The following is a 275,507-nucleotide window of genomic DNA, read 5'->3' on the forward strand; positions in this document are numbered from 1 at the left end:
TTTGCTAATTGGCAAGACATTGCCGGGACGTCTCACCAACGTCTTCCCACTTAACAAATGCTCCCCATACTTTCCAACATGAATTATATTAGCTGGGTCAACATCTGCGAGATGTATGTGTACTATCTGGGGAATTAATGTAAAGTGCTAAATAAAGAGGGTGCAAATTATTGTGTTGTGTTTTCTGAGAATGAAAAATAAAAAATACAATTATTTGATACAAAAAAAACCCTGTTGCATTTAACTTATTATTTTGTTATTTTCATTCTTTAAATGGCACCAGAATGCAGGAAACACAGTCAATTTGTTTTGGCAGTAGGACCCCCAGAACCCTGCTTTGGTTACAAAATCCTCCGTATTGTTTGGTCTTAAGGTTGACAGTAATGTGAATACTGAATAAAAACAAAACAGGATTTTTTGGTCAATGTACTTTTGTTCAAGTACATTAAAATTTCAAGTAAATCAGTGGATAAATGTACATGAATAAGTAAACGTGTGTGACACAAAATGGACGGTAGAGTGCGCAAATTTGGCGCCATCACTCTGCCAGGTTTCCCTCCATTGTTGTATTTCCGGGTCAAAAACACGCCCCTTCCGGTCTGAGACGCCTGTGAAACACGACGTAAACAAACACCGTGTGACTGTGGCGCTTATTTCAGAATCCAAACTGTGCTAAACGGGATAGCCCGACTCGGCTCGGTTTGGGTGGAGAAGTGTCGGTTAGCATGGTGAAGTGTGTCGTCTCTGGGTGTCCGAACCGCGTGGTGACCGTTAACGCGAACAACCGGGGGGTCCTCAACCGACCGCCGAAGAGGTTCTTCAACTTCCCCAAAGACCCAACACGAGTCAAGGTGAGTTCTGGAGACATGAGTCGACCTCAAACTAAGACATGGTTGTGTAGGTGGCGTTAATACCTGGATAAAGGATTCCTTCTTTTATCCTCTTCTTCCCGGCTAGCTAACTTGATGCTAACATGAAGTAGCTAACCTAACTACCTGTGATTAAAGGACCAACTTACACACGTTAGTGGCATGTTCTGGCCCATTAGTTAACCAGTGGGCCAGAACAAATAAGTAATGACCAGTTTTTAAATCAGTTAATTATTTCTGAAATTGATTAAATGTCTAGGGAGCCGTTAGTTTCAGTTCACTTCTAGGCAACAACGACAGTCAGAACTGAGATCTGACCTGTCTTGTTGAAAAGATTTCAGTGGTGGAAGAAGTACTGACGTCTTTTATTTAAACAAAGGTATGCAACAATGAAAAGGTCACCTGCTTTTAAGCAAAGGTCCGGCTACTAATTGGTTTGGGCTATACTCAGACAAGTTACTCCCATACTTGAACTGTTGCATAGACTGAAAACAAATAACATAAAACAATGTAAACACAACTAAAAATATTCTAGGTATAAACAAAACAAAACTGTTCTACTTGTTCTAATACTTGCCTTTACCCACTTCGTTATTATATCCACATTACTGATGTATCAAAACTCTCATTCTGATACTATTTTGTGAAAGGACCAGGAGTCATTCCTATAATACTGTTGCAATACTGATATTGAAGTCGGGTCTATTGGGTCAAAAATATTGTTATGTTTGATTTTGTCGCCCCGTCCTGGCATTAATGATATTTCAAAATCTTGAGGTATATATCATGTATTGGGATATGGCCTAGAAATATTTTGATATGAATTTAAGGTCATGCAAAAGAAAAGAAACAGTGTTTTGTTTCTGTGATGTGTCAATAGATTTCATGATATTCATGACATCCACGCTCTAAAGGCTCTGAATTCTTGATTTTGGGCCACAGACATTACAAAAACATGACTGCGGTGTTAGTTGACATCAGGGATCTGAAATGGAATCGGAAATCAGAAAAGCTAATAAACATCTGTAAATATCCAGTGTAAAATAATACAGCAGAAGGCAGTAACACTGATGATGACCTTGTTCAGGTATGGCTGGCGGCTCTGAGGGAGACGGACAAGCAGGACTCTACAGAGCAGCATTTAATCTGTGAAGACCACTTCCTTCCGGAGGACATCTCCAAAAATGGGGTCAACAACGACGCCATTCCCATCATGCCTCCCTGCCTGGATGGGCCCATGGGCATGATCAGCCCCTGGGGAGCAGAGTCATCTGAGGAAGAGGACCAGTGGGGTGGTGGAGATGATGATGATGATGACGACGCTCCTGCTAATGTGGAACCTCTGGCACCAGAACCTCCTCCTCCAACAGAACCTCCTGCAGTGGATCCACCACAGCAGGTCAGAAAAACAGACATAATGTGTATTAACACCCAAAATATTCATTAAAATGCCTGACAGAATTCATGTAACCAATGATTTGATTTGCTAAATTAAAAATTTCTCCCAACTTTCGGCAAATAATCAAGTATTTCCCTCTTATCAGATGTAATGAGAGCAGCTTTAACCTGCTCTGTTTTCACTTTCTAAATTTTAGTGTCCAGCTGCCGGGATGACTTCAGAGGCCAAGACGACCGGGTAAAGAAACCTCTCTGCTTCTGTTTTTTCCTCATACATGTTAACAGACTGCAGGTTTCTGTAATGATCTTGACAGAAAAGACAAATTTGACTTAAAGTTGAGTAAGATGTTTTCTTTCCAGCGTCAACCCTGATCAGAAGAAAGAGGTGAACCACACTAAGAGAGTCGGCCACAGACAGGGTGCGTGCTTCTGTTTTTTAATTGAATAATTTTTCAGGAGTTTCGCTGTAACAACTTTGTTCTAACAAGATCTGGTTATAGAACCTCAACAGTTTGGAGTTTGAATCAGAAGATGATGTATAAATAAAAGTTTGTTTTGTTTTTGGCTGTAACTGTGTGTTGTGTTGTATCCAGATGTGTCCCTGGGCGTGCTGACGCGGCGTTTCCTGGACCAGATGCTGGCGGCTCCTGACAACTCGCTGGACATCAGGCAGGTGATCATCGACCTGCAGACCCGCAGGAGGCGTATCTATGACATCACCAACGTCATGGAAGGCATCAGCCTCGTCGAGAGGCAGTCGGCCAACAAGTTCAAGTGGATGTGAGTGAACAGATGAAAGCATGTGTTTGCATTATTGTTCACTGTGCAGGTTACATTAATATATTTGTGTTTTATGAACTCAATACACAAAAAAATGCTAAACAATCCATTAAACATGGGTTTGGGGTTGTAACTCAGAGAAAACAAGTTATTTGCAGCTTAATTTCTTTGTAGGCTGAATGATGGTTTGTAAAAATAATAATCAGATCAACGTTTCCCGAACGTTGACTGCTTTGGGAGCGGACCCGCCAGAGATATTGTGTCTTGAATCATACCAAGCACTAGCTACTCCTTCTTACTACTTTTCACTCAGTCTGTCCTCCATCAGTGAATGGAGTTTGCTCAGCTGTCATCAGATGGCTCCAGGTTTTATGGGGACTTTATGAGATTATAATCTTTACATTAAACCTGCTCTCTTCCTGTCGTCGGTCCAGAGGAAAGTCTCAGATCTCCAGCTTTCTGTGGAACGATGAGGAGACGTTTGAGAGAGAGATGGAGAACCTGAAGCTGGTGGAGGAAACCTTGGACACCCTCATCAAAAGATGCGCTCAGCAGCTCTTCGACATGACCGACGACACGGAAAGCGCTTCATATCCTTTCACATCAGACCCAGTTTTAGACGAGCAGTAGTGCTGCTGCTAATTAAGGCTTTCCATTCATCATTCATGAGCTCTTTACTGCTGCAGGAACTTAACGACCTGAATACCAGAGCTTCTCATAACCTGAACTTAAAGAGCACAGAAGGCATTGGTTCTTGGTTTAGCCTTGCATTTACGCTGAGTTTTAATCAGGATGTTTTGATTGGACGTTGTTGAAAATTTTGGATTCAGGAAACGTTGTCTTTTTTATTTGCTGTTTAGTATGACGGTGCACCTCAGTTGTGGGACAGACAATAGCGAAAAAAATGGTGTTTATATTGATTTTCTTTCAGGTGTACATATATGACTTTTAATCATCAGTATCTTTGCTAATGATTGCATCATTGGCTCCAGCAAACCGAACATAGTGAAGCATGAGGCTGCTGAAGAAGCAGATTTTTCCATCTGGAGATGGTGGAGGCCAATACCACAGCTAAAGGAGAGTGAATATTGGACTTGTAATAATCAGGTGCACACAAACATGGCTCCAAATGAATAATGATTTATCTCTGTACCTGTGTAGAAAGTTTTGTTTATCACAAGTTTTCCATATTATCTGTATTGGATTCAGTGATGTGTTTACAGCTTGCTTTACTGCCCCCAAGTGGCCAAAACTGCTAAAATCTACCAACAGTGGTTTTGATCCAGTTACCAATATTAGACATTTTATTTTAATGACTCTGATTAATATGTCACATTATGCACCGAGGCCGATGAGGAAGGAGAAACAGGTTTCAACCACAAGTTCTAAACCATCAATTAAACCAGAAGGCCGAAATATACATGCATATGTATATTTTTAACTAAGGAGCTAACTACTAAGCAGGTTTTCCTTAACCGTGCCTTCACGTCGGCCTACGTGACCTACGAGGACATCAGCCGGCTCGCAGCCTTCCAGGAGCAGACGCTGTTCGTTGTCAAAGCTCCAGAGGAAACCAAACTTGAGGTTCCTCCACCCAAGGAGGTAAAACAACCGAAGACAGAATCATCTTCAGGATTATCTGCTCTGTTCTGTCCTTTTTATCTGAGAAGATAAATGTGCTCTTTGTTTATTTTTTGAATAAAATTGATTATGCATTTAAGATCACATTTTGATAAACAGATAAACAGAAATTTCATGTTTACTTGAGATGTATTGATATGAGACATATCATACTCATTTTTAGGAGATTAAAATATAGACCTTGTTGATATTACAGATTGTATTTCATGTAGGTCTTCTGTGTTTGTGTTGACACAGGACAACATCCAGGTCCACCTGAAGGGGGAGAGGGGTCCCATCATGGTGATGACCTGTGATATCGGGGCAGGAGACGTGACCGGAGAGAAGAGCAGCTGCTTCTTAAAACTGGAGGAGAGCCGCATAAAGACGAGCACGCTGCACACAGGTAACAAAACAAGTTATACAGGCTCTTAAAGTCCAAATATTTATAGATTTAAGCGGATTCATGTTGATATTCAGAGTGGAAGGTGTTATTTCACAATTAAAATAAACCTCTTTGATGATCTTATAACACTTTTTTTGCTCTTTACATTGATGCAGTATATCTGTGATAAGCTAAACATTGCTTATTATTTCCTTTCATTGTGTACTGTTGTTGTTGCAGATTCCTCGAGTCCACAGAACGCTGTGCAGAGCACGTAGCCACCAGGAGGCACCAGATATCCTCACGGTTCAGACACAACCTGGAGAAGCTACAGAACTTTGATGAGATCATCTCCAGGTTACCAGAAGGGTCGGATGTTGCACAGAGTGTCTGTTAAAGAGATTTCAACTGACGATATCAGTAATACTCAGCTGATGGCTGTTTATATCAGAAACACCAAAATCATCAAATCCAGACTGAGCAGGGGCAAATGAAGATGATTTGACAAGGACAACACTTCACATGGATCATTTTAATTTGCACCTCTGCAAACCTTTTTTTTATTGAACTCCTGGAGATGATGGTCCCGTTCAGCCCGGTCAGTCTGCTGAGCTCCTCACAGAGAATTCATGTCAACGATGAAGAGGATGACGACAGTTTAAGAGGGATGTTTGTAGCTTTATGTTTACAACAGAGAGCTGCAGTGTTTCTGGAGACTCTGTATTATATCATGATCATGTCCTGACTTACAGAATGTTGTATTATATTTTACTTTTCTCTGACTTTTCTTTGTATTCTGATTTAAAAATGTTTTTTCATCTTGGTTTGAACTTTATGTAATGGGGAATTCACCTTTAATCAATCAAAGACACTGTAATCAATAATAAACCGAACTTGTATGAAACTTAGAAATGAGTGTGTTTCCTGTCACCAGTCTGCAGTATTAAAGGGGCACTATGTAGTTTTGGAGAAGAAATTCAAACTTGGAACAATGTTAATGAGGTAATAACACAAACTTAGAAATATTAATCCTTTCCATAAGTGAATAAACAAGCTGTTCTCAGAGGAAAATAAGGTCCCTAGCACACTGAAGCTAGATAGGTGGCAGGGTCCGCCACATATAAACAAAGTAAAACAATGAAACTGTTGTCCTTTAAGTTTAGTTTTTTTATTTAGTTTAAAAAAAATCAGTCAATGAAGATCTTTCTCTTATTAAAAACTATCCCCAAAACTACACAGTGCTCCTTTAAGGTTGCATGTCTGAATCCCTGAGGCAGCAGGAGAATAATGGAAGATCTTGACTATTTTGGCGCAGTGTGTACAGATATCATGTTGGACCCTGCACACTTCAGAGGTGACCTTTGACCTCTGTGGCTCAACCTGCCAACAGACTCCATCCCTAGACATATGGGGCAATAAATTATTTATCAAATTAAAAATTATACTTGATTACTCTCATTTTGCCTGTGGACAGGAACATTATGGCTGCCAGGCACAGTGTCTGTGTGTGTGTGTGTGTGTGTGTGTGTTTTCCATGAGTACCACCACAACATCCAAACCTCAAGTCGAACCCATGCAGGCCAGAGTCTCTCCTCTATCCATCAAACTGTCAGAACGACCTGCAGAGATACCTTGAGCCGTCTTATATTTTAGGTTGTAGGTTTGTAGGTGACGCTTTAGGGGCTCATACTGACAGTGACAGAAGGAAAAAACTTCAATGTTACAAGAAAGAGTGAACAGGAAAGAGTGAGAGTGATCGAAGACAATCTGGCAGGGAGGGACTATAATAGCATAATAACTAGGCATGTGACTTAGATTGATGAAAGAAAACCTTTAATAAAACTGATCATAGAGCTACAGGTGGTTAATCGAGCCATTCAGCACAGCTATGCCAAGTGCTGCTGTATGCTGCTGAGAGCTAAATGCTAACGGCATCAAGGCAACATGCTTGTAATGAAAATGTTGGCATGAGAACACAGTACATGATCTATTTTAACGGGTAGGATTACCCAAAATTATTATAAATTATTACATTTTATATATATACATATATATATATATATATTTTTATATATATATATATATATATATATATATATATATATATATATATATATATATATATATATATATAAAGTATCTCTGATTGTGATTGTGATATATGGTATGTAATATGGGTAGGTCTTTAATTTGGCACGTCTGTTAAAACAATGTGACTTTATCTCATAATGTGACTTTTTAACTTGTAATTTGAACTTTTTATCTCATAATGTTACTTTTTATCTCAATTTGATTTTTTTTATCTCAGAATTTTGACTTACAATGGAAATATTTATTCAACAAGCTGAATTTTCATCTTTTCTTTCTTTAACTGGTGGAAACAGGCTTCCACAGGATGTGGCAGGGGCTTCCCCCTTTCTCTCTCGTTTATTATTTATTTATTGATCTCTGGCCCTAACGTCAGGTATTTTAGACCCACACACAGTGAAGACTATAAGTGGAGCTCTTGTAGAAACACCTGCTGCACACACACAAATCCCACAGTTTACATCTGTCAATTCAAATAAACTTTATTGGCATGAATGAAGTTACATTACTGACACATTTAAATGACATATTATTGAATGACGACATTTTACACAAGAAAAGGCCTTTTCATTTCAAGGTAATAGCTGCATTATTTGACTCATAAATAAAATTAATAATAAATCATCCAAACTGCATTTTCTCCTTCAAAACTGCTCATTCTGTGACTTAATTAAAATGAAAAAGAAAAGGACGTTTTAGATTAAATTTTCAAAAGATGCCCCAGCAAATAGTTACCAAAATTCAATTTGAAATGTCAAATTTGAGTCAAAAAATGCAGCTATATTCTGAAAATGAAAAAGAATTTCTGTTAATCCATTTTAATTTAGATTATGGTCCAGATTTGCTTCCATAAAAATCAAGATCTGAGCCGCTTATAGATCTGATCTCTGTTACTACAGAGTCCTACTACTATTAGGACACTCCCAAAAAATGTGATAGTGACCTGCAGACATGTTACCACACATTCTCCAGCAATGGCCATATTTGGATTTGTTACTGCAGGATTGTTTTATTCTGAGAGTAATGAAAAACCTTACAGTGTTTTTCCAGGTGAATTCCCTCCAGATACCTGAACTTGAGGTGTTTGACTGTGTCTTACAGATATGTATTCATTTTCAGTCATTTGTATGCTAGCTTCCGTCTCCCATCTTGATTTAATATACATTGCAGAAAGGCCCCTTTCCAGTTATAGAGATGAACAAATCCTGGAGATAAGTTTTCTGTTAATTTGACCTTTTATTGGAGAGACAGAGATGAGTCTGATTAGGGTATTCATTGATGCATTTACTTTTAATATTATTGTCGAAGCCTCCTGTAATATTTCTGTGTCTAGTTCTTTTTCCCATTTCACTTTAACATATTCACTATCGTTCCCTTTCTGCCTCTGAAGACCCTGGTGTAGTTTAGACATAGTTTTTTGTGTTTATAAGCTTGAATTATCACTGCATTACCCTCCTCAGAGAATTCTGGTTTTATCTGTTTTTCATATATTATTATTATCTTATTTGTAGATACCTGGAGAAATCATTAACATTTAGTGGAAATTCCCCTGATTTTGCTCAGACCTCAGACGATCAGATGATCACTGAAAATGTGGAATATGAAATAACTACATGATTGTCTTTGTAAAGAACCGAAGCGGTGGTTTAACATGTTTTGTGTAATCTAATCGTTGACGGGGTAGAAACCGATGGATGGTAGCAAAAATAAATATACTCAATACCTACATTGTTATGGTCCTTCAAAGGGAATGAATGTAACTTCTCCTTTTTCTTGTTTTCACCTGTTTTGTTTCAGTATTCTGAGAGACAAAATGGGCTCCAATGTATCCATCGAGTCCACCTCATCTTCCCAGATGAAACCCGTCCAGCTCCCCAGCGGATATGAGGTCCTGGAAGTTCTGGGAGAGGGCTGCTTCGGAAAGGTGGTGAAATGTTGGAAAGAGGACATCAAGCAGACTGTGGCTGTGAAGATTCCTAAATTCTTCTACGAGGACACCATCAATGAGGTAGGAGGTGTTGATTTTGATGTTCACGGTTGTAAAAGATATTGTATAGTCAGAGGTGCAGTAAGTACATTATGAAGACTTCACACGTTAACACATTAACTGACTGTAAAAACTAATCATGTCAAACTTGCCGTGTGTCTCCAGATTTCCATGCTGAGACGGTTCAAGCGCCTCAAACTCGACCGACACAACATCGTCGAGTTCATCGATTGCTTTGTGACCGAACATGGAAGGGCAATCGTGTTTGAGGCGCTGGTTTTCAGGCTAGGCGACTACCTTAAAAAGACAAGTTTTGCGCCTATGCGTCTGATTGACATCAGCACCGTCATCCAGCAGGTATGAACTCAGCACCATCAGATGGAAAGCAAAGCACTGAGCACTCTGTCACTTTTAGGCTTTGGTACATTCTTACTGACCTTGTACTTTCAGATGGCTACAGCATTTGAGGCGCTGAAAGGGATTGGGGTGATCCACGGTGACGTGCACCTCCACAACATCATGATGGTGAATCACCAAACACGACCCTTCAGAGTCAAGCTCATTGACTTCGGTATTGCCATTTCCAGATCAGAAGCCAGCCAGGGCGCGCTCCTGCAACCACTGTCTTTTAGGTAGGGTTCATTATTTTTATTATTACACTGGAGTGAGTTAGTAGTTTACCATTTATTGCTCCCTTCCCAAGTCTGACAATGTAAATATCCTGTGTAATGTTTCTCTTCCACATTCAGGTCTCCAGAAATCATGTTGGGCTGTCCTTTTTCTGAGGCCATTGACATGTGGTCCCTGGGCTGTCTGATGTTCGTCACAATCTGTGGCAAACTACCGTTCAATGGATTCTCATTGTTCAATGGAGAGTATGAAATAGTAAGTCACCTACTATATTCAGAGAGTCCGTCAGTTACTCATACTTGCGTGTCTTCACTTGTGCTTGTGGTTTTGCTCTAATTAGCGATCAATGTACATCCCACATGTATGATGAGAAATCTAAAGCTGGGACTCAAAAGGAAATTTAAAGAAAATAGGGAATGAGAAACCATCTTGGTGTTTTGTTCAAACAGATGAAAAAATACTCTAAGTTTACTTTGAGTGTGACAGAAGGAAGTAATCTGATGTTTAGTGGTTCAAAGAACTTTGTACCTTAGCTACGATGGGAGGTGTTAGCATTAGCATGTAGTCAAAGAATGACCTGCCCTACTTTGCCTCTGATTGGCCAGTCTCATTCCTCGTGCCTGAACCAAACCAACCAATGAGAACTGGCCATTCAGATACGGAGAGTCATTACTTTGCCCTCCTGAGAACAATATTTTGCTTCCTCTTGCATATTTTGATGTAATGCTGTGTTTAATCTCCAGCTGCAGAGCATCATTGATCTCCTGGGTCAGCCAGAGGACCGTCTTCTCAGTGCCGGTCTAAAGACAAAGAACTACTTTAACCGGACTGGGTCCAACAGCTGGGAGCTCAAGGTACCACAGTGAACCTTCTCTGACCTTTAATCTTTGATCAAAATATTTTCTTGTTAACATTTCCCAACATTTAACAGTCGATCATTCAGACTGATTTTGAACCACTTTGAACCTTCTTTCAGACATCTATGGAGTATCACAGATATCACCTAATCCGTGCCAACAAGGACCAGCTCCAGTCTCTGGACGATCTCAAAGAAGTAAGTGTGAAGTAACTTTCATCGTCACTATGATCGATTGTCTTTTCATGATGCTGGATTTGACCGTTGTTCCCTCAACTAGATGCGTCTTGAGGAAAATCATGAAGCTGAGGCCGCAGAGCGAGAGCAGTGCATCGAGCTCCTGAAGGCCATGCTGAAGATGGATGCGGATGAGAGGATCACTCCCCGTGAAGTCCTCACTCATCCATTTATTACCAAAGACTACCCAAAGTAAGTGTGTGTGTGAGATGTGAGTCCTGTAGGTGGTGCTTTGTTAGTTAGTGATGATTTATCATTTGATCCGTGTCCTGTCGTGTTTCTGGGACATCAGAGTAACAGTGAGTGTGTCTTTTTGTAGCAATGGGGCTTTGGCAGCAGCATCCCATCCCGGCTGCACTCCACCTCCAGAAATTCCACCATTAGGTGTGATCCTGGTTCGGCCTGCGGCAACTGAGAACACACTGCTGCTGGAAGGTCTGGGCAGCAAAGTCAGGTGAGATGTCTTCCTCTGGTCACGACACCCATTTCTCAGATGAGAAAATAGTTCAGATCACCAGAAAGAATAGCAGAGAAATGATGTTTGAAGATGTCATGACAATAACAGGATCATTCTGTGTGTGTGTTTTCATATTCAGTGGCAGGACTTACATTGTCAAGATCTCAGGAAGTTCTGCCTTCACTTCCTCGAGTGAGGACTTTGACTGTGAGCCTGCTGCCCCTCCTCTGACGGATGATGACGTCATCAACATCCGACCGTACCGCTGCACTCCATATCCCACATTTCTACCATCAGGTGTGATCCTGGTTCGGCCTGCGACAGCCCAGCGCATGCTGCTGGAAGACCAGGAGAGTGCAGTCAGGTGAGACACGACAGCTAGATCAAGATCTTTACTTCAGGAGGTTTTGGTCCGCTGGATCCTCAGAAAAAACAAGAATGAAAAGTTTCTTGTTGCAGCTTTAAGATGTGATGACAATAACAGGAATAACACTAACTTTTTTGTGGAGTTTTCAGTTTTCAGTCTGGCCTGAACGAGACGTCAGGGTCCTCAGTGACCAACACTGAAAGTAGCATGAAGTCCTCAATATGTGAGGACTCAGGCTCATGTGGTAAGTAACAGTCATCTCTACTTGCGTCTGAACTGTTGTGCACTTTGGAGTACGGCTGAGGTCTTTAATGTCCTTTGACTTTCAGAAAACATGGGGACAAAGAAGAAGCGTCAGAGGAAGAAGAATCGCTTCAGACGCATCTTCTCCTGGATGAGGAAGACCTTCAGTTCATGTTGTACCTGTGCTGAGGAGGATTAGGGAATCACCAAAAGACTTCCCAAAGTAAGTGTGTGTGTGAGATGTGAGTCCTGTAGGTGGTGCTTTGTTAGTTAGTGATGATTTATCATTTGATCGGTGTTCTGTCGTGTATGTTAAGTAGTTGAATCTGTAACAAACCGTCACTTTTTTCTTAACCAGTCATATATTTTGTCTATATCTGCTGTCATATAAATGCAGTGAAGTACAATATATCCCTAAGTGAATATAATATATTAGTCCTGGTACAAGTGTCTCAAAAGCAGCTTCTTTACAATGTGTGTGACCAGAAACTCCACTGACAATCCTGACCTCCTCCTCCCGACCCTGCTGTGCTGGAACTGAACACCCGGCCTGAGCCTGTGCCTGCACACAGAGGACGTGGTGGACGTCTGCAAGACGCTTACATCCAGGCAAAGGTGAGATACTAAGTATAGGTTAGGCAAAGATGTCATTAGAAGTAGATCACTGTCTGTATTGATACAGATATTTGCCAATGGTCGGTGCTTTGTGGCAAAAGAAGGCAGTAAAATGTTCATTTTAATGTAAGATGACTTTGTTTTCCTGAATGTAATGTCTGTATTCTTCTGTGTCTTCATGTATGGAGGAAGGGTGCCATGGGTTTATTAAATGTCTCTCTCTCTGTCTCTCTCTCTCTCTTTCTCTCTGTCTCCACAGTTCCTGCCGTATCAGTGGCCCGTGTACGGCGTCCTGATACTCGCAGCAGCAACCGTCAGTCACCCTGCTGCTCCTCCACACACAGTAAGACCCTGGTTCACCACACACTCTGAACATCTCCACTGTTTGGTTGCAGCAGACAGCATGTTCAGTGCTGTAGGAGAAGGATATCAGTGTAGGAACAGTTACAGCTTTCCAGGACAAACACAAGTAAAATCTGACTTTGTCAGGTCCCTTAGAAAAATGGCACATTTTAGAATTATTTAAAGTAAAGTGAAGCTGTGTGCTCTTGAAGCTCAGTTGTATGTTTTGTGAGGGATTCGGGTGCCAGGCTGAGGCCAAGTACATCTTAACATTAAACAACTCTGCAGGTTAATTACATCAGTAAAACAGTAAAATTAGCCATCATTTCTTAGACAGTCTATCATGCCAACAAATAATTTGTTACATGATAAATCTAAAACCTACAGTTCACAGGTGGATGTTGTTTATTTTTTTAGCTAGTCAGCTAGTCAGAGGTGAAGCAGTTTTAATCAAGTTAGGACTCATTCAATGCTGCATTGTGGAGGACTGAAACCGCCAAATCATAATATATTAAGAAATTAATGTGTTTCAATAAACAAAAACATAATATTAAAAATTAATGGAGGCATTAGTCAGTAAATAAAACAAAAATTGATAATTGTGTAATGTACTTCTGTATTTCATTATGTATTTTTTCCTGATTTGCATTATGGAGGAAAAATGGTGAAGGAAATGTAGAAGAAAATATACTGAAATAACTAAGTTAGTGGATTTAACTGGGGAGCAAACGAAAAGTAATTGTGAGGGTAAATCCTGACACCTGGTGGACACATGACACCATTGCAGCTCGTCTAAGTACCTGTTCTGTGTGTTTGTGTCTCCAGTGTAACAAGGTACCAGTGGTGAGGCTCCCTGGAGGCTTCGACCACAACCTGCAGTGTGTTGCAATGATGTAAGTAACACACACGAATGCAAACAAACACACCAGTGCACACAGCTATAGAGCTTCAGTTTTCGTCACACACACACACACACACACACACACACACACACACACACACACACACACACACACTCTTTCTACTGTCTAATCATGTGTGTATCTGACTTGTTATCTGTGTAGGAATGGAGAGCTGTTGTTCGCTCCTCCAGCTGGGGTTTTCCCTCCTCCTGATTTCCCTGCTGCTCCTCAGCCGAGTACCTCCAACTCAAAGTAAGTTTGCTGTGGACACTTTTGAGTGTGTGTGTGTGTGTGTGTGTGTGTGTGTGTGTGTGTATGTGTGTGTGCTAACGATCAGTGTGTTTTCCGTCTGTCCACAGTGGAAGTCACTGTCAGCGGAGGAGCAGGCCGTTTACCACCAACAGGCCGACAGAGAGAGAGAGCTCCCCGCCCAGAGACACCCCCGGCTGGTCTGTCAGCCAGAACTATGTAAGTACACACTGCTCACACACAACTCATACATGTTTACATCACCACATACATCACTGGACAAGAGTCACTGCAAACAGTTTTTATTGGCTGATGTCAGATGGTGCAGAGAGGACTGTCATGTGAAATGTGATGAAAACTAGAAGACGTTTGATTGTTAAACTACATTAATTTTTCAAACAAGGAAATGTATTTCAAGGTATTTAGTTCAAGTATTTCAACACTTTGGAGTGCCATTGAACATTTACATGAATACAAAGTTCAGGATCATTACAGATGACAAATTGTACATTTTATTTTATTTTTACAGTGGGGAAGGCAATACGCCATGTTTAGATAGATGTTAAGATGTATGTATAGATAGATGTTAAGATGTATGTATAGATGTATGTATAGATAGATGTTAAGATATATGTATAGATAGATGTTAAGATGTATGTTTAGATAGATGTCAAGATGTATGTATAAATAGATGTTAAGATGTATGTTTAGATAGATGTTAAGATGTATGTATAGATGTATGTATAGATAGATGTTAAGATGTATGTATAGATGTATGTATAGATAGATGTTAAGATGTATGTATAGATAGATGTTAAGATGTATGTATAGATGTTAAGATGTATGTTTAGATAGATGTTAAGATGTATGTATAGATAGATGTTAAGATGTATGTATAGATAGATGTTAAGATGTATGTATAGATGTATGTATAGATAGATGTTAAGATGTATGTATAGATGTATGTATAGATAGATGTTAAGATGTATGTATAGATGTATGTGTAGATAGATGTATAGATGTATGTATAGATAGATGTTAAGATGTATGTATAGATGTATGTATAGATAGATGTTAAGATGTATGTTTAGATAGATGTTAAGATGTATGTATAGGTGTATGTATAGATAGATGTTAAGATGTATGTATAGATGTATGTATAGATAGATAGATGTTAAGATGTATGTATAGATAGTAGGGATGTAACGGTTACCGGTGCCACGGTAAACCACAGTAAAATTCCCGTAGGTGAAGGTTACCGTTTAAGTTTTAATTACCATGGTAACCGACGTGGTACCATGGTGTGGAAAACTCGCGAGAAACTTTATCCAAGTCTCCCTACGCAGGCGCAGCGTGCAACGTGCGCTTGTTATGTAGTGAAGAAGACATGGTGGAGGGAGGACGTGATAGTAGCGGCCCTCAAGGCATTTTTCCGCCTTCAAAGAGAACCAAATCTGAAGTCTGGGCGTATTTTGGTTATTATAAGAATGCTCAGGGACAGCTGGTCGAGGATGGCAGCCCTATCTGCAGGAGCTGCAAGAAGAAAGTTGTTGCGAGGGGCGGCAACACATCCAATTTACTTACTTATTTGCGCAACCATTGCCCTCAACTGTTAAGTGAATGCAAGGTAAATTACCCTTAAGAACAGGTGCATGATGTGTGTCTGTCGAGTTTTCTCTGTCTAATTTGCTGTCACTAATGCAAACTGACCAGATAGTGGTATAACTGAATGAAGTTGATCTGTGATTTTGCACGTTATCTGAACCGCTTATTAATTGTAGATTTTATTTTTTAAAGTCGACCTAATAATTCTCCAAATATTGATGCAGAGCTGTAGGGAAGAAGATTTGAGACAAACACGTACTGGGTGGACTGAGTTAGTGAATGCAAACTGACTGAGATGACTGACTTTCATCTGAGCTCCGTTCACCGGAGCAGCGTCTACCTGTGGCTCAGCAGCCATTAGACCAATCATCAGTCCATTGACAACAGACGAGCAAGCAGACAGAGACAGACAGCCAATATATATAAGTAATATCAGAAATATATAATACTTGTGGATTATTTGTAGAATAGACTATATATAAAGAATAATATAAAATGGTGAATATAACAAGTGTCTAGATAGAGATAAGAGCCAAAATAGAGTATTCATAATTAATTTCACAATAATCCTTTTTGTTTTGATCTAAAAAATTATCCAACCTGTTTCTCACAAAAGTGATATGAGTTTTGTGATCTGTTGGTTGCACCCTTAGTATTAAGTAACAATGACAGTAATAATTAATAATGACATTTTCTATTCATTTTTTTCACAGAGAGGGTCTGCTGGCCAATCGAGTGCTACTGCCAGTACATCTCATTCTACCTCTGTAACGCAGACATTAAAGGACGCATTTCAAAAACAGGCTGCTTATACCCTAACCCTTTTAATATATAATAAATCTATTTAAATATAAATCTTGGTGAAATTATTTCAATTTATCAGTGTATCAGTGTTTTTTCAACATTTTGAAGACATTTTAAAAATACCGCGGTATACCAATAACCGTGATAATTTTGGTCACTATTACCGTGGTGAGAAATTTTCATACCAGATGTTGAGATGTATGTATAGATGTATGTATAGATAGATAGATGTTAAGATGTATGTATAGATGTATGTATAGATAGATGTTAAGATGTATGTATAGATGTATGTATAGATAGATGTTAAGATGTATGTATAGATGTATGTATAGATGTTAAGATGTATGCATAGATGTATGTATAGATAGATGTTAAGATGTATGTATAGATGTATGTATAGATAGATGTTAAGATGTATGTATAGATGTATGTATAGATGTTAAGATGTATGCATAGATGTATGTATAGATAGATGTTAAGATGTATGTATAGATAGATGTTAAGATGTATGTATAGATGTATGTATAGATAGATGTTAAGATGTATGTATAGATGTATGTATAGATAGATGTTAAGATGTATGGATGTATGTATAGATAGATGTAAAGATTGATGTATAGGTAGCTAAGATTGTTACCATCATTTCAGTAAATCATTTTAAACTATATTTAATCAGCTCAATATGATTAATTTTCTGCAATTACATGGTAAATACACCAAAAACTTCTGTTGCATCACACTGACTTATATTTTAGTTTTTTCAAAATGATGTTATTTTTTCAGTTTTACTAATTGGTAACTACAGAATATATAAAGCTGTGTTTAACATGTTTATATGTATTTATATAATACAGTATTATGTGTATGTATTACATACACAGTATATATACTTGAACATGTATATGATGGCAGTCTGGAGTTCCAATGATTTCTACAACTCTCATTTTTATGGAATGAGAGGAACACAAACTACTTTGTCACGAAAAACATTCATGAAGTTCGGTTCAATCATTCATTTTATTATAGGTCTGGGTCAGAAATAGCTGTAAGTAATTATCAACTGCCTTAAAATGCAGTCATAAATCAAATGAGGAGGAAACAAGTGGTGTGAGACTGTTATTTTAAGTCCAACAGCACATCTTTTACACACATTTAATGAAACACACACTGCAGATAAGATTTTGTTAGATGCTAGTTGACTAGTGAATAGTAGCTAGCTAACACTTGCATTAACATTAACTGGCTCAAGTTGCTTACTAGCAGATAAACTGGGTAAAAATAATACATATTATAGACCATCTCTAACTTTTTTAAAGAGAAACAAGCTCTACGCTAAAAATAGGGAAGGAAATGTAGAAAAAAATATACTGATATAACTAAGTTAGTGGATTTAAATAGGGGGAAACGTATACAGAAATAAATGCATTAAACATGCATTAATAAATAAATACATTTTAAAATGAATAAAATTAAAATCAGAAAGCAAATGAAAAAGTGAAATAATAAAAAGGTAAATAAATACAAAAGAAAATGAAAACAGAAATATGTCACATTTTATAAATTAATTAAGTATTTTTGGTGCATTTAATGGCGTTCATTTATTTTGGCACTTTCAGTCCTCCACAGTCCCTCAGCAGAAACATGCAGACATGTCACGCTGAATGCTGTAGACTCTCCAGATGTGTTTTAATCCCACAGATGTGACAGCAGCTCATTGAAAGACTCTTCAATATCGAAGATTATAATTAATTGTGAGGGGAAATCCTGACACCTGATGGACACATGACACCATCGCAGCTCGTCCGACCACCTGTTCTGTGTGTTTGTGGCTCCGGGATAACAACGTACCAGTGGTGAGGCTCCCTGAAGGCTCCAACCAAAACCTGCAGTGTGTTGGAATAATGTAAGTAACACACACATGAATGCAAACAAACACACCAGCTATAGAGCTTCAGTTTGCATCATCTCTCTCACTCACACACACACACACACACACACACACACACACACACACAGGGTGACAACTCGGCTTGTAGTTGGGAGTGGGCCATAACGCGTGCTGATGGGTAACATGTTGCATCCCAGCGTGTCTTTCTGAAACAGCAGTGGGTTGCTCAGGGCTGATGACGCCAATCGAGACTATGAATAACACACACACACGCACACACACACACACGGAAAGGAGTCCACCTCGTGCGTCACAACTATTATAAACGCCACCAGCCTGTCTCCCCCACATACAGTCAGGGCTGCAGAGTCGTCATCTGTTCTTATGTTGCAGGATGAAATTATTCCTGAAAGAATTTCAACTGTTTTTCTGCCATAACAAGCATCCAGAGGAATTACAACACAGAGAAATAATAACCCTACTACCATGTCTAAGTGTCATCATTTTAATAACTCATAAATTTCAGAAATATTTTAGGGCTGCACCTATTACTCGATCAATATAACAACAAATTTACCCAATATAACATGTTAAAACTTGTAACTTATATTTCAATATTTTATTCAATCATCAACAAACAAATGTGATAAAGTATGCACTGTAGGGCATTATTCACCAGAAAAACAATAGCCCAGTCTTTACTGGTAATCTGTGTAATCCTAATATATATTACGTTTGGGTGGGGACAAAAAGTAAACAGGACTTATATTCACATTGGATCCGGTGTTGTGGCGAAAACGCAGGTTTTCCCATTCATTTTAATGAGGGTAGTCTGTTTTGGCTGTGGTGGTGCGTGCCTGCAGAACGTCACGTTGCGAGGCCAATTACGTCACAACGCTGCGCGAAGGCTGTCCCAATTCGAAGGCTCCTTCAAATGCACCCCACAAATGGGGCCTTCTTTTCCCTCTTTTTGGAGGACGCACGGCTACTATCCTTCACAGCCTCCCATATCCCCAGATTCTTTGCGCGCCGCTGCTCAGTCCCGAAAAAGAAGAGGGAAAGAAAGAAAATGGCGACATCAAGTGGCGCAGACATGACATTTAAATGTAGGTATTGGGTTTATACTCAGTTTTTACTCATTTGAAAATCCAATGCCAGATATGTTAAACTTCAAGGAACCTTAAAGGTCCCACAGTATACTGTTTTTCATCAATTTCACACAGCTGTCAAAGGTCCAACAACACTGTATTCGAAATGTATTGCCCCAAACCCATCAGTGGTCCTGAATTTCAGCTGTCTAAAAGTCGCTCAACTGAGCTCTACTGAGAGCAGGCTGTTTCTGTGCCTGCACCTTTAATGAAATGAGCTCCGTCTGTCAACGCCTGCCTTGCCTGCTGCACGCTAGGATGCCGCTTACGCTAGCATACGCTAATGTTTACGGTGGATGTATCGCTATGGCTCGCGAGATGCTGTCGTTCAACTGGTTGTATAAGCTTAATAAGCCAACACTCAGGAATTTGTGTCCACCATTACATGAGAGACTCCCCGCTCCCCAACACAACCACCCAGCTCCCATCCCCCACTGACCTGCAACAGGTAACATCTAAAAACAGCTAGCGAAAGCTGTGTTTGTCTCCAACACAAGTCTCCAAACTCTTGGACACTGTTCGCATAGTCTCTGTCTCCAGTCTGTACATGTTTCCAGACTTTTCACTGTGACAGCCAAGCTCCCTCGTAATATTATATATAACATTAAACTCACTTCAAACGCCATTGCATAGCGAACCGAAGCGGAGCTAACTAGTTAGCCAATTTCAAGCTGACTTCACCATACTCGTAGGCAACTGTAAATACTATCACGTGGCGACACTTACCTGTGGCAGTTGCTGGGTCCCTTATGGTTGGGACTAGGGATGTCACGATTACTCGATTTCACAATTAATTGCGGTATTATGCGCTACGATTAATTGATCCTAACGTTTCCTGAATACCGTCAGAAAATATTATGCCAGAACCATAGTTAAGGGCAACTCAAATGGAACGAAAACAAAGTTACGCAACACCCACGTGTTGCCGCGCCCACGTGTGTTGCTTTGTTTTGGTCCCTGCAAGTTGCAGAAGAGAGGCGTGCCTGTGGGGAAAATGGCAGAAGAGTTATTCCCCCTGACCAAACGTGTTAAGTCAGCCGTGTGGGAATATTTTGGATACAGGAAAAATGACCAGGGTGTCGTTTTTGAGGACGGCTTGCCAGCATGTAAATCATGTTATAAAAAAATTGTAGTCAAAGGAGGAAACACATCGAATATGTTTCACCACCTGCGGGACAACCACCCGACTTTGTTTGCCAAAATAAAGGTAAATACACAGTAACATCAAAATACGTCAATGTTTTCCTAACGTTGCATTTAATTGGTAGGAAATTAAATGTTAGCGTGTCATTTGCACTTAATTGTGTACGAGTACGACACGGGTTCGCCTTTCAGTGCAGCGTGAGGTCAATCGCTTTTTTTTCCTTTATTTATTTTTTTTGTCATCGGACAGTTGCAGTGTCAGTGTGCAGTGACCTGTAGAAGAAAACGCCGTGTAGTCAAGGTCCTCACTCAGTCAGTGAACATTTAGCGTTACCTCCTTTTGCTTTCTCCAATCTGTGCGTAAACGTTGGGCTTGTGCTTCCAGCTCGATCCAGTGCTTGTACACTTGTGCTTCCAGTCGGTTTCATGTTTTACTAATTTGTTTATGTCATTGTAATTTAAACATAAAATAAATTAACCAAAATAATAGATAATTTTTATATGTGGCCACATAAAATCAGACAAATGATTAAAACGATTAAAAATAAACTTAAACATCTGGTATAGATGACAATTGATGACTTAAATAATTTAAACAATTAATGATTGGTCCTATATAAATAGATACTTAAATATACAAATACAAATATTGGGTCATATAATTAGTAATATAATTATACTTTGACAGTCAACATAAGTCATACAGCCCAAACAAAGCTCTTGTTTGGTTACTTGACTTTGTTGCTATATATTTTTGTTATGTTGGCATCAAAAGATAGAAAAAAAGGAAACTTTAAGACCTTCAAGGAGTGTTCATGTGATTTTAAATATGAATAGAGTTGTGAAATCAATCAACGCATAATAATCATGATTATCGTAATATCGTGATAAATTCTCTGACAATAATCGTACTAAGGAAAACTGTAATTGTGACATCCCTAGTTGGGACTGATCTTTTTATGAGGGTCAGTGTCGAGGCAAAGCCAGCTTTGTACTGACCCTCGTTACTGAAGCAGTCCGATGTGAAGCGGTCAGCACACACAAACAGACTTACAGGAACCGTAGCTGGCACGTTGTCGTTAAAAATTAAACGCAACCACTGTCTCTTCTGTTCTTCTGTAGCTGGGACAGAATATAGGCACTTATGTTGATTTTTACAACCAACAACAATTTGCGTGTCTAGCTCTGAGCGACAACATTGTGAAACACTGCTATCTTACCGCTGGACACACCGAACTTCACCTCAGGGATGAACGCCCCCCGCTCGGATATCTCTGGGGAGAGGGGGGAGTGTTTTCGGCCTATGCAAATCACTTCTGTCGTTACGTAAGGACAGGAGCTGAATCTGAACAGTCTGTAGGAGCCCCGTTTTACCAGCGGGTGGGCTGCAGAGACCATGCAGGACTCGTTTGCTTTCCTCATTCTGGGAGTTGGTAGGCTCAGGAAGGACCAGTTTATATATGTAGAGACAAGAGAAAACCTGTTTTTCATAATATGGGACCTTTAAAACCTCAAAATTTGTGTGTGACGCTGGTAATGCTTAGCTTGATGCCTTTGGAAGTAAAGCCTTAAAAGCCTTCACTTTCAAAATGTTAAACGTTCAGAGGTTGACTTATATCTTATTGTGACTGTGGAGATGTTATAGACTATTTTTACTTCATATACATAAAAGGACCAAGATGAACACATTTTGATTAGGCTGTGATCCCTGCTTTATTTCCAGACTGTAAATCTGTAAAGTCTAGTTAAACATTTGGATTGAATAAAAAGCTAAGTTTAGGATTATTATTATTAAGATTATATATTTTTTAATATGTTGTGGCGAAGTTAGTAGGAAGAAGGTCTCATGAGACAGACCTTTACATTCAAGGCAGATTCCATGCAACTTCCACAATTCAACACCAGGGCAGCAGAGTTATTGACATTAGCCAGACTATTATACACAAACATTTGATGAACGTCATTACCCGCTATATCATATTCGGCCATGGTGGCACAATGTAAAACTTATATTAATGCTTATTTAACACACACATCCTTAGAACATAACAGGACACAACCACAACACTCAGAACATGTACAGAAAGTAATAAAACGAAACATATCTGAACAATAACAGTAATATGAGTATCCCACATTACACTCCCATGAGTCATTGTGCCACCTAGCCCTCAGTCTGGTACTCCTCCAGTCACTACAATATTATATAACAAGACGTTGGCTCTACCCCGGAGCCACAGCTGCCAATGTTACTGACTCCATTAAGGCTGAAAACACATTCAAACACACACACAAATATGTGAACAACAATGCTAAATGAAAATGAGTTAAAATGAGTTCTTCTGCACACAGAGACATGAAACTGAGCTCAAGCTGCTGCAGCTTCAACAACAAGCAGGAAATCTTCAAATCAGCTCTGAACTCTTCAGTGGAGTCTGACAGAGGCAGAAGTGTCTCCACAGTTTTCATATTTCATCACACCATCATCTTCATCTTCATCATGATCCCCCTGTGAAACACAGCACAAACAAACTGTCACTCTGACACACTTTAACTGACAACTTTCACATCATTGACCCACATTTAACACAAGAAATAAAATAATCTGACAACACCTGAACGCACCATCACTTACTGTTACTTGTATATATATTTATATATGTGTGTGTGTATATATATTATCCCAAAAGTGCTCCAAATGTTCCTCCCAGCTGACTGTTGATGTTTATAAACTGAGTCAGCTGAACCTGAATGCACCACCAGCTGCTGTCTGATCTGATCTTTACCTGGCTGGCTGCTGCACCTGAACGCCTCACTGGTCTTTGGTTCCCTGGAAAATAAAGCACAGAGTAACATTTCCGCTCTAAACTGACAGTTTGTGTTCATCAGTCCAAACAAATGTTGGTGTGAATTTTCTCACCTCGAGCTCTGATGAGAAGAACAGTAATCACAGTAATTAGGACGAGTTCAGCCACACGCAGAACCAACATGATGTAGTCGACAACAGAACAATCTGTACGAGCTGTGGAGCAGAAACATCATGTCAGAGAACAAAGTTATCATCAAACATCAGGAGCACAACATGTGTTTAGTCATGTCAGTGACGTGGCTCTGGGGATGGAAATGTCAGGCGGTCGCTGACACACTGTACTAAGATAACAGCTGCAGACTCGTCTCATTAATGTGGATTTGAAATCATTCGGATACTTAAACATTTTTTTTTGATCTGTGAAAATCTAATTTAAGTGATTCATGGAAATAAAAGTTGCTTCTCATGTTAGAAACAACATTCTGGCTGCAGCTTCCTGTTTAGTTCCAAAATCATTTCCCTAAAAGAGAAGAAGATTACAAGTGACTTTCAGAAGTGTTTAAATAATCATTTGATAGTTTTAACTCGTGACTACATGGCTGAAGGTTGATCAAATCCTTCAAAACATTTTATGTCTTACAAAATGTTTGTTTGCTTTTGTAATTGGTTGTGTATGAATGCAAATATTTCAAAATAATATTTGTCTACAGCCACTGTGTCGAGCATTTCATAACATTCAACCATTTACTGATGAAACAACACAAACCAGAAAACACAGACACAGAGTGTCTGTCAGCATCTAAAAGATGTTAACTGTGAGTTTAGTGGTCAGAGAGAGAGAGAGAGAGAGACAGAGAGAGGGAGAGAGAGAGAGAGAAAGAGAGAGAGAGAGAGAGAGTACAGCAACAGCTGGACATAGTAGAAAAGTACTGTCAGAACTGGGCCCTGGCAGTAAATATGAAGAAAACTAATGTCATGATCTTTCAAAAACACCCCAGATGTCAGGAGAACAAACATCAATTTACCATAAATAATCATATCATTGAACACAGCATGAGTTATACCTACCTTAGTATAACCATAACAGCATTAGGGAGTTTCAACATGGCAGTGAATGCACTAAAAGAAAAAGCTCGAAGAGCCCTACATGCAATTAAGAGAAAATTTTATAATTTCCAAATTCCAGTCAAAATCTGGCTTAAAGTATTTGATAGTGTCATCCAGCCCATTGCGCTGTACGGTAGTGAAGTCTGGGTCCACTCAGTCATCAGAGCTATACCCGCTGGGACAAACATCCAACAGAGTCTTACATGCAGAATTCTGCAGACACATTTTACACGTACACAGAAACACAACAACAAATGCATGTAGAGCAGAATTAGGCAGATACCCACTGATAATTAACATTCAAAAGAGAACGCTCAACTTTTTTAACCACCTGAAATCCAGCCCCCGAGACACCCTCCACTCCAAAGCCCTCCAAACTCAAGAGCTGAGCCCAGAAAAGAGTCCCCTACGTCAGCTGGTACTGAGGCTAACTGCCCCCTCTCAGACACAGTCTGACCAGCCTCACAACAACACTGCTCTCCAAACACCAATCAGAGTAAAGCACATTATAACACAATGTAAAGAAACCTATCTGGAACATTGGAAAGAAGAAACTAAAAGCCAAAGTAGATCAGAATGTTATCTAGCCCTAAAAAGAGATTATGAATCAGCAGAATATCTCTCTACTTTCAGAGATAGAAAGCAGAGACCGATGCTCACCAAGTACAGGCTCAGTGACCACAACCTGACAATCCAAACAGGAAGACACAAACAATCATGGCAATCAAAAGAAAACTGAACATGTGGTCACTGCTCCACAGGTGAGGTTGAGACAGAGCTGCACTTTCTCCTACAATGTAAAACATTCAATGAAACGAGGAACATTTATTTTAATAAATTCAATTCGGTAATCTCAGAGTTCAAAGAGCTAAACGACATATCAAAATTAAAAATACTCCTGGGAGAAGGAGACAGGGCATATCTGCTGCCCAATATGTGTCAACATGCCACAACCTGAGGGACAGTGAATGACCGACACACACACACACACGCAGGCACACGCACACTGTATACTGTATAATTTATATAAATCAATCTTGGTGTTGTGTTGGTGTTGTTATTTGTTATGTCCGAATGTTTGGACAGATGCTTTGGCAACATTGTTGTTAAACGTTCATACCAATAAAGCCCCTTTGAATTTGAGTGTGTGTGTGTGTGTGAGTGAGAGAGAGAGAGAGAGAGAGAGAGAGAGTACCTAGTTGTGGTGGAGTGTCGTCCTCTGCAGATGATGTTGATTTTGTTGAATAGGACATGAAATGATAACACATCACAAATGATAATATGATACCTGGTGTTTACCATCCAAAGAGACTCACTGAGAATTAGTAACGTCATCTTAAAATTATGATTCATGAAATCAGACCAAATGTACCTGAGTTATCATTCCACAGCAGCGTTTGTCCACTCTGATGATCTGTCACTTCACACTCAGGTAACTTGTAATAGTTTGACTTCTGATTAAGATGAGGAGTTTTAAATGTCACCCTGGCAGAACAGGTATGCTGTTCTGTCTCCACTCCATCCATATTATCATCATACAGCCACTTCACTGTGTGTCCACATCCAGTATATGTCAACACATAGCAGGTCAAGATGTCTCTATCATCCACCTGGTGTTTCTCCACTGGTGAAGATGAGACAGAAAGACAACAAGAATAAAATGAACCTCATCACTGTCATCATTAGTTTTGTAATGTTTAGTATTTTGTTCTAACAAAACAGTTTAATCTAAAAACATTAAGATTTAAATACTCACCGTTAACAACAGACAGATGAACCAGAGCATCTTCACCTTGTTGTTTTCCTGATTTGTCGTACTGTCTGCAGTTGTAACGACCAACATCCTCCACTGTGACATTTTTAATAACCAGAGAACAGCTCTCTGTCACCATCAGTCTGTCTGATTTAGATTTGGGAATCTCACTTTTACTGATCCGTCCAAGATTAACCAGCTGTTTCGCTGATGCCCCGTTATAACGAGTAACAAGCCAAGAAGTACTGTCACATTTGTCCTGATGTTTGATCACATTGTCACAAGGCAGAGTGACTTCATCTCCAACTCTGGCAGTGACGGAGGTGTCAACCAGTCCAGTTACTGCTGTTGAAGATGAGAGATAAATATAAGAGAAACTGGTGAAATGAGAAAATGTTTGTTATGTTCACTGTTCAATATGTTAAAGACAAATATTAACAGATTTTCTTGTCTTAGTTGAATCCAATGTACCCAATAAAGAAACTTCAATGCACCTTCCATTTCTATATGTGATATACGTCTTCTTACCTGTGAACTGAAGCATCGCTGTAAGAAATAAAGACATTTGAATCCATTTGAACTCAACCATCATGATTCTCTGTCTCTCTCCTTCTTCTGTCTCTGTTCTTATGATCATCTGAGTTTCTAAAGTCGTGCTTTAGTCGAGGAGAGGCTCCACCTACTTCCTGTGGTTCTTATGATGTAACTTCCTCATTCTTAATCTTAGTCTGTTCTAGATTTTTAGCTCACTGAATTTCTTGTAAATGTCACAATTTCCACTTTTACAGGTTTGAAATGTAGTTTTCTCTCATCCACAGTGACTGACAGCAACCACAAACTCTTGATCAGCAACATGAGATGCAGCCATCAGTGAAGAGGTCAGAGGTCACAGCAGCGCGACAAAGATCCTGTGAAACTGGAATGAGCGAGTGAAGAAGACAAAGTCACTGATTACAAGACAAAGGAAAATGTTTGAGTTAATCTAACGCTGTAACAAACAAACTATATGAAGACTCTTATTGAGTCTCAAGTTCACACTGTGTCCAGTCCCACGGTGTATTTATGACACTGACGTGTTTCACACATATGTTAGTGGTCTGAGGTCTGTTGGTTCGTCCTTCTTTCTCTGCACTTATTTTTCTCAGAAAAAGGAAGGGGAAGTGTTTTGATGAGACAAAGAGGCGCTTACCAAATTCTGTTGAAAACCACTTGAACTCCTGGAAGGTTTGGACTCACTGAGACTAGTTACAACAAACGGTTCAAACACTGATGAGCGTCCTGACTGAACTGTCTTTAACTGTCACGACATGGAGCGTCAAGCCTCCACAATATGTGCTGTTCAACTGGACAGTTACAATACTTCACCTGAGGTATTCGTGACACTGCTGTGTTTCACACATATGTTAGTGGTCTGAGGCCTGTTGGTTCCTCCTTCTTTCTCTGCACTTGTTTCTAGTTCATTTTAGAGCTTTGATAGATAATGTTAAATCTGTTTATCGATCCACTTATCAGTCTATCTAGGCTTCTCAATCTGGCTTTGATGATTTTAATATTAAATTAAGGTCAGGGTTCTTTAACTATTGATCAATTGTCAAGGTTATATGGCATTAACCATATGTGCCGTTCTACAGTTTATATGTCTAGCATTAACGTAATGTATTGGTATGTTAATGACCCCTAAGTGTTAGCTAGCTAATAATGATAATAATGATAACATTACTGTGGGTTCAAATAACAGGTTTACCTCTCCACGTTCTTCTCTCAACCGGAGATACACCAGCCGGCAGCGGCGCCGACGGAGCCACTTCTCCTCTTCCTCCAAAATAAGGAAGATTAAAAAGAAAACCATAAAATCCATAAACTCAAACATTTTCAGTCAACTCTCTTTCGCGGGCCTGGGCGGCAGAAATCGTGACGTAAGGGTAAGGGTAGGGATGGGAATCGAAAACCGGTTCTTGTTGAGAACCGGTTCCCAGTGTTTCAATTCCTTGGAATCATTTGCCAATTTTGCAAACGATTCCCTTATCGATTCCAGTGGGCGCGAATGACGTCACCACGCACGTTGCGTAGCTTACGCAAGCTATGCAATGTGCGTGGCGACTCCAGTCCAGTGCAGCCGGCAGGAAACATGGCGCCCAAGCGGTACAAACGCTCGAAAGTGTGGTTACATTTCACGAGAAAGGACGACAACAGGGCAACTTGCAATACTTGCAAAGTGGATATTTCATCAACGGGAGGAAATACTACCAATATGCAGAAACATTTGCGCACACAGCATGCGATAACTTTGAATGAATGTCGCGTTTTCGATCCGCTCCGGAGTGAATCTCAACCCAGCAGCAGCAGCAGCAACGTTAGCATGTCCTCTGCTGTTAATACTGCAGGTAACTAACACTGCCTATCATGTTAGCGCCATTTGCCTCATTGTAAAACCTGCTATTACTCAGTTAACGTTAAATGAATGTCTTCTTCTCATGCATTACATTTAGAAGATGACCATGACGAGAGTCTGACTGGCTCAGAGGCTGGCAGTACTCGCTCCAGTTCACGTCTACGGTCATTCCAACAACGACAGCCCCTTCTTTCCCTGGCCCAGAGAGTGTATCAGGAGATCCATCTGTACCAGGGTATATACAGGAATCCTGAAGCTAATTTTAATACCTTTTTAAGACTTTTTCAAGACCATCCCAATATTTTTTAATACCTCACCGCCACTTCAATATGTAACCATTTACATCAGTGACACTTTTAACTTAACTGTTTTAGTTTGTGATAGACTACAGACCACTAAGACCGCTATGATACAACAGAATTCAAAATGGGCTGGGATGATAACTCAAGGGCAAAGTTTATTAAAAACAAAAACATTGCTCCATTATCAAAAAACAAAACACTTAGCTCTCCAGTGGCTAAGCTAATGAGTTGACAAGCCGTTACCGTGTCAATACACAGACAACAAGGATCAATAACCGAGCTCCGAGCCGGTTAAACAACAGGTAAGATACAGCTGCAGGTGATCATGTGTAAAAAAACAATTTAGTTTATAATCAGTGTGAATACAGCTGTGACAACGCGCAATCAGGACAGGCATGACATGTGTCTCAGCTCATTTGATTTCGTTTCCAGCAGCTTCTCAGTTTGGACCAGTTCGTTCTGTTTTTCTTTACGTCTTCTTCTCAGGGTGTTGGACTTTGTTATCAGTTGTGCCATTAATGTCCCAGATTTCCCCTCTGCCTGCTCTGCTAATCCATCAGCATCTGTTTGGAGGGAGCTGCACACCTCTGTTAGAACCACTCTTTTCTTTTTCAGGTCTTCTATCTCCTCTTGCACTGCTTTTCTTTTGAGGTCCTGTGTGGCACTCTGTTTCTTTTTCCGTTCATCTTCCAGGTAAATCCTGTACTTTGACCTTGAAGAGGCCACTGAAGCCATGAGCTCCTTTGTGAGCGGTACCTTCAAAAAACCCCCACAGACACTGATCTTGTCACATATCAACCTCAAAGCTTCCATGGACGTTTCAAGGATGTTGCACGTCTCAACCTCCTTGTTGATGGAAAACCCTCTTTCCACCGTTGCTTGTCCGTGAGACAGAAGTAGAAGGCGGATAGAAGTAGAAGTGGATAAGACTTGCTGAGGGCTGAATGCAGGAAGACATCAAGTCGTTCCTTCAGTGGCTGAAAGGAGAGGAATCCCTCGTCTCTCGCCTCAAGTGACAGAAACTGTTGGAACTGTTGTATGATTACATCACCTGAAATAATAGAAATTAAAAAAAGTTACTCATAGAATAATAAATAAATTTAATTCCAGTCCTTTTATTCATCTTTCATTGGACAAATAAACAGCATAGCGTCTGTACACATAAAAAATGTAAACAATGTATCGTAGATATCTTCTGTGTTTTAATTACTTCATATGGATGCATTTGAAAAAAAGTTTAGATTATCCTAAAATCTCTCCTCTGTGTAGGTAGGAGGTTGGGTTTTATATACATTGCATCTGGCGCTGCCCTTTGATATTAAAATTTTGGGATAAAGTCTCAACTTTTACTCTCCCTATGTTTTTCCTACCAGCAGAGACGTCTCCTGCCAACTGCTTGTCCTGCAGCATTGTTTGTACTACAGTCTTCATCTTTGTGAGGCACCCCTCTGCATCTCTGTGCATGCTTCTGGGGTCCAGACATCCAATGGCCCTGACCACTGGAATTTTCAGGGGGCTTTTCTCCTGCACTTTCTGAACGATTTTAATCAGGCCCTGCATGCACTCTTTCCTGAAGGTGAGAACTGAAAGCTCACCTACCCTGCTTCCTGACTTGCTCTGAAGTGCCTGACAAATAAGGAATATAGACTATAAACATAAATAGCAGAATAAAATATAATATTTTTACTAGTTGCATTGGTGTACAGAAGAAAGTAAAAATCCATACATACATCCCTGGAAAAAAAATAGACAATATCAAAATTACCTTGATGGCTGATTCAGCACCCAGTCCGATGTCCACATTCTTGTAGGCTACCCTATTCACCTCATCAGTAACGTCAATCTTAGTTAGCTTCAGGGGAGTGGTGTCTTGCAGGAGCTCTCCCTTTACAAACCGCCGCAGGAGACTCTTAAAAGGACATAGCAAGTAATCAGTGACAGAACCATCCTACTATCCTACCATTAAACAGATAAATTCTTCTTACTGCTTCTTTCTAATCATGAAAAATGTTGATTTGAAATTATGTGTGATTTTATGTATTATTCTTACATTCTATTATTGTACAATTTCATGAAAAGAACAAATAAAATTAAATAATTTGTGTGTGTGTGTGTGAGATCTCAAGTGACTTCAGATTACCTTTAGCAGCTCACTCAAATCGTTAGCCATGAAGGGCAGAACTGGCTCCTCAGTTTGGTACCTTGTCAGGAAGTGGCTAAAGGTCCTCGATATTGCTAAGAAGAACTGCAGCTTAGCAATTATTAGCGGGTCTCCTTGTGCTGCCTCAACTGTATCATAGGAGGAAGTACTGGGGTTTGGGAGCTTTTTCTCCCTGACAGCAGCCACATACAACATCACCATTGGCCACACTTGCACTGCCCTCTCTCCAACAGGGACATTCTCAATCCACCTATGCAAAAATGGACAATGTCACGTCACTCCAATTTTAACTGTCATTTCACTTTATTGTTGCCACATAAAAACATAGACATTTCAGGCCAAATCCTGTCGCAATATAATAACAATAAACTTTATTTATAGAGCACTTTTCATACATAAAAAATGTAGCACAAAGTGCTTTACATGTTTAAAAGCTGCCCCCAGCCCATGAAAACCCCACCCATATACACATACAATTGCACGCACGCACGCACGCACACAGACACACACACACACAAATCAAGATCTAAGAAACGTGAAACAAGTGGCTGAATACAGAGGCGCCCGGTCAGGAAACACCAGGCCATCTGTACTGGGTGCTGGTCACAGAACACGGCCAGGATGCCTCCACCCGGGTACTCATCATGCCACAGGCCAGTGAGGGGGGGTGCCCACAGCAGTGAAGCACTGCCATAGCTCCCCCACCGGGCCGAGCAGATGTGCACCACAAGTCAGAGACACCCCAGCGAGAGCCGATCACAGCCCCCAGCACAGACGGCCCCCACTGAGGAAACACTGAGACATGAAATAAAAACACAAAATAAATAAATGTTAGCAATATGTATAGCAAATAATTCTCAACCCACCTGTGGCCACAGAATGGTAGTGGAAAGGAGGTGGACCCAGTCAAGGCAGTAAAATCTTCCCTCCTGGCTGGAACATTGTGGAAGAGGTAATGGAGTGCTCGAAGGAGCTTGTCCATCTGCCACATGGTAAAGCCTGCCTTCACTGCGTTGTGGAGTGTGTGAAGCCCACAGCTTCCGACATTGACCAGATGAGCGCCATACAGTTCAGCATGCTCTCTCTGGAAGAGGTCTGCAAACTTCAAATTGACATTTGGGCCGTCCATACTGATAGACAGAAGCTGCCTCATATTCAGTTTTGCAACACATTCCTGGGAAAAAACACAATAACAAGTATATTAATGGCAATATTCCTTGAATGTTTATTTTTGACATACAATGACATTCAGTAAGATATTAACTATAGTCCAATATTCACTCATCATTATTATATGTAAAATGGTTACAAGAAATACAGTGTTTTGGTGTCCAAATTCCTGAAGCAAAAATAATAATATCAGCATAGCAGTAATCTAATATGCTTTTATAAGTGCAAACAAGTTGTACTAACAAACATGGAGGAATGTTATTCACTGTAGGTAATTACTCCAATTACTTCCAAGCCATTCAAGCTAAACTGAACAGCCTGGTCAGCCAACTTCACTCTCGAAGAATACTGAAGACAATTTGCTAATCAAAGGACCCACAGCAACCACACATGCATGTGTGCGTGCAAGCATGCACACAAACACACACAAATCTCAGATCCACAAACAGTAACCTTTATCACACCACTGTGTGTCACAATACATGTTTATCCTTACAGACAACTAATCCCTCAACCTGTTTTGAGTCACTCACCACATCCCAGCCACACGACTGTCCATAAGCATCAAAAATTTTAAATGAAATGCTAGTAAATTAACTTACTTTAATGTGATGTAGCAGGTCGTCAGCCTTTCCATGTCCTAAGAATTGGGAACCAAGGTACCTAAGCAGACAGACAGAGATATTTATTCATGTGTCACTCTTCAACACACGCACACACACAGGTGCGTGCAGGTTGATTAAAAATATAGTGTATAGATTATATAGTATAGTATTTAACAGGGGTTACCTGGATTGGACACGGTCACCTTCCCAGAATCGAATGTGGACGTCAAGCTGTTTCTTTTTTGTTGATTTGTTGAGCGACTCATCAAACATTAAGACGAACTGGCCAGCCTTGTTGATTGTGTTGATGAGCTCCTGCTTGAAGTATGGTGCTAAACCGAATCGTATAATGTAACCAGATTTGTCCTTACCACAAGCAAAAGTCTTGGCAATGTCTGAATCGGGAAACATGGCCCTGAAAACGTCAGCCAAGTTTTCGTTACTGTTCAGCGAGTGGTGTTTCTCCACTGTGTGGAGACACCACAACACCTCCGCACGCAGCGTTGCCGTGCCGCCCAGCGCCACCCTGATGTCGGCAGAAAACGAGGAGGCGGAGTGAGCCGAGGTCGTAGCCGTATCTCTCGGTTCAGGTGCGGCTGCCGGTGGTAGTGCGACGGCACTAGGTTGTGGTGGTGCACAGAAAGCAGCAATGGAGAGCTGCCGCTCTCGGCGGCTAGCGGCAGCTTTGTGGCTAGCACAACACATGTGGGACCTTAATGCCTGAATTCCCATAGACACGATGTTAATCCTCTTCTTGCACATTCTACAATATGCCTCCTTGGTATTCCCTTCCACTGGCTGCAGCCAGTCTTTAAAGTCCGGCATGTCAAGCCAGGACTCCGCAAACTTGCACTTCCCCATGACCGTTCACCAAGCCTTCTCTTTCGTTTTTTCGCGCCGAGAGCGTCATGTAACAATAGGTGCGTTCGTAATATGCACTGGGAGTGCCAGAGCGTACTTTGTGAATTACCGAGTGCACTCTGGCGCTCTCGGAGACAATTTACGAACGCACCCAATTGCGTAGTTTTTTATGTACCGGTTCATCTTTGTTTTTTAAGGAAACGAATACATTTTTTACACGTTTACGATGTTTTTAGGACCCAAACTCTTGGACAGTGAATTCAGAAAAAATACCTTAAAAATTTAAGACTTCGTAAAGTCGTGAAAAGACTTTTTTAATACTTTTTAAGGGTCTTAATTTTCCCTAAATTGATTTATCACCTTTTAATACTTTTTAAGACACCGCGGATACCCTGTGTACAGAAGCCTGCCCCCCATCCCCTGCAAGGATAACGCCACCCTATGGTGGTGGAGCAAGAGAGAGACTCTGCCTCTGCTGTCAGGACTGGCTATTTCTATTAGAAAAATGTTGAACATGTTACTGGACATTCTTTTGTAATTACCACAGAATAATTTATGTTGTATTTTGCTAATTTCTACAGAAGAATATTTATTTTATTATTATTATTTTATATTTATTTTCAAAACAAATTATTTTTTCTAGGGACCCTCTGGCACCCCATTGAGGAGCCCCAGGCTGTGGGCCTCTTAAGACCTCACTGTTGGGTTTGTAAGGTCATGTTACTTCTAAACTAAACTAAACAAAGTTGATGCTAATTGACCTGTTTGTTCTCCTTTTTTCCAAATGAGAATCGATAAGAGAATCGATAAAGAACCGAATCGTTTAGCAGAATCGAAAATGGAATTGGAATCGTAAAAATCTTATCAATTCCCATCCCTAGGTAAGGGTGGGAACATCTGGTGACACAACCAGGAAATACTCCAAAGGCTAGACCGTCCCATTTAACAACGGTTGACGCGGCCTTCGAAGGTCCCTCCGAAGGACTCGCCTTCGGAGGCCGCAAAGGCCGGGTCCTTCGAAGGATGCAGCCCCTGAATTGGGACATAGCTACAGTGAGTCAGGGCAACACTGGCTGCAATATTTATTATGTAAAATAGAAAACTGGGCATGACAACACGTCTCTCCTGAGGAAACACCCAGCCAAACATCAGATATACTGTATCTACAAGCTGCATTGTGTACCGTGTTTGATAGCCTCACGCCTGCAGCTGGCCCTGCTCCGGTTACACAGTTAAACCCTCCTACATGAAAAACGAGGCATCAACGTGACCAACATCTTTATGTAAGAAATTAGCTAGTTAGAAAAGTTGTTGTTGGAGATAACTGGGATTTTTTCACTATCTTAGTTGATGTTATGTTAGCATTTTTACTAGCATTAGCCAAACTCAGCCACTGACTGGATCTGAAATTTCCTGACCAACATGCTATTTTATTTGCTGAAACGGTACGTCCGAAACGTTAGCATGAAATCAATAGTATGTGAACCACAGACTGCTCACAGGAAAATATTACAGTATGCAGCGCAGACACTCACTCACTCACTCACACACACACACACACACACACACACACACACACACACACACAGTGAGTCAGGTGTTGGCAGAGTTATCACTCCTGTCACAGTCTCTCCATGAGCTCTGGCTCTCAGTGTAACACAGGACAGTTTCAGGAACAAACTACACACTATGTGTACTTGTATTTGTGTGTGTGGGCTTGTGCATGTCTTTTTTGACATGTTGTGAGCGCAATAAATCTTTTGCAAGAAGCACACATGCACGCACACACGGAGGAAGCCCATCACTTCACTGGTGTCTGTCAGTAAAGGGTGAGGGCGTGTTGGATCATAAACAGGTTACTTTTATAGTCTTTCTCTCTCTCTCTGTAATATAAACTGATGCAGTCTCTACCTCCACACTCACACACACAAGTTGCCCTAAATCACAGCAGTTGTTCCTCCAGCCACAACTCAACCCCTGTTGTCACAGCCTGCAATGCATTGTGGGTAAAGTGACTCCTGTAAAGAGCCAGTCTGCAGACGCTCTGCAGGACTAGAGGAGTGTGTTTACTGTCAGGATTATAAATCAGTGAATAAAGGACGTCCACCGCTGAAGGTGAAAATAAGAAAACATTTTTAGTCACAGTTTACAGACAGAATAAGTAGCATTCTGGTTTATTTTTGTAGCTTTGTCCATCAATTCTGTTGGAGTTTAGAAACTAAATCACCAACTACACCTCCACTACTCAGTTTTTCTTAAATGTTCTCTTTTCTAACACCTGATCATCTTATTGTTTGTTGCTTGTACGATCAATCTACAAATTTAAAGCTTCATTAATTACTTTTGGCCACTAGAGGGCAGAAGAAACAAGCTGTACGCTTCAGAGAAAGTTTAAACTCAGTACATCATTTCTGCCGTTAGCAGTCTCTCAATCAATGAAATGAAAAAAAAAAGATGTAGTTTGATGACGTTATGAAGTAGTGTTGGATCATGGGAGTTGCTTAGACTAGATGCTGAGCAGATGCAGAGTTTTTAAGTTAAAACAGACAAGCAGAGTTATGTTCTTCACCACAGAGTTTGTTTAAGTTGTTTAATGCTGCGGTGTGTGTTGGTCAGCTGGTCTTGTTTGCTGATTCTCCACTCTATTAATGCTTCTTTAGCAAAAAAGTATTTACAAACATGTGGCCTATTTCTTTTATGGCTTGCAAAGGTTAATTATTTAGTCATTAAATTAAAAATAAAACCACCAACAGCTGCCTTTTTTGATGATGAACAATTTAACTCTAGTCTGTGCACGCTGTAAATTGTTACCCAGGAATTCCACTGGTTGCACGTACGTTGCGGAACGGCTCCGGTACGGTATTGCTCCGTCGACCCACCAGCTCCTTTTTGAGTGCAGCATGGCGCAGCACTGCCGGACAGCTGGAGTTGCGAGACTGAGGAATTTCTGCGGTAATTACAGAATCACGCGCAGCCGCGTTATATGTGTCATAAACACAACAACAAGTGTTCCCAACCGAAGGATTAGAAGAAGTGCTTGGATTTGTCTCTTTTTTGAGATTTTTGTGCTGCCGTCAACATGGAGTGTTTATTATGAAAATTAACCAAGTGTTATGTTGTTGTTTTGGTGTGTGACTCCTAATCCTTCGGCAACTCCAGCTGTCCAGCACCGTGCTGCACTTAAAACGGAGCCGGTGGGTGTTGCCGGATGACGGAGCATGGAGCAAAACCGTACCGGAGCTGTTCCGCAACGTACATGCAACCAGTGGAATTCCCGGGTTAGGGTGCTGCACTACCCTCGCAGATGAGTTCAGCCTATTTTGTTTCATTAACATCACGCTATTAATTATTAAGATTTTTTAAATTTGTGAATTCTGAATCATAGTAGACTCTCATGTGTATTGATTTATTTCTATCTATCCCTAATTGTAAGTACATAACAAAGGTCTGGTCGTTTTAAGTATTTTAATTCAGAGTTAGATATTATACCTGTAAGGCACCAGTATACTCTCAGAACTGTCTTTTTGATGGTCAGACAGCTTTGGAAACCCCCTCCTCCATCACCTTTCTGATGTCGGATTCGGGGAGGATGTGTCCGAGAATTTCTGTAACCTTCCGCAACAGATAATCTGACATTCACACTCACTTCACGCCACGGCTGAACAGCCAGGCAGAGGTGAGAAACAACTCGTGGCACTTACCGGGTGAAACAATATAAATGATTTCAAGGGTAGAGAGTCCGAAAGTTTGTGCTGCTGTCCCTATTTGTATGCTTCATCGCATGTCATTCATTTTTGACAGTATTCGCACGACTGAACCAAACAGTAAAAGGTGCAATAAAAACAGCAAAAAAACAAAACAAAAAAAGCTAAAAGAGGCTGAAAATGCAGCATAAACCTGCAAATTACTTACTGCAATGTGCCTATTAATTTCTAAATATTGGAGAAGAACACAAGACTAACAGCATCCGTCACATTTACAGCTTTAAATAGAGCAGCACCTTCTGATTTTTTTCAAGAGAGCGGAGAGTGTGTTTTTGGCCGTCACGTTGGACTGGCACCGTCCACCTCGGCTGTGATGAACAGTCTGGACGATGGGAGGCTGCCAACATGGCCACCTGGAGGACACCCAGATGGAGAGGATCCTGAGAGAGTCTGCAGATCACAACACTGTGTGGACAGCGTCATTGAAAAGCTTTAAATAAAAACCTGCAAACACATATCCCAGCTCCAGCTAATGTGTTACACTTCTTGGGTCCGTTATTAATAATTTTAGTTGGAGTGGTGCAGCTGAAAGATATTTGTTACTATGGTCTGTATTTCAGGAAGAGAAGTAGTTTGGAGTCACACCAGTTTTTGAGCCACGGATTGAAGAACATGAGAGCAGCTGACCTTTAATGGAGAGAGCAGTGTTTCAACATCAAACACTTGAAATTTGGCTCCAAACTGTTGACGCAATTACCAGCTACCCAAAGTCCAATTAGTCAGCGTCACCAAAACGCTTTTCAGCACATTTCTTTCAGTCACATTTTAAAGCTGAGTTTCAAAAACTTGTAAATACAAAATTCCATAAAAGCAAAAGAACAAGCTTCTCTGCGCGGTCAGCTGAAATCTATATATAGGAAACACCAGAGTGCACCTTGAAGACCGTGAAGACATATGGACTAATGTTCTGGGCTGCAGGTGCAGGTGGGGAGGAGGACTCTGGTGGAGGGGAGACCCACAGGGAGGATCCTCCAAACGAGGCTGGACCTGCTTCCTGCTCCATCAGCAGATCTTCCTCTACACTTCACCTGCCTAGAGCTTCTCATCTGCTCCGTTACTGAAATGAAAGTTTTCATCATTGTGCAGTAAGATGGAAAAAACAACGTGCTTTCCATCTGACCTCTACAGGAGCATAGTATACAAAGGGCCCGTGTCCACAAAGCGTTGATTTCTGAGCGCCAGCCTCTTTTTTTCGAGTTCTTTTTCTCCCTATGAGCTCAGAGCACTTCTAGTTGAAAATCTCTGAACATTACAAAAAGGCGCTGGGGTTGGTCACTGTCGCTCTTTTTCAGACAACCAGTCAAATATTAGATGGGGCGGGACTTGTCAACTGTCGCCTTGGTCACCAAGAAACTGGTTTGACCATATCTGACTATCCTGGGCTTTATTTGACAGAAACTATCAACTGAGTGTTGTGTTAGTTGTTGTTTATGTAGTCAACTGCACAGGTTGCTTATGGCAATAAAAAGACTTGGTTAAGTTTAGAAAATGATGATGGTTTGGGTTTAAATATTCTTTCAGGTTAAGGCTAATTTATTCTCCCCTTACATGCGAAGATAGATACATCCGTTTCAAACAGCATAACTGTCACTGCCCACATGCTGTCATGTGTCCCTCATGTCTGCATGGATGTTAAGCAATACAGCCACTAGAGGGCGCCACTCAGAGTCAAATCACAGGTGTAGGGCTGCACCATATGGTCAAAAAGTCATATAATTCACTATTATTATGGATGATTACATTTTACATCACAATTTCCATTGTTGAAAAACTAGTAAAATCATGATGATGTGGCATTTCTCCCAGTCTCTGCCAAACAAACATGTTTTATTACAACTGGAGTACAAGCATTGTAGGCCAGAGCATCTCTTCAGCACCAAAAAATGTCATTAAAATACTGTTTTGTGACACATTTTACCTTTATAAAGTAATTGCAGTTCTTGCGATTTTGATATTGCACTGGATGCATGTACGTTGCGGAACGGCTCCGGTACAGTTTTGCTCCATCGTCGGTCGTCCGGCATTCCCACCGGCTGCGTTTTGAGTCCGGCACGAGGCAGTGCTGCCGGACAGCTGGAGTTGAGAGATTGAGGAGTTCCTGCGATAATTACATAATGACGCGCGACCGCAGTTATACGTATGTGTTATAAACACAACAACAAACAGACAAAAGTTTAGTGTTCCCAACTGAAGGATTAGAAGAAGTGCTTGGATATGCCCTTTTTTAAATTTTTTAATTTTTGTGCTGGCGTCAACACGGAGTGTTTTATTCTGAAAATTAACCGGATGTTATGTTGTTGTTTCAGTGTGTGACTTCCTGTCTGCTCTGTGCTGAATTTGGCTGAATTGTTGCGCTGTGCTCCGGCATCCGCCAGAAATAGAAGCCCTGCGTATCTGCTCCGGATGGGTCTGAACTGCCGGAGCTGCAATGGAGCAGATACGCAACGCAGCTGCCGTGACGGAGCGGCGCTGGACCGTACACGGATCTGGTGGAATTTAGGGGTTAGTCATATTGCGATTTCAGTCATTTTGGGATTATTTGTGCATCACTGCTCACGTGGACTTCCACTTTTCCTTCACCATCACATTTAATTCCATTCCAGTCTCCTCCCAGCTGTAGCTGTAGTAACTGCTGTAACCTCTCCTCAAAAAGTCATTTTTAAAACTTCTTCCACTTCGTCCTGTGTTTGTGCCTCGCTTGAACTACTGGCTACGCTGCCCCCCACAGCCACCAGAGGTACTGCCCCGTTGGTTTGTATCCGTAAGCTTTCAGAAAACGTGCAGAAATACTACTATAATTTCACACAGCACACAAACACTGTCCTCCTGAGTGAAAGTCCTGTGTTTCACCTGTTCATCCACCATGACCTCCTCCCAGTGTGGACTTCCTTTACACTTCATTGCCTGGCATTCAGCAAAAATGTGGTATGATCCTTCAAATATACAAATGTTTGGTTGCAACTGTAATGTCACAGAATAGATATACAGAATAGTTGAGTGTCATATAAAGGGTTTTAGTCTTGTAATTGAAGATGAAAAAAATGGTTTTAATCACATATGGCGTACAACAGTCTGAAACAGTATTATCTCCACAGAGGGGGTCTCACTGCGGCTCTGCACCGGCTTCAACAGGACGGGGCATTCCCGTAAATAACCAGCAAACATACAGCAGTAAACAACTTATCTGTGTCCACATCTGGTGCTTGTTAGACATGGACCTGATTCAATCACACACCCACACACCAAATGGGAGCAATATACAGAGCACAGAAACACTGGTGATTCACTAACTACACCTGTTGTTCATGTAATTTAAATCAGAGCTGCAGTATAAAAAAAGAGTATCAGCAGTTTCTCCAGCCAGCTGCTACCTGGAAGTCCTTGGCTGGTTTGAAAGTGAGCAGTCGGGTTTTTTTTAAATGTTACTTTCATGTTTGAGGTGAGGTCTGATCCTTTTGATGAAATAATGTTTTTGACTCTACTGTCCCCATGACTCAGGGTCTTTTATGGGCTCTAGGTTTCCAGGAAGCAGAAGGAAAACATTGGTCATTTCTTCCAGATCAGTGGGTGCAGTACTGCAGCCTGCCAACAGGGGGCAGTGTGGAGCTACATCAGCTCCTCTTTTCTCTTTCTTCCTTCGTTCTTGTGTTATTATTTATAATAGCGAGGAAGACCTCTTTGTTTTTCCTCTCACCTTCTTTCTTACCTCGTTTCCACAAAACTGACTGATTTTAAGGTTTTCTTGCCTCTTCTCTTGTTTATCCTCTCACCTTTAAATTGTCATCTCTCTGCCTCAAGAGTTTCCATTCGTCCATCCTTCCTCTCTTCTTCTCTTTTTTCCTGTCACCTCATCTCATTTCTCCTCCTCTCTTCTTGTCCTTTATCCTGTAGAAATGACAGAGGAGTCAGTTTTTCTAGGTTTTTCTCCTCTCCTCTGGTCTCTTGCACTCTTTTCTCACCTCCTCTCCTTTTTTTCCTTCATTAATTCGTTTCTCCTCTCCTCCCGTGTTTTTCTGTTTCTCTTTTCCAGACTGTTCAAATATCAAGAGCTTCCATCGTCTATTCCTGAGCCTTTTCTCCTCTTATTTTTTGTCTTGTTGAACACCTTTTTTCATCTTTCCTCTTCTGTCCTTTTATCCTCTCATGCTCGTTTTGGAAATTGCAGAGGAGGACGCTTTCTGGGTCCATCCTCTCCTCTACTCCCGTTTTCTTCAAACATCATCTCCACTTTTGTTCTGTTGATTTCTAAAGAAACACAGAGGTTCTTCTGTCTCTTTCCTCCTCGCCTGGTACCCACACTTCTGTAGTGTCCTCCTTTGTCTCCTGTCTCTGCTGTTCTTCAAATATGAAGAGTTTTCATTGTGTTAACATTTTTAATTTCACCTCATCCCCTTGTTTTTTGTCTTCTATTGTTTTAGAACACTTTTTAGAGGAAGTTATTCTGCGTTTGTCTCCACTCTTCTTTCCTCTGCTTCCGTCATCTTTTCTATTCGCTGCTCATCTTCTGGCTTCCACTTCCAACCCAATTTTTAGAATAAATGTTGGCAATTTACGTCTCTGCAATACCACTGATATAAGAGAAGATGATGGTTGCACAATAGTGGCAAAAAGCTAGGTCAGGTGTACTTGGAAAACGAGCCACTACAATAAAGTGTTTTTAATATTTCCCTCCTCGTCTCCTGATATTTTCATTTTTGGAGTGCCTAGATTGGTTTTGAAATGAAAAGAAAATGATATGTTGCGACTTTACATTTCTTTTGATTCAGTTTTCAATTTTATGGTGTGACAACGCTGTGCTTATGTTCTGGTTAGGTAAAGGCACAAAAACTACTCGGTTAGGGTTAGGAAAAGATCATGTCTTGGCTTTAACTACCTGCTTTTTTCTTAGGAGCTTTCAGGTGGGACTTAATGCCAATTTTTTCGCCTCAGCGTTTGTTGAAAAGGTTGGCAGAAGATGAAATGGGGGGTGTGTGTCTGATGTTTTTGACAACGTGTCATCCTGTGTGCGACCCAGAAGCTGGAAATTTAAAAAGCAGCTAGCAGCAGTTAGCAGCTAACTCAAAGACATTTAACAAAGACTAACAGCCTTGCCTAACCCCGTCACAATACGGTCTCATTTCGTAGCACTAAACACACTTTCAAAATAAAAGCACAAAAACTACTTGAGGAAAAGGTCATGGTTTTGCTCACTCACACGCTGACCTCTAGTGGATTAGCGATTCTATTCCATCTTTGCCATGAGACTGGGCTGAATGAGTCTTTGTTGCAGCAGTTTTGTGTTTCCCCTGCTCGAATTTTTTCTAACATCGCCTCATCTTCTGGTCTTCACACTCCTCCAGCGTCTTGTTAATAGTTTACATCGTCTTTATCCTCGTCTCATCTTTTCTATCCCTTCATTGTCTGTTCCATCCTCCTGCCCTATAACCCTTGCCTTTGTTCTCGTTTTGGAAATTACAGAGAAAGATTTTCTGGTCACCTCTTCTCCCATTTATCTAATTTAATCTCCTGTCTTCTCTTCCTCCCCTCTTCCTTTCATTTTGTATTTTAAAATATTATGAAAGTCACAGTTCTTCTTTTTGCTCCTCTTTTTTTGCATCTCATCCTGTCCTCTGACCTCCTCTTTCTCTTCTTTGTCCTTTTAATTTAGTTAAAAAAACAGACTTTTTACTCTCTTTTCTCTCGGTTCATTTCACCTTCTCTGCTCTCCTCTTTAAAGACTAAAAATAATTAATTTTAGAGTTGTTCCTGCTGGCATCTCCCTTAGAAATTGATCTTCACTTTCCATTTGGACACACACACTGACACACACACATGCACGAGGAGGGGAGGGCTTTTTTTTTTTGTTGCTAATTCCACCTTTTTTTTCCTGGCAGCTAAAAATGGAAAGTTGTTTATTCCAATGAACAGATGCCTCCATGACACACGCGCACACACACACACACACACACACACACACACACACACACAAACCATCGAAGACACCCATGGGCACATGCACATATAAGCACACGGACCACCCATGGCTGTGTGTGTGTGTTCCTCTACAGACACACCCCTCATTTTGTCTCCCATCAAACCCACAAACTGCACACACACTCCAGTAAGTGTGTTTCCCAGTTAGTCAGGCAGTGATCAGCTGCTGCGTCTCGCTCTGCCGTTTGATGTGACGCTTTCTCCTCCTGCAGCAAAAGAAACTGAAAATATTCTCAGACCTTCTCCTGAAACAGATCCGTGCAGATTTCAGAGCGTTGGCGGAGACGTTGGAGTGCTCCAGCGGGGGACAGACTAAGCCACTCTTAGGCCAAATTGACCCTTTGTCAAGTCTCGCCTCTCCTCCGCACTCCTTGGTTACGGTTGCTACGTCGGACAAACAACAGCCTCAGAGAGCCTGTTTCCATTGAAAACACCTGTTGGTTTAATTGACTCGTATTTCTGTTTTTCCTTTGTGGTTTGGTAAAAATGTGGTTTTAGTATCGCTGGAAGGCTAAAGGCACCAGTGACTGAGCACTGTTTTAATATTCAGCAGACTGGTGAAACCTCATCCTCACTAATGTCAAGTTGGTCCTCTGCAATCAGGTTCAGCTCTCCACCATCAGAAGATTAAATCACTGTGTGCTGTGTTTTTCTGCTGTGTTACATCATGTTACATCATGTCCACTCTGAACGTAAACAAGCACTGTCAATCGAAGAGCTTTAATGAAGCCGCGGCCAGTTAGAGGCCACGCCAACTGTCATTTTCCACAAAGATATTATTCATGTTGTTCTCCATGGACATGAGAGATGAATACAGACTGTCAGGCTGAATGAAAATATCAAAATAATGGGCTGAACTGAGCGTCATTTACAAGAAACATCAAACTGTCGAGATGCAGCAAATGAAAGCAATCGTATAAAATGAACTAAACAAATTTGTGTGCTCCGCCATTTAGTGTCACTGCCATCACTGCAGTGCAGGGTTGCCAGATGTACAACAATGATCGTATTTGTATGATCATTTTGCCCTGGTGACATTTAAGGTGTGTTCACTGATTTACAATGTAAGCTTAATGCAAGAAAACATCTTAACCTTTCACCTTGAAAGTTCCTGGTAAGCGTTAAGCAGTAGAGTGAATAATTCTTTCTCCAGCGGGCTAAGTTAACATTAAGTAATAAAGATGAACATTCGGCAAAACATCTTTTCATTCATCATTTACTCTCCTGATGGTTTCTTTCTTTGCAAATGGATCACAAAGAAACATTACAAATGCAGTTTTTTGAAGGTGGCCATCTTGTGCCTGCGGGAGATAAAAGCTTGCTTAGCTACGTTTTCAATGCCAAAGCATGTTGGGTCATTTTATTGCTCATCTGATTAAGCTAATTATTGCTCTATGTTGCTATTTCAATGGTAGTTACAATAATCACTTCCTGGTGAAGTTATATAACTGTAAGATCCTCAAATCAAACTGAGGCTAAAATTTCAAATGTAAAAAGTTTATACAAGCTACATGTTTAAGTTAAATACTGTATTTGCTGCTTGGTGGATCATTTTCTGTATGCTGAAATTTTAAAAACGACCTAGAGAAATCTCCTCAAACCTGGCAGAAGGAGAAAACCCTGCTTTATCTTTAGAGTTAATTACAGCTGGGAACAGCTCTGCAGCTAAACGTGGTATTCCCTATTACACACACACACACACACACACACACACACACACGGGGCGTCCCACCACAGGCTGTTGGCTACTAACCATTAAGGCATGTCAACAAGCCGATTTGGGTGACACACGACCAGAAATGAGAGCTTTCCCAGGGTGCACTCAGAGATCTGTCCCATGTCAATTGGGCTGTGGTTCTGACAGTGTGGCCACGATAGCGTGAGTCTGCAAAATAAATCCACGTTGTGAAATGATGTGCTGAAGAGTAAATAAAAACTACTAGTTTCAAGTTGGCTCCATGTTGTTTTTGCAATCATGAATTTGTCTTTGTAGAGGGTTTGAGTTGCGTCACTAATTTAAAGTTCAACGGAAATTAAATTGCATGTTTGTTATCATGATTGCGCTGCCTATTTTTGCAATAACCAGTGGGAATGCCTCTGGATCTCCTGCCTCTGGGGGAACTTCTTTCAGACAGCTAATTATACAATTTAATCCAAATCTGTATTTGCCGAAAGCTGTAACACCACCGTTTCACGTTCAACAACAAAACAAATTTGGTTTCCTGCTCAAGTCTTCCTCTTATCTTACTTACAAAGAACTGACGTGTTTCGTCATGCAGCTTTACTTACTGAAGCAATTTCTGCCACTAGGAGGCTCTCTATCATAACAAAAGATGTTTGTCGGCCATACTTCTGGAGGAATAAACACCGGGAGTCACAGTCACAGAGGAGAGCTCAGAGATTACTTCTACATTTTTGGGATTAAGAAATGGATTTATCTTCACTGCTGTCTATCAACCTGACTGCAGCAGTGATCCACGGAGGTGACCTCCATTGTCGGGTGTTTTACGTTCTGCAGTGTTGACTGCTGACTGGAGCTGGAGGGGAAATGTACTTTACTTCATGAACGTAATGTTACAGAGAGGAGAAGGGAAAGAAGAGAGAGAACCAGAGTCTCTGCTGAGTGCTGACTTCAGCAAGGTGACCTGACTTTAAAACACAATGTTGCATACTTGCCACTGACACTACTTTTTTTGTTCCATATCGGAATTTGTGAACCCAATATGAATTTACACACAAATAAAATTGTGGTTTATTATATTGTGCATTATATAAGTTTATTATAGTGCACTATATATTAAATTGTGAGCGAATTCAGAACTCAGCCTTCGTCTCTAGTCCCCTGCTGGGGCTCAGCCTGCCAGCTGCTGTCAACTGAGCACAACTGATCCCTCCAGTATCTGAGAGGAGATGGAACATTTGTGATATTTCACTAACAATTACCATTTCTACACCACAACTGGCATGTATATGCATGTTTTTCTTTTGTCACGTTCAACAGCAGCAGATCGTATACCTCGTCAGACTGAAATCAGATAAAGTAAACTTTTTTCTTAAAGGTCTCAATAACATTCTCAATCAGACGCATTGTTTTTTCCGAAGCCGATGATGTAAGTAGCCAATGAGTAAAACATCTCACTTCCTTCTAATCGTGGAGTTGATCATGGTGGATTTTCACTATCGAGATAATCGTGAATATCCTCAAATGAATGACTTGAAAAAGCTTTGTAGCTCGTTGATTTCCTAATGGTTTCCTGATTTACTTTTAATTGCCCAATCCTGTGGCCATGGCTGAAGCCTTGCACATAATAGCCCCACAAAAACAATTTCAATTTGATGTGTGTAAATACTGCGGATTCCAGACTTAAAACAACAGGGAGATGAGGTTACCACCATTTATTTGTCCTTTACTTGTGCAGCAGGACCTCATGATATATGATTAATTATTTTACTTTGTTTTTCACTTAACTACAGATGTGTGTCCTCTCTGTGATGCAATGAAATGATTTGTTTCCTTACAAAATGTAAGGTTATAGTGATTCCAGTATGTTTTAGAGAAATTTTTACTATAGCTGATTAATATTGTGAATTGCTATTATGTTGAAGTGGATAATTGTGACGTGAGACGTTCATATCGCCTCATACCTACTATAGATATACTGTGAAATAAACAGAAACGCCTTTCATGCAATCAACAGTGACTGTTAGAGATGGGTCATTAGATTTTTAACAAACAGCAATGAGGTGTTAAATAACCTGTAAAGGTGTTAATCAGGTGTTAATCTCTGTAGACTAAATAATAAATGTGTAACTGCTGATTGATTAACAAATTGATTGACTGGATAACAGGAGCATGTTTGTGTGAAATGTTAAAAAAAAGTCTGTCTGCATATTCAAACAATGTTACGCACATGCATGCAAACAACACGCAGACACACCTACAGATACAGACACAAAGGATGTGACACACACATACACAATAACACACACAAGTCTCAGGGGAGATTTCCATATGCTCACAGCACTGAACCATGAAAACTCCACTCACACTCACACCTTGCAAACTAGTGATGAAAGTGATTCCTCCAAACGCTAATCAGGACCAAAATAACTCGCTTGATCATCTTCTATCAAAGGCCACGGGACTCACCGACACGTGGACAGACTGACAGAATAAATGTAAGTTGACACCAACCCAGTTGTGTCAACAACAAGAAAAAAAAAAAAAACACCACCTAAAAAGTAGACAGGTAGACATATGTGGGACATGGCTAATGACAGGGACTACATTAAAATTAGAAATAAGAGTAAGAGAGAAAAAGGGTGAAGACAGAATAAAGAAATTAATACGGTTGGAGTCATATGTGGTGAAGACTTATTAGCTGACCTCCTTCAAAGAGTGTTTTCAGAAAGATTTTTGTGCTTGATGGGGGTTTGAATTAGAGCTGCTTCTCCTGACACCACTATCACTGCAGCTACCATGTTATTTATTCCATTAGGACTGGTGTTAATGTTCTCATGACTGTGAGTAGTAACTATTAATCAGGGACAGACTGAATAGATGATGGATCCCTTTCATACTGCATGATAGTGACACTAATGTTATTTTTTTTTTCCTTTTGTCCTCTTTCATTTCAAAAATAAGTAACACAGTAATGAAAACAAGGCCTTTCTTGCTTGTATTAAGAAAAGAAACAAGCCAGTGGAAACTGTCTAAAAAAGAGTGTCCTATATTTCACTGACATGCTACATTCTAGATTTTTCTATGTATTTAGACACATTGCACAGATGCATTTCTCAAAAAAGGTCATGCTCCAACTGAAATTACAAATCTCATTGCTTTGCCACTCAAAGTTTGTATTTGATCGGAAGAAAAAGACAAAAGGAATATGTTAAAAATGGATCCTTTTGTCTCCGTGCCTCTGAGGAGAGAGGATGTAGGACGTGTTTGATTGACAAGCAAAAGACAGAATATGAACAAATTTGAAGAAGATGATGATTTTGATGTATGAAAATACAAATTTGATGTAGTTCACTGAGAAGTTTAACACAAAACTAGATGGTATTTTTACTTTTATTACGACAAACTGCCACTTTCTCAAGTTGAAAAAAATATCTTTTAAATTGATAAAACATCATGTGTGTGATTCATGACACAATTCAGACAGGATCAATAAATTATTTGTCTCTCTCCAGTCACTACCATACAAAGTTTTTCTGTAATAAGTGCCCATAGGGGCAACCCAGAAGGAGCGTGGCTTCGGATCTCAAAGTGGGTGGTACTGGCTGGCGCCATCTTCGCTCCGCCTGACCTGACTACCGACGGTGGAGCTAAAGATTAGCAAACTTCGCCTAAAGTAACCGCAGGTTTATTTGTCACAAACAGCCAGAACACCTTTTACATTAGCCGCAAGATGGTGGACAACAACGTTTGTGTTCATTATGAGCAAACTTACACTGACCAGCTCCTGCTTTCTCTCTGTTTCACTGAAGTGTATTCTATTTTCCCACCTCCATGACTCGTTATGGAAGGCAAGGCTGAAGGAGATCCAGTTTTTAATCCCAACACTTTAAAAAAACAACCTCTGTTCTCTCCTAAACTCCCAGTGTTTTCCTCCAGAAGCTCCAGCAGCTGTCTGCTGGTTAACGCTCGTTAATCCGAAACACCGGCCTCTGTCCCTCCACACCGGTCTGTTAGTCCAATTAACTGCACAGAAAGACTTATCATGTGTCCAGTATCTGAATTAAACTCCTCCAAACGGCATCAACACCACAAATACGGCCAACAGATCAAGTTCAACGACTGATTTAGCCGAGGTGAAGCCAGCTACCTGTCACTCAAAGAGGCCACGCCCCTCAATTATCCGCTACTTTTAAGCCTTAATATAATTTAAACGAATGAGTTATATAAATATAAACCCACTGTACAGTTGTGATAATGAGATAAATTAGGTATAGAGAACAAAACTGTTTTTTGTGGCCGGCTGTAAACATGTTTATTTCTGCGGTAAAGTTGGACATTTTAACAACATGGGTTCTTACAGAAGAGAGCAGCACATCCGGGTACTTTGCCCTTGTGTCATGCTCCGCCCCCTTTTGGGTGAAAACAGCCCCGCTGATTTGACTGGCGGTAAATGTCAATTCTGGGGTCTCTGCCAATTTAATAGCATTAAATAAGAATACCGTATGGATTTTTAACTATTAGGAGCCCAAATCTGATGGACAGACAGGCAAACAATCATGCTATGTTGTAGTCGATCTACTTTCGGCTTCACTATACAGAAAAAAATGGAAGAAATAGTGGATTTTCAGTCCCAATTTTCACCAAAGTGAACTAATCTGACACACAACTACCTCACTGAATGTCCAGGTAATTTTTCTGTCATCATCAGACACTTTATTTTGTTATTTTATAATCTGTCCAATGTGACTGTATTTTAAACTAATTACGTCGCTGTGGCGAAGCAGAAAGTTGTCTCTGTTCTGACAGCCATTTGTGCCTCATTAAGCGACTGTTTACTACAAGCTCAGCGGAGGTCAGAACAGGTCGGGTTTAGCTCCACTTCCAACATTACTTTATGTGGTTTACAAGGTTCATTATTAGAAGGTGAGTCAGCTCAATTTATGTGTATTATTAACATTAAAACACCCTCTGCCTCTCGCGGTCTGTCGAGTGGACAGACTGGTAAACCAAACTCCATTCTAAAAACAGCTGTTTTATAGTGGGGCCTTATTTTTTGACAGTAGAAACTGTAGTTACAACTTTTACTCAGTAACATCATTAACGAACCTGCGTTGCGGTGTTTGACACAGACGGACACGTATTGACCGGCTGGGTCTCACAGTTCACCATGTTCATCCACTCTGCAGACGACCTAAAGCCACAGATCTCTTCTTTTATTGGCCTTCATTCGGGAAGTGAATAAAATCTCAACCTTTGGGATTTTTTATTGTTTGACTTGAAATATGCAGTACAGCAACTGGTAGGCATCCTGTTACTAGCCGTTTTCAATCTGGCGCCAGCACTTTCACAGAGTTTCTTTTCACCCAGAGGCGATCGTGGTCATTCTGGCAACAGGAAAGTGACATGTGGCTGATCTCATCTATGGGCACTGACTCGCTTTTGGAGCCTCAAGTGACCATTAGAAGAACTGCAGTGTTTGGTACTAAGGCATTAGCTTAATGTGTTTAAATAATTATTTGTATGGGCCATGAAAAAACATATTGGTTGATCCATTAAAACAATATACTCTTATCATCTATAAATCCACAATAATAAAAAGCAGCACAAACAAATTATTCTATTCATATTTATTTGAAAACAACAATCCATTTTTTCCACTTCTACTGCGATTCCTTGTTGCAACTGGGTTCATACATGATATTTGTATTAATTCCACAGAACACCATCACAAAAGTTACCCTTTTATATGCACGTTTACCTTTTTTTTGTCCTTTTTTAAAATTATTTTGTATTGTTGTCATTTCTAAACAATGACTTGTGCTTTGATATCTTTGAAAGAGAGAAAGAGAATTTTTTTTTAAAGACATCATTGTCGTCATGATAAGTGTACATAACAGAGGGAGGATCGAAATAGAAAAAAGTCGTAAGAAGAGGATATACTGGTCGAATACACACCGCTACAGAATACAGAGATACACACTCACATTGCAGCCTGCCCGACTCCGCCCAAAACTGTCAAAAGAGAAAAGAGTTGTGTCACTGACATCACCACCACTGCTCCCTTCTTCTCCTGATTTTAGGATTTTTACTTGTTGTTGCCTTGCAACAAATTCACTCCCTGCTGGTGAGCAGAGTTTTGGCTAAATATTGCTTAGCTACACGAGGGACATCCAGGAGAGGAGGAGGGGATCGCAGAAGGGTCAAAAAAAGCAGTGCAGAAAGCCTCAATGTCACAACCATTACATGGATTATTTTATTTTCAGACAATTTTGGGGTTCAGAGCGCGGAGCAGTTCCCCCTAAACACTTTCATTTCAATCAAAGTTTGCTGCAACAAAACTGACCAGAGTGCCAGAATCCGAAGAAATATAAGGTGCATTTGTCAGAGAGTTTGGTGTATGTGTCCCCAGAAATAGCGCCGTTAAATAAGAGTTTCGTTGGGTTGATTGCCATGGCAACAATGTGCATCAATGCCAAAGAAATGTGTGTGCGTGTGTGTTGAGGGGAGTTGACTGAATATTTACATGGACTGGAATGTTTTCCCCGTTCGGATATCTGATTCAAGCAAAACGTGTTTTTTCGAATGTGGAGCTACTTTTGACAAACGTAACGTCGATATTCGTCGTGTTCGAGGGGGGTTAAAACCAACAATTGAGCAGAATGCCACGGTGCAAGAAGGCATGTTCATTCACTTAATGCTGAGAGCAAATCTGTGCCTCGTAGAAATCAAAACGAGAAATAATAATACCACGAAAAAGGAAGTAAAAAACAAGAGAAATCACAACCAGGGAGACAGGCAAAGAGCAGCGGAGAAAATGTACAAGCAAACTACCATTAATGTGAATGTCATTCTAAATGTTAAGTGCAGATAGATAGATAGATAGATAGATAGATAGGTAGATAGATAGATAGATAGATAGACAGGTTGATAGATTCTATATACTGTATGTATTCATATGCTGGGTAAATATTCTGGTAAATCTTACTTCTATGTGTATATACCTCCAAGTCGAGGGGGCTCACTTAGACGTATATAAATAGGTCTAACATATAAAGCCATATTACAGTGTACATATCCTCGCCCTAATGTAAGCGATAGCAAAAAACCCATGCTTTACATAGAAAAAGGCATCCACGACATTTAAGAAAAAATGTACAATTTATGAAACATGGTAACAATAATAAATAGTATTATAGAATTGCTGCTGTACACAAAAAAAGCCATTTTTTAAAATTTCACTCATATAAAAATATGTTTTAGTGCAACCGTACGTAATAGTAATATCCATAACTTCACATCGCTTGTCGAGACTTTAAGGTGTCCAAAAAAAAACAGAAAAAAAGAAACACAGGAGGTCGGGAGAGGAAGAAGAGGAGGGGGAGAAGAAGGAGAAGGGGGAGATTGCATTTATTACAAAGCTGATACGCAAAACGTGATAGTATTGTATTTACATTTACCTTCCTGCTTCGTTTGCTTATAAGAATATAAGCAAAAAAAACGAACAAATAAAAGAGTAAAGAAAAGGCACACACATAGCTGTCTGATTTTTTTTTTTCTTTTTTTTTTTTAACGTACCGTTTAACCAGAGTCCTTTTTATTTTTTAAAATCAGATTTTGGTCGGGCTCATGTGTCGGTGGGAGTACATGTGTAACCGTATGCAGATCCTCTTGAAAGTCTTTAAATAAGAAGAGAGCAGGCCCCTGTTCGAACAGGCATGCTGTACACAAACATTAAAACTGCAGAAGTCCATTTCAGTTTTAGTCATTTTTTGACTTTCTTTGTATGCATTGTATCTGTGTGTGAAGAGAGAGAGTGTGTATGTGTGTGTATAAACTGACGTAGAAGAATATGTGTGTAAAGTGTGCAAAAGTCATTTTTCTCTCTCTGTTGCACTTCATCCCTTCCTATTATCCAAAAACAAAAACAAAAAAAGAAATCCATGGTTTCTCCTCCTCGTTCTCCTCCTGCAGCCCTACGATGCGTCTTTGCTTCTTTTTGTGCTTTCTGCCTCCCTGTCCCTCTCCAGCTTGAGAGGTTTGGACACTGTCGAAGGCTGGAGGGTGTCAGATCCGGGGCTGGGAGGGTGAGGAGAGGAGGAGGAGGAGGAGGGAGAGGGGGAGGAGGAGTGAGGGGAGGCGGGGATCGATGGGTAGGGGGGCCTGAGCTCCAGGCCGCTAAAGTGCTGAATCCCGGGACCTTGTGGAGGAGATGGCGAAGGCTGAGGAGAATGCGGCGACATGGAGATGGATGGCGAGCGATGCTGTTGTTGGGAGTCGGACGACAATGCAGAAGGAGAGGAGGAGGAGGAGGAGGCTCTGCCTCCTTCTTTCCCTTTATCCCCTCTCCCTCTCTCGGCGAGCTCCTCTGAGTCGATGCAGAGCGAGGCGATGGCCTTGGTGCAGGTGTGAATGCTCTCCTCCTGCTCCGGCCTCACTCCTCCTCCTCCTCCTTCCCTCTCCTGCGATGGCGGGTGAGGTGACTCCCTCAGCTTTTCGCCTCCTCCTCGAGCTCCCCTCTCGGTGAAGGAGGTGAAATGAGGGGAGGCGACCTCGCTGGTGGTGGAGTCCTCCGATGTGCTCTTCTGCAGCACCAGGCGGGATGTGACCTGCTGCGCCCCCTGCTGGGCCAGAGGGGTGGTGACAGACGAGGGGAAGGAGTGTACCATCTGGATCCCTCCGATGGGGATCATCGGGAACGGAGAACGCACCTGAAAGGAAAAGTAAGTTAGTTAATAGAGTCTGGTGATATTTCATTAAAAGACCAAAACCAACAGTGAATGTATCTACTAACAAGTATTATGTGAGTATCAAAGCCTGATATATCTTCTTCTTGTGTGACGTGTTCCTTTATTTCTCAGGGCTACAAATGTGGATTAATCCGCCATTGAAAATAGTCCCCAACAAATGTGGAATTTACTCCTGTTTGAGTAATGTTTGTTAAAAAGTACAGTGAGCAGCTGTCTTTAGAAATTATTGAACATTTAAAAAAAATTAAACTATACATGTGTGAGCCATTTCTTAAAAGATTTATATCTTTAGTAGGAACCAGTGGGCTTGTTTTATTGGTTATGATTAATTTTGCCCCAACAGATTTGTACATTTGTTTTATAGTGTTAATAATAAAAGTCATAAAAAATATATTTACAACACTTCTGTATTTACAAAGTACTTTCAAGCATAAAATCCAGATTTAAATATATAAAATTGCTAAAAATGATAAATAAAATAAGATGTAAAAAAAATACTAAATAACTTAATAAATACTAAATACAATAAAAAGTAAGAAATTACTTAAAAATATAATAAAATAAAATAATCCAAAATCCAAAATAAAAAATCCCAAAAAAATTACATTAAAATAAAACTTAGAAAATAAAATAAAACTCAGAAAATTATATAAACCCTTTCATGTACGAATTATTAAATCACGCTGTAATAATTTTCTTTTAAATCTTTGTTTTTACTCTTCAAGACATAAAAAATCATGCCAATAATGTTTATTTTCATTATATGCTGTTTTGAAGGAGTTACATGAATGGATGCATGCACAATCTAAATAAATGACCTTAAAATAATTGAAAGTGTAGTCAATATAAAAATAAATACAAAATAAAGTTTTAAAATAATCGTAAATATCCTTCATTATACAAAATAAAATGAAAAATAAATTAATAAAATAAAACAAAAAATCAAATCAAATATTAAATGAAGGTCTACGAGGTCAAATGAAAATGGATTACCTGGAGTTGAGAATGAAGAGGAAGGTGACTGAACAGGACTTGGTGAGGTGGGCTGGACTGGTTACCGCGACTACCGCCCTGGTCCCGTTCCCCTGACGACGGTGAGCCCGGACGATGTTCCTGAGAACACAAGAAGAGACGAAGATTAAGAATCACGCTGTCCTCTGTGGCCGGAGTCATGAACCAGTGAGTTGAATTTAAAGTTTCTTCTTCCACAGAAACTGTGAAGAAACGTCTGTGTTGATTTAAAGTCTGACATTTAGATTTAATGTCACGGCTGAAAACCACAGAAGAAGCACACACACACTCGTTGGACAGAACTAGTTACAATAAACACACATTTGAGGCTTCGCGATGGAAAGCCAAATATTATGTGGCAAAATAAATTAATGAGTCCTGATGAAGGGTGCAGAAACAGAGATGTGTGGTTGTGCTGGACGGCAGGTGCTGGTTAGAAAACAAACAGAGAGCGTGAAGGCTCAGTCAAACATCTCGTGCCTGCAGAACGGCTGTTAAAACATTAATCTATCATCTGAAGAACGTTGGTTATCAAAGCCGAGCCGGTCTCACTCTCTGCTTCACGCTTTGTTTAAGTGGGACCAGCAGCAGCAGCCAGGGTTTGAAGTAGAGCTCTTAAGAAGAAAAACAGCCGCGTTATTAACCACACCACCGCCAGCCAAGATCCCATTACCACCAAAAGCCAGCAGCCCTATCTTCAATCATCCCTCTCTCTAACACACTCAGTCTATCTGACTCGCTCTTTATTCCCTCATCCTCTCTGAATGTTTCTGCTCCGTCTGCCAGACGAGTCTTTCTCTGCTCCCTCTTTTCCCTTATTTCTGTCCTTTCCTTCCACCTTTCACATTTCTACCTCAGGTTTAACACATTGGAGCACAGTGTGAGCTGCAGAGGGTTCAGTGAATCACAGTCGAAGCACCTTTCAGAATGTTTAGGGAGTCAAAAATACAAATATTCTGTTCTATCATGCTGCCATGTGAGTGCACCTACAGTATCGACCTAAAGCAACCAGCAACACTAGCCCTTTTCAGTGACAGAGGAGAAAGAAGAGTGAGATTGTTTTACTCAACAGTCACAGTTGGGGGCGCTGAGGGGTCAGTCTATATAATGACTTCATTGTAAATGGTGCACATTCATGTTTTTTGTATTAATTTGAACAGCGAGCATAACATGTATCTGATCTTTATTAACAATAATAACAAACAACAATGTGAGAACGTTTTGCACAACAGCAGATGGCAAACTCAATACCAACATATTGTAGGTCAAAGCAGCCACATCAACAACAGCAAGGAGATGAAGAGGGAGAGGAATTCCCCAGACTCTTATAAAATCCGTCAATTTTGTGAGTTGTTGAGTTAGGGGAAACTTAAACTATAAACTTTGTGAAGCGCTGTTTCCGACAAATTCTTAATTAATTGGGCCTGCTTCACCATATGTTATAGCCTCGTTTCAGCACCCCCTTGTTCCCGCAACCAGTGGAAGTATCATGGACTCTTACCGTCTCCATCTCTGCACTGTCTCTGCAACGTCCAAGAGGATCCAGGTCTGCCTGACCCAACACCCCCACCTGGTGACTTGGCCTGAGGCCCCGGGATCCACTCTGCTGGCTGGAAGTCACAAAGAAGTAGAAAAATCACATTAAATCTTCATCAAGGATTAAACTTTCATCCAATCTTTCACTTAACAACACATTGTAAAATTGATCGTGCATTGCTGATTTTGTAAAATGTTTTATACTGTCAAAAATACTTTTCTGTGTCTTTTCTTTTTGTTTTTTTTTTGTCATTTAAGCAGGTACTTTAGGTAGAATTTTTTTTTACCAGATTCTACCTACCTATGATCTAAAGTACCTGCTTAGATGAGCCTGGAAACTTTAAAGGGCGTTAACTGATCGTTTGGGATTTCTATTCTTGTGAAATGTAGAATAAATTAAGAGAACTGAAACTGCCCAAAATAAAAAATAAATAGTTAATTAATGAATCATGAGATGCATCAGAAAAAACATAAAAAAATAAATGTTTTTAAAACAAAAACTTTAAACTGCTTCTATTGGCTGATTTTGCCGTATTTTTTAAAGAGTTAGTGAACCCTCAGTCAGTCAGGTCATCCTCCCGTCGACTCACCTTTGGTGGTGGAGGTGTTGGTGGAGCCCTCGGCGAGGAGAAACAGGCCGGATCATCCCCCGGTGGCGGCCTCGTGGTGAAAGGTCGCGCTTGTAGTCTCTTCCTGCGGGAGACGTGGGCCGAGAGAGAGGGGAGAGCAGCGAGAGGTGTCCCCTCCTGGGGGAGAGGTCCCGTCTGTATCCCCCGGCCACCCCCAGGTCTCTCTTTGGGGAGATGTGACGCAGAGGAGAGATGTCCCGCCGGGGTGAGAGGTGTCCGGGATGAGGTGAGAGGTCGCGACGTGGGGAGAGGTACCGGTGAGCTGAGGGTGAGGATGAAGGGGAGATGGGGGACGGGCAGCCGGAGTGTTCCAGCCCAGGTGAGGACAGGCGGGAGGAGGGGGAGGAGAGGTCTGGAGAGGGGACGGGGAGGTCTTCGTCCATGGAGGAGGAGGAGCAGGGTGGAGCCAGCAGCCTGCTGCCCAGCGCCCTCTGCAGGCCACGCTGGTACTCCGCCTGACTGCGCTCCCTCCCGGCCAGGTCACTAGGTGGAGCCTGTGGGGTGATCTGGATACTCGGCACGGTGGTGAAGTAGCCGAACAGCGGAGGCTTGTTGGTGTTTCCCAGGAGGTCGGACGCCGAATGATGAGAGAGGTGAGGAGCAGGGTGGGAGGAGGCCACAGCTGTGATGGACATGGAGGGCAGGCCGTAAGGCTGCGGGCTGGTGGAGCGAGAACGAGTCTTCGGGGTGGAGTCACCGTCATAGTCATCCTCTTCGTCGTCTTCATCATCAACCTCATCACCGTCTTCTTCTCCACCCTCTGAGTCGTCTGCGTCTGAGAACTGGTGCTCCGCCATCGCACCCCTGGACATCTTTTCAGACCTCTGGCCTTCCTCTCCAATATCTACAAGAGAAGGAGGAGACAAAAAAAAGGTTAGAAGAGGAAGGTGAAGAAGAAGAGAAAGAAGGTGTGGGAAGTGACAATAAACCAGAAGAGGAAGAAGAAGAAGAGAAAAAAGATGTAGGAGAGGAACAAGATGAGGATTATGAGTAGAAATAATGGGAGCAGAAGAAGAGGAAAAAAGTGAAAGGAGAGGAAGTGGTTGAGAAGATAAAAGAAGAAAAAGAAGAGGTAGGAGGAGAGAAAGAAGCAGACAAGAAAGAAGAGGAGGAAAAACAAAGAAGATGAAGAAGGAGATCAAGAAGAGAAGGACAAAGTGAAGTAGAGGAAGTGGTTGAGGAGAACGAGCAAAAATAGAAAGTAATTGAGAGAAGAAAAGGAAAGAAAAGGGTGCAGAGGAAGACAAAAAGAAAAAGAAGAGAAAACGATAAAGTAGAGGACGCGCGAGAGGAAGAAAAGGAGGAAGAAGAAGTAGCAGAAGTCGAGCAAACAGCAAACAGAGATAGAAACATTTTGTATTAATCTGCGGTCACAGAACGAGTCTCGATGTGAAACAAAACAGCAGTGAAACCACATTCCCACCAGCTCAAACCAATAAAATATAAAACACAATAAAACAAAGTTATTTGAGACAAAACCCCCGACACTTTGGTTTCTCTGCCTGCAGCCACATGTTGGCGAGGTCTCATGTACAGGAGCAGCAAAGTTACTGTTGGCAGGTGACCAACCATCACTTTGACTTTATTATAAAATGGAGCTGATTAGCTGGATAAAAAAGGGAAATGTGGGCTGAAGAAGTTGTTGTGTCGTGACTCCTCACAGTAAAAAGTGTAAGTTGATAAAGTCAGTGATCCTGACCTGATCTGATGGCTTCATCTGGCAAGAAATCAAAATCTAAAAATGATCCCATGATAAATATTTCATCCTCGAGTCTTGTCTTCATCAGTTTTATTCGTCTCCCCTGGACTTCCTCCAGAAGTCGAGGAGCAGAAGTCGTTTGGAGTTAATAAATTGTAGCCGGCTGCTATGAGCGGAAATCAGATCCACTAACACTGCACTACTTTTCCAGTTAGTCTCTTATATACAACAGTTTCTCACAAACCGCAAATGTTTATGTCTCGACGACTCACTGACTGACTTTCTCCCTTTCCCAAAACCCCCTGTGAGTGTGTGTGTGAGCCTGTGTGGGTTTGTGTCCCAATTAGATGCCGAGCCAACAAACACACACTCAGAGTCAGCTGAAGTAAAATATAATTTGGTGGTCGAAATGGTGGAAAATTACACCAGCCACCAGTCAGATGTTGGTATAATGTGACGCTAACAGCTGAGTTAACCCACTCAAATGATCTGAGGTTGTCGAACCAACCTTCATTTGTACTTTGAAACATCTGCTGACAGGTAAAATGTCTCCAGAGACACCGAATACAAAACACGAGACATTTACAGCCCCGATTCCAAAAGGTTGTGATGCTGAACATTAAACATAAATAAAACAGAATTTGATAATTTGTTAATCTTTTAGACATCTGCTCAACTGAAAACGATACAATGACAACATATTTGATGTTTTTACCTCATGAACTACATGGGTTTGTGTGAATATATGCTCGCTATAGGAAACAAAAGACTGAAAAAGTTGTGGAATGCAACACCTGTTTTGAACTTTCCACAGGTAAACAGGTTCACTGGTAACAGGTGATAGTATCATGACTGGGCACCCTCGAAAGGCTCAGTCGTTCACAAGCAAGGATGGGACCAGGTTCAAATACATTAATACACTATTTTACACTTCACTACACTTTATTACATGAATGATGTAAAATAAACAATGCAAATCTAAATGTATAAACTAATTTGCATATGAACCTCCCTGCATCTCCAGCGAGCTCATCCATGACTTATAGTGTTTAAAATCAACAGTTACGATCGTGGAGGCTGGCACATAAAGTTACTGGATTGCTTTTAAGGCCATTACAATATTGACATTTATAACAATATATCGTTGATATTTTTGCAATTTTCGGGCCGATTCAGATATTAGGGAGCAAAAAATACACACTTTTTTTTTTTGCAGTGATCCCTCAAATGTGGTTATCAAACACAAAAAGATATTTGATTGAGGCAGGATTCCAAAAAAGTTGGGGTGCTGTGTAAAACATCCATAAAAAAATATTCAATTTACTGTCATGGAAGAGGAAAGAAACCACATAATATTCACATTTAAGAAGTTGGAATGAGAGAATTTTGACTTTTTTCTTCTTAAAAAATGACAAAAAAAAGATTTAGCGATTATCAAAATGGATTCATTGACGCATCTCTACTGTTAAGAAACAAAATCTACCAAAGACTTAAAGGTAAATGTGAAGAAGAAGTTGTTGTTGTTAATGGTAAAAACTAAATATTATAAAAGTAATCACACTAATTTCCAGCTTCGTTATCAATTCATTAAAGGATTAACGAGACACCTCCACCTCTCATCTGCTCAGAAAGAGTCACAGCCTGAAGAGACAGCTGATGACAATTTATTATTTGTGAATATTTCACAGGAAATCACATTCATCCCTCTCTGGCCACAGCATCCTACCAGTAATCATTTTCAGATTATTTTCTATCAGCTGATTAATGGTAAGGCGGACATGTTGGCTGAAACTCGCCGTGACGGCAGTCAGAGGCGATGAGCGGCAAATATTTGTTGCTATTTCAGAGCAACTGGTGGAAAATAAAATTGTGGCCTTCGAATCACTCATGGGGATATTATAGTAATATAATAAGAGAGTCCAAACAAATGCTGGAAGGATGTTTCTTGTGCTTTTAAAGCGGCTCGTGTGGTTTGTTGACACAAGTCCTCGCTGTCAGGATGAGCTCTGCTTTCCATTACACTAATTGTCTCTGTACAACCGCTCTGAGCCAGAAACACTGCAGGCAGCTCTCAACGAGACGGCAGGATGTCACTGCAGCTCCCCAAGTGTGTGTATGTGTGTGTGTGTTATAGTCACTTGTGTGTGTGTGTGTGTGTGTGTGTTTCCTACCTCCGTCGTCGGCCTCGTTGTCCTCAACAGAAGACATAGAGACTCCCAACTCCAGACACTTTTTCATATGAGCCTTAGACTTCATGTGCTTCGTCAGGTTTCCTGTAAAACACACACACACACACACACATTTAATGACCCTTCGACTAGTCTTACTGGAAACCAGAGCTTGTTTGGCTGCATCGACACACGAGTGAAAAAGAAATAGAAGCATTGGAAGGACGAGCGACACCACAAATTATTAGAATTTACAAATTACATATAATTTATACATAATTTAATTTAATGACAACATGACTCAACTTGGTCTGAACTCGAATGCAAAGTCAGATACCTGTACTGAACATAAAGGGGGGGACTGAAAATCTATCGTGCAGATAATGGCTCTTTATCAAAGATCAGATATCAGCGAGTCAGCATCGTCAGCCTCTGATATGATGCAGGTTCCTGTCTGACCGCAGCAACACAAAACAGCCTGTCTGCACATTTTATTCATTCATTGAACCACTTTGTTCTTTATTCAAGGGTTTAACTCTTCAGTTTAAGAGCTAACACTGAGTTTTCTAATTTATATCTGCTTGAATCAGCTGCTAGAATCTGAAAAAATATGATTAGTCTTGTGTTTAAAGAAGGTTTTAGGGCTTTTCTACCATAATGTCCAGCATTTTTAATCAGGTGATTATGATATGTTTGTGATTTTTGTGAGCAAAATGGTAAAATTCATGTTTTATCATGTCACAGAATATCTTCCTGTATAATCTAATGTTGAACGCAGTAAGAAAAATAATAATAGCAGCTTTTGAAAGAAGATTTTAAAAGGAAACTCAACATTAGATCTTTAAAGGAACAGTTCACCCCAATCTCCTAACCCCTGTGCTGATGGAAAGTCAGGTGAAGTTTTGTAGTGCACAAAACATTTCTGGAGCTTCACAGCAAAATAGCGTTGCAGCATTCTCCTAAACAACTGAAGTAGCTGACTCCATATATTTCGTCCAGCGTAGTCCAAGTCTCAGGAAGCCTGAGATCCCAAATGGACTTGAAAATACTTATTTACACCCTTTTCTAAGCCGAAATCTTCACTGTAGCCGCTAAGCTAAAAATGTTAGGGCTAAACCTGTCTGACGTGGATAATGATTCTGGGTGAACTTATCCTTTTAAAAGTACACGTTTACATTACATTTGGATCCGTCAACAACAATACATCAGTAAAAATAAGCCCTACCTTTCGTCTTGAAGGCGAAGTTGCAGAACTTGCAGACGTACGGCCGGACGTCGGTGTGTGTCCGGATGTGTTTCTTCAGCATGCTGGGTTTCTTACAGCGGATGCCGCACTCCTCACAGATGTATTTCCCCCGACCACGACCACGAACGTAAACGTAATCCTCGTTGGATTTGTACCTGGAAGACAGCAAGGTACAAAGACTGTATAGTAATGTGTTTTTCTTTCTTTCTTTCTTTCTTTCTTTACAGAAGAAATACATTTTTGCAGTGTATTAATTTTAATAAATGATAGGGTTTCTTGAGACAGTGATTTAACTCAAGTGTCGTGTTTTTTTCTTAATAAAAATGAATATTGAGCTCAATAGCAGCAGATAAACATACACTACTCATAAAGGCATAATTGTCAACACAGGCTGCTGAGGGAAAGAAGGTTCTTGATTCACATCCACTTTGTATGAAAGTATTTTCCTTTCTTTGTTGTGTTCTCTACTGACCCTGTCTCTATATATATCCTCCTCCTCAGAGAGGTCAGAGGTCAGGGTCCTGCAGCTGGTGGAGATTCATTGTCATTCTCTTAGACACACATGTCTGCTGACACAGAGGCTGAATATGGCTGAAATAAGGGTTTTCTGAGCATCAGAGAGAGAAAGGTCTGAGAGGGCTCAGAGAGAGTGACATCAATCTGGATGCAACAGCAAGCAAGTGTTATGAAACTCAAAAATAAATATCAGAATCTTAACTGTTGAGGAGAGGATGAAGAAACTGTTCTGACATGGAGAATATGGGTCCATGCAGTGTGCAGAGGGAGACCATCATCATCTTTTTACACGTCATAGAGGTTACAAGCTGATGCTGCGTCCCTCAACCTTCAATGTTTTTTTTCCTATTTCATGATAAAAATGTATGTAAATCTCTGTTTCTAATATTTTTGCCAGCGTGCAAATGAGAATAAACGATGCAGACATAGATACTATTTTGACAAGTTGTGTTTTTCAGCAGTTGGCGTCAAACTGGAATTCCCGACAGAAAGATTTAAAGGGTTGTTTAAATATCTTTATATATAAAGAAAGAATAATCAGGCTATGTATAGCTGGCATCTAATATTTCCTTGGTTTGGTGAATTATTGTATGCCTCTGGATTCTTTTTTTCTCATATAACTGTAAGCATTTGTTGTTAAGTAACCACATTTATTGGATCATCTCTGTTTGTTTACTTATGTATTGAGTAAGGGGCAGGTAAAATGAGATTTTTTGTGCCCTTTTTTTGGTCCATTTTGGTTTTGGCATGTGCAAAAAGATTTGTGTTTTGATTGCTTTTAGGGGTCAGTGCTTTATTGATACTTTAAAAACGTTATAACAAACTTAATCAACTTAAAATAACAGCTTCATTTTGATGGTGCAGTAATATCACTTGTTTACTTCAAGATACAAGTTTTCAACACATGACATTGCTATGACCTCATGAGTTTTGTTTGTAGTTAGCACCTACATTACATCTGACAAACATTTAAGGCATTTTCGATCCATGGTGTTGCACTCTACATAATGATGCTTTAAGTTTGTTAAAGAACATTTGCCGAATTAACAAGAAGGCCCAAATAATTAAGCATTTGTCACTCAGAGTGTTTTACAAAGTTTATAAAGTTTCTCCTAACTTACAACTCACAAAATTGAACGAGTTTATAAGGGAGTCTGGGAAATTTCTCTCTCTCTTTATCTCCTTGCTGTTGTTGACTGCTGTTTTTGACTACTGCTGTCATGCAAAACCATCTCAAATTGTTGTAAATTGTTGTTAATAACTATAACTACTATGTATCTATCAGGAAAGCTTTTCATTCAGATGTTCCGTTAATCTTTGCTTTTTTCCCTGAATTTCTGGATACAGTGACCTTTAAAAGCCTCTGTTCAAATTAAACTGGGGAAAGAAATCCCTCTTTAGCTGACCTGGTCATAACCCACAGAAATATGCAACTGTAGTAGAGATTTCTTTGTTTTCAGGGATCAGAAGCTAAAATGAGAAACAATGCAGCGTTCCATCGCTGAGTTTTGTGTTCACGCTGCTGCTTTTTTTCCTAAAAAAAGATAACCGCAGTCCTCCTTCAAGTCCCACTTATTCTTTTACAAGACTTAAAAAAGAAAACATCTCTGTCAGACATGCTTTTCTACCCCAGATGAGGCTCAGAGTGAAACAGCGGACACTTGGCAGCAGGATCAGTGCAGAGTCTGTCTGTCATGGAGGGAAATTACCACCAACCACCAGTCAAACGCTGGTGAATTCTGTCTGTCAGTCTGCTGCTGCAGAAGCATCACATTCAGGTTGTTTTAGAAAGAAAGTTGGCCGCTGAATTGTGTCGCTTCCTGTCCTGTCTGGCAGGTAACATGCAGTCCAGGGCCTCAAGTGTTAAAGGAGGTCAAATATCAGGTACATCAAACGCTCCGTCTGCATAAGTGAGGGGAAATTTGTCTTTCAACTGCAGCTCGGAGTGGGAAATACCTCCGAACACTCATCTGAGTCGAGACGTTTACACAGCTGTGGCCAGTTATGAAAATGAATTATGATGATTATTTTTGTTTTATTCTCTTTTATTCGCAGCACACGGTAAGATCATAAAGCAGATTGTCTTTCAGAAACTACTGAAACTTTCAGGGGACGCAGAGAAGTAATGGATTTATTTTCTCTGCCAAAACTTGCACTTGGTGGATTTCTTTCATCCAGAAAGATTTCGATCATGACTGTTTTTCCAATAAAGACTGATGTGTGTCTTTCTGTGCTCCTGTTTGCTTATTACTTGTATGCATATTGTTTATGTAAGTGCACAAGGGTATATGTGTGTTTGCCCTGTCTGCTTTGATCCACTTATTGCTTCTAAAGTGTCCTTTGGGGACAAAAGGGAATTACTTCACTGTCTGCTGCATTTAATAACTCCCTGCATGTGTGTGTGTGTGTGTGTGTGTGTGTGTGTCTGTGTGTGGGTATCTGCATGTGTGTGTGTGCACCGTCTGTTCCATTCACTAACCTTGGTCTTACTGGCTCTACTGTAAGTCTATAAAACATTATGATACTGTAGGAATGTCTCAAACTACAGGAGTTTCCAGCTTTAACTCCCTCATACAGCCTTTACTTCACCATTTAATGAAAGTTTGAGGACAAATTCCTGCACTTTCTATGTGGAAATAAACTTTGAGGCCTTTACACATTGCAGGCATTTTTGCGTTTAGGTAGGTAACCTGTTTTTTTGGAACAAGGTACATTTTTCTTTTATTAAAGGTATCACCATTTACATTGTGCAGAACAGACGCCACGTCACAACTCCTTGAGTTGTCAAAGGCTTTCAGGAGATATCAGAGGTGGGAAGTAAGAAAGTACAAATACTTTGCTACTGTACTTAAGTAGATTTTTCAGGTATCTGTACTTTATATAAGCATTTATTTTGACTTTTCCTCTCTACATTTGAACACAAATATCTGTACTTTCTCCTTCTTACATTTCTAAACAGGCTCGTTGCTTTAGTTTGATGCATTTGAGGGTAATTATGGATTATTTTTTTATTTTGTGACATCACAAGAATTCCAACCTATCAGTGCACATCACGCACAGCAGACGTAGCAAGACGAAACAAAGACGTAAGAAGACAGAAACAGACAGAGAGGGCGACTGGAATGGGGAGAAAAGGCGTGTTAGTGTCTCGTATCTGCAGAGACCCTGCAGCCCTCTGCCTGGATTTTCTTATTTTCTCACTTTGTTGCTGCTCGGGACGCTTTACCAACCCAAAATGTGGCTATTTGACGTCCTGGGAATGAGACTCAACAATCAACTGTCTTTGTGGTGCGTTTAGGAACAGCTGGGACAAATCCTACTGATTCTACCTTTAAGTTTAATAGTCTTTGAATTATATTAATATATTACGTGAGCTTCAGTTAGCTTTGTGTACACAAAAGGGGCGGTAGAAATGTCCTTCAGAGGGATACTTTTTACTTTGATGCTATACTTTATTACTTTTACTGGAGTAAAGAAGTTGAATCAGTACTTCTACTTTTACCAGAGTCTTTTTTTACACAAGTATGTGTACTTCTATTGGAGGAAAGAATGTGTGGACCTTTGCCACCTCTGGGAGGTAGCTATGTTCTTAGTTTTTCCAAGTTTATAAAGCTTAACGAAATCCAAACATTCGCAACAGTTATTTGTTCTGCACTCTCATGGCACTGCATGGAAGAAAACTTTTTAGTTTAAATAATTTGTCCAGAATCTTTTCAATCAAAACACAAAGAAACGTTTCAGTCTTTCAGTAGCAGCAGGATGCCACATATTGCAGTTATGGATTGAGACTTGAGTCACATTCCGAGGTCACTACATAATAATAAAACTTAATACCCTGTTATTATGAGTGAGATACTTGTTGTAAAAGAAATCTAATAAAATACAACATAAACAAACTAAATAAACTCTACAGTTGCTGATCGTAGAAAAACAGTGAAAAAGCTTTTAAAACAAAACTAACGAGGGACAGATCCCACTTCACACCAGTCTATAAAAGACAGAGCAAGAATTATGAACGTTGACGTCCAATTACAGCGATGCAGCTCAAGTCGTTAGCCTGTGATGGGTTTACCAGGCTCAGGCTCTTGGCCTGACTCTCACAGACACAAATTAAGCCCAAAGAATAGGTTGTAAAAGGATAAGTCTCAGTTTTGTATGCCTAAGAAGATTTTCAGATTAATCATAATGAAACAGATGTCCTTACAGTTCAAACAAAGGTTGTCTGAGTTCATTTTTGTTCAACACTGAGCTGTAAGGATAAAAAAAAAAAAAGACAAATATAATCAGACAGCTCAGTGTTGTTGTCAGTCTGAGGCCTCGCTTGTCTTAGTTATGTGACTGGAGAGCAGCTGCTGTACAGAGAGGAGATCCTCAAGTTTTGTTTATCTTACTGTTCTCTTAAATCTTGCTGGAAAAACAAAGATGACCAGGTTACTGCGATCAAGGAATCCCAGATATGGAGCTCTTTACCTGAGAATCTGAGGCCTGCAGTTCAGTTACACCTCTGAAAGGTCCAGTGTGTAGGATTTAAGGCAGTTTTTCCCAATCACTGAGTAAACTGACATCCCCTGACATATTTTAAGGATGTTTCATATTATATTCAATGCCTTACAATAAAAGTACAGAACAGCTGATAAACTGCACAATTAGCCAGAAGAGAAAACACAATCACTGCAGGAAGTTTATGTAAAATGAGCGATTTGGAGGACTTTTGAGGAGATTATGTTATTTGAATAATGCATCAGTTGAGTTTTCATGACATTTTTAGAAACTTTTACACACTGTGTTACGTATTGAAAAAAAAACAATTATATGTTCTAAATATGCTTTTCTCTTGACAAATTCAGTTTTTTCCTGGCTATTGTTCTATGAGCTCTTTTTGCTGTTTAGACTGTGTTTGTGTCTAATGCATAACAAGGTTGTTCAGGAGAGTGAAGCTCTGTGAATATAGCTTGTGATCAGGTGAGATTTTTTTAAGTTTATATCTAAAATAATAATCTCAACTTTAAAAATTGATTTAGTTTTCTTCACAGATATAAATCAAATATGCGATCTGGGTCAACTGTCTATTCTTAAAAAATTCTTACAACCTTTAAATCAAGAAGGCCTCATTTTCTCTTATTTACTCTTGCTGTTGACCTAAAATATAGATTTTACTCACTTAAAGCACCTTCTACACTTTAAAAGTACACAGAAAGTTTACACTAGAAGGTTCTGAATAAAACATTTAGTATAATGGATGATACTGTGTTTAATCATTCATTCTTGCAATACTGAGCTTTCTATCACAGTCAGACATCGCTGCGATCAGTAGGTTGACTAATTGATTCTCTGAAATTTGCCTTAGTGGTCTGGAGTCAGGTTTTAGCTGGTAAAGTTGGAGTTTCTACATCCAAATGTCAAAATCTAATAAATTATTCCTCAACAAAAGTGCTGTCTGTGCACCAGATGTCACTGAAACTCCTTTTCAGATATTGTGCTGACAAAGAAACAAATGATAATCAAGATTTATGAATATGAATAATACTTGAGTAAAAGTTGTATTGTATCTAATATTAAATGTAATTAAGTGATAAAAGTATTTTTTTTTAGCCTTTCTATCACTGACTATGAAAAAAGATACCGTCACATAGACCTTCCGTGATAGCCTCCTAATCTGCTATCTGCTCTTTACTCCGCTGGTCTCCAAGAGAGGATGAAACAAACTCTAGAATTATCTGTGTAATTTGATCTACAGTGTAAGGACAAACAGAATGAACTACATTTAACAGCTTTACAAAGCAAATGTCAGATCTATTGTTCAGATTTCATGTCGTCAAAAGTGCCATCAAAAACTACTAGACAATATGTGTCCTCATCCTGGTCACTGGAATAGTTCTAAGGTAAATGTTGTCCCTTTATTGGAGCAAAGTTATTGACTGTGTGTGTATTTGCTGGACTTACCCGCCTTCAAAGATCTTGATGCGGGTCGGTTCTGCAGCAGGCTGTTTGACTGAGACCTCCTTCTCCACCTGCTCCTCCTTCGAACGGTCCCACGACACCACTCCCTTCATCTTCCTCCCAAAATGACTGACATCAATGGGCATCAGCTCTGGTTTCAACTACAGAGATCAAAGAAGAAAAAGGTCACGGTATGGTCTGCATATATTTACAAGTTAACAATGTTTTAAATTTTTACACTTAACATCATTACAGGGATTACCTGATCAAACCTCAGCTTCCAGGCCACAGATGACACCAGTTTTCCAGAGCTGGGTGGCGACATGGCTGCAGTTGTGAACATCAGATCAGTGTTTCTCCTCTGTTTGGACCTCAGCAGGGCCAGCGCAGCCTTGGTGCTCAGGTTCAGAGGATTGGGGTTGTAGGAGCTTACACACCATGAACTGTAGACAGAGCTACGCAGGTTAGCCGGAGTGCTGTTGGGTTTGGTGTAGTTCAGGAAACACCAGCTGACTCTGCTCATTGTGCGCAAGCTTGGGAACTGGAAAAACTGCTGGACGTCAGCCACATCCGTGACTACCAGAGTCTGGCCCACTGCTCCGGATAATCCTGGGCTTTGGTTTGCACCTAGCTGAACCAGCATGCGTTGTGTCGTTGTGTCAATGTCTTCTACATCATTGGAGGACACCATGGACTGGGGGCTGGAGCTGGGCTCTGGGACTGACTCATCCACGTCAAGCTCCTCTGGGGAGTCTCGGCCTCCTGAAACTGGGGAACGGTCTGTGACAATCTGGAGAGGGGGGGTAAAGCTTTCAACCCGGGGTACATCAGGGAGGTGTGGGGCAGAGGAACGGACAGGGATGGCGATCTTGCTGGGAACAGGGAAGTCGCTGAGTGGAGGAGAAGAGGACATCCTTTCAGAATCATCTATGGAGCCTTCGCTCTTCAGACGGGCTCGCTGACCTCTGCCCTGCCCTTTCTCATGCTTGTTACTGTTTTCAGTTCCACTCAGCTCCACGGCACTCATCTCCTTCACAATCTGTCCATACATCCTCTCCTCCTTCACTCTTTTCTGCTGCTTAGTCTCGATGAAGAGCTCCAGAGAGCTAGCGGGGGAAAGCATGCGCTTGCTGCCTCCAATGCCTGATCCTGAGGCATCTGTGGTGGATATGGTGCCTGATGTGAGTGACAATGGGATCCCTGTGTTCAGGCGCTGCTCTGGCAGTGAATCTGGAACCTTCCAAAGTGGGCTGGTCTGTCCCAGGAAGTGTGCTAGGTTGAAACCTGTCCCACTTATGCCTCCTCCAATTCCTCCAGGTGGTTTGCTGACACTCGCAACACCAACTGAGGGAGACATGTTGCTGCTGTCAGCAATGCCTGGCCTGACTGAACCGACCCCTTGTACCCCATTGCCATGGGTAGCTATTAGCTGGCTAACACTGGTGTACATAACACTACCAAAGGATGGCACATGTGTTTGGATCCGCACAGGAACCAGCATACCAGGCAGGGAAGCCTGGGAGCCCAGGTTCTGGGTGGCAAAGACTGGTTGGATCTGCTGCAGAGGCATGGGGGTGGTGGAGGAGCTGGGGAGGGAGTGCTTGGAGGAAAGAGAAGCAAAGTTTTGCTGGGACAAGGGAGAGGTGCGAGATGAGAAAGAGCCAGGGTACATCTGAGAACTGTCTGATTTTCCATCATGTGGTTGTTGATCATGGATTTGTTGCAGGGAATGGAGCGGCTGTTGTTTATGGAGTGGATGTCCAGGTGATCTGATGTGGAGTTTCTGGAGCTGCTGCTGGGCCTGCAGGGTGAGCTGCTGTCTGGGGGTCTGACCTGCCTCCTGACTCCAGAACAGACCTGGTTGCTGGAAGGTAAGGAAAGGAGGGCCACTCTGGTACTGCTGGATTACTTCTTTGTTTATGACCTCATGACCTGGATGTTCTCCTTCGGATGATGAGCCCTGGGCCTGTAGGCGATGTGGCTGGGACCTATTATGGAAAAATGGTTGAAATCATTATTATAGCAGACATACAAATAATATTGTAGTAGTAGAACCAGTTGGGGAATTAGCTCAGGCAACAGCACTTGTTGGAATGTTAATGAATTTACATTTCATGTTGTCCAAATTGAGTCTATTCCATCACAGCTAAATAATAAGTGCTATTAGTAATTAGGAAAACCAAGACTTTGTTACCTGTAAAGAGGTTCGTCCTGCAGGCTATCCTCACTGATACTCTGCTGGAGGATATGTTGGTGGTGCTGTTGGTGTTGGTGAGATCCTACACCCGGTTCATAAAACAAAAGAGAATTTTATCAAGCAGAGAAAGACCCCAAAATGTTTTATCATGATGCTGTGATCTGAATGAAAGGTTAAGAAAGTATCACAAACAAGACCTCGCTACATCCTTCGTCAAGTTTACTTTTCTATGTAAAATACAAAAAAAATGTATATATAGATAATCTGACAACACAGTTTTAGTGCTATAATGCAAGTCTTACCCCCAATGCTACTGCCAACCCTCTTGTTTCTACAGGCTAGATCGCTGCTGCTGTGGGGGGATCCTGATGGGCCAGGCCATGACCCATGCTCCAAACTCTCTTGTTTGACTGATATCTCAGCAGCTCCTGGTTCCTGGGTGACTGCCTCTGGATAAACACTCAGTGAAGCCTGTGAAATGGATGTGTAAGAAGGGAAATAAAGTTGGCCAGCTGTTATGAAATACCATTTTGTGACACTTCTGAATTGCATAAGACTGGAGAGAAATGAGTTGTAGTGGTGATTTAAACCTTATTAAACCCTCTTTTTCTTCTCCCATCTAGGTCATGATAGGTGCTCAAACTAAAGAACAAGAATCCACTAAAACGTCTAGCAAATATTTCAAGAATTCCAACATCAGAAGGATTTTTATGCTACCTGTCGGACAAGATATCCACGCCGGCGTTCCTTCATTGCAGAGGCACTGGAGTATATCTCTCCCTGTCTGGAGGAGGACAAGCTTCCATAGTCAAAGGATTTGCTTCGCATTTCAGGCAACTCTGTGGGCAGCGTGCATGGTGCCTGCTCCGATGAAGACCTCCTCATCTCCCTCTGCTGGTGGTGGCTGGAGTGACCGCTGCCGGGCACTGTCAGGAACTCCGACTGCTTAGGTCCACCACAAGATGCCAACGAGTCATCCTGGTTAAGATTTAAAGAAAATTGTTCCAACCTTTATTTTTCCACCTGGAATGTTCTGTCTTTTACAGAAGGTAGCCCATAAGAGCAATTACAAGTGCTATGAAAACAATACTACAAATGCCGGTAAGGTAGTTAAAGTTGCAGTAGACAATTCTGGAGAAAGATAGTTGATTGCTGAGTCTCATTCCCAGATTGTCAAATACTGAACCCAAAGTCTCAGTATTTGACAAGCCATGAATGAGACTCAGCAACTAACTATCTTTCTCCAGAATCCCCTTTAGGATACTTGAAAGTATTAAACATAGTATGGGGTACCTGTTTGGTGGGTGAGACAGACTTGAGGACTTCATCTCTGTCAAAGGACATGGAGAAGGAAGATGAGTGGGACAGGTTGCTCTCCTGGCTGGGGCTGCGAGAAAGGCTGGTGCAGGTTGACTCAAAGCTCGATTCCCCAGACGAGTGCTCCATGTCTGTCAGGCGCAACCTCTTCTTCTTGGGTGGGAGCTTTTCTGATGGCATCTGGGAGAGCGTGTCACTCCTCTGTGGCAGCTGGAACTCCTCCACATGCTGCTGCTGCTTATCCGGTTCCTTGATCATTGGAGCTTCTGTATCTTTTTCAGGCTTGTCTGGCTCCTCTGTCACCCGGATCTCAGGAACTTGGATGTTGGGTTGTCGGACTAGTTTATGTGGGATGTGATAAGGCTGGCCGGGTGAGGCTGCAGCTGATGACGATGAGAGGGAGGCCAGATCACTGTCACTTTGCAGCTGCTGCTCCATGCTCTCTGTCCTCAGAAGGACAGATTCAGGACTCAGAGCATCTTCAAAGATCTCTGTGTCTGACTGTTCAGAGTACTGGCTAGATGGAGCTTTATCTGAAGGCTGATACCCTGGCTGCTCAAAAGACTCAGACTTCTCGAAGGAATTTGGCCGGCTGAGGGAGTTGGTGTGCTGGATGACTGATATGACATTTCCAGCTGCCTTCCTGCCCTCAGAGTCAGGAAACAGTGCAATGTCCTCAGAGCACATGCTGGCACAGGTATCAAAGCTGTCGGACTGGCTGTGAGCACTGTGAAGAGAGCCCTTCCCTGTTGGTGTGCCTCTCGATCCATCAAAGCTACCTTGTTTAAACTCATAGTCCCCTATCATCTCTACAGAACCACTACAGCTACTGTCCCAATGTCCAGGACTGTCCTCTTCATCCCCAACACTCTTCTCTTTCCTCCTTTTTCTTGTGGCTATTTCTGACATGCTTACTTTAGTACCATATGGGCTGCAGGCAATGTGCTCTGGAACTCCTGGGCTGCGCTCACCAATTTTCATACCCAGAGATGAAGCTACATTCTTGGGCATGTGTCCATAGCCCTCAGCCTCTCCTACATGGGCTTCATTGGCTGATTGTTCAAATGCAGCCTGTCTTCTGAGTCTGCGAGGTGGGTAAAACACATCATCTGAAGTCATCATCTCATCGAAGGAGTGGCTGCCTCGAATCCCTGGTGGGACACTGAGGTTAGGAGGAGAAGAAGTTGGCATGGAGTTACTCCTAATAAGGGGTCCAGAATCTGAAGGAGGCTCCAGAAGCCCTGTACTGCTTTGACAGGGTCCTGTTGGATACTGCTTGGCATCTCCAGAGACTCCTACATCCCCTCTGAAACAAATGTGATCCTCAGCTATCTTTCCCATGTCAACAATAGCACCTGGCTGCTTTAAGCTAGCCAAGCTGCTGGGGTCTGCCCCTGCCATGCCCACTGTGATAGACTGTCTGGATCTGGAGTTGGGTCGGTAGTACCAAGTCCGACCAAACATAATCTCTTCGTACGTCTTGACGTTAGTATTTGGAGGGCTGATCTGCTGCTCTGCACTCTCGGAGCGGGAAAAGTAGCCAGAGTCTGTGCTGCCTTTGCTGTGAGGACTAAGGAGGTTCAGGGACTGGGACATGGCAGAATCAGAGTCCTGCCCTTTTTTCTCATTCAGCCTCAAGGCCAAACGTTGTTTGATGGTGGGGGAGTCATCCAGTGAATGCGCTCTTCCACCAGCCTGTGATGCCAACATGTGGTGTGACCCTTTTATGTCCTGAAAGGGTGGGCACTCCATCCCTGTGGAGGGGACTCCCCCAGGCTTGGGGACAATAAGGATAGGCACTTTCATAGACCCCACGGGCAGCTCTTCGGCTGAGTCTGCATATGCTGGTTCCACACCACCTGCACAATAAGAAAGAGGGGAACATGTTGTAGAGTAAAGTATAGCATGAAAAAGGTGAAGGACAGAGTAAAATTATGAGTAATTGATTTAGGCAATGAACCAGTGCAATTCAGAGTCAAGCAGCGGGGAGGAAACAATAAAAATTCTAAATGAAAAATATAAATTTTATTTTAGGTTTTAGGTTTCGATTATTAGCCAGTACCAAGGAGTTGTTTATACACCAAAAACCTTAACACATATCGATTTCACTGTAGAGATGTTTTGACACCATTTTTTCCTTCCTGATATGATACCTGAACTTGGCCCATAACGAGTACCAATATGATACCATTGACTCTGACTTGACATGAGCTTAAAGTCCCCTGCTGTTTATGGATATCGGCTACTTATGTAGTAAAAAAAAAAAATAGTGAAATTGCATACAATTGTATGGAATGCTACGGGGAGGTAGCAAAGTCCCATTTGGGACTATTAAATTACGTGGTATCGGATCAGTGCATGGAGTCACATACTCTCCGGTACTAGATCCAGCATATCAGGCTGAATTTTAGGCATTTCCAATACTGGTATCTGTATTGGAAATACCGTTTATCACTGACATTGTTTTGGGAAGCCAGAGGTCAGACACAAGGGGCTCTATCTTACGCTCGGCACAAAGTGGCGCACAGCACAGAGCTGGTGTCATTGCTAGTTTCAGATGGACGCTTTTGTCATTGCGCCCACCTGTGTTGGCGTGTTGGTCTCAAAGTGAAGTGTGGTCAGGAGCACTGATGGCAGATTGCTATCTTGAGGCAGCGGAAAGTGACTGGGCCATAGACCAACAAAAAGCTGGTCCAAAGATGGATGATTTATGATTTGAGATGCTGCTTTCAGTCAATTTAAACATTACCATGAACGCAGTAATGTACTGTAACAAATATCGTGGCACATTTAATCAGTAAAACTAAAAGCTGTAGTTATAAACTCTCCAAAGGAAATGAGTCAGGAGTTTTTAATAATCAGTGAAGTTTATCAGCTGTGCCTAAATGCGCATGTTAGTGTAAAGACACCCATATTGTTTCTGCTGCTGGAGGATCACTGCAGGTACTTTCATTAATATTTTCCTCATTAACGACGTATTTCTCCCCTCTCATCCCACCTGTAATTGATCAGGATGATATTTTATATGACCCGTCCTGCCTGATCCACAGACTGAGAATCGTGCACACACAGAGGTACGCGCAGCAGCGCTCCTCCTCCTCCTCCTCAGTTAGATATTAGTTAATTTTTTCATACGAGTCAAACAGAGCTGTTGTTGGGACAGTTGATTGTGAAGCGGTAGGGCAGGGGGTCAAGCAGCCGAGGAGCAATCCCCGGTCCCTCAGCGAACACAAGTGCTACTGTTTAATATGTGCCTGGTCCTGGCGCAGTGGGCTCTTAGAGGGGATGGGAGACGACACTCAGATTGGATTGACTTATATTCCACCCAAAACACACCCATGACTAATTCATAGTCTAAATACCACCTCTTTGCACCGTGTGCCGCACTTTGCACCCTGATTATTCGTCATTTAACTAGCAAAATAGACCTGACTCTAGACTCACCCTAAATGCAGTGGTGTGCTACACTTTAGCCCATGCGCTGTAGACCGTCTAAATAGGGCCCACGGTGTCTTTGAACCAAAATTTTTTGGTTCCTGAGGAATTGGGCTTTTAGGGAGGAGAAATTAGAGGTCCAGTTTGTAAGAAAAGGTGTCAAATACTGACGTTTGGGATGGCGACCCACCCAACCTACAATCCCAAAGCATCTGTATTTGACGAGTTGGGAATGAGACTCAAAATGCAAATCTACTAACAAACAAGACCTTAACGGTATTTAAAAAAAAGGTTGTGCATGATTCTTAAGAACTTTTAAAAATGTGTCATGTTGAGGCAACATTACCTGTATTCTTGTCAGCTTCAAAGGAGATCTGTGGAATGGGGCTGTCTTTGTCCGTCAGCATGGTGGAGCCCTCCACACCTTCCTCATCTGTGTCAGTACTCTGCTCTCCATCCGAATGGACCTCAGCCTCGCCCACTGGGGATGCCTGGTCCATGTCCCCGCTGCGGGCCACGGCTAGCTCTGAAAATGGTACGAGTCCAGCCTTGATGGCATGAGCGTGGGACTTGCGATGCTTGTAAAGGTTGCTCTTGGTTTTGAAAGAAAAGCCACAGGGTACACAAGGATATGGCCTCTCTCCAGTATGTGAGCGGATGTGCTTCTTCAGGACACTGGGCTTGGCGCAAGCTCGACCGCAGTAGTGACAGATGTACTTACCAGGCTTTTTCGGCTTTTGCTCTTTTTTGCTGTAGCCCTCCTCTCCAGGCTCAGGACCTGACTGAGAATATTGTCCAAAGGAGCTGGGTAAACTGGGAGATTTCTGGCGAGGAAACCTGCCAGCCCCAGCCCCATGTGGGTGAGTGTGTCCCGGGTGTCCTACAGGGTACAGATCATCCGAGGGCAACTGGCCAGCGAATGGCCAAGCATGAGGCTCTAGACCTGGCTGAGGTTTGGCTCCTGAGAGGAAGCGCTCAGTTTGGGGGTGCTGAGGGTATGGCTGGCCCAGCTGGTAGGAGTATCCCCTTGGGAACCCCTGTGCAAAGGGCCCTTGGGGGTCTTGAGATGGTGGGCCTCCTATGGCCCCAACTGCAGAGGGTCCAGATAGCAGCTTTCCAGAATTCCCTGTATATGCGTACTTCTGCTGGGGTGCTGATCCCCCAGTGGCACCACATGGCAAACTCTCTCTGTGTTTTGCCTCTGGGTCAGCAAAAGTGCATCGTTTGGAGGTTGCAGAGGGCTCGGACGCCCACTGTCTTTGCAGAGGCGTCTTCTCCTTTACCGGTTCCTTGTTAGAGCATTTCTGCCCCGCGGCAGCTGATTCACGAGCCTCCATTTTCGTGGAGCTCTTCTGTGGGTTAGAAGAGGGAGGAGAGAGGGGATGGTGGGGGAGTTGGGAGGGAAGGTTCTAGAGGGTTACAAGGTCCCAAAACTACCAGGCATGATAGCTGAACCTTTGAGGGCTGCCAACAAGTTCACAGAAACAGGAAGTACCCATCCATTGCTGAAATAGACTGATCATAAAGCCAGACTGGAGACAGGAATCAGGAAGTGGAAATAAAAGGGGAGCTTTAGTGGATAACATCAGAAATGTTTCTCTCCTTTTGCCATTTTGTAAACACGCGAATGTTGCTGTGCGTTGTTTTTCTGTCCAGTTCATTTAAAGGCAGAAGAATCCTTGAGTGATCTGGAGAGGACACAAGAAGAAGAAAAATGTTCGGTGGCTCAGCAGTGGATTTAATAGCTATGGTAAACCAAGGGTAACAATGTATTTAATATTATCAAATAGAAAATACTAACTTTTCTTTTGGGGAAAGTGCTTGTAGATCCTCTCTCTGTAGCTTCAAAAGTCATCCAGTTCTCTCAGCAAAAGACCTGCAGCAAAACAAAAGAGCCAATTAGTTTTAATACACTCCAAAACTCAATGATGGCACAGCTGATAATGTAACCTATACACACGACACCTCTCTCTTGCCATAAGTTGGTTTAATTTACATTAAGATGTAATATATTGTCTTCCAAGTGCGAAACAACACAATGTACTTTGTTGTACAGATAGGACTTACTCAGTTGTTAAGTACATGCCTGATGTGCAAATGTAAATGTCATTGATTGCTCAGTTAGTTTCTTCACACTGGAATCCATCTGTGCTTTTTGCCTTCTCCACCCCTTCCTCCTCCCTCCCTCCCTCCCTCCCTCCTTCCACTCAGTGAGTCACTGATGCAAAGCAAACCCACGCTGTTCCTAAAAAGACACAAAGGCTTATAAATAGCGCTGTGGAAGTGACGTCGGAGTGTCATAATGTGTGTAGGCGTCCAAAAAGGCCAAGTCAAAGAGCAGCCATCACCACTAGCACCTTTCCTTCCTCTCTGGGTGTCAGAGTTTGATCTAACTTGGTATGTACTCGCTCAGAGAGCAAACAAGAGAGCACACACACTCAGAAATAAAAAGAAACACATGCATGCTTCGATACAGTACTAGCAGGCATCGCAACTGCACTGCAAACACTGCAGTGGAGATTGTATATGTGTGTGTTTCCGTTGTTTAACGTTTCTTAACCACACCAACACCTGACAGAAGAGGCACAGAGCTACACACACACACACACACTCGCCTGCTGAAGTTGCAGTTTTGCTTTGTATTTTCTCATCTCAGGGTTTAAACAACCTCCCCCGCACTTTGATTGCAACACACACACACACTCACACACACACACACACACACATTCATATCTACGCACACACACAGTGTGGCCTTCGTGCTGGAAAGCAGGGCTCAATGACGTGTGTGTCTGGGGGCCCAACGTGAGATCTATAAATAGCACTTGAGGAAAACATGCTGTATTCTGAGCAGTAGGAATGTTAACTTTGGGCTACCTTGTGTTTTTCACATGCAAGCCCCCTTACACACACACACACACACACACACACACACACACACACACACACACACACACACACACACACACAGACTAGAAACATTAGCTCAGACCTGGGTCATATTTTTATGTTTTCCATGGTGTTAAGAGTGCAAGAATGCAGTCCGAAACCCAAAGGACTGACTCTTCTGTTAGAAACAATGGGCATTCAGTTTGGCAAGCATCAAACTCAAGATGATCCTGATTGGTTAGTAGAAGGGTCAGCTGACATAACTGCAGGCAAATGTGGACAATCTGTGGTCATGACTTGCAGATAAAGTTGATAACAACAATACTCTATTTGGTAATACTCCCTGAAGGCCAAAACCAGTATCGTAGCATCATGGCTTATGTGACATTTAATGCCTGAAGCACACATTGCATGCAGCACACTCCCTGAACAGGAAGTTAAGGTCCAGGAGATTTGATGTGCCACAGCAGGGAGCAGATTAGTGTTAAAAATGAGGCCAAGGTAAGTTTGGAGTGGATTAAGTTGAATTTTGTGTTAGTCTACAGATGCAGACCTTTGAAAGAGATCTTTTTCACACACAAGACAACTTTAGTGCAACATATACAGATGGGTGAATAATTTAAGGACAAACAACATAGAGTGTGTCAGTAGGGGTTGTTCCACAAGCCTCCAGAAAAGCTTCAGGGCTCCTTGTCAGAGATTCTCCAATTACACTGGAGAGATGGTGGTGGTCAATGCTGTCAAACGCGCCTCTCCAAAATCACCACCACCTACTAGATCACTAAAAATCCACCAATAGAATCTCCCCAGTGCTCACAATATTTCACTTTCTTTTTCATCTTAAAAAACAGTCTAAACTTTAAAAATAACAATTTCTTTTAGTTTTACTGACAGAAATAAATGAAATGCTGCGCTATATGTCTACTGTGTTTTACTTTACAAAGTTTTCTTTAAAGCCTTAAAATCAAGGTGGCCTCCCCAACCTGGGGAGTTGTGACCCCTAGGTTGGTCAGTGTCCTAAAAGAGCCCTTGAGCCTTAGCAAATACAAAAGGGAGCCCCAAGAACCACCTCCAGAACCTCCTTAATGACGACTTAAACCTCACAAAAGACCCCTAAAACTCTTAAAAGATTCCTTAAATCTGTAGCTTCTCAGAATAATGTGCTCATATGTGAAACAAGAGTACACCCAATGTTAAGTGTGTTAGTAAACCTGTTTGTATACACACTGAAAGCTGGTCTCTCCGATAAAAGTTCAACCTCTCTGTTATCTCAAGCCAAACAGCCACATTCAGCTTCCACATGATCGATTTCTGGCTGAAGTTCTCAAAATCAAACACTTGCTGTAACTCTTGCTGCCATTTGGGGTCACCAAACGGTGAGACTACTGCAGCTGTAACGTGTATCACACCTCGGCAGCTATCTGACCTCCTGACACACACACACCATCATAACCCATTTGACCTTCAAGCATGCGGATGATTCTAGTTCAAACTCCAGTTTGACCTTATGTAAGGTGACTGGTTTTGTGATGAAAGTGTTGAATGGTCGCAGTCTGCAGAGTGAGTGGGAGTGTGTAGTGAATGGCTTACATAAAGCTTTATTCATACATGCACCGACACAACCTGCCCCAGTTCCTGTGCGTAGGAGAGACATAGCTACTGGTGTGTGTGTGTGTGTGTGTGTGTGTGTGTGTGTGTGAGCGTGGGAAGTGTGCGTACCAGTTGTTTGTGTGTAGGCTTGCAAAGGGCATGACGAGACACCCGAGTTGTAGGTAGGTCAGAACAAGGCACATTCACAGGCTATACTCAGAGGTAAAAATAGTACGGCACACACACTCAAACACTCGCATGAAGTGATTTATCAGAACGCTTTAAATAACCTGAGTGACTTAACATAAAGGAGCAGAGAGAAGTTGGGCTTTCATACACATGGAAATAGATCTGTGGTGCTTTAAACCCACTTCATGTTTTTCTTAAAACATCACACCTGATCTACATGTCTTTTTGTGTTTATATGTAGGCAAAATGAATGATCCACGTGTCTCGAATTGTCCAATCACAGGCACACAGCACTTAGAGCAAGTGGGATCACATAGAAACATAAACAAGACATTGTTATCTGACTGCTTACACCATATTTTTGTGTTTTCTTGGATGCCGTAAGGTGAAGTGAATGCAAACACCTCCACAAATTCATTAAGCAATCACTGACTTCTTAATAGTTATACAAAAAAAAAAAGATCCAGGAAGAGTTAGAATCTAATGAAGACCTTGAGTCGATACGTGTTGTCCTGTTTGTTTGCCTATGAGCTTGGCGAATAAATTATTATTGTTTCAATCTGAGAGCCTTGTTTTGTTTTTCCATGGTTGACTGCACCATTTAATAGCAAGTAAGGTTTCCTGGATATTGTCATTTTGTACTTTTGCACCACTCGGATCAGCCATCAGAGCCATACAGTGCTTCCATTTTCCACTTTCATTTATGATCGTCTAAAAACCTAGATAGGGTTAGTTATCATTTGAATTTTTTGACACCAGTGCTAATATGCAACCAGGTGTCATGCCAAACCATGTAATAAACTTGCCGGTGCACCGCGTCACTATGATGTTTGGCCTCGCCTACCCATCATTTTGTGGTCAAGTTATCAATAACAAACATACAACACCCGCTTAGTAAAGGCACCACAACTACTTGTTAAGGTAGGAAAAGATCATGGTTTGGTTTAAAACAGCTACTTTCCAGAAAACAGCACATCCCTCTAATGTTTTGGGTTGCACTCCGATGTGAACCTTAAATTGCAGGTGGTGGGTCTACTGAGAGACTGCTATTTGTGTCAAGTATAAACCTTTACTTTAACAAAAACCAAATATCTAAAATGTAATCACAACTCAAGCAGCTGTCCAGGCACTACTTAAAGATCATTAACAACCACTCTGAACAGACTTTTGATACCATCTTCCCATACAGAACAATCCTTAATTTTCAGCGCTACCAACATTTTTTGACACCCAGCCATGTTTTTCAAACTTTTGTTTTTGGATCCATGATTGTTGTCCATATATCAATCCTAGAATGGCACTCAGTAGAGCGTATACCTCCACCAAGTCCCCTTTAATTCAATCAAGCCAAATCCAGTATCAAATAAAACACACTTTAATCCGCTAGATCCAGATTTTTTATTTGGAACTGCATCAAATTGTACTCACTCACAGATACCAGCCACCTAAATATGCCTGATTTTTCTCATCAAGGTCCATGCATTATTCCCTGAGAAATTAATGGAAATCTTGAAAAATGCCATATCCTGGATTCGTCCCTTTATCCACATCCACACCAAAACTTAATGGGGTCTGTTCCAGGCAGAGATCCACCACACATCCAAGTTACATGGCAAACCATTCAGATTTTGCGTAATCCTCCTGACAAACCAACCAACCAACCAATAAACAAAGACTTGGCGGCGGTAAAAATGTTCTCGAAGACCAAAGAAAGGAAACAAGGATACAAGGGAGGGTACAAGGACACAACTACAAGACCTAAAACATGCAGAGATGAGCAAAGAAAGGCCAAGGAAAGGGAACAAGGACAAGACAGAGACTAAAACAGTGATCCATGAGATGAGGAAACATACCAATATAATGTTCCTATTGCGAGTTCAGACTATTAGCAGGATGAATTTTTTGTGTTTTGTCCTGTTGTGGCCTTTCTGAAACACCTGTTCCTCAACACGTCCATACAGTAGTGCAGAACCACATCTCGATTGTGTCTCACTTTCTGAGACCTTTATGGTGAAGATGTTCTTCAGACTTCTTGTGCTCGACTAAACAGACATTCACTGACTTGTAAACGAGTTGATACACAGCAAGACAACAGATTCAATAAACCTGAGGTGCGTGCAGGTACATGTACACTCTACACACACACATATATATATATATATATTTCCAAACCCTGGAGGTACGAATACTGTGTGGGCATTAACCATGCAGTAAGAACAGAAGGCTGTGTGTGTGTATATATGTGTGTGTGTGCTCTATGAAGTGTGTGGGAGGCTGTTCAATCCTGAGGGCTGAAGGCACTCTCTCTCTCTCTCTCTCTCTCTCTCTCTCTCCCTCTCTCTCTCCCTCCCTCTCTCTCCCTCTCTCTCTCTTCCTCTCTCTGTCCCTCCCTCTCTCTCTCTCTCCCTCTCTCTCTCTTCCTCTCTCTCTCCCTCTCTCGTTCACTTTGACAGTCGGGAATAACTTTGCCAAAACGACAAGATAATAGATCAACATTTGTGCAAATCCCCTTTGCTCCTTGTATCATTATCAGTATTTTTGAGTGTGTGTTCAGATGAGGGTTGCGATGCATTCACACACACACACACGTGCACGCGCACACACCAATAATCCCTCTCCTACAGTGTCTCGTTCAGATATGCAGTCGATAAGCCTCTCATTTACTTTCAATGAAAGACCCAGACGAAGGTAGAGCTGGCTTCTAGTGTAACTGTGTGTATTTGTGTGAGTGCATGTGTGTGTGTGTGTGTGTGTGTGTGTGTGTGTGGTGGCTAGTTATTCTTAAATTGGCCCGCCAGGGTGCCGCATACCAGCTGGAATGGTTGGAATTCCTGTGACACAAAAACAGAGAGAAAGTATCTTTGTGTGTGTGTGTGTGTGTGTGTGTGTGTGTGTGTGTGTGTGTGTTTGTGTGTGTGTGTGTGTGTGTGTTTGTCTTGCCCTGCCTGTCCCTCTTTTACATATGCAGCAGAGAATACATTTCTAATCATAAAACCATAAGCAGAACACAAATGAACAACAGGTCAACTGTGTGGGAATAATGTCTCATATTTGATATGGGAGGATACAGATAGGAAACAAGGACACAGAAAACAAAGATAAAGAGGGAGTGCGAGGAAGCAGGAAGGAAAGGATGATACATAAGGATACAATGCACTAAGAGAATAAGAATGCAGGGATACAGTAGATGGAAAAAAACATACAGGAGTCGATTAAATTACAGGAGAAGGAACAACAAGACAGGAAACAATTACAGGAAAGAATCAAGGAGAGGAAATGGAAATGAGGATGAAGAGAAAAGAAAAGGAAGGCTAGAGACGACACAGATAAGGGAACATGGACACCTGAAAGGGAACAAGTGTATAGTGTCGGGCCACAAGGATAAAAAGGAACATGGACTCGAGAAAAAAGAAGAAAGCACGAGAGAGCAAAGAGGCTAAAAGCAGACCAAGGAGAGGAATAAACCCAAAGGAACAGGAGGAAGAATACAAGCTAGGGGACAAGGACACAACAGCGTGGGGACAAAAGACACAGATGAGGGAAAAAAGAAGGTAGAGAAGCGAAGAAAGAAGGATATAAATGAGGGAGCAAGGACGAGACAAATGAGACCTGAGATGAGGAAACAAAAAAACAAGGACACAGCGTGAGGATAAAGGAGAGGATTTCAGTATCCTTGTTACAAAAAATGGTACAAGGATACAAGTGAGGGAACAAGGACACAAGAAAGAGACTAAACAAGAACGAGATGAGGAAACAAAGACCAAAGAAAGATAGCAAGGATAAAAATGATGGAAGAAGGGCACATCAACGAGACCTAAACCACACAGAGTTGAGGAAAGAAAGGCCAAAGAAAGGAAACAAGGACACAACACAGAGACCTTAAAAGTACATACTTGTGGTAAGGACTAACGAGAGGCATTACAAGGACTCAGATGAGGTATCGATGTGCTTTGAAATGGAATGTAGCCGCTGAGGATGAGAGTCATGCTGGCTGAGGTCAGGTTACTGTACCATCACTGTCCTCACACGCACACACACACACACACACACACACACACACACACGCTAATAGGTATATCAACTACATGTATGCATGGATTAGACACACGCTCACACACACACAAAGGCCGGGTTCGTATTTCTGAGTGGTAGGCGAAGTGTTCGGGTACTTTGGGTGGTCAGACGCTGTGTAAATTATTTAAACATGTTACTAATGGTTTCCATTCAGTGATTAACCACTTTGTACCGCCAGAGAGAGAAGGAGGGGGGAGAGAAGGGAGAGAGGGGGAGGAGGGCGATGGAGGGCAGCTGGCAGTGTGTTTGTTTTTTGGCTCTGCTCTGTTTGGCCCCAACTGGACCGAAACCACACACACCTCCATTAAAACACTACCTTTGTTTTACCTGCAGGGAGACAGAAGTTACTGGAACAATAAGCCGGACTGAAGAGTGTGTGTGTAGGTGTGTGTGTGTGTGTGTGTGTGTGAGTGTGAGTGTGAGTGTGTGAGTGTGTGTGTATGTGTGTGTTGTAATGTACACTGGGAGCTGGTCCATCTCCTGGCACATAAACTGTCCTCTATCCATCTCTACATGTAAGCTAATGATAACTTATTATGGTGCAGGTTTAGCCTGATAATTAGACGTAATTACCAATCAGGTGTCCCTTCATCATGTAATATCTGCTCTGTTGACCCAGAGGCTGAGGTAGAGGTTCCTGGCAGCAGTTTGTCATATCTACTGAAAAAATATTTTTATTCAAGATATCTCAGGAGCCTCTTTTTTTAATGGACGAAGGTAGTCTTTGCACTGGGGAGTGCCCCTCTGAAGGTTTTTTTTTTGCACCTTTCAATCACGTTTTCTGTCTTATATGTATAATAATTGTTGTGTTTCTGTAAATAAATTCGTTCGTATCGTATCGTTTCAACCTGCTCAAACTGGAAAGTGTCATAAGATAACTTTTGTTGTGAATTGGCATTATATAAATAAAAATGGACTTGACTAGGCTTTCATGTAGTGAGGTGGAAATAAAGGTTTCAATATTTATCTTGTAGCTCATCTGACTTTCATGTATGAGACCGTAACTCCTGTAACATATGTGCAGATAAAAGTACTTTAACCACATTTAATTTGCAAAAATCTGTCCTCAACTTCGACCATAAAATAGTTTGAAATAACAGTAAAAAGTATCACTGCAGCAGGCAGTGGATGAAAAAAAAAAAAAAAATAGGAATACAGGCATGTCATGATCTTCCAAATTTATGATTCATTTATTAATTTATTAATTTTTTTCCGCACTGACATCTGTACCATTGTAAAACAGTTGTTTCTGGATTAGTAAAGATGGCCTGACAACTGTCATTTACCTTTTTAATTCTTTAACAGCTTGACTTAATCCTGGCTGCTTTGAGTTGAAAAATCACCAAAACATAAGATTCTCGAGTTACACAAATAGAGAGCCCTTCAATGATTCAACATTGAACAAATAAATAAATAAATAAAGGAATTCAGTTTGTTAGAAAGTTCGGTTTCTCAAATCTGTCCCGAGTAAACCCTCTTCCCAAACAAACCAATAAAGGATCTCTGAAAAAGAAAACCCAAACATCTTAGCCGCAGGCAAACGCTAAACCAGCTGTGTCATCTTGGAAGTGTTTGAAGTGTGTTTTTTTAATCCAGGATTTGCAGAATCGTCAAATATTGAGCCTTCTGTCTGGTAAAAAGGGTGTTTCAGTCTCATCTTTTGGCATAATTACTGCAATTTTCCAGTTACTATTTTCCTGGCTCTGCAAATCTCTAAAATAAATGACCTATTTGAACTTCTGAAACTTTCTGACATGTAGGCAGCGATACAGAGGTGTGCAAGCAGGATAGTCCAGGTTTGCAGACCTATGCACCTCATCATAAATTCATGTTTATGTTCAAGTTTTATTTCCACAAGTTAAAATCGTTAAAAAAAAACAACTTGAGAATAATAAGCAGGAAGAAGGTTAAAGGCCGAAAATGGCCTCCTAAATAAAATAAAAGAGACAGTATGTATTTCATGTAAGAAAGAAAAGAAAAAAAACACTGAAAACAAAAACACCAAATAAAACTAAACAGGGAAGCATCTGTCAAACACTTTTAACCTCATAATGGTTTGACAGGATTATCATAATCTGAGCAAAATGTGAAGAAATTAAATTACTTGTGTTAGTTTTTGTGCAAACAAAAACAGCATGTGTGTGTGTGTGTGAACCAAAAGCAGGCCGACTGCAGGTCGCTGCAAAGTTAAATTTAAAACATTTTAAGACCTTCTCGGTGCCAGTCCAAATAAAATTTCGGGCCAATTTCAACCCCCCGCCGCTGCTTTTATAAATAAAAATACACTTGCTCAGCAGTTATGTTACAATACCTGCTTTCTTACATCAGGCCAGGTAAAAGTTTTATGCAACTTTTGTTGATAATTAAAAAGTCATGTGTGAAGAATGCTGTTCTTGGAAACATCGCCCTCCTTCTCCAGAATACACCTACTGTGCCCTTGAGCAAGGCACTTGAACTCCAGCTGCTGCAGTGAGGGCCGACAGCGGGAGGTCGGGGTTTAACCAGGAAGCTCCCAGCGTGACGTGTGTGTAAGTTTACAAGCGTGAAGAAGATGTGAACACATGTGGATTTACCTTCAGACAGGACTCGGCTCATATGGAGGAGTTCAATGTGCCTGCTTACATTTTAGATGTTAAACTAGAGAAATTAATATGAATGATCCACCGTCTACATTCCCATTTTCCTTCAGCTTGTCTCCTCTTCTTTTATTTCTGTTGCTCACTTCCTACATTTCCCAGAGAGCTTTTTGACGTCCTCCAAAGAAAGAGCCGGAGCCGGTTGCTGTCACCTCTGGGTTATGTGTGTAGGAGGACGGAAAGCTTTTCCAGTTGAATAGTGAGAATCGAGTGCTTTCTCGTAACCCGTCCTGTCTTTTACTGGAGCTGCATTGAATTCTGGTCTATTTTTTGCTCTTGTGGGTGCAAGAATCAGCCTCTCTTCCTCTTTTGCAATGGATTTTTTTCTTTCCCTGTGAGAATTTTGAACTGTGCTGCGAGAAGGCAGCTCGAAAGAGAAGCTCTCGTTCTCTGAAGGAGGCAGATTCTCAAATCAGGAGGACAAACATTACATTTTGTATAATATGCCCTTTAAACGAAAAAATTAGGACAATAGCAACCGAATATTGTCGTCCAATATAAAAAATCAAAATGTCGTATGAGCAGTCATTAGTAACATATACATTTCTGATAGGTGACAGCTTTGTGGTCATTTTCATGATTTTAAATAAATCCAATTATGCTGATAAAGACTTAATATCTTTCATTCCTTCCTCCTAAAGACTCGCAGCGCTGTGGAATGCTCCCCTTCCTCTTTTGAGCTGAGAACAGCTTGTGATCTTGAGTTAACCACAATAAAAAAATAGTAATTATTGCAATCCCGGCCGTTCTCAGGTTACGTAATTTTGGGCTCCAAATGTTGCACTTTTACAAGGTAATAAAATAGAAATTTTGAAGAAAGTATTCAGTATTATTGAGAGTCCATGGGAGGTGGATATCATAATTAGTTTATTGATTAAGGCACCATGAGAAGAAAGATCAGCCGTGACAGCATACAACATCAGCTGGTATTGTTTTCCCAGAATGAGTCTGCATGTGTGTGTCATCATGGTAAAATGTGGTCCTGCATACACCCTTCATAGAGGAAACTACCACAGGAGCAGTTGTGAGCACATTGCCGGGTTTTAATATGTCTGTCTGTGGACAGATTTTTGTCAGCGTCACAACCGTGCAAGAGACAGTCATGAAACTTCACAGGTGTGTTATTGAGATCCAAATGAATGGTGTGTTCCATCGCACTCAAAACTCGGACAATAGGAAAAGTGCACAGGAACGGTCATCCAAGTCAGAATTACAAGTCAGAAACTCGACGACAGAGAGTTTGCCGACATCACTTCGCTGACCTTATCACTTCTTACTTCATATAGTGTTTGTTTAGTAAAACGTGCAGTAAATACAATTTTGTTGTTGTCATTTCCACTTTCATTGAGTTGATCTGTGCCTCATAGAAGTCTTTGAGAGTATGGGTTAGGAGCTGACTCCTGTCTTATTTTAAGAGCCCTTAACTGTTAAATCAGCTGCTGTAGCTGCTTGTGAAGTTCGCAGGCTTTCCATTCAAACACCTGTTTGCAGTGAGTGTCCTTGTTTTTCCGAGCAATGTTTTCACTGTTCAGAAACAAAATGATTGTTACATTTTAGATTAAAATCAGTTCATTTCAATGTAATCTTCATGCATACTGCTCAGCCTTGACTCCCCAGAAAAAGAGGTTGGTGTTCACGACTGCTACCCTACCCAGCATTGGGACTTTTAACTAAATCTTTAAAGTGCCAAAATGAAAAAAAGCGGGGTTTTTTGTGCATGGGTCCAAACAAAACTCATGGGCATGCACACCCTCACAACACACTCAACATCTTTATTAATGCAAATGATATCACTGGTACAGGCAATGTAATGTAACAACTATTCTCCAGTCTAAAAAGTGTTATCTTATCTTCCTCTCTGCAACCACCTGGTGACCTGCGTGGGGGTCCCAATGATTTACAGTATACAGCACTGACTCCTGTGCGTGGAATTGTATTCAATATGGAACAGAGGTGATGATGTCAGCTGTAGGAATGGAGAGGCAGTGGGAGGCACACGGGCCAGATTATATAGTCCAAAGGCCCAGATGGGAGGGTCCTTTGACTGGGTTGGTCCCCTATCTGCCGAGGTTGTCCAGGACAGCCTCCAAGACAGTCAGAGGGACATCACGGTTGCCACATCCAACTTTTGTCGGAGTATTAAACTGGCTAGTGCTAACATGCTAGCTCGCAAATTAGCTTCACTGCATCAACAAGCTTCAAGCATCACATATACCACAGAGATGCACAAAAGGATTTCACTGTGCCACTTTTATGGTCTGATCAGGCATACAGAAATAAACAAATAAAAAGCGGACTGCTAAGATTCATCGAGGTTGGTTTCACCTGAAACATCCAAGTAAGGACTTCAGGAGCAGAACTAGAAATAGATCCATTTGTGGAATAAAAATATCATCACCTAAAACTCATTATTCTGGGTCTCTAGAGTCCCCGTGCAAAAAGCATCATAAGGGATTAAATTGCCGACTGTTCATGTTGAAGCGACCATGTTTTGTTTTAATTTAGTGCTGTCAATCATCTGATGCAGATCTGCACGTGAAGAACAAGGAGGCACAAAATGACAGAGAGAAGAGGCCCTCCAGAAATGACTGAAATTAAATCTAGGAGAGATGAATCGAATGAACTTAATCTGAACTGTGATGCACACACACACACACACACACACACACACACACACACACACACTTGAGCAGACAGCTAGTAGACAGTGATTTACAGCAGGTAGGAAGTCAATTATGCTACTGGATATTTCTGTCAGAAAAAATATGTGTGTGTCTGTGTGTATTTCTGTGTGTGTGTGTGTGCCCTGAATAGAGTATGTGTGTGGGAGGTGGCAGCACAGGCAGCTTTGCTGAGACAGGATGAGGGTGTGTGTGTGTGTGAGAGAGAGAGAGTGTGTGTGGGAGGAGGAAGTTCTTGGTGTGCCAAGGTTACAGTGCTGCTGCTGCTGCTGAATTGCTGTTATAAAAGCCGGAGTTACACAACGGAAATACTCCAAACTTAACGCTGCTCTGTGACGGGGGAAGAATCAAACTTTGTGATCCGGAGCTTCACATTCACTCACTCATTTTCTATTTTAATTCTTCCAACAACAACAGAGTAGAGCTGCAATGATTAGTCATACAACTGAGTAGTCGTTTGAAAGGAAACTAGTTGCCAATATTTTGATAATCGTTTCAGTCACATTTCAAGCATAAATATCAAACATTTTTTCTGGTTCCAGCTGCTAAAATTTAAGGATTTGTTGCTTTTCTTTGTCATGTATGACAGTAAATGAAGAGTCTTTTGGTTTTGGACTGTTGGTTGGACAAAAGAGGCAAGAAATTTGAGTATTTCTTTGCAATTTTTTTGCAATTTATGAACTAAACGATCGCTTGAAGAGATTAGGAGATCAATTTCTACTCTGACAAAGGGCTGCAAGTAATGACAATTTTCATTATTGATTAGTTTGCTCATTATTTTCATGATTAAAGGGGAGTTCAGCTTTTTTTTAACAAGGGCCCTATATTTACATGTTTTGCTGTCTAAATGATTCATATTTACCAAAAGTTTTGGAATTGGTCCAGTAGATCACCCGCTGTCAAAATTACATCCAGTAAAAGTGCTGGTTTTTGCCACTGACAGAAACACAAGACACAAGTTAAACAAGACTTGTGTTTCTGGTTGCATAAAGGATCTTATTATTGAACTTTCTTTAATGTTATCAGACACTTACAATAACAACTTCAGCCTGTCTGTGGCAACAACAAGCACTTTCAGTGGATGTAATTGTGATTGCCGCAGTTGCCCCAAAGGATTACATTGCAGCCATTGCAGCTGTGTCGCTGCTGCCAGCTGAGGCGATCCACCGGGCCAATTCCAAAACTTTTGCTAGGTATGAATCACTTACACATTAAAACACCAGAAAAATACCAGAACTCCCTTTTAATCATGAAAATAATGAGCAGAATAATCGATAATGAAAATAATCACAAGTTGCAGCTCTGTTTCTGAGTAGAAATTGATCTCCAAATGATGATTGCATCCTTAAATTCCTCGATGATCTCAGTGCAGAAGCACCACAGGAATACACAGTGAACACTTCATGGATCAGGACTCTAACTGCAGTTTTGTTCACAATGTTCAAGCATTTAGATTTAGAAGGAAGTCATAATAATAATAAAGTTGATAAAACAAAGAAATCAAAAATGAGTGATGGTACATTTTTTTATTCCCACAGCTTCATGTTTCACTTGTTGGCTTCTTTTCATGCACAAATGCAAATAATGTCGCCTGCAGGCTTCCATAGGTGATCTTTTGGTCTGAGTGTGCTGTTAGGAGAGAAAAATCTTGTGGTTTCTTAAGAGACGAGACCCCGAGAAGAGGAAGAAAATACTGACCGAGTGCAGCGTCTAAACCAAACCAACAAATATGGTTAAAAACAAGTCAACAATGGAGGGTGGAGATGCAGTTTAATTGGTCAATAACATTTGTTTGGAATAACGAGCAAAAATCAGATGAGGAGGGAAAATGGTTTTTCAAGAAGTATTTCTGACTCTGGGATGAACTCACAGAAAAGCCTGCAGCAAGTAAACACATGATGAGGATTTTATTTTTTCTCATTGTTGGTTTTTTAGCTTCAGACTGACCAGTGGAGAAAATACTGTTTATATAATTTACTAGTAACAGACCAAAACCACTGAAGAACGACCGGGTTTAATCCAAAATGTGTGTGTCTGGATGAGATATGTTTCTCAGTGATTGCTGTATCATTTTGTACATGTGTAATTATGTGTGTGTGTGGCCAGTCCTGCAGGGTTTAGAGGTGAGATCACTCTCTGTTCTGTCCAATGAACACAACCAACATGTATGCATGTATGTATCTGTGTGTATATGTGTGGTTTCAGCTTTAAATCTCATACACAAGAAAGCTTCTATCATCCTTCAAATAACCACTAAATTATGGCTATCTTGGTGATTTTATTTTGAAAAAAACATTGTTATGTAAATCACCTGATAGAATCCGTGCACATTCACACGTTCTACCGATACACAACAAAATAAATAAATAAATAAGTGAAATGACTCTGACGTCTCTAAAGGTGGCCTTGTTCTCTAATTTACTCCCATTTGCTTGTTTGCTGTTTGCTCTTTAACGCAGAGTCAACACTTCCTCCATCTGTTCCAAATTAAAATGCTTCCAGCGGCTCGTCGGGGATACTCCCTACTCTTCCCTGGAAAGCCTTTATTATGAAACCACTAAAGGAAGTGTTGGCTTTCATTAACAGCAGCCTCGACGCACGGCAAAGTATGCACAGTATGTCTGTAAAGAAGTGAGCGGGGCAAGTTTATGTTCCTGCTCCGAGGAAATTATGTGCATACATTTAGTATTGCGTACTGTATATCTGTTAATTGGTAATTGTAATGTTGCTGTTTGTGTAACCTGTATAGGGACTACAGATGTAAATACGCATTCTTGTTGTCTATTTTAATACTAATGTTCATGAACTTGCTCTGTCCTTCAAATTAAATGAACAAATAAAATTCAGTAAAATGCTGAAATCACCACAGCAGCCACTGGGGGAGAGATGCTGGGGATTTTTGGTGGTTTTTGCCTCTTTTCTGGGTTTTAATTTGGCCTCATTATTTTAAACAACCTGCACCAGATTTTTCAAAATTTACAGCTGCTAAAATTATAACTTTCAGCTAAATTTCTATAACTGTCAACATTTTTCATGTTTATCTTGAACTTGGAAACAGTATTTGCAGAAAACCTCTCGCTTGATTTAGTAGCTTTAATCGTATTACATGGTCTTCCTCAGCAGATTTAGTTTGTTCAGCACTTAATTAGAGTTTGTCAGCTATAAAACTCAAGTTTCACACACACACACACTGTAATTTCCAGCCCAGGCAGCAGGATATAATGTTAGCAGTTAACATTTCTGCAAACCACAGATACGTCAGAGGTTGACATTTGTAGCAAACGTGTAATATCGCGATCACATTATATGATTATTAGCCACCTTTCACTTCAGGAAATGGAGGGGATGGTGGTGATGTTATTACAGCCAAAAAGGCAGCCAAACAGCGGACCGCAGTTCAAGTCATACCCAGGATATTTTTTAAGGACACATGAGGAAGTTTCCAGACATTTTTGTTGCGTCAAAAACTGGGTTTTGCGGACTTGGTGTCTACCAAAACTGTCTAGTTTTCACGAGAAGTTGGACCATCTCTATCTGTGATCGTGGCGACCGAGTGTTTTAAGCCAAACCATGATGTTTTCTAACCCTAACCAAGTGGTTTTCTGGTTATCTGTGGTTTTGCATAAATGTACTTAGCTAACATTTATTCCGGCCATGGAAGTTATAGCAACAGGCGCCCAAATTAAACTGTTACCTTGAGTAAAATATCAGATTCCTCTGTGTTTGAACATTGTCAAACACATTTAGGATGTCACAACATAGGATACTTAGGATAATTTTAGTACAATACTCAAAAAGCAAAATATATAACAAAGGTCTTGTGGTTTTTTATGCAGAAAACATCTACACTTCCACAACAATTTGGCACACTCCATCTGTTGAAGAAGATCATGTGAGCAGATCAAAAGCTCCAGAAAAGCTAGTAAACGAACCTTCTGGTGACCTTATTTTGTCAACTCTTTAATTGTGTGGGTTTTTTTTAATTTATTTATTCACTCTTCTCAATATTTTGCTCAAGAAAGTGCATTAACTGTAGTGCAGCTGCTCTGACGGGACAACAACACACACACACTCTCTCTCTCTCTCTCTCTCTCCCTCTCTCTCTCTCTCTCTCTCACACACACACACACACACACACCCTGCGGTTTACATGGGGAACATGATGTGACACAGCACCAATTGAGGCTGTTAAAGAATTCCATGTTCCATGTTCTGTCTCCTGGCACTCGTTCACTCACACAGTATAGACACTGTACCTACACAGTTTTCTTTTCCCAAACAGCGGTTCCTCCACAGCTGGGCCTGTTTGACCAACATGTTTCCATTTAAGCAGAAAGAGATGGAGAAAAAGATGGAGAGAGGGAAGGAGAGAGAGAGAGAGAGGAGAGGGGAGGGGAAGGGGGTTGAGGAGGTGAGGAAGGGAAAAACAGGCGTCCTGTTGGTGTAAATTGCCAGTGGAAAAGAGAAGGCAGTCATATTTTCCACAGGGCTGTTGGGCCAGCCTTGAAACTATTACTGAGTTTGCCCCGTGTGTGTGTGTGTGTAAGTGTATGTGTGTGTGTGCGTGCATGTGTGTGCATGTGTGTGCATTTGTGCATGTAGCTTCATTACATTTTCCACAACAGTTTGCAAAAAACACCAGGAAGCGAGATGGACAGAGGAAGGGGTACACGGACTCGTTTTTGTGGATGGACGCTCTGATTTTACGACGTTCCGCGCGCTGGAAGGTTTTATAGTTTGTTAAAGGTTCTCCTGTGATCCAAAAAACAACCAATAAGCACCTTTAAAGTTCCTCAAAGAACTTATATAATGTCAGATATACTGCTGCCTGGCTGAGGCTGCTTCTTTATGGAAGACCTGGTGATCCATTTTCTAAATCTGACCTAAATTGAACATGTGAAAAAAACAATTCCAAGTTCCTTATTATTTGTCACCTGTAAATTGGGTGAAAACTTAAACAACTTTAGGCCCGTGAAAAAAACATGTTTGGTTTCCTTCATTTGTTCGATTTTTCCCTTTTCAATTTTTACAAAATCACATCCAGTATTGATTTCTATTACTTCTCAATATCATTGTATACACTACCTTTTCTATTTTAGTTTTACTTATCTTTCTTTTATTGTTATTCTCTTTGGCACTGATGTCAGCATTTACTCCTTTCCCACTTTTTTATGATCAGTTTATTGTGTTTATGTTTTTTATTGTTGTGTTAAAGATGCAAAGAAGTCAACAAGGGGCCAATTCTTACATATTGCACCGTCAATGCAATTTTGAGAGTTTCCTTCGGTATTTACAAAGTTTTATCTTGTCTTGGTTAGGTTTTGGCATGAGGGATTGGTGTTAGCCAATCAGAAGAACAAATGAAAGTCAAGTGAAAAAAAAAATCAATATTCCAGCGCACACCAGGATAATCACATTATAAACAACAAAGTAATGTAACTGTAATAAAATAGCGTCAGCCGTAACTTGGTGTGCGCTGGAATATTGATTTTTTTTTTATCCACTGTGGTCACCGGCTGCACCCAGAAGAGAACTTCTGTGCACGGGGTATCTTTCCTTTGTAGCAGGGGAAAGCATGGAAGAATGAAAAAAAAGGAACGTATAAAGATTACCCTGGTAAAGCTGTTCTGTTTCACCTGATCTTAAGTCATAAACACAGAAGAGAAAACAATTTAGAGTAGACTTAGAAAACGTGTCACCAGATTTCTTTTTCCTCCCCTCTCAGGGCTTCCGTACCCTGAAACAGGACTATGTTCTTGAGCCAGACTGCGACTTATACCTGCTGCACAAAATGAGATGACATTCATCAATAGCTGCAGCTGATGTTTATCTTCTTCGTCACATTAATTTTGATCCATGAGCTATTGGCTCCTAACATTTGACCGTTTGTTAGGCTGTGTAAGCACTGAAAGATTTAGCAGGCTGAAAGGCTTTTAAAGCAGATCATTTACATAAAAACATCACTTCAGGGAAAAGAAGGTTTGATTAAAGGTTGTTTTAAAAAGTTGGGATATGATTAAATGTGTATGTTAGTACTATCCTAACTTAGATAGTAGCTTTTTGTTTCCCTGGTACAGAATAAAAATCAAACTTTAAAAAAAAACAGCTTCCTTAAAGTTTTTACAGCTGATCCTCCTTCTCCTGATTCTCCTTTTTTAATTTTCCCCAAAATGCCGAAGCAACAGTTTTTCCAGAAGGTTGATGCCTCTTCAAAAATCTGAATAAAGGCTGAATTCAGGCCCTGTTAAGACCTTGAGTAAAGACTAGGGCAGTGTGTCAGAGGAGCTAACATTAAGAAACAGACATCTGCTTTATCAGATGTTTCATTTTTACTCCAAACATCTCTGAACTGACCTCCAGCCAAACCGCCACAATCTCTCCTCTTTCCTGGCTCGTATATAATTAGCCGCGATGCCTCCAGCTGTGGCCTCAGAAACGACTGTGACGCAAAACTGCAGAACCTCTGCACACAGCGGCCATTATTGGAGACGTGCATTCATCTCGAATTAGCATTGTGCACATAGTGGAAAGTGGAAGTTGTGTTTTATGCAACAAACCTTTAGAGACTGTGGTGTCGTTGAATGAATGATGCATCAACAGGGAGTGGGAGCTTCCAGCCCACAGCAGCTCTTTTAAAAGTTGAGTCAAATTCAGGACACAAGACTATTCCTGGTGTATCAGAGTGTTTACAGGCATGATGCTCACACTTATGTAAGCTGTTTTCTGTCATCGCTCTTCCCCACTCGCCTCCCCTCGTTCCTCTCCTCTCCCTGCCTTGTTTACTCATCTTTGTTCTCTTTCTGCCTCCTTTTCATTCATGTTTTCACCTACCCAGACCTTATTCTCCTCTCCGCTCCATCATTAAAAAAGCCTGCAGGCAGGTTTAGCCGCCCTGTTACGCTGACTTAGTTTTCCTCTCAGGAACCAAGTCTTCCTGGAGGCCATTTTTTCACAGCGTTGCGTCAGAAATCTGCAATCTGAGCCTTGCAACAACACCAATAATAGAACTACTCACACTATGTAGGGCGAGTAATTACCAAAACTTTCACTTACAGACTTCACAAACCAAACAGGAAACAATTAGAGCTTCTGTTACCCGTATTTATGGAGGGAGGGCTGACAGAGAATAGTCCAGTATAACCAGTTTTTGCTGCTGGGCAGTGGAAGCTGCCCATTATGGGGGGTAATAAAGCGTGTCTCCACTGTAGAACAAAAACCTAAAGAATAAGACTGTCACAGAGCAAATTATATATAAAAACACAGCCTGAGCATGTAGTTGAACTCAGAAACATGTAATCCTGTAAAAATTGCTTTGACTCAGAGGTGCAGCCAGTATTTAAGTTCACTGTGAGTCATTTTAAACATTTCATTCATTTATTCATGGCACAAATAGTTTGAGATTCAATTGATAACTATATTAAAACACGTGTGTGATCACAGTTTGAGGTTAACATTCCTACTCAGCTCCAGATTTATTTTGTTACCAGCCTGCAAATACACATGATGTTCAGGATTCTGCAGATTGAACGATGATGTCAAACTTGTCTACGCTGCTAGAAACTTTGAACAAGAGGAGTCATGGTGGAGAGGGGGAATTGGTCCAAAGTGGGGCTTCATTTCACAAAGAAAGACAACCACACGGCTCGTTGTAATGTTGATACAACGATAACTTTAAGTAAGGATGGAAACTTCAGAAATATGCTGAAACATCTTTCCATAGCCCTTTTCAGGCAGAGATTCTACAATAACGCCGCAAGGAAGGCTCGCCTTTGTTTGTTCACACTGAACTGAGCAGCTCCAGCATCACGCCGCTCCAGTGTGTCATTTAAGGGGCATGACAGTGTAACACACAATGTCGGTGTGTAGTGTGATGTATAGCCCTGCCAGCTTAGCCTTTTACACAGATGTCGATTTGCCACTTTTACGGCTCTACATTACTACATCTGCTGGGGCATCAGAGACAGAATGGACTGTCCCTCTATTCCCCCTCTGTAACTTTTATACAGACAGCGAGACGCAATAACCCTGCGATTTTCCCGCCTTGAAAAGGCAGCGTGACATGTATCATGGGCTTAAGTTCCAGCAATAACTTGTATTTGAGATTCTCCGCACAGCTTCCCAGTTGAGAAGCACGTCTGTTACGAAAGTAAATATCTTGTTATAATAACATTAGCCGCTCGTAGATTTGAATGAAAATGAAAACAACTGCTGTACAAATATTCTCTCACTTCATCAAGGACTGCTGCTACCACTGATGTAGCTCTCAGGCTACAGCCGGCTCGAGTGAAATAATGTTAAGCAGAATAATGGCACTCATACCCCTGCAAATTAAGCTACAAAATACAGTACATCGTCCGTGGTTATCACACATTCGTCTTTGCCAAATCAGTGTAATGATCGCTTTTTACACCGCCATGTGTTCAGTCAATGACAAGAAACACAACATTGAATAATGTCACAATGTAGCTAAAACGTTTAAGACTTGCTGTATGTTTTGTCATTTTGTGAAAGTGCTGATTGTGATGTGTTTTAAAACTTTCACTGCCACTAAAATGACTGATTCTCTCCATTATTCAAAATACATGTTTTGAACACCATTTTTTCAGGCGTCCTTGTGCCTCTAACCACTCAGCCCACATCACAAGTTTGACTCCAGCTCAGGGCCTTCATCTCATGTCATCCCTCTTCCCTCATTTACTCATCTCTCTGTTCTCTTCTCTTTTCAAATGAAGGCAAAAAAGCCAGAAAACTATTCTTCTAAGAAAAGTGTGAATTTTAACTTTGTGCGTTTCCACTGCTGCTCAGCATCAACTGAATCATAACCCTCCATTCTGATGCGAGCTCGCAGCATTTCCGGTAATGTGTCACACTGGCATCATGACAGAAAATAACTCTTGAAGTCATTATGCAGCATCAGAATCAACAGGAGACATTCTCCCCGCTCTTCAGACTTTCTTTTCACCTTAAAGCTGAGAGAAAGAGCCCGTCAGGTTTCTGTGTGTGTGAAAATTTCTCGGGTGATTAAAAAAAAATTAAAAGTAGTATACACATTCAGTCTTCAGTTCTGATTAGTAAATGAAAGTGAAAGAGAAGGAGCTGCACACGGATTTGAGCTTTCATAAGGAGACAGCAGCCATCGCTGTCTCTCGTACAGCTCAGGATGCAACTGCCAGCTTCCACTTGATGTTTACAGAAGAATACGACTCCAGAAGGACCAAATGATGGTTTGTTCGCTGCAAAATTGGCCGCCAGAGTAGAAAAACCTTCCCAGACTCTGAATGTATACCAACATTTGGCTGCTGGCGGATCCTGAGCCCGTTCGAAGCGTCCTGAATCTTTATTTATAAGCAGCAAAGTGTGTCTGTGTGCGTGTGTGTGTGTGCACTGCAGTTTATTCTTGACACAATGGGGGCGGGTGGTTGAATGACTACTGTCCCCAACACCCGTTACTCACACACACACACACACACACACACACACACACACGCACACACACGCACGCACACACACACACCAGTGCTGACTGTCCACCCACACACACAGCTAATCTCTGTCCCCTCACATCCGCAGAGCAGCAGGTAGGTAGGAGGTGTGTGGTCTGAGTGTGTGTATGTCTGTTTGTGTGTGTGTGTGTGTGTGTGTGTGTGTGTGTGTGTGTTAGGCAGGATGACTAACGTCTTATAGAATTAAAAAGCTTGAACTCTCAGCAGCACAGATGGCTCAGTGAGCAAACTAGACGAATAAGAAACACTCAATTCTCGCCCGAAATTCTTTCTGAATTTTTAATCACAAAAATACACAAGAAACATCAGATTGTTGCATGTGTGTGTGTGTGTGTGTGTAACCTGGTACTGTACACCTGCATATCAATAATGCTCCTGTTCCATTTCCTGCTGCAGTGTTTGCTGCTGATTTGCATCTCTCTTCCCTTCTCTCTCTTGCAAATTCCTTTTTTGTTTCAGCTTGAATTTGTTTTTTTGGCGTGACATGTAAAATACGTTCATGTCCCCAGAACATATAGATTTAGTCATGAAATTAAAAGAAAAAGACAAAAGAACCTGGCCAAAAGTATGCAGTCACCTGACAGTTATGTTAGTCCAACTCACAGGAAGTAGGCTGTGTGTGGCATGTTACCATTTTTAAGTCCTTGTCGCTTCATGAGACAACAACTTCACATGCTGAAGAGGCCTGCTTGGTTCTGTCAGTGAATGGTTATAGGACATTTGCTGCATGACTTTATTACAGTTTATGAGACTCTAGCAGTGTCTGTGGTTTTAACACACTGAGCTCCACTGGGCTCCTCCACAGTTAAAGAACAGGAAGGCTCCATCTCCAGGGCACTGACGATCGAGTTATATCTTCTACAGTTAAAGTTGTATCACATAGTCGATGTACATCTTTGACTTTTACTTATCTATCTTTTACACCACAGAAACTAACCCTAAACCAGAAACCTCAACTGCTAACATTATATCCTGGTGACTGGACTGAAAAAACAAGCTTGTTTCTAACCCTGACCAAGTGTTTTATGTGCCTAAACCTAACCAGACTGTAAGAACAGTGTTGTCGGAAAATTAAAATGTTTTACCACAGTTTACTTTATGCTTTTATCTTTTATGTCTGTGTACTGAAGATTATCTGTAGATATCACAAGTCTAAAAATATTTATTAATAATCAGACAGAGACAGAAGAAATCCCCCGTATGTCTAATGGATTGTTGCGTGTCCTTGTGTGCCAAGAGGAGAAAGGAGAGGAGCAAATGAAAAGTGTTTTTTTCTCCGGTTGGCCTTAGAATGGAAGTAATGAACACTAAACAATAGATATTCTTTCTATTATATTTCAAATTATGCACAATATGGATTCCTGTAAGTTTCACCAGCAAAAAGTATGCAGACAGGGCAGTCCACATACTTTTACCACACACTGTAGCTATTGTCTGTCCATTATCATCAGACGTATACAGTCTGTACACTTAAGTCTCCAATCAGCGTCTGAGTGAAACACACATGCCTTGAGTGTTGTGTGTGTGTTTCTAACAAGACCCTACACGCCGCCGGTACATGACACCCGAGTGCAGCTATATATCCCACACAGGGGGTCCTGAACCCGCGTCTCCGTGGAAACCGGACGAATGTTTACAGTCAATACAGTGACGAGCTGACCACACCAGGCGGGACAGGACTGGATTCAATGCTGCGGCTTATAGCATCTTATTCAGATCACATCGACTATTAAGGAAACTAAGGAAAGAGACTGAATGAGAAGGAGGGGCGAGTGGAAGAGAGAGAGAGAGAGAGAGAGAGAGAGAGAGAGAGAGAGAGAGAGAGAGAGAGGATCATGTGCAGAGGTCAGGTGCATTTCAGCTTCCAGGAAACAGAAAACAAAACAGTTCATTCAGATAGTTGCATCGATACGTGTTTTTACTTCGCCGGAGCTCAGACTGATTAAAGATTCATTCTTCCTGCTGCTGCAGACAGTAGGCAGACTGCTCTCCATTAACCTGCACTCACACTTGTTAAACATTAAGACAATGGAGTTTGTGTTTTTAGAAATAAAAAAAAAAGAAGTAGATCCTTCCGTTTGGCACAAAGGTCCAAAATCAGCACATCTGATCAAATTTGCTGAAAAAGGAAATACTCAAGTGAAGTAAAAGTACCTCGAATTATAATGTACTTAGTTACATTTTACTGCTGTCTATGATCCCAACGCACATGTTGAATTGTACTCCTACCTAAATACACCTGAATAAATGCTAATGCTACACCTAATGCTTAAGCTAGTGCTAATGCTAACACACACAAATACAGGTTCACTCCGAAACACACACACACACACACACATGTTCGCCCGCTGTGACACTGCTTCCATTTACTCCTGCCGGCTTTACTACTGTTTTGTCTCTCTCCCTGTCTGTGAGGACACACACAGACACACACAGACACACACACACACACACACACACACACACACACAGGGTGAGGAAACCATAGGAACAGATGAAGGCTCTGTCAGCAGCACCTGCTCCTCCTCCCATCATCCTCTCTGCCTTTGTCTCTCCTCCCTCACCTTCCTTTTCCCTTTTTTACTCTCCTCCTTCTCACCTCACCTCGTCTCCTCTCTCATCTCCTTCTTTCTTCACTCTTCTCTTTTCCTCTCAGTAACCCTTTCCTCCTCACTGACACTACCTATATTACATGGACCCTCATACGTCCTCATATTTCCAATCAGATCAAGCGGGGTGGTGTAATCCTTTAAATATCATGTCAAAGGAAAATAGTTGCGTCTGATAACCAAGTAAACACTGAATGTGATTGTTTCTCTCTCTGCTGGTCTCATAACAAAGTTCTCTAGTGTTGCTGGAGCTTTTTGACCTCTTTAGACTTTGACTTTAGGTGAAGTCGTGCCAGAAACCCTCCTCTGCTTTCACAATATATCCATGATATGCAGGAATGTACACTGCCAATATTTATTGTCGAGACTCAGATGGTTAAAAAAAACAGGAAAATAAATGAATAAAACTATTAAAAATGAGAGGAGTTGTTGAACAAACAAAAGCGAAAGAAAGAAAAGAATTGCAAAAAAAATGAACTAAATAAGTAAACTTCCACAGCATAAAGTAGCTTGGCTGCACTTGGGGAGCTGCCTCGGAGGTTGTTGGGTTTGTTTTTTGAACACTTTTGTCTTTATTTGCTAGTTTGCAGTCGAGTGTTTTGAAGCGTTTCTTCTCGAGGTTGACCTCCGATGTCCAGTGAGGGGAGCGATCACACGACCCGGCCTCTGCACCGGCGAACACAAAGAGCCAACATTCAGCAAAGTGTGTGTGAGAGAGACACACACACACAGAGAGAGAAAGAGAGAGGTTGTTGTATTAAGTCTTTGTTTTTCTCTCCACAATCTCTCTTTGTTTTAATGTCGATGTCTTTTTGACCTCTGCCACCTCTCTCTCTCTCCCTCTTGTTCTCTATGTCTCTCACCCAAATCTGGTCGCCCATTTTGGAACAGATTCCATCTTTCTCCCATTCTCACTATTTCATTCTCTGTCTCTGTATTTTCCTTGTCTCCCTCTGCCTTTCTGTTATTCCTTTCTTTGCCTCTTTCACCTTTCCACTTTTATAATTTCTCTCTCCCTCTCTTCTGTACCTATAATTTCCATCCCATTTTCACTTCTCTCTTCCCCTCCTTTCCCCGCTACTAATCATTCCTCACCTTTTTCCCCATTTAAAGTTACACTCTCCGTCGTCTGTAGTTTTAATTAATCACGCGACTCGTTAACGAACTCTCCCCCTCGACTGTTAATTAATCAGGTTTCTGCCTTAATGAACAGTCTAAACTCGTTAAACCTGTTTCGCTCTTAATTAGCCTGTTAGCTCCGGGGCCTAACGCTCCGACAAGACTATTAGGCACTACTACGCCTTAATGGCAGCCTCCGTGAGTGTGTGCGTGAGTGTGTGTGTTAAGATTACCTCACTCCCTAATGGGGCTGCTCAAATATTTATAGGGCAGGAAGCTGAATGGGAAGAATGATAGCGCTCAGGGAGACAGCAGACACTGAGGGAGTACATGAGAAGACTGATGCTGCCTTCAAGTGCTCCTCGTAAGCTCCAACTTCCGACCTAGGAAGTTGTAAAGATATGGAAAGCCCAAAGGGTCACAGCTCGCCTCGCTCCTCCTGCACAGTGAAGATGTCGCCCAGCGGCCGGACGTAAACGAGTGCGACAAATGTCTCTGAATTAACCTTGAGCATCATTAACGCCAATGTCACCTCACTGTTGCCTCTTGGACACACATTTTCATAACATTAGCATTTCATCTGCCCCCCCGAACACGAACACAAACTTTGCATGTCAGTGTCAAGATGACACAACTTTCTGCCATATTAATGATCATTAAGATGTGTGATGTGTTTGTCACTGCTGAAAAGCTCACAGTAACAACACTGTGTGAATGCTAAAGCACAGATGATGCTTATCACAACAATACACCTACGATGGTCCACGTCCATGCACGTGTGAACGCATTTGTCTTTTGCAAACAAACAATGCAATATGAAAAGAAATGCAGGTGATTCATACTTGTTTTGAAAGATATGCTGCCCTTAACTTAATCATAAGATGAAAACATGGCTTACAGAAACACATTTTAGTCAAGTGTCACCTACTGGGCTTTATTGACTATTCTTAAGGTGGGCTATAATAAGTTAATTTGTCCAAGGAAGTAGTGGTTGCAGTAGTATTCTAAGTGTTTAAGAAAATGTTGTTCTCTAACAGCTTGTTTTTGTAGTTTTGGCAATCTTTCCTAATGCTTATGAGAATGTTGTATTCACCACATGTAGGGCTGGGTCTTAAAATAATATCACAATATTTTAATATAATGTAAGGGTCTGGACTCCTCCAATCCTGGAAAACTGCTGTTTACAAGGTTTCGTATTGCACTATAGCTATGTCTTGTCTCTTTTATTGTCTAGTTTGAAAGTCAGTTTTGGCAGAAAAAGAACAAGATTATTAACAAATGTAGGTTAACATGTGCTTTTAGTTACCTGTTTATAGATATTGGTTACTACAAATCTTTTGAGTTGCAAACAGGTGTACAGGGCACTGCTGGGAAATAGCAGGTTCCCGCTTCGGACCCGATAAATGATGTGGTATCGGATCGGTGCACTGACTTGTGTACTCGAGCGGATCCAGCAATTTAGGTCTGAGGCATTTCTGATACTGATACTGGTTTATGAACAACCCTTCAAAAGAAAAGATCTTGGTTGTGAGAAACTTAAATTTTCCTTTACGAAATGAAGAAATGTAGAGCTGGGGCCGCTGAGAGTTCTTACTTCTCCTCTAATTATCATCCTGGAGACTCATTGTCACTGATGTAAAGTCTTATATCACTCAACACAGTGTAAAATACCACAACATTCAAAACTGGAGCAATCTAACGGGGACCGTTGAGTGATTTATGTTCTCATGGGGCAGCAGGGAAGTTGAGAAGTTTGCAAAACAAAAGTCTCAATAATCTGTTGCAGCAATTCATTTCAGATCTGAGTCTGGAGTCGTCGTTTCATCCTCCAGGCGAGTGAAAACCGTCTGCCAGCGGAGTGAGGTAATTCCACTTGTTTCCAATTCTGTTCACTTGTTTCAAGAATTCTCTGGCAACAAGTGTGAGGATCTTAAAAAAAAAGGAAGATGCAGGCAGATTGCTCCGCTCGTATCAGGAAAATGAAACACAGCGTGTGTAAACTGGCACACGACTCAAAGACTCTCACGTGGCACGGCACGGAAACAGACAAATGATCTCACCATCCATTCATGGATTTACCCTTTACTGTAGGACAAATGGGATTTTGAGACTCATAATTAGATTAAATGACATGTTGATGGTTATCTTTAGCAGCGCAGGATGCTGAATGACAGCCGACAAATGAGAGGGACGGAGGATGACGGCATGTGCGTGGCATCTCGTCGGGGGGGAAAGTTGGGGTGGTGACATCACGCCGTCAGACACACACCGACACACACTTGAGACGAGCATGAGGTCGAGGTGTTGTGTTACACTGATGAAAAGAGGAGGGGTGGAAGGATGGAGGGAGGAAAGGGTGAGAGAGAGGGAGAGAGAGCTGGATGCACTTTGGCTGTAAAAGAAAGAAAAAATAAAGGAGTGAACGAAAGAAGAAAAGGAAGAAAGACAAGGGAACGAGGTCAGAATGAACTCAGTGTTGAGGGACTGGGTGGAACCAGATGGGAAACACATGCTGTGAAACACACACACACACACACACACACACACACACACACAAACACACACACGTTCCAGTGAGCGTGGGTGGAGTCTGACGATGACCTCCTGACACCAGATGGAGATGGAGATGGAGATGGAGATGGAGATGGAGGGATGACACTCTTCCTCTCTCCTCCTTCGTTCTGTCATCCTGAAGCTAATACATCTGATGCAATCTCACAGCTAGTTTTACTTTACTTTGTCACCGTCAGCTGCATGGCATTCTGGGTATTTGAGTCCCTAAAGAGTTTGAAGGGAGCCCCAACAATCAGGAGCAGAGTGTGCTGTAACTCTGCAGGAATGCTGTGTTTAAGTCACATGGGAGAGGAGGCAACAAGGAGCGACCCAAAACAGTCTCTGCTTCAGAATGTGAACATCACAGAAAACACTGACAAACTCATTTTCAGACAATGAACACCAAAAATACTGACGAAACCAACTGCAGATTATAAATTCTCAAAAAAACTCATCTTTAGGTAAATACAACATTTGTAAGTGTTTGTGGTGACAAAAAACAGATATTTTAAGACAAACCATGAGGTTTTCGTAACCCTAACCAAGTGGTTTTTTGTGCCTAAACAGTGTTGTGCAAAGAGAGAAACAGAAAATTGGACCTAAAGAAATGTAATATTGCAACATATCCATGGTTTTGCAGAAACATATGTTGCCAACATTTATTCTGGTGATTAGGTTGGAGTTTGAATGGAAACAATGTCAATTCTACTTTAAGGTTAAAATACTACAAAACAAACTGCCTGACTGAGCTTCACAAAGTAAACATGACAGAAAATACTGCCAAATTATGAATATCACAAAGAAACACTGACAAACAGATCTTTAGATGTAAAATACAGTGGAAATAATGCCCCAAACTGTCTCGGATATACTACAAAAAATACTGCCAGTGGTTTCAGAATATGAATACTGTAGGAAATGTTACCAGAGGAGACATTACAGAAAATACTGCAAATTATACATATTATAAAAAAACTACTGCCAAACACATCTTTAGTTGGTAAAACTAATACAAAAGAAAACACTGCCGGTCAGCCCAAGGTTACAATTACTAGAAAAATACTGCAAACGCTTGTTTAAGATTATAAACAAGTACAGAGAATCCTGCTTATATCATCTTGATGTGTAAACGTTAAAAAACATTAGGGTGATGGAAGACATGACAAAAAATGGGGTTCACGTTAGCTTCCAGGTGCTAAATTAGGTGTTTCCTCAAAATCTTTCCAGATGTTTTTGGAAACGCTTACCTATAACCCCTGGAGCTAGTGTCAGTAACTCTTTTAAGGATTTCCAAAGGCAAATTTTACCCGAAGGAGGAGCCAGAAAAAGATTTATTGAACACCCTGACAAAATAAAATTGGTTCAAGGGCCAGAGCGCAGTCAGGCTGGTCGGAACAAACAACATTTAGAAGTTGGTGCATTTATGTGTTACACTTACAGGCCTGAGAAGCCAGAGGTGTAATCAGGTAAACTGAGTGAACACAGCTGTGTCAGACAGAAACGTCTCTCTTGCCTCATCCTCATGTTGCCCGCAGTGTTAACACGTCTCATTCAAGAGATTAAACTCAAACCTGTGGTTGAAATAACATCCTCTGTCATGCAGCATGCACGTGAACGTGTGTTTGAAGTGTGTCCAACAGTGTGTGTGTGTGTGTGTGTGTGTGTGTGTGTGTGTGTGTGTGTGTGTGTGTGTGTGTGAGATGACACTGCATGATGCCTCAGCTCCCTCGCATTCAAAGAAGCTGAAGCGTGAACAGCTGATTGTCTCCATGGCGATGAGGAGCCTGCTCTCGACACCTGTAGTCGTCATACCCCGGCGACGACGTCAACGTGTGTGTGGGTTCATTAAGCAACGTACATACTCACAGAATGGCACACACACACAACCAGACTGTGGATACATGAGGATGTATATCATTAATCAATGTCTGCCCCCGCACATGACTGAAATGACTGTTTTACATTGTAAAGACAACTACACCAAAAAGATGACTCAATTAAAACTTGAGAAAGACTCTCTGAACTAACATGATGCTGAAATAATCGACGAATCAGCAAAAAACACCTCAAAACAGCAGGAAAGGAGTTCATAATACTGGGTAATTCAGACAGTTTAGAGGTGATGGGTTTGCAGACAGCTGTCATCTAAAGCACTTTACAGTTCTGACACACTGCTACCACTGGTAGCAGGTGCTGGTCTGACCGTCAGGTGCAATTTGGGGTCTAAAGTCTTTCCCAAGGACGCTGTGACGTGGACAGGAGGGGGTGAGGATCGAACCGTAAACCCTGTAATGAGCCGATGACAGCTGCCACAGCTGAACTCTGAACGCTGGACAATAACAAGAGGTTTCCCTATGTTCTATCCAAACATCAAACCAGCATACGATTCTGGATATCACTGACAAGAAGTTGGGACATTTTCGATCTTGTTTGTGAGACAAAAACAAGATCATTTTAAAGAGATGTTTGGATATTTTTGAACCGGTTAGTAGTGACAAAATTAGATTTTTTGACGAGATTTCGGGACATTACCAAGCTGTGGTAGTCGCAACAATACCAGATATTTTTAACGTGACATTGGGACTTTTTCCAGTCGTGTTTGTCACAATGAAACTGGATGTGGGGACATTTTCTAGTTGTGTTAGTAGCAGCAAAAATGCATTTTTCTGACAAGATGTTGGGACATTTTCGAGCATTGTCATTGGCAACAAAACAGGATATTTTTGATGAGATGTTTGGACGTTTTCCAGGTGTGTTAGTGGCAAGAAAAGGGCATTTTCCTGACAAGATGAGACATTTTGGAACCGGGGTTTTTGGCAATGAAACTGGGTACTTTTGACAAGTTGTATGGACATTTTCCAGCTGTGTTAGTAGCGGCAAAATTGCATATTTTTGACAAAAAATTGGGACATCTTCAAATCATGTTTACGGCAACGAAACCAAATATTTTTGACGCAACGTTGGGACATTTTGAAGCTGTTAGTGGCATCAAAACAAGATACTGTTGATGAGACGTTTTCCAGCCGTGTTTGTGGCAACGGAACTGGATATTTTTGATGAGATGTTTGGATATTTTCCAGCTGTGTTAGTTGCAACAAAACTGCATATTTCTGACAAGACATTGGGACACTGCCAAGTCGTGTTAGTGGCAACAAAACCAGGTATTTTTGACGATCTGTTAGAACATATCTGAGCACTGTTAGATCTTTTCCTAACCAAACCAAGTGTTTTTTGTAAGCACAGCATTGTCATAACATGAAATTTAACCAAAAAAAAAATAAACATAGCCTGAAAATGTATCAGAAGGATGTTATCGACACTACCATCACATGTGGAGCGCTCCATGTGGTGAACGAATGGGAATGATTTGGGATTTTCCACACGTGCATCTGATGTGGTTCAATAAATATATTGAAAGAACCGACCGACAAACCACTAATCATGATGGTCGGGGACACTTCCAGCTGCTTCCTCCGACAGGTGTCATCAAGCCCGTTTGTACGTCATCGCATATAATTAGTTTTTTCCTAACTTTAACCCCGAGGATCCCTTTTATAACCTTCCGCAAACCTCTTACATGTGGCAGCAGCTTCACTAAACCATTAAGGGTATTTTTTTTCCATTGAGAAACCCTCAGCTGCTTTTCTTTCCACTTTTAATTCCAAACAAATGCACACACACAAACTGTTAGGGAACCAGTCTTTCTAGTTCTGCAGGGAGCAAATACCTCGACAGGTGTGGCCAGCTGTGACAGCACAGCACATCATGATCATTTTTACATGATTAAAAAGTTTTCTTCTGTCTCTATAAGTTTTGGAGTCAAACAGCTGACTCGTACTTTGTTTTAAGTGAGTCAGTGGTGGATTCTGGGAAAGGGTTGGGTAAGGATGACCAGGACTGATGGGAAATACATCAACACACACACATGCACACCCAACACACACACACGAGCTCCAGATTGTTATGTATTTTATTGCTTTGGCAACAAAATAGTGACAGTCGTGCCAATGATGGATGTTTGAATTTATTTGAGAAGAGAGAGCGGAGAGGAGAGGAGAGGAGAGAGACGCACAGAGATGAAACAACAAGACAAGGACAAATAGAAGCTTTAAAAAATAAAAATAACCGAAGATACTTAATTTTTAAAGTCCCAGATCTCAGATTTCAAAATAAAACCACATAAACTGGGAACCCGAGGACAGAGAGAAACCTTCCACAGCTGTTTAGTCTTTCACAATTGCTCTTCTATACATGTGAGGACTCCCAGCTGTAACCATCACAGCTACATACCTAACCTCCACCTTAACCCCGTCCTAAACCTAAACCTTGACCCGAAAACCAAATCTTAACCTAAAACCATTTTTGATGAGCTGGCAACCAGGAAACTGAAACTAGTCCTCCCAAAGACAGAAATACACCAGCACACACTCACATTTTCACGTGCTGTGCAGCTCAGTGAGAATAAATACCTTCAGATTTCACCATGACCTCATGGAAAATATGAAACATACACTCAAAAACTGAATTTTCTGCTCATGTGCAAACCCCAAACTAAAGAGATATTAGTGGTATAAACTATTACTATTAAACGTTGATGCAGAAACCATGCAGACGTCTACAGTTCAGACTCAATAATCACGACCCGGTAGCATGATTCTGGGTCAGCTGCAAGTTCAATTATTGTCATAGTTGGTGGTAAATCATGATGATACACAATAACTGAAAGTTGTATTTCTATTTATTTGCATCAGCATGTTGCATTTGCTGCAATGATTAGGTGACTAATTGATTGGTTGATCGAACAGTTTTATTAATTGACAAATCATTTTTTGGGTTTTTTTTTTTTAACATTTGCATTCGCTTTTCTTTGTCATTTATGACATGATGGAGAACCTTTGGGACTGCTTGCATCGCCAGAATAAATAGTTAGCTGAGTACGTTTCTGCAAAACCACAGATAAGTTCAAACTGAACGACTTTTTATTGCAGCTTTACGTTTGTTCAGGTTGAATTTTCTATTCCTCTCCTGTGCTTATGCTCTGGTTAGGTTTACGCAAAAAAAAGGACAACATCACGTTGGGCTCTCGAAAGGTGTAACAAGCAAATTAATCAAGGCCTGATCAAAGGATCATTAGTTGCAGCTCAACTTGTATCTTCTAATGAAATAATGTTCCTCAAGTCAGTAAAATAGTTTGAAAACTAACAACTCAGGGATTTTCCTCATCCCAAAATAGACGTGTCTTTAATAGTCCTGACCTGAAACGCTTGATTGTTCCTCAAGAAGAGCTCGGAACGATCCACAACACCAAAACACTTCAGGATCCAAAGCACTGACTCGACCAAACTGTGAGATTCTCCTTAAGAAAACTCCCTCATCTTTTCTACAGAATGAGGAAGTTGCTCAATTATTTAATCTCTGATTGGCCAACTGCTGCAGCCATGATCTCTGTTTTCTGTAAATCAGATGCATTATGATGAAGTGACACGCATAGTGTGCGACTGTGTGTGTGTGTGCGAGCATCACCACAATACTTGCTACTTCTGTTAAAGGTTAATCGTGTAACAAGGCCGCCGTGCAGCGCTGACCCTCGCCCATAATTCATTCCTCGTTGCTGCACACTCAGCAGAACGTTGAAGGTTACAGCTGATTCAATGAGGTGTTACAGTGAGAAATAGTCAAATTAAAACATCCCACGCTTGTCCGCAGTCTCCTTTGAGAAAAACAGCCAAGAAACTCGTCTCACCAGTTCAGAAACATGTAATTCTGCATCATTATGAAACAGGCAGGCACATGTAAGAAGAAACTAAACCAGCCTGATCGTGACGCCAAAACCTGAATCACTTGATGTCTTTCAAATGTTATAGTTATTATATTAGTAAAGTAATTAGAATCTGCTTTCCTCAAATGACCTCTAAATTCCCTCTAAATACAGTACTAGTAAATGTACTTGACCAAACCAGATAGTCATCAACACCTGTTACACCTGATTATAAGAGTCTTACAAATGTATGAAAAGTAAATATAAAAGCCACCATAAGGGAAAAGTCCAAGAAAGCCGTTCATAATGCTTTATGTTAAGGTCCCAGTTAGTTGTAAGGTAATAAGGCCCTTATAAGATGTTTATTAACTATACAAGTGTTATGAACAGCAGCATGCACATGTTTCTTGTCAAATAAATCATTTCCTGGACTATTTGTGATTTTTAAGCCTACACGTATCCATCTCCAAAAAGCACCTCTAACAAACTGAATCAGAGTCCAGGAAGCACTCCTACTCTGTCATTTATTAATAATTTCTTACTTTTATTGAGGGACAGTTCTCACCTCAGATATTAACAGAATTAACTGTTAATAAAGGATTAATAAATAATGATAAATGTATTTGTAATGCTGTTATAAACAATTTTAAGAATGTCATGAGGCTTCTATTTATGATCTTAAGCAGTTGTAAACTGTTAACACGTTTCTGACAAGTGCTTATAAAGGTCCTATAATCTAACAATAAACAATATGCTATTATTAACATTTATATAGTCTCATCAATGTTATTAGCGTCTTCTAAGGATTATATTATATATTATATTAGAGCCCTGTTACCTACTACATAACGTTTAATACAAGGGCCTTAATATAAAATGCTGCCAGCTGTTCCACATCACAGCCTCAGTGCTTCCTATAGATTCTCCACTGGAGGACTGAGCACCATTTTCCAAAAGGGTATTCATTGATTTTTTTGTTTTTCTGGCGGTCGTGCACAGCACTGAGATCTGATGACAGTAAAACGTTGGCCTACAGTATGACTCACATCATTTTTCAAAATCATCATATCAGTCATTGTCTCCTTGAGCCCTGCTCCATTCGTGATGTTTCTCTACTCGTGTCGAGGTAGAATTTAGACAGATTACATTCATGCAAAACAGGTTTTCTGGACACGATAAAATGTCTTTCAAACCAGCACTTCAGCTGCTCATATTTATATCTTTTAAAAAGTCTGTGAGCCTTCAAGAAAGTAGATTACATGTGTTGTTTTCTGTCATCTCAGACTCAGCAGAGAACAGAGCAGTTTTATAAAGTTGTTGTCATTGCTAACAAGTTTGCTCAGACCCTAATTGACAGCAGACGCTCGCTTGTTCTCCTTCCACAACAATCTGCTGTTTTTTATGAGTTAATATTTTCAATACTCGCTTGCTAGTTCAACGTTACCCTCCCAGCTGTTTGCCACCTGTTGGCTTTGCGTGCATTTCCTCATTCTGTCCGCATGCGAACATGTATTTCCATTTACGTTGTTGTCGTGCGTGGGGCTGTGAAAAACAAACTGGATTTATGCTCGTGATGATATCAGCGTGGCCGAATGCCTCTCTTGCTGCCTTTTGGAGGTTGTCAGGGGCGACTGGATCCTCGCTCGCTGTCAATAAACCGAGCGTGGGCGCGTTTACCCCTGAATTATTCTGCTGTTTGGCTCTGTCCAAATACTGTGGTGACCCGTAATTTGAGCTAGTTCAAACAGTTTGACATTCACGTCTATTCTGCACTCTGCACCACAAATTTGCACCAAACAAACACATTTTTCTGGCGAATCATTGAACTATTCAGACTATTGTTTGATTTAATGGTATGTTTCTGTATATTTAGTTTATTGTGAGTGAGTATTGTGTTGATGAAAGCCACATTTCCCACCGGGGAGAGTAAAAATCCTCGAAGCCTCGACCCCAAACGCTGCCTGTGTTGGAGCATGAACGTTTCCCAACTGGAGCAAGACAGCTGCAACAATATCAGCCTGGAGACGGGAGGGAGGGGAGGGGGTGAGAGAGTAAAGATGGCTATGAGAGTGAGCGAGGGGGAGAGAGAGGAGAGGTCAGCGAGGTTCTATTTTTATCTTCCCAGAGTCGTGTCTCGGCTTGAATGGAGGCAAAGAAGCACAGAAGAATTGTGTTGAAAGGCGCGCGCACGCAAATTATTTCATAACCTTGGCACACAGCAGGCTGCTGAGAGCCAGTGCATGTGTGTGTGTGTGTATGTGTGTGTGTGATCATGAAGCCATCATCACAGCCTCACTCTGACTTCCCCGGGGAGCTCGAGCTACATCTCCTCATTGCAACATTTCGTCTTGTACTGATTTGTTTTTTAATGATATCTTTTCGTATTTTGGCTCGAACTGCTTGTAATGTTTATATTACAGTGTGTATGTTTGTGTATGTTTGTGTGTGTGTGTGTGTGTGTGTATGTGTATGTGTTTGTGTGTGTGTGTGTGTGTGTGAGCATGTCAGGGCAGGTAACATATTCTTTCATAGCTTTCCAACAAAGTTTTTTTCAGTCCACCAACCACAATGTCTGCGTCAAACCAAAATCATCCCAGCTACTTTGACTGATGGTAATTTAGCTCACTGGAATGTGTTTGCATGTGTGTGCGTGTGTGTGTGTGCGTGTGTGTGTCTCACAGCTGACTTCTAGTTCCATTTCTGGTTGTGGTCACATTGAAATTCAGTCCTCTCCTGCTGTTGTGACTATTTAGATTCAAAGAATTCTCCTTTTTTTCTTTCTTTTTTTTACTGGTTCATGGATGCTGCAGTTTCCCTCCGAAAACAGCACAGAAACCAGTCAAACCAGTTCAGAAACAACTTTCATAAGAAGGAAAATACCCAAAATAACAGTGACACCAGTATAACCAGCACTACAAGAGTATAAAAAGGGGATATTTTCATATCTGTAACAACGTTAAACAGTCAAGAAACCAGTCAAATCAGTTATGAATCCAGCTGTAAATAACCACAGTAAAGCTAAACTGCCAGAGAAACACCAGTCAACTCTGAGCGGAAACAAAGTGGAAATACATAGAATGACAGAACAAGGGAAACCAATATAACCAGCTCTATAAACAGTATACAAACTGGGATAGTAAACTCCACAATACCAGCTGCTCTTTGACTCCACAGAAACTACTAGTCAGCCAGTTCAACAACACACTGCTGAGTAAAGACAGAAAAACACCACAGAAACCTGTCAAACCAGTTCAGCAACAGCTCTTTAGTAAAACACTGGATACAAGTCTCGGCCCAGTTCAACACCTGCAGCAACATGCTGGTCTGTACCACGTAATCAGGATTACATAATCAAACTACAAAAAAAAGTAACAATGGTCAGCCCAGGTTACATTTGAAAAAATGTGTAATTATAATTACATTATCAAGGGTAACTTGAATACATTTTTCATTACATCTTTTGAAACTTTCTCATGATAACCATAATGTGTTACTCATGAAAGGCATGACTGAGATGTAATGCCCTATTTTATTTACACTGAAAACTGGGGTTACATTTTTTGCAGAATATTATGTCACAGTGAAGTTGATCTTTGACCTTTTGGATATAAAATGCCATTTTAACATAATTTTATCCTATTAAACAATCGCAACATTTTCTTTTGTTAGAGATATGTGTTTGTGAGGTCACAGTGACCATGACCTTTGACCTCCGACCACTAAAATCTCAAATCAGTTCATCCTCAAGTCCAAGTGGATGAATTTGATGAGATTTTCTCACGGCTTCACGGCTGAAGGATCCAGGATCATCACAACTTACAACAATAACTCAGCAATCAAGGTCGTCTCACCAAACTTTCCCACAATCATGACATTTAAAACAGTCGTCCAAGTTAGCTTTTTCCTGAGCTTTCAACTGCATCACAACTGATGAAAGAACAAGAGATTTGGAAGAAAACTCTGTAAAAAGGTGGCAGGATGTCATACGTTCATCCTCAAATGACGACATTAAGAGTATTTAACTGGTCCGCTTGCTTTCTGAGTGTGTGTGAAACGGATCACAGTGTCGACACCATTCCTCTGATGTAAACACCCTCAAATTAAAGCTGGAAATCAGCACTTTGAGGTCACAGTTGTTTAATTTTAAAACCGACCTGCCAAACCAACAGAACACCTCCACTGAGCCTCTGATCCCACTGTACACAGACACTTATGGTGAAACTGTTTTGTTCTCTCGCACTGAAATCATCTCTGTTGTTGAAATACATATCATTTTCTCATTAAGGAACATTTCAGTTTCGAAATGCAACACCACTTTTTAAATTTGCTGAGTGGAAAATATCCCAGTGCTGAACAGAGACCATCTGAAGGTTGAGGATACATCCCTGAATCACCCTGAACATGAAGACTTTAGATCAAGAAATGATGTCTTCGATTTTTCCTGACACAAACACACTGCTCTGTTTCTCTCTGGTGTTTATAAACCTCACACACTTCATCACACACACACAATCCATGTTACACAAACAATGCCATGCTCTGTTGTACTTTCAGCTGCAAAACTTATCCTGAGTCTGGCAGGTGTGGTGACAGGTGCGGATCCTGGGCTTACCTGTTGGTCTGCACATGCTCAGTTTGGTTTCAGCTGGAGTCCCGACAGAAAGCGTCCTCATGGGGCCATCCTGTGAGAAAAAGACACAGGAGAATGATCATGAGTGTGTGTTCACCAATACTTCAGGACAATAGAGACGTGTGCGCAGCCAAACTTTCATTCAAACGTCATTCAATCTGGAGGAAATTCAAAAGAAGGGATGTTCCCTGATGACTAATTTCCCTGATGTTTAAACTGAGATTTAAATTTAGACTAGCTGACAAGTAAGAGTCAAAAGTGAAAATTGAGCACAATTTGAGTGATTTGAAAACCTTAATCACAGTCCACAAAAACCCAATGGAATTCTAAATGAAGCTGAAATGTGTGGCACTGTGCTGTGCAGTGTTATAAAAAAGTCACACTTGAGTAAAAGTAAAGATATCATGTTAAAAAGTTACTTTGGTAAAAGTAAAAGTCACCCATATGGAAAGTACTTAAGTAACTAGTGACTAAAGTTATCAAATAAATGAATGAATGTAGTGAGTAAAAAGTACAATATGTGTTGAAGTGGATGGACAAAGTAGCAGAACATGGAAATAGTAAAGTTAAAGTACCTCAAAACTGTACTTGAGTAAAGTACTTGAGTAAATTACTAATATTTTCAGTGGGTGAATGCAAGTCTCACAGCAAATAAGTAAATACATCTTAGATGCAACAGTGGACTGTCGCTGTTAACATTAGTGACAGATGCCCATTTTTTGTGGAGCAACATTTGACTAGGAAGAATTTGAAATGTGTTTAATAATGAATGAATAATATTAAGTTGAGCCGACTGGTATTTCTGGTGCCGAGCAGCGAGGGTAGCAACTTTAACCAACTAGTCAACTAATCAAACACATCCCTATTCTAAGTTTACAAAAACAACAGAAATTTGGGGAAAATGTATATAAAATGATGAACAAGACATGTAGAATATTTCCGTTTCGATACAATCGTGCAGGCTTAAAAAACGTATGTATTTTTTAGTATCATGACAACACTACATCACATGGCTTCAAAGAAGGGAAGCTCTCAGAGATTTCAACAAACTTAAACTGAGACAGAAACTGTGTGTTAAGAGGTTAAATATGTGTTCGAGTGCCCCTGTTTGTGTGTGGTTGGGTGCGTGTGTGTGTGTGTGTGTGTGTGTGTGTGTGTGTGAATTTCTGAGGGAATCCGGTCACTATCGCAACAGGAAATAAACAGGATGTGGTAGAGGAAGTGGTCACCGGAGGTGTGAGGCAAAGAGCCCTCCCTCCCTTTTTTTTTTTACTATCACACACACAAACACACACACGCACAGACATTCAGAAACACACTCTAAAGAACCTGTTCAGCTGAAGACATGAGAGCTAGAGGGAGAGAATAATGAGAATAATGAGAAAAAGAGGAGGGAAAGAGTGAAAGAAGAGATGGGGAAGAAAATAATGAATAAATAGTGTGAGAGAGGAGAGGAAAGGATGAGAGGGGTTGGGGGTGGCAGAGGGGGAGGGAGAAAGAAAGAGTGATGGGATGACAGAGCGAGGGAAGAGAAATGGGAGGGAGGAGGAAAACAGAGAGAAGGCAGAAAGGGGGAGCGAAGGTGGGAGGAAGAGGAGAGCATAACGGGGTGAGAGAGAGGGGACAGAGGGGAGGGAAGAGGGGGAGAGCGAGAGAGAAAAGACAGAGGTAAATAATGTGAGAGAGGAAGGGAAATGGGAGAGGTGAGAGGAGGTAAAGAGGGGAAGAAAAAGGGGTGAGAGGAGGAAGGGAGAGAGAAAAGAGGCAAGACAGAAGGGGAGAAAAAGAGAGAGAGAGAGGGAGAGAGGGAGGGACAGGGAGGGAGAGAAGGAGGGAGGAGTGAGATAAAAGGACAGAGGAGAAGAGAGAGAAAGAGGAAAGTTCCTTCAGTTCATCTGACTTGTTGTCTCTCAGCGACATGGTTCAAAATGCGACAGAGAACGGAAACACACATGCATACACACACACACACACACACACACACACACACACACACACACACACACACACACACACACACGGTAAATGCCAGAAACACACAAACATCCACACACACATACCGACAATGTAATGGATGGAAAACATCAAAAAGCACAGTGACCGAGAAGTGGACAATCACATGTGACACACACACACACAACACACTTGTGCGCACACACACACACACACACACACACAGTGGGACGACTGTTTTGAGATCAGATTTTTCCGAGTCGTCCTCCTGCCTCTGGTCTGCCAGGACGAAGGCAGGGAAAAACTATGACACTGTTTTTCTGTTTCATGTCTGTCAAAACACACACACACACACACACACACACACACACACACACACACACACACACACACGCACGCACACACACACACACACACACACACACACACCACACACACACACACACACACACACACACAGATGGCGAGGCTGACTTGTGTGTCTTTCCATCTGTCTGAACGGAGCTTTTCCAAAGAGGAAAATGAAGCTGGATCTTTTTTTTTTTATTGGACTTTTTCAAACAACATGATCACAGTTAATCTACAACGCAGCTCCTCAGCATGTTTTACCCATAATCCTGTTCTGCTGAGTCCAGTGAATGATTCCATGACTCAAAGGGGCTGACATGAAACTGATCAGGTCTGGTTATTGATTAGAATACCATACCAATGTGTTATTTTCCCAGAAACAGAAAGAATGTCTGTTGACCTTTGACACACAAAAAGACAAAGTGTGAGCAGATTTACGTGTTTCATCTTCGTTCCACTTGCTGTCATCATCACATAATTCTAAGTGCGGTATCATAGGCAGCTGGACTTGTTTCAGTTTCTTCAAGACGTTTCACCTCTCATCCAAGAGGCTTCTTCAACATCATCACGTACCCACAAATATGATAATTGGATGAAGGCCCCAGCACACAGGGTGATATCATTTGAGTAATCGGCACTATACAGCAGCTTTAATCAGGTTACCATCATTAGTGTGAATGTAAACATACTTATGGAGTCATAGTGAAGCTGATGTAAGTTATGTGACACCACAGGCTTTAAAGGGAAAGCCCATGAATTATTAGAAACTGCTTACATTTAGTGTAGTGAAGCCTCCCTGTCTACTTGCAACTACTACTGCGACGTTCATGCACTCAGGCGATCTGAAGACGTTAGTCGGAGTCAGCAAGAAAAATCTGGTTCAACGTTTTAAGAAATTAGTTACACAGAGACAAAATGAAAGCAAGTATATGAGGAAAATATTTTTTCATTGTTCCTCTTATCAATGCACCACATTCTTGTTGACAGAGTATCATGGAAAACATGTTTTTAGCTAAACAAAAGCAAGTTCTTGAGGTTCAATAAGTCCAAATTTGTTGAATTTCACCTACAGGGAGTATAAAACCCCTAATTTATGCCCAGAGTGCCTCGCGTTTGCTGCAGGAGCACCCTGATTGCCTCAAGTTGAGAAAACTAACAATTCAGAGCAGAAAAGCACCAGAAAAACCGTCATCGTCGAACTTTCCCAGACACACCCTGAAATAAGTATAATAATAAGCCTTGGACTGACCATCATCCAAGCAAACTCCTGGTGTTTTCTTGTGTCCACCTTACTATTTAGGACAGCCTCTCAGAGCGTGGGCCCTCCACCTGTACAGTCTTTTATGGAGATGTTGTTTATTAACGAGGCGGCTAACTGTCTACTAACTAGGAAGTTAAGTACTTCTAGTGAGCCAAAATAAAAGGTAGAGGTCTGCGAGTTGATTCAGCAGTTGCCTAGCACCAATAAAAAACACAACGTGCTGCTCTTTTTAAAACACTTTATAGGCTCAACAAAAAAGGCAATGCAACCTGCAAAACGCACTCCGTCTAATCCAGCCCTTATTCTATTTCTCACTACTTTCTAACTATTGCAGTCTGTCTGTTGCTCTCAGTTCCAAGCCCATTGGTTCCTACTAAGGATGTACCTAAATCTTCAAAAACTGAATACGTCTTAAAACGCAGCATAAAACAGACCAAACAACTAATCAATTAATCAAAAGATTAACCAACAATGAAAATAACGTTTGCAGCAAATCAGTAGTGCATTTGTTGAGGACTATTTTCAGATCTGTACACAGTTGATGCTCTGGTTAGTATTTGCAAAGTACTATCATTTCAAAAAGCAGAATCTTGTTATTTTTTTAACCTTTACTGTTCCAGGGGAAGACATTGTGCATGATAAACATTCTTCTTTAACATTCATATCTTGTTACTCATGGTCACTACCAAGAAATGGCCGAAACCGGCCAAAGCTTCCCGTCTTCCTGTCAGCTTTGGGGAATTAAAAGACAACTGGAAACTTCTTGCTTGCAAAAAGTAAAAATACTTTTTGATAAATAAGCAAAAGTTCACACAGAGCAACAGACAAACCTCAGAGTGGCTGTAACGGTGGTGCTAAAGGTCACTAAATTGTTGCACCGAGGCTGCTAATGCTCAATAGCATCTAAAAAGCAGCTGCCTCAAAAGATGTGTGAGCTGGATTGGTAACTGGAACCAACAACCACCCTGGTTTTAATCCAACATTTCTCTATCCTTTCTGCAACAATTAAAAAACCATGAACATGCAGCAGGCGATGCATTCATCACATTCAAATAATTTTAATACAGTACTTGTGTTTGTTGAGTGGTGCAGCGAGCGCGGAAAGAATGAAGAAAAGCCGATGAAAGGAAAAACTCGGCAGAGAGAGAGGGGATGACATGCAACAAGGTCACAAGTTGGACTCAGATCCACAACATCTGGAATACATGGCTGCAGGGTGGGAAATTACCACCAGCCAAACTCTGGCAACTTGTGGCTGCGACTGGTGGGCTTGTCTTCTGCTGGACCCAGTTTTGGCAGCTAACCAACCATCATTTGGAGTTTGATTCTGTTCTAAGAAGCATATTCGGGTGCCAAAACGAGGAAGGAAGCAAGTGAAAGGCTGGCAGATGAAAAGCTCCAGTCTCCCAATCTTCCCTGGTGTAGTCTGAAGCGTGTGCTGGCCAGTAAAAGAAAGTCGATGTAAAAAACAACCTTCAAAGACACGTGATTTTGTGAAAGCAATGGATTAAATCAGACTATTCGCATCGCTTCCCTTTAACTTCTTTTCCTACCTTCTTTCCAAACTTGAAAACGGAAAGATCAAGGTAGAGATGAGACACAAGAGGGGCAAAGGAGAAACAAAGAGGTGTGGAATATTCCTTTGTTTATTTTCCACTCAGTGCAGACTGGGAAGTAAAAAGGCCTCCGGGTGAGGAATAATTCGGATTCTATTCTCATCTCTTCCCTATTCTCTTTTTTCCTCTTCTCTTCTCCTCTACAGTGAACTTCCAGCCATCCACTTTTATTTATTTCTGTTCGTGTCCTAGTCCTGCTTCTCATCACCCTATTCTTTCCAGCTGTGTCCCAGTTTTATGATATTAAAACAATCAACCAGCCAGGCAACCGTGCAAACAACCACAAAGCAACCATCTACGAGCAATCCAAAGCAGCTAATGAAACGTCTGATCAGCTGATAGGTCCACGGGGCACTTTCAAAACAAGATTTTTGACTCAGTTATTCCCCAGTTTGACCCAATTCTAAAGCGACCGTGACGTCAACCATTCGTTAGTTGATTCTTGTTTTGAAGGCTCGAGGCTGGCATTCTGGCCGTCTCCTTTTTTGTTTTTTGGAGCCTGGTCATTATATAGAATGCAGGGTTGTGGAACTTCTTCAATATCCAATAAAATCATGTAAAAGCCAATGTTTTGAAAATTTTGTTGAAGCAATTACTCACTTTATTCCTATAACTGAAGAACCAACATATAGAGCAGGACACCTGTCCATTCAATCAACTTAAAATCTGCCATGATTGCAAATATTTGTACATCTGTGTAAACCAAGTTCCTGTTTTTTTACACATCAAACCATTTAACAAGTTGACCAACTCTGACACCAATCCAAACAAACCAAAGCAGCTTTAGGTTCTGAAGAGATTCAGATCAGTGCAAGGTCGAGTCTAGAAAAGCTGGATCTGGGTTTCATGAGCCTGGACAGACCTGCAGACTGGACGCAATTGGACAGACCTACAACTAATCAGAGTAGTGAATAGGTGGCATTTGACAATTCAAATCTGGACAGTCACCGTATCAAACCCGCCCTATATTACATAAACAGCTGTGATTAGCCCGACACTGGGCCAAGTCAGGTGGAAATCTGTCTGAACTTGAGTAGGGACCAGACGTACCTCCCAGAGCAAATTAAACATGAGTTTGGCAAGTTTTTCTGGTTCCCAGGCGAGCCAAACCCTGAAGCAAGCAACAAACTAGCCTATATGTTATGTTATATGTATGTCAGCCAACAAACTAGTCAAACTAGGATTTAAACAACCAATCAACAAGAGAATAAAGTATTTCACTGACATTTAAACTATCATAATCAACCTTCCATCAAAACAAACCGCCAATTGACAGAAAAAAATACCAATCAACACAACTTCATGAGCAATTTTCAATTTAATCCAAAGGAACCAAAATGTTTAACATCTTAAACAACATTGAGAATGTGAAGATGAACCAAACAACCAACCAACAGTCCTGTATTTAAAAAACTTCTACAAGTTTAGGGGTGTACAGTATTGCATTATTTCATTTTGAACATAAAACCATCCATTGCAAATCATTTAAATCTCAATAAACCAATAAATCAAGTATCTAAAACATCCACAAACTTTGAACTTGAATATTGACAAACTCTATATTTTATGGTCATCCTGCACTGTAGAGAAGGAAAGGGGAAGGAAAATGCCCAGTTTTTATTCCACTGTTAAGCTGCTCATTATGGAGCCAGACACCACACACACACACACACACACACACACACACACACACACACACAGACCACAGAGGAATTTCCTAGTTTCATATAAAACTGATAATGGGATGTGTCCCAGCGGGAGTGGAAAATCAGAGGTGACTTACGAGCCTCCACATTCCAACCTCACTCACTCACACACACACACACACACACACACACACACACACACACACACACACACACACACACACACACACACTCGACTCTTTCCTCGATCACACACACTCAAACATACTCACTTTTACACCTCTGGGAAAAGAAAGATGGAGAGACTGAAAAAGTTTGGCCGGGAGAAAAACAGTTAACTCTCTCTAAGTTTCCATGTCGATACAGAGCCGGGCCTCTTTATCGTTTTCTTTCATTTTGACGGAGACGGAAGGAGGCCTTTCCTCAGAAGACAGGAGGGCGTTTTTAAACATGTTGCTGCAATGTGTAATTCAGTTGAGAGTTCAACTGAAATTCGTGAAAAGTAACATCATGGGAAGAGTAAATGAATTGTCTTGATGTAATTTGCTGATTGATTTATGTCAGTCACTTGTTTCTTTTTTGTGAAAATGTACATATTGTTTGTTTTAAGTTGTCTGATTTATGTGATACCTCTTACATCCCTCCATACCGTTGTACACCCTGTGTCACTCCCCAATCCCCACCATGGACCCATCCCTCCCTCACTCTTGATCTGTTATTCCTCCATTACTCTTTATCCCTCCCTTTTAAGTTATGTCATTCCTTCTACACCTACATCTCTGTCCTTCAACATCCCTCCATCCTTTTCTCCACCCTTCAATCAGTCCATCAATATCCCTCAGTCCTTGCTTCCATCTGTATCCCTTTTTTCCTGTCAGCCTCCATCTGTCTGTCCCTCGCTCCCATCATCCCTCCATCATGAAGCTCATTTTGCCAACCGACCAGAGGCTATGATATGCTGCCACTACCTGCTGTGTGTGTGTGTGTGTGTGTGTGTGTGAGAGAGAGAGAGAGAGAGAGAGAGAGAGAGAGAGAGTGTGTGTGTTTGTGTGTATGTGTGTGTGGTCCTGGCAATGTTTGCAGCACAGAAGGTATAAGGGGCTTATACCTGCAGAGAGAGAGAGAGAGAGAGAGAGAGAGAGAGAGAGAGATATGAATGTGGAGTGTGTCGTAAAACTGGACGTCAAGGTGATACAGCCACCTGTCCTGCTTCAGCATGTGTGTTTGTGTTAAGGATACTAAGAGGAAGCTGGGTTGTGTTTGGTAACATGAGTTTTGTGGTTGAGTTACTACACACACACACACACACACACACACACACACACACACACACACACACACACACACACACCCTGAAGAAGAAGCACAAATATAGGTCAGATGCTAGTTGGACAGACAGATGGATGTCAAAGGGAAGGAAGGAATTTACAGAAATCAAGTTCACAAGTAACTTATAACTCTAATCCACTTGTTTTTGTTAGTAAATGATACGTACTGGTCTCAGTCTCTAGTGTAGAAAATCGATTAATTCACTAGAAAACACCTCAATAATACAAGGTGATGTCACATCAGAGACCTTGTAACAGAGGAAACAGCCCAGTCAAAGCATTTTGAGTAGAAAAGTCTGTAACACCAGAGATGGCGATTGTAAGACACATGTCCCACCCCCTCCCCCCAAAAGCCAATCGTTTGCTTTCTCATAGCCAAACTGGGAAACACATCCGCCCATTGTGTTGTTGCACTGATGCCAGCGCAGACGGTCTTCTAATAGGCATGGAAGTGGAGGATAACAAACTAATGCACGGGATTACAAAAAAATGTGAGTTTATTCAAGGATTAGACATTAAACCTGCATTTATTAAAGTGCTCTGCTGGGATGAGCTGACGGCGTCTAACTCACTCTGGAGTGAGTCATATAAAAAGTTGGTGTGAAACCGTGCACATGCGCAGTAGAAGTTAAGACGTTTCTTAAACCTTTTTTTGGAGCAAAGTCACCAAACTTTTCAATTTTAAACAGTGCAATACTGACAAAAAACTAAACTGTTAACATAAAAACGAACACAGACAAGTCATTCAAGTCTCAAGTCAAGTCAAGTAACAAGTCTTTACCAAGTCCAAATCTAGGCAACTTGCAAGTCATAAACACAGTGACACAGTCCACATCTCTGCTGGATTTAAAAGGGTGTGTTCTAGCTAAAATGTGCTGTTAATTGATCTTTAAAGACAAAACGGAAAAAATAAGATGAATAAAAAACAAAGACGTATTCAATTTTGTCTGTGCTAAAAAATACAATTCAGATTTATAACAAACCGGGTCTTGTGTTTGTTGTTCTGGCCATTTTTATCCTCAGGTATTATAATGTTTTACTCACCAAGCTAGTAATGCAGCGGCATCACTTAACGTCCTACAAGGAATTTTTTTAACTGGCTATTTTTCATTGTGGGGTGACGAGTACAAATTGTCAGATGATCAGACAGGTTGTAATTATAACCAAAGTTATTTTGAAGAGAATGAAGGCAAAGTGCAAAATTACTGTTGATACTAAACCTCCATCACAGCCTTGCAGACCGACTTCTGCATTCAAATTCGACCTAATGCACTCGGCATTAGTCGTGTGCACAGTTCAAAGTCCCCACCGGACTTGTTAGTATGTGATTGTGTGATTGTGAAATGTTATCATAAGTGATAGAAAAAGAAAGACAGAATTATGAAATAACAGACCCCAAGTTCAAACTTGATTGTTGATTTTGGAAAAAGTATAACAAGCATGAGTCACAAGCATCCATGTTGCTAACTGCTGTCAGCTAACTCGCATGCTAAGTGCCCCGTCTCCAGTATCATGTTTATTCAAAACAGCCAACAGGCCACTTCCTGTGCAGCAGAGGATTCTTCCTCAGAAGCAGCTGCCAGACAGACTTCACCAAGCAACATCAACACAACATGCACATAAATAAAGGCAAACAGTGTGTGATGTTCACTGAGATGGATTAGCTGTCTCTGCAGGATGATTTTCATACTGTACGCAAATCAATAGGAACCTGTCTGGAAGCAGGAAAAGCACACCAGAGTGCAGCTCTTTGGATGTTAGCTGCAGCCGCTGGTGCTAATCTAGTTTCCCCTTGCTTCAGTTGACTGTTATTTGCTCCTCATGATGCGTAACAGCATCTTTCTGGGAAGCAAGATGTCAGACAAGTCACATCTCCAAAAAAACAAATCCCATTCAAATGAGCAGTGATAATCTGCGCTGAAGTAAAGCGATCAACTGTGGCCTCAGACACACATCGCCTACTCACCCGACTCCACACAGCTTCACACAGCGCCTGCACGCGCGCACACACACACACACACACACACACACACACACACACGTGCACTGCAAAGGCACACGTGCACATACCAGGGCAGAAGCAGCACACTTCACTGTCTGAGAATTTGTGAATGGAAAAATGGTTTAACACACTTGGCGGAGCAGCAAACTTCCTACGCTTCTTTCTGAGAGGACTGGAGGAACTGATTGTCTGTCTGTCTGTCTGTCAGTCTGCTGGAAATGTATTTGTATATGGTCCTCAGTTTGTCTCACTATTTGACTGCATGTCTGTGTGTCGGGCTGCCTTTCTCTGTTTGTCTGCCTGTCTTCCTGTCTGTCTATTTCTATTTGTTTACCTGTCCGTCTGAGCATCAACGTGTCTGTCTGCCTGCTTCTGCTTTTTGTTTGACTCTCTATCTGCCCGCCTGTCTGTCTTCTTGCTTCTCAATCTGTCTGTCTGCCTGACAGCCCGTCTAATGTTTGAGTCTATCTGTCACTTTATTCAACTTTCCTGAACTGTCTGTCAGTCTTTTTCTCTCTGGAAAACAGACAGACAACTGCATCTTTTACCACAATCCAGACAGACTTCAACAAGTATGATGTCTATTAGGGCTGCAACTAAGAATTATTTTCATTATTGGTTAATCTGCCAGTCATTTTCACAATTAATCAAATAATAATTAAGTCTAAAATGTCAGAAGTGCGCATCACAGTTTCCAAAAAACTTCTTGAAATTGCTTTTTTTGTCCCACCAACAGTCCAAAACCCAAAAACAACTGACTAATTGTTGCAGCTCTAAATGTAGGTGTGATGAAAAGAGTCATTTAAGTGGGAAAAGAGGGATGGAAAGATGAATGCATGACTGTGGTAGAGGTGAGGACGAGAGTTGTACTATGGAACAACCTCAGAAGGAAAGAAGAAGAATGACGAGTCACGGGTTGAAGAGTGTTTTTGACTTCTTTACTCCTCTTCTCTTTCTTCTTCTATCATCTTTCCTCATAGTCTTTCCTTCTGCCTCCTCTCTCGGCCTTGTTTCACCTCTTCCATTCATCTCTTCTTTCTTTCTTTTTTTACTATTCTTCCTGTCTGCTATTCTTCCTATCTTGCTATCTCTTTACCTCTTGTTTTGACCTTGTTCTCATCAGAGGTAACAAAAGTCCACACATTCTTTCCTCCAGTAGAAATGTACTCAAAGTATCAAAGTAAAAAGTCTCCCTCTGAAGGACATTTCTAGCAGTCATTTCTGTGCAAAGCTAACTGAAGCTCACGTCATATTAATATAATTCAAAGACTATTCAATTCAAAGGTAGAATCAGAAGGATTTGTCCCAGCTGTTCCTAAACGCACCACAAAGACAATTGATTGTTGAGTCTCATTCCCAGGACGTCAAATAGCCACATTTTGGGTTGGTAAAGTGTCCCGAGCAGCAACAAAGTGAGAAAATAAGAAAATCCAGGCAGAAGGCTGCAGGGTCTCTGCAGATACGAGACACTAACACGCCTTTTCTCCCCATTCCAGTCTCCCTCTCTGTCTGTTTCTGTCTTCTTAGTAAAAGCCTGTTTTGATAGCTTAAATCACAATGGTACTGAAACTGGATCAGGCACATTTCAAAATAAAAGCATTTCCTACGGTCAGAGCCACTCGCTGGACTGACACAGTTTACAGAGAGAGGAGTGGGTAGAAAGAAAGAAGATGAGGAGAAAACATGACAGGAAACAACAGAAAAAGAGAGAGGAAGAAATGATGACAGGAAAGATGAGAGTGTGATAAAAACAAGATGAGGTGAGGAGAGAAAAGAAAGGGGAAGAGGAGGAATAAGAAACAAAAAGACAAAAACACTGAAAAGCAAAACCAGACTTAATGTTGAGACAGTAACTGTAGAGTAAATCAAGATGTAAATAAAAGAAGAAATGGCAAAGAAGAGAGAAAGGAGAGGACTGAGAATCACTGTGAAGGTCAGTGTTATAGTAATCCCACCTCCTTGCTCTGACAGAAAAATGGCTGTATGTTTGTGTGTATATCTGTGTGTGTGTGTGTGTTACTAGAGTAACTTGTTATACAAGGGAGGTCCCAACACACACACAAACACACGCATGCACACACACACACGCACGCACACACACACACAAAGTTCAACCTGTTTTCTTGTAAATCACTATTCTTAAGGTTTAAGACGACCAACACCCTCTGCGTGTGTGTTTGTGTGTGTGTTTAAGTGTGTGTGTGTGTGTTGCGGTGGCACCCCTCAGTTAATGGAGGGAACTGACACCACTGTGTGAGACAGTCAGCTGTCCAGTGTGTGTGTGTGTGTCCATTAACAACAGCACCCTGGGAGAGAGGAGAGGGTGATGAGAGACGAGGATTTCAGTAGATAGATAGATAGATAGATAGATAGATGATCAGGAGGGAGAGAGACATTGGAGAAGAGTGAAACAACAGAGAGAGAGAGAAAGAGAGAGAGGAAGGAAAAGCTAATTTCTCATGAAGTAGCCTATGTCACACACACATGCACGATTACCACACACTGTCATTCACGGCTGCTGCATTGCCACGACAACGGCGGACGAGGACATCCCCCCTGCTTGGTTGCAACACACACATACACACACACACACATGGACACACACGCACACACACACCAAAAGAAGCATCACAAAGAAAAAGAAGAGAAAAACTCCACACACAAGTAAAGATAGATAGGTAGATAGATAGGCAGGTAGATAGATAGATAGATAGATAGATAGATAGATAGATAGATAGATAGATAGATAGATAGATAGACTATGAACCAACCTGGCCGGCTCTCCCTCTCTTTCACCGAAAGCATTCCTCTGTGTTCACACTACCTCCTTCCATCGCCACGGTAACAGACACACCGACCCTCTCACACACACTTTCTCTCTCTCTCTCTCTCTCTCTCTCTCTCTCTGTGTCACACACACACACATGCACTCAAGTTTAAACTCCCATTATGTCCAGTTTCATCCATCCATCCGCTCCTCTGCCTGTACGTCCGTCCGTCACCCTGTGTGTTTACATCTGAGTGTGCTCACTCGTTCACTGGGCAGGCATGTGTGTGTGTGTGTGTGTGTGTGTGAAGGTGTGTGTGTGTCTGTGTGTGTGTGAGTGTGTGTGTATGTGTGTGTGTGTACAGCAGAGTGGGAGCCCTAGAGAAACACTCCTCTTGCCACAGGAGTAAAGCCCAGGCGTGACGCAGAGCCAGAAATAGATGGAGGGGCCGCGGCTGGGGGGGAGGCGCCGGGCCGACACACAACGGCACTTTTGCAAGGACGAGCATGCAAACACATACACTTTAACTGTTTGTATATATACACTGTAAATACTGTGTGTGCCCCAAAAATATAAGATGAATACTTTAATACACACATGCACTAAGATTTTGTAAACATAAATACAGAAAAGAGAGTCAATGTACACATATATGTATTTCATGTATGTACAGTATTTTACACTAGAGCGGCAACAATTATTAAATTGATCAATAAGTTGTCAACTATTACATTAAGCGTCAACTATTTTGATGATCAATTAATCAGTTTGAGGGATTTTTTAAGAAAAAAAGTTCAAATTCTCTGATTCCAGCTTCTTAAACTTGAATATTTTCACTTTGTTTATGTTTCAGAACCAACATCAGTTTGTATTATTGTACAATAAGACTATTCATACAAGTGCAACATGATAAAAAGCCCTTTTTGTAACACTCACTCATGACATTTTTATGTTTATAATGATTTGACACTTGACACACTAATCAATGTCATATTAAAAAAATCCTCATACTTATTAAAATAAGTCAAAGTAACATCAGTCTAAAACTGATTCAAGCTGCAACATTTACACACTTAGTTGTCAACTATTAATTACTCCCCAACTATATTGATAATTGATTAATTGGCTTAAATAATATACCGTCACAGGAGCCCAGGACATAGGACAGGCTCTGGGCCAGAACAGGGCCAGCTACAGTCATGCAGTTGGCTGAATTCAGGGCAATGTCAAGAGCATCTGTGCTCTGGCTACCAGATCTGGACCACCTGTGGCCCATAAGTCATTACTGCATGTGGGTGAGTATATGTAGCTGTGTGGCCCGTCACTGGGACAGGCGTCGTCATACCTGGCAACCCAACCCAGAGGCAGAGGCGAGGGTGTGCAAACAGCCCTGTCTGATGTGTGTCACTCATCCCTGCACTCGCTCCAGCCCTCCACTCCTAAGTTAAAGTGATAGTTTGGGTCTTTTGCTGTGGGGTTTTATGAGGTACTTATTCCCTAGTCAGTGTATTACCTGCAGCAGAGTAGCGCTGGCAGAAAGACCAGGCCTTGTGTGCGAGACCTTCCTCTTTGTTGACATTTGCCTCCTGTCTCACTTGCTTGCCCTCTTGCCACCCCTAAAACTCTCCTTATTTTTCACAGGCTAATGTTGGCAGGTACGATTATACAGGTATGACCTGCAAGGTTCCCACACATTTTTAAAAATCAAATTGTTTGTCTTCTCAAGGTCTGATTCCCTCAAATTTACAGTTCCAACACGGCAGAGTTTGAATCCGGGATCAAGGTTAATTAATGTTACAACACCCCTGATTTTTCTGTCAGCTTGCTGACAAAATAAAGTCATTTAAAAATTTGCTACTTTGGCTCTGATACAGCATCCTCTCACAATGTCCCGCCCACAAGATTTAGATTCAGATTTCGGTCCCAAATATCGGTTTTTCAGTCCCCTTGATTTCTAATAATCGGTATCGGCCCTGAGAAAGCCTTGTCGGTCGACCCCTACAGAAAAAAACATTCAAGGCCTTGATTTTTCACCAAATTTCAAAACTTTAAGGATTTCATGGATCTGAGGAACCCTGGATATGAAACCACACACACACATGCAACCATTAATACACACATTAATGCAGCACATATAATACACATACAGAAACAGACCCATTAATTATAAAAACACACATTTACGCATTCACATATGCAAACACACAATCACAATAAACACACACTACACTTAATGTTCAGTTTCATTACCATTTCAGTGTATGTGTGTGTGTGTGTGTGTGTGTGTCACTGACACTGAGGCCTGTCCTGTTGTGCAGTGAGAATACTAAACATCACTGCATTTCATATTCACTTCATATGAATCATATATTCAACCTCGGGTCAGTGTTGTACCTACTGTGTGTGTGTATATGTACTCTGTATGTGTGTGTGTGTGTGTGTGTGTGTGTTTGTGTGTGTGTGACACAATGCTGTATATTTGCAGACCTCAGCACTCTGCAGCTGCACCTGGTTTAACACTGATGTATATACTATGTATTATGTATTGCCACACACACACACACACAACACGGATGAATTATGCACATGTGCAGACTGCGGTCTATAAATACACATTCTATTGTTTCATTTCACATGATACACTAACTGCCTTTGTTTTCAAATACTTTACATTATTATTTAATTAACTAGTAAACAATTAATGGTTCAGAGACAACATCTGGACACACACACACATGTTCTAACTGGGCCAGATAGATGTCTGTCCTCTCCTCTGCATTAACTGCACATTAATAATTCAACACTGTATTGTTGACTATAAGCTATCACACAGGCTCCTAAACGTCCACACACACACACACACACACACACACACACACACACACACACACACACACACACACACACATAAAACACACACACGCAGTGGTTATGAAACAGCTGTTGAGTCGAGGGCTCTGTATGTATCTGAGCCGTCAGAGCGCAGCTTACATAAATACTTGATCATATCTGGATTGCTCTCAGTCTGAAAATATATAATCCTCCTTGTTAGGATCACTCACCACGAGGATGGAGCGAGGGAGAAAGAAGAGAGGAAACAGAAAAGGAAAGGAAAGAAAAGGAAGGAGGGATGAAGGGATGAAGAGACAGGAACAAAGCCTGCAGAACAAATTTTAACAGGATGGTGTGATTAGAGAAACGTTCAACTACAGCTCCCATAAGGATCCACAGGACATCCCTCTGCAGCTTATGCTGTGATGTCATGCTGCGTTCGAGTCATGCCGGGAAAATGGGAATAATTGGAAAACATCTTGTTGATAAAACTTGGGAACATTCATGCATTATTCCAACATGGTCAGCCCCATTAATCAACCATAGAAATGTAGCTGAAATGATCTATTTTTACCTTGTTATCATTCCTGGAAGCAATACAGCATCTAAATCATCTGGATTTAATCCAATTTCATCAAGATCATAAACTCATCATATCTTGCACAAGAGCGCTCGTGTGCTCATTATTTCCCCTCTCCGCTGCTCTTACATAAGATTTCTAAGACCGTAGTTCTCAAACTTTTCGAGAAGAGTTCACGACCACACTGACCACCAGTCCAACACTGGACTTTCTAGACTTTTAACTCACAACATCCTGAAAGTACCAAAATGAAAAGAAGAGTTTTTTTGAGGCAAATGATATCATTGGTACAGGCCATGTAATGTAAAAATGAATCTCCAGACTAAAACCAACCAGTCTGCTGACCCCTGGAAATCTAGTTGTGACACCCTTGGGAGACCCAACCCCAGGTTGAAAACCTGATATGATGATATGATGTGATCGGCCCAAAACCGTTGTGGAATGCAAAGAAACTATTCATTGTTGAGATTCTTTAGAAAATATGTTGTTTGCCTGATGCTAGTGATACATCCTGAGAAGGAGACATTATAGTCTCTTCATTTTACATCATTCATTTAGGCCAAAGGATCCAAAGGATACTAGAAGACAACACCCACTGCCACAATGGTCCATCTTCAGCTTCAGAGTTCATAAAATCCTTAATTTAAACACTGGGTGTCCTGCTCTACAGGAAGTGATGTGTTGTATGCTTCAGGTTTGTTTTCGAGTAAACAGAGGAAGAGAAACTAGCCAGTCAGTTAACAACAAAAACACCACAGGTCTAACTTCACTGTTTCATTGACACAGTGAAACACGCCTGCGGCTCTTAGCAGTGAGGAACTACTGAATCGTGACCTTAAACTACATTAAAGAGAGTAAAAAAAGAGGAAACCAATGGACGCATAGTGTTCATGGAACGGATGATTTGAGGTTAAGCTGGAGGACGATGAGTGTGGCGTGATTTGGATCCCGTAATCAAACCGATGAATGGAGGCCGTTTGTCTTTTGTAGCCGTTACAAGACCCTACTCGCTCTTCTTCTTCTTTGTTAATGGGGAATATTAATTTCCTGTATTCCATCTTTACTGCATTAATATTTGATGATTAAATATGGCTAGAAGCGTCTCATCCTCGTCCCCAGCCGGGCTCTGTCTCTGTCTTTGTCTCCCTGCCGTTTTATTTTCTGTCGTCCGAAAAGGTTTTTATTTCTGTCTCCCTTTGTCTCGGCACTGTGCTTCAGTCTCTCTTTTACTTTTGTGTGTTTTATTTTATCAATCACTCCTCCTCTACCCTCAAAAATGCTTCACTCCTTTCCTTTTGTTTTCCTAATATTCCTTTTCAATATTTCAATCACTCTACATCTGCTTCCCTCTTCAAATGTCCTTGTTCTTTTCTTACTGGTACTTGCATAGTAATGAAATTGAAGTACGTATTTTAACAGAAACTATGGTCAAGCATCTTGTTTTCTGGTAGCATGTAGTTGGTAGCAAACCAAGCCCCCAGGAAGACACAACCCCTGTGAAATGACTTGTCTCACTATCAGAATTTGAGCTATTCGGAACGTTTAAGCGCTGCACAATGAAATAATTTTATCCCTATTCAAGTTAGCCTGCCGCTTAACAGGAAGTTATCTGTCTTGGCCAAAAGAAGTCTCTTTGGGCCGCAGAAGGTAATTCTATACCCGGGAAGTCAATCATTTTTGGTTTCATGCGCCACTGAGCAGCTTTCACAGGAATCAACAAGGCTCTAATGCTGTATCCAGCTTTTAATCATTAAATCCATGGCCGAAACTCAAGGCTACAAAACGGTAGCCTCCAAACCAATGTGTGACGTCGACGTGGGTTTACACTTGCCCCGGTGCAGAGGGTGGTGGTAATGCAACCAAAGCTGTTCGGTGGATGCAAAAGCTGCCACGAGAAGAATGACATTTGCACTTTAACGTTAGCTAGCAAACAATGATCCATAAAGGATCACAAACGCATGGATGAATGGCTTTTATGGACTACAAGTGAGGCAAACAGATCAATAAATGGTTGCACTGACCTGGCATCAGATAAGCGCGCCTTCTGGATGACTGCTTTTCTTTCTGTGGTTTATATTTAATCGACAGAGCAACTAGACTAGCTTCTGTTAAATTTCAGCTGCTGTTATCACAATGCACAGATGGAGTTAGTGGATATTTCCACAGACTGATGTAGTTACACATGAGTGGTAAAGATTATGTTTGCATCTTGGAGAGACGAGTGCACACCCGTAAAACATCTGGCTAGAATGTGCCTCAAACCACCTTCAGAGGAGCTTTGGGCAACTCAGTTTTAATCCATCTTGAAGGCTTCTTGGATGCGTTTATATGTCACTTTTCCTCCTTTAAAGAGGGTCTTAATCTTCTGAAAGGTCACCATTGCTTTGTTCCTGTGTTTTTTTAATGCCAAAGTTGTTCAGTATGAACTACAAGAAGACAAGAAGTCCTCCACTGAGCCTCAGTTGTCCAGTCCTCCACCCGCTTCTCTTCTGTTTTGTCTCTGTTTCCTTATCTTTACACACCAATCAAGACTAAAATCTTCCTTATTGTAAAATAGCAATTCACTGGTTAACTGACAAGCACACACAGGCACTCAAACACACATTAATGTACACACACGTACACGTACCTGCATGCAAACAACTGAGAATGAGAATGCCTGCAGGTGCCCACATGTGGAGTGTTACACACACACACACACACTTAAATTCAAACATAAAATGCATGGGCACACACAACTGTGAGCGCCTGCGAGCTTACCCATAAAATAATGTGCACACACACACACACACTCACACACACACCTCCATGGACAACAGAGAGCAGCCAGTAGCTTTGGAAGTGGAGCAGAGAAAATGCGAGGGCTGTTCTTTCCACATGCCGAGTTTCCCTGCAGCAAAGCACCATGGGAAACACGGCGTTGTCCTGAAAAGAGGTCTTTCTGTATGTACGGGGACCTCGGCGAAATCTTGAGCTGATTAGGCGGTGTCTGACTTTGACAGCATCTATAAAATGACGTCTTTTTCGCTGCGTTTGACATTTATCTGGCCAATATTGTGATTTCAATTGCATTTATATTCCAGAAGTTAAAGTCTGGGCCTTTATTGATGTAGACAACTCATCATTTTCCAACTACTTCACTCTGTTTTGATGCTTTGGGATGTTTTTTTTTTTTTTTTTTTCAAAACGTTGTGCCTATAAAGCTTCATTGAATTAAACTGAGAGCTAGAAAGACAGAGGGACCACTTTAGCCTCTAAGCCACAGGGGGACCCAGTTGAGTGTTATGCAACCGAGCCCTGCCAACACACACACACACACACACACGCACACACACATACACACGCATAGGCCAGCTGTCCTTAATTCCAGCAGTGAAAACTATCTCTGTCTATTTGTCTATCTCTGCTTCCCTGTCTTCTTCCTCTCTCTTCTGTTATCTCTCAATCAGCCTCGATCTGTCATTATGTCAACCCCTCCACTCCACATGGCCAAAACTATGTGGACACCCCTGCCTTGTTTTTCATGCTTTGAGCTCGGCACCTTAGTTACAATGACAGGAAGTATTAATGCTCCAGCACTGAATGATATTTTAGAGAACATTTCCAGTTCCTGTTTCAAAATGATGGTCCCCCACATGGAGAAATGGTTTTGCAGACCGACGACCTCAACTCCATCTAAAACCTTTGTGATGAACTGGATCCTTGCAGACAGATGCAACATCTGGACCCTTAAGGCTGTTACAGCAGCACACTAAAGCAACATTTTGCAACTATATTACCTTAAATAACAGCTTCAAAATCATTTGAATGTCACATTAACTTGTAATAGAGTGAATGGTGATTCAGTGTTAGCCACTCCGTCGTCACTCATGTCGCTTGTTTCTACGCTATGTAACTTCGGTTAGTAGGTAGGATCACAGTGAGTTGCGCTTCGTGGCAGCACATCACATATAGCACTACTAATTCCACCACTCTCCCCTCCACCTCCAGGTGTGAAAGTCCAGTTATAAATCTAATGTGAATGTGATGCGTTTTCTAAAAATGGCAATATGGAACGTAACCTATGACACGTTAAAAAACTTGGCCGTATCTCTGGTTTGCAGAAACGCAACTGCTAACAATATGACTAGGCTGATTTGGTGAAACTGGATCATATTTTATGGAGAAAGTGTCTTCTTTCAGGACATTTCAACAGAGGTTTAGACACTGTTATGACATGTCAAGTTTTGTTTGCAGTTAGCACTTAACGTTATATCTGACAGATTATTACAGAAACCTGGGATTTGTAATCACGACAGTTGTGCTGCACTCAAGGGGGCGCCAAGTTGCAGATTTACTTCATAATGTTGCTTCAATGCTCATGGTTCCAGTATGAGATCTCATAAGGGTGTAATGTTTGGGTGTCCACATACTTTTGGCCACTCTTTCTCTTCTCGTCTTTTTATCCCTCTCCCATCACTTCACACTCTCGCTCTCTATCTCACCGTGTCACTCCGCAGGGTTTCATGTTGCTCGTGGCACCTGTCGCCCCCTGGGGGTGGTACAATCCACACACACACACACACACACTCAAATACACACACACAAACGCACGCGCTCGACTCGACCTACTTGAAAAGGCTGTGTTCATTAATAGAAGTCTTGCAGTTTGTATAGGGGGGTTCCCACTCACTAACCCATAGCAAGGGTGACACACACACAAACGTGCACACACGCACACACACACACACACACACACACACACACACACACACACACACACACACACACACACACACACACATACGTATGCCAGCAACCTTCCCAGCAGGCTGAGTGAAGAACAAGTACAAACCCTCGAATTCACCCTCATTAAAGAGACTGCTGCTGTAAGCACACTCATACACACACACACACACACACACACAATCACAGCAGTGGCCAGCTGCTCAGGTACAGCTGACCACAGCGGCTGACGTCAGCTTTTAAAGGTTACCATAAACTTGATTACTGATTACAAAAATCACAGCGTTGACCCCAAACTTCGCTTCATTAAAGTTAACGAGTCGGACCTCAAAACACAAAAGGTTACCTTCGGCTTTAATCACAGAACATCAACACAAACGTCCCACATAACTTATTTCTGCAGCAGAGAAGAAACACCTGTGACATGATGACATAACAGAAGCAAACTGTAATGAAACACAGAAAAGCAAAAAGGGCAAAGAAGAGGAAGAAGAAGAAATTTAAGATACTTCAAGCAAAGTTTCCTCCCAGTGCTCCCAACAACCTGTTGTTGTTAAATGTATAACATGGTGATAAGAGTGTTGGCATGTAACAACAAATCCCATGAGTCCGAGACATAAGCATGCTTTCAAAGCCTCATGGGAGCTGTGGTTGTTGGTGGCTAACATCATGTCAAAGGCACTGACCAGAGATTAGCCTAGTGTGCATGTTTTGATGGTGGGGGAACCAGAGTACCTGGAGGAAACCCATGCAAGAACAGGGAAAATAAGCAAACTGCACACAGAAAGGCCCTGCTGGGATTTGAACCCAGGACCTTCTTGCTGTGAGGCTAACCGAGCTGACCTATACCCTCGATGCATTTCTGAGATATCATGTTCAGAAGAGTGGTAGTCGCAGTGATCTGGACCTTTGACCGTTGAGGACCAAAATCTTATCAGTTCATCCTTGAGTCCCAGTGGATGTTTGTGCCAAATCTGAATTTGAAATGTTACTGCCAGCACTGGGCCATAAAAACATTCAACATCGCCACTTATAGTCTGCTTTACAGATGAAAACAATCTGTTCATTTAAAACTTTTAGGAATTGTTCATTGTCTGGAAAATTTGGGCTGATATAAATGGCCCAGAGTTGGCCCACCTTCAGAGGGCAACTGCCTACCTCAATTTCTGGCTAAACTGAGGATGTCCACGTCAATTTGGTTGCCAAACATGGCCCAGAGTTGGCCAAAATGCTGCGTGATTATCATGCTGAATCGGCCCAAATCATTGCCAACTCTGGCAGCCATATATGAGCCGGATTAGGCATTAGAACATTTGGAGCCTGTGTTGCGAGAACAAAGCCTTTCAACAATCACAATATGCTATATTTACTATATTGTTTTCTTTTTTTGTATAGTGCTTGTTGTTATTTATTTTAAAAGTTATTTATTAGACACATAAAAGACAAGTTTTTATCACTTTACTCAAGGCTGCCCAAAGTAGGGCCTGTGTAAGGTTCAATTTGCCCACCAGATGTTTCTAGCAAAAAAATATAAAAACGAAATAAAAAATTATAATGTTTGATGCTGTTTTATTTTTTGTGAGGTAAAAGTGCTCTTTAGATATGTAAGATCTCTAATTATTGATTATTTTGCCAATTATTCAGTCAGTTAATCAAACTTGGGATCCATTTTGCATCTTAACAATACAATCGATAGGTGTTTGCTTTTGGCCCTCCAAGGGAAAAAGCTGCCTTCATCGTTGATGAACAATAAAGTTTTTATGAATCCAAATCCAAATCTGAGCAGGCTCTGGCTCAAACAACGAAGATATTTCCACATCATGCCGCTTTAATCCCCGAAAATCAGCACTATGAGAGTCTGCATCCACTTGTGTGTCTGTCTGTTTGTATTTCTGTGTGTGTGTGTGTGTGTGTGTGTCTGTGTGTGTCTGTTTGTTTATCTGTGTGTCTGCTCAGCTGTTTGTCTCTCAGTGTGTCTTCCAGCCCAGGCTTGCCCCACAAAGCTAAAATTATTTGGGGCTGTCCCCACGGACGCTCCAGTTATGTGTCCTTTTCACAGAAGCCAGTTTGGTCCCTGAGACATCAGGGGTATCCAGTTCAGTGTCACACAAGCAAACTATGCCAGCACACACACACATACACACGCACACACTTACAAGGTCTATGATAAATAGTGTGTCAGGGTTAGGAGGGCAGAACCGTCAATCACAGCTGACTGAGACAAGCTCACCCGCCGGCCTAAATCTGCAGGGAACTTCTGCTGTTTTACCGGCTGAACACATGCTGAGAAGAATGGTAATGAAACGGACAGTTCATAACTGTGCACATGTGCATTAACTTCACCAAAACTGATATTTAGCTGTGTGAATCTGGCACAAAAATCCAAATCAGAATCACCCTTTTGAATAAAAAGCCTGTCCCTGAATATGATTTTAGAGCAATTACTCGAACTACCAGTTCATTTCTGTCTCATTTGAGCGAAATCTTTTTTTTTTTTCAACACACCTTGATATTACACTCTGCACCAATTCCCTGATGGTTTCTCTCAGCAAACTGTAAGAGGGGAAAAATGCTTTAATCCATTTTCAGGATGATTTGGGTGTAATTTGCACTTATTCATCTCCATGTGTTTAAGAGGTTTTTTGTGTACCTGTGAAACTGACGACAAGCCGAGTGGAAATATAAGAGGAACATTTTGTTAACTCAGGAATCAGGAACATGGTCACTTTGAAGCTATTAAATTACACCAGTGTGATCACATGTTTTGTTACAAGTTTCTGTTAAAGGAACATTTTTGTAAATTAACTGCTGGGATGAATACACCTGCCAACACCTCTAAAACTGACCAGATAATATAAGTTTGGTATTATTACATTTGCGCAGAGAGGAATAGTAACCCACCTTAAGTTAAATTTGACAAGCTTCAAGTTAAAATATTTCATAAATATTTTCCAGAATATTTATTCCTCAAAACATCAAACACAACAAAACCAATGGTTATTATTTATTTTGCTTATTTTGACGGTTATATTATATGGTTTTCCAGGTCAAACCTGACCGGCTCAGGGTCGTTTGGATCGGTTTGATCCACGAAACTACCCAGCATTTAAAAAAATCTAATTATCTTAAAAAAGATGATAAAAAGGACGATGAAATAAAAGAGGAAATGTAGATTTCATGGCTTTGATTGGATAACAAGTTAGTTAATAGGGTGTTTTGTGGTCAAATTGGACCTGCAAACACAAAATGCATGTGCCCATTTCTAGCCTGCAAAACCGACCAGGATAATAAGTCAAGCTGTTGTTGTGAAATACACTGCGAGTCTGAATCAAAAATCAAGTCCGATCATAACCTTAAATTTAAAAAGTCAAAGGTCGAATTCCATTGTGGATGTTTTAAAAAAATCTTCTTCATTCTGTAAAAGCGCAACAAAAATCTAAAATGGGAACATAATGACGGCACTCTCAGTTAAATGGGTATTTTCAGTGTTTCTTTGTCAAAATGGTGCTTCTAAAGATCAAACTGGATGCTCTGAACTACATTTGCTCTCTGTTCCCCTGAGCTGACAGCAAGACAAGCTGCCAGGCTGGCTCTGTGCGCGCTTGTGTCAGTCAGTCAGCCAGCGGTTCGTTAACTAATTAGTGAGCTCGTTTATCTCATTAGGCTCTGATTGATCTGCCAGCTGATGGACTGGCAACTGAGCGCCCTGTGTGTGTCTGTTGGACGTCAGACGGAGCGGGCTAATCGATATTAACAACACAGGGAAGAGTTTAACTGTTACGCAACCTCATTATCTGGCAGCGACTGAGTGGTTGGGGGGGTGGTTACACCAATGTCACCAGAAGGGCAGCCTTCCTGTTAGTGGCAGGAAATTAGCTCAGATAGCACGACTAGCCGGCTGCTGGATGCTATCTGATGGTCAGGGCGGTACAGCGTGTGACAACCTGCCAGACGCACACACACACACACACACACACACACACACACAGTAACAAGATAGTGTGTTTTTGTATACTGTGTTCTGACTGAAGGAATTTAAAGTACTCAACTCCCTGTTGTGATGAGTAAAAACTAGTTAATAATTCAAATATTGTAAATATTTTTATTTGTATTTTTGAAGATGATAGAAAAAATGTATCCCAGATGTTTTAGCACCAACATCAGGATGCATTATTGTGCAGTTTTGTACTATAAGAGTGCTAATGCAATATTATAGAAAGGTATATGTCCATGAACTGAACAAAGGCAGGAAGTCAAACGAACTAGAACGCATGAAGGTACAAAATAAAACAGGAAGTGAAGTTAACTTCCGAGTTGTCACATTGGTAGCTGTCAATTAATCAATTAGCCAATCAACAAAGACAATTAAGAATTGATTTCATTCATCATTTTAGCCATTTATTAACCAAGAACACCAAAAATTCACTGGTTCCACCTTCCACCATTCTTTCTCCCACTATGTTAGATGAAGTGAGATTTTACTGAAGTGACTTGAGTTGACATCTTGATTTTTGTGGGAGTCTTCGCTTCTTTTTTTTGTATTTTATTTGTTCAGAGGTCACATGTTTTGTAGTAGCTCAATTTGGCTGTTGGATTTTTCCATTTCAGCTGCTTCTGTTTGGCACAATCCGACCTCTCCATGACTTACTTCCCCCTCGGGAAATTAAAGAAAGGAAAAAACAAACAAATAAAGGAGTCAGAAGCTGACGAGTCACCCTCTGCTTCCCGACAAAAACAGAACAAAACAGGTTGTTTACCACCAGAACTGGGATTCGGGATCTGGGCAAAACTTGAAGCATGTCGGGAAAGCTTCATTAATTAAGTCAGCGTGGGAATGCTTTATTTCTCTCAGGGGGATTTCCACACATTCCCACCTGGGAGCTGCCCAGTATAACCACAGCTCTGGTTTAAGTTTAACCAGCGACCTCAGAGTGCCAAGCAACTTAATTGTATCAACCAATGAATACAAATCAATAAAGAGTACTGCTTAAGAGTAGTAATCTACTAATAGATTCTTACAAATGCCTTAAATAAATACGAAAGTTTCTGAGTTTGAACCCTTTGTTGACTTGTTAACGTGTTCTCTGCTCCGAGATCTGATATTTCCCTCATAACTTGAAGGCAGCATAAAACAAAAGAGCTCTTTTTTGTTGATTTTAAAAAACACTAAAAGAGGTGAAAGGGGCATTCAACCAATTTTATTTCAGTTTACTCATCAGAGAGACCACAGACTTACATAACGGCTCTGGAAAGAGATTTATAAAGTTTGAAAAAATAACCATGTAACCTGGGTTATTTTGTCTTTTGAGAGAAACGACAAGGCAGAAAGCAACTAATGATAAAGGCTTATTGGGTTGCATTATGGGAAATGTAGGAATCAATGTCTATTTGGTTTGACCTACATTTTTAAACCAAAATCTTTCAGACTAATGCTTTGATTTTGAAAATTCCTGTGTTAATCTCTTGTATTTTCATCAATTTTATGGAATTTTTAATAAATATGAGAAGAAATAAGAAGAAGAAGAAGAAGAAGAAGAAGAAGAAGAAGCCACACATGGTTTGTTTCAACTGATCCAACTACTAACCGTAATATCACCAGACTTCCTTAACAAATCACATTTTGTTTTTTGTGAGTTGTTGAGTGAAAGAAACTTAACAAAACTTTGCAAAACTGCTGTCGTAAATTCTAAATCAATCATGCCTTCTTGTAAATTCTGCAAAAAATGCAATATATGAAACTGTTTGTTTCCTTGTAAAAAGTGTCCATTTGCGGCAGCACTGCTGTACCAGCCTGTCTGCTTCTGTGTCTGAAGTGCGTCTTACCTTTCAACATTTAGCAGCTGTTTGAACACACTGTTTCAACTGATTTCAGCATTTACACTAAATTTATGAAAGAAGACAACATTTTGTTGATGGTAAACATGTCAAATTTTACAAATACAGTAACCTATGTACACAGTTTCTTCCATGTCTGTGAAGAACCTCCCCAGACTCCCTTAAAAAATCACTCAGTTTTGCGAGTTGCTGAGTTAGGAGAAACTTTGTGGAGCATTGTCTCTTGTTAATTCAGCACACGTTATACATTAAGTTCTACCTTGTGCAAAAAAACTGCGTTTTTCAGAAGGGGGGTCTTAAAGAGACAGGCATTAAAACGGAGCATTCACAGAGAGGGTGAATAGAGGTGCTGCAGCAATGGACAGTATGAGGAAAATAATGTGTTTTTTGAACATTAAAGCTGTAAACATTTTCTAGTAGACACCATGAAGAAAAGTATGAACCTAAAATTTAACATAATGTAGGACCTCTAGAGCAGCTGTAGCTTCACAAGTCAGCAGAAATATGAATTTCTTAGAAAGCTGCATCTAAAAGGTAACGTCTGCTGTCCTTCTCACTGCATGTGATCCATTATGATACTGTAACCTGAGTGTACAGACACTGAAGGGCACTATTGATGATGTGCACTGATGTGGTGAATCCAGGTAAAAGCCATTAACCTTCACTGATCGCTGTTATTAAATTGGCATCGATCACAGTGGAGGAAATGGAGATGAAAGAGGAGCAGACGAGTTAGAAGAAGTTTGAAACTCTGAGATGCTCAAGTTGAGACCGCACCATCAGGAGGATGTTTGAGTTGTGTTGTAGATTCAGTATTCATACACACACACACACACACACACACACACACACACACACCAAACACACACACACACACACACACACACACACTGACTGCCTGTTCACCTTTAGCTTTCCCTGTGATGCAACAGCTCAGGGAGGGCAGGGGGAGGCCAAACTGGCTTTCCTCATCCACACTCACACACACACACACACACACACACTACACACACACACAAACACATCGCAGCTTTCTGCATTGCCGTTGCACCATTCAGCATCAAATATGCATCAAATTATATAAGAGAGGCTCTTATGTAACAGACTCTATCCCCTTCCATACCCCAGTGTGTGTGTGTGTGTGTGTGTGTGTGTGTGTGTGTGTGTGTGTTTTCATGCTGAGGTCTATGGCTAATGAAGCCATCTTTGCAGGGGAAAAACACAGAAACAGAGGGAGAGAAGGAGGAGCGAATAGCTAAATATAACTCTGCTGGCCCTGAGCAGCATCTGAGAGGAGAGGAGAGGAGAGGAGAGGAGAGGAGAGGAGAGGAGAGGAGAGGAGAGGAGAGGAGAGGAGAGGAGAGGAGAGGAGATATGGAGAAAAAAGAGGAGGATGATGGTGAAGAAAAAGGAAGAGGGAGGACAAACAGATGGAGAAGCATCCTTTACTTGGAAGCCAAATTGAACTAAATGTTAAAAGTTACAGATTTGTGTTAACTAGTTTCAAACTGTCTATTTATATCAGTTGTATATCCAGGGGAAGTTCACAGTCACTCAGTCATACTCATCCTGTAACACCACAATGTACTGGGCCCAATCCTGGTCCAGGGACTCAAACCTGGACCTCTAAATATTAAGCTTGCTTCACTAAACTTTAAGCTTCTGCACGCCAAAGTCCAGCTAAATATACTCAGTTTACTGGTCAGTCCATCCCAGGAGTTGTTTTGTGTGTTTCCACCACCTTAAGAAGAGCAGAACCCCACATGACTGAACTAAACCAGATATAAAGATTGTTTCCACCAAGTAAAGAAGGAGCTTAAAGGAAATTTCCAACAATGAAAATGTAGTCATCATCTACTGACCCCCATGCTGATGGAAAGTAGGGTGAAGTTCCGCAAAGCAATCGCCAGAATAAATGTTAGCAATGACAAGACACTTTGATTTCTTGCTGAATCTGGAGGCCTGTGGACAAAAGATGACGATGGTGAAACAAAATAAGCTTTGCTTAAGTACCGTACCACCAGACGAGAGAGCAGCTGCTTACCTTCAATTCTTCCTCAGTACTCTAAACAGTAAAATAAAGCCAGGAGGTTTCAATGATGCATTGTTATGAGAGCTTAGCAAATCAACCCAATCACCAGAAAAAATGCTTGCGAAGTACTTTCTGCAAAACCTCCGATAAGTTCAAATTGGATGCTTCTTTATGTTGCAACTTTACTTTTGTTTAGGTTGAATAGTGTACTTGGGTTTGGTTTAGGCACAAAAACCACTTGGTTAGGGTTAGGAAACATCATGGGTTGGTTCAAAATACTTGTTTTGGTCGCCAAGAAAACAGCTGGAGATATCTCCAGGTGTCCTTAAAAATATCCAGTGGTGTGACTCGGACCGCCGTCGGCTGTTTGGTAGCCTCGTTGGCTCTAATAACACCAACATCATCTAATCCACCACCTGATTTAAATAAGCACATAATGTAGACTGTGAAACTTCCCCCGACTTTCCATCAGCATGGGTAGATAATGACTGAATTTCACATTTTTGGGTGAACTGTTCCTTTAAAACTGAGGATGCACTGAGTAAATACATCAGAAAACACACTGAACGACTCGGCAGCGTCTGGAGCTCTGGAGGTAGACAAATCCAGCGAGAACGCCAACTGTGTGTGTCTCGCAGCCTCCAAACCCAAACCACACAGGCGGGAAAGCTTCTTCTTTTCTTGCCAGAATCCTTCAGCTCAGATCGTCTCAGCCCGAGCAGCCTTCACTTCAATATTCACACATGCTGCCTAAAAAAACAGCACCCCACGGACAGAAACATAACATATATAGCATAGCAATCTGCCGCCACATAGCAGCCTCTCTACCCAGCGCTGGAATCCACAGCTCTGACATTTCTGCCCGCCGCAAACCGAACGGGAAACCTTTAACGGCCTGAGGTCGGCCTGAGAGAGGGATGGAGATAAATTACAGTGTTTGGTTTGGTGAGAGAGTGAAAACCAGCCAGGAGTGTGAGTGGGTTCATGTTCAGCGTGCCTCTGTCTGCGTACTGAGTGTGTTTCTGCATGTGTGCATGTGTGTCTTTGCATACGCATGTCTAGGTCTGTGTGTGCATTTACATATTTGTGCACACATGTTTGTTTAAAAGTAATTTAATATGCAGCACTCTTCTTTATCAACCTGTTTTTATGGATGTGCTTCCAAAACAAAGTCGAGACGCTGTGTGATATAAAAGTGAAAACAGAATTCAATCATTTGCAAACAAACTGTGTGTACTGACAGCAGTTTCATGAAGACTTCCTGAGCCCAGTATCCTCGTTGAACCTCGGCCCATCCTTGCTTGTGGACGACTGGATGCTCCTTTCATACAGGTGTTTTTGGAGCATGCCACAACTCTCCCAGTCTTTTGTTGCCCACATCCCAACTTGTTTGAAACCTGGTCCTGCCATTAAATTCATAATAAGCATCGAAGTTGATGAGGTAAAACTATAAACAATATTGTCTTTGTACTGTTTTCAATTGAGTATAAGTCAAAAAGGATGAGCAAATGATCACATTCTGCTTTATTTAGAATATGTTTTACACAGCGTCCCAACATTTTTTGGAATTTTTTGGTTGTCAACAGGCCTGCTAGCAGTCTGGGGAAACTTAGCCGAAATCATTCCTCAGATAGCAATTTGAGCAGCAAAAATAAAGACACTCATTCAAATTTAGCTGATTTCTGACTTGAAAACAAGTTGTAAAACAACTCCAAAGAATTACAGGGAGAGACAAAACAGCTGTGGTGAGACAGACAGAATGCAGATTTTTCTGCTAACACTGGAATTTGTTCATGTAAGAGTGGATAGACGGCGGTCGTTACAAAGTAAAATGTTCAACTCATTATCTTAACAAACCGAAATATCTCGGCCTTGAATCTTGACCCTTCTGGTCAGAGTGTATTCACAAACTTTATCCACTAAGATATGATGATAGATTTTGAGTGATCGTGGGCAGCTCATGTCATATCAAAGCTATAAATCCTGCAGGTCGATCTTCCTCAGGCCTTCATCTTACCTACACGATGAGCAGAAACACGAGTCAAAGCTGTCCGAAGGCCATTTGTGGCAACTTAAATACGTTTTGATTCCTTCTGAGGTCCTAAATGCAGATAATTCACCTTTCTACCTGTCAGAATATTACAAACTGTGCTGTGGAATATTTCTGAGGGTATTCTGAAGCGAAATGCCTTAAGATGACTCACAACTTTAATACTACCTCATAAGGTGCTTTACTTTCATGCCAACAATCACGATTTTGGAAAGGAGCATCTCCGTATTTACATTTTTTTGAAACGAGACTTATCTGAATATATTTGCATAGATATTTCTGGCCCTCAGCTGAACGTCTCCGCGTTGAACATCCAGTGGGAATTAGACAGAGGGAGGACAGAGCGAAATTTACTGATGACACCGAGGCAGCCTAACAAGAGATCACACACACGCAGACGGCTGACAGCTGCTTCTGATCCTCCTACTGTATGTAGTTTAAGTTAACAGAGAGGTCTGATATCAGCCAGTTGTCAGCCAAATCCTGTCACTGACACCCACAGTGTGTGTGTTTCTCAGCGCGGAAACACACATCAGCTACAAAACAAACAGTGAACGTCTCTAAGTGTCTTTAATTTCGCCTCTCGTCAGTTGAAAGAGAGAAACTGAGGAGAGAGATGGTACAGCTGACAGCCGAGAGGAAAAGGAGGATCTGTTTTGAAATTTTTGGGCCTCTTTTGGCATGTTGGGATGAAAGAGGACACGAGGAGAGGAGGGGAGGGAGGAGAGAGGAGAGGGAAGGAGGCGAGAAGGATGAGGTGAGGAGAAAAAGAGGAGGGGGAACTGAAGAACTTAAGAGAGGGGAGGAGAAGAAAAGATGTAGGAAGAGAGGACAAGCGGCAGCAGGAAGGCAAAGGGAGGAAAAAGAGGAGAGACGGATGAGAGAGGAAAGGGAAGGAGACAAGGAGGATGAGATAAAGAAAAAAGAGGACGGTGAACTAAGGAACTAAAGAGAAGACAGGAGGAGGAAATAAGGCAAAGGAAGGGAAACAGGGCAGAAAAGAAAAGAGAAAAGAAGAGATGGGAACTATAGATAATTAAACAAAGGAGAGGAGGAGAAGGATGAAAGAAAAAAGGGAGAGGAGATCAGATAAAAAGACAAAAGAAAGGAGGGAGAAAAGAAGACGTTGAACTAGAAGAACCTAAAGAGGACAGAAGTGGAGAGGGATATAAGAAAAGAGGAAAGACAGAGATGAGAAGGAAATGGGAGGAAAAGACAAAAGAGAAAAAAGATTAGATTAAATGAGAAAGGAAAAGAGGACGGAGGAGAAATGAGGAGAGACAAAAAGACGGGAACTAAAGTGAAAATAGGAAAGAAAAAGTAAGAAAACATGAGGACGGATGGGATGAGGTAAAAAGAGAGAAAAGACAAGAGAAGGAGAGAAGGAAGGAGGGTAGAAAAGGATGTAAAGGGTTAGAACAGGTAAGAAATGAGGAGGACAAAAGACTGAAAGGACAAGAGATGAGATTAAAGAGAAAAGAAGGAAGGAGAGAAAAGAAGAGACAGACCTAAAGGGAGGACAGAAGAGGAGGGGAGGAGAAAATGAGAAGAAAAGAACACAAGAGGAGGCAGGGGAGGAAAATAGGAGGAGAAAAGAAAAAAAGGACAAGAAATTAGATAAAAGAAAAAGGAAAGGGGGAACTAAAGAGAGTAAGGAGAGGAGAGGACGAGGAAATGAAGTCGAGGAGGAAAAAAGATTTAACAAAAGAGGGGAAACACAAGGAGGAAAAGGGAGGAGTCAGGAGTAGAAAAGAGAAAAAGAAAAAAGATGAGATTAAATGAGAAAGGAAAAGAAGACAGAAGAGAAAAGGAAAGGAAAAAAAGAAAGGAAACCAGGAGGAGAGATGAGATTGGATAATAAGAGAGACGCAAGGAAGGCAGAGGAAAGAAGGAGGAGAAAGGGAGGAGGAGAGACAAAAGGAGAGCATGAAAAAGAGGAAGGAAGGAAGGACAAATTAGAAAGATAGATGAAAGGAGAAGAGGGAGATGAGGGAGATGGATGAGGAATAAGGACAATAGAGGAGGAGAGGAGGAGCTTAAGAGAGCAGGAGAGGAGAGGAGAAAAGGAAGTAGGAGAGGAGGGGAGGTAAGATAAAAACAGGAGTACGAAAGAAAGAAAGAAAGAAAGAAAGAAAGAAAGAAAGAAAGAAAGAAAGAAAGAAAGAAAGAAAGAAAGAGGAGAGGAGAGGAAAATTTAAATAAGGGCAGACAGGATGGGAGCAGGATGAGAAGAAGATCATGTAGAAGAGGAGAAAATATGTAAGAAAAGATGACAAAAGGAGAAAAAAAGGAGGAAAACAGGAGAAGAAAAGAGATGAGATAAAAAGAGAGACAGAATAAAAAAAGATGGGAATGATGAAAAAGAGGAGGAAGCAGAGGTACTAAAGGAAGGTGTATAGGAAAGAAGAGCAGGAGAAACGGAAGAAGAGGAGGCGAGAAGAAAGGGAACAGGAAAACGAGAGAGATGAAGAGGAGGAAAGGAGGGAGAGGAAAGAGGAGAGGAGTACTTCAGAGAGGAGGCAAACCGGGAAGTGACGAGTCAAGACAGGACGAGAACAGAGGAAGGGAGATGAGAGGGGAGCAGAGAGGAGAGGAGAGGGGGATGAAAGAGAGGAGAGGATTGAATCCAGAGACAGATAGACAGAGCTTTGAAGAGGAGGAGGAGGAGGAGGAGGAGGAAGAGGAGGTGGATCAGAGTGAGTGAAGGATGAAACAGGAGGCGAAGGGACGGAGCGGTTAAAAGAAGGGGGAGGCATGGATGGAGGGATGGAGAGGAAGAGGAAAAGAGGAAGAGTAACACTCGGAGTGATGAAAGGAGTCAGAGGGGAAAAGTTTAAGTCTGACAGGAGTTGAAAAAGAGGAGAACAGTGAAGGAGGCCTCGTGAGAAGCAGAATTCCTCTAGTTTTTGGGGGAAATTTAAATATTTTGTTCACATTTTATAAAGAATACTATATAACTATATTATACATTATTTAGCTATTCAAAATTAAGCAGCTGTTTGAACACACTGTTTCAACCGATTTCACTATTAGAAGACATTTTATTGAAGGTAAAAAATGTCAAATTTTACAAATACAGTAAAAAATAATTAATATAGGTAACATTCCTGTTGCCTGTGCCTGTCACCAGACTCCCTTTAAAAATTGCTCAATTTTGTGAGTTGTTAAGTGAGGAGACACTTTATAAACTTTTTGAAAGGCTGTCTCTGACAAATTCTTAACTATTTGGGCCTTCTGGTAAATTCAGCATTAAATACAAAACATTAAGATGTGTCTTTCCTTGTAAAAAGTGTCAGTTTGTTGCAGCATTGCTGCACCAGCCTGTCCGCTTCTGTGTCAACATTTAGATGGTGTTTGAACACACTGTTTCAACTGATTTCACCGTTTAAACTTTTTGTAAACTTCTTTCGGAGTTTCAAATTGAGATCCAGTCACTTGAGACGCATGCCGAGACACATGTTAATGCCACTGTTAATGTATGAACTGACAGACTTACAGCTCTCCACATGTGATCGGATCACTCAGGACAGAGCTTGATATCAGGTCTGAAAAGAGCCTCTGATGATAATGATTAAAAAGCCTTAATTAAATCATGGATTTGGCTGGATAGTCATTGTTTTTTAAATTTTTATATGGAAAAATATACGTTGGAAATAAAACGTTTCCATTTAGACAGAGGGAAATGTTTGTAAAAGAAGATGAATTTCAAACGTGGACAGGCAAAAGCTAAATCCATGATTTTGCGGGAGAGCAGAGAGCTCTGTACTGTATCACCGGTTATTGACTGTGACAGTTTGGATGAAAACAAAAAGTTCAGACAAATTCTCATTTGAACCTTCAACACAAGGGTTACACACAGAGCAACTGTACAATAAGGAGCTGCGTGTACAAACCAAGGTGCCGTCATCTCTAAACTAGTAGTTATGGATCAAAACGTTCATATAAACTTTCCGACCAGTCCTGCAGAACAATAAACTAATCAGCTGTGTTCAGTAGGTTCCAAACACTCCTCACGTTGCCAAAAAGGAAGTGAATGCACTCATTTGGCAGTACAACATTGGAGTTTTTGCAGTGTTGTGGAGACACTGCAACTGTTTACATGAGCTCTAGTTTCTTAGATTTAATCTTTTCCTGGCTTCATTATATTCAAAATGATACTTCCCCATGGAACATAGAGGCTCCAGTTTATTCAGCTACCTGTGATCACATCATCATCCAGGTTTCTGATGTCTTAATGGCTGATATCCAGTCTGTGCCAACAACACGCTGCCAGCTGGATCTACCACTGATTTCCTCTTTCCAGATGATCACTAGCAATTTCATTTCAGCATGTTAGTCATACTGGAACTATTCATCATCCAATTTTTTTATCAAACTAAGTTGCAGAAGCAACTGCAGGAAACAAGATAAGGTGCTTACATGCAACAGTTTTTTGCACAATATTATATAAAAAAAAAAGATTGAGATTATTTTGACAAATATCATGATTGTGATACGATTCAAGATTGGTGGGAATGATATGTTTGCATCTCAATTTTTCATTTTCATTGAAAAAAAAAACCTTTGATTATGTGACATTTGTTGGGGTCTGTACCAACAAACATGTTTTCTCACATCTGGAGAACAAATTTTTTGGCCAGGGCTTCTCTGCAGCAATATTTTGATTGCCAGAGCTTATTTCCAGTTCGCATATTTGGGTTTGTCTCAAAACCAGCCACTTAGCAACGGGTGTGTTCGGATGTGACTGAAAGCTGGTACACAGTTAGCAGCCTTTACGCTATTCAACTGGGGGTCAGTAACAGATCATTACGACAAAGATGCATGGCCCCCTCCACCGTCCAGCGCATCTAAATGAAAACCAACCACTCCAGCCGTGGCCCTGGAACCAGGACCAGGACCTTCAGGCTCCTCTACCCCAATCTCTCCAGCCCAAAAACCTGATCCTGACAGGGATACCAGGGTGCATGTTAATACGTTTCTTTTCATTCTTTATGTTACCTTAGTCCAAGCTGACTACAACTGCCGTACTCTACACAGTTATAAACTTTGTTGTGTTTGTTGGATTTTTAGCAGAGAAGTCCTTAGATGACTTCTGAAACGCCAGAGAGAAACAGCTTCGGTTTCAGCCTCGACCGTGATGGATGTTAAGTTTCTCCACTACAGGTTCCATAGTGCTCAATTTACAGAGGAGCGTGTAATCCTGTGACTGGAGCAAAATAATGAAGAGAAAAACAACTCAACAACTTGAAAAACTGGAATCCTCAGGTGTCAGTTAATGTCTCGCTACCTCTCTGAAAGCTGTGAGGGAGGAGCAGGCACCAGACGAACATTTTCTCCACCCTTATCCAGGTATTATATGTATAACATACATTCATCCACACTTAAACACTTGTGACTGCAGGAAAGGCAGGAAAAAAAAACACATCAGGGATGAGTTTACAGGTCGCGCCAGATTTACTTCCTCTCTTTGAAGCGCTAATTCTGAGCCTGCTTGGCCGCTCTTGGCACCGACTGTCGTTAGCATGTGCAAATCCCCCGTCGTATGACTGACGGGAGGCGCAAGGTGCTAGCCAGCTGCGCTAGCTTTTAAGCCTTAATACCCTGAGTATGAGTGAGCTAGCGTGGAGCTAATCAGTCTTAATGCTTAGTGCCATGCATATGGGGTTAGCTCAGGGGATGGCTAGCCACTGTAGCAGCGGCTAATCCAAGCGGCTACAGGAAGATGCTCAATCCCCGGTTTTCCCAAATATGTCAATTTGAGATTAACATTAGAGGAAGAGAGAATCAAATAAAGCAGGAGGGGAGGAATGTGGTGGAGAAAAAGAGGTATGAGCGCTTGAAATGAGGCTGGAGGCGCTTTCTGTGATTCTATTTGAACAAAACTGTCTTCCAGATGAATGTGGGACAGCTGGAACAAAGGAGAACAAAGGATCACGAGAGAAGGAAGACATTTTGAGCGTTTCCCTCGCGCTGAAGTACCAGGCTGAGACACACACCAAAGGCTCTTCAGTGTGTTGACTTCCTGCGAGAGGACAGGAAATGATGTCACGCTGGTGTGGGCACAGAAATATCTCAGCAGCTCTTATCTTTAAGTGCATGTGTGCGTCTGTAAGAGTGCTTCAATCTGAAGCACCTGCTGCTCTCTTTCTCTCCCTCAGTCGAGAAAATCACAGCCTTCGGTCGGACGCCCTCCTCCTCCTCTTCCACTTCCTCCTGCTCCTCCTCCTCCTTCCGTCCGTCACATGGTACGAGAAGGAGCGCCAGGGCACTGACAGGGGCCGCAATCTCTCCCTCTCTCCCTTCCTCTCTGTCTCTCTCTCGCTCTGTGTTTCGGGCAGGAAGCCACCGAGTGGCACAGCAGAGGCGAGCCACCTGTTCCTCCCTGGCAGAGGAGATGGTGGAGGGGTGGAGGGAGTGATGAAAAGATGACGGCGGGGAGGGGAACGAGGTGAAGAGGACGGGCGGAGGGCACGGTGACGGAGCGAGGGAGCGGAGGAGGAGGGATCGAGGGAAGGAAATAGAGGAAAGCGAGGAGGGGTGGGAGAGTGGAGAGGATAGAAAGATGGAGGGAGGTAGAGAAAGAGAAGGATGGAGGGAAAGGGAAGGAAAGATAAAAGAAGATTTTTTGTCTCCTTTAATCTCTCGAGAAGGGGAGATGACATGAGGGTTAAAAACTGGAGAAAGAGTGATGAAAGGAGGAAACGATGACAAGAAAGAATGGATGAGGTGAAAGAGAAAATATCTCTCTAATCCTTACCTTCCTCAAAGGAGAAGAGTCAGAAAAGAAGAGGATACAGAAAGAGAAAGGTGGAGAAAGAGATGGAAGAAGGATGATGGAAGAAGGGAGGAGGGCGAGAGGAAACTGGGGATGGGGAACTTAAAGATGGAGGGAAAAGAAGTAACAGAAAAAGAGGGATGTTACAGGAAAGATAGGAGAGGAGTAGAGGGAGAGAATGGTAGGTAGAAGGAGAAAGGAAAGGAGGGATAAATCAGGGAGAAGAAGAGAGGAGGCAAAAGATTGAAGGAGGTGTAGAAAGGGAAGGATGGAGGGATAAAAGGGTCCAAAACAGACAGAGGAAGGATGGAAGAAAGAAAACAATGAACAGAGAAGAAAAGTGAGAGAAAAGAAGAAGATGAAGAAGAGAAAAGGTGGGAGAGATACAGAAAGAAAGAAAGAAAGAAAGAACGAAAGAAAGAAAGAAAGAAAGAAAGAAAGAAAGAAAGAAAGAAGAGATGAGGTGAGGTGAGGTGAGGTGAGGAGGTGACATAAAATAAGGGATGATCCAGAAAAGATAGCAGAGGAGGTAGAAGGAGTAATGAAAGGAGAGATAAAATATGGAAGGAGGCTTAGAAAGGGAAGGATGGAGGGATATAAGGGTGAGAAACGGGCAGAAGAGGAATGAAAGAAAACAATTGACAGGAAAGGAAGGACTCCCAGGAAGGGAAACAATGATACGTAGGAGGAAGGGAAGGGAAAAATGACAGATGTCATGATGTACTGACGGATGGAAAAGGAAAGATGGGAAAGATAAGAGATTAGGGATGGGTAAAGGAAAAAAGATTGGAAGAGGTAAGAACGAGGGGGTAGATAAAGAGAAAAAAATGGAGGAAGATGGAGGGAAAGAAAAGGAGAAAGAAAACGACACATGTAATTATGGAGCGAGGGAAAATGCGAGTGGAAGAAAGAAGGAGGTATTGAAAAGGAAGATGGAGGGAAAAACTGAATGAGGGGATGAAAGAAAGGAAGAGATGATACACAAAATAAGGGATGGGAAAAGAAATAAAAGATTAGCAGAATGAATGGAGAGAATAATGGGGAGAAATAGAAAGGGAAAAAGAAGGAAAACGTCAACGGAAATGAGAGAGAAGACGGTGGGGGGTATAGAAAGGGAGGGATGGAGGAATGAAAGAAAGCAGACAATGGAGGTAAAAGTGACAAAAGAAAGAAAAAGTCCGAGGTGAAGGAGAGGAGGGGGTGGGAGAGGGAGAGAAAGAGAAAGAGAAGCAGAGATGACAGAGCGAGGAGGGATGGAGGATGAGAGGAGATGGAGGAGGTGATGCCACCTAATTACCATCCTTCCTCTCTCTTGACCTTGTCCTCTCTCCATTCATCCCTCCTTCTCTCCTCCCACTAACACTCTGTCTCTCTCTGAATGTCTCCACGTCATCCTGCACTCACAAGTGATTCTCTGGCTTCACCCAGAGTCTCTCTGAACAGGCTGCAGGGTTTTCACTGAGGGTCAGAGGTCAGGTTAATGAATCAAAACATAAATTCAATTCATGATGAGTCTGAATGAGCTGTCAGATGACACATGATGTTTTTTTCATCAGGTCCAACACGTTCCTGAAGGTTTGCTCAGCCCTGTCAGCTTCAGCCTTGAAAAGTCACTTCAATCATATGAATCATTCATGACAGGTGAGAATCGCTGCCGCATTGCCGCTGAGCAAGACCAATGATACCACTTTTCACTACTAGTACTACAACAGTTACTACTGTTTAATTACTGTTTACTTTATGCTACCTTTTTGCCTTTTGGTGAGTCAGCTGGTCCAAAACTAGGTCAACAACTTTTGGATGGATTGCTTTGAAACTGTATACATTTATGGTCCCAAGAGGTCGAACTTCATGACTTTGCGGATCCCTCTGACTTTTCTTTCTCCAAATATGTGAGAATCAGACCCAACACATCCCACCTCTAGTGCCAGTTTTGCACGTGAAGGGCTCTGCGGTCAAGTTGTCCGGTTTAATGTCCAGTTAGACTTTCAAAATAAAGCCTGCTGACAAACGATTCACATATGAGTTTTGGACTGTTGATGTTGCGAAACGGTCACAGTTTGGTTAGATTTAGCTGGGGTGGTTGCACACATATTAATGAGACGACACACTGGTGTCAAAACACATACACAGTCTGCTTACAAGGTTGTGCAAGCACACACACACACACACACACAACAATACATAAACAAACTGACATGCATTAAACATGCACAGACCAATGCAAATACAAAAAAACAGAAATTCCACAAACTGAACCTCATATGCCAAGTCTCTCTTTCTCACACACACACACACACACACACACGCACACACACACACACACACACACACACACACACACACACACACACACACACTCATGCAGCATGTACAGGAAGTGTGCAGGCTGCAGAAGCAACAAAGCCGTCATTTGCATGAGGAACGATGCGGAAGTGAAACCAAAGCTCCTTATGGTACCGCACTGTACTCACCACTACACACACTCCCTCACACATATATATATATATATACACATACATTCACACACAAAGACACACACACACACACCACTACTTTCCATGTGATTTGAATGTACAAACAAAGAGGCCACTGGACTTCTGGTTACCTGGAGGAAATGGGAACCAAACTAACTGCTGTTGTCGCGGCAACAGTCATATCCCATAATGCTAGTCAAATTCTGCCGCTCTGTTATCTCACTTGTTGGCCAGCGCACACACACATGAACACACACAGTTAGAGTATGTGTGTGTGTTATGATGCTCACCCAAAGGCCATTCATTTGGACACAGCTGTTAGTTGATGCACATGATCATCATTCTGCCTTGTGTGTGTGTGTGTGTGTGTGTGAAAGTGTGTGTGTGTGTCAAGGGCACAGCTTGCATCCGTCATACCAAGCCGTGGTCGCCATAGCAACAGAACATACACTTCTTCTTCCTCTTCACCTCCTGCCTTTTCTCCACTTTCTTTATCTGAACGTACTATTGTGTGGGAGTGGAGGTGAGTGAGTTTGTGTGTGTGTGTGTGTGTGTGTGTGCACGTTTGTGTGTGTGTGTGTGTCCAAGTGTGTTTCAGTTCACTTCCTGGTCTGTTCTAGCCAATCAGTGACCAGGGACTGATGTGAAGCTCAACACTGGCTTCCTGTCCACTCCTGGTTCTTCATTTTCTGTGGACCGATTCTGTGGTTACCATGGCGCCCTCATCCATTTGGTGCTCCATCTCTCTCTCTCTCTCTCTCTCTCTCTCTCTCTCTCTCTCTCTCTCTCTCTCTCTCTCTATCTGTTATATCACTTCATTCAGTGATATTTCAGCTATTTTCCAGTGATGTGGATCATTTAGTGAGTTTTTGGATCTGGTTGCTGCTCTGTAATTCTAGCTCCAATACAAAGGTTTGGCAGTTTAACAACATTTCCCAGCCTATTTTTGTTCACCAGTGCTGAGGTTACCAAACCAACAGATCATTGCAGAAGTTAAAAATGACTTGCTAAAAGATGAATTAGACATTTTTAAGAGCGATTTGTTGAGATGGTGCCAAGGTACCTATTCTGACCTACTGACTCCACAGCAATAAAAGTCGGTGGTGTAACAGCCGTCTTTCTACTCAAAAATCAGTTAACATCTCTTTTGTCTGAGAGACACTGACTTGCAAGTATGAGTCATCACACCATTTGATGAAATTGTCCAAAACTGGACCATGGTCCATTTCATGGTCCTGCAGGAGGCTAACAATCACTGACTCATCGGCAAACTTTGTTATGCACCTTGACTCAAACATACTCTGGCAGTCATTGGGATACGGCACAAATAATAAAAATGAACAAGGTACCTACTCTTCACCCTAAATATACAGTAATTTCCCCCCTAAACCTAACCAGGCTGTTTTTGTGCCTCTGAACTTAACCAAACCTAAACTATAGAGCTGTAACATCACAAAACTGACTCATCATTTAAGAGTAACAGTTCTTGAGGCCACAGACGAATTATGTTGCTCTCCAGACAGACAAGTCACATCAACATACTTTCTGTCTCCGTCTGACTGAACAGCTTGCCACCGTTTGGAGCAGCCACTGACATTTGTCATAGTCTGGGTCCCTAAAACCCACCTAACACACACACGCACACACACACACACACACACACACACACACACACACACACACACACACACACACACACACACACACACAAATAATATGTGCATTTTACAGCATGTGCACAGTCTGCAAGCACTGACGCACATCCTGTGCATGTTTTCTGTTGTGTGACTGTGTGTGTTTCACAGAGATGACACTGTGTGAACTTTAAAAACCCGCTCGTTTGTGCTTTGAGGTGCAGATAGTAATCTTTGCTTTACATGATCTATTTCTGTGCACTGTGCACGCACACACGCACACACACACATAGACACACACAGAGTCGTGGGTGATAACACATATAGCAGAGGGACGATGTGAGAGCGGCGGGGAGAGACAGAGGTAGTCTGGATGATATAGTTCGTCTCATCCTTGATACGAAGCCGTCTGTTACACAGGAAGAGGAAGTGACACCGCTGACACACTCACCCACACACACATACAAACAATCCACTGTCTCTTCTTCTATTTGCAGCCTCACACGTTTAAAAAGCAAGAAAAGCAAAAAGCCACACTTGACTCTGCAGCATCCAGCATCGCTCCTCTTTCTCGCACCCATCCTTCTTTGTTAGCTGAATCCTGAGCACAGCACAGCGGTCCTGGATCTGTGTTAACTGCCTCTTTGTCTTAATCAATCCTACATCAGCGCTTCATTCTGCTACTCTCTCTAATATTCTCTTGTTTTGTGATTCAAAATGTGTCCTTCCTGACCTGACTGATCCTTGATGATCACGATGGGGGGGATGGTGATGCTTTCGTACATCAGTTTACCAGAAGACTAAAACTCCTGCAACTTCATCAGAGATATCTAAAAACACCTAATATTAATATATATTGAAAACAGGTTTATTGTTAGCAAGGACAGTGTGCGTGTGAGGGAGTTCTATCTCCTCTTGTCTTTGGATATTTCCTCCTACTCGCCCGTCTACAGGAAACTGAAGGTGTGCATGAGCCTTCACAGTCGATATATCTGTTTTTAGAATGCTGTGGCCTGATGCCCGCACTTTTAAACATAAAAATGAAGCTTATTCTATTGTTGACTACACTGCTAAGTCTCCTTATGATATGAAACACAAACTAAATGTTTAACTACAAACTTTAATAACAAAAACAAATATACACATATTGGTGGCAGATGACAAATTCAGGAATTTAATCTGCATTAGAGAGAATGATTGTCAATATTTAGGTAATTTAGTTTAATTTTTGTGGACAGATTGAAGCTACTGAACAGAAGAGGCAGGACGTTAAACATGGGCAGACTGATTTGTCGTTGCCATGGCATAACCAAACTCCCAGATTTCAGATTTCTTCATTATTTAGAGAAAATCAGACTGTACCATAATGTCAGTTTACTGAATTTAAGTCGTCAAACTAATGTTTTAGGATGATCTCATAAGATTCATTTGTCAGCTTCCCATGATATCAGCATGTTTTTATTCTCCTATGCTTCATTTTGCCCTAATTATCAGAAATCTCAGGTGTCTTCTTTGATGAAGAGACATAAAAACATGAGAAAGGATTACACAGATTCAGTAACTCTGGCTTCAACACCAGGGCCTTCTGTATTGCTCCCACGATGACAAAAACAGTATTACATCTATTAAAGGTGTTCCTATTATATCCAGATATTATTCATTTTATCGTGGCATATTTTTCTTCTTTTTACTACCTAAATGCATCCCGTTTGCTACGGGTTTGGGGGGGAAAAAATGATTCTTAGATGCATCACAGCTCTCTCTTGAAAGACTATCCGACATTTAAAGACCCAATTCTCTACATTATGATCACCTGCGGCAATTTTGTAAGGCCGAGCTGACCGTTTTTTTGTGTTTACATTTTTCAAGTATGTATGTTGTTAAAGAAGCGGGTAGTCCAACAGTGAGAAATCAAAACATTTTGATCAATAATCGTTTTAAAATCACATCTTTGTCCTGGTATCATGAGGTGCTGACAGATTCTCACTCATAATTTTCTCCGTATTCTTGGATTACGTCTCTTTTGCTCCACCTGGCATCATAATACACACTCTTGTCATGTCGTCATCATTTAACTGTAAAACAATCTCAACAATTCTCATACAAAACTGTCTCTGAACACCAGCTCGTGTCCGCAGAGAGCAGAATTAGATCACTGTACAGAGCTACACGAGACGGGAGTAGAGAAACTTTACATGACGGCAGGCAGCAGGACCATGAAAGTGAGCTTTTTCATTTACACTCCCAGCTGAGGTCACACCTCTGTTAACGAAGCTGGACGGTTGCCCCGGCAACCAGCCGGGAGAAAACAGCGAGAGTAATTCTGGTTAAATGAATACAGCTCGACTGTCTCCTTGTCTTACCGTCTGTTTCTCTGTGTGAGCCTCTCCCTCCCTCAGAACAAAAGGATCAGCCATTTTAAATCATATTGATGGTTATTATTACAAAGGAGGTCTATGTCCACCATTTTCTCCTCGTTTTTAGACACCGGCCAAGAGTTTCTTCGCATCAGGATACATTTATCTTTATCTACTTTCAGGTTACTGACAACTGTGTTTTAAAAAAAGAAAATTTCAACCGGATTTCACTCCGTTTTATGAGATTTATTTGAGGAAACTTTACTTTAAAAACTGGATTTTCTTACCATTTTGTCAATAATTTCAATTTGCCATCACTGACCTTCTTTGCACCTGAAAATTCATTACATTCATGTTGTTCTCTTGCAAGTTGGACCTCACAGTAACAACTTTTGATGCATAAACTACAGATTTTTTACTTCCTGTGAAACAACACTTAACGTGACCTCATGACCCCATTCCATGTATCTCCACTGTCAGCTCTGTCTACCTGTGTTGTGACTGCTTATTGTGTATGCCTGTGAGCTATAACAACCACACACATGCACACATACAGATGGCGTTTTTGAGAATCCTACCTGATGTAGCTGTTCTTCCTCTGGTCCAGTCCAGAAACTGGCCACAACCCCTGGAGGAGAAACCATGAGAGAAGGATTAAGACTCAGATCTACCTGCGGTAAACACACTCTGTGTGCTGTATCACCATGTGCATTCAACATGGCTGCCTGGACTGGAGTCATGCTGAGTCCTGGATACAGTCTTAGTTGCAAAAATACATTTATTCTGCGACATTTCAGTACTAGAAGCTTGGGTACAAGGCCGCCATCAGGCAAAACATTCACTAAAAACTTGGTAATGAATTCCTGTGCACCACTGTTGCTCAATAATGAAGTGTGTTCGGTTGTTTTCTCTTATATCCAATAGAGACATGCATTAAAGCAATATTTTTACTCCATGGGAAATACACTTATTTGCTTTCTGGTAGATAGGGGGAACTGCTAGCACCTCTAACCTTTTCTAGTTAACATGTTGAATCAGCAGGGTTTTCCCTGCCATTATAAGGCTTAAAGGTGCTGCACCTAGGCTGATTTGGGCGCCACCGAATGAATGTCAAATCAATGTGGCATCAAAACCAACTAAATAGCTTTTCCCAGATCAATCGGTTGCAGTTCGTCCTCAGTTGACTGAAGGTTTGAGGGTTTATTTATTATCAACTCCAGCTTTCCAACCTTTCCTACACAGATATGGTAATAATAATGGTCCAAAGTGATGATGAAACTGCATATTTTTAATCAAAAATCTAACATTTTCAAACACTGAAGTTACATTTGTTTAGCCAGTACAAAACCAGAGTGTAAAGGATATTTGGCATTTTTCAGGGAGTTTTGTGCCGGACTGTTTCTCTCCCTGGTGTCTCCTCAGGTCGCCTGACGACTGCTCCCAACCAAAACTATTTGCCTTCAGCATACAATAATATTCTAAGCAATTGTGTGCAGTTTGGGGAAGACCCCTTCCTGTTTCAACATAACAAGGCCCTCATGCACAGACCTGCTCCATAATGAAAATTTCCCAGTTTGGTTTTGGCAGAACTTCTACACCGCATCCATCACCATCCATGAGCCTGATCACCCAGCATCAGTGTTGGACACCATGGATGCACTTTTGGGTGTCCACATACTTTGGGCCACGTAGTGTCAAAATAAAAGCATGGGCTGTGAACGTGTGCTTAATAGTTTTAAAGGTCAAAAGGTCACGAGACTCTCTCAGCATATAAATGTCGATGTATTATTTCAAGTCATGTCAGTAAAATAACGAACAACAATGTTGTTTTTGTAAAATTTCCACGACAACAGAAGTGACACGCTGATCCTGCGGTTTGTAATCTGAAATTTCTAAAAACACTTCGACAGTCTCTGTTGTTTTCTTAGCGGATTCTGAGTGTTTGACATTGACATTTCAAACCCTTCCATGAATCCAACGATAAACAAATAAAAACACACGACGCTCTGTCTTTAAGTTTCAGATCACTCGTGCCATCAGTTTGTCATCTTGATTTTCAGTTTTCTTTTGTCACTTTTTTTCTTTGCTGTTTTTCTTTTTGAGCCCGTTAGGGTTTCTGTTCTGTGTCACCCGCTGAGATTGGATTTCTTTTCATCCCCTGATATTTTTTCCAAGTGTTCTTATCTTTTGTATGGATATGCAAAATAACTCAACCTAAACCTACAGCAGTAACTGTCTGTGTGTTTTCATTGTGCTACCGCTAACTCCACCATAGCAGATAATATCAGACCAGGCAGCAAAGCCTGGGAACGGCACGCCAACAAGAGTCAGAGGGTTCAACATAGGGATGTATATTCAAGATTTACTGTTTCTTTTATATTGATTTATATTGAAAACAGTCCTTTTTAAAGTAACTGCTGTCCTCTTGCAGCAAGAACAGCCCAGAAAAAGGTTCTACAAAGAAAAAGGAAAAGGGAGAATTGAGAGAAAACTATAAAAGTTGGTCATTATTAGTAACATCCTCTTAAAATAATCTAAAAAAATATTTTTGTGAGTTTTTGTGGTGCACGTGGTATTTTTTGAATCCAGTCCCCTCGGATACACAGCTCATTTTAATCTGACATTTCTGCCTCACATACTTCCCATAACCCTGCCTCATGTATGTCAGCTAGATCTACTACATTTCCCAAAATGCCACTGGACATCCCCACCACAGAAAACGCCAGAGCACAGGGTTTTACATGTACGTAGATGTGAGGCGTGAGTTACTGCAAGTACGAAAGTGAGAGTGTCCCGCTGAGAGAAAGTGATTCTCACACTTTACTCAAAACTGAATGACAAATTTTGTAGTTGTAACGTTTTCTAGTCCTGGTTTCATTTCTGTAGGTGCAAAACTGCATATTTCTGCCCGTATGAATGTTGAAAGTGACGAAACGGCGGCTCTAGATTCAGAGTGACAGACATGAAAGGCTCGTTTCTGGTATTTTTGATGACTGAAAAACATGTTTTAATCACACACCGAAGTTTCTGGGAATATGATGTCAAGTCATTGACACTTTAGCAGTTAGCTATATTGATATTAATAAGAACAACATGAAACCAAACTATGAAAAGTTGTATTAGGACCTGTACATTACATTAGAGTTGTGGATTTTGATAGCATTTTATTAAATCCAGGATCAAATCAGCAAATTAAATTCAAATCCTTTCAAATTTTGGCTTAGTTTTCAACAATTTTAGGCCAAAATCAAGGTTTGCCAGACTACTGATTTTAGGTTTTTCCCTTAATATTTCTTAGCTACATTGTTTTTGCCAATAACAAAAAGACAGGTAAACATTTTGCTTTTGAGATTTTTTAGGGTCTAGAGTAGAAAGGTATACACGTTCTTACCAGATGAGAAGACTGATGTCAGCATGATTTCCACACACTTAGCTTACTTAAGCAGCTAGCTTGTACTGCTGGGCCTAATTTCTTGCTTCTCACCATGAAGCTAACTGACAAATCCCAGGTGATAGTTGGATGTACTGGTGGCTAGCATATAAGCTAACAAAACACAACATAAAAAAAAAAAAAAAAACAGCTAGCTAACATGGTGTGGCATGTTCTGGACCATTGAATTAACAAAAAGAAAATTGATATCAGTCTTCTCATTTAAGTGTAGGCTACTGTAGGTCTATGTAACAAACTTTCAGAGCGTTTCTGTTTAAAAGCTTTCCTTCATCATGTGGAACCCAGTCCCAAAATAGAGCCAGCTATCAGAAACTAACCCAAATTAGCATTTTTCCTTTTAGCATTTGCCTACAGAAATTCAAGGGGAAACTGTTAGCCAAGCTCTATTAAAATTGCCCGTCACAATTAAAAATTCCATATTTAGAAGTATGTCTCATGTGTTTACCACTTGTAGCCTACAAACTTAAAACACAAAGACACCATAATTTCCAGACAAGTTAACCCAAATTAGCATTTTTCCATGTGCATTGCTAAGCCCGCTGTAATTGCTATGTTAGCTCATTGCTACTACAAACCTACACATGTAAAGCTTTCTACTGAACCACCGGGAGGGTTCGGCCTAGATTCTGAGGCGTTTTAGGAAAAGTGTAGCAAGAGTGCTTTGTTAGTGACAGCCTTGCATCGTTCGCTCAATGTTAGTGTATGCTACATAACAAAACATAGAAATTCTGGTCAGAAAATTAATTACAAATATTGTAGAAAGGAATAATACAAGATGAAACAGCCATAGTGAGATGATAAAGAGATGCAGGCGACAGGCCCGTACACCTTCAACACATCATCAAGGAAAACAACACCTTTACTGCGTTGTTCTATAGGTATAATAGCATTCAAGCAAGGCTGTAGCGGTGAGAGGACTGCTGTGTGTATATGTAGAGAATTCCTCTGTATATATTAGGAGTTGCAGATACTGTATATGATTTATAGTAATCCCTTGACAGGCAGTGTACACTAAAAGGAGAGTAAATGTTGTCAGTTGGGATTTTCTGATTACAAAACACTGATTTAGCTCGACTGTCTGATGCATAAATGCATGAAGTGAGACTAATTACAAGCTGTTGAGAAAGTAGGCCAGTTTGGGTAAAGGTCTCTCTCTCTCTGTTTCTCTCTCTCTCTCCCTCTATCTCTCCATCATCTCGCTGTCGATTTAAATAGACACACACACACACACACACACACACACACACACAGCCCACCTGACATCCAGCGCCTCCCTCAGAGTAAAGAGAGGATTCGATGTCGGCCTCTTTCCCCGTCACACACAAACAAACACACACAGTTTCTACCGAGCATCTCACAGGTGGGAAATTATCACGTCTCCCAGGTCGTTAAAAAAGCTGCCAGGCGATTGGCTGGAGTACAGCAACGGACATGTGCAGCAGCAAAGTGATCACTGATTGGCTGAGGGACAGAACGATGTCCTCATCTGGCTGCTGTGGGGGGACAAGAGAGGGAGTTTCCTTTTGTACAGCTGAGGACAACATGCTGAGATCACACACACACACACACACACACACACACACACACACACACACACACACACACACACACACACCACACACTTGAAGGAGCAAAGTCCTTCAGATGAAAAGTGTGTCAGCAGCTGACAGAATAGACACTCTGCTGTCTGTTGGCGAAGCTTGGAAACCTCTTACTCCTCTGTTACTCCTTGTCTTTCTCCTTCTTCTTCATCATCCTCTCTTCTTCTTCTGTTTCCTCTCCTCTAGTTTTTTAGTCTTTAGTCCGTTCACTTCCTCTCACCTCTTCTCCTCTCCACTTGTTTCCCTCCTCTTCTATCATTTCCTTTCCTCCTTTTTCTTATGTTTCCTCTCCTGTCGTTTCTTCTCATCTCCTCTCTTTTCCACTTCTTCCCACTCCTCTTCTCTTGTTTCCTCTCCTCTAGTTCTTTCCTCATGTTTCCTTTTCTTTTCTCTGCTCGCCTCTTGTCTCCTACCCTCTCCTTTCATTTCCTCTCACCTCCACTAGTTTCCTCTACTCCCTTTTTTTTCTTTCCTTCTCTTTCTTGCTCTACTCTTTTTTCCTCTCCTCTCCTTCCCTGATCTCCTCTAAGTCATTTTTTCTCCTCTTCTTCTCTCATATCTCCCCCTCCTCATTTAATACCTCCCCTCTACTTCCGTTTTTCATTTCTCCTCTTCTACTCTTCTTTCCTCCATTCTCATTTCTTCCCTCCTCCCTTCTCTCATCTTCCTCTTCCCTTTCTCCCTTCTTCTTCCTCTACGGGAGGTTACTCTCACCTTTCCCCTCTTTTATTCCTCTCCTCAGGTGTATATACTGCATGTCCAACCAAGTATAATAAAAAAAACCACAGAAGAGTAACCGATCAGGAGAAGCCAGTCAACCAACTCATTAACTGTGTGTGTGCTTGTGTGTGTGTGTATCTTAATAATTTAGCCGTCGCTGTCAGGACCTCAGTCGCTGGAGCGCTCTCAGGTTCCTCCACAGCTCTCAGGTGATCACACACACAAACACACGCAGGTGAAACCGTGCAGTCGCATTTGAAAGTGGCACAGATCGGTGAGATGAAGTAGATCAGTTCAGTGTGAAGCTCCTCTCAACTCGCCGCTCTCTGGAGGAAGCCCTTTCACTTCACTCCAGAGAGTCGGTGAGCACGGTGTCACTGTGTCACAGGTACATTATGTTGCAATGCAGCTGTTATTTGTCAGTAATAATCAAGTCGGAGGCGTCTCATACGTTACAGTAACCGACTGAGTGACGCAAAGAAAGCCAAAATACAGAGTGGAGCGACGTTTTCTCACCAGATTCACTTCAGGATGAACACCAGCTACACTCAGCTGTAATGAACGCTCAGCAGTGTCATTTCAAATTCTCCAGCTATGTTGTGCGCGCTGTGTTAATTCACAGCAAACCCAAACTAATCACATCTGCAGCGAGCTGATACACAGCCAGCGGCGAGACAGACAGGAGGAGATGAACACAGCTACAATTAGCAGAAAGCAAACACGCAGGTAATAATTAAATGGGTTTAAAAGCAACAGCACAGATAAAGACAAACCTTTTTACTGGACAAAAAAGCACTGTAAAAGTTAGTTAGTGGTCCTTGAGTTAAGATTTTTTTGTCCAATCAATCCTAATATTGTTTGTTCAGAGGCCCCTAACCATTAAGGATATTCAATTAACCACAAAGGCTGCATGTCTCTGACTTTTGAGCCGTTGAGTTGAGAAGTGATTTGCTCCTATCAGATTCTTTGAGACCTGAAGAGCTCAAACTGTGTCACAAGTAAAGACACAAAGATTAGAGAAAAGCAGAAGAACTTTCCAGCTTCACATCTCCAGGTTAGAAACCAATGACTTATTGCGGGTTAGCCGCACTGTAGGTAAATAGTGTGTTATTATAGATCCTCACGCCTCAGTCTGCCTCCGATTGGTTGCCTTCCACTTCTACTGCTCCTTCTACTCTTGACTCAAACTGCTGTAGTTTCCCCAGTAAACACAACGACCTCTTCACCGTCCTCCTGCTCGGTCTACTGCTGCTCTTCTCGGGGTCATTCATCCTCCAGAGCTGATCTTTGCTGCCGGACTGTCTCTGGGCTAGGCAGAGCAGCTGCGGTCGGTGTGTTAACCGGGGAGACTACAGCTCACAATCTGCTATCAGCTCCGCCGCTGGCTGTTTGTTTTGCAGACCAACAGCATGAAAAACCCAGACACAACCCATTAACACCAGACAACCATTGAACATAAAGTTAGGAAATAGCACGCTAGCAAATTCTTGCCCCATTTGTGGTGTGATTAAACAGGAAATTCATCGTGGTCCACTCACATCCCTCCCTCTCTCTGGTTATCCAGCTGACTACCATGGCATCCAAGGCTGAGTGGACATGGGAGGACAGCTGAGAACAGACACTCAGCCTTGGGCACGGGCCCCACTTAAATCCCTCCCGGGGATCTGTGTCAGATTTTTTTGTTTTTTCAACAGGAAAAAGGTGTCTATCAGTTGAACTTCACCGATTGTCTCGCCGTCTCCCACTGAAAAACTTGATGGATGTATTTAGCCATCACGGCCTTCGTCACACTGAAGTGGCCGTGGTTTCATCTTGGAAAATGAATAGACAGAAGTCAGTCAGAGACAGAGCAGGGCGTGTCTTGAGAGAAAAGCAGCGGGATCCATAAAACACATGAATACTGGCCCTATAAAGCCAGTTGTGGCACAGCTGCTAAAACAGCAGCCTGGCCACTGAGAAACCGAAACGCTCACAAAAATGTTTGATGTTTTTGCGTCCTCGTCTCTTTTCCTCTTTTGTCAAGGCTGAATGTTCACTTTCATCTTACAAATCAACACATAGCACAATGTCAGCCCTGCACGGGCCAACAGTGTTTACTGTCAAATCTGCATGGCATAAAACCAAACTACCTTGAGTAATCATCTCAGCCCTACTGGTTACTGCTGTTTAACTGTATGTTAAGTATTGATGTGCTCACACACACCTGCATATGTACACTGAGTTCTCACAAGGCCTAAGTAATACATTCATTGCATGTTTCAAGCCGAAAAATCAACTCACACCTCACGCATGTTCTCCGTACGCCTATCCACCCTGGTAAAAGCGTGTGTGCGTGTGTGTGCGTGTGTGTGCTCGCGCCTACGCAGTACAACCCGATGGCCATCTGAGGTGGCAGTGGGACAGATGGTACGTAGGTCGGTCTTACCCCGTGCACGTTCTCTCACACACACACACTTTCACCAGAGACACGTGCACCACAGCCGTGCACAGCGTGTGTCCTGACAGCAGAATACATACTGTAATGATCTCTTCAGCTGCAGGCTTACAACCCCACAAACACCACAAACACGTCCAGGACCAGATTCTGCTGCTGCTCTTCTTCAGCGGAGCATCTCTCTTCACTTCATTTGTTTCTGTCGACATTCAGCCTCCATTTGCTTTAATTGTTCTGCAGCGCATGCAGCTTTTAGTTGTTTCTAAAAATACCGTCTTTACAGTGTCAGTCTGAGTTTAAAATTAGCTGCTTTCCCTGCCAACAAGGACACAATGACACTTTGTGAAAATAAGACACAATAACTAGATTTTATACTGATTTTTCCTCTCATAATGTACAGCAAATAGTTTGATTTGTTTATTTATTTACTGCATGCCTCCGTGCAAGCTGACGCTTGATCTTTATGGTCCTTGTGTCCTTAATTTGTGTCCCTGTGATATATTAAACATCAAAGAAACGCTCCAAAAACCAAACAGTCATGTTGGCAGCATCTGGGCAGCACAGTGTCCAACCTTCTGTAGTGTCCTTAAAGGAAAAGTTCACCCAAATATGAAAATTCAGTCATTAACTCCTTACCCCCACGCTGATGAAAAGTCGGGTGAAGTCGCGTAGTCTGCATAACATTTCTGCAGCTTCACAGCAAAACGGTGTTGCAGCATTCAACGGAAGTAGCTGGTGACTTGCTTTAAAAAGGCTCAATACAGCTCGTCCGGCATATAAAAGTCTCCGGAAGCCCCAAGATCCCAAATTCACCGCGTTGTAAAAAAGTACCTAAAAGTCATACTTGAGTAAAAGTAAAGATAACATGTTAAAATCTTAGTTTGGTAAAAGCGAAAGCTTTCCACACATATAATACTTGAGTAAAAGTCTTACACTGTTAAAGTATATGATATTAAATGTATGCTAAAAGGATTTTTCTGGCAATGATGTACTCAAAGGTCCAGTGTAAGAAAGTTCATCTTTGAGTCTCAGTCTTTGGGATGGCGAGCAACCCGGCCTACAATCCCAAAGTGAGTTGAGAATGAGCAAAAGATCAACTTGTGGACCTTTAAGTAATAAAAGTTACCAACCAACAGTGTTGGGTGTAACGCGTTACTTTGTAACGCGTTACTGTAATCAGATTACTTTTTCAAGTAACTAGTAGTGTAAGGCATTACTCTACTGAAAATAGTAATAATATTACAATTTTCCGGGCTCGTTACTTGCGTTACATTTGCTAGTAGCTACCAGCTACTTCACCACACACGCATCACACAAAACAGCACGGAGGGAGGGGGGGGGGCGTGAATGGATCAGTGATTGGTTGGGGTTTGACACGAGGTATCATTTACCATCACCGATTGGTCGCCAGCGGCACCCGCCAGGGCAGATGGGTAAAAAATGGAAGAGTCAACAAGTCCGGAGCATGTTGCTGCTGCTGCTTCTGCTAGCTCGTGTCCTGAAGAAGGCACCGCTCTGCAAAAAACCTCGTTCGACGGCTGGAAATTCAACCACTATTTTCAATATTTGCAACGAAAGGAAAATAACCTCGTAGTGCAATGTACCCTTTGCCCGGGAAAAAAGCTAAGTTAAGTTAAACAGCATGTAGGCCAGTCTGTTGTTGGGTTAATAAAGACCTTCAAGAAGACTCCTCCTTTGTCTGCTCTCTTTCCATCTTATGCATCTCAGGCAATTTTAGAGTAAGTAGAAAAAAAGTAACTAGTAATATAACTAGTAATATAACTAGTTACTTTCTCCAGGGAGTAATATAGTAGTGTAAGGCATTACTATTTTTGAGAGTAATATGTAATCTGTAATATATTACTTTTTAAAGTAACTAGCCCCAACACTGCCAACCAACCAAAAGTATATACATATGTTTACATACTTTGGGTAAAGTAATTATCGGCCCTGCTCCGATATTTCTGATAATCTGAGTCATTTCTTTTGTCCAAATGCTGATAAAATACATTTAATTAAAAATGTGCTACTTTGTCTCTAATGCTAAAATGATCAAATAAATATGGTAATAAGTACAATATGTGCCTCCAAACTGTTGCAGAGAGGAAGTATAAAATTGCAGAAAATGAAAATATTTAAAGGGTAACTCTACCAATTTTACACATTAAAGTGTGTTTACAGGTCTTGGGGAGTTGTACTGCATATGTGAAAAAAAAGTAGTATAAAGCCTTTTGTGGCTCCAGAAGAAGCTGCATGAAATCTGATAAAATGCCTCCAGTGATGTCATTGATTTTGATCATTTGTTTTTAAAATGAGTCCAACAGTGTAATAGGAGGGCCTCTAACACTGCTGTTACATTACCCACAATTCAATGTATCAACTAAGTGACATCACTGGAGGTCATTTATCAGATGTAGCTTGTCTGAAGGTTTTATACTACTTTTTACACAGATGCCTCGTACTCCCGAGACCTGTAAACACACTTTAATAGGCTTTAGAAAATTGGTGGAGTTACCCTTTAAGTATAGAGCAAGTACCTCAAAACTCTACTCAAGTACACTACTTGAGTAAATGTACTTAGTTACATTCCATAACTGCAAACTGATTTGAAAAGATGTGATTTAGTTGTTGAGGTTAAGCACCAGCTTCAGACGAGGTGCTAGTTTAGCAGCTACAGTGAAGATTTATGCTTTGACAGGAGGGTAAATATTATCTTTTCCTATCAATCTGTGATCTTGCGGCTTCTGGAGACACATTTTATGTTTTTTTTTCAGTTATTTTTTTATGTTTTAAAACAAGTCCCCATCTACTTTAGTTGTTTAGGAGAACGCTGCAACGCTGTTTTGCTGTTAAGCTCCAGAAATGTTTCCTGGACTACGAAACATCACCTGACTTAGTGAGTAGATAATGAGTGAATTTCCATTTTTGGGAGAACTTATCATTTAAGTAGTACAGTAGTGCTTGACCCTGACCTTTGACCCCTGACCTCTCTGTGGAGGCGCAGGGAAATGACAGCGCTTCCCTGCAGGAGTGAGCAGCGGATCACGGGATTATGACGTGCAACAACACAGCGTGCTTATATGATGAGGCTGTAAATCTGTGCTGGAGAAGTGCAGCGAGAAAAAAAAGGCTGAAATATTTTCCAGCTCAGGAGTATCAGCAGGCTTGTTAGAGAGAGCGAGAGAGGGAGCAGGGCCGGGCCGTGCGTCGGAGTCTCCCCGGCTGGGGCCCCTCTCTAGACGGCAACACGTCATGGAACATTCCCGGAACCAGCCAGCGCACCACCCACCATTTCTCTCACTCTCTCCCTCTCTCTCTCTCATACGGACACACAAACAGAGGAAACAAACGATGAGCATATGAGATAAAGTCACTCCCTTCTGAAAAAAGAACTCCTGTCTCTAACACCGTTTGCGTTTTTGGAGACATTCTCAACAACAAGCACTCCGCCTCAGTCACAGTGATCTCACTGTAGCGGCAACAAGGAAATACCAAAGGGAGTGCGCTAAGGTCACAGCTGAAACTCACTTTTTAAACACTCACACAGTGATTCCATGAATATCAGAGGGATATTAAAATGATTTGCAGGTGAACTTCTATGAGCCGAAACCATCCAGATGCGCGCAGAGCAGCTTTGTTGCTTCACAGCGCATACATGCAGAAAATCGACCTTCCAGACGCAAAAATCACACCATCACACCTATCCGAGCTTCCACTTTCACAGCTTCATATCCACCAACACTCCCCCCTCCCTCCCTCCCGCTCTCCCTCTCTCTCCCCCGGCCTTGCAGCCAGCCTGGCCGTGCAGGCTACTGCAAATTCCTCAGGATATTACGCAACTCGGGTAATCTGCATGCAATGCAATGCGTGCCCGGGGTATTCCCCCTGCATAGCCTTGCCCTTATAAGCTAAACAAAAGATCAAGTGCCGTGAAAAATAAACCACAATGTCCGTCACGGCGCGGAAAAACCCGCTGTCAGTGTGAAATGTGTGAGAATGTGTCCGGGGAAGGTTTCGTTTTTCCTCCCCGCGCTTACCTTCTGTCTGCGCTCCGGCTGCGCGTCTCCGTCTCCGTGCGAAAATGACAACAAGCAGCGGTGACAGGAGATCCGATTCCGGGCGGGCTTGACACCTCGCTGGTTGTCCGCTAGAAACAGCCAGGAGGCGGTTGTTAGAAATCCACAACAGTCGAGGCGGAGCGGTGGAAACGACGCCGACGGAGGAAAAGTTGCGCGTAAAAATGGAAGGAATCCTTTCCGAGCGGATTTCTGCTGCCGGAGCTCCACTACTGCAGTCAAGACAGACAGTAAATGTGTGCGTCTGACTGTGTTATGAGTGTGTATGTGTGCGTGTGTGAGGGTGAAATCAGGAGACACATACACACGCACACACACTCATACGCACACGGGGGTTATTCCAAACGCCACTTCCCAGAATAGCAGCATAGAGGAGAGGGAGAGAGAGAGACGGAGCGGCAGAGAGAGAGAGGGAGAGAGGGCGTGTGTATGTGTGTGTCTGCCTGTGTGTGTGTGTGTGTGTGTGTATGCATGTGTGTGTGCGCTCGTGTGACGTCGTCGGATCCCCCAGCGCGCAACCAGGGCAGAGGGAGGGGAGGGGAGGAGGAGCAGTGGCCGAGGAGGAGGCTCTGTCTGCCGGCACAGAGAGAGCAGGATTCCCCGGTCACCTCTGGAGCGACCTGTCTGTCTGACTGTCTGCCTGCCTCTGTTAGCTGTATGCTCTGCTGTGGGTTACGACTGGAAATGAATACACTGATATACAGCTTGCAATACAAAAATATCATATCCTAATACATATCATCTGAAAATCTAAATATTATGAATATGCGATAATGTCGTCTAAATACAGTACTGTACTTGTACTTATGTTCATTGGCTAATAATCTTCAGCATCATCACTGCAATGATACTCGTTAATTTGAATTATATTTTGCACAGTATAATCTGTATCTAACTCATTAATACAAAATCATATTTATTATAATGATATTATATAGAATAATACAAATTAAAATCCACAGAATGTTCCTGTTTTAACACTCCACCTGAATGTTTTATGACCATAATACAATTATACTGGACTAAGGGTTAATATTATAATATTACACTGTATTGAAGGCAGGAGCATGACAAGATAAACCTGCTGTTTGGCCCCGTCAAGTCTTCTTTCCACCCTCCCTCCATGTTTCCTGTGTTTTGATTTGATGAAACAGAAAAAAGAATACGAATATAAAGCACATCACCTCACGAATATAATAATACGTGCACAAAACCAAGCAGTGAAGGAGTCTGACTGTGACTTCCTGGAGCTCCTCTGGTTGCCTGGCAACAGCACAGTGACAACATGACTGCAGGAAGCCACTGCATCTGACTGCTAAGTGTCATTTTTACACTTTAGTTTTTCTAGGATTAAACAAATAAGACACCGTCTTAAATTAGGTGGATCTTTTTTTTACTTCGGACAGAGCCAGGCTAGATGTTTCCCCCTCCTTACTGTCTTTATGCTAAGCTAAGCTAACTGCCTATTGGCTGTAGTCTGATATTGACCGTACAGACATCACCGTGGTGTCGATCTTCTCATCTAACTCTGAGCAAGAAGGCAAAGCAGCATATTCCTCAAGATGTTGAGCTATTCCTGTGAGGTTCTGATCATGTCGGTTGATACTGAGGTTTACTGATGCATGTAGCCGACAGAGTTGGGTAATGTTATCAATCAAGCTTTCAGGATGTCTGGAGCTCTGGGACGCCAGGGCAGTTTCCTACTTTGCCTGGTCCTAGTTGTAAATCCAATATTTTTGTAGGTAAACTCCATATTTTGAAAGTTTTATTCAGATACTCTGGTTTGCATTGGGCCTGGATTAGGTTTTCTTTCTAGAAATGTCTTTAATAACCAAAAAGCTGAGTGTCCAATCTGTCGGTACATATAGCCAATGTGGATGTTCATATTTATGTAGCTTTTCATAGCATAACTGCCATTCTTTCCAACCTTGATGTCACGTTGAAGCAGAGAAGGTGGAGCCAAATGCACAAGACAGCAGGCAGGAAGAACGATGGATGAAGTTTATTCAGGACCAATGGTTGGAACAGGCAAACATGGCAGGACACGGAAAACACGGCAGGATCAGGGTAACTCAACGGCAGTATTTCGAAACTAATGCGGGGGTCGGAGGGTCCTCCCCTGGAAAAAATGTAGTCTCCCAGATTCTGGGAACTTTTAAAGAATAAAAATAACAAAATAAGTACATTGCAACAGTTTTTAATATAATACAAAATACTACTTTTACTCAGGAAAGAATGCAGAATAATCCACACCTCTGGCATTAACTATTATTCATCAGCTTTCATTCATTCATTCATTTTTTGCCCTGTAGAGAGTCCGTGCACACCAATGCCCTGTGATTGCCAGCCTCTCAATGCTGACTGACTTCAGTGCGACCCCCTGCGATCGACAGAAAACTCGCCATTTTTACAAAATGTCTCTCCAGGACATCTTTATTTCTTTCTTTTCTCCATGAGGATGAAGCGCAACAGTGCAGCAGACGACATGCTGTGTGGTGCAGGAAACAGGTTGTGAAAAAGTATGAAAATTTGTCATAAATCAGGAGAAAGACAGGAGAACCGTGATCCTGGGAAGAAATCAGGAGACGGTGTTGAAAAATGGCTAGCGGCTGGATTCTCCTGGGAAAATGGGAATGGTTGGCAAGTATGCCTTCTCGTGAAACAGAAAGTGGTGAAGGCCAAATATGTTAAATGTGCCTCTATAGATTTTATTAAGGTATTCAGATATGTAGTTGTTGCATCTTTGTGCAGCCATGTTTCATATGTGCAACAACAAGAAGCCATCTTGTTCCCCTCCTTCCACATTTAAGGTGAATCCTCAGTATTCAGACAACAAACCCACTCCAGCTCCGAGGCCTTTCATCTGTAAAACACATTTGAGAATACAGAGGAGCTCATTTAGGCAGCCCTCCTGCTAATAAATTAAATCAGGCCTGATAAGGTCCTTTTTTTTCCTTTGGACAGGTTCAGATGCAGCTGCCCCTTTGTGCTAATAAACTACATTAGCTTTTGTAAGCGCCTTTTAGCAACAGGTGGCAGCTCCGATAGATCACTGGAGACAAAGCGTCCTGTACCTGAAGCTCCACAGGTTTGATTACTACGACACAGAGCTTCAGCCAAAGGCCTGCGATGTGAACTGCAGCATTCGAGCTCTGACGTAACCATGTCAGCCTCCTTCAAATCGCTCTCATTGTACCTGGGAACAGATAATGACACATAATGATCTGATAAATGTCTCGGTGGCATCCATCCATTCACTGTGCCGTGAGAAGTTATTCAAGATGCGGCCGATTGAGATGGAGGGAAAGATGTGGCTCGGCAGGGCCGGAGTCACAGATGGAACAATCAACAATCAGAAGTCCTTTGACCTTTTGTTGTTGAGTTTCCACTGATGTCACAGGCTTTATATGTGAAATGAATCCTTTATTATTAATAACCAAAATGTTCCTGCTTCGATCATGGACTTGTTTTTTGCTATTCCACTTTCTCTCCCCAACCCAGTTGCACTAGTCTCTGAAGAAATAACACGACTAACACTTTGGAACTGTGCGCTGAGCACACACCAAAGTCTCTCACTATAAACTGTCAATTATTAGAGACATGAAATAAACATCTTGCGCCAGATGAAACATGAAACATGTCGATACTCCTCCCTGATTCCTTGATCTGCATTTCAAGGAGTGCGAGCGTGTGTGTGTGTGTGTTATTCACACCCTGCAGAGTGGAGTCTGCAGGGTGTGAATCCCACCTCTGCTAACAGTTTTTATTCTGGTTAATCTGCTAGATTCTCTACAATTCCTGCTCTTTGAAAACACTTCTGCTACTGAACACTGTATGTCATCATATAAATTTTGATTATTCAGAAAAAAATCACATGATTTCATCCCGAAAAAAAACAAAACCCTATAGTTACGGTTACGTGGTATGCACGGCCAAGCTTTAACGATCCAAACTAACGTTTCTTTATGTTGCAACTTTTCTATGTCTCTCTTGTCACAACACTGTGCTTGTGCTCTGATTAGGTTTAGGCACAGAATCACTTGGTTAGGTTCAGGAAAACATCGCGATTTGGCTTAAAAATACCTGTTTTAGTCTAAGTTATAAGCATATAATTTTAACTTGCTATGCCACGTTTGCTACACATGTCAACCTCGGACGTATCTGTGGTTTGAAGAAACGTTCACTACTAACATTACATCCTGGTGACTGGGCTGAACATAAACCTGTTCAACTGCATAGTTCTTTGTCGCGCTCGTTGCCATTTTTCTGTTGCCATTGTACATGGATGGACAGAGGTAGAGAGTGTTTCCTAGATGTCAAATGTTTGATGTGAAGATGCCGACCATATTATCATCACCATCATGTTGCTGCTGTTAACATTTCCCCTGATGTGTTCATGTATATTTGTATATACAGTAAATAACTGTTTATATTCTGTAATTTGTGTAGCATTAAGGAGTTTACACAGTTTAATTTTGTGATGCAACGCAATGTATAATGACAAATAAATGACCTCGTACCTTGTACTTGAATCTCAATTTGGGGCCAGGCTGTGGTCACAGCTGTATTGAAGTCTACGGGAGATTCATGGAAAAACCCAACAAACCCCAACATAGCCACATCGTATGACTTCTGATGAAGACATACCTCTAGAAAATGAAGGAACACACCTCAGAGAGTAGGTCAACCACTGAATTTTAACCGCCGGTCTGGCCCCAAAGCAAGAAATCAGTGACGTGATGATCCTTCCTTCCTTTTTAGGTTCCTTGCTTTGCTTCTGCAGCCCACTGCACATGTGCAGTAGGGTTTCTCTGCTTGGCCCCACCAAAAAACAGTCCTGCGGGGCCATTATACTTCACTTTGGGATGATGTCACACACATGAACTCCCATTTCTAGGCTGTGGGAAAGTTTTGCAAACATAAAACCTTCATGGTTTAAAAAATCTTAGTAATAACAGACCTTGCTGCAGTTGGAGGTGTCGTGTCAACAGTTTTTCAGACATCTCCTTTGGAAATGAGAAAACATTTTTTCATTGCAATACTGCCACTTCGACAAAGTGGCGACAAGGCTGAGCAGTTGCAATGTATCAGAAAAATGTTTATTATATTACTGGATTATAATTAATGATGCATTATTGTATAAATGTTAGTAAAGGTGCAGCTAATTTGAGCTACTTCTTGTGCTGCAAGGTATCTTATTCTATAAAAATGCATCATGATTTATGGGTTTATTGGTACTTTGTATCAGTAATCTGAATATGAATGTAATCTGAGTAAATGCACTTAGTTACTTTCCACCACTAGAGAGATAGTCAGACAGACAGACAGATAGATCTCTGACTCTCAGTGAAAGTCTCAGCCAATAGGCCTGCTTATCCTTGGTGTGTGTGTGTGTGTGTGTGTGTGTGTGTGTGTGTGTGTGTGTGTGTGTGTGTGTGTGCTGGCCAGCGATAAGTGGATTAACGTCGGCCATTTCCCATAAGAGGCTCATCGGGATGTGACCTCATCACCGGTGACCCCGGAGTCCCCATGGCGACGCCGTGGCAACACAGCACCATGGCGACCGAGAGCTGCAGCAGCTTCTGATGCTGCAATTTGCATCTGCTTTTCATCTGAAGCCCTGGACTCTGCAAGCTGACGCTGCTGTTTGATGTAAACTGTGTAGATACTGTATGTATGGAAGTGAATATCCAGGTGAGGCTGCGCATTCATTCAAAAAACCTCCTCAGTGTTATAAGTCAAACTCTGAACAATGATTCCGTCTTCGGCAACAGAAGTCATTTGCCAGCAATGTCTCCAGATGACTCATTACTTTAATAATCTGCTTTGCAGCTGTCATTCTGATGAAGTAGGTGTTGAGTTTTTCACATACGCCATCTGACTTTAAACTCCATTGATTTCTTCTCGTTATATGTGGTTCCGGGAGGTTATGAATGTTAACGAGTCTCTTTGGATAGTAAGAAAAACAATTCACTTATCACAGACAGACAAATAAACTGTCCTGAATCAGAATCAATTATGTTTTTTGTGTGATCAAGTTGACTATCGATACTGACTGTTAAACAAATAGTGTTAGAAGTTAGACAATAATGATAAATACAATTTTAATCACATTTAAATAGTATTATGACTGTGAAATACCAAAACTAATTAACAACAAGACAAATGTACCTTCTTCTTCTTCCATATTAACCTCTCATGCAATTGTGGCATTAATGCTAGTAGAGTGGTAGCCCAGTAATGAAAGAATTATATTAAAGCTGTGAAACATAGTACTCAATAATAACAATAATGGACGGGACAAAGAAGAACACAACAAGCTTTAGAGCTTTGATGGTGGCACATATTTTGCCAAAATATGACTGTTTGGAGCTTCAGCAGAGGAGTAGATGATGCTGCAGCAGTGGTTTGAGAAGTTTATGGACATTTTTTGTCTCCTGTTAAAACTGATGCTACATTCAAAAAGCACTCACATGGTTATATTTTCGACATGGGGAGTCTATGCATCATACGCTTGATGTTGGTTTATGATTTTGTATTTTAAACAGGAACAGGAAAGGGGAAGAAAACAGAAGTAAATCATTAAAAAACATCAGCATAAAACCTGAAAAGTTTAGGACAGAAAATCTATGAAAATGTTTGGGGGCTCTTCAAATGGACTCTTGTCAACACAGAATTCATGACATAACTTGAAGGCAGCACGAATTTAAAGGTGCACTATGTAGTTTTGGTGAAGAAATTTATTATCAGAGGAGAAATGGATTTTTCATGCCTAAACTAAATAAACAAACTCTCCTTGTTTTCATGACTGAATAAACAAACTGACCTGAAAGGACAACACACTTTCATACTGTTTTACTTTGTTAATATGTGGCGGACCCTGCCACCTTTCTATCTTCAAACAGAGTTCTGGGGACCTTATTTTCCTCTGAGAACAGCTTGTTTATTCAGTTATGGAAAAAATAAATATTTCTGAGTTTGTATTATTACCTCATTAATACTGTAGATATTAATATTCTGAGTTAGAATTTCTTTTCCAAAACTACATAGTGCCCCTTTAAAGGTGCATTATGCAAGATAAAAATACATTGTCAAGCCCTGGCCCGTCCGAAGCTACCATGCTAGCGATGTAAACAACACCAACACTCCCCAGCGCTCCAAGGTCCCAGTCCAGACTGCTAGCTGCATAGCTAACTGAGCTAACTAGCTAACCACAGCTACAGTATGTGGCACCTTTAATATACAGGTATAAAAAGACAAAATTAGTAGGGAGAGAAGAAACTGTTGCTCCCGTCCACGTTTTCAGCAGATTTGTGGACATTAGGCGACTCTGGTTTGGTCTCCACCACCTCTTGAAAAAAATTCTTGATTCTTCAGTTTCTAAATGTTCTACTTTCTTTACTGTCCATCCCTGTCTGTCTGTTGTTTTGTGCTGGGTGAGTGGATGCGAGTGTCCAGTGGGTTTATCAGAGTTTGTTTGATGAGAAAATCTGCCTGCAGCTGCTGGAACAGGACTCTTGAAAGCAGTGAGACTGAGTCATATGATATAAATTCTCCATAAAAAGACAAAATTATGAGCAAAAAGAGGCTCAAAGGGGTTCTGTGGGTTTATCATTTTGAGTCATATCACATTACACATGAGATAATAGCCTACAAGAAATACTGAGTGCAGCTTTATAAAGACTGAGCTCATTACACGGATGACTCAAAGATAATGCTAATTGTCAACAGCTACTTAGCATTAGCATGCACAGAGCTGTCTATGACACAAAGATGAATTCGACGCCAATCCTCTCATCCAACGGAGTATCGGCGAAAGTAACGAGCGTGGCCGCAATCCCAGGAAGTGAGTCATGTGTCACACTTTAATGTGATGGTTGAAGTCCCAGACTGGAACTCTAAATCCTCTCTATTCACTGATGGTATTCACTGTACAGTTTAAAGAAAAACAACCCATCAACGAGGAACCTGCTGAGTAGTTACGGGAAGTTGTGAATAATCCTTTACATAAGAGAGGTGGACACATGCACACACACACACACACACACACACACACACACACACACACACACACACACACACACACACACACACACACACACAAACACACACAGACAGCCTCAGGCTCTTGTCCTGGAGTCGAACTGTAACGCTCTGCAAGACAAAGCACTTCTGTGACAGCTGACTGATTACTAATGCTTACTCATACACTCTCACACTCATAGAAACACACGTACACACGCACATACACACACACACACACACACACACACACACACACACACACACACACACACACACACACACACACAGCATGACCGCTCCCCTCGCCACCACACCTAGTTTCCCGCAGATTGACAGTAAACACTCTTTTTCGCTTGTACACACACATACACATACATTGTGTATCTTTCCATCATCTTTTCTTTGATTCTCTTCATGCAGAAACATTAATCCCTGTCAGTGTGTCTTTCTCAACACACATGCACACACACACACTCATGCACGCGCTGTCATCAGTGTATTGAGGTGTGGCCCAGGTGTTACATAAGAGCTCAGAGGGTAAAGGTCAAACTACCTGAGAGATAACAGTTTCAGGAGGACATCCTCAGAGGGCGTGGGTGAGCTCAGAAGGTAGATAGATAAATAGAGGGAGAATAACACTCACACACAAACACACACACATACACGCACACACCTACACAGCAGTATGACCAGTCTCGTTGCCCTTCTAGCTGTTTGGGGCTAAACAGCGCCCCTTACTGGTCAGCCTCAGTACTGACACTGATACCCAGTGTGTTCATTAAAACTGTTAAATTGTTTTATTTTTTGTGAAGATTTCAGGTAATTAATCTTTAAAAAATGACTGAACTGTAATGGGACAAATAGAATTTAATTATATTTCATTTAATCTTTGCAGTTGAAGCTATTTTTATTAATGATGTAGCTTCAGTATGGTAATATGCTGCTGTACTATAGCTACCGCAGCTCCATTGCAATGTGAATGGAAGTGATCATCATGATTGTTGCTGCTGACTTTATTAGTTCACCTAAAACAAGTCTGCACCAAGTATATTTTCTAATCAACCAACCATTAGGCTTTGGTTTAGAGATATTTATCTCTTCCCCCATCCTAATGTAAATGAGATACATTTAATTTCATTTGTAGAGCTATGCAAAAAGCATAATACGTTTTTCTTGCTGGAGGTTTGACCAGATTAAACATCGCTGGTTCCGACATCTTAAATGTCAAGATCTGCTGCTTTTCTTTGTCTTTTGTAATTTACAATAAAGTTGCTGAGGATAATCCAACAGCTTTTGTAGAAACTACTTTTTAAAGAAGAAAAGGTAAATTCTTCTTACCTTTACTGTATTGGGTTTTGAAAATGAAGATTTCTTAATTCTTTGTGTATTTTAGGTTAGGTGGAATACATTTAAGCCCTCTTTTATTTATTAATCTAAGGTTAACTCAAATCACAAAACAACCAAAATACAACAATGAAGGGTGGATGCCAGCTGTGGGAATGGAGAGAGAGTGTGTCTGGTGGACTGCCACCAGCTTATACAGTCTTGTAGCTACAGCAGGTGAGCTGAATCTCCACCCACCAGGCTCCTGGAGGGAGGGGCTGCACAGAGCGTCGTCACAGATGTACTGATGGTGCGTTCCATTGCAAGTCGATCAATCTAAAAGCGATCCATTGCATTGGCTCGGAAGAACACGGACGCTCGAACTTCAACTACAGCAGCTGATTTAAGAGTTACACTTAAAAAAAGACAGGACAAGTAGGAATCCTAACGCATGCTCTCAAAGATTCTACTGAGCACTGAGCCACTGAATGAAAGTGAAAATGACGACTACAAAATTGCATTTACGTTTCACAAACAAGCACTATATGATGTAAAAATTGATGAAGAGGTTAAAAGTAATTGATCAGTGTGCGCCGCCATACTGCTGTGATGCCATCTGTGTTTATGTCGGCGAGCTCGGGCTTTGGAACTTGACAATGAATGAATGAATGTCAGTGATAGTTAATTTTACTCTAAAACTATGTACTATATTTGATTTCTTCCTACATGGTAAAATGATTAAGAAACGCTACTTTAATCAGTAGAGTCAACAATACAGTACAATACAGTAACATGCTGACCCTGTTGTACTTTCTCTTTCTGCCTCTCCCAGTCAGCAGAGTTTCCACAGTGGAACATTTCTGCAGAATGAAGGAGGAAGACGAGGAGGAGGAGGAGGAGGAGGAGGAAGAGGAAACATGTTGCTGCCAACTCCTCTGAGACCCCACAGAGCTGCTGCCATAGTGTGTGTGTGTGTGTGTGTGTGTGTGTCCACTATGAAGTGGGAAACTGACATCCTGGCTGGTACAGAGGGGCTTATTTCCACAATGGGAAACTTTACACACATGCCCTCACACACACACACACACACACACACACACACACACACACACACACACACACAAACACACACACACACACACACAAACACACACACACACACACACACACACACACACTCCTGGATTCTCATGGATCTACGAGGGTCAAAATATTCCGTCCAATCATTCCGGCATTTTCCACAAAACTCTTCCAAACCCCAAACAAGCTGCATGGAGATCTCTCCCCCACAACAGTCAGGTTACTGGTTTAAATCCTCCATCTGAACAGGAAACTGGTTCTGCTGAACCCTCAAACATCTCCAGTAGAGCTGCTGAATATCTCCTTCAGTTGTGTTATTAATGTGAACAGACATCTGAATTATTGAATCAACACATCTTTAATAATGTGTTATAACACCCAAACAAGTCATTCCTACCCTTCAGTCAAAGGATTTGAGAAGTCTCTATCTCCACAAGCTTCACTGCTGTGGGTTAAAACACGATGATTGAGAACAGTTGGAAATTCAACATCTGGATAATCACTTAAACCTAATCAGTGTTTCCTTGGCCCAAAGCCCTGCTGACTGAAACACAACCAAAAACATAATGGCAGAGGTGTTTGATTAGATTTTTTTATTAGGATCTTTTTTAAGCCAACTGGGCTTTTCTTCCAAGTTTCATTAAAACATCACCTAAGTGAACCCATGGGTAGCGCGGTGGTGTACTCCGGTTTCCTCACCATCGAAACATGCAAACTCCGTTAATTCTCGATGGTTAACGTAGTTTGCATCGATTGTTTCTTTCAACAATCAAGATAATCTGTCCCAACTTTATGGAGATTTACCCTGAGTGTTTGGTCATCTCTGTCCAACCAGTCTGACCGCGCTCCTCATGAACACAGCTTCATTATTGGCCAACCCACATAATCTAAAAGAGTTCACAGAGAGCATGTCCATGTGATTTGATCCATTTTCATAGTCCACACCTCGAGCTGGGAACAGACAAATGCGAGTTAGGCTGTTGAACTCTCGCAGCTATAAACCAAAGGAGCTCCCTGTTCTTATAAAAGGAGTGTTTTTCATTATGTTCACTGTGAGAGTGCCAGCCTGATGTTAGACAGCGCCATGACCCAGTTTGCATGTTCATCTGGAGACTCAACAGGCCTGTATAGCTGGTTAAATGACTGAAGCGGTTCCTAACTACACTGTGAATGTCACGGTTGAAATATTGTTATTTGCAGCTACATATGTCGAAAACATTTGAACCTAATTTGACTCAGTTTTGAACTTGGCACTGTGTCAACACCTATTAATCTTCAAAACACCAGATCAGTGCTCACACCCCTCACCAGAAGTCACTGAGCTGTCACTGACCAAAAACCCTCTTTTCTTTTCTTATGCAACAGCGTGCAATATGAGCTGCGGACTGACTCTCTCACCTGCATGTGAATGTAGCATCACAGATAAATGCTAAACACTAAAACTGATCTTGTCTGAAGCAAAAATCTGAGATGGTTTGATAAGATTTCATAATGTCCAACATATTAATCATTGAACACTTTGGGGGTTGTTTGATTCTATTTCATTGTTATTATTTTGCTTATTTATGTCGCTATTCTGATATGATGTCTCTGAGACTTTTATTTCAGTGTGACAGCAAACGTGTCATTTTGTCTCAAGCAAGTCCCAAATCATGTTTTATATCCTGCACTCTAACCTGCAGTCTCTGGCTTTTATAAAGAGAATAGAGACGGTATTAGACGGTAGTACCTGTCTCATAATGTTATTATTATCCAACTTATCTAACCTGCTCAATTAAACAAAAATAATAATAATAATAATAATAATAATAATAATTACGAGCTAAAAGTAAAAAAATGTTTTTAAAAAAGTCATAATTTTGTGATTGAAAAGTCAAGATTGATCTCATAATTTCATTTTTTTAACTCATAATTATTTTATGTCACAATTCTGATTGTATCTCATGATTTAGATTTTTACTCTCATGATTTAGATTTTTATTCTTATGATTTAGATTTTTATTCTTATGATTTAGATTTTTGATCTCATGATTTAGATTTTTAATTTGATACTTTAGACTTTTAATCTTATAATTTAGATTTTTTATCTTATAATTATTATTTCACAGGGAACATACAGGCTACATAATATTTTATTTTATTTTTTACCAAGGTTAAGTTTTCATCAGTTGTATCTTGAACTGGCTGCACTGTGGACCATACTAACTCGGAACACTGTACAGGCTGCAGGCTGCAGGCTGATCGGATCGTCCCCCCGTCCCCCTCCTCCTCCTCCTCCTCCTCCTTGCATCATCACCATAACACGGAAGCAGTAGCCGCCTGGAGGAGCGGGAGAGGCGCAGACCCAGGGAGGGAGGTTAGGACAGGTGAAAACAGGCTTAAAGACGAACAGAGACACAGGCAGAAGCAGGTGCAGAGACATAAAGAGACACACAGAGCGAGCATCATGGCGCTGATCCCCTCACAGGTTCTCCGGGTCGCCATCCTGCTGTCTTATTTCTCCATCCTCTGCCACTACAAAGCCTTAGACATGCCGGCACACCAGACCTACGGAGGCAGCTGGAAGTTTCTAACCTTCATCGACCTGGTAGGATTTCACATTTTATCTTAATCTAGTCCCAAACCGGCGGTGAGTTAGCTGAATGAGCTGCAGGGTCGGTGCTTCGTGTTGTGATCAGACTGAAATGATTATTCAGCGTTTCCGCCTCCCTGCCTTTGTTCTTCCGGTGTTTGATTCATCGTTAACATAAAGGAGGTGGTGCAGATGCAGTCATTTACACTTCATTGTGTCTGTGGCTGTATCTGAAGCCACCAACGTGGTTGACTGGTGAGCTCACTGTGTGAACGGCTGAACCGGAACAGGTGTTACGGTGCAGAAGGCTCCCCCGTCATCAGCGGTCCCCCTCAGCGGGAGCGCGCTGCTCGTCCACTGTTGATTGTAACAGCTTTACAAACACATAGAAGCTATGTAGCTTCATGAAATTGATTAATTCTGTCATTAATACAACAAACACATAACACAACTGTCTTAAAGGTGCAATGTGTAAGAATTTTAGTTTAAAACATTCAACAATTGGCTCAAATTATCATCAGAATGTGAAGAAATAAACAGTTTTGACGTTAAGCTGTGCTGAAGTTAGCGTGCTAACCAGTTAGCCCGTCGCCACATTGTACCTCAAGAGGTGATAGTCCGAGAGTAAATAACACCAACACTCCCTGGACTCCTCTGTGCTCCCAGTCCGCACAGAGTCAGCTAGCACAACTGCTAGCTGTGCGATTAAATGAGCTAACTTGCTAACAGCAGCTACAGCTAGCAGCAGTTAGCGGTTGCTCTGGTGATAAGCTACTCCCCATGTAACTTGGTCATTTATACAGCAGTAACACATGTAACAGAGACGTTTTAAGATATTTTCGTGTTTTAGCCTCGCTGTAAAATACATTTATAACTTTGCTTGCTAGCTTAAAATTATAGAATAGTATGCTAAAGTATTTCTGTGCCGTTTTATTTGTGTAGGGGCTCAAGTGTGTGGGCATAAATGACCGAAGGATTTTGGTATTCAACTTTTTCAGAATACAGATAGAGATCTCTTCCAAATATATGCTAGTCAGCACTGGTTACACCTGTTTGTTTGGAGTATGAATTTGACAGGCTAATTCTTATATATTGCACCTTTTTGAATTTTCACTAAACAACACAAACACAAACTGTAAAACTGAAAAAAATATATAAAAAGTGTGTAAAATAAAGTACCATGCTTAAAATTCAAGCTAAAGCTAATTTGGAGCCCTGTTATTCGTATCAACCATGGATGTATATTGAGGCCCGGACACACTGTTGGAGGCAGATTCATTCATTTCATCCCTATGAAAGCTGCCCAGTGGCGTTTTGAAGCCAGAATAGCTCGCCTTCCCAGTTATGAAAATACCCGGATCTTCTGTGTTGTGTAGGCCATGGAGCATCCGGGGTAGAGACTTCCACCGACCGAGCCGGCTAACGTCCGGTTTAGCACCCCAGCTAACTTGAACAGAGAAACTATTCTTTAATCTTGCAGCTCTTCTCGACTTTCCAAAAGTTATCGGACCGCATGGATCAAATTATGATAGTGAAATGAGTCATTTTGCAGGGGTTGTGACGCTTCTTTAACAATGTAAGCTTCTGGGAAAAAAAGTTTTTTTGGCCACAGTGCATCACGCAACGTTGTAATTACATTGTTTGGCTTGTACGAAAGCTGGCTTCAAAGCCTGGTGCTCTTCCTGGGGGCTTGGTCTCATTGAGTTATCCGGATTATAGTATTAATGATTTAACCAGAGTCAGGACTTTTGGGGTTCTGTAAGTTGCTTTGAAATCCATCTAAACTGTTGACATGGAAATAAGTCATTAACCCCAAAACTGCAAAATTCCAGTTTATGGACAGTTAGCTGGAACATGACCAAGACCTTTTACAAATATTTCCAAAATAACTACTGTACTGCTGTTCAAGATAACTTTATCCAGGATTAACAATCAATCTTCAAACTTGTTTCAAACTAACCGAGTTAGCTATATGAGGATAAACAGAAACATGTTAGCTTAGCTTAGTTAAGAAACATTGAAGAACAGCGCCCAGATATCAACACTGACATCAACAATGATGTTTTTAGAAGACTCTGTGTACAAAAAAAATTAATAAAAGCATTTTGTATCATTGCTCTTTATTACAGCTGAATAAGCTTCTCTCTGAAACAGTGGAGGACCGGTTCACATTAGCCTTCAAAACCAGTGTTTTGGATTCTAAATTGAAATTGAATTAGAGACTTTACGCTGTAATGACGGATACAGTTTGAAGAAGACACAAAGACACACAGCTGACAGTGATCTCAAACAATGTCCACATACATGCGTTCACAAAGAGGGAGTTCTGTTGGAGACTAATTCAGTTAGCCAGTCATTCAGAAACGCAGCTTAACGTCACACAGAGTGAAGGCTGTGAACCAGCCCTGACAAGCCAACTAGTGGCAATGTAAGTTTGGCTGTTTCTTTTTATTTTAGAAGTAATTTATTGTTGGATCACTTTTTCTTCATAACTTGTATGTACTGTTGCTCTGCTGTGTTTACTAGAGACTCTTCTGAAAGCTCAAAATTGTGAGGCATTCAAAACATGAAGACGTGCAGCTCATAATGTCTGAACTTTAGCCTGCTTCTTTAAGCCGCTCGTTGTTGGGGGACATCAGACAAAGATAAAACTTAATCAATGCCAGGTCTGTTGGCAGAGAGTGTTTGTGCATTTTCTTTATCCTGGGGTAGAAGAACAACAATCTGGCTTTTGTTTTGGAAAAGTTTTATTTGTAGTGCAGTGGTTGTAATCTGTAAATGAAAACAAAAACGGCAACAACAATAGTCACATAAGAGCTACAGCTTACACTTTATTTCATTATTAATCTGCAGATTATTTTCAAGATTAATCATTAAGTTCCTAAAATATAAAAAAAAATGCCAAAAGAAACACTATCTCATCACCAAAGAGCCATCTTCACGTTTCTTCTTTTTTCTTCAGCCAACAGTCCAAAACCCAAAGACTCTTCATTTACTGTCATAAATGAGGAAGAAAAGCAGCTAATTCTCACATTTAAGAAGCTGGAACCAGCAAATGTTTGACATTTTTGCTAGAAGAATGACTGAAACGATTAACTGATTATCAAAAATTCATTTTCTTTTGATGAATTAATCAACTAATCTCACAAAATCACAACAATTGTATTCGATATGCAATTTTTTGTTATATACTTATTATGTTTAGTGACAAGTAACAAGTCATATGTAATTATGTAACTAATATATAGATTGATCAACATAGCGGTGATTAATTTAAGGCCTGTTTAAAGCAGTGATTTCAAGGTAAACTGTAGCATGAAACCTGGCGGGTATCTTACAGTTTATATTTATATTATATATACGATATTGAATTCTACTGTTTTTGTATCATTAAAAAAATATAGTTTTTATCAAGTTTCATGTCTGTCAGGACATAATATTTTGTGAGTTTATAACAAAGCATTTGTTAAAGCAGAGAACCCTTCTGTTTTCGTTCCTTTAATGATTTTTCTAACTAATAATATTCAAATTAATTATGGTACCTGACCCCCTCAATGTCATACCATGGCAACCCTCGACAAAATAATTCCCTGCCGACCTGTGTGTGTGTGTGTGTGTGTGTGTGTGTGTGTGAGCGTGAAAAACAGCTGTGTCATATTTTCCACATTAGAGCTCTCCTCCTGGTTAACTGTGCTGTTAATGACCTGTACACACCAGCAGCCAGGAAACACACATGGCTACAACATCTGGCTCTTCATCATACTGTGTGTGTGTGTGTGTGTGTGTGTGTGTGTGTGTGTGTGTTACTCTATGAACACGTGCAACATAAGCCCTGTAAATAAATGCTACGCCGACACTGAAACAGACATGATTGCTTGAGATCGATTTCACAAATGCAGGCACTTAAACTGTGAACGTTGAGCCTCGTCGCTAGCCGAGTACTTCATAGAAACCCATTATTTTTGTAGCAAGAAAGCTAATTCAGGCAGGTATTAGACATCTGCGCATATTTCAGTTGATAGACAAGCAACACACATGTCAAGAAGGGTACCAGCTTAGTATTTTTAGTCAATACTCGTACATAATTGGCTGATAATCAGCATCCGATAGCTTTAAAGCCTAAATGTCTCCAGCGTGCAGCCGTCCACACATCCAGGGAGCGACACGTGATACTCCCAGTGGAAGATGAAAGGAGAGAGGGGAGAGATGGATGTGTGCATCTTCGCCATCTTTCTCTGGTAAAGAAGGTCAGATCCATCACTGTGAACATATTGATGTGAGTGTTTCATTCCAGTGAAGGAGCTGGTTTCTCTCTCGCTACAGTTCCCTAAATGCCCCACAGCTCCGTCTGAATCTGAGCGTTAGAGATCCATGATGTAAGTAACGTATTTATGATGTGTTTGTTGGCATGGATACCCAAACTGGATTAGTATTTTTATATAATCTCACACTGATGAATAAGTGTCGACTCCAGATGTGGACAGTGTTACATCATGTCCAGGTACTTCCAGCAGCTGCAGGAGGTTATCTGCTGCATTTTAAATGAACCTGGTTGGGAGTCAAGTGCAGGTTATGTTTGGCATTCAAGTGGTTTAAGTTTGAGAACACTGTTGCTAGGTGACGGGCAATAAAATGGAAATTGCTTTGCTCCCATTGAAAGACGGCAAATGATTTTGTGTTTATTGGATTTTAGAATTAAGATAAGGAAGAAAAAAAACTGATTGAAAATGTAAAAAAAACTGGGCTCCATTGGGTCTGTGATAAAAAAAAATGTGTATGTCAGCATACTGTGTGACTTTCTGTGTAAAAACTGCAGACAGGAGCCCAACTAAAGGCACTAATATTCTGATTTTGTCTTGGAGCCATGATGAAGACCTAATTGTCAAAACATGTTGGCTTTTTTAATGTCAATAAAGACTTTTTCTTGATATTTTCTTTTTTGGAGTGCCAGGATTGTCTTTGGAATCAATAATCTGATTTATTCAAAGGTGGTCAGTGGAGAAGTGATATGACATGAAGGGGGGAGAAACAGAGGGGGAGTGGTGTGTGTGTTTAACCACTCGGTCAAGGTTTCACCTCCAGTACAAAATCTGTCAAGCATCTGAAACATGACAACACATCATAAGTCATGATGAGCTTTTAAGTCTGGGCTTATATCCAGAACCTCGAGGTCGGTTCCTTTGGAGATCATCTTGTCGGAACAAGCGAGACTCATGGTAGCCCTGCCATGAATTTTATCAAATCTAAGAATCTGAACAAAAACAGTATGAACAAATCAGGTTAATAGTTAGAAGCTGACATTAAACGCAGCACAGTGCATGCACAATGGCTCATTTATATTGGGCTCTTACATGCTTCAGCACAGTCCACTACCACCTCCACTCCACTGCTGCCAATAAACTACTAACAGCAGAGCTAAAGATGAAGGTAATGTAGGCAAACTTGGCGTAGGGTGTCACAACTGCCCCCAACATCATTTTCCTTTTAAAGAAAAATCAATACTTAGTCAGACGATGGACACTAAACTGCTGTAGGTGTCTGCTCCGTGCACCAGCAGAGTAGCAGGAGTCACATTTCACTTGTGACGAGAGTAAAGACAGTTGTCTGAAAAAGCGATGGCGGAGGATTTGCTGTCAAAGTGAAAAGCAAAAGCGTCTGTTTGGCAATATTTTGGATTTAAACCCAGTGCTAATAGGGAACATGATAACATTAATGAAGGGAAAGGAGTTGGTTACTTCATTGAGAAGTTGGTGGTGTGCAGCCTGTCGCCTGCAGCTCCTCATCAAACAACTCCTTCTTGTCCAAAAGTCACGCAGACTGAATAAAACTGCTCCCTGACATATTTAAAATTGATCGCTGTCAACAAATGCCAAAAGTGACTGTTGTTTTGCTCTGTAGATGCATTTATGATGAACGACAGCACTGCTAGACTCACCCAACACATTGTATTTCCTGTGACTAGCCTACTTCAAAATAAAAGTTAACTTCTGTTTCACTGTTTAAATGCTTTTAGGAAATGTCCAGTTTGCATCATTAGTGAATTAACACATCGTTCTACGAGCGTATTTTCTTGTGAAAAGCCGGTGTATCAAGTATTTCCGGTGTTGTCACGAGCTTATTAGTTGGTTGGAAAATGTCATCATGGCTGCAACCCGAAGAGGATATTTCTTTTTGTCAGTCATATAAAATGCATCCTCTCTCTCACTGAAAAGTTGAGTCAATGAAGGCTGTGCTTCAGTAGGTCATGAACTAATGTTAGCATAGCAGTAGCTAAAGCTGGAAAGACAAAAAGCCTGGTTTGCTGGTCCTGCTGTAGCTCCTCTGCCTCTGGTAGAAAAGAGATAGAAAGCAGGCGTGCTGTCGGAGCGAGTTTGGTAAATTCTACATCAGAGCGCAGACGACAAGACGAATCTGGTTGATCGGACTGACAAATTGGTGGGCTGCAGCGTTTTAACTCCACCTTTTAGCATCAGATTAGTGTTCTAGTTGTCTCAACAGAAGGGTAACAGAGAAACAAGACATCAAGGGACAGTTCCTTTAGTACCATCCACAACTTTTGAAGATAGAAACGCAAAAATCATTTTAATGTGTAACAAACTCAACTGAGCTGAACCTGGTAGACGAGGCTACACTAAAAACAGTATATCGGTACATATTTAGTTTTGGATAAAGGTGTTGTTAAACTGAACTGGAGCAAATTCTAGTGAGAAGTGTAACTTTTAGTCCATGCAACGACAGAAGTGGAGGCCAGGATTTTTACTCTCAAAGATGAGTTCAACTTGAGTGCAAAATGTGCACTTATCCTGTGAATTTATGACTCCAATTCATGATCATGCATCAATAATTAAAAAGCAGTAGAATATAATAAAACATACAGTTCCTGGTAAGTTCTGCGGTGAGTCAAATGCTGAGCTTTTACACAAACGCAAGCACATTGCCAGCTAGCGGCGCCTAACATCTGTACAGTGTGTCGGTATGTGGTGAATAAAGACCACAGAAGATTGAAGCCAGTGTTTCCAGCCCTCTCCTGTGTCGAGGATGTTGAAACTACTTGTATGAAATTACTGACTGAAGCAGAAGGAGGCGAGGCAGGTTAAGGAAAAGTGGATACACCACGAAATGTAATGATTGCTGTGATTGCAGTGCAGCTTTAATGTCTTGACTGCCCTCTCTCATCACGATCGTCTCCTCCTCTCTCAACTCTTCATCTTCTGCTTCCCTCTTTCTCCCTCTGAAAAATGTGCCGTCTAAGCTCCGTCCCCCCTCCGCTCCGTCTCTTTTGAAGTGTTTGTCATGCGAACGAGCTGTGAAAGAGCTTGCTGAACTCTCTCTCGGTGTCTCTCCGCAGGTGATCCAGGCAGTGTTTTTCGGAGTGTGTGTCCTGATCGATGTGTCCAGTCTGCTGACTAAGGGAGGCGACAGCAGGGAGCAGGAGCGCCAGCTGAGGAAGCTGATTGGCCTGAGGGACTGGATGATGGCTGTGCTGGCCTTCCCTGTCGGAGCGGTGAGAGGATGAATGGATGGATGGATGCGAGCAAACGCGCATATACACACACACAAACACACAATAGCCTGAGGAAGGATCAGCCTGGCTTGCAGGAATCAAAGGCCTGACTTGTGTATTTGCAGGATAATCAGCTCTCTCTCTTGCTCCCTTTCTTTCTCACCCCTCTCGATCCCTCTGAAGTGTGACCCAAATGTTGATTCAGGAGGATTTTCCTCTTTGATCAGACACAAAAAACATTTGTCAAATCAGCATGTGGATGTCACGAGTGTCGGCTGTGCTACATTTAAACTTAAAGATTCCCCTCGTATTTGCCGGGGATAGACATCACAGAGGAATCCTTGTCTTCTTCCGTGTGTCGATGACTGAACATTAATGCCCAATTCCAATGTCCACACTCACAGACTCACGGGTTTTAAGGCGGGTTTGCTGCTGAATTTGCAAGGGCTAAAAGCTGTTCTACTGTCAAATTGTCAAGTACATGATGAGTGCTCTCTTGCAGACATTTGAGGCCTTAATGACACTTTTCACAAGTCCGCATTTATGCAGACTTTGCTTTAGGTAATAGCCCACAGCTCATATTATGGGAAGATATTCAGCATTTTTCCGATTATCGGTGTCTGTGATTTTTCTGTCAGATTGACGACAAAATGAACTCTGATGCAACATCCTCTCACACAATGTCCCGCCCACAACGATATCTGATTGTGACGTAACACGTCACATGAATAGCCTGAATAATCTGAATCTGCAAAGTAACTAGTTTATCAAATACATGTATGTATGTGGAATGGAAGTGTAAAGTAGCAGAAAATGGAAATACTCAAGTAAAGTACCTCAAAAATTTTATTTATGAACAGTACTTGAGTAATTCATCACTGGTTGTTCTAAATTTTGATTTTTACTGAAAATGAATATCGGTCCCAGATATAAATTTCAGTCTCTTGATTTCTAATAATCGGTATCAGCCCTGAAAAAGCCATATCGGTCGACCCCAGTTCATCTCATTGTGACGTTAAACACAGGGTTAGTTGGGGAAGCCTAGAAGCGTAAACAATAGGATAAAGAGAAAGTTTTCATGTAAGTGTATGTTGGCTTAAAAAGTAGGTTTTAAAGGTTATTCTTGACCTTGGAAACAATCTCACAACAAGGTCCATTTAATGGCTGTTCTGGAGCTTTTGGTCCTATCACATGATATTCATCAGCAAATGAACAATGCAGATTTGTTGCTCATCTCTGTATTGTATTCTTTCACACACATATGGGAATTTGGTTGGAAGTTCAAATGAAGAGATAATCAGTGTCTTGGATAATTCAGGTTATCACTAGGGCTGCACGATATGGTCCAAACATGATGACTACATACAGAGAAAGGATGTTGAATCAGAGCCAAATTGGCACGATTTTAAAGTATAAATTTAGTGGCAATTGGACACAAAAACCACATAATTGCGATGCTTGGCTGAAGCACTAGAAATGTAATCGGATGACATACTGACCACTGCAAAAAAGAGATAAACATGAACTCCACTTCTTCTTTACAGGCTCAAAAAAGGCACCTCCTGTCATGTTATTTTGCACCTCCACACCTCACAGTTCAGTGGATAATATTGCACGGTGTGTTATGGGTAGATTGTGACCTCACTGTTGGCCAATGAATAACTTGTAGAACGAAAAGTTCTGGGTTTTGGACTTTAGGTGAAACATAACGAGGAATTTGGTCACCTAAAGCAAATCAAACAAATAATCAAAAAATGAAAAACTAGTTTGATGGTGTTAAATGTTGGTAACAGTAACATATCCAGTGCAAGTATCTTCAGTGTCAACATACCGATCAGTGAGGACCTCCAGCAGCTCACATCAGTAGGGTCTAAGTTCAATCTGGTTGTGAATAAACAGAACAGAGGAAACTGTGTCGAGTCGTCCTCTGCTGCTTCAGACAGTCAGACGGTGACCTCTGTCCGATCCTCGGGCTGTTCTCATAACGCTTGCAGACTGAGCTCACATGGTCCTGCCTCACACACACACACACACACACACACACACACACACACACACACACACACACACACACACACACACACACACAATTTTATTCAAGATTTCAGTTGGCACGGTGCCCTCTAGCTGCCGCACTGAGGCACTTGGATGGCTGTCTGACTGCAAGCATATCCTAGGTTTCGACACACACGTGTACACACACACACACACACACATACACAGACTAATCAACCGCCCCGAGCAACCAGAGTGCCAGTGAGATACTACATTCTCTCTGACACACACACTTGGACACACACACACCTATAGAAGCCGTCGGCTGGCATGGTGCCGTGTGTGTGAGTTGGGCACAGAGTTCAGTTTACACACAGCACAATAGACATGATTATCACCACAGCTAGTGTCTGGAAACCCAGCCTGACTGATATGGAAAGAGTGTGTGTGTGTGTGTGTGCGTGTGTGTGTGCTTGAATATGTGTGTGTCACTTATATGCATGCATGAGTTTGTAGGTGCATATATCACAGGTGTATGTACATGCATGTACATATGGGCATCTCTTTTGTGTAGGGCAGTGTGGAAAGTAGAGGAAGTTTGTGTGTGTGTGTGTGTGTGTGTGTGTGTGTATGTGTGTATGTGTGTATGTGTGTATGTGTGTGTGTGTGTGTGTGTGTGTGTGTGTGCGCGCGCGCGCGTGTATGTGTGCGTGCGTGTGTTTCCTGCCTCCTCCGGCCTGTTGAAAGCAGAGAACTCGCCGGTCAGGGTACAATGGTGGGGGTTGGTTCAGATGCCTCGAACTGGAACCCAGATGACGGTCAGGTAATTCCACCCCTGTCCTGCAGAACATGGTCTGGCCCGAGTCCAAACAGTCTGCTGGAGATACATTAGACCGGGAGTTTGTTAGCTTATGGTGCGTTCAGGACACGTGGGACGGAAGGTGACCGCAACAGCCGAGTCTATCATCGGGATGTCCTGGATACTCAGCTTGAGGCCTCGTATGCCAGCTGGCCCTGCGTGTGCAAAGAGAAATAACAAGACTAAACATCTGTAGTCATGCTAGTGCTTCTGTGAGGCTATTATACTCTTTACACACCACAAAATAGCATTATTAGATGGATTTAAAATGGAGGGACAGTGTAAATCTTCACCACGAGTGTAAAGTTTTACCATTATCTGCATTGTTGATTAATCTGTAGATCATTTTCTTGATTAAATCATTACTTGTTTGATCTATAAAGTGTCAGAACAAGGTGGAAAATGTCTTGTTTTGTCCACAACCCGAAGATATTCCATTAACTGTAATGGAGGATGTAAACCAGTAAATATTCACATTTAAGAAGCTGGAATCAGAGAATTGTAACTTTTTTTTTTTTTTTTCAGAAAACTGCTATAAAACAAATAATCGGTTATCATAATAGTAATTGCACGTATATACGAAGTACAATGTGCATTGAAATGAAGATGATGCTCAGTTACAGTTCAGGGGATTAACAGTAAAAGCAGTAAATGGATAAAATAGCATAAAATTAATTTAAAATTAATTACTTGGTGGTACATTAGCATGCTAACATCTAATATTGTATTAAATGTAAGCAGACAACATGCAATCAGTGCGTCCCATTTACCTCTGAAGTCAGAAGTCAAAGCTGGGAATGACGTCATCCCGAAGTTGACCCCATTCCAGTACAAGAAGGTCGGAAAACCAGTTCCAGCCAGGTTAGCCAATCCGGACTGTTTTAATGAGACAAAAATGAAAGAAGATATTCTCAGCTGTTGATGTTTGGAGCAGCTTGGATTTTGGTGTCAGGGTTGGTGAGGTTTTCAGATACAATGAGCTTTTCAACCCAAGGCTGCACAGATTTAACTTGATTGTAAATGTGTTTGTGTGCAAAGTGTGCAAGTTATCAATTAAAACAACGCAAACAAATTGTCAAAAATTGTATTGAGTATCGATTTTTATTAATTTCTACATGTTGCTGCATACTTAATGTAGTGTTTTGTACAGCTGCATGTCGTTGACGTGTGTTGAATGAGGACTCTAGTGAACTAGTCTGCTAACTTTGTTTTTTCTCTCCGTCTCTCTCTAGTTTGTGGTGTTTACATTCTGGACTCTCTACCTGTACGACAGAGACCTGGTCTACCCCAGACTACTGGACAACTTCATCCCTCAGTGGCTCAACCACGGCATGGTGAGTCTGAGTTTTAATGAGTTATAATTAGACGCAGCTTCAGGCTCAGCTGACTCTCTACCACTACGGTCCAGTACATGACTGGTATCGCTGCCAACGGTGCACCAAGCTTCCTGTTGCAGAAATGCATTTTTTAGTGACCAGAGCTCTTGATTTACCGGTCAGTGAACTTTGCAACCAGTGACGTCCTCAAATGTCTTTAAGAAACTGGAATCTTTAGACATACAAGCAGAAACCAATAAATTATAGGATAATCATAATAATTGGTTTAATCGATTAATTGTTGCATCTGGAATGTAAAATAAGTCCTGCTTGGATCATTACTCATGTCATTGGGACATAACCTCTGTAAAGTGTTTGATAAATCTTATCAGTGGTCAGAGCCGGTGCTGGTGAACCTCTGGATTTGAATAGAGTCAGCGGCGGGTCGCTGGCTTTGATTTGCCATCAAGAGGAAGTGGGTTTAATCTAATGTTTAGACAGGGACCGACACGCTGCGCACATGTCGACTGATAACACCGTCAGCTGTATGTGTGTGTTTATATCGCCTGTCAGATAGTCAGAAAATGTTCCAGCTCTTTGTCTGCAACATGCAAAACGTCCCCATGAAGCTTCCTTCTGCCAGAACAGCATCCACAGAGTGTGTGTGAGGTGAGGCGGAGTGTGTTTCGGTTAAAAACTGATAATTCCCGTAATACAACTTGAAGTGAAAGAGACAAAGACAGTGGGTGTCTGTTTGTCTCTCTTCCTGTACTCCAGAAGATGATGTAAGAGCTGAGTGGTTGCTATGGCGGCGTCGCCAAGGACCAAAACAACCAGAACATCACCAACGGCCATGTTTCTGTGTGTGTGTGTGTGTGTGTGTGTGTGTGTGTGTGTGTGTGTGAGAAAGGGAGAGAGAAAACGTGAGGAAGCTTGTGCATGCGCCTTTGTGAAAGATTGCGTGTGCATATGTGTGTGTGTGTGTGCACGAGTCGAGTCCTGTTGTAAATATTTTGCGGTATACCATGGTATCACTGTTGTTTGTCTACACCAGCTGCCACGGCAACCGTGTCGCCATTCCCATTGGAGGAGGGAGGGGCTGAGTGATGTAGAGGGAGGGAGAGGAAAAAGATGTTTTAATAAATTTGTTCAACAGTCACCACAATAAAGTAATTGAAAGTGAGTCACTGGTGGTTTATAGACTTGTTATTGATTTATTATTATCTATAATACTGATAACTGAGCTCATGGCTTTATTGTTTCACACAAAACGAAGTGAAGAACTTCTGTAGTTTTAGTTCTTTGGTTAAAGTTAACCTTATTTTTCCCTCCCTGTGCATCTTGATGCATCGCTACTGTTGCTATGCAGAGAGCTAAACACACAAAAGTTGAAGCAGCTGTAAGACTGTAAAAATTGACACCGACAACAAGTTCAGTGATTATGATTGCAAATCAGAAAAAGATGTCACAGAGAAGAGTTGAACCAAACATTGTCCTGGAAACGCCCAATCCAGTAAATCAGTTTGTATCCTTTGAAAGGTTCTGAGCTGTCAGAAGCTCTGTAAGTGCTTCTGTCATTGATCTATAGCAGTTTGAACAAACTGAATTATTGATTTATTTATCTCACCTAAGCTTTTTAATGCAAAAATAAGCCTGTAGATGACCTGTAATTGCCCCTTTTAACTGGGAAACACAATGGGTCCTCATCATATAGTCTTACATGGCCCAAGTTCAAATTTAACAACAATATCACTGAAAAATGATTACTTAACACTTGTGTATCGAAGGAAATATTCAGGCGCCTAGGGAAAAAAAGCCATTTTATGACCTCAAAATACCCCTGCCTGAGAGTAACAGGAGCATTAAACTCATTAATATTCCTTATTTCCCTGTTTACACTAACTTTATGCATATAAAATAGTCAAAACAAATGCTTAGGTGAAAAAAAACTTGCATAATTTCCAAGTTTAGAGCTTTAAAAACTGATATAAACTATATATTACTGGATTTGAAATCTCATCGGCTACATGATGCATCAACTATCTGGAGGCTGGCGTGTAAGTGGCTCAGGAGAGAGGAGAAAGAAGAGCGAGTGGGTCAGTTGCAGGCTCTAGGGCGGGCATAGAAGCTCATATCTGCTCAAATGAGCTGATTGCCATTTTGTTACCATTGAATTATGGATTACTGTGTTTTTGACTAAATATGTGAGTTAAATGGATGTAGTGGACATTTGGGAACAAGACCGATTGAGTCTGAGTTTGATGCACTAGGGAAACACACGGATGCTTTATTGGTGAGTTGAAAAAACTTTGTACATGCTAGTTTGATAGCTTGTTGATTGCACCTTGCTTATGCTGTTTTAGCTTGAAATGGTTTGCATGAGTAGAATCATGATAATCTAACCTTTGCCACGATGTATGGCTTGACTGTACAGTGAAATGTAGCCGTTATTTTCTTACCTGTGTTTTTAAAGTTTGGCGAACTAGCCGACAGCCCGCCTGAGCAGTTAAACTAGAATACTTGTCCCTCAACAAACAAAGTTATCACTAGTGAAACACCAGCATCATAGACAGTGCAACACAGACAATGTAAGGCGTGCGAACAACTTGTGTTCGTGGATTTTGAGTCTCCGGCTTCATTTCCGCCTTAAATTGGCCATAAAGTTTATTTAAACCTCGAAAACCTTTTTCCCAGCTGTCTAACAAGATCCGTATCTGCTCGCTCCAACACGTCATTGAAACTTTGCTGTTTGATATTTAAGCCAGAGACATCTTATTTTCATAGCTGCACCATAACATCAAATGGGAATAAGTCAGACGGACACATTTGGTATCTTTGGAAACGTTCGTATCCTCTGAGGAATTTCAAATAAACTTCTGCGGTTTTGAAAAAATGTTTGGCCTCCTAACATGTGATTATAGAGATGAATCCACTGGTGGGGTCTTCAGAGTTTAACAGGTCAGAGTGCAGCAGCTGATGCAGAGCTTGTTGCTCCGTCCCTGCACTGATATGAGGTTTTTAAACTGAACTCCACTTGAACCCTGAAAATCAAATGAAAAGTCTCCTGTTGACATTTTTCTCAACAGTTTTTTAACTTAAGGAGCTTATCATGTCACAGCGGGACAATCCGGTTCCACTTTCTATCAAAAACAGTCTGTGAATTTGTGTCTGCGTTTCAACCTGTCTAAGCCTGCAGAGACACTAAAGCCATTTAATGTCAGTGTTCAGCAAAGAGAGCGTTTCAATATTATTATTGCTTTTTCATAAGTATTTCTTTGGCCTTTTCGGCTTTATTCATATGACAGGACAGGAGAGATGACAGGAGTACATGGGACGCCTGCTTTACCAACTGAACTACCGGGGCGCCCCTATTATTCATTTCTGAGGATGCAAACGGATGCAGGATACGCGAGGCAGCCATCATGTGTACATTGACATGTTGTTAAAAACAGTATATCTCCGTCTAAAAACAACACTGTACAATACAAAAGCAATGGTTTTGCTAGCAATGCATTTCTAGAGACGTGTCTCAGTTGCTGTGTTTACATGGACCCTAATGTCCTACTAATAATCAGAGTAGGCGGCCAATCAAATGCTTTATTTAAACACCTCAGTTAGAAGAGACTGATCCGATCTGGTCTGATCTGAATGAATTTTCAATCAGTTTGAGAGGGGGCGTGTAGTCACTTGATATTCAGAATCCCAAATGCTCCAAACAACAAGTTGTTCAAACGGGTGTTTGAAAATATGAACGAGTCCACCAAACCATGGAGCAAATCAAAAACCACCGGAGAAGTTTGATGGTAGCCTGAATGTGAAAAGTGTATTCACAGATTAAAGTGAATATTCTCAACACAGTAGGAGAAAAAACTTTTTCTTCTGTTATACTTCCGGCAGATTAGACACTTCACAGTGGGTGGAAACACACATCCTTATCGGATCACTTTTTTAGCATCCATATGAACAGTTAAGTTGGAATCACTAATCAGAATGATTTAAATCAGACTGAAAACCTATTGTGTGACCAGCCACTAACTCATTTTTTCTTCATAAACTAAACTAAACTAATCGCTGAAGCTGTAGTGGCTGCCTGTGTAGGAGTATCGAGAGGTTGGTAGTCATACTAGTTCTTTATACACAGTAAGAAATATTGTTATTTTGTATAGAGATACAGAATATACTTGATTACGTACAGTGTTTGGCCAAAAATGTGTCCGTATTGTCAGAACTGTCACCTTTTCCATCCCAATGGAGTCTGAAACCCTGATTTCTTGTTATACAGTTCAACTTTAATGCCTTGCTCAAGAGCAACTCAACAACACGTATTGATATAGAGGACAGGTATTTCTTTTCCCTTTGATTTTGGTGTAGAATCCACAACTCTCAGGTTGAATCCTTTGAATCTATTTCAGTTGTTCAGTGAAAGACATTTGACCCGGTGGACCTGCCCTCGGCCGTGTGACCCCTCCCACCCCCAGCTGTGTATCTCTGCGTGAAATGGTTTGTCCCGTTTTTAGCCCCAGACCACAGGATCGAACCACCGCTGTTTGCCTGAAGAGGGGGGATTTTCCACTGAGGCAAAACGCTGGCTGCTCGGGCTAAAACCGCAAACCTCGGGGGGGGGGGGGGACGAAAAGGGAGACAGAGAGGGAGAGAGAGACAGAAAAGAAGAGAGAGGGAGAGAGGACAATAAAGGGAGAGACCTAGAAACAAAAATAGAGAGACAGCGAGAATAAAGGGAGTATTATTTACGAGCGGCGAGTCCTCTGAACAGAGACTAAACTTAAACACGACCAAGAGACTGGAATTCCACTGAGGCACTCTGGGTAAAAGTGCAGTGTCAGGACGTGTGTGTGTGTGTGTGTGTGTGTGTGTGTGTGTGTGTGTGTGTGTGCAGTATAATGATGGGAGGGAAACCTAGAATTTAAGACCCCAGGAGAGAGAGAGAGCTATTCTGTCCTCCTTTGAGATGCTGTTACTCTTGTTAGTTTGCACATTCCTGGCATCTTCAGTCTGACCTTTTCAAATCTTCAGAGGGAAACCGGAAAGGCCGATTGGTCAAAGTTAGCACAGGACAATACAGTACTGTCCTGTACAGTACAGTACACAAAGCACTGCTGTATCAAGTAGACACAAGTTTGATTTTCCACTTTGAACATCTGAGAGTCGGGAAACTGTCACTGAATGTCTTTAAATGAAGTGACTGTGACACCAGAGTTTGGGAAGATTCAGTGTTTCCCTTCAGATTTGTACTCTGTGAAGTATCGCATATGTTAAATAGCAGACAAACATTAGATGATTATTATTTTTTTGCTATGTAACTCATAAATTACAATAAATTAAGACTCTTTACTCCACAGAGTAGGGCTGTATTGAATATATTTTTTTAATATACTTTCACAAAATATTAACACATTGAGATTTTTGATAAATAATCATCAGTCATGGCTAAGTAGGTGAAGAATAGTATAAGAACAAGAAGAACAGTGTGATAAGTTTTGAAAATTTCATCACTTTACTGTAATGCAGCCTTTAAAACCAGGAGAGTTTATAACAGCAATAAAACGTACGGCATATCGAACAGCTGCGTGATTCTTCATGTGAGAGGATCTGCTCTGACTGTATTTTAACTTTTATTTGTAATTTATTACAGTGTCACTCCTCAACAGGCTGGTTGCGTTTCAGAGTGAAGGGAACCTGTTGCAGACTAGTTTGCAATCCATTCTTTGCACTAAGTTTAAAGTTCTTATTTAATGAGAGTTGTGTGTGTTTCTGCAAAAGAAGAAGTAAACTGCATATTAACCTGTCTGTCCTTTATTAATTCATACTATTCATACTAATAATCAACATAAAATACCAATAAAAAAACTGAAATGTTGTTACAATATAATACGTGTGAGTCCAAAAAATTGGTGAGGATGTACGAGCTCAGATGAAACACACATTCTTTATGTGGTAATGTAACGAGGTGATCGTATGATTACGGCAGGAAACAAAATTGCATAATGGCGCATGAAAATTCATTTCATTTGATTTTGATTTCTTGGTGCAAACATCTGTCTGAGCACATTTTTAACTAATTAAGCTTTTAAGAAGTCAATCCTTTTGTTTTTATGGTGCCAATTCACAGCAAACTTTACCTCATGACACTTTCAAATTGGAGCAGGTCTGGACAATACTCTTCTTTAATTAATTTATTTAGAGACCCAACATTTCCCCCATGAGCAAGCACTTGGCGAGATGTGATGGGGACAAAAAAGGTTGTTCCAAAAAAATGGTGTAAGTGACACCTATGTGTGCGTACCTCTTTGTGATGAAAGCGAGAGAACAAACAGTTTTGTGACTGCAGTGAAAAGACGTTTTTTAAAGGCTTGGAGTGGAAACACATCACATGAGTTGGAAACAATCCCACACAGCCATCACTGGAATCTAATAATGAATCGACACAGAGAACGACAGCAGGAAGGAGTCATTGTCTCCTTTTTAGAAACAATGTAAATGCTGCGACTGCACAGCGATCCTCTCTGACTCAAGGTGAAGCCTCGCCTCGTCGTCCTCGATCAGAGTCAGTGAAAGAATGTAGACACAGTTACTGCAGCGATTATAATGAAATGATTAAAAAAACAATAATACTGGAAGAAGCATGTATTCTCTGAGTGCTTTCTAGTTAAATAAAAAAGAGCCAACAGGACGCATCTGAAGGAGATGTTTGCTGTATGATAAACCTTCTGTAGCTCAGCAGCGTCAAAACAGTCCTCCATCATCTCAAACCAACGATCTGGGAATAATTAACAGATGGAAGAAGTCTCATTGTAGCATAACGAGGCCGACCGGCTCGACTGCTGGAGACAAAAGATCTCGCCCAGAGCGAACAGTCTGACACACACACACACACACACACACTGATCTACAGCTGTGCTCCTGAGAGTGCAAATGAGGTAAGAGGTCTCAACTCTGCAGAGACAGTTACGCCTGTTGTGTGTGCGTTTGTGTGTGTGTGTGTGTGTCTGTAGTTTGTATGTGAGTGCCCCCTAGTGGACAAAGTGTGTAGCTCATGAAGGCACACAGCTGAGTATACATTAGTAACACTCCAGCTGATTATTTTCTGATTTTTAAAATTGATTGAATGCAATCTATAAAGATTGTCTTGTTTTTAACTATTATTAGGGCCATTACTCTTTCTTTCTTCCCCTGAAATAAATAGCTTTTTTTGAGTTGCTCAAGGTGCTCGAAAACTCATGAAACGTTGCACAAAACTCAAACATGGTGGAAATGTACGTATTTGATGGGTTTCGGCCATGGTCGTGGCAAAATGACTCGCTAGCACCACCCAAAATGCAACACCTGGGACAACCTTTAATCAAGTGGCTTTTATTTTCCATTTATTTTCTATCCCAGTTTGTATATTATCATACATTTATAAATATTATATTATATAATTATATATATAAGGTGCATTATGGAAGAATTTCTGTTAACATAAATAACTTCAATGATCAACATAATGTGAAGAAATAACTGCTTTGACATTATGACGATGTATTGTTGCAGAGATATCTACTGAGACTAGCATGCTAACTAGCCAAGCTCCCAGTCCGGACTGCTAGCTGCGTGGCTAACTGAGCCAACTGCGTAATAGCAGCTACAGTTAGCAGCTGATGATGTGCTGCCCCTTGTTTGTTGGGAGTATGAATTCAACAGGTGGCTATATCTTCCAGACTGCACCTTTAATTCTGTGTCTTTTCATGTGAAGCACTCGCTGCATCTAATTTCTTTGTTGTGAAGCCAGTTAAGCTGCATTACAAATACAAATTAATAATAATTTCTGAAAATTCAATTATAAACATGAGAGGGAACATTATTAATGGTTGAGTGTTTATACTGTACAGGTGTGTGTGTGTGTGTTTGTTTACTGCTGTCTGGTGGTGAGTCACAGAAACACTGATGCGTGTGTGGGCGAGACACAGCTTGACAGAAAATAGCAGCACATGCCACGACCTCCATTAAATGTGTTTGTGTGTTTAGACGGATTACACAGGTGTCTATAAACAAACACACTCACATGCTGTATATATAGAGATGAAAGGATTAATGAAAGAGAACAAACTGAGATCAGTAACCTCCAGGTTCAAACCAGAGAGATCTGTCGTTGTACTCAAGGTAACGGTGCATTTCATTTACGTTTAGAAAATGTAGAACTGTTTTTTCTTTTTTCTTTAATTAATCCTCCCCCCTCTTCCCCTTTGTCTCCGTCCCTCTCTCTCAGCACACCACTGTTCTGCCCTTCATCATCATCGAGATGCGGACCACCCACCATCGGTATCCCAGCAGGTCGTGGGGTCTGGCGGCGGTCTGCTGCTTTGGCATTGGATACGTCCTCTGGTACCAAATGTTGCTTCTTTCCAACATTCGTTTTAATTGTTTATGTCAGGTTTGAGTCTTGGTTAAATTTTCAGAGGGAGATTAACGTATTTCCAACCTTGCTTTGTGCATAAATTCATTTTAATTTAGTTTAATCTAAATTTAAAAATGGTTTACTATTAACTGTTGTCCCAATAAACATGTACAAAATATTCTCCGAGTGTATATTAACTTCAACTCTCCATGTCTCCGCCCGCCTGTTCAGGACGTGTTGGGTGCACCAGGTGACGGGTGTGTGGGTGTACCCGGTGCTGGAGCGCATCACTCCCGTGGCTCGGGTCGTCTTCTTCAGCGTGATGACGGCCGTCATTTGCGTTTTCTACACGCTCGGAGAAATCCTCAACAGCTACATCTGGGACCAGTCACACACAGGTACACAATACACACAACTGGCAAATGGTGAATGGTGGCAAATGTTTTTTTCTACAGATTAGAGGATAATTGTGGTTATTTTTAACTTGGACAGGAAATTGTATTACTTGTTATTTTACGTAGTCATATATGTATACTGTATGTGGAAGGTTTATATTGTGTACATAATCTTTATTTTTATTGTATTTTTGTATTTTGCTGGGCTAATCTTTCAAAAAAGAAGTCCTGACCCTACTTCTCACTTGATTTATTACCTCAGTAAACAGTTTCCTGACGAGTTTATGGTCTCAGTCTTCTTCAGTACGGCATGATGTTCATTTAGTAATGAAGGTCCCATTCAGAGTAAAAAAGACGATAAAGCAGCTCCACCCTCTCGTCTCCTCTGGCCCAAAAAAAACAAGATGGTGACAGCCATAATGCCAAACTCGAGGCTCCAAGCAGCCAAAATATCTGGTAAAAATAGCGTGGGCAGATTTCTAACAGGCAGGCACAGAATCAAGACTTGCGCTTGAAACTTGTGCTTCTGAAATATAAAGTCACATGTTCACTTGCTGACTGAAGAAAGTTTGAATCTCTTCCATTCTCACGTACAAGTTGTGCCGTTAATGAACTTTTCTTAGATTTGTAAGTGAGTCTGAAAAGTGATAGAAAGCAGAAGGAGACGAGCAGAAACAGATGAAGCATCTACCGACCAGCCGCCTCCCTCTTTCCCAGGCACACACACACACACACACACACACACACACACACACACACACACACACACACACACACACACACACACACACACACACACTCCCCCATCCATCTGCTCAGCAGGTCAGCAGGTAGCACTCCACCCACACCAGAGAGTGAAAATCTGTGTGTGTGACTTTCTAGACGAGAAGTCTGCAGCCTCCGTCTTCCTCTTAAAATACCTCTCACACACTCACACACGCCTTCACAGTCTGCTAATTTTTTAAAGTTTGCTCCACTTTCTTTCTCTCTTTGTCTCTCCCCCTCAGAAAAGGTCAAAGGTGAGTGATCGTCTCTCGACCGTGCGGGCATCGAAATCGGCCTCAGTCGGACGGAGGAGGACGAGTCGTGCCCCGCCCACCCGGGACAGCACAAGATCGGAAAAACAAGCGACCTCTCCGGAAGTGGAAAAGACCATCGCCTTTGAACTGTTCCCATAACAACGACACACACAACTACAGGAAAACCATCAGATACATGTAAATACAGAAAAAGGTGACGAAGGAAAACTCTTTTCTTTTATTTCCTGGTATTTTTTTTTCTTTTGTTTGTTTTGTTTACAAAATACTAAGCGACCACGTTGTGGACAGTGGACAAAATGTAGAACTACAGGGACAGAATCACTAAAAACAGTATTCATAATCTGCTATGAACTCTTATCAAAGTGAATGAATTCCTTCATAAGCTACTATGAAATAACTGAACAACAATAACATTATTATTATTCATCTTATGAGTCACACGACATGTATTGAAAAAACTAGATGTTGGTACAAAATCAATAAAGTTTGACTGGTAAAATGTTCCCATTAGTCCAGTTTGGATCCTGACTTCTGACTCTGAGTCAGTTCTGCTTTTAATTGTAATGACACATACAGAGTCTCACGTAAGATGAGCAACACGCTGCATCTTCACGAGTTTGACTCACATTGCAAGACGTCACTGCTGTCTTGTTAATTTTGATGAAACGGGTGCGAACACGTGATTCTCAAAGTTCATACGAAGCCTCACGGGATGCTCACATCGAAAACAGTCTGACACTTAAAATACTAGAATAAAAGACGAATAAAATAACTGCATGTGCACGAGGATGTGTGGTGGATCTAAAATACAAATGGAAACAAGAAGAAGGAAAGAAGATGAGAAGTTAAGGAAGACCAGGGAAAAGGAAGGAGAGGGGAGATGAAAGAGTGGAAGGAAAGTAGGGCGTGAAAAATGGGTGACAGAAAACTAGAAACACCGTTTAAACAAATAAAGACAAAAGGAAAGAATCGTAGGAAAATTGTAAAACAAAATTTCTTCTTCATAATCATCCAACCAAAAGAAAACAGCATAAATGGAGGACATTTTAGTGAAAAGTACGTCCCTTACATCATCATAGACAGGACAACAAAACAAGAAATGAACCTCATTCTCAGTTTCACGTCGCTTACACAACAAACAAATCTGTCCTCCTTTGGAAGCCACTGAAAGAAGGACAGGAGGAGGAAGAAACATATAAAAAGGTTGTAGAAAAGGGGTGAGGGGAGGCGAGGAATGGCAAGGAAGGAAAACCGTAAAAGAAAACAAACAATATAAAGGAAATAAGGACGAGGTAAAGGAGATGCATGTTGGCTAACGAGACAGATCAGAGTATAGACTAATTTGTTTAACTGTCCCACATTATGTTCATTTTTAGGATCATACTTTAATTTTGGGTATCTATTAGAAAATGCTTACAAGCTTTTATGTTCAAAAAACACCGTGCTTTTCTCACACTGTCCATTGCTGCAGCACCACTATTCACCCTCTGTCTTAGCTCTGATTGGTCAGCTCTCACAGGCCTGAGCAGTCACCGTCCATTATGTTTCTGCCTCAGCTCTGCCGGGGTTTTTGTGACAACATCCGTACTGGGAGGAGTGGCTGAGGGCTTTTAGTGAGTAGATGAAGGTCTGTGTTCGGCGTTAATGTCCGTCTCACCTAACCACTTGTTAGCGACAGCTGTTTTTAAGATGCGTAAACACTTTTTTATTCAAATGTTATTTCATCGTTCATCTTTTGTCTCTGAGCAAAAAGTCAGAATCTCTAAAGCTTGTGGTAACCACAGACCATATGTCAGGCATTTCATTGAAAACCCATTCAAAAAACCCATTGAATTCAAGATGAGGCACTCAGAAGTGCAAAAATGTGAACTTATTTCTGGGTTTTATGAATCATTCCTGCAGTACTCAATGAAAAAGACATGGAAATCTCATTTTCAACTAAATGGGACCTTTAAATGCTTGAAAAGAAAATGTCTTTACAAAGTGTGTGACCTCATCAGCAACTGAAGATGTAGCTTGCCACCAGTAGTAGTCAGCATCGGCTGGTTTTAACCACGAAGAAGGTTTTCCTGGACCTTAACCAAGTTGTTTTAGTTGTGTCAACTCAATCAGACCTTTACCATTGCGGTGACGTAGCAGGAAATGCTCATTTGGGTCATTCTGGAAGGATACATACTGTAAAGGAGGGCCAACGGGAAGAGACGGACATGCACGGAGACAAAAAACAAAGTGAGAACAGACAAACAGACAGCTGCTGTTCTGATCAGTCTGCTTTAAAGATGTGTCACTGGCCAAATACTTCCAATAAAAACAGGTGAATGAGGCTACACTTGGATGTGTTTTAGTGACATGTTGAAAAGTCGATAATCACAACATGAGACGGATGAGTTCATGTTTGGCCTCAGCGCCGTCTCACTGGGCCCAAGTGTCGAACAGGGAGAGAAATTCATTTAAAATTTAAGCCAATCCTCATCACTGATTTTCCATCTCTCTGTCACCATGGAAACCTAAACTTCAAACACGATTAGCACATGAAACGAACACTCACACACTATTAGCCAGCGAGCTCCGACTAAACACAACAGACGAGAATAAAATGGACCCGAGTCGCCCGGGTGGAACGGCCTCGGAAAGATCGACGAGATTTCACTCTGTTGATGTTCAAAGCAAAATAAATCAAGAGGGAGAGAAAGAAGAAGCTGATGCAGTCCGTCTCTGAACAAAACAAGAACTGATCGAAGGATACAAAGAGACAGAAAAACAAAAACCGCAGGCTGTGGGAAGAAAATAACGGAAGCGAAAACTGAAAGAAAGAAACAGCTGACAAAAGGTAAATCTAACGCGACAAAAAGAGACGAATGAAAAGACTGAAAGAAAAGGAGTAAAAACAAAGAAGCATTAAATAAAGGTGCAACAAAACAGTAAAACAACTAGTGAGCGTTTCAATCTTCCCACAGCGCTGAGCAGAGGGGAGGAGCAACACAAAGACCACTTCTCTTTCTTCCTCTTTAGACTGTAAAGGTCGACAAAGCGAAACCGCAAAACACATCAACACTTCCTGTCAAACTCCCCCCGTCTGCTTCCTCCTGACACAGAAACAAACGCCCCTCCTCTCCCCTCCCCTCCTCCCCTCCTCTCAGGTCATCTAATAGTGAAATAATAAAACAGAAACTCCTTAATTCTCCCTGGCGGTGTTTTTCTTTCACCTTTACGCGATATGACAACTCAGATTACACCTTTTTTCTTGCAGTTTGACAGTGTGTGTAAACGTGTGTGTGTGTGTGACTCCTCTTGCTGTCAGTTTGGAGAGGAGAGTTTGACACTACACACTCTGTTCATTAGCGCCTAACAGCTAGCTCTGCACCGCTGTGTGTGTGTGTGTGTGTGTGTGTGTGTGTGTGTGTGTGTGTGCGTCTTCAGTAACACGTCAACTCCTCCACTCTGAGGTGACACATTAAAACATTCTGGAATATTCTGCTCTGCATTAATTAGCATAGATTTGCATGCTAACGAGCTGAGAGGAGCTGGACGCCGGCACGTGTTCCAGTCGGGGAAAAATCCACATTTTTATCTGCGATTTAACCGGATCCAGAAAATATATGTTTATGTGAAATGTACTGAAAGCGCATTTGTCTTTATGGGAAAATGTTTTTTGGGTTTGTTGGTGACAGGGTGGTGCATGTGTGTGTATGAAGAGGAAGTAGAAAAAGGCTTAAAGGAAGAACTTAATATAGTGATACATTAAAGAGAAAAAAGAGGAAGTAGTTACTAAATGTGAGAAATGTGTGAGAGAGAAAAGAGGAAAGGAAATAAGATGAGGAAGGAAGAGAAGGGCTGGAGAGGAAGGATGGAGGGTAAAAAGGGAAGTAGAAGGTTTAATAAAGTCAGAAACATGATGAGCTGCTGCAGAAATGAAAGGACGAAAGAAACAAAATCAACAGCAAGAAAGGGAAGATGAAATGAGAAAGGAAGGAGTCTGCGGTGTAAAGGAAACATGGAAAGGAGAAAGGAAATTAAGGCGTGGGGGAAGGAAATAAGTAGGAACAAAGTGAAGGAAGGAGAGGGAAATGAAAGGGAGTGGAAGATAAGTAGCCACAGAAAGAAGGAAAGGAGGAATAAAACATAAAAGATGGAAAAAAAAAGGTGGGAGAGAAACGGTGAAGAAAAAGGAGGAAAGAGCGAATTTGCAAAAGAGGAAAAGGAAGGAAGAACAAACTAAAAAAGATGGTTTGGAGGTGTAAAGGAAACGTGGAAAGAGGGAAGGAAGGAAATAAGCAGGAACAAATTGAAAATGGGTGAAAGAAAAGTTTAAGTACAAAACTTTTAGCTAATATATAAAGTTCCAAAAAATGGAAGGAAGGAATCAAAGAGGGACATTGTGAAACAAAAAGAAACAAATAAGTAAGGAAGGAAAAGAGGAGCACGGAAAAGTGTGAGAAAAAGGGTGAAGAAAGGAGGAAAGAGCGAATTTGCAAAAGAGGAAAAGGAAGGAAAAGAGCAGGAAGGAAGAACAAACCGTGAAAAGAAGGAGATGGGGTGTAAAGGAAACATGGAAAGAAGATGAGAAATGAAGGAAGACGAGGAAGGAAATAAACAGGAATAAAGTGGAATGGGTGAAGGAAATTATACAAACATTTAAATTAAATAAACAAAGATAAAAGGAGGAAATAAAAGAAGGAAGGAAGGAATCAAAGAGGGAACTTGTTAAACAAAAAAAAAACTGGTGTACAAGAAGGAGAGGAGGAGAAAGAAGAAATGTAAACAGGAAGAAAAATAAAGGGGAAATTTGCAAAAGAGGAAAAGAAAGGAAATCAACAGGAAGGAAGAAAAAAACAAGAAACAAAGGAGAAGAGGAAGGAGGAAAATAAGCAGGAACACAGTGAAGGAAGGAGAGAGCTAAGATATAAAAGAATAACAAACAGATGGGCCACAAAAAGATGGAAATGAAACAGGAAATGAAAGTGAAAGGAAGGAAAATGGGTGTAGAAAATGTGTGAAAAATAAAAAAGAAAGATTTAGAAATTGTAAAACAACAAAATGATACAAACCATGTAAAGAAAAACAACTATGAAAATATAAAAAGGGGAATGAAAAGAAGGAAAGAGATAAAGGAAGGCAAGAAAAAGAAGAAGGAAGCATGGAGGGAGGTTTGAAGCTGTGAAACAAAAAGGCGCGACAAAACAACGAACAGAAAGATGTAGGAAGGAAGCGGGGGAGGAAGGAAGGAAGGAAGGAAGGAAGTTGTCTGCAGCTAAGAGACGGACGGAAGAAGAGAGGAAGGAAGTGGTGAAAGAAGAGATTGTGAAACATCTCTTTTGTTTTGTTAAACAAAACAGCAGGACAACTGACACACACACAAACACACTGGAAATATTTTCTCTGACACACTCACACTCCTGCAAGCATCTACACACATATTTACAGTGTTTCCATGTCCACCCAGCTGCACACACACACTCCGACATGCAACGGTATGTGTGTGTGTCTGAGAGGAAGTGAAACAAGGTTGAATTGTGTCAGCACGCGTGTGTGTATGTGTGTTATGAGCAGTTGGGAAGGTCACTCCTGTTGAGAGCGCTGCTGCCACACACACAACCACACATACGGTTTCTCACACTTTCACTCTCGATCACAGAAAGAGAAGATAGGAAGTGATGCGAGGCGTTTTGCATGAACGTTCTAAGAACAAACAGAACAGAGCGGTTGTGAACTATAAAGTTTAAAATGGCCGACAAGCAAAAAGAGCGTCAGTTACAGAAAAATCAACATTAAACTGAATTAAATTCTGATTTTTCTTTGCTAAACATCTGGACTTTCTAATGATGATTATTTGATATCTTTTACTTTACTCTAAGTATCACATGCTCGTCTATGAGTGGACAGAATATCACCAGATGAAAAGCTGATGTTCTGGAGATAAAAGGTTTTATCATTTTAAAGTGGCAGCAGTGTTATTTTCTCCTGGGTTAATATTCAGAGATGGTAAACATGTCTCCTTTATAGGAAGTTAGCTGGTGTACTGCGCCCTCTGCTGGCAGATTGTCTGATGAGCAACAAATTGGAGGAAGTCTGAATGCAACACACAAACAATATTTATAATTTCATTTATTACATTAAAAAAGGTGAATACAGGCAATATAAAAAGTTGATTTACAGCCGATTAGTCCGTGAAGGTTCAGTCCTTCCTTGTTTTGGGTTTGGGGGCTGAAAGAGACAGAAAGTAAAGAAAACTGTAAGAGGAAGGAAAACTCAGAACAGGTAAGAAAGTGGAAATGTTAGAACAGTTAAAGAAATGTTAATGTGAATCTATATAAAAACTCAACTCTGAAAAGAAAAGGGCCAAAAATTGTTTTTGTGAAAAACATTAAAATGTGAATAACGACTAAAAATAGATGATACAGACATGGCTGTGACTCAAAAACTACAGAGTAATATCAAATGCTTGGTACCGTTGGATTCAGACCGATTTAATTTCAACATGTGCTTTGATTTCATGTAAATATGACATCAAGAAAGTCAAAGGTATACTTAACTTATTTTGGTGATTTTTTTACGCTTTATTATTATTATAATTTTTTTTTTAAATCAACTTCATCTACTAGTTAAGGCATGATAAATATGTGAAATCCAAAATTTTTATTTTGTCATGTGTAGCCACGTCTTGGCATTTTCCTCAGCAAAGTTTGTGTCTCTACCTCTAACGGAAAATAATCTGGGGCTTTTCCTTAACTTACTAAATATAGTTGAAAGAAAGATTGAAGAGAAGACGACAGAAAAGATCTCAATTAGACAAAAAATATATAAAGTGGAGCAAAAATAAGATAAGGAGAGACGTGAAAAGAGAAAAAGAAGAAGAAGAAAGAAGAGATAGTTTCTGATCACCGTTTGGATTCTCCTGTTTGTAGAAAGTCTTCAGCATCTCGACAGCTTCTTCTGCTCTGTGACCTGAAACACACTGAACACAAGATACACAGTCATTTATACTATGAGGCCAAAAGTATGTGGACAGCCACATTTTACACCTAGTATGTGACAACTGATCATGTCTTTTAAAAAAAAAGCATGAGCATTAACCTGCCGCTGTAACAGATTTCCATCCAGATTTTTGACCCATGAACATCACCACAAAGGAACAGTGTAGCCTTTCCCATTGACAAAACACACACAAATAAAAGACAGAAGGTAGACAAACATAAAAAGACACCAACACAGACCTTGAACGTGCTCCCAGTCTGAGGTAAGTTTGCAGAGGAAACGTCCAGGACTGAACCGCAGCCTCCAAACCGCTCGTTCCTGCAGCCGTACACGACGACGGGGATGTCTGACAGCTGATGAAGGAATAACAGCTGCCAACACACGCAGACACATACATAATATACATACACACACACACACACACATAGACACACAGTAGTTGGTGCAGGATACTGAGCAGGCGCAGGGCTGCAGCACACATGATGCACGGCTCCACGGTAACGTACAGGGCTGTTCGCTCACACACGCTGCTCACGTCCAGGCTGCGGCCGCGACACCAGTCCAGGAGCTGGTCCAGGGCCACCATCTCAGCGTGACGAGTGGCCTTACACACACACACACACACACACACACACACACACACACACAGAAAAATACTATATGTAATGCATAGCTCAGGCGTCATGTTCTATTTCAGCTGGATAAACCTAATACCAAACTCCCTTTGAAAATTAACATTTTTTTTAGAGGTGAAGGTTTAGCTTTGGCAAACAATGTACTTTTAATATGCAGCACTGACTTTACCTGAAATGCAATATGCTATGCAATATGCTACATATGCCTGTTCCCAAATATTAAGTTACTGTGGTGGTTTGGAGACTATACATGTTTATATTTTTTATTGACATGACAAAAATCAAACCAAACAGACTGATTTCTGCATGAGGTGCAGTCAAGTTTTGTCCATGGAAATAGAAAAACATCTTGAGTTGTGTTCACACAGAGTCACCACGATCTCTTATTTTCCCTACATTTTTGGTCTCGTTGACTTCATTCCGTCCCTTGCCCACGACCTCATCGTTGTAGACCATCAGACATCCTACCGGCACCTCTCCGTTTTCCAGAGCATCTTTGGCCTGCAGCAAAACATAGACAAAAGGCCACAATACAACAAAATACACATTTAGACTCAGAAAAGATTAAACACAAAGATGTAACACTCATGGAGATTACAGTCATTGATTGCAGTAATTGTTTTTATGATCACTTAATCTGAAAATAATTTTTTATATTGATTGATTGATTGATTGATTATTTATTCTATAAAAGATTTAAGAAGCTTGATAAAGACATTTTTTGCAATTTATCTTTAATAATTGAATGTTTATTTATTTTCTGTTTTAAAAAAGATGGTTCCGGGATGTAATGTTTAGACTTAGGGAGAAATCAAGACAAAATCGTTAGTTATCACATCCTGGAGTTCTCCTGAGAAAACAATAGATGTCAGTTAAATGACTTATTCATTACAATCACTGACATTTATCTCTCACCATGTCAAAAGCGCTGTCCATCCACTTCTCAATCTCCTCATCACTCGGACAGAAACTTCCTGCCGAATCCGGTTCACCGCCTTCTTCTGTTCCCATGACAACTGTTACCACGTAACTCTACTTAACAAAAGTCATAATATTCTTATTCAATAAGTGTTTGTAGCTTATTTCTTCATTTTTTTGTCAAAATGTCATCCGCTGTAGTTCACACGCCGAGTACCTGCACTGATGGGGGAAGATAATAGTGGACGGACCAGTTCCAGACATGACTAATCGAACTGCCCGATGGCACCACGCATCTTCACGTTCATGCCGATGTTCTCGACGCGTCAAGTTGACTACACTTGACTGGATGTAAACCAGAAATCGAGTCATCCTGCGTACAAAATAAAAGCTTGATTTACTAAGGGTTTTTTAACCAGTGTGGCAGACATGCCTTCATGTTTTCGGGTTTGACAGACTTCATGAAGCATATTTTTTTGATCAGGTTTCTTGATCAGATATATCCAAGATATAGCCAAATTATGCAATAGAGTCTGTACAGTATGAGCTCACTGGTGCTGCCTTTGTCATTTGCCAGCAATTTTTGTCTCTTCTGTCATGAAAAATGACTGCATCAGAAGCTTTATTTACTAATAATATATATATTTTTACCAGTGTATGCATTTGATAGTGAAATCATTTTAAGCCTCAGCTCCAACTCAACTTTGACTCTTCTTTATTCAATCTCTCAGGACCTTTCTCTACATCTTGTACCACTGGCATTGAAAGACCAGAACATGCCAGCATTATACTACTTTGATTACATAACCAAATAACGAATATAAACTGATTTATTTAACAGTCTGTTTTCAGTTTGATATCCGCTGCTTCGCATTTTATTGTGAAATCTGTAACCGGAACTTGTGACAGCCAGCCTGCGCTTCCTGTCTTCACCGACATGCTTTGGTAGTTTTGACAGTTAGCATGGTAGCAGGGAGTTGCTAGCTAACCGAAAACTCCTCAAATAACATGTCCGTTAAACAGTCAGCACAAAGTTAAAAGTGCGGAGTGTTTGTTTGAGTTTTAGTTTCTGAACTTGTCACTGTCCGAGGATGTTTTCATCTGTCTGGAATTTTATTAAACGCCACAAAAGAAAATTTATCTTCACCGGAGCTGTAGTTGGAGGTAACGGGGTCCTGTTAGCTTCTTATAGCTAGCTAGCTAATAACTTTAGCAACATGCCTGACTGCACTAAAAATCGTGATTAAAAACGTATTTTCTTACTCACCGATATAACTTATGCTTTAAAATATATATTTCAAGAGCTTTTAAGAGGTTGAACAGTGTGTCTTTTCACTTCGGCATCTATATTTTCAACCAAGCAGCATTATTTCCAACATTGAAGTACAGTTCACCCTAGTACAAGCCAAGAAAACAACTGTGGTAAAGGTAGAGGACAAAAGTCAACTATTACTGAAATGAACGCCAAGTAGTGTGTTGGTTCTGTGTCGCCTTTAAAATGACTTGTAACGATCCAATGAGGATATCTGCTTGTATTTTACTTGACGCTATATAAATGAGCAAGACATTTAAATTGCCAGAAAATTGAATGAAGTTTGGCGAGAAGTTCCATGCGTGAGAAGAGCACTTATGGATGCTCAATGTTAGCATCTTAACTTGTCGCCAAGCCTTATCGCTTTCATTAAGAGGCCAGGATAATCCATGACAATTGGATTTAGCTAAATTGCTGACCTGTGAGTGTGTCAGATTGATCTCATTTGGCTATATTGAAACTATAGGTTGCGTAAGTGTGTTGTCTTGTCAAATACCTAATTAGTTTTCTAATAATTACTAATAGCTAACCAAGTAATGCCATCTTTAGTAGCATTTAAAATGGATGAATGTTCATGGTAATGTTAAATATGAATATATTTGTACTGAAAGAGTTTGCATGGGTTTCAAGGTAAACCTAAAAGAGAGAAAGAAACATTAGGTGTCCACTTGCCTTACATGAAAATGAAATTTAAATATCTAAAACTAAAAATATACACTGTTGGGAGCTCCTATTCCAAAATACACATTTGTGCTTTAACCAGGACACATTCCTGGTGACTCATGCAGCTCAGACTCATCTTAAAGAGTGATTGATGGTTGAGGTTATTTCCTGTGTGTGTGATACAAGTTAGTACTATTTCTTATTTATATGTGATCCCCAGGAGTGTACTTCCTGGGTAAATATGCCCAGAAGAAGATCAGGGACATTCAGGAGAAGGAGGCGACCGAGTACATTGCTCAGGCCAGACGACAGTTCCACTTTGAAAGCAACCAGAGGACCTGCAACATGACGGGTAATGACTTTAAACTGGTCCTTCTCAATAATAATTCTGAATTCTTCACAAATCCTTTTGAGTACTACTCATAATGTACTGTGCTGTACTGTGTGTGTGTGTGTGTGTGTGTGTGTGTGTGTGTGTGTTGCAGTGCTGTCCATGCTGCCTCCACTGAAAGAAGCCATCATCAATCAACTGAATTCAGAAAATCTAACTGCACTACTCAAGACCAAGTGAGTCAAAGTCTCTATGAGGGTTAGCTTCAATAGATGAAATCAAACATTTCCTTTTCCACTTGTACTCAAAATTTACATATTTCTATATGTTTAAGGCCAAGATAGTTTAGATTTTTTTTTTCTGTGTACATTATTTTATGAAAATCTGCTGGTTTGTCACCATTTCTAGATGATTTGTTGCTCTCAACCATCAAATTTAAGTATTAATTTACTGAAATAGAAAGTGTGCTGTGAAGTACAGCGTGATGTGCAGTCTTGATGATGTAAAACAAAACAATAAGTCCGCTTTTTCTTCTTTGACATCTTCTCACAGACCAGCCAATAAGCTCGAAATCTGGGAAGATTTAAAGATCATCAGTAAGTTCTTCATATCAGCAAACTGTGTAATATCACACATTTATAATAATTAATTAGTTACTCTGCTGCAGATAAACAAAAACTTTATTTTAAAATTATTCACTTGAGATTGGAGATCAAAGGTGTGTGAATCTTGTTGTCTCATTCAGGTTTCACCCGCACCATCGTGGGCGTGTACAGTACCTGCATGCTGGTGGTTCTACTGAGAGTCCAGCTGAACATCATAGGAGGATACCTGTACCTGGACAACTCTGTGGGCAAGAACACAATGGTGAGGAACGCCGCATTCATCTGCTTCTTTTGCTTAGAGAACCTGTTAGAACACAGTAGTAACTTTAATGCAGATCTGTGAGTTTGGCTGTTCACATTGGCGTAGATAGATATTTGAAGTCCAAGCTCAAGCCCAAAAAGAATAAACCAGAAAGATCAGCTGGAGATATTTTAGCATTATTTACTCATGTGGGTGTTATTTGTGTTTTTTTCTCTCAGACTCCTCTGGCTCCTCCAGATGTTCAACAGCAGTACCTTTCCAGTATCCAACATCTACTTGGAGATGGTAGGATGGACACACTTACACACAAACACACACCACAACATTTTTTTTTATTCAACACTGTTTAACCTCAGTCTGTCCGTCTCTCTCTCTGTCTTTCTCTCCAGGTTTGACAGAGTTGATGACACTAGTGAAGAAAGCAGTACAGAACTCCCTGGGAGGGTGAGTGTCCCTAATTAATAATTACTTATTACATTTTTTGTTAATCACATTGTCGTGTGCTCTATAAAATGCCAAGCAATTGTGAAAAATGCTCATCATGATTAACCAAATCCCAAAGTGATGTCTTGAAATTTTTTGTTTTGCAACCAACAGTCCAAAACCCAAAGACTAATTAACTAATTGTTGCAGCTGTAATTTGCATTGTTACATTTTCGGTATAAATTTTAGATTACAAAATGTTAAAAATGTGTAAAAATGTTCCCAGAGCCCCATGTAACACTTTCAAAACCACAATCAACAGTCTAAAACAACCAAGATAATCAGTTTACAATGAGATAAAATAGAGAAAAAAGACAAAATTGTCACACATTGAGGCTTGAAACAGAAAATGTTTTCATTTTTTATGACTAAGTGACTTAAAATGATAAATCAGTGTAGAAACTAGTTGCTGATAAACTCTCTGTTGGTTGCAGCATGTCTCTGAAGCAGAGTCTGTCTCTGCTGGAGGTGGAGCAGCAGCTGAGCTGGATCAGAGCGGAGGTGGAGGCCGGCTCTGAGCGGCCGCTGTCCTGGTACATGCTGGCTGACGACGAGAACGCACTCGCTGATCAGGTCACTACACACACACACAAACAGAGTGATACACAGAAGTATTCACAGAGCTGTGTATTGATACATCTTCTGTCCATCTTTGTCAGGCATGTGGGCTGACAGAACAGGATACTCTGACCATCAGACTGTTAAACGAGACCAGAGACATGTTGGACAGGTAAACACCACACCTTTGTGTGTTACTCATGTGTTTGTCCACCTGTAGATGTATGTGTTTCATGATTCTGACGTGTGTGTGTGTGTGTTTGTTTGTGACTTCAGTCCAGACTTCACCACGGTCCTGAACGCCTGTTTGAACAGAGGTTTCTCTCGTCTCCTTGACAACCTGGCCGAGTTTTTCCGGCCACCTCCCGGTGACTCCTCCCCGAGCTCTGCATCTGATAGGTCAGCTGACAGAAATGTTCTATTTTTTTCACAGATACATTTGGGTTTATCATGGGTTTTTTATGTGTGTGTTGTTGGTCACAAGAAACACTAATAGAAGAAGTTGATGCAGCTGAAATAAACATTAGGGCTACAACGAATGCTTTTTTTTATTGTATATTAATCTTTTGATTATTTTCTCAATTAATCGATCAGTTGTTTGGCCTATAAAATGTTTTTAAAAAAATGGTGAAACATATCAATCAGTGTTTCTCAAAGCCCAAGACAACGTCCTCAAATGTCTCATTTAGTCCAAAACCAGAAGATATTCATTTTACTGTCACTGAGAATTATTACTCAAACCAATGAATTGATAATCAGAATAGTTGACAACTGATTGATAAATTGTTGCCGCTCTATCCAACGTTACTATTTTCCTGCTACATCCAGTAGGATAAGTAAATTGTTTCCTGCTTAATTTTGAGGAATTACATCATTTTACTTTCAAACCTCTCAACCAGTTTTCCAGAAGTACAGCAGAGGCCTTTAATGTTTTTGTTTTGAAGTGATTTAAATGTCTGGTTATTCGCTCATTGCCGCAGAACAATTGTGTTTTTTTTTTTTTGTGACTGAAGTCCAGACACATATCTCCATGTCGACATTGACCTCAACATGACTCAGTTGTTTCTGTGTGTGTGTGTGTGTGTGTGTGTGTTTTCAGTCTGTCTGCAGTCAGCCTGCCGCTGGCGAAGATCATTCCCATCGTCAACGGTCAGATCAACACCATCTGCAGTGAGACTCCGAGCCACTTTGTTCAGGTGAAACCACACAAACATTGGAAAATAAAACCCAACAGGTCAGACTGTGCCTTGTTTGTTGTGTCGGGCTGCCCATATTGGCTCAATTAAAACAAAGTCCACATTCTGTTTGCTTAGTGGTAAACAGATCCCACGCTCTGATCAGATTCTAAGTGTAAATTATTATGTGCAGGTTGACAGTAATTAGGTATCAGTCTTTAATGTTTATTAAAGAGAGGACAAGAAACTCTTAATTTAAGTGTCTCAAAAACATCTGCACTCGTGGGCTCTTGGGTTTATAACCACTGACTGCTAAAGCTGGGTATCAAACCTTTTTTTATTTTTGTTATAGTGACCGAAATGTGTCGTAGCAGCGAGTGTCAGAAACTGTCAAGTACCAAAAGCTGCTGGCATCAGATGTCTGGTCGGATCGTGATCTTCTTTACTTATTCTTTGATTCGACAGTTCATATATTTTGTCACTTTTAGAGGGACAGTTTCTGAACGTCTGCTCGTGATTGAAAGTCACATCAGAGATTTTCCTCTTTTCTGAAACTATAAAAGTGATTTTGTTCTAAATTTTTCACTTTTTTCCCTGAGATTTGCACATTGATTTGATTGTGGGATGAAAAGTTCATATATGAGCTATAATAACCTGTTAGAAGTGTATAAGTTGTAGTTTGCCTGGTAATCCAGCAGAGGGCGCTCTAAACCTTGACCTATTGCATGTCATATGGACCCATCAGTTAACTTCTTTTCAAGACATGTCAGACAATTTTAAGTTTATTTTACACATTAAAGCACAGAACCAACAAAAGCAGAATCAGTGTCATCAGTCTTTCTCATCTCCGTCTCTGTCTCTAATTTTCCGTATCTCTTCCTCAGGACTTGCTGATGAACGACCAGGTCAAAGAGTTTGCGGCCAACGTCTACGAGACCTTCAGCACGCCACAGGAGCTGCAGAAATAACTGACATACGAGGAGAAGAAGGAGAATTCAGAGGAAGAAAAGACAGATGGAAAAAGAAGTGATACAAGCCCTGGACTGTTGATCCCTCCTTCCTTTTCTCCTCCAAATCCTGCAGACGTTTCACTCTGTGACAGTGCTGAGTGATGAGAAAACAGTCCACGATGAAGCAGCAGTGGGAGCATCTGTGAACAGCGCCACTGTGGATTACTGAACTGGTTGCTCTGGGTTTGTAGTCACATCAGAGCATGTGATTAACCCTGAGAGTAATGCATCTTGGGAATGGAGTCTTATTTAACCTGGTAGTGTGGTCTTATTTACCCTGAGGGACGATACACACTGGGGAAAAAGTGTGGTGGAGGATCGTTCGCGACTGTTCAGAGCTGATTTCCACTTTTTCACACAAGATGACACTGAAACATCGGCAGTTTACGTTGATCTCCCAGATTTTCCCCTTTTCCATCAGCAGTGGTGAGTGTTTTATGTCTTCTCACGTTTCCAGCTCTCTGCTCTGCACCCTCACTGTGTTTGGATATCAGAATGGTTTACAATGTGTACGGTTTTCTTTTTTCCGTTCTTTATTTTCACTACATAATCCAGGCTATAGAGGGAAGTGTGCAGGGTCGGACCGATGTGGGCTTATGCGTGAATGGAGGTGGGTTTTTTTGTGCTGATGAAATATTTTTAAATTGCATCTTTTTTGCATTTCTTTGTCCATTATCCAGTAATTACTTCATTTACCTGGAAAATCTATTGAAGCCTGACATATTTAAATCAGTTTGAAATGTATAAAAGGTGGAGGAGCCCAGGTGATTCTGGAGAAGGATTGTTGGTCGTTGAGAGTCATTCCCAGGTCATCTAATACTGAGGCTTTGAGTCGATGATGCACAGCATCAGAATTTTTAAAGCTCAGTAAATACGATTATAATTGAACGCAACTTCCTCCAGTTGTCCAGGACTAGGACTGCACAGTATATCGTTTCAGCATCAACGTCGCAATGTGCACATGCGCAACAGTTACGTCACAGGAAGTGCAACGTTAAGTGAGGCAGTCTTGGTTATTTTAAAATAAGAAATAATGGTAAAAATCACTGATTAACTCCAAATTAAATATGCAGTCAGATCACCGACTTATCAGGTGGATGACATTAAATGGTTTAAATTTAACTAACTTTTAACTAAAACACATTATTAACAAACTCACACCAGTCCAACTGCACTTCTGGGTAGTTGTACTTTTTCCATCCTCAAAACAGCCGTTCGTCTTTTAAAATAAAGCACACAGACGTAAAGATGTTCTGACAAACACTGAGTTGTCTTTCAGTCTGTGTTTCAGAGTGTTTACTTCAGTGTCTAAGAACCGACGCTGTACGTGTTGTTTAATTTCTGTCCAGCAGATGTCACTCTTCTTCATGGACTCTCTTGCCCCTATAAGAAGGGCTTCATTCCAATTCAAGCTAAATTACATTGACTACATTTTCAATCTGTGTTTCAGTCCGTGACAATAATATTAGGTAACTAAACATCCAAAGAGGTCATTTTGTAGGAATGAGCAGCTTTATTATCACTGTTCTCACACGTGGCAGGTCATGTTGTTTTGGAATGATGATGATGATTGTGTTTCCCCTCATTTCTTTATGTTTTACACTTTTGTTTTCACTAAATTTGTATGTAAGTGACTTCTGGAAAAGCTTCTGTGTGGAAATTAGAAGACAGATATCCAAGAGGCCAAGAAATCTGAGAGAGCTCTATCCCACCCTGTCTGATTAGATATGTGAATCATGTGTGTGCCAGCCAGACGAGATCTGGTAAACAACTAAACTAAACCAAAAGATATTTAGTTTACTGTCACAGAAGAACCAGAAAATATTCACATTTAACAAGCTGGAATCAGAGCATTTTGTTGGCCATTCATTTATCAGCTGACAACTAATTAATTTATCGATTTATTGTTGCAGCTCAAATGGAAAGGCGATTTTTTTTTTTTTTTTTAATTCATCTACCTGACATGAACTCAAGCATAACAAAATAGTAAACACCATTAATAAATGGTAAAATTCTTGTTAATGAACCTTAAGTTAATAATTATTTCACTGTTAACAATGAAAAGCTTTATAAACCATTTATTGAGTAAAGCTGCACCTGATGACTTTAATACTTTGTAAATGCGTAAAGGTGCTAACTGCTGCTAACTGTAGCTGCTGTTTGCTAGTTAGCTCGATTAGTCGTGCATCCAGTGGTCTAGACTGGGAGCTCGGAGCACAGGGGAGTGTTGGTGTTAACGTCGCTAGCAAAGGAATGTTGAACTGGAACAAGTTGTTGCTAGCTGGTTAGCATGCTAACTTCAGTAGACATCTCTGCAACTCAAAACAGATGTCATAACGTTAAAACTGTTATTTCTTCACATTCTGTTGATATTTTTTGTTAAGTTTTGCACATGCAATAAATAATTTATAAAGCATTCCATCATTAACTAAAGTTTAATTAACTATTAATTTACCATTTATTAATGATTATTACTATAAAGTGTTACCTAATATTATGAATGAAGTTTTTTCTCAGTCCTGTTATAGTTGATGAATTCAGTTCAGTTCTGCTGTTTAAAAGGAAAAAACTCTCAGTTCCTAAAATCATCTAATTGGCCTTACAAGCCCAGTGATAAATTGGTAAAGTAAAGCAAAGCTGTTGAAGTCTTGAGGCTTGAACTATAAAACAAAAATGCTTCTGAAGCTTTAGTGGCTGCTGGGATTTACCCGAAAGCAGCTTGTGGAGAGGAAACGTGAGTCTGTCTTTTCTAGTGTCAGATTCATTTTCCTTCTCAGGAGATGAGTAAACATCAGGTGACAGTTCAGATAACTTCCTGATTCCTGGATCACATTAACAGTCAGGTGAGAATGTAAATCTGTGTATGTAATCAGTGATGTTATGCCTTTTGAAGCAAAACATCCTGAATGACAGCTGAAATGTATGTTTGTAGAAATCTATTGAAGAGATAATAAACGTCAAATGTGATTTCATACTCATTGTTCAGCTTGTGTTCCTTTTTAAATGTCTAAACTACAAATTGTGAAAAGGTTTCCTTGGATTCAATTACCCAAGAGCTAACAGGACATGGTTGCGTCAACAGGGGGCGCCCTCCTGCAGCAGGAAACAGTTTCATCATGAGATAAGAGCCAGCATGTTGGGGAAAAAAAACTGCTGTTGGCAAATCCTCCACCGTGCAGTTACAACTGTGACTCATAATTCAACAGAGGATGATGTCACCTCTTAATTAATGATTAATGAATTTAGGAAAATCTGTTCCATAATTGAGACGCGGCATGTCAAATCAAAGTCAACCTGTGTATGGAATTCTAAAGATAAATGTTTGTTTACATTCCAGTTTCGAGAAAGGAGATAAAATGAGCACAAGCAGGACGAAAGCAGATCTTTTATTCTATTGGATCATGTGACAGACCTCCTGAATGTGCTGTGAAAAAAGGCAGCACGTGTACTCTTGTCTTTTATTATTCATTCTGAGTTCTTTACAGACTGTGACAATGGACATGAAGGATGGGAAATCCCTTTACTTATAACTTAACACTGCACTCTTTGTCGTGTGAACTGGTCATTATTTAGCCAGATAAAACTGATTATACAACTGTGGACAGAGTTCAAGTTTCACGGCGGGCTAGTTAACGTAGGACTTGACGTAAACAAGCTGGACAAAAGAAGCTCCTGAACATCTTCTTCCACCCATGTGACCTGGTTATCTGCTTAATCAGTGTGGCTCATTAGTTTTTTCTTTCAAAGCTGTTTTTGAGGCATATTGATGTCATAAAAACTTCATGTGGCATAGCAAGTTTATCTGTGTAGCACAGTACAGACACAAGGCAACTCAAAGTGCTCTACAGGGGCGTGAAATTACCCTAAAAGACATTAAAAACAAGAAGGAAGACATCAAGAAACAAAACAAAAAGTTAAAAATAGAAAAATAAGCTAAAATAGACTAGGTTTAATAAAGACAAGACAATAAAAAGTTGCAGTGCAGCTCAGGATATTGATCAAAGCCTTCACATTGCTTCAATAAAAGGCAGCGGCGAACAAAAATGTCTCCAGCCTTGATTTGAAAGAGGTGACAGTTGGAGTGGACCTGAAGTTTTCTGGGAGATTGTTCCAGATATATAGTTCATAACAACTGATGCTGCTTCTCCATGTTTAGTTTTGACTCTCAGGACCGAAACCTGATGACCTCAGAGGTCTGGATGCTTCATAACAAAGCAGCAGGTGGAGAAAAACCCTGTCCCAGTTCCCAGAACTTAGCCCAGGAACTACTTCTCAAGGAACTAAAAGCTTCCTTCAGCCCTTTGTTGTTTGCCAAGCTGAAACAAATTAGTCCGCTGACAATTAATATACAACAAAAAAAATGACAGAATTATTCAGCTCTGCAAGTCCCATCCCCCAACGGTCATGTACTTTGGAAGGCATTGGCCCTGGGTAAGGACTTTTTGTGGGAGTAAAATAAGGCTCTCGTAACTTAATTTAGATCCTGGTCCCTGCAGTGGAAACACACTGAGTTCCTTCTAGTCCTGAGGGAAAGTCCCTTCATCAGTTACACATGTACTAAAAGTGTTGGACTGAGGGCCAGCTGGGGACTTGGGAGGACAGGAGGAAAACCCTTAGAGGCTACTTCCTCATGCACAATGAAAAATTACAGAGTAAAACCACATCTCTCAAGATTTCTTAAAAACAAAATATTTCTTTTTCAATCTTGTTTCCAGATTAACCACACAGGCCTAATGCAGAAAATACTATGTATCAGAGGTGTAGATATACAAGCCCATCATGTAAGTTACAACAAACTAGAACACAAACTATGATATACGGTTTGTCGTCAGTTTCTAAGCTCATACAGTCAAATACAACAGCAATTCAACTAAATCTGTTCAAGAAGGTTATAAATCAACTTTTTTTGAGAGGTGCATCACAGAACATAAGCACCTGACAGTGGTGCTTCAGTCAGGTTGATAAACAGGAGTGAAGATAAATCCACTTTTTAATCCCAAAAGTTTAAAAGTAATTTCCTCCCATCGGGAGGATCAGAGCAGAATCTGGTGTGACTCCGGGTGTTTATTCCTCCAGAAGGTCTGGCTCTGCCCCAGACTCTCTCCTCCAGTAAAGTTAATTTATAAAAAAAGAAATACAAATAAAAAACGTCCTCATCAGTTTAAGTTTAAGAATTTGGAATAGGTTTAGAAGAGGTTTGGGCTTCAGGTAAGTGAAGAGAAGAATTCATGAGACACGTCACACTTAAGCATTATTCGGTCATATTAACTAATCCGTTCAGACTCTTCACTCAGGTATCATAAAACTTGTTCCTTGTTATTTGGCATCTTGTCGACTTTCTTGCTGATTCACATGTAAATGTTTGACTTTCCAGGTTGACGGCTGATTACAGACCGTCTCGTAAGGGAGGAGGAAGTGTTTCAGTCTGGGCTTCAGCTCATCTGAAGGACACATCTTTACTGGATCATAGTCATAAGAAGATTACGATCATATTTCAGCTTTTGTCTCGGTCTAAATCAATTAATTGTGACAAAAAATGAAATTGTTTTCCCTGCGGTCAATTCTCCTTCTATCTTAATCTGGGTTTAAAACTCTACAGTTTAGTATATACACTCACTTGGGATCAGAAAAGATCTGCAATTTTCACAATCAAATTTAATGTTCATGTGCTGAATGTTCGCCACAAATAAAAAAAACTTGTTTTTCTTTCAGTGAAAATATCCCACAGGTTTTCCCTGTGAATTCCAAATGTAATTTTATAAAGTTTATGTCTTGTGTGTGTGTGTGTGTGTGTATGTGTGATTGGGCACATAACGACATTCATTTTCTTCCTGGTCGTGTGTGACTCAAGAGATGACTTCATCTCCTCCGTTAACCCTCTCTGACATTTTTCCTTATAAGGAGGACACACACTGATCTTTTATTGTTGCTTAAATGGTTAAAAGAATGAAACATGACATCACACTGAACTGAGCTGCTGCCGTCTGTTGTCCAAGGTTTATTTTTAACTAGTTTCTTAGAATCTTCACATATTGAGAGCTGCAATGTTTACGTTCATTAACAGGTTTACTCATTAAGAAGTGTTCCTACGCTTGATTCTCCTCAGACAAAAAAAAAACCTCTCTCATGTGATGAAAGTCTCTTGTGACAAACGCTGAGAAACATTCTATTATTTACTTAAATACAGTCACAAGTGTCTGTTTCTGGCACTATTATGTAGGCATATATCAGTAATATATAAATGTTTGAAAATGGTTTATAACACACCATAAAGCAGTTCTAAGCAGATATACATGTTTATTAATATATTTATAAAAACTATAATTCCTCTAGTGGACACCCATAAGTGGAGGCTGGTGTATGAACAGATATTAAATGAAAATCAAGTTAAATACAGTTAAATCAATATGATACACGTCTTCATAGGATAAGTAAAAGTTGTCAAAGTCAAACAGACTGTATGTTAATAAGCACTTTAAAATGTCTGTATATCTTCTTACAACTACATTCTGCAGTGTTATGAATAATATATTAAAAGTTGTCTTTTAACAACCACAGTTGGAAACTTAACACTGAGTACTGAATACGTAATATATTTATAACCAGACCCAAACAGAATCTGCAGATTTACTTGATCTTAACGCTAACTGCGTGACACGCAGCTGTCCCACACAATGCACAAGGGGATGAAGATGTGTAAATGTTCTGAGTTTTACTATTTATTTTCCAGCAAGACAATGACCTTAAGAATACAGCCAAAACTACACAGAAATGGTTTGAAGAAAAAGCCCAGACCTCAATCCAATAGTGAATTTGTGGCTGGACTTGAAAAGGGCTGTTCGCGCCCGATCCCCGTGCAACCTGACAGAGCTTGAGCAGTTTTGCAAAGAAGAATGGAGAAAAATTCCACTGTCCAGCTGTGGAAGCCTGATTGAGATCTATCCACACAGACTGAGCGCTGTAATTAGCAGAGGATTAGCACCCTCTTACCATGGAACATGCCAGTTCTGGTTAAGTCACAATTATTAAGCATACAACACAGTATAACGTGACAGGACGCACCAGAAGTTGCGTCCATAATCTGCGTCCATATCTGCGCAAGGCATCATGGGGACTACGAATACGGTGGATGGTCAAACAACAATGAAATATGTTGCACTTTGCCATGAAATAAAAAATAGAGTTAGATTAGTTAGATTGCAAGATTACATAAAGTTATGTATAATTGTACTACATACCAGTTTTTAGACTTAAAACTTTTTTAACCAAGATTTAGATACGAAATATAATAAAATAATGAAAAAGTATAACAAGGATGCTTGTAATGTTTGCATTTTATTTTAAAATCTGGATCAAAATAGATTAGAACAAAGTGAAATAACCTTAACTTTGCCAAAAAGACATAGTCTGAACCCCCTTAAATGTTTATCATTTTCCTTGTGGGGATCTGCTTCTTGTCCCCAGATGGGAGTAGGGTCCCCACAAAGTGAGCAGACTTTGTTCAAACCCTCAAACAGCCCTTTGACCAAAATGTCCTCACTGTGAAAAACAGTCCTCACTGTGAAGGTCTAATTTACAGTCAGTCCTCACCAAGTGGAAAACAGGAAAACAACAGCACACGCACACACACACACACACACACACACACTTTGTCTGGCAGATGATTAACAAAAAGCCACATGATGAAAAAAATGCCATGTGGTCTGCAACAGTGTGATGTGTGTGATGTGTGTGATGTGCTTGACCTCCACAGAGTTTCATCACAGAGCTGCTAGTCAGCTGTAGCCTCATTACCACGTGACCTGCCCTGCTGAAAACTGACAACACTCCTCTGCTGATTGTCGGATAGTCGCTTATGAAACGTGTCGTGCTGACGAAATAATTTTTTGTGTCCCAAAATAGAGGTGGAGCCCCACATAAACATGCCGAATCATGCAGAGTGGCAGAATGGAGCCTTTGTTCCATAAAAAAGGGCTTTATTTGCTGAGTAACTCTTTGCGGTCAGGCAGCTTTCAATTAAAGTGCTGCAGGACAGAGTCACGTTCAACACGGCAAAAACAGGTTCAGCTGAAATTAGCCTGCACCACATGACTGCGTGTCACAGTTTGAACTGATGCTGTTCTTGCTTCACAGTGAGTATTCGTCTTTGGCCTTTCTGTGGCACAGAGCTGGAAATCCCCATTGTTCAGCTAAAAGACTGAGCCGCTGGTGTTTTTGAACGCTGTCTGACTGCATGATGCCAAGCACGTCTGAACCACTGACCCATGCTGCAGAAGTGGAAATACATAAGATAATGGAGGGAACAGGTGCTTCCTGTCTGTCGGAGAGTTTGGAAAAAACATGTGCGCTGCAGAGTTAGTTTGAAATTCAGGTGAAACAGAAAGTGTTTGTTAATCATTACATCATTAATCATCTTTATTATATGGAAGCCCCCAGAGGCACATTAGAATTTTTTTTTTGTTTTTTTTCAGTGAAAACTGGTTAAAAAAAAAAAAAGGATTTTGCAAAGATAATTGTTATAGATTTCTTCATCTACGATCATCTAAATCTGGTAATATATATATGTATGTATGTATATATATATATATATATATATATATATATATGTATGTATATATATATACATATATATATGTATGTATATGTATATATATATATATATATATATATATATACAAAAATTAAATTAATTAAAAAACCATCTGACCCTAAAAATAATAACGATAAAATTAATTAGATCACAACATTTTTTCGAAAGTATTATTCCGTCAAAACGTTTTTTTCACTTGTTTTAACAGATGAAAATAAAATTAATTTGATATTTTTTTAAATAGGTAATTTAATTTCTCCGTCACAAACACTTATTTTAGTTGTTTATTCACCTACAAATAGGGAATAAATTGAGTGATAATGAGTGTTTAAAAGAGAAGAAGAAACCGTTTTAACTCTTTATAGTCCGTCAAAACCCCCCAAATTCCCCAGAACAATACTGAACCCATAACCTTTGTGTCTCCAGACTGACACAGCATCAAGACCTTTGTTACGGGCTGAGAGTACGATTGCTACCACATTGTTTTATGTTTTTATTTTATGATTAATGCTAATCTTGCAGGCACCAAGATACTACTCACATAAACAGAGTCTGTAAAGTCTCTGAGAAATCTCACAATCAAAAGGTAGTATACACAGATTTTTATTATTTTTCACAGGAAGCAGTGCTGAACTAAATGTGTAGTTTTGGTCCTGCACTTAGGATAAACATCTCATCTAATCTCTGTTTCACTTTGACAAAGTACAGAATTTACTGACAAACACAATAAACAATATTGTTGCTCACAGTAAACCATGGCCAGTATGTGATTCAGCCCATTATGTTACTCACTCTGTAAGTGAGGCATTTTTCCTGTCCCACAACCTACAGGATGATAATAGCCGATGTATGATCATAGCTAAAGAAATCCACCCAATCCCCTCACATTTTCATCAGCTTAGTGAGACAGGAAGTCACTCAGAGTGGGCAACAAAAGCAAAAATGAAGGTTTTTTCTGGGAATGGTGGATTAAGACTGAAACTAAAAACAAATGCCATTCTCATCAGTCATAAATCAGAGTGTGTAGTTTCAGTGAAATCACTTCAATATCAACACCCCAATGCTTCATGTGTGTAAAAAGTGTTGGGCCAGACCTGTGGTTTACAGAGTTACAACATATGTTTTTACTAATCAGAGAACAGTAAAATAACACGCTTACACAAGATGATTGGTGTGTCTTTGAAATGACACAGCAGGTATGTTGTGTAAGGATTTTATATCAAGGTCATCATGTGTCATTCAGTGGGTTTTATTTTATTTTCTACTTCTGTCTTAGTGGAAAAATTGGTCTCTTGAGCTTCCGTGTGGCCCAGTGGTTGAAGGTTGTGTTCAGACCGACATCAGTGCTCCGTCATGACCCCGCCGCCACATCAAAACAAGACGAAACTCGCAAGATCATCCGGCAAAGAAGATGAACCTAGCTCAACACCACAATAAAGCCTTATCAAGAAACACGCTGTTGACCAAACAAAAATGTACATCCCTGGCAGATTACTTTGTAAGTCTTTATTCTTTATTCTTAAGTAGGATCTTAATGAGCTTCCACAAAATGGTTGCTATAATCCTCCTGGGGTCCTTGTAAATACAATGTGTTGTATGTTTACCTAGTGTGTTTCGAGGAGTTATAAATGATTGTCACCACTTTTACTTTCCAGAGTTTGATTTTGTCCTCAAACTGAGTAATAATACAGTATATGTTCTTCATCCACGACCTCTACAACAACACTTTCAACGTCATTCCTGATCTGTGGCCCGGTGTTTTGTTGGGTTTGGTGTAGTTCTATCAATTTCTGTATTAGTTTTATTTTTTATTTTTTTAATTAAAATATGGTGTTTATTTGTCAGGGGAAAGATTTCAGAGGTTCAGGATAGATATTACAATAGTAATACTTGACTCACAGTCACGGAGACGTCCCACATATATGCATCAGTTTAGTTTTGTAAGCTCAGAATATTGATTTACTTAGTTTTTTTAAATTTCATAAGTCTAGTTTTTATTTTTTTTTCAGTCAATCGTACTAAAAGAAACTTTTTAACAGTTATGAAACAGTCTCAATTTAATACTGATGCCTCTATATGACCTACATAAGGACAACAGGACAGGACCATCAGCGAGAAGACTGGCTTTTTTATGTATAGTTATTATAAATGCTTATCACCGGGTCGGAGTCAGACTTATCCGGGTTGGATGAGTCAAACAAATGAAAACTATATTTGTGTCAGACTTCTGAGGATGAACTGATGCGTCTCAGCCTGAGTAAAGAAGACACAGTTAAGTTTGTTCCACCATCGTCATCTTTTCTCCACAGGAGGCACCAGACAACAACAAGTGAAAGTTCCTTGTAGCAGCTTTAACTAAAATGTAGTTTTACTTTTAGGTTTAGCTTAACTTGACTACAATAACCTTGGTTCTTTGCATTGACTTGTGATCTTATGGATTTGTTGCTCAATAACAAAGTCACCTTTTGTACCACAGTCATATCAGAGAGCTTTGGCATTCAAACATTAACATATCCCATCATATCTTCACTCCCTTCATGATACTGTCAGATAAATGCATGATTTCTCCCTGTACCATTGTTGACTGCTGGTCCAAAATGACCCCTGTATCACCATTTTAACTGGAAAAGATATTCTCAGATATAAAGTTTGGGTTTATGAAATACACCAAACTATAAAGCAGCTCCCGAAAAGGCAGAAATACATCCTGCAGTATATCTGTCTATAATCAGTATATCGTCTAACAAAACTCTACTAGTTCCTTGTGAAACCTGCTGAGTGACACAATGACTAATGACTCAGGTCATGTGATCTGTGAGCTGACATCAGGTATTTAAATCATGACTGGTCTACATTACAAATCAGTGAAATCTTCCATTCAGTGGAACATTTCCTACAGAAACACTGTGGTCATGTCAGATGTGTTTTCACCACATCATGGTGACTCAGCAGCTTCACCTTCAGGTTAGTTTCAGGTGTTCTGGATCATTTGACATCACGTATCAAATTTTTCCGCAAGGGATCATGGGATTACCTCAGGTTTATTTTTTACAGCTAAACCCTACCTTTAATAGTAATACCTCTGCCTTACCAAAGCACTGCCACCTCTGCTACTACATGTTACTGCTAAAGGTTAACTGCTCCCTCGTTATACAGCTACAACTGTCGAGTCTTGTGATTACAAATCTTAAATTCTGTGCCCTCTGTTTTGCATACATTTTTCATTGTGGTATTGATATTTTCCAAAGTGTTGTATCAAAGTTTAAAACGACTGTATTTAAAATTACTGTAGTGTGCCACAACTAAAACAGGGCTGCAACTGACTATTATTGTTACTGATTAAAGCTCCTGTTGGTTAGATGGTAATACTGACCCTTTGGGATTGCAGGTCAGGTCGGCCATCCGAAAGCGCCAGTATTTGACGAGTTGGGAGCGAGACTCAAAAATCAAGTATCTTACTAACAGGAGCTTTAATCTGCTGTTTATTTTCCGGATTAAATGTTTAGTTTATAAAAATGTAAGAAAAACTGTGAAGCATCATTCTCAGAGCCCAAAGTGACACCTTCAAATTGCTTCTTTTGTCACAAAGACTCCTCATTTATCGTCATATATGACAAAGAAAAGCAGCAAACTCAGATTTTAGAAGCTGGAACTAGCAGATTATTGACATTTCTGCTTTGAAAATGTCTGAAAGGGTTAATTGATTATCAAAACAGGTGGCAATTAATTTCCTTTTCGATCAACTAATCGATTAATCAACCCAATGCTAGCCCTTATGCTACTGCTACCTTTTGTCCTATAATCACTACTGGTAGCATTACAAGCACTGATACTATTACACTGCATAAACTCAAAATCTCACTGGATTTCTCTAATTTCTAAAAGTCAAAAAGTCTCATTACACTGTACAAATCTGACTTGTTTAATCACTTGTTCCACTGGCAGATTTATTTCACTTATAACAGGCAAGAAACACCTTGTATTCATGTTTTTTAAAACTTATTTTCGAGGTGTTGTTTTTTGTGTATTCCCGACTCCTCTTTCTACAACTGGAGCTACCTCTGCTCCTGTTTCTGTAACTGCACGCTGAAACGAATCCTCAGAAGCAAGTAAAGACCAACAGTATCTGTCCTCCTGACCTGGCACGGAAAACAGAGAGGAAAACACGAGGTGAAACTAAATAATCAGTGTGAGAAGTGAGGCAGCAGTTGAGATTGTAGTATCAACAGAGCTGATGTGACCGGCTGCAGCAGATCTCAGGTGAACAGTAGCTGAGCATTAAAGTGTCTCAGTTGCTTTTATAGAGGTGACTCACAACTACTGGCAGTGAATCATACACACGATGCTGAGATCATCCTGTCCTCTTTGATTTTTCACTCTACTCTCACTTCTCTCTGGTCTCTCTTTCCTCACGTGTGTCCTCGTCTTTCTCTGGTACACTATCTGCCTCTGGGCTTCGTCATTTACTGTAATGGTAGTAAGCACGGGCTCAGGGCAAGTGTGTGTGTGTGTGTGTGTGTCTACATTATTGATTCCCTCTGAGCCCCACCAGGCAGTAATCTGTGTCCTGAGTTGTGATTGGCTGCACGCCGTCAGGCTTCATTACCTGATAATCCAGGCCTGTGCCGATTGGATGCCTTCAGATCCCTTGTTAGGAATTCATGATGATGCAGGCTGAGGTCACACTACTGATCGGGGGGTGATGTCATCTCACCTGAGCTGCTTGATTGGTCATAGTGACCCACAAACCCACAGACATGTACAGTATAGATAGATAGATAGATAGATAGATAGATAGATAGATAGATAGATGATGTGAGCTAATATGACATAATGCCACAATAGTTGAAATAACACGAGACAGTCTTACATTTAAAAATATACATATATGTTTAAGTAAAGATAGATTAACTTTGAAAAGTGAAAGTGAACATTTTGTATAAGATAAGGTCAGAAGCAGAGACAGAATTAGTTTTAATTAGGAAAGATTAGATGGCATAACTTGAGAAAATGAGAGTATGCGATGAAATTCGACATACTGAACAATCAGACAATTTAAGATGGGATCACAGATGCAATGAGGTGAGATCAAATGAAATAGGGTTGATATGCAGTTAGAAAAAGAGATAAAATGAGACCAGATGAGATGGGACGAAAATTAAAAGCAAGGGCATGACACACGATATATGAAAAGTGACATAAAATGGGTGAGATAGGATGAGATGAGGGACTCAAGGGGAAATATAATAAAACTAACAGGATGGCATGAGTAAAGTGACACAAAATGTGAGACAAAGTGGTGGCCTAAAAGTTAGAGAAGTGAGCTTGTGACCGGAGGGTCGCTGGTTCAAATCTCTGGACTAGCAGGATAAATCTGGGTGGGGAAAGTAAGAGGCAGTTCTTTCCCCTGTCTTCCTCATAACTACCACTGAGGTGCCCTTGAGCAAGGCACTGAACCCCCCCCCAAGAAAAGTGAGCCAAGATGAGATGAATGAATCAATTATTTGAGATAGTGTGATGCAGAATGAAATTAAAGGGCAAATGATGAGAGACACAATGATATGAGATTTGTTATGTTGTTTGAATAGTATCAAATGTTGTCACAATGTTTAAATGGCCGTACCTCTCTCACAATGAGTCATTTTATATATGAGAGGGAAAGAAGGAAGATAAATGATGTCATGAGAGAAGGGTGTATAAGATTACTGAAACAAGATGGTGAAATGAAAGACAAATGAGTTAAAGAAATGTGTCTAGATTAAATATATGGCGAGATTAGATGAGATGATAGGGGATTAGATGGGATAATCTGAATAACATGAAATCGATTAGAGGTGAATTAATAGGAGAAAATTAGTTTCAATATGCTGTTCTGATATCATATGTAATGAGATGATGTGAAATAAGGGGAGATACGGTCAGGTGACGTGAAGAATGACTCACTTGAGCAATAAGATTAGGGAACACATATTAACCATGAACTAGTTTCTTATTAGCATGCATACTAGTAGCATATTGGCTGTTTTTAAGCCATTATAAATCACTTACTAATGCCTTATTCTGCATGATCACATTCTGCAACTACTAGGCCATTAACTGCTGTGAGAGTTTTCCCTCAATAACTTCCTAATCACTGCTTATTGATAGTGAGTTAGGGAGTTGTTGTAAACCACTTAATAAGAATAAGCTAATAAGAAACTAGTTCATGGTTAATATGTGTTCCCTAATCTAAAGTGTTACCAAATATTGATATTAAATCATGACATTAAAGGTACAACCTGCCAAAAAATGTTCAAAACACAGAACTGAAACATGTCTTTTAGACTCAAACTCAGGCCAGACTACAACTGAATCTAAATCATTGATGTTTGATGCAACATCTGTAAAACGACTTATAGGTTCAGTGTTGTGCTCAAGGACACTTGACAGAAGAAGTTTAGTGTAAAACCTTTTAATGGAACTGAAACACAAAAAAGCTATTTTTTTCATCTGTGACTCAGCCTCTTTAGTTGTGTGTGAGTGTGTGTGCCTCAAAATGAAAAGATTACAATTTACTATAAATAGTTTGACTGGAAAACTGAAATTGCACAAAGTGAAGTCAGATTTCATAAGCCATGACTAGACAATAAACAACATGTCAGGGCAAAACAAGCTGGACTGTGATGAAATGACTCAGGGTTAAACAAGGCGAAGCCAGATGAAACGATCTGATGAAATGAGCTTAAAGAAGGTGTAAACTGGGCTACATGTCAGCTCGCTGTGCAGCTGGAGATCTGCTGTGTCATTCAGCCAGAGAAAATACCAGAGAAGAAGGAAAAGAAGGAACCAACGTAAACATGGTGACACTGCTGGGAAGGGATCAACACTAACAAGCTGAGTCATGATTAGTGGAGTGAAACTGATGGTTTCAATGAAAACAAGGCTGCTGCTGTGTGTGTGTGTGTGTGTGTGTAAGCTGATATCAAGAATCAGGAAACAGTTTGCCTTCAACAGGAATGAGTAGAACTGAAGTTAAACTTTAACTTTAATGATGGAACAGCAGCGTGAGAGAGAAGTGATTCCTCTTCCATTTGTTTTTATAACTGCTCATATCTGATGTCACTGTGGTGTAAAGATTAAAGTTGCATATAAACCTTGGATAGAGATGCATCCTATGAATTTCAAACCCAGAATAATTGCAGTTGTCCTGACATCTCCTTAAAAACACCTAGTTTTGTTGCCATGAGCTCAGCTGAAGATGTCCCCACGTCTCGATAAAAACACCGGGTTTGGTCGCCAGTAACAAAGCTTGAGATTTCCCAAGGTCTCATTAAAAACACCTGGTTCTGCCTCCACAAACGCAGCTGGAAATGTCCCGACATCTCGTTCAAAGCAGACAGTTTTGTCACCACAAACACGACTGGTGATGTTCTGACACCTCATTAAAAACATCCGGTTCTGTCACCACAAACACAGCTGGAGATGTCCCAGTGACTCGTTGAAAACATCCGGTTCTGTCACCACAATCACAGCTGGAGATGTCCCAATGTCTCATTAAAAACACCTGGTTCTGTCACCACAATCACAGCTGGAGATGTCCCAATGTCTCATTAAAAACATCCGGTTCTGTCACCACAAACACAGCTGGAGATGTCCCAGTGTTTCGTTAAAAACATCCGGTTCTGTCACCACAATCACAGCTGGAGATGTCCCAATGTCTCATTAATAACACCTGGTTCTGTCACCACAAACGCAGCTGGAGATGTGCCAATGTCTCGTTATAAAACATCCGGTTCTTTCAACACAAACACAGCTGGAGATGTCCCGACATCTCGTTAAAAACATCTGGTTCTGTCACCACAAACGCAGCTGGAGATATCCCGACATCTCGTTAAAAACATCTGGTTCTGTCACCACAAACGCAGCTGGAGATGTCCTGACATCTCGTTAAAAACACCCAGTAGATAGTGATCAGATAATGAATGAGTTTTCATTTTTTGGGTGAACTGTTCCTCGAAGGTCATTTTCTAGACTTTTTTTCTTTATAAGTATCAATCTAGACTATACAGATGCTAATATTAGCCAGTGACCCAGAAATGTCACCTCTGACTATAAGTCTATTTACATAGTAACATATCTAACTGCTTATTAATATCAACACAGTGATGTAATGTCTCATCACATCACTGCTTCACTCTGAGACAAATAAAGACCAGTAGTGTTTTAACGTCACACATTCTTGAAACAGGTTGTGTGAGTGTGTGTGTGCGTCTGACTGCTGTGTGTTTGTGTGTATCCCAGCTGCTATACAACCCAGTTTACACATGATCTAAAAATAACAGCAGCAGAGGATGTGACGTCACGTCGAGCCCAGAGAGCCGAGGCCTCGGGGGCCTGGGAATCCTGGGATACGTCCCATTTCAAAACAGTGTTTTATGATTCCTTGCTATTCTTTAGTTCATCTTTTATTGGAGATATACAACGATTTATGGAGTATTTATGAAACAAACTTAATTTCAGCTTGAAAGCAAAGGTGATTGTGTTTTTTTGGCATTTTAAAATAATCGTACTTGTTTTTTATGTCCTAAACTTCTTTCTGCTTTATTTTTTACAGGTTTGAATTTAGTTTAACAAAAACATATGAAATCAAGGTTCGATTTTGCTACTAGCTTTCTCTGGAGCTTTCAACCCAGTCTCATGGTCTTCCCCTGAGGATGGAGTTTGCTCAGTTGCCTCGGAAGATTTTGACATTTTCATACATACATCTCCCCTTTTTTATGCTTTTTTTGGTCACTGCCACTCTGAAAGGATACAGCTCCTTGTCCTTTACTTAGCAATAACTAATCTTTCTAGGGTTCATATTACAATTACAAGATACAATCATCAGATTTTTTTAAATACTTCTGTTGAAATATGAAATTTACAATCAAAAGAATACAACTGCATCAAAACCCATAAGACATAACATACAAACTATTAAACAGAACAACAAAACAGAACAGTAACACTCTAAAGAAAGGAACAGGATTCAGAATGGAATGCGGCCCAGGCTGCTGAGGTTTCCCTTCCCTCTCTCTCTCTCTCTCTCTCTCTCTCTCTCTCTCTGTGTGTGTCTACCTCACCCGCCCATCTGACTGCATGCCAAGGGTTGGAAGTCCGCAGGGCGTGAAGGTGTTGTCACTGTGGCAACAGCCACGTAAACATAAACAGAGCGGTTGGTTGAGCAGAGTGAGAGGAACGGAGGCGCGGCCTAAAGCCTCAGACAGTCAGTCGATTAATAATGAATGTGGAGGGTCAGCTGGCAGCTGGGGGATCACGGGAAATCAGTTCGAACACGACTGACGATGTTTGTTAGTGATATGAAACTAATATGTTCTGTGTAAACACTATGATATATAGAAATCTCTTGTGAGATAGCTGCTAAATGTCATGATTTAGTGTTCAAAGGTAAATAAATCAATTCTGGAAATACAATGTTATATTAACAGATGACCAATAACTTAAAAAGGTTTCATTAATGTTTTCATCATTTAATGCTTATTGATTTTAAGGGAGCTCGAGGTGAATGAGGTCCCATTCTTGGCTTTTTCTGAGAATTTTAGGGGGTTTTGGCAACTTTCTTCCACTCTACAGTTAAAAAGGTACACATTATTAAGGCTGATTCCAGTAAACTTGTAAGCAAATGAACAAAAATATATTGTTTTTGTTATTGAATTAATAAATCTTGGCATCATGAAGAAGGTATTGCTTTATTTTACAGGTCTGTAATTCCCTTACAATTTTCTAGGAAGTTTCCTGGAGAGAACTATGAAGTTTCAGTGTATATGTTGCTCAAAATGTGCAGGAAATCTCAATGTTTTAGACGTGTTTCAGTCAACCCAGTATCCAGAATATAATGTTAGCAACGTTTCTGTAAATAACAGATACGTCCAAGGTCGACATTTGTACCAGAAGTGGCATTTCATGTTCACATTATCTGCATATTAGCTGACTTTCACGTCAGGAGGCGGAGGGGATGGTGGTGGTGTTTTTACAGCCAACAAGGCTGACAAATAGCCGTCATAGTTAGAGTCACACCACTGGATATCTGTAAGGAGACCTGTGGACATTTACAGCCGTTTTTGTGGCGACCAAACTGATTATCTTTGAGGAGAAGTCAGACCATCTCTATCTGTGATCGTGGTGACCAAAACAGGTATTTTAAGCCAAACCATGATGCTTTCCTAACCCTAACCAAGAGGTTTTGGAGCACAGAGTTGTGACAAGAGAGGAATAGAAAATTCAGCCTAAACAAATGTAAAGTTGCAGCACAAAGAAAAGTTGGTTGATTGGTTGGTTTTGGTGCACTGATGTCATTTTAGAAAATGTTCTTTTTAAACTGAAAAATATGGTGCCTTTGTTACTGTACATGTCCTCGTCCCAAGTGTTTCATAACCACTTTTGAGGGATCATTGCAAAAATGTGTGTATCCATATTGGAATTTTTTACTCCTAATATCTATATTGGCATCTGCCCCAAAACTCTAACTTATTTTGTTAACTTAAATTAAATGTAACCATAATATATGATGATTCAATTCCATCTTTGTACTGAAAATATTTAGGTCATAATATGGTAATTATATTCTACTGTTCTGTCTTCTTCTGTAAAAAACCCCAAACCAAATATAATATTCCATAATATTTGTTCTGTTTTTGTTTCTGTTTTATTTATAGAATTATTCCCCTTGGTTGCTAAATCCCCCAAATTTTCCAGAACAAATTCTGATGACATGAACTCGGTGGTAACTGTGACCCTGCCTGGTTGGTATTTGAGGCTCCTTGCCAAATAAAATAAAGCTGCCATCGTGTGCCCGCTGAACGAACCACCTGACCCGACTCAAATGAATTCACACATTTGTACAACAATACAAAGCACTGCGCAAAATGTGTTTATAAAATCATCACAGAGTATTTGAACAATGTGTTTTGTGTTACTACAGCACATGGTTGCCAAAGAGATCGAAGGCACGACAATAAATCACATTAATGGTTTAACTGATGACTCATCTTCATACTTACATAATAACTCCCCATCATCTTTTGTAGTGCTGACATCCACAGAAGCTTAAACACAAACACTAGAAGACAGAAAACATTCCTGGTATGTGAACCTGCCTGGTTTCATTTTTAACTCAACAACAAGAACTTCCATAAGGTTCCGAGTCGGAGCAAACTCAGAGGGGACTTCCACTTTGTTACTGAAGAGATTTAAAAATGGAAAGGCCCGACAGTACCGCTGAAACTGAGAGTTAATTAATGCACCAGTTTTTGTTTTTCGGTGCAGCCGGAAACAAACAGGTGGCACGCGAGAGAGACACACCTGGGACAAATCAGTGGACTTTTCTTATTTTTCCCCTCAGTGTTCCTCAGGTGTTTAATGGCTTTGAACTTGCCATTGCAACCACACAGGAACAAAACAGACTATCAGACTCCCCTGCTACCACACCACTGAGGTATTTTGTTTAGTTACACACTGTATGTTTAAAAACCATATCATTTTTTACATACAAACACGGAATTGCCTTTGAAACACAAAAGATTTCAAGTGTTTTACATGAGGAATAAAACAAGTTTTAAAAGAAAATGAGAAGGAAATAAAATATTTGATGAAATATTGTCAACACAGAGTCCATTTAGTAGCTGTATACTGGAGCTTTTAGTCATATTACATGACCTTCATTAGCAGATGAAGGTGCCTCGACAGTCATAGATTTGTAGATGTTAAATCCGTCATTTTGTCTGAGCACTTTTAAGACTTATTATATATAAAAAAGTTAAGATTCTCTGGTGATTCTTGGGAACAGAAGGTGACAAATCAATGTCCACTGAGCTGCTCTTCTGATCTTCATCAGCAGAAGGAGCATAGAAAATCAAATTAAATGCAATTATTCTAAAAAGACACAAAATAATAATGTTAATTTAACAACATATATACATTCTAATACACCGAACTCTGATTAAATAAATGGGTGATGTTAAAAATTATGGATTGTACCTTCAACTGAAGTAGCTCAGCTATTATAAATAAGTGTGACTGGAGCAGCATACGAAAGTTGGCCGGAAGCAAAGAATAAGGAGTGTCGAAAGGAAAGAAGTGGAAGGATGTTGAACCAAGAAAGGAAAGGAAATGAGGAACAACCAGTGAAGGGAGGCAAGAAATGAAGGGAAGTAATAAAAGATGGAAATGAGGGAGGAATGTAGGCATGTAAACTATTTGTTTCTGGCATGGTGTCCTGAGTCGGCGCCGCGTTCTCACGCTGTGAGGTCGACCGGCCGACTTTAGAGTCCCATAACCACCACGTCACTGACAGCGTCAATAACAGACTAAATTTACACCACTGTGCTAATGTTTGACTCCAGCCTCAGAGAGAGAATACCTTCACTGAGGAGGCACAGTCCTGGCGAGGTGTTAGAAACCTGGTCCGAGTCGAAACACACTGTGCGACACACAAACATAGCTGCAAATCAGCTTCAAGTGTCACGTGTCAGTTTGTGTTTCTTTGATTTCCTGTTTTATTTTGAAGTTTTGCCCTAACGTGTCGTGTGTTGCTTTTTCTGTTCCTCCTTTTGTGTGATTTCCTGCCCTTTTTCTGTCCACCTGTGTCTTGTTTGCCCCTGTGTGTATATAGTCTGTGTGCTCCCTGATGTCTTCATTCAATTATTCACCTGAGCCTGTTTCCTGTGTCTTCCTGTAACACCCCGTGGTGTGTTTCTCGTTTCCTGTTCCTCGTGTTTTTACTGGTTTGTACGGAAGCCCTAAAGGGCCATGCATTCATACATTTTATTTCCTCCGTTTTCCCATGATAACGAGTTAATTTCATTTGTTTTCTCGAGATCTTGAGTTATTATCTCGAAATAACAACTGCCGTTTTCGCGAGATAACGGGATAATTTTCTCGAGATCTCGAGATAACGAAACTTTGTTTTCCCGAGATAACAATATAATTAATTTGAGATCTTGAGAAAACAAAACGATAGTGTAGTATATTAAATCATTGCAGGAAACATCATTCAGTGTAGCAATGTCAGAGGAGCAGGAGCATATCGATCACCGCGTCACATATCTTTTCAATCAAGGCCTGACACAGGCTGAAATAGCATTATGAAATAGCATTATTACAGATAATATACACATTAGTGTATATTAGTGTAGCGTAATCTAAAAAGACGGTTAGCAAGGCTTCAGCTATATTGGCGGCGCAATCTAAGTGAGTCTGATGTCATCGTTAACTACATAGCTGACCAGCTACGAGGTCCCGGGCGTCTCCATAATCTCAGGCCTATCAAATCACAGTCATTGTCTCGAGATCTCGAATTAATTATATCGTTATCTCGGGAAAACAAAGTTTCGTTATCTCGAGATCTCGAGAAAATTATCCCGTTATCTCGGTAAAACGGCAGTTGTTATTTCGAGATAATAACTGGAGATCTCAAGAAAACAAATGAAATTAACTCGTTATCACGGGAAAACGGAGGAAATAAAATGTATGAATGCATGGCCCTTTAGGGCTTCTGTAGGTTTGTACTTTGCTTTTGGTTTAACTTTGTTTAGCTTTTTTTTTTCTTTTTGTCTTGGTATTTTTAATATTTGCACTTCTTGGATTTTGGATTCTTGGTTTTTGGATTATTCAGCTTTTGTTAAATAAAGTTGGCCTTTTGTTCCTGATCCTGCCTGCCTCCTGAGTGTTTTGCATTGGGGTCCTCACCTTTTTGCCACAACGCAGCATCAACAATGATATGTTCTTGGTCAAAAGAAATGTTTTGGTGAAAAGGTGATTTTTATTCCCTTTATTAAAGGGAAGTTCACCCCAAAATCCATGTTTTCCCTCTTAACCTGTAGTGTTTTTTTTTTCAGTCTCGATTGTTTTGGAGAGTTGCAGAGTTTTTAAAGATGTCTGACTTCTCTCCAATATAACAGCTCAATCAGCACACCTTAAATGACCATTCCGTTTTTTTTCTTTCCTTTTTTTAGATTTTGGCCCCCTTGCATGACAGACACATCTTCAAACGCTTATCGGATTACGCAAACTGTGAACACAACAAAGCGCATACTTGCGCTCTGGCAGCACTACACCTGTGCCTCCAGCATTGGCAGGTTTAAACTGTCATTATCTATTTTTAATTTACCTTCCACTGAACAGGCTTCAGCAGGTAGAAATGCTCTCTGTTTTAATCTGTTGACGTAGGTGGAATGAATGTGCCCTCAGATTAAATAGAATACTGGTAGAAAGGCTTTTATTTCTGTGGGAAATCTTTCACGTAAGAGCTGTAACCCTCTGCACACTGACACGAAGTGATCAGTTCAACTAATCAATCAATGATTAATTATTAAAAGTCAGAGCTGTAGGACTTTTCTCTATAAGGCTAACTCACCCCGTGATTTAGCTTCAAAAATGCGCTGACATGAAAACAAATACACCAAAATGAACTTGAGTGATAAGAAACAATATTTGCAAATCCTACCAGGAATCTCTGCTCGACTTCCTTTGGCTGCAGTGTCAGTAAATGTCTCAGCAACATCTTCCTCTGTTGCCTCATATCAGATTTTACTGTCAGAATTTACTGCGAGACGATAAATCATAACAGCCATCGACGGTAAATAAACTTGGCTCTTCTCATCAGTGACACCATGCCAGATTATACCAGAGGCTGCTTCCTCATCGTCAGCATACCTGTGTGTGTGTGTGTGTGTGTGTGTGTGTGTGTGTGTGTGTGTGTGTTTCCTGCTTGTCAACAGTGCTGGAACAAGTGCTGATGTCCTTGACTTCAGGAAGAGTAACACCATGCCACCAAATACTCCTTACTAGAAGTACAAAAGTATTACCAGAAAAATGTACTGAAAGTATTTGAGTAATAATAATAATAGTAAGAAATAATTATAATGACACTTAAACATGTAAGCAGCATTTTGATGTTACAGCTGTTGGAGGCGGAACACATTTTATGTTCTTTATATGTTGTTGGATAGTTTAATCATATGTCATACTTGAGTTAAAGTAAAGATCTTGTGTTAAAATATGACTTTCCACAAACCGCCTGCTTTATTAGATTCACGGTCATTTCAACTACACAGCCAATTACTACCACACATTTAGATTATCAGCTACGTAAAACTTAAATTGGAGGCTCACCTGTCCAGGAGAAGAACAGCAAGCTCAGAATCCAACTTCAGCCCGATGCTATCGCGAAGCTCTCTCCACCTCGGATATGCTTGTCTGTGTGCTTGTCTGTGTTTACATGCGATTTATTCCGTCTATTGTCACTCTCCCTTTTAGACTCTTGTTTCTCTACATCAGTCTTTCTTTTTTTGGCTTGCTTAGCCGTGTACGCTTTTGTTGGTAATGCCGGGATATCGGCTTTTCCTGCCGGGACGTCCGCCGTTGCACCTTCACCACCGATGGAAAGTGAACGCGTATCGACTTTGGTCAAGCAACCAATAGGAACGCCCAAAACAGCTTGCTCTGTAAAATGAACTGTGATTGGCTGAACACTGCTGTCACGGCATTGATTTTTTAAAGCCTGAATACGGAAAAGGATGCCTAAAATAACTTTACGTACAGTACTTGACTGTTACTTTCCACCACTGTTTGTCAATTTGTTTTCTTGGAATTTAGGTCATATATTGAACTTTATTTACTTCTGACCAAGTTTTTGAATTGTCCTACTGATATATTTAGATATAGTTCCATTTTACTGTGAAGTCTTGCTAGATCACATAATTGACACACAGTTGACATAAAACCTTAGATGAGCCACTGTGACGTAATTTCCTAAATTTGCTTATGAAATAGCCACAAATTGATGATCTCGACATAAAAAACAACCACAGACCATGCGGTGTGCCCATGTGATGCTGGTTCCCGTCTCTGCTGCTGCCCACACACACACACACACACACACGTGCACACACACACACACACACTCACACACTTTCCAGGCACATTTACATTTCAAAACTTCCATGAATTTACTTTGTTGCACAATTCTATGTGTTAATATGTGAGCGTGGTGCTCTCTGTTGAGAGACAGATTTAATTCTGATAAGAACTCAGTCAGATTCAGTCACAGATAATCTTCTATCATTCAGCTACAGATAGGAGCTCTGAATTCATCTCAAATGCTGGGGACTTACACAGAATTCGTCATGTGCCTTCTATGAAAGAGATGATGAAACTTTAATTATCCCTGCAGGAAAAATGTGAGGCGAGGCAGAACAAAAGAACAGAAATAGAGTTCAAAAGACACTTTCTCACACTGCAGCTTTATGGGAAATAGGCACATTATTGAGCAACAAAGAAGAAATCCTGTTTCTGGCATTAAACTGCTAACACAGTTGTATACAGAAATGTTTGCAGAAAGTTTTAGAATAAATTTTCTTCTATTGTAATGCTGCAAAGACAACGTTTCTACACACTCATCTTTTGAGTCCTGAAAGTCCAACTCAATCGCCAGAATAAATGTTGGCAATGTACATCTCTATAGACAACACGTGTTGAAACTTTACATTTCTTTATGTTGCAACTTTTTTAGGTTCAATTTTCAATTTTATGTTGTGCGGTGCTGTGCTTATGATCTGGCTAGGTTTAGGCACAAAAATCACTTGGTTAGGGTGAGGAAAACATCATGGTTGGGCTTTAAAGTGTAACTCTCGCCAAAATGCAACCTAGGCTTTTTTTGTGAATGTACCCGAGTCAAACCTTTGATTTTCGGTTTTGATGCTACCATACAGTTGCCCCTAGCACGCAATTGAAAATGATTTTGACCCGAAAACGAAACTACAGTAAATCTTAAAAGTGGCTTTTTCGTCGTAATTATGCTTTTACACAAAGGTTTGACTCGGGTACATTCACAAAAAAAGCCTAGGTTGCATTTTGGCGAGAGTTACACTTTAAATACCTGTTGTTTTGGTTGCCACAAACACAGCTAGAGATGTTGAGACTTTCTGTCAAAAATATAAATTTTTGTCGCTACAGGCATGGTTTCACACTGACAAATTTGGACAGGAAAGTCAGGTCATACACATGTAACGTGAACATGATATGACACGATGGTATGGTACCTATGACACGTACAAATGTGAACATATCATTGGTTTGCAGAAACGTTAACTGCCAACACTTTATCCTGGCAATGGGGCTGAAAAGTCTTACTATTATATTTCAATCTGTTTCCAACACAAAACAATTTGATTCAGTAACTTTCTACAATGAGGAGTCATTTGTTTCATTCAATGTACAGAAACTAATTTCCACAAAAGGCTTTAAAGGAAACCTGCGATGTTATGCAGTCACACAACTCTCTGTCCTACAAAATTGTTAGTGTTATAAGAACCACAAGATAGATTTTCTACAAGCAAATCACAGAACAGAAGTTCTTATTTCTGTCACAAAGGTGATAGAAGTTCTCTGTTTTCATCTCATCTCATGTCTATCGGTCGGCCTTTTTATTTTATTTTTGTCTTTTATTGTGAAACACTGTGACGTGCTCTTGAATGGTGCCATATTAATGAACTTTCTTACTTACATAGTCACTTTTGCCCCCTCATTTCTAAAAAAAACCCCAACCCTGTAACAGTACAGTATTTTATGAAAATACCATCCGAAGAAAGCAGTGGGAGCACTACCCAGACTCAATTCTCAAAACCCATTTTAATAACAATGTTTAGAAGAGTTGTCAAAGTTAATTTTTATTGTTGAAATAAGTGTTAACATTTTCAACAATATCTCATTCCAGAATATGAAGAAACACTTGAAAAAGTTCCTCGATTTACACCAAAACCTAAGTTTTTAAAATATTCTGCTGACTTTCATACAAGGAAAACAGATGTGACCGAAGCTGGGAGGGAACTGAAAAACACCCAGGTTGAAATCAGGTGAATGTGTGATCCCTCATTAATTTGACCTGTTTTTTTAATCAGAAGCAGAAACGAGTGAAACGAGAAGTCTTCAGCCTCGAGGCAGTTGCGACCTGATTCCCACAAAAGCCTCTGTAGCCCGAGAGCAGGAAGGTGATTTATGTAATGTTTTCTATCTTTAAAATGTCATACAATATGAACATAATGAACTTCCTGTTTGGAGTTTTATTTTGTTGTAAAGCACATTATATGAAGCAATGTCTGGGCTGTAGTTAGAAAGCAGTGGAGAAGTGTGAGGGATGAAACTGTAATAAAAGTTTAATGAGACCTGAGGGGAAACTGGGTCAGCGCAGCAGAGTATGAGTCAAACTACAATAAATAGAACATATTCAGATTCAAGCTTCATCACACCAACTGTAAGCTTTGTTTTAATTACATTATTTAACAAGAGACAGATCATATTTCAAGATATCTTGAGAGAACTGAGATATACAAAAAGTTTGTAGAAATGACGGTAAAAACCTGTCAAATAGCAAAATCTAAAATAGTATGCCATCGTAGAAGATACAGTGATTTAAGTGATAAAACATAAATCAATAATTTTTACTGTAAAAATATAACATTTGCCTAAAAAGCAACATTGTCACCATATTTATTACAGTAAAATTTGGCAACTACAGCTGCCGGTATTTACTGTAAATTATATCGATTTTTTTTTTTTACAGTGTACTTACTGTACATACAGTGCTAATAAAAATATAAAAGCATAAAAAACAATCAATCTGTTATGTATAAAATAAAATTTTATAAAAAAACTAGCAAAAGTAAAGCTTTTAATTGGTGAGTTGCACTATAAAAGTCCTGGTGAATTCAAAGTGGGTAGAATTTAGTTTGAAAGTGAATGTTATTTAGATTTCAAGGTTGTTTTAACAACATTTCAATGACTATATTTAAATGTTGAGCAGATTTTAACTCCATCTTGAAATAGAGTCATTAAAAAACAGTTACATGTGATCTGAAACCTGTTACCTTTCACCCATATTTTAACCTCAGCCTCTCTCTGTCTTTTGACCGACAAAATTGCCACATCAGTGCTCACGGGGAAGTCACCACAACATATATTCATATTGTTCCTGTTCTGCTGTCCTAATGAGACCTTGAAATAATTTCCAGCCAAGTTTGTGGCAACTCAACCGGGTATTTTAAGCCAAAACCCCTAATCAAGTGTCTGTTGGTGCATGTCTTTGAGCATTTGTCAAAAAGGATTCGAAAACTATCACATTCTTTTTTAATTTTTTTTTTCCACAGAGTCACAACATTTCTTCAGTAGTTCTGATTTGACACTGTGGTGAAAATTTGTGAGAATTTTGATTTGCAGATAATAACTGAGAACTTCAATATGGAATTTACAACCTGTTTCTCAAGTACTGGATTTAAGTATGATTCTGAGGTACTTGTGGGCTCCTTTACTTGAGAATTTCCATTTTCTGCTACTTTATACTTCACTTCAATACATTTACTTCCTAGTGACACCTTAGGAAGAGCGACAGAGACGGGATCCTTCTCCCAGGACAGACAGAGACACAAAACGGAGAGAAATGGTAATTATGGAAAGTCAAGATGACAATATTAATCAAAGACTGCAAATTTATATAGAATATGATGATATGACAGTAAATCGAACTAAAATAAAATATGATTTCATCACCACCCACTGTGTTTGTCTCATGACCTGTGATCACTTCCATCCCACAGTCACACCACTTCACCAGTCAACTCTACCAACACACACACGCGCACACACACACACACACACACACACACACACACACACACACACACACACCCACCCACCCACCCACACACACACACACGATTTCGACACCACAATGTACGTCTTATCTATGACTGCAGATGTTAACATACTGTAAATGAGGAACAGCGAAGGGGAGGCAGAAAGGAGAAGGAGGGTGACAAGAGAAAGGAAGAAATGGAGAGAGCGGAGGTCGTGGAGGGGCTCGATGATGGACGGGTGAGGAGGGAATGAAAGAAGGAGTGCTCATTGGTGGTATTTTACGAGTTAAAAAGATGAACAGGAAGCCACATCATCAAGAAAACCACTTCTATATTTCTTTACATAATCAGTTTCAACACTTCCACTTTACTTAAAACCACTATTGCCTCCTGTGACTAAGTTTTGACCTTTTCCTGCTCGCACGTCTCCTTCATGATGACGTCATCCTTCCAGAAAATAGGCTGGTGTCAGATACACAGAGCTGCTGGATCAGCTGCTTTCAAACCAGTTGAGGTGGGAAAATCAAACAGCCTCACCAGTTTAGGCAGTGAACTGGTGCAAAGGTGCATACACTGAATCACACGGTTTATTGTCCTCGATGACCTTCAGCTCACATTAGCTGGCACAATGTGGTTCCTGGTCATAGACGTTCTGAGCCTTTATCTGTTCACAGTTCACTTTTATCACACTGTTAACACCCAGCAGTGGTTTTTAAAAGCCCAGAAATCACACCTACGCAGCCACAACCACCCACTGCTTTAGGTTCAGGAGCAGGACAATCAACTTTAACATGAAAAGATTCTTTTTATTCAAATTGGGTTCAGGCAGCTGGAGTTTACTTACTGCATGAAAAAAAGTCTGGAGGCTGCAAATATTGTTTATCAGGACAGAGAAACAAAGAGCTTCATCACAAAGATCAAACACGTGCTGCAAGCAGAGAAATGGTTCATTAGAGTTCATGTGATACAAAAGAGCCAGGGAAGTGGTATGGCTGCCCCTGTAGTGTTTTCTATCATGGATGGATCAGTGAACAGACTTACTGCATGTAGGCCCTTGGACCAGATCCTCTCTATCAACTGATGTTAAGTGGAGATGTCCTTTTGGAAAGTTAAACAAACCTAAATGTCCACAAAGAGACAAAAACCACCAAAGATAGGCAAAACAACTACAAAGAGATGAAAGACGACCACAACGAGACTCTTAACGACAATGGAAAGATACAAGATTATCACAAACAGACAGACAACAACCACAAAGAGAAACAAAACAATCACAAAGAGACTCAAAACCACTACAAAGATACACAAAATGACCACAAAGAGACACAAAACAACCACAAGGAGACTAAAAAACACCATGATTACACACAAAACAAAACAACCACAAACAAAAGCAAAACAACCAGACAATTGAAATGGCTTCTAAAGGATTAAAGATTACCACAAAGAGAAACATGACAACCAGACACTTAAAATGACAACGAACACATGCAATATGACGATGAAGAGATGCAAAACGACCACAGAGACCCAATAAATGAGCACAAAGAGACTCAAGAGGACCACATAAATACACAACAGGCACAAAGACAAGCAAAAGAGACACAAAACAAGCAAAAACACACACAAAACGATCTCAAAGCGATGTGGCCTTGTTGTTTGTGGTCTATTTGTTATGGTGTCTTGCTTCTATTTAAGAGGGTTGGTGAACCTTTTACAAGTCTGTGTTTCATAATCTGACCATGGCTGTATGGAGTTACAAATGGCAGCTATTTATTTATATTATTCAATATCAAAATATTAAACTTGTTTATTTGGAATTATTTTATTACAGTGAATAAAACAGTATAACTCTGAAAATGTAAAGTCCATTATTGCCTACAACCAGGGCCTTTGTACTCATTTTACAGATGTAGCCCCCTCTTCAAAACTGTGCAGCAGTCTGCCTGAATCCATGTGTGGGAAGTCCAACTGAATATGTTTCCATATCAAAGATGGGAATCATGTAAAAAACACAAAACATGTCTCCCAAGTCAAAAACAAGTCATCCACTCATCGAGGTCAAAGTTCACAAATCCTTGCTTCTCATATCTCATAATGTGTCGCGTGAAGCTGCTGACGTGGTGAGCTCATAACCTTCAGCCTGCTGTAAACACTGAATCATCACTCTGTTTTCAGCATTAAACCGTCTAATTATGATGAATCATAATGAAACATTGATCTGGTTCCACATCGATCTTTATCTCTGCTCTCTGCTGCTGTGAATGTCACTGACGTGGAGACATTAATGGATCTTTAAAGCCCAAGTGAAAAAAATGAATTTCTACTCCACTTAAGCCAATCAGGTCGGAGACCGAGTTCACATTCTCTTAACTATTAACTTGAAGGAGATTTAACTGTGAGTTTATGTTCAGAACAAAATACAAAATGAAAGTAAAAGTAGAACAATCAAAAGAAAGAAGGTGCAAAGTACAAAGATTGTGCGACCCATAAAAAAGTTTGAGGTACAGCGTACTGTGTTTCAAATGAGAGACAATACAGTATGAAACAAGATTATATGTGAGTCTGGAGCACAAACTCAAACAATGTGTGACCGTTGTGTAAAACACCATGACAACAAGTACTACAGTGGCCTCACAGTAAAGAACAGATAAACATACACAATAAGACCGTAAAGAATGACGACTATAATGCAATAAAAGCAGTCATAAACAAGCCTGCAGTATAAAAATGTGTTGGTATAGCAGAGTCACAAAAGTTCAGCCTGATAAGTTCATTTGACAAGAAGAGCTTTACATAAATTATAAGAAAAAAAGTCAAGGTGGAACAATCAACCAAAAGTCTAAAACCCACAGAGTCTCAGAGGTCCTTTAAGTGCTGAACAACTGGGCCTCCATCTGCTAACGAGGATCATGTAGCATGTTTGAAAGCTCCAGAACAGCTACACTAAGAGGAATTTGTAGGTAGTTTGGTAATCAATAAAATTATTTCATGTATACTTTTATAAAATATATGTAAAATGAAATATGACAGAATAAGATGGTTAATGACTGGCAATTAATTTCATATCAAAACTGAGACATTGATTGACTGACTTATTGTTCCAGCACCGCAGTAAATTGGTAATTAAAAAAAAACTGCTTATATTGCTTATTTTAAGAAGGACTTTTAGGAACCTGTTCGAAAACAAAGGATTTGTGGTTTCGAGAAAAAGGCAAAAGAAAATGTAATTGTTGTAATTGTTTGGACAATTTTTTTTATTTTTTAAAGTTGTAATATTTTGAGAAAAAAAGTCGTAATTTTTAAATAAAAAAGTCATAAAAGTTGAGAAAAAGTTGCAATATTTTGAGAAAAGTCATATTATTCTGAAAAGGTCATAATATTTGAATAATAAAGTCATCATATTTCTAGAAAAAGTCATAAAACATTAAATTAATTAGAGCATTAAATGTCATAATGACTGGATAGGTACTTGTTTAATCATTTTGACCTTATACTGCAGTGTAACGTCATTACATCACATTAACTTACTCTGTTAGATTACAACGTTTAATTAGTTAATTAAAATATTATGACTTTATACTCAAAGCCTGATATTTTGTCCCTTCACGTGGCCCTAACGCTCCAACACCATTTTAGCCTGGTTCAGGGTCATTTTAATAAAGGGATACAAGCATGACAACATCCTGAGTGTTTTTAAAGCTGCTCCTCCGCTGTGCAGCAGAGAGGATCTGCAGCAGTGAGACGTCTCACTGTGTGTTAAATGTATGTGAGTGTTCTGTGGAAGCAGCAACCTGCTCTGACGACATACTGCTGATGTTTTCACCCTTACAGTCTCATCAGCTCTCCTGCAGCTCCGTTTCTGCTCAGATTTACCGGAACGCGACGAATCACCCGATGACCGAAAGTGCAAATGATCCCGTCCGGCTGCCGTAAAGTTAAAATCCCGTTTAGCACATTAACATGTACAGTAAGAGGCGCATTATCCATCCATTCACACCCCGCCCTGATTCTCAGCAGTGGCGTGATGCTGAGACAGGAGGAGGAGGAGGAGGAGGAGAGGAGGAGGGGAGGAGGAAGAGGAGGGGAGGGAGGGGGATTTCCCGGATACCTCGTGAAGAAGAAGAAGAAAACAAGACGAGGAAGAGCAGGAAGAGCTTCCCGGAAGGGGATGACGTAATGCGGACGAGGACGGAATAAATAATGAGGACAGTCAAATGAAACACAAATAACGATATAATGACGAAAATATAGATTTACATTCAAATACAATAAAATAAATAATCATCATTGCTTTGAGTAGAAGTGTGGTATTGTTGATAGTTTATGATTCAACTGCAGATCATAACATTCTAAACGTTTATTTATATTATTATTATTATTATTATTATTATTATTATTATTACTATTGTTATTATTATTATTATTATTATTATTATTATTATTACTATTATTTTTATTCACAGTTGCTGTAGAAATACTCAATTTATAATCAATATAAATGTTATTTTAATATAAATCATTCTCAACATGAATATTAGGCAACATAATGTGAGATAATAGGAACAAAGTGTATTTTATTTGAACTTACTTGCTATTAATTTGTGATTTATATATTTAATTTAATATTGTATTTAATTAATTTATAAAATAATCACCCAGTTGTATCTTTTTTTTGTACATTTTGCAGCGTAATAGTTCAGATGAAAACACTATAATCAGAATATATTCTGTCTCTCATCTTGGTGTTTTAATTCTATATTTTCCTGAAGCCACAGAGACGTAAACAAAAGCTCCTCTGTCCTCCTCCTCCTCCTCCTCCTCCTCCTCCTCCTCATGTTTTATTCTCAGCAGGAGCGGATTACGTCACCCTCTCTCCTTTCCGGGAAATAAAGCCTCTCATCCTCACCCTGGCTTTACCGGGCAACCGGCGGCAGGAACCGGGAAAACACACCCCCTCCTCTTCTTCTTCATCACTTATCATCATCACTAAAAGCACTTTTATTTTGTTATCAGAACATTTAAAAGTCTCATTTAGAAAAATGCAGGAAATAGAGGAGGGCACTTTCTGCAACAATAAAACAACTCCTCTGTTCATAATCTGTCAGTCTGGGGGAGGGAGGTAGATCATTAGATAGACCCTGACAACACCATGAACCTACAGAACCACTTTGTGTTTTGAGCTCCTCATGACTCAGATATTGAAATAGATCTACAGACATGACCATTATATTGTATTTGATATTTTTCACTTCATCTGCCTCGTGTTTCCTTGATGACACGACACTCAAATTGGAATACAAAGAAGGAACTTTGTCGGGAAACTTGTTTTTAAGCGTGTAAATACTCTACTATACTTTTAAATCACTTCTAATAACCCACTTTTAAAGATGAACTTTTATGTGAAGTCACCCTTTAAACCGATTTTTCATCTTTCTATCTTTTAATTCCTTTTACGGCTCTTAGTCTATGTATCTGCTTTTAATTCCTCCCTTGTGATGTCTTTTGTCTTTTTTCCTACCATCCTTTACTGCTTGTATTTGTTTATTTTCAATCTATTTATTGTCCTTTATTCTTTTTAATGCCCATAATCTTTTTATCTGTTCCTAATACCTGTTATGTGATGTCGTCTTTTTATGTTTTTTATTGATTTTATTCTTTTACTTATCTCTATCTTCGCGTTTCTTTTCCTCTCTCTGTCTTTTTCTGTGATTTTAACCTGTTGCTCTTTTACCTTTAACTTGTAGTGACTCATATTGTCTTTTTGTGTTTTTACATGTTCTTGTTTGAACTTTGGCTCAACTGTTGAGTGTTTATTCTGTAATATTATCTTCCTGAGTTTCCTGCTTTTGCTTGTTTGACAAAGCACTTTGTAAACTCTGTTTTTAAAGGTGTTATATAAATAAAGTTTATTATTTATTTGTATTATATTATATAAATGTTGTCTTTAGTGGAGATCAGCAACGAAGATCAGATCAGAAGTTTAAAACATTTGACATTATTTTTGTTTTTCTCACACAAAGTCAAGAAACAGTTCAAGAAACTACATTGAAATCTTTAGTCAAATATAAATATTGTCACATTTACAGTGAGTCCCTACAAACTGCGAGCTGTGAGAAGAATGAGATTTGTTTCTCGGGGGTCACCTGTTCAACATCTGAACATATAAACAGAGAGCATCTCATAGCATTAATTAATCTCAGTTAAACCAAACTGATACCAGGTCTGTAGCAGTCCCATCATGTAGTGCTTGCTATCTTTTTATTTTAGCTGAGTTTCAGGGTCCCTCTGCATTGATCGCAGTGGATTCAGATCACCTGTTGCAGGTTTGGAGTCTGACTCCTGATTAATGAGTGAGAGAAGCTTGAGGCATTCCCCTCCCAGCCAATCAGGGTGTGACGATGGCCTTATGTGAAGGCTGAAGAGAGGTCAGACTCATTCTGATTCTGTCCTTGACACCCTGCAGTACTCGTCCAAACAGACTGTCAGCCAGAAACTCTGCTCTGTTCTGTTCAAACCCTATTGAGATTTCTTTGCTGCACATGTTCTTTCTAGTTGAGGGAATTTATGAAATGTCACCATTCGCCTCAGTCAGTTGCGTCAGGGCTGGGCTTGTTTGTGCAGGAGTTTTGCTTTCCTTTCAGTCATTTGACGCCAGCAGGATTTCTTTTGTGTATTTATCTTAACTGAACCCCTTGACACCCAACCCCCTCCATACACCTGGAGTTTTTTCCTGTTTCAGTTCATTGTGGCCTTTGGAGGTGGTACAAGGAGTACATTTCGGTTTCACTATTCCCTCAAGAGGCATTTTCATTATTATGGAAGTATTAGTAACTGTTGGCATTTCCCATAAATATATGTGTTTCTTGTTTATATTTCTATGTGGTTGGGGCTGCTTTGTAGGTAATTTCCTGCTGGTACCGTCACAAATCCACTCATGCAAGAAAAGTGGGAGGGGGGGCCAAGAAAACACAATACACAGAAACAAAAATAAAAACAAACCAAAAAAGAGAAAGTAAGGGAGTCCAAGAAGTCCATGGATAACAGCCTGATACACTTTGCTCTTTGATTTCATACCGAGCTATACTTCTACATCTTTTTTCTAGGCCAGTGCTGTAAGTTCCGATCGCAGCCTTTGAGAACCATTGGTGCCCAGGTACTCAAGAAATGGGTCCCAGGTCTGGTGGAATAAAATCATTTTCTCCTTTAAGGCTGTAGAGAAAGCTACAAATGGAATGACTGATTAAGATCTTACATTGCCTCTCCCAGGAAGAATTCATGTAAGATCCTTAATTCAGACAGAGTTTTAATTGTATTGACTTAAATAAAGTAAACGTAGGCACCGGGTTTGAAAAGGAATAAAAATGCATGGAGTGACACATTGCCTGGTTTAGATTTAGTATCATAGAGTATGTGGGCGAAGAAGCATGCTGCACAAACAGCTTTTTAAAGCAACCGGTGGGTCTAAAAGGGCAGAAAGACTGAACAACTAATGATGAAATATTAAAGTATAATTGCCCAATCTCTAGTCAAAACGTGTCAGTACACTGAAGACACAATCACCCATAAAGTAACACGTCTGTGAGATAAAGGGAGCTGTTTTATAGACTTTTTTTGCACTTGTTTTTCCTTTTGTTAAACTAATTTTTGAAGTAGCATTTTGTCTGAGTGAAAATCATGATCATAAAAATCCAGATCTGACTCAAGTCTAAAGTTTCTCCCTGATGAACCCTCAGTATTGTTCTGCTGGCTGAGACTGTTTGTTGTGGATTTAACTGAGACTGGAGCAGCAACTTAAAGGAAACCGTCGGAGCTGATTTATCCCCTTAAAGTGACACCGGTGACCCTGCGGCTTCTTTTTCTTTTCGCTTTCCCTTCTGCAGAGAGCGGACTCTCAGTATGAGAAACTCCCTGTATTCCTGAGTCCGTTCTCTCATAGTGAAACTTAGAGCCCCGCCATCACGTCTGTTTTCTTCATCAACATATGTGGCTGAGAGCCGGTAAACCAGATGTGCGCTGACTGCGCTCCAGGAAGTGAAATGAAAGCTGACGACAGGTGAAAGTGAGAGTTAGGTGGTTGTTAATTTGATGTGAAGTGTTGCGTGTGCTGCCTGTGGCCTCCTGCTCCTCTGACTGACTGTTTGAACTACATGTTTTTCTTTGAGGCTGAGAGCTGATAATGAGGCAGTGTAACCTAATTTATTGTCCCAAAAGAACTGCACATTTTAAAGGTCAAAGAACAAGTGAGTAAACAGCAGATAAAGCACATGCAGATACAGCTGTTGTCTTCATTACTAGGGTACAATTATTTGTTGTTTCTTACTTTTGGCTAAGGAGATTTTGCTCCGTACGATTTGATTTTTGCGATAAAACGTTTCTTATATAAACTCGAGCCAGTTTTACATCCTCATTTTTGCCTACATTTGAAATTTAAACTACTGGTATTGACTGCACACTTCCTCTGACCAAACCACCACGTGTGAAATGTAATTCCAACAGCCGAACACTCCCAAAGTGAAGTTTTGATCCCTACAAACATATCCCAAACGACTGTGACTGTCTGTTTTTTTAAATGCTGGCAAACAAACACAGGAGTTTGGTGGGTGTGACGTGGGTGTGAACACTCAGAGAGCTCGGCATGAAACGGTTCGAATGTAAAAATAGAGAATGTAATATTTAGCCGGCGGGTTAGCGCTCCGATCATATGGTATTAATAGTCGGCAGGGTCAGCGATGACTTCACGTCGCAGCATCAATCTGGATCACCACACTGACCTCTTAAACTTTTCAACACCCGTCTGCCTGCTGAGAGGGAAAGAGAGAGTGTGTCTGCGTGTCAACCTACACTATTTAATGATTCTGTCTTTCTAAATATATAAAAATAAAATGGTGCGTGTGGCAGCTCGGATGAAGACGCAGCTTCGCGCAAATAACAAGTTTAAAAAAAAACGGTCAGCTTTGAACTTTTCTCTGAAGTTCTTTCTTTTTTTTCAACCTCTATGAATGTCCGTCAGGAGAAGCTGTTTAAAAATGTGCGCCTTTAAAACAAACTTGAATCAGATTGTGTTGGCCACTCTCTCTATGATGAATCTACAACACTTTTTTGGGTGACGATTAATTTCACTGGTCCATTTTACTTGTCAGACCGAGCGCCATGTTGGCAAACCTGGTTTTCTGATTCATACTGAATGACATGACTGAACTGGCTCTCTGGCTGAAATACAGTGATCCAGTCTCGGGTGCTACAGCTGGTGTAGTCTGCAGTCCTAAAACCTGTAAATCAGTTTTGTTCTACGGAATAAAATACATCATTAAATGTCCCACGATTACATTTATAAAGCTCTTACGTGTCCTAACAAGTGTCTGAATGAGACTACAGAGGTTGTTGGGGACATAACCGTCATCACAGTGAACACAGAGACTCATCTACTCACTAGTCTGTCTTTACAGTCCGACTTTAATTACAAACTTTTCTAACTCTAACTTGACAACTTGTACATTGATCAGTTTATAGAAAAACTCTACAGTAATTGTGCAGTAAGACGCTTAGTGGTGGTGACGTCATGTCGTGTGACCGTGATGTCATCTGTTTATAGCCTAATATTAACTTTTTACTTCCAGAGATTTCATTTATGCTTCGAAAATCACAAAAGCAGTGTTCATCTGTGAAGATTATCTGGCTGAACAAAACATGTAAGTATCATAAACTTTCGTTTGCCACAGAGATACCACGGGGAAACTCTAGGACGAAAAGTTGTTTCCACTTTAAGCCAGCACTAAATCTGAGGTTGTTTCCGCTTTGTTTTCCTGAGAACAGACCGGTCATGGTTGTTTAATTTGACTTCCAACCTCCCTGTCCTAGATTTTCATCTTATCTCTGAACCGCCAGCCCTTCAAAGCTCAAGCTATATGCATTCAATCAGCAGCAGTTGAACTTGGGTGTTTCTAAAGGTTTCCACTGAGCAGGGAAACACCATTTGGTCAATTATTAACCATTTTATGACTTTAACTGCCGGTTGGCATGCACCATGGCTCCCAGCACGCAAACAAACAGAGTGTGAAGGCTTTCCTCAATGGAAAATCAACATGGAGGTGTTTTCAGCACCCTGTCAAGGCTTCCCTGGAAACAATGCATGACCCAGGGTGAATGAAAACACACACACACTTGTCACACACTGAGGTCTAAGTTTCTACATCAGTCACAGCAGTCACACAGTAAAGTCATGTTTCCTGTTGTACAATAACTTCGGGTAAGGTCAAGAACATAGTTTTGATTTTGACATTTCACAATTTTTACACTCCTGAAGCAACAGCTGTTCTGAGAAGGACTGGGTTTAATGAAAGTGAAAGTTTTTGGTTGCTGGCAGAAAGAACTAGAAGTTTCTAGATTGCATCAGTCAGAAGCTTCGAGCTGGAAATGACAGGAAATGAGTGACGAGGAAAGAAAAGAGAGAAAGACAGAGGAAGACGGCGCTCCACTTCAGATAATTCCATTGAATAAGAAAATACAAATTAAGATTTACATCTATTAATGAACTTGTTATCACTAATAATACAGCTAGTATTTTTGCTACGAGTTCATGTCAGATTAACTCTTTGGTTTTGAAATGTCTGAAGGTGATACTCAGCCAAAAATCTGTCTTTAGGAGGACACAACTTTGAAAAAAATGTCAAAAAAATAGTTTTCACAAAGAAATGTTGACAAATGGGATAAATTGAAATTTGCCGTGCCATTATGTGGTTTCTTTTTCCACTGTAATTACCATCTTATCTCTGACCTCTTACGGTCTCCCTATTTCGTTGCCCAACTTTGCACAAGTTGAAGACCATTTAGAGGACTGACCCCAACACTATTCAACACAAAGTGATGCCTTTGGTCTTGAAAGTAGAAACAAGTGTTCAAAATGGTCATTAAAATGTTTGTTTGTTCAAAAAGAATGAATAGCGGCAGCTGTGGTCACAGATTGAGATTATTAAGACCTAAGGTAAAGCAAAACATGGCTGTTAGAACATATTGAGCATTTGGACGAACAGACTCATTTCGGTTTGAAAAGTTATGGATTTCATGATAACCGACATCAATTCAGATTCAGACAGTTGTTGTTTGAAGGATGACACATCAAAACAACTTTTTTAACAAGACGAAAAATGTTTGGCAATTCGTATTTCGACAAAATCAGCGTGTATATGTAGGTTTTTTAAACATAGAAATAGGCAACTGAAGAAAGAAAATGGGAAAAATGGACTCAAAAAGACGACACTAGGTCATTTTTTGTACCTTTTACGCCGTCCTCTCTTTCAAACTCTTTGAAAGTGTTTGAGCGCCGCTTGAATGAAGCGGATAGAAAACTATTTACACACCTTAAATTGAATTTAATTTAAATATAATTAAATTACCTAAATTCAACGTGTGTCAGAGCATTGTGCCAGAAAAAAATTAGCATCTCCACCCGGCTGTCATGTTTCAGAGTTGGAACCTATAAACATCCATGATGAGTCATTTGACCTGAACCTGAATGCTGATTGTACCCTTTCCCCCCTAAAGACAAAAGCCAGATGTTAGTGTGTGTTAGTAGATGTTTTCATCCAGTGTGGAAGGGGTATTTTACAGTGGAGAGGCAGACAGCAAACATGGAGGAACAGGGAGATAAATGGGTCTGACGTGTCGATTAGAAGCAGGGATGTTGGGGTTCCATCGGACAAATCTTAGGCCACCAGGACGCCTGAAACCTCTCAACCTTAATGACCCCACATCAACAACAGGTCCTGATGCAGTCAGACCTCTCAGAGAAAACATGTAAAAGCTGTCCAAAACCAGAGCAGAAAGGAAGGAAAAAAGCAACCATGATCACAATCCTGTATTTTTCAGGTAGACACATGACCTCTCACAGCTCCTGTTAGGAAATCCCTGTCTGTGTCACCAGGTGAGTAAACAGGATCAACTGATTAAGACCAATTAAGACACAAAGGAGCAGTAGATTACAGCGGAGACACTTCACTGATACGAAACTGTGGGAGAAAACATGCAGAAGTATATTTTCTTTACCTACCTACCAGCTGATATTTACTTCTTGGGTAAAGTCATTTCACCTTTACAAGTTATAAATTATATAAAATGAATAAAAGAAGAGAAAAATACAGCTGATCTGATCAGCCTGTCTGTCCCGTCTAACATCATAGTTTTATACCCCGGCTGATGAGCTGTAACCACAGAATAAATAACCACCGTGTGTCATTCAGCTCCAACAGCATTATTCACTCGTTAGTGTGGAATGACCGGAATGGAAATCCATGTCAGTGTCAGAACAGGGAGAGCAGACGCAGAGAGAGGCAGAGGCGGAGGAGAGGGGTTACTTATACACTTGTTTCTCTGCTTATTTCTAGTAGTTTCACTAGTTTGATTCAAATTTTTGGATGGTGCGAGGTAGAAAGAGGGAGGCGAGGAAGGAAGGAAGGAGGGAGTAGACAAAAGAGAGACTAAAAAGAAGGAAACAATCAGAAAGGAAGGAGACTGGGACGAGAACAGAACATGTAGGGACAGTCAGGACAAGGGACAGGGTGGAAATTTGAGGAAGGCTGAGCAAGCAAGAGGCAGAAAAGGATGTGAAAGGAAAGAAAAAATAGGAACAAGGAAAGAGAGAAAGTGGCATGATGGAAGGATGGAAAGGAGAGAAGAAGGAATCAAGCGCGAAAGAAGAGAGACCATATGGATAGAAAAAAAGAGATAGGAGAGGAAGAGGAGGGGGGCTAATTGAAAAAGGGATGAGGGGGAAAGAAAAAATACCAAGTTAGAAAAGAAAGAAAAAGTGGTGAGACAATGATGGAGAGATGAAAGAAGGATGATAGAGGAGAAAGTAAGGGAAGGAGGAAAGGACAGAAGGAAGAGGAGAAAAGAGTGAGGAAGAGCATGTGGGGGGAGAGAAAAGGGGAAGGAAATAAAAAAGAGAGAACGAGAAAAGGACAGAGGGATAGATGGAAAGGAGTAGAATGGGACGAATAATTTAATTCGAGAGAGTGAGAGTGAAATGAAAGGAAAACATATGACGATAGAAAGAGAGAAAAAGTTTTGAGACAATGATGGAGGGATGGAAAATAAATGGACAAAGAAGAGAAACAAGGGAGAAAGGAAAAGAGAGAAGAAGGATAGTGCAGAAGAAGAAGCAAAAAGGAGAAAGACAGAAAAAAGAGAGAAAGAGAGAAAAGGTGGCAAGAAAACGATGGAGGGATAGAAAGAAGGATGGACAAGGAGAGGAGGAGGCAAGAGATCGAAGGGAAGATAAGAAGGAAGGAAAAACGTAAGGAGGGGTGGATGGAAAAGGAAGGAAGGGAGGGAGAGAGAGAGGAAAGAGAGGAGATGTCACAAAAGAAAAAAAGAAGGAGGAAGGAAATGAGAAAGAAAGAAGGAGATAAGAAAAGAGGGATAAGGGGAAAGGAAAGAGAGAATAAGAGAAAAAGAAGATGATGATGGAGGGATATGAAAAAGAAGAGGAGAAAAGATAATAGAGTAAAAGGGAGAGGAAGAGGAAAAGGCTGGAAGTAGATGGAGGAAGGAAGAAAAAAGAGAAGGAGGAGGAGGGAGGAGGGAAGGAGGGAGGAGGAGGGAGGAGGGGGAAGCCTGTCCCGTTAAGGCAGAGCAGCTCGGGGTTGCACGATTGCATCATCGCAGGATAAGCGCTCTATAAATAGGATGACGTCACCCCTGCTCTCGCCCTCCCTCCCCCCTTCACCTCCTCCCTCTCCCATTGCAAGTATTCGTTGCGTCACTGTCCCCGCCCCCCTGCTCAGCCTATAAAATGTGTGTGATGCAACGCAGCGGCCACAAGCGCAACTTTACGCACCAGCAGGAAGATACAGGAAGAGGAGAGAAACGGCTGAGCTACAAGAGGAGGGTTTCTTTTTCAGTGTTTTCCCCGCATCCAGATCATCTGACACAGTCACTCAAAGCTTTAACAGGTAGGTCGGAGTTTTGTTTCCGGGAGCGGGGAGGTGTGCTGACCGTGTTGTGGCTGTGTTGTCCCGGCTGGTGGAGCGGAGAGGCGCCGGTGCCTCTGTGCGCTCCGCTGTCCCGGGACACCTCACGAACACTTGTGAACTTACTTCGAACTGTCAGCTTGAATGAAAATAGAAAAAAGGTTCACATTTCTGAGAGATTTGTGCTTGTGAAAACACTTTTGAGAGGTTTATTTACTAATTATCCACCCTTTTGTGATGTTCGGTCTTTGTTTTGCATATAACTCGTGGCAGAGTTTTAAGAATTTGAAGTTTTTGTGAATTAAAGTGACTTTTATTTTACTGTTTATCTTAAACTTTGGAGGAAATTACAAAGATTTTGAGGTTTAGTTTGATTTTTAGGTGATATCCTACATAAACAACAAAACCTGAGAAATATTATTGAGAAAAGATACTTGTCTGGTCAAGGCTTTCACCGTTTCTAGTTTTTGTGAATTAAAGTGACATTTATTTTACTGTTTTTCTTTAACTTTAGAGGTAATGACACAGATATTGAAGTTAAGTTGGATTTTTGGTTAATTTTTAAATAATATCCTAAACTTTTATGGGAATAAAATGACTAACATATTGATTAAGTAACAGAAAACTCACCAGACATGCTGTTAATACGTTTGCAAGATGAAAACAATAACTTACCACGAGTATTATGATAATTCTGTGTCTTAATATGAGGCTTTATGTAAATATAAAAGGAAGAACAACATTTTCAATGTATGTCCTGTAACCTGACAAGTTGCGTGAATGTTTGTTTTGGTTTTGTTCTGATGCAGATTTCATCTTATCAAGCTGTCAGTCATAATTCTCCAGGAGTCACGCCCCTGTTTAGATAACAAACATCCACACCTGTTAATGATTCTCTATAACTGTTAATGGCATTTTTCCAAAACACCAATATTTGTTTAGGATCAGGAGATATAGATCAGATAACCTGCAATCTTGACATTTAAACACAAAACTCTAATATCACAATATTATAATGCTTTATGGTATTTTTAATCTACTATAATATTACTACAGCAAGTTTTTGTGTGTGTTGTGCTTCTTGATATTGAGATAAACTGACCTTGCTGGGTTTTATTTTATTTTAATCCTTTATATTATTACTAAAATATCTTTAAAGGCATTTATAATGTTCTAGTATTGAGTTTATTGTGACTTTTTGTTATTTTCTTTTAATGAACATTTTATGCATAACATCTTTGTAAATTGTATTAATTTGGAGCTGTAGCTACTTCATAAACTGAAAAATAGGGAAAAAGCAACTTTATGTGGTATTAATAATTTGACTCTTGTGTTTCCAGAATGATGCTGCAGCACTCGGGTCCCTCGCTGGCTGACATCAGCTGCTCCGCCATGGTCCCCTGCCTTTCCCCGCCGGGCACGCTCACCCTGGACGACTTCACCAACTTCACACCCATCGTGAAAGAGGAGCTGCGCCTCGCCATCCAGAACAAGCGGCTGTCCAACGGGCTCAGCCCTGACATGAGCTCAGACGGTGCCAGCTCCAGCTCGGACCGAGCCTCGGAGCACCTCGCCTGCGGATCAGGAGTCAGGAGAGAGGTGAGGCGGAGGGGAACTACAGCATGTAGTCACCTTTATTTTATGAAACTTACTAAGTGAGTTTGTGTGGTTTTTAGGGGTTAAATGTTGAAAGATATTTCTCTCTCTGGTTTTCAGGTGACACCTCAGGAGAACGAGAGGAGGAAGAGGAGGAGGGAGAGGAACAAGATCGCTGCTGCCAAGTGCCGCAACAAGAAGAAGGAGAAGACGGACTGTCTGCAGAAGGTAGATTTCAATTTCTGTTAATTTTAGAAAAAAATAACGGAGCTTGAAGGTTTTTGTTTCAGGTATTTCTATAGAAACTTCTCGTTAATTTTAACACCACAGAAATATATAATACATGTCTCAAAGAAATTAAGTTAAAAGTGAAAAAGCCCAGATTACATGAAGTAAAGTTGTGAATAAAAAAAGCTTTTTGAACTGTTCAATTTGCAAGCCTAATGTTTCAAGAATCTAAAAATCTAATTTAAATTACTTGGCTGATGTAGAATTGATCTATTGTTGGTTAGGTTTAACTTTTTCTACCCTACCCCACTCTATTTTGCTTATTTTTTTGTGATTTTTGGTGACTAAATAGTCCAAAGTATAGATAATCTTGTCCGACAAAGCTTTAACATAAAAACATAAATTAACAGCTGATTTCTTCTCCTCTCTCTTCTGCAGGAGTCAGAGAAACTTGAGACCGTTAACGCCGACCTGAAGGCTCAGATCGAGGAGCTGAAGCAGCAGAAGCAGCAGCTTGTCTACATGCTCAACCTGCACCGACCGACCTGCATTGTCCGAGCCCAAAACGGCCAAACGCCCGAGGATGAGAGGAATCTCTTCATCCAGCACATCAAGGAGAGCACCTTACAACTCCACAACCTCACCTCCTCTACCACATCCACATCCACATCCATCACCTCCTCCACCTCCTTGTCCACATCCACATTAGCACCTCTAGACGGAGGATTTCTGACCCTTGATCACATTCAGTGTCCCAGTCACCTTTGAGGTGTTTCTGCCACTTTTCTTGTGATGCCTCCACCTGCTGTGTGAGGCCGGTGGAGCCGCATAGACTCGTGACCTGAGAATGACAGTGACGTACGACTAGCGCCACCTTCAGATGACTCCTCGATCTCACCCACAAAGCTGCTAGAGAGAGAGAGAGCATGGCATAAAAGTGACCTCAGCACCTCCAACTCCCTGAAGCTGCTGATTGGACAGGAAGTGACACGACATGGACATCACCTTGACATGCATCCTGTATTTTCTTTTTAAACAGTCAGGGCCAAGGACGGATGCTAAAGCACTAGAAGACAAAACAAAAGCATAATTTGCTTTTTTAATTTACTGGTATTTTGAATAGATTTATTAATTTTTGTACCAAAGGTGATCAAGGCACATAGTTTAAGTGTTCGTCCACAGGAAGTAGACGCAGATTGACCGTGTGAGTGTGTACAGGTGTGTTTGACCTGCAAGTCACTGACTTTAAAAAAGATGTTTGTGCTTCATTTATCAAAAGTATTTATTCAGTAACTACTGTATGACATGTTATTGCTGTACCGACCCTGTCTGCTTGTCCTTTAACCAACGTGAAAACTTGCTGCTACTACTAACCACTCAGGACCGACGCTAAATGTAGATTCAATTGTTTATTCTTTATTTTACTGCCCCATTTAAGAGCTAACCTACAAGTCAGGTTGTTTGCTATCAGTCATGGTAGAAGTAGCGGTCACAAAAGGGAAATATACGTTGCAGGCAGGGTTTTAAATTCTGCACTTAATGAGAAAAACATAGTAAAAACTATCATATAATCGTGTATGCAGACGATACCTTACTTTTCTTTATAATTTGCAGTTTGCTGGCAAGTAAAATTGTGCCCAAATAATATTGTACACTTTATTTATCACTGCTTTCCCTCTTAAGGTAAACAGAACTAGTGTTGTTGTTAAGATTTTTTTACATCTTCTGTGATGATGAAGCTTCACATGTACGAGTGTTATTTTTCAGAGATGTTTTATACATAAAAATGGTGTATATTGTATTGACTGCGCATAAACTCTGTGCTACTGTATGTAAACACCAGATGCCTCCTTTTGGTCTTGACAGAGCAAAAACATAAAAAAGATTGTTATTTTTTAAAATGTATTTCATTGTTAATAACTTTTGGTTTGAAAGTTGTGTTCACTAGATATCGTTAGCTAGGTATCAAGAATGTTGCGTCTGCTTTCGGCTGGTCCTTTAACACAGATGACTCTGAAGTTATAGAACATGATGTGATATGATGACAGTGTATTAGGAACTTTATCAGTATCCAGGCCTCAGCTCACTGCCAAATATTTTTCCCTCCTTCCACACCTGTTTCCTCTCTCTGGACTGATTGCTTCATCCTTCAAGAGAATTTTTTTATTATTTTCTATATCTATGAGTTAGGCTCTGAAATCCTCTTCTTCCTAGCATGTCAAAAAGAAACTCTTGTTATCAGTATTTAAATCACAGCCATTCACCAAGCACTGAACATCATTATTGCATCATTTTTTCATATTAGCATCAAAGGTTATCTTTAACGTTTGTCACTATATGGAAACATCCAAACAGCTCACAGCAGAAGAGTAAAAGTTTATGTATGAACAGCACATTACTGTAGGACTGAACTTTCATGTTTTATGTTTGTAGGTAGGAATGTCAGAGAAGGTTTATATTGTTTATGGTGTGTAATATCTGAGTCAAAAACTTTGAGAGTCACACGGTTAAAGGGACGCAGGCGTCTGCGTGTGTTCATGGAGTGTATGTTGTGTCTGTGTTTCTTGAAGTCTTGTCATGGCTAGATAGCTAATAGGCACTGAGTTCGATGTGTATGTTATTGTGCCTACTTCTACTGGAGGCTGATTTTTTCTGTAGCTGCTCAATTGTTGGCTCCTACATGAACAAACTGTAGGCTGTCAGGTACAACTGCACTGCTACTACCAATGTGTACTTCCATCTTCGTGATCTGTTAACTTTTGTTTTTGATACTTTGTTAATTAAAAATATGTATTGCAAAATATACTCCTCATGGTGTCATGTTTGTAAATTTTACTTTTAGAGTACCCTATCCTTTGATTTATACACTGGATACACAATTCTAAAAAAACGTTCCAGGATAAACACAGGGAAAAAGTTGTTAAAGGGAATCCAGTTTTAATTTGGGGTGTCATCCCTTTAGGCAAGTCATGCTTTTATTTACACATTGAAAATAATTGTATAACATAAACACTACTAGTTCACCTGCAAACTTGCCTCAGAGCAGCTGTCTGTGCTGAAGAGAAGGACAAGACTGGACATGTCAGCTGCTCAGAGAGACAGAGAGAGGAGGGGGGTGTGTCATGTACCAGGAAATGACTCAATGTTTGTTATCTGGGAAGACGAGCTGTGATCAACTGTTCAAATAAAATCAAACCCACCTACACAGATTAATATCACCACTGGATCAACTGAAATGTTCAATACACACTCTGGATGAACAACAATATTTGGACAATTTGTGGAGAGTTAACTTTTAGAAAACAATTTTCCTCTCTTATACAACATGTTCTCGCTCCCAACTTGTCAAATTTGGCAGCTTGTCAGTGGCCTTCAGCTTCAAACTATGAAGCTCTACCTACTCCTCTAGTGTCAGTTTTGGATGCAAAGGGCAGCCATTTTCCTCTGACATCACGGTCTATGTGGAAAGCTCAGATGTTGTCCTGCTGTGTTCCAGGTTGCAAGTCGTACAAACACGGGAAATCTGACAAGTCGTTGTCATTTCGTCACTTTCTGATTGATCATCACTCAAAAGAGAATGATTAGTGAAAATACGCAGGGACATCAGACCATGTTTCAAGTTTAAACAGCATATTTGATAACCCATTAGCTTCCATCAGACAACCCTTGTCTTTCAGCTGTCTGAAAATGTTACATGATGCAACAAGAATGGCATTAATTCATGTGAATTCTGAACTCGTCCTTCACACTTTCATTCTATTGATTTATATTTAATTTCAAAATCTCAACGCACATCTTGGAGACATTTATTTAAGCCTGGAAGTGAAACACATTGGATGTAATGGTAATGTAACCTAGGAGGTGGTTGAATGCTAACGTTAGTGAATGGGTCATCAAATTCATTGTTTTACCTTTAAATATGACCCAAAGTCCCTCCAGATTCTCGCTATCCATTGTCTTTTCAGTTGCAGGTCAATCAGGAAGTGCTAAAATGCTAACAATTATTCAGAGTTCCAATGTTCATAGCAGCATAACGGCCACTGTATGAACATTGTTTATAATACATAATATTCAACAGCTGGTTAAACTTTTAAAGTAAAGTTTCCTGACAAACAATTAACACATTATGACATATTATGACTTTTAGTCTGTTATTAAAGTTGTCAAACTGTCGCAGTTTTGGCAAAAAAAAAACTGTTAAGTGTGGAAAAAGATCATAAAATAACCACGTTCAGTCTTGTAACTTATTTAAGTATGTCACTCACGTAATGTGAGCTACAGGTTAAAATAACTATGTTTAGTCTTTTAGCTTACAAAAGGTAAGTGATGTAAGTGGCAACTCATGTTACATAAAGTTACATACGTACATCACTCAGGTACCTACGTACGAGTCATGTTTCCTCTCTTTGGTCTGATTGCTTTAGAGTGAAGTCACCTCTCAGGAAGAATTTGATTTATTGCGCAAACAGAAACTGAGGGAGTTCATTGAGAATCAAAAACTATGTTCTCGACAAATATTCAATTAGTATTTGTTAGTCAACCCTCTCCCTCTCCTTTCTCAGTGATTACCTACCATGTCAAAATAAAAGACGCATCCCTTCCCGCGGCACTTCTTGGCACTACCTCAAACTTAGAAGGGTAAAGCCAATGAACAGGCTGCTGTTTTTGACATGTTGGGAGTGAGAATGTTTGATTATATCAATATATGAAACAAAAAAATTGTGAAAAAATGTGTCTTTCTGTGAGTGAGACTATTGGCAATGTGAAGTTGCGAGCTGCCAGAAATGTGACTGAATAATGAGTGCAGCGTCAATACCTCCCAAAACTCCATCAATCAGCATAATAGCGTACATTAACAAAGTAACAGTCAGCAACAGATTGTAGCTCAGGAGGTAGAGCGAGTCATCCAGTAATCGGAAGGTCACTGGTGTGAATACCTGGCTCCCCCGGCTGCATGTCGAAGTGTCCTTGAGCAAGATATCGAACCCCAAATTGCTCCTGATGAGCAGTTGGCACTATAGAAGTCCATGTGGACAATCCACAAGTCCATTTACACTTTCCGCTTTAAGTCGTTAAGGTGGGTGGGATCCACCATGGCGGGACAACGCACAAGGTTGCTACAATCCCACTAAGTTGTTGAAAATGAGTTTAACGGACTATGATTTGAAGCTAATTACGCATTTGGCAGCAAATTGGCAGTAAACCCCACCCAACTGGATACATCAACAACAAACGAGTATAACTTGATCCAGGTGTGCCTGTTTCTGCTTGAAAGTTGGCATCTCACGTGTTTACGTGATACCCTGAGGCGATGAAAGCAAATGCAATATGTCGCCACTGTACCTGTAATTTCTATAGTATTTCTGGGTAATGACTGGGTCTGGTGCGGTGACTGGAGAGCACATCATCTTTACATTCTCATCTTCTACAGACAATTTGTACCTCCTTTTAATCCTGGAAATTTCTGTAAAATTTTTCTCAACGTCTATCCCAGTCTACCCCCAAAGTAAATTCGAAGCTGTTGTTAAATCATGTGGAGCACAGGCATGGTTTTGGCCTCTTTTGAAAGGTTATGAGCTGAAATTTTCCCAAACTCTGTAAGTGCTTCTGGCGTTAATCTCTCGGAGTTTGAAAAAACTGAATTATTTATTTTTCCTACAGTTTTGAATGCAAAAATAACCTGTAGATGACCTATAACTGCCCCTTTTAGCTGGAAAATACACATCATAGTCCCACATGTCCCGAGTTCAAATTAGATAACAATATCATGATATCAAAATGGACACTTAACACTTATTTTTCAAAGGAAATATTCAGGCGCTGCAAAAAAAAAGCCATTTTGTGACCTCAACCTAGAATCTGAGCTTTTTAACGATGTATGGCATGATGACACACTTAAATTGAGGCGTTAGCCTGTATGCTCAGCTGTGTTTGTATTGTTTGGCATTTGGCCAGGGTTAGGGTTAGGTGAACAGGATTTAATATGAGTGCCTTTAGTGCAATATTTAGTGTAAACCCATTTCATTAAATTAAAACATGAACAGGAAAACACTTCAATGAGTTTAATTGAACTAAGAACATATTTCATGAGACAACGCTAGACCAACATCAACTCCACAGCACTTTGAGACAGTATGTGGTATTCTGTTTGCTTGAGGGAAATGTTTCAACCTGCTTTGATATTGTTTTAACACAGCTGGTATGTTAATTACAACTTATAACACATCCAGGAACCGCATCCTCCTCTTCTACCCTCCTCCAGTTTCTTCTTGTATCTGTTCGGCTGGGTTGTCCTGAAGAAGCGGGGCTATTGTATGACATGATGTTCTTTCCAAAGTTGTGGTTTTGGCTGAGACTAACCATGAAACAAAGACTTTAAGTAACACTTGTAACTTGTACCAGACTACAGAGAGGTTTAACTTTGGAAGGTCAGATGGGTAATATTGCTGAATTTACTTACTGACTCCAGATCAGGGGGAGGTTGAGCCTGAGGACCAGTTTTGGGTTTTGTGATGTGAGTTACTGTAGATGTTTTAACCTATGGTCTTTTCCTTAACCTAACAAAGTGTGGGTCTGTGCCTAAATCTAACTAAATTACAACTACAAAATCACACATAATGCCTTACACACCTTACCTGCTCCATAAAAAGAGACTGCGGATAAGTAGATAGAAGTTCATCTTGTTATGGCATGCTTTCAGAGGGGAGTCAAGCTTCAGCTGTCTCTTCTGCAGGCTTTAATTAAATGGTTCACTGGGAATGCTGGTAGCAGAAACAGCGGTGGCGTGAACAGGATCTGACATGAAGGTGTTTATGGTGTAAATGAGACATGAGGCTTTCTGTTCGTGTGGATGAGAAGTTCTGCTGAAACATGCAGGGAATAAAGTTTTTAAATACTGTATTGCTTCACAGTTTGTGCTGCTTAGTACATGTATCTGCTACTATTTTATTCCCCCTGTTAAATAAATTATTATTATTATTATTATTTTGTTTGATTTTGTGTTTTTGTTTTTTCATTCTTAATCCCTCCACATATGCACATTCCTCTGGTCACACTAATATACATTTGATGACATATGACATACTCGACACTTACACAATAAACTTTCATGCATGCAGTCAAACACATAGAAATACAAAATGTCTGTATGTAGTTCTCCCAAAAATCTTCCTGTATTCTAGATTTTCTTCAGTGAATATCAGTCATTGGTAAACTGAGTTCAAAGCAGCTACAAAGAGCTTTTTTTTGTTGATTCTGGCGACCCCTGTGGAAGAAAAGTAGTAGTGGTATCTTCCACTGCCTCCTGTCATTTGTCTTGATTTTTGAAATCAAAATCAAATCAAGATTAATAGTAAAGTAAGTAAACTTTGTTTTAGTGCAGCTCGTATATCTAAGGTTACATGTGTAGCTAACAAAATTGGCTGCTCAGTAGTAGTAACTGCCAACAGCAAGATATACTGTAGCTCTGGTATAGCTGCTGCACCACCAGAAGACAGAATCAGCGTCATTCCTCAGGCTGTGAGACACCTTAATTCTTCCTCAGCACTAGGGTTGGACGATATGGCCTCAAGTCAATATCACGATATATTGAGCAACTCACCTCGATAACGATAAATGAACGATAAGTTCATTTTTTAAAAACTTCATATTGATCATCATTATAAAGTTTCAGGGCGTTCCTGTAACCATGGTAACTCACGGTGCCAGAGGGGAGGGAGAGACGCTGAATGAAGCCGTTTACACAGATACACTGCAGACAAAGTCCAGACTATAGTTGTTATTTCACACATGTAGCACACAACAGGAGACTCTCCGTGTCAGACGAGTTCTCACGTGCTGACTAAACTCAATTGATAACGTAGCAGCGCGACGAGTCCTTGCTAGCTAAGCAGCTAAACTTTAGCGCCGCTCCGTGTTGAGATCCCGCCCTGTGTGGGTCACTACACTGTCATTGGTCAGGCGCGCACACGCTGTTAACGATACCATTGGCTGTAGAGTGTGACAATCTGTCAATTAAAATCAGCCAACAGTCCTCCTCCGATCTACATTGATCTCACAAGTCGCCTCTGTTAAGTTTGAATGACCGAAATCCGTCGTAGCGACGGAGAACTTTAATCCATGTTAAAAGTATAAAATAACTTAAATTTCCTTCAAACACAAAGTATTAAAAATACAGTCTCTTATAAAGAGATTCGACTACCGCAGCCACAGCAGCAGCAGCTTCATCTTTTGAACCGGCGTGCTCCATTTTCTCCGTCTCACCGTCTCTTTCCCTTCTTGTAACAGACTGGATGGCGTGGAGTCACGTGACTACACACGCTGTATACGTAGTACAGCCGAACGTCTTAAAGGGACATGAACATACCGGTAGCCTACCTACACACACAGCCAAACAAGACAAAAACGACTTTTCTTTTTTTTTTTAAAACACCGAATATACCGACAGGGGCAAAATGACGTTGGTTATTGTCGTAAATTTCGGTATCGGTAAATTTTCGGTTTATCGCCCAGGCCTACTCAGCACTCTACCATAAAAAAATAGCTTTGATTTTCAGATTCTGACCCAGTGCCAGGTGTCGAGAATAATGCTGCAACTTGGAGCTCAACATTTCTGACCTCCTACTGGAAAAACTAGTATGAAACACCAGGTAAAGTCAGAATTCCCACGTGTACACTAGCGGCACATCTGTCTACCACGACTTCATGAGGCAGCGGTTGCCTGACATCTCACAACAATGGCAGCCTCCTTGGGAAAGGGGTAGGATGCATTCATAGACGACAGTATTTGTGCTGGGCTGGATACCTTTCCAAATATAAAAGTGCAGCAAAATAAAATGAATAATGGCCGAATAATGTGTCATTTCCCACCTCTATTATGTTAATATATGCTAGGAGGCCTTGTTACGGTCAGCCAACTTTTGGGGTCCTGCAGCTGGAACACTCAGAGGTCGTATCAGTTAAAAATCTCAGCTTGGAAATTCCGACCTCAGACGTCGACTGGGACGCAGCATCGCTATACAGATACAGCCAATCTTCTCGCTGATGGTCGCGTTTTCTTAAGTAGGTCATATAGAAGCATCAACAGTCAAGTGAGACTGTTTCATAACCGTTTGCAGTACGTTTCCCCTTTGTGGAGGAGTACAACTGGTTCTCTCTCGAAGCGGAAGCAGAAGTGGGAAGTTTCAACACTCTGGGCCTCGTGGAAAGCAGAGTATTGTACAGTGTATTCTCAGGTCAGCTCGGTCATGGAGGCAAGTTGCCCTCTAACCAGGAAGTGATCCTAGTTTTTACCACAATCCTTAATCAACTTGATTATACCAGGACCTTTCCAGCTGTTGTTCACCTGGCTGTGGAATGAAATCTGAAGTATTTAGTCTGAGGTCCAGACCCGTTGCTGTGGGGCCAAAGGAGGAGGAGGTGGAGGAGGGTGAGAAGGACACGGAAGATGCTTTGTCATTGAGAGAGAAACTAATGCAACTCAGTCACAAGCGGACGCGAGGTGACTGATGCAACGGCTGTGTCATAATCTTTGAACAGCAACATCCTGTGGGCCGAGGTCAAGGGTCGCAGCTAAACACACAAGCACATGGATTTGTGTATCACCAGTTCATCAGATTGATCGCGGCCGCTATCAAAGTGACTACAGCCTTCAAAGAGA

General features: G+C 40.7%; 6 protein-coding genes and 1 long non-coding RNA gene across 7 annotated transcripts; 4 read left to right on the forward strand and 3 right to left on the reverse strand.

Annotated features, from left to right (window-relative positions):
* Positions 1-622: 622 nt before the first annotated feature.
* e2f6 (E2F transcription factor 6) lies at positions 623-5,956 on the forward strand. Its single transcript, XM_073492776.1, has 9 exons — positions 623-851; positions 1,957-2,268; positions 2,465-2,505; positions 2,628-2,686; positions 2,861-3,047; positions 3,482-3,636; positions 4,534-4,649; positions 4,926-5,073; positions 5,293-5,956. Exons 1-9 carry the CDS (start codon positions 726-728, stop codon positions 5,328-5,330), a joined length of 1,182 nt encoding a protein of 393 aa, XP_073348877.1. The 5' UTR covers positions 623-725; the 3' UTR covers positions 5,331-5,956.
* A 16,487-nt stretch (positions 5,957-22,443) lies between these two features.
* On the reverse strand, positions 22,444-23,797 carry LOC141018241 (uncharacterized). The gene is made up of 3 exons (XR_012180710.1): positions 23,534-23,797; positions 23,400-23,443; positions 22,444-23,122 (listed from the first exon to the last, which is right to left on the reverse strand). It is a non-coding gene; the product is annotated as an uncharacterized lncRNA (long non-coding RNA).
* Positions 23,798-50,806: 27,009 nt separating this feature from the next.
* On the reverse strand, positions 50,807-172,593 carry hivep2a (HIVEP zinc finger 2a). Its single transcript, XM_073492977.1, has 17 exons — positions 172,329-172,593; positions 160,664-160,713; positions 115,849-115,918; positions 77,437-77,511; positions 75,982-77,323; positions 72,177-74,059; positions 71,601-71,861; positions 71,186-71,354; positions 70,881-70,965; positions 68,949-70,674; positions 68,690-68,847; positions 62,210-62,385; positions 60,988-61,089; positions 57,079-57,961; positions 56,454-56,562; positions 54,935-55,054; positions 50,807-53,902 (listed from the first exon to the last, which is right to left on the reverse strand). The coding sequence occupies exons 5-17, from the start codon at positions 76,970-76,972 to the stop codon at positions 53,168-53,170; spliced, it is 7,398 nt and encodes a 2,465-aa protein (XP_073349078.1). The 5' UTR covers positions 76,973-77,323; positions 77,437-77,511; positions 115,849-115,918; positions 160,664-160,713; positions 172,329-172,593; the 3' UTR covers positions 50,807-53,167.
* A 12,505-nt stretch (positions 172,594-185,098) lies between these two features.
* On the forward strand, positions 185,099-207,374 carry aig1 (androgen-induced 1 (H. sapiens)). The gene is made up of 6 exons (XM_073492770.1): positions 185,099-185,382; positions 192,716-192,871; positions 196,958-197,059; positions 205,308-205,423; positions 205,668-205,834; positions 206,839-207,374. The coding sequence occupies exons 1-6, from the start codon at positions 185,242-185,244 to the stop codon at positions 206,856-206,858; spliced, it is 702 nt and encodes a 233-aa protein (XP_073348871.1). The 5' UTR covers positions 185,099-185,241; the 3' UTR covers positions 206,859-207,374.
* Positions 207,375-212,958: 5,584 nt separating this feature from the next.
* On the reverse strand, positions 212,959-216,742 carry adat2 (adenosine deaminase tRNA specific 2). Its single transcript, XM_073492646.1, has 7 exons — positions 216,667-216,742; positions 215,397-215,772; positions 214,878-214,982; positions 214,300-214,450; positions 214,086-214,192; positions 213,754-213,826; positions 212,959-213,075 (listed from the first exon to the last, which is right to left on the reverse strand). Exons 2-7 carry the CDS (start codon positions 215,490-215,492, stop codon positions 213,047-213,049), a joined length of 561 nt encoding a protein of 186 aa, XP_073348747.1. The 5' UTR covers positions 215,493-215,772; positions 216,667-216,742; the 3' UTR covers positions 212,959-213,046.
* On the forward strand, positions 216,354-224,772 carry pex3 (peroxisomal biogenesis factor 3). The gene is made up of 12 exons (XM_073492645.1): positions 216,354-216,563; positions 217,595-217,726; positions 217,860-217,941; positions 218,258-218,301; positions 218,451-218,572; positions 218,791-218,857; positions 218,962-219,016; positions 219,490-219,628; positions 219,715-219,785; positions 219,890-220,012; positions 220,713-220,809; positions 221,673-224,772. The coding sequence occupies exons 1-12, from the start codon at positions 216,491-216,493 to the stop codon at positions 221,754-221,756; spliced, it is 1,089 nt and encodes a 362-aa protein (XP_073348746.1). The 5' UTR covers positions 216,354-216,490; the 3' UTR covers positions 221,757-224,772.
* Positions 224,773-263,903: 39,131 nt separating this feature from the next.
* atf3 (activating transcription factor 3) lies at positions 263,904-268,652 on the forward strand. The gene is made up of 4 exons (XM_073493163.1): positions 263,904-264,007; positions 265,366-265,624; positions 265,742-265,849; positions 266,288-268,652. The coding sequence occupies exons 2-4, from the start codon at positions 265,367-265,369 to the stop codon at positions 266,615-266,617; spliced, it is 696 nt and encodes a 231-aa protein (XP_073349264.1). The 5' UTR covers positions 263,904-264,007; position 265,366; the 3' UTR covers positions 266,618-268,652.
* The last annotated feature ends 6,855 nt before the right edge of the window (positions 268,653-275,507 follow it).

Source organism: Pagrus major, chromosome 22 (assembly GCF_040436345.1).
Source record: "Pagrus major chromosome 22, Pma_NU_1.0".
NCBI lineage: Eukaryota > Metazoa > Chordata > Actinopteri > Spariformes > Sparidae > Pagrus > Pagrus major.

Bases quoted from the DNA above. Each gene is read 5' to 3' on its own strand.
- hivep2a (XM_073492977.1), bottom strand. From the start codon at position 76,972: ATGGAGGCTCGTGAATCAGCTGCCGCGGGGCAGAAATGCTCTAACAAG. The intron at 74,060-75,981 runs GTAATGTTGCCT...CTTATTGTGCAG, and splicing joins TGAAGCTGACAAGAATACAG to GTGGTGTGGAACCAGCATAT. The intron at 68,848-68,948 runs GTAATCCCTGTA...TGATCTCTGTAG, and splicing joins GGAAGCTGAGGTTTGATCAG to TTGAAACCAGAGCTGATGCC.
- adat2 (XM_073492646.1), bottom strand. From the start codon at position 215,492: ATGGGAACAGAAGAAGGCGGTGAACCGGATTCGGCAGGAAGTTTCTGT. The intron at 214,983-215,396 runs GTGAGAGATAAA...GTTTTGCTGCAG, and splicing joins TGGACAGCGCTTTTGACATG to GCCAAAGATGCTCTGGAAAA. The intron at 214,451-214,877 runs GTAGGGAAAATA...TGTGTGTGTAAG, and splicing joins AAGTCAACGAGACCAAAAAT to GCCACTCGTCACGCTGAGAT.
- pex3 (XM_073492645.1), top strand. From the start codon at position 216,491: ATGTTTTCATCTGTCTGGAATTTTATTAAACGCCACAAAAGAAAATTT. The intron at 216,564-217,594 runs GTAACGGGGTCC...TGTGATCCCCAG, and splicing joins CACCGGAGCTGTAGTTGGAG to GAGTGTACTTCCTGGGTAAA. The intron at 219,017-219,489 runs GTGAGTGTCCCT...TGTTGGTTGCAG, and splicing joins GTACAGAACTCCCTGGGAGG to CATGTCTCTGAAGCAGAGTC.
- aig1 (XM_073492770.1), top strand. From the start codon at position 185,242: ATGGCGCTGATCCCCTCACAGGTTCTCCGGGTCGCCATCCTGCTGTCT. The intron at 192,872-196,957 runs GTGAGAGGATGA...GTCTCTCTCTAG, and splicing joins TGGCCTTCCCTGTCGGAGCG to TTTGTGGTGTTTACATTCTG. The intron at 205,835-206,838 runs GTACACAATACA...TCTCCCCCTCAG, and splicing joins CTGGGACCAGTCACACACAG to AAAAGGTCAAAGGTGAGTGA.
- e2f6 (XM_073492776.1), top strand. From the start codon at position 726: ATGGTGAAGTGTGTCGTCTCTGGGTGTCCGAACCGCGTGGTGACCGTT. The intron at 4,650-4,925 runs GTAAAACAACCG...GTGTTGACACAG, and splicing joins AGGTTCCTCCACCCAAGGAG to GACAACATCCAGGTCCACCT. The intron at 5,074-5,292 runs GTAACAAAACAA...TTGTTGTTGCAG, and splicing joins GACGAGCACGCTGCACACAG to ATTCCTCGAGTCCACAGAAC.
- atf3 (XM_073493163.1), top strand. From the start codon at position 265,367: ATGATGCTGCAGCACTCGGGTCCCTCGCTGGCTGACATCAGCTGCTCC. The intron at 265,625-265,741 runs GTGAGGCGGAGG...TCTGGTTTTCAG, and splicing joins GATCAGGAGTCAGGAGAGAG to GTGACACCTCAGGAGAACGA. The intron at 265,850-266,287 runs GTAGATTTCAAT...TCTCTTCTGCAG, and splicing joins AGACGGACTGTCTGCAGAAG to GAGTCAGAGAAACTTGAGAC.